General features: G+C 38.9%; 5 protein-coding genes across 22 annotated transcripts; 2 read left to right on the top strand and 3 right to left on the bottom strand.

The window, feature by feature from the left end:
• Positions 1–8,399: 8,399 nt before the first annotated feature.
• Positions 8,400–14,389, bottom strand: atf5b (activating transcription factor 5b). Of its 2 annotated transcripts, XM_057838042.1 has the most exons (4): positions 14,158–14,389; positions 13,405–13,626; positions 11,871–13,053; positions 8,409–11,604 (listed from the first exon to the last, which is right to left on the bottom strand). In XM_057838042.1, the coding sequence occupies exons 2-4, from the start codon at positions 13,559–13,561 to the stop codon at positions 11,418–11,420; spliced, it is 1,527 nt and encodes a 508-aa protein (XP_057694025.1). In that variant the 5' UTR covers positions 13,562–13,626; positions 14,158–14,389; the 3' UTR covers positions 8,409–11,417. The 2 variants fall into 2 exon arrangements, with proteins under 2 accessions (XP_057694026.1, XP_057694025.1); XM_057838043.1 differs by lacking the exons at positions 13,405–13,626; positions 14,158–14,389 and adding an exon at positions 13,258–13,366 and having other exon boundaries at positions 8,400–11,604.
• Positions 14,390–39,992: 25,603 nt separating this feature from the next.
• LOC130917989 (alpha-2-macroglobulin-like protein 1) lies at positions 39,993–68,402 on the top strand. The gene is made up of 36 exons (XM_057839819.1): positions 39,993–40,121; positions 41,464–41,644; positions 42,490–42,646; positions 43,402–43,454; positions 44,878–44,898; positions 45,318–45,486; positions 45,588–45,672; positions 45,971–46,085; positions 46,153–46,267; positions 46,354–46,463; positions 47,646–47,801; positions 49,266–49,502; positions 49,641–49,704; positions 50,337–50,482; positions 50,610–50,759; positions 51,522–51,698; positions 52,940–53,021; positions 53,209–53,353; positions 53,468–53,693; positions 53,803–53,929; positions 56,085–56,206; positions 56,414–56,465; positions 57,264–57,347; positions 57,430–57,606; positions 57,731–57,812; positions 60,099–60,255; positions 60,360–60,434; positions 61,908–62,070; positions 62,217–62,398; positions 62,472–62,687; positions 66,167–66,285; positions 66,454–66,544; positions 66,635–66,703; positions 67,588–67,693; positions 67,830–67,869; positions 67,949–68,402. Exons 1-36 carry the CDS (start codon positions 40,042–40,044, stop codon positions 67,950–67,952), a joined length of 4,335 nt encoding a protein of 1,444 aa, XP_057695802.1. The 5' UTR covers positions 39,993–40,041; the 3' UTR covers positions 67,953–68,402.
• Positions 66,308–221,443, bottom strand: phldb1b (pleckstrin homology-like domain, family B, member 1b). 16 transcript variants are annotated; one of them, XM_057839805.1, is made up of 25 exons: positions 186,644–186,900; positions 185,533–185,634; positions 172,665–172,788; positions 168,201–168,371; positions 145,096–145,221; positions 127,272–128,725; positions 107,301–107,561; positions 105,835–105,972; positions 105,232–105,369; positions 104,428–104,556; positions 96,944–97,099; positions 95,656–95,766; positions 95,419–95,508; positions 93,218–93,379; positions 92,290–92,424; positions 89,364–89,474; positions 89,157–89,259; positions 88,729–88,773; positions 84,618–84,951; positions 82,997–83,087; positions 82,547–82,693; positions 79,973–80,192; positions 74,214–74,299; positions 74,037–74,066; positions 66,310–70,560 (listed from the first exon to the last, which is right to left on the bottom strand). In XM_057839805.1, the coding sequence occupies exons 1-25, from the start codon at positions 186,677–186,679 to the stop codon at positions 70,420–70,422; spliced, it is 4,641 nt and encodes a 1,546-aa protein (XP_057695788.1). In that variant the 5' UTR covers positions 186,680–186,900; the 3' UTR covers positions 66,310–70,419. The 16 variants fall into 16 exon arrangements, with proteins under 16 accessions (XP_057695795.1, XP_057695792.1, XP_057695788.1 ...); XM_057839802.1 differs by lacking the exon at positions 186,644–186,900 and adding an exon at positions 221,195–221,443 and having other exon boundaries at positions 66,312–70,560; positions 107,244–107,561; XM_057839801.1 differs by having other exon boundaries at positions 66,312–70,560; positions 107,244–107,561.
• A 6,907-nt stretch (positions 221,444–228,350) lies between these two features.
• Positions 228,351–246,176, bottom strand: LOC130917930 (coatomer subunit delta). The gene is made up of 10 exons (XM_057839716.1): positions 245,986–246,176; positions 237,254–237,517; positions 236,850–237,029; positions 233,531–233,736; positions 233,279–233,440; positions 233,002–233,167; positions 232,240–232,387; positions 231,084–231,192; positions 230,697–230,901; positions 228,351–230,120 (listed from the first exon to the last, which is right to left on the bottom strand). The coding sequence occupies exons 1-10, from the start codon at positions 245,986–245,988 to the stop codon at positions 230,031–230,033; spliced, it is 1,533 nt and encodes a 510-aa protein (XP_057695699.1). The 5' UTR covers positions 245,989–246,176; the 3' UTR covers positions 228,351–230,030.
• Positions 246,177–253,220: 7,044 nt separating this feature from the next.
• Positions 253,221–281,853, top strand: LOC130917682 (porphobilinogen deaminase-like). 2 transcript variants are annotated; one of them, XM_057839321.1, is made up of 14 exons: positions 253,221–253,400; positions 258,409–258,462; positions 263,520–263,592; positions 263,702–263,751; positions 264,961–265,016; positions 266,523–266,600; positions 266,716–266,793; positions 266,874–266,949; positions 267,157–267,270; positions 267,389–267,427; positions 267,513–267,632; positions 277,274–277,327; positions 280,851–280,937; positions 281,360–281,853. In XM_057839321.1, exons 1-14 carry the CDS (start codon positions 253,377–253,379, stop codon positions 281,531–281,533), a joined length of 1,077 nt encoding a protein of 358 aa, XP_057695304.1. In that variant the 5' UTR covers positions 253,221–253,376; the 3' UTR covers positions 281,534–281,853. The 2 variants fall into 2 exon arrangements, with proteins under 2 accessions (XP_057695304.1, XP_057695303.1); XM_057839320.1 differs by lacking the exon at positions 253,221–253,400 and adding an exon at positions 258,143–258,316.
• The last annotated feature ends 1,041 nt before the right edge of the window (positions 281,854–282,894 follow it).

The raw sequence follows: 282,894 nt of genomic DNA, 5'->3' as shown, positions 1-282,894 counted from the left end.
AGAAAAAAAAACCAAAAGCATGCAGTAAATCATGTCAAGAGTCACATGGCAGTTTGTTAAAAACCCTCAATTAAAATGTCTTGCCCATTCAAAACATTTCTCATACAGAAATGTAAGAAAACAAATTGTATGTTTGCAACAGTGACAGGCAAGAAGCATAAATTATTTATGAATCTTGACAAACTCTGAAGTCTCGTTTTACATTTAACTAAATACATACATCACACAATTCATGTTTTAAATAGCTTTTAATTTGCCATACGTCACAAATTAACTGTGACAAAGTCAAGTTCTTATGGAACAAATAAAGTGCTGTTATTGAAATCTTTTAAAGAAAGTACTTCTTATTACATAGTGACACCTGCCAATCAACCAGTTTTGCGCATCTCTGTTGTAGCAGTATTAACTTAACAACACTGTTGTTGTTGATCAATGTCTCATCAGACCATAGGACATGGTTCCAGTAATCCATGTGCTTTGTTGACAAGTCTTCAGCAAACTGTTTGCGGGCTTTCTTGTGTATCGTCTTCAGAAGAGGCTTCCTCCTGGGGTGACAGCCATGCACACCAATTTGATGTACAGTGCGGCGTATGGTCTGAGCACTAATAAGCTGACCCCCCCCCCCCACCACCACCACCTCTTCAATCTCTGCAGCAATGCTGACAGCACTCCTGTAACGAGTCTAATGACATTTTGGAGGGAAAATGAAAAGCAGTACTCAATTTGGACATTTAGGGATGTACATATTTGCTAAGTGGTGTACTCACTTTTGTTGCCAGGGGTTTGGATATTAATGGCTATATTTTGAGTTATTGTGACGAGAAAATAAATTAACTCTATTATATAAGCTGCACACAGACTACTTTTCATTGGGTCAAAGTGTCCTTTTGTCAGTGTTGTCCCATGAAAAGATATACTTAAATATCTGCAGAAATGCGAAGGGTGTACTCACTTTTGTGATACACTGTAGATAAATTTGCTACACTGTAGATAAATTTGTGCTGAGAGAAAAAAAAAAATACCATTGTTTAAAAAAACAAAAATAAGCAGTTATTCAAAATGTTACTCATTACTTAAGTATTCTTTTCACTGGAAACTTTTTTACTTGTACTTGAGTAAATTTTTTGGATGACTACTTTCACTTGAGTAATATTATTTTGAAGTTGAGCAATTCTTACTTGAGTAAAATTTTTGGCTACTCTACCCACCTCTGGTTACTGCACTCCTGGTCACGTTATAACAAGACATATGCCTGCATGCCCTTCACAGTAGGGTTTTGTACCTTTACATCACCAGAATCCTTACATTGCTAAATGGCTCTCTGAACTTGTGTTTTGTATCAGAAATGTGTGTTTTGTTCTACTGACTTGTTTGCTTTAATTCTAGATCTTACTTTCTTACTATTGTAGACTAATTTAATGTTCATATGTAAAATAGTAGGCCACTAAGGATTATTTTGATTCAGAGAGAACTTTAAAAGCACCAAGCAAAATGTATTTTAAAAGAATACATTTCAGAATAAAAGATATGTTTTTAGTGCAAAATGAAATAAAGTTAAACAACATGACTCAAGTACCACTCTAGACAACTGCCAACTGTTTAGACTTGTCCTATCAGTGTAGGCAGTAAAAATTTAGAGTTCTTCTTATGAACCAAATGTGCGATCTAGTGAATAAATGAATTCACTAAGAAGACCAAAAAAGATGTAGCTTTGCTCATTACCTTGGTGGCAACTAATTGTGACAAGTATCAATGGCCCATTTTCATGAATGTTGAAGTAAGGGATATATAATCCACCTGATGACATTTTTGGCTAATTAGCCTATCGGCACGTAGAGACTTCCTGTATCAGGAGCGATCTATCATGACTCCATCAACTGCTCTTTAGTGCCTCAGTTCCACTCCTGTCAACTGTCAGCCGAGTAAGAGTATGCATGGTTGTGAACTTTTTAATATTCCACTAAAATACACCAATCGCTTCACTCAGTGTAAGTGATGACCAGCAAAAATCTCCTGCTGCCGTTGCCACAAAAACAAAAACACTAATTGAATGTAAAGACATTTATGATCAACACATGCCTTTAATGTTTGAAGAGGAACAGGTGTTGGATGAAGTAATGATCGCAAATACAGGTTAAACCTGTTCCTGTCCTCCTTTGTCGTAGCAATTTTGTTCTCAAACAGTTCAATGTAAATGTACACAGACACATAACAATTTCAGACAGACACATAATAGCACAGTTGCTTAGGATGGTACTTGGAAACCAGTTATTAGAGTAATGATGATTCTGAGCTCCATGATAAACAGGGCAGACTTAACATATTGTACAGTAGTCAGACCCGAGGCCCTTTGTCTATACCAACACCCTCGGTCAAAAGTTTTGTGGTTCTTTCTCATACAACTGAATGCGCTTTGAAAAGTCTCAAAGCGTATGACTGTAGCGTATGATGTACACTGCTCAAACGTTATGCCATATAATTATTCCTTATGAAATTTTGGGATGAACCTCCACTGCAATATAAATTTTTCAGGTAAACTTCATTTGCCTTTCGCTAAACCTCCAAATGCTTAACTGTTCAATAAATCAGTACTTTCTTCTCATTTCTAATAAGGAGCTGAATGAATAGAATCACAAAATGTGTTTGAAGCAACCATTACATTACTTGGGTCAATTTGAATTGACCCAGTCAACATATTTATTTTTGTCTAAGTGGACCCAAAAGCAGAGAGTGAGGCAGAGGTCAGATTCAATAGTTTATAGTACCAAAACCAAAACTCAAGCAGAGGGTGGAGGCAGGGTGCTCGCTGACAGGATGGGTTCAGTACACAAGGAAAAACAGGACAAGACACCGGAAGGAACGAATAGAGTAGAATAATCTGGCAGAGTGGTGCTGCGAAGGCCAGGCTTTCTACACATGGAGTAGGTGTAGGTTTGTTTCATCTGTAGGTGGTTTGAGCTATGCCCTCTGCTGAGAGAAAAAGAAAGAAAACACACCACATATGCCAGACTGTGAGAATACACACAATAAAACGCAAACCACAAAAGAAGAGGGGAGGATAGTGTTTTCCTTCCAATGGATCATCTGGGGTGGTGGTGTGAAGTGGTGGAAAAACGCATCAGGCTTGAAATCCCTTGATAATGGGTGAGTGTTCACAACATCTCCAGGAAGAGGGCCCACCGAACCTGTTGTGAATTCAGCATTCAGGCAGAACAAGGGCATGAAAAAATGTTTGCGGTCCGACCATAGCAAGAAAGGTTGAGCAGCCTATGTCTCCACTCCTTTAGAACCAGCACTACTGCCAACAACTCTCCTTTCTCTCTATTTTAGTTCCTTTAATCCAAGATTTATTGATCAAGAAAGACACATAGGGGAGTACGGCCCTAACTCTAGACCTGGAAGCATCCACCTCCACCATGGTGGATTTGTGGGATAAGGAGAGCATAACACAGTAGCAGATCATAACAAATGCTTTCATCTATCAAACAAAAGTTACTTTAGCTTCTGGGGACAAACAAAAAAAGTGTCGTAAGAAAGGTGTGTTTCGCGTGGAGAGTAGCTACACTGGGCATAAGCCAAATTGCTACAGCTTCTGCATCTGTTTTAATTTGCCTTTTTTCCTCTACAAAATCAGGGAAACAACTGAAGAAAGATGAAAATCACATTTTTCTGCTTTAACAATAACTCTTTTTTTCTATCAGTTGCAGCAAAACAAGTCTTGCATGTCGGACTTGCTCTTGTGGAGGTTTAGAAACAGATTTAAATGTCATCTAAATAAACAAACACAAATCTGTTGAACATGTCACGCAACACGTTGCTAATGAGACACTGAGACGCTGCAATTGGATTTGTCAATCTGAAAGGATCAACTTCAGTAGTGTATATACTCAAAGTGACCAAAAGGAGTATTGGATGATGTTTTCCACTCATTACCATCTTTATATCTCAACAAACGACGTAGGTCAGGTTTGATAAAAATGGTGGCCTGACGGAGCGAATTGAAGGCTGAGACATTGACTAAAAGGGATATTTCGACCCCCGGACTTTCGATTTTTTGTCTCCGGGTGATTAAAAAATATTTTTACATTTATCTACCTTACTTGTTTTGAATTGTGATTTGTGTCAAGCCTCTGAAATCAATGCAAGGACATGGAGACTTGTTTTTTTTCCTCAACAAAAAAGAACCCTGCTCCCACAGGAGAAGAGGAAGTTATATAAATCTCTATAGTCTCCGTTTTCTGGTTTGGAGCGATTATACAATTTACTTGTGGGTAACGGGGCTCTTGGGAGCAGATCTATCTGATAATCATAAAACCTGTGTGAAGGCCTAGATGAAGCATAATCTTCAGAAAAAAATTTCCTTGAAGCTAAGGCACTTAGGTAAGACATAGGGGAATAAACTACTGTTGATTAAAAAAAAAAAAAAAAAAAAAAAAAAAAAAACGCATGATTTCAGAATAAACCAAATCGCCTTGTCGTTTAAATGCTAATGGTAACAAATAGTATTTAGCCTCCTACATGACTAATTAGTTATTGTACATATACTTGTGATTATATGCAATTACCTTGTTGTACCCACAATCTGATAATTAATTCTAAAGTTCTATATACCATAATTTTCGGATAATAAACCGCAACTTTTTTACATTTCATTTTGAATCCTGCAGCTTGTAGTTCAGTGCATCTTATTTGATTATTTATTTGTGTTAATATGTAACACTTTGTTTGACAGCGGCATCATAAGACTGTCAAAAGACCATCATAATTATGACATGGCACTATCATGGACATTACTGAATACTTATGACAGATGTCATTAAGTGACTTCCGACAAATTATGTCACTAACTCCATTCATGTCCAGCTTGGATCTTTTACATCTGTTCAAAAGTGAGATAATTTGTCGGATAACACTAAATGACATCTGTTATAAGCATTCATTAATGCTCATGACAGTGTCATAATTATGATAGTCTAATGACATTCTTATGGCACCACTGTCAAATAAAGTGTTACCAAATAACATAAGTAGCAATTAATGGAATAACTGGAAGAGTAACAGAATGAATAATTCGCACAGAACATGAATTTGGATTTTTATTTACATGTGTAGCGCTGCAATGCATGCTAGGAGGCATGTTGGACGAAAACAGTGTTAACAGCAGATGTTGACTGTCACCCCCAACGGAGTAGTGATGGCCAAATGAAGCTTCTTGAAGCAATGATGCTTTTCAGCCAATTAGTTCAAAGCTTAACGGTGGCCTTATGACAGTTGTACTATGCTGCTGTCAAATAAAGTGTTATCGGTTAATATTTTTTAGTGTAAGTATCCCATAATACAGTGTGGACAGTGCGGCTTAAAGTCCAATGTGGCTTATCTATGAACAAATGCTGTTTTTGTGTCAAATTTGGAGGGTGACGGCTTATAGTCCGGTGCGCCTTATAGTGCGAAAATTACGGTACAGTAGCACTCTTATATTTTAAATGTACTACCCTATGAATTAAAATTTACTGTCTTTTTGCCAACACAAAATTCAAAATGAATGGTAATGCATGATTAAATGTTAATTAATTGGTGAGTTAAGATTATTATGATTATCATTAATGTTATTCATAGCATTTTTTATCATAAGTGAAAACACAAGGGGACACTCAAAGCAGAGTCAATTGAAAAAAGAAGACACAAGTGTGTTTAAGACAGTGGGAGGTATTGGGGGGGCACAATAAATGGCTTTACAATGAACTAAAAACATTTAAACTTACAATGGCAGATTTAAATTCATAGTCTTCCCGGTGGTTTAGGCCTACCGTAGATTGTGTGGCTTCACAATTGCAGTGAAACATATGGCATGCCCTTTATTTCTAACCTACAGACATAACCAGACTCTATTGTTTCATTTAATCCAGCGGCATCAACACGCATTCACCCAACATCCCAATGCCACCCCCCTATCCATACGGCTGCTCATAATGAAACGAAACCCTTCTCGCTGCATGGTACAAACATAGCTTTAGACTGCTGCAGGCCATTGTGATATTGCTCATCCACTGTTCTGCTCCCCTCCAACACTGGATGTGCTCTGTAAATCCTCCCCAACCCACATAAGCCCCCTTGTTTTCATTTCTTGCATCACATACCAGTGCCATGTGCTTCCATCCTATTACTTTAGCAAGCTGCTCTTGATATGTTGCATGTGATTTAGTCCTTTTTGTTGTTGTTGTTATACTTATTTTAAAAGCACCGCTTAACCCTCTATAGGACACTCATTTAAGCTTACTGGCTGCCATTGACAGGGCTATACATCCTGGGAGGGCTGGTGGAGGTAATTCGTTGACAGCCTCATCAAGTCTCCCAGTAGAAATGAATGGGGCGTCTAGCATTGTCAATGGCATTGAAACATAAGCATTCACAGACGTGGCGTCCACGTATGTGGAAAACATATTTTAGGTCATACCAAATATGAATACTGTGGTACTATGTTTATTTAATGTATTCATTTATTTATCCAATATTTATTAATTTATTGATATATTTTAATTACAAAAAAACATCACTTGTCCTATAAAGGTTTAAAGTCCACCATGGCACGGTGAATGACTAGTTAGAACAGGGGTGTCCAAAATACCACAGGCGTTAACTGCGACCGTATGCCTAGTTTTCATTGGCTGGCAGTAAATTATGAAAATATCACTGAATAAAGCCCACGCAAGAAGCTTAAGTTCATCCTACTTTATGTTGCACTTCTCATCTTTAACACTAGCTTGAGCTAATCACTTAATCAATGCCTCCCCATTAGCGCAGGGGTCAAAACCTGACAACATGTTGAAATCAATGTGGGAACTGTGTAGATCAGGGGTGCCCGTATCCGGTCCTCAAGAGCCTTTATCCCTTATAAATAAACTTTTTTTTTTTAATTCAACGCAATGACTTGAGCTATCTTCCTTGTTCCTCTTCCTCCCTTTTCTTCTTTTTTCTTCTTTTTTTTTCTGTTGCTGGACATTTTCTCTTTGTTTTGCAAATATTTTGTTATTCATTTATTATTTATATTTGGCTTTTGTTATTTTGCAAAAGTCTTATACCATTGGATTATTTTGTCTGAATACAATTGAAATTGAATTGAACTTTATTCACACACTAAATGTAACTCATAGCGTTAGCATAGCATTCACGTTAGCGTAAAGTTAATGCTAACTCCGATTGTTCTCTTAAAGGGGAAATGTGAACTAAGGTTGGCCAACCATGTTTTTGAATAATATCAATGGCTGAACAATTATAAGCATATTTTAATTATTTTTTTTAACGCAACCCTTCCAGATTCTTTGTTTAACCCATAGCAACGCCCTTGACAACGAAAATGCTTTTCTTCGGCAATCTTCGGAAATTACGTCACACCAGGAAGTGCGAGGGAAGTCCGCCATAGAACAGTATTGTTTGTTGCATTGCTTCTCAGTAAGATGCCACGGTGGTGTGTGGCGATGTTTTGTTCTCACTCTAACGAAAAGTTGTATGAGTGGCCAAAGGATAGCAGGGCACGTAAATGGACATCTTTCGTTCGCAAGAAGCGAATGAATTTCACGGCATCATCGAGTAGTCTTCTCTGCTGCAAACACTTGGAAGATGCCTGCTTCCTTAACCGGTCTGCTTATGATCAAGTATTTGCCAAAAAGTAAGTGTGATTTTTGGATAGATGACTGATGACTTTGTCAAAGCAGAGCTGCCAACTGTTGTGGAATGTACAGTAGAAGCTAGCGACGTTAGCCATGTCCTCCTGGTGCGCATGGACTTGAATTGCGTGCCCGCTTGTGCAGTCCCTGTTTTTTCACCTCTTTTATCAACACCATCGTCGTTTTGGGGCTTTTTGAAGAAACTTCGGACGCTCAGTTGCCTTGACATTTTTCCGAATAAGGCCAACGACGTCATGCATCATGAGAGACAATCGCTAATTGATATGCTCACTCGCCACCCTGTGGTCTGGGGTGTGAATTGCAACCTGTCAAAATGACAGATGGACTTCAGTTTTTTCTGTCACCGTTTTAAAAAACCGGTCAACGACGGAAAATATTTGGTTAATGCGACCCCTGATATATATATACATATACACATACATATATACAGTGGGGAGAGCAAGTATTTGATACACAGTCAATGGGAAAACCCATTGGCAGTGTATCAAATACTTGTTCTCCCCACTGTATATATATATATATATATATATATATATATATATATATATATATATATATATATATACACACACATATATACAGTATATATATATATAATTATTTTTTCTACAAAAACAGTTTTAGTAAACGACGACTAAACCTAGATGAAATTGTTCTTGAGTTTTCATCAACATAAATTAGACGCAGACAAACACATTTTGAGATGACTAAAATATGACTAAGACAAATAAGTATTATAGTCCAAAAGACTAAGATGAAAATTAAAAGGGCGGCCAAAAACAAAACCGCTTAAAAATACATTTTTAAAGCATCATCTTTTTTTTTTAACCTGATTCTGATCCTCTTTTTCAGATTACAAATGAAACAAAGTATTTCTAGTTGGCCCCTTGCATCCCTTATTTTTTTCAGAAAGTGCAGATAAAAAATGTTTGAACACCCCTGGCACCTCACATCTTGGAGTTTGAGGGTTCAGTCCTGTGTTCTGGCCTTCCTTGCATGTTCCCTCCATGGGTTATCTCTGGGTACTCTGGTTTTCGACCACATCCCAAAATCATGCATGCTTAATTGATTGGACAGTCCAAATTCAAGGGTCATGAAGTAATTGAGCTGGTAAAATGCAAATTTTCTAGGCTTAGCGCGACATCTGGTGGTAGAGAAACCACTTTGGGTGTCGGGAGTCATCACCTTTTCACTAACATTTTGCTCTCACAACCACACATCACAGGAAACATGGATGAGATGGATGAAATTATAAATTTGCCACCTTCCTAAAACTGAAGGCTACTACGGTACTGACTTCATATTCACATGTGACATTCGCTGTCACTGAAACAGAATAAAATTGATCCAATTTTATAGGTAACTTTGGCAGGTTATTAAATATAACACTAAAACTGGAAACAGATAAATAACCTCCCTACATTTGTAAAAGCTTTTTTACCTCATTAACTAAATCATTGGCTGCCATTGATGGCGATAACAACCGATCCAATTTGACTTGGAGGGCTGGCAACATACTGAAACATGATCATTCAATGCCAACCATCAGAGTTCAAACAGATTTAACGTCTTTCGATGTCATTTGCAGTGAAATATTTAACTCACCTTTATATTTTTTTCTTTAACTTTTTTGTTACGTACATTTTTGACATGGTCCTTTTCTATCATTTCTTTTTTATACACATCTTTGAATTTTAGCATTGTTTTTGGCAATTCAACAAAACTAAATTCCCAAATGGCACAACTCGGTTATTAATAAAATAAATAATACTTTATAATACTTTTTTTTTTTTTTAGAACAACCTCAATACTTTTGCATTTTTCAATACTTTTTAGTGTAGTGTGGGAGCTCTTTTTCATTCATTGCCAATTAATTGTCCAATCATAAATGTTTTCCAAAACGAAATACTGAATTATCTAAACCAACTTGTCACATTAGAACTAGTTGCATGAGGTTTAAAAATATACATATAATCCATCTATATGAAAGGCGCTAAGAAGAGTGAATCAACACATTTAAAGTCATTTGCTGGCAGCCCAGTTTTTCATTCTGATGGTTCAACTTGCATCTCTTGCCCCTTCATGAAAGTATTGTGTGATATTGCCTCATGTACTTGAAAGGCCTTCAACTGCTGCGAGAGATACCAAGAGACTTCACTCACTCTTACACACACGCGCACATGCACTCGTAGCTGGAAGATGAGATACACAACCGCTGCAACAAAAAAAAAAAACAACAAAAAAACCGGGATGTTATGTTTGGTCAGGTCTCAAGTAATCATTTTACATTAGTACCAACTAGGGAGACATATGTTGCTTAGCCCCAGAAAAAAAAAAAAAAAAAAAAAAAAAAAATTAATTAAACAGCTACTGCACTTTATCATATTAGACCATTCATACATAAAGGATCCAGTTATCCTCAATACCACTGCTTGTCTCCCACTGGCAAGTTAATGGAATTTGGCCACCAAGATAACAAGGAAGGAAAAGTGTGGATTCATTCTGCATCCATATTTGCAAATATTCCTAACATGGTTTGTCATTCAATGTGGTTACACCCATCTTCTGTATTGCTTATTCTGGAGCTCATCTGAGCTGATGTTGGGCAAGATGCTGGGTACACCCTCACCCGGTCAAAAGCTAATTGCTAGGTACATGTAGACAAACAACTTAAGGGTTAGTCTTCTAGTAGGGTGTGGGAAAGAAAAAAGAAAAAAAAAAAGAGTCTGAGGCAGAGATGAATGATACATGACTGCTTTATTTGGCTGTAATTCACCTGATGCATTTCCTGACATTGATCAATTAAAGGACCTGAATTCTCAAAAACCTCAATTTGGCCAGTCATTATCAACAATTAAGTGAAGTCCCAGTAGTGTGATTGTTTTTCGCAAAATACAGCCTTGAAATGAAAGGGACAAGAAGAAGGTAAAGAATTTAGGTGGGACAATTAATTAAGTATTCAGTGTCTCTGTGCCCAAAACCTGAGTATGAATCACACTGGCGAAGAGAACAGAATCTTGACCAGATGAGTTGGAACTGATGAAGTGGAGAGCTGGAAGCCATGCAGTAAACAGAATAATGCCTTCAAATAACACTCGCACATGCTTTTCCAAAATCAAACATGCATTGGGTATTTCAGTGGGGTGAATACACAATAATTGAGCGATACAAATCCCCCTTATTTAGATTGTGAATAATTCTAGAGCATGTTTACACACCTTTTGAGCAATCCCTTTATTCATCTTAACGCAAATGGTAAATGGACATTTAAAGAAAAATAAACTATAAAATAAATAAGTATTTATATGTATAAGTATATATACTATTTCGCGTGGCTCTGCTTTGTTGCCGCAAAAAACCACACGCAATTCGATCACTTTCACTAATTCGATTATCTTTTTCTTTTTCCAACTGCAAGCACAAAACTCAAAGTGGTCACAAAGGCTTGTGAGTTCAGTTAGGATCACAGTGGTCACGGACAAGTTCAGCATCTCCTCTGGAAGCCACATTACTAAGGCTTTGTAGAGTTCATCACCCATTTTTAGGAAACTTCTTTGTTTTATTTATTTATTTTTTTTTTTTTTACCTCCGCTCTGGTTCTAGAACAATATTAAAGTAGATATATTTTTATAGAAAATTGCTACCAAAACCATGCAACTACCGGTTCATTTAACAAGACACAAAAGCTGTCTGTGTTCTTGGGTGTGGGAGTGGGGTCAGCGAGGGCGCATTTTAGGCACTGCCATCTTGTTTGAGCCGCTGACTGCGAGCCTTGTAGACCTCGATAAGTAAATCTTTCACATACTGAATCTCTCGCTCTACTGACTCCGCCTTGTCACGAAGTTCCCTGTTCTGACCTTCCAGCCCATGAAGCTCCTCTTCCAGAGAGTCCAACTCTGCCCTTTTCCGCAGCCTGTACCTGCAGAGGAAAAGCTTGTATTTAAGTTATTTTTGGTTCCCCAGAAATTTGATTAATTATATGAAATGACTGGAGGCTTCTTGGGATGTAATAAGGAGGACTGCAGACAAATCATTAATTTGTCTGACAAACTAGTAAAAATGAGTCTAAATCCTTGAAGCACAAAAAAAAAAAGAAAACCAATATTCCCATCCAGAATTGATTCTACAAAGAAATACAAAGCCATAATAATAGTCAAAAAGCTAAAAAATAAATAAAACGGTCACCTGTGAGCAGCAGTTTTGTTCTGGTCTCTCTTCTTCTGCTTCCTCTCCCCAGTGTTCAAATCCAAAGAAGCGGCACCGACCACCAGCGTCGACTTAATGGAGCAGGGCTCGTCCTTTAGTCTCTGAGTCGGGCGGTGGATGGGAGCGCCCAGAAGCGCCCCCTCGCCCTCTCCTCTCGACAGACATTCGTAACTTTGATCCACAAGGCATTCTGGATAGAGGTAGTGACCATGTTGGGGCTCTACAGATTGCGACGGCTGGTCTAGTTCACCGATAAAGCTATGGTATGGCTCTGCGGTGGCCATTGATTGATGGAAGTAGCCGTCAGCAGCCATCATTGTCTCTTGGGGAATACTTCCAGACAGTCCTCCATCTTTGCTGCAGTGCAGGACCTCCAGCCCAGCGCTGTCGTAACTTACATTAACCTTCACATTGTGCATTAGCTGTCCCTCTCGTTTGTGGTGGCTGTCGTACGAGCCACCCAGGCAAAAGCTTCGTGCGATTTCTTCGCTGCAAAACATTCCTTCGGAAAAACAATAGCTCTCCTCTTCCTTCAACGATAAAGCACATTCTCTCACCTTCTTGATGCCACCGAGGCTGTTCTTACTGACCGTCTTCAACGTGGAGTAGTGGTTGACAGAAAACTCTGTGCTTCCTGAGTAGCTCCCCCTGGAGCCCCACGTATCGAGTCCAACTTCCTCCCCGACTTTCACTGCCTCGCTGATTATTCTTCGCCCACTGTTGTGGTGGTACCGGTGGTGGTAGTTGTACGGAGCAGGTCGCGTGATTTTGGATCTGCCCATGGGACCGCCACAGAAGCTGGCCAGGTCCAGTTCCCCTGTTGCCAAGGTAACAACCACGGGGCTGGTGTCTGATTGGCTGGTCCCATAAGAGTTATAGGGTAACTGGTAATAAGACTGCGAGCCCATTGCTTGGGCACCTTTGTCACATTTCGAGGATTTTTCCAACTTGCTGGCCGTGGCAGTGGACTCTGATCGGAAGTAGTCCTCCAGCTGAGCTAGCTCCTCCTGCAATAGAGAGGTCATGACCTCCAGGTCTGAGGGCACCTTGACATCTTGTTCTAACGGTGAGGGTGGAAGGGATGAGCTGGGGGACGACTCGGTAGTTGACACGAATGAAGACAAATCAACTTTTTCCGTCATCCAATCTGAGTGACCATCACCTAGAAAAATGAACATCAAAATGAATAAAATCAGTAAAACAATCCATTTCTTTTGTCTGAAAGAAAAAAAAGATTGAAGCAAAATCTGCAAATGCTGAAAAAAAAAAAATCACATGATGTTGAAATAAATCGTGAAGGAAAAATAAACAATGTTAAAATGAAGCAAAAAAAAAAAAAAACTCCCAATAAAATCCAACAACTAACCGATCATCTGAAAATGATTGAACAGCATCGTCTGCGTTCGATAAATATCCACTTAGCTGTACTCACTGTACGACATTAGTCCCGTGCTGCACTGCGGCTCCGACCTCGGGATGTGGAAAAATAAAAAAGCATCTTGGAAAAACTCACCAATTAAATGCTGCCTTTCCACAGGCTCCGCCCCCGTCGTGGGCCGCGATTGGCTGACGCTAGCCTGTCGGAGAGGGAGAACGTGGAGCCCGTCTGCGAAAATGGGGTGAATTTTCTTGCGAAGGATCGATGCCGCCATTGTATCGTCTGCTGCCATTAAATTGTGAAACTGCACAAATAGTGCAAAAGATGGATGAAAGTGTCACATGAACACCTGAAGACCTAGACAAAAATAAAGAAAAATACATTATTAATACATTTTCATTTTACACTCGAGTCCCTATGGACGAATAAATGATTTTTTAGAGAGAAAAAAAAAAAAACATCAATAATGAATAACAATTTGGAAATATACTGTACATTTTTTTGTTATTTTTTGTTATGTTAATAAAAAACTGGTCCCTTTCTAATCAAATAAATTCATTTAGAACAACAGAGAAGCAATGACAAATTTAACACGAAAGTGAAAAAAAAAAACGACTTTTCCATTCCATTATGACTTCTGATAATTAAATTATGGATTCACATTTATTTGACATAATAAAGTGGCATTAAGTTGAGCAGTCCTTAACTTTTAGCAAAAACATTTTTTAAATTATTTTTTTCGATTTTTTTTTAACAGCAACACCTCCAAATAAATACATTTGCAGTCAAATGTGAGTGTAAACTGGGAAAGACTCTTCTCAACGTCAGAGAAGCAAAATAGCACTGATGCTCCCTGTTCCATCAAGTCACAAAAGTAGTTGCACTTACCCCATAGTTCTCTGTGTTGTCAAGTGCGTTGCGAAAGCAAAGCACACAAAGGCTTGGAACGAGGAAGGAGGCGAAGCCACGCTTTAAAAAGCCATATCTTCCTTTTTTGGAAGCCAGCAATTGTTCATCAGGCGATATTAGCAGCAAGAACACTTGAAGACACAAAGTTTTTAAATCGGTTACTTCGACAACTCCAGGCGCCCCGACCGAATCACATTTCATGAAATCACTCCGCACTTTCCAGAGTTCAGCCGCCAGTTACGTCATCACCTAGACGGGACTTTCCAGCTACCCTGAGACCTCGACTCATATCCCCTTTGTTTTACTTGTTTTTCTTGCATTTAGATCTCATATTTCCCCGCCTTTAAATTAATAACTACCACAACAACAAGTAACAAGTGACTATGGAACATTTTTCCGTGGAGGGAGAACATTCCCCCCTAGAAAAAAGTAAGGAACTTTTTTTCAATGAATGATTTAATCTCCGACGTGCAAAGCCTAATAGAGTATCCCTTATGTTGAATTTAACGATATGTTCCAACAGAACACTTTCAACTGAAAGCGTGAAGAAGTCGAGGAGTGAAGAACAGACGGTGGTACTAGTTTTCACTGCGCCTCAGCGGAAGAACACTATATTGCAGCGTGAAGGTGTAACTTTAGTTGCAACCCTGTTGCATCAGATGCGCAAGGGGACTCAACGCTGAGGTCTCACCATTGGCTCCTACTGGGAACTTTCCCCCCCCTCTTGTTTCTATTGGCCTCCTATCATTCTTACACTGATTGCTAATCATTTTACATTAGCACCAACAAGGGAGAAGTTTGTTATTGAGCTCTAGAAACGCTATAAAAATATTAACCGAGTGCAAATTACATTGTAATTAAACAGCTACTGCACTTACACTTAATTAGACCATTTATATTTATAGAGATATTTCTTAAGCAAACCATAGCTGAATAAGATTAATTAAATCTACCGGTAGCCTATCTATAAATTTAGAGACAGTATTATGTACGGTATATGTACATGTATCCCTAGAAAAGTCGTTTCGGAGGACCATTATACTAGTAGATATACAATTAAAAGATTATTATGACAAAGAGGTTAAGGGTGTAACTGAAAATGAGATCATTAAGGTGTTCAAGAAAGCTCACGATGGGTAGAAATGTAAAGTTATTTCTGAACTTTATAAAGCAGTCATGTCATGTCAGATGCACACATCTCTGTATATTAAACAAAAATGGGAGAAAGAACTCAAAAGCACAAATAACTGAAGAAAAATGATCAAAGATGGGTGAGAAACACTGCAAGCTCCAAGGTTTGGAGAGAATTTAATTGGAAAATAATCGTACGGTTCTTCATAACCCCTCTGCTAAGGAAAGAAATAGTATCTGCTCAACAACCATGCTGGACAATTACATGTATTCTGGTCTTGCCAAAATATAAAATAATTTTGGGATACAATTTAGAATGATTTGAGAAAAATAATGGGATATGGGATTTCAAGAACATTCAAGGTGCTTTATTTGGGGAACCTAAGTCAGAAAATGATACAAAAGGATGAGTACCTTGTCAAGGTGTTGCTGACAGCAAGTTAAAAAAAACGTAAACACAAGACTGTAGTATAAAGTGGACCGGCCAACTGAGAAGCAGTGGATGTGCACGGTGGAAGAGCTATGTCAAATGGAGAGAATTATGTTTAGATTAAGACTACAAGAAAGACAATTCAAAGACAAATGGAAGAAATGGAGAGACATTAGAAAGAAAAAAAGACATGTGGATCAGATTTTTGAGGGGATATTGAAGGTCGGGCCTCCATACTGTGCTGTTAGTGCTGTTATTATTTTTTTCTCTTTTTCCTTTTTTTATTTGTTAGTGTGTCCTGTTTTGGTTTGTTGTTTGTCATTTCAAGACACTGGGTGCAAATGTGTTTGGTTTTGAAAAACTGAATAAAAAACAAGTGGCAAAAAAAAGAAAAGTCTTTTTTTTTTTGAAGAAATAATATTGTTTGGAATAAAAAGTTTGATTTTGCAGGAGGAGTGAGGGGTTTTTAGAAATTGTCTGCATTTTTTGTTTGTTTGTTTATCTGTTTGTTTTTGCTTGGTACACAGGGTTCTGAGATTATGAAGCATGCTTTCAGAAAATGTGTGAAAACAATCCAGAACAACTATAATCCTGCACAAAGTTGTGCTGTGGATCAATTCCTGCATAGCGACAGTGTGAATGTGAGTGCGAACGGTTGTCTAACACTGTATTTCTGTATACAACCCCTGGCATAAAGTATGGAATCACCAGTCTCGGACGAGCAATCACTCAGACATTTTTTTTATGTAGAATAAACTCAGATAAAAAGCTTGGAAAAATAATGAATTACTTCAAAAGTGCAACTCCTTGGCATTCAGAAACACTGAAAGAAATTAATAAAAAAAAACATTGTGGTGGTCAGTAAATGTTACTTTTATAGATAAAGTGCAGGGAAATAAATATAGATTCACGCCATTCTGAAGAAAAAAATATGGAATCACTCCATTTTGAGTATAGAAAATACAGAGTCACCCATTCAATTTTCTTTCCTTAATTAGGCCCCTGCCTCAGATTAGATCTGCTCGTTAGTCAGCAGTTAAAAACAGTGCAGTTATCACACCTTGGAGGGATACTGGAACAAGTGGATTCACAAGAATCAAGGCTCCAACAAGAGAAATGTCTCTTGAGACCAAGGAGAGGATTAGCAAACTTCTTGAAGAAAGTAACGCTACACGTATGGTTGCCAAAGATGTGGGCAGTTCACATTCAGCTGTATCAAAAATCTGGACCAAGTACAAACAGCATGGCAAGGTTGTTAAAGTTAAGCGTACTGGTAGACCGAGGAAGACATCCAAACATCATGACAAAAAAACTAAAGGCCATATGTCTTGAAAACAGAAGATGTACAACAAGACAAATGAAGAAGAAATGGGAGGAAGATGGAGTCAAGCTATGTGACAGAACTGTGCAAAATCGTCAAAAGGAAATGAGATTTTCATACAGGAAAGATAAAAGGAAACCATCAGTGACACTTAAACAGAAAAGAACAAAAATGCAATGGGCTAAGGGCAATCATGGACTGTGAATGACTGGATGAAGGTTATTTTCAGTGATGTGTCAAGAATCTGCATTGGACAAGGGGATGATGCTGGAACTTTTGCTTGGTGCCGTTCCAGTGAGATTTACAAAGATGACTGCCTGAAGAAAACATCAAAACTCCCTCAGTCCTTGATGATATGGGGTTGCATGTCAGGCAAAGGCACTGTGGAGATGGCTGTGGTTAAATCTTAATTAAATGCACAGGTCTACATTGAAATTTTAGACAGCTTTAATATCCCTTCAATTGAAAATATGTTTGGGGATAATGAAATCATTTTCCAAGATCACAATGCATCACGCCACAGAGCTAAAACTGTTAAAGCATTCCTTGTAGAAAGACTTATCCAGTCAATGTCATGGCCCACAAATAGCCCAGATCTCAACCCAATTAAAAACCTGCAGTGGAAATTGAAAAAAAATGGTCCACAGCAAGGCTCCGACCTGCAAGGACGATCTGGCAACTGCAATCAAAGAGTTGGCACAAAATTGATGAAGAATACTGTTTGTCACTCATCAAGTCCATGCCTCAGAGACTCCAAGCTGTCATAAAAGCCAGAGGTGGTGCAACTAAATACTAGAGATGTGTTTATATTGTTATTTCTTGGGTTGTTTCTCATGATTCCACATATTTTTCCTTAGAATAGAGTGATTCTATATTTATTTCCCTGCACTTGCTCAATAAAAGTAACATTTACTGACCACCACAATGGTTTTATTCATTTCTTTTAGTGTTTCTGAATGGCAAGGAGTTGCACTTTTAAACTAATTCATTATTTTCAAGGTTTTTATCTGAGTTTGTTCTACATAATAAAATGTCGGAGTGAGTGCTCGTCCGAGACTGGTGATTCCATACTTTTTGCTAGGGGTTGCAATATGCCCTGTGACTGACTGGCAACCAGTTCTGGGCATCCCAAAGTGAGCTAGCTCCAGCACTCCACAGGTATGACCAGGAGAAGTGGGGTTAAAAATGGATTGATGGAACTTGCCAAGTGCCAATTTATTCAAAGATGTTCAGTAACGATGAATCCAAATGTTATGTTTGCCAAAATTGAAAAAGCCTACTAGAGTAGCTAATTTTTGTTGTTATGAGAGGCCTGTTACTTTTTAACTAATTGCATAAACCCTAAAATCTTTTGTTTTTTTCACAATCAAAAATGGGGCAGTGTTGTGTGGGTGTGGTGGTCGCGCTGAGAGTGTTTTCCTGTAATAATGGTAAAGTAATGACAGTTTTGTTTACGATTCACAATCCATTAAAAACACAACAAAACCCTCACTTCCGCAAAATCTATTTTCATTCAAAGATGAAAAATGAAATGAATTTCATCATATTGCACAAAAAAGCCTCCATATTTTTAGACATTTTTAAACCAGTTGAATACTTATTTGCTAAGGGTAAAACACTGCATGATGAAGAGAAAACACATGTTGAACAATCGTTATAAGGACTTTTTCTTTCTGCAAAACTGCAGACAATATACGTTTGTAGAAAAATATTCTAGAATATTGTTAATTTTAGAAAACACATATCGTTTGCACAGTAACAAATATAATTCATTACTTAGACAACAGAAAGTTGCACATACAGTGGTCTTCATACAAAACAATATAATAATTTACTGTACATGGTTAAAAAAAAAACAACAACAACAACAACAAAACTATCCTCCAACCTGTCTTTTGTGATGGTATGGCATCGTCTTAAACACACTCAATGTTTCCTGTCCACAACCACCTCGTGCTCCTCTTACTGTCACTCTTATGCCTTATTTTAGAATGCATACATTGTTTTGAAACTGATGCGCTCACCCGTTTGATTGGTAATGGCAAAACTGTGACTGTATGGTGTTTGCCAATCTGATGAATCGGTGCTATAGTAGGGCAAGTCATTTTACATTTTGAATGATAGTGTGCTCTATGTAAAAACAAGAAAATTTCCTTATGCATCTTGGACCAAATGTAGAGAATTGTCAATAGTGTTTTTACAATTTGAGTGTAGAGCAGGAATTATGTTTGGGGTTTAGCAGAACCAATTCAGGGGGTTGGTGCATGACTAATGTGTTGTGGTTATCAGGGGCGCTGGAAGCCACTCACAGGAGAGGGTGCTGAGGATCTTATTTTATTTTTTCCCATCCAAAAAACAGCCGTTTGAGTCCAAATTTGTCCTGCTTGCGCTTCTTCTCCATACAAGGCGTGCACAATGGCACATGCTGGATAGTTTACATCCTACCACTAGGCTACTACAAAGACAGCATTCTATTTCACCTACAGTGTGTGTTAGAGTTTTTGTATTGGAAATAAAAGTGCCCGTAAATTATAATGTAAGTCCCCGTAGCTAGGCGGTGCAATGACACACAAAAACATTTGAAAACTAAAAGGTTTAGTAGCTTCGGTTTAACACTCACTTGTTACAACACTCAAATAAATTGCACACGAATATCCAACAGTGCTCAGCACGGCGGCAGCTCAACTACAACAACAAACAGTAATATGGCTGCAATGCAAACTATTTGAAGTTCTCCACGGTCTATATCTGCAGCTAACCTTTCCTCTCTGGGCACTGTTATAAATCATAATCATCCTTATTTTTGACCTCTAATTGAATTTTAGAAAATTTCGCTATTTTTGTAAAGAAAAAAACAACTAATTAGTTTTTGGGCCATGTTAATGCCATCTCTGTCAACACGTAACTTTTCCGTTCCAATCGCACCTTATCCACCGTGACCTGGTAGCAAGCAAGGTGTCAGGTGGTGACCATGTTATTAACGAAAAAAACCTTTTTTGACATGTATATTTAATCCCCCAAGTTAAATATGCTATTGTTTTAATATGTTTTATTTATTGATTTATTTAAAAAAGGAAAAAAAAAAAAAAAATCCCTCCCCAACACCAGGGAATGCTGCAGCACCCTCAGCACCCACTTCCCACGCCACTGGTGGTTATTATGACTTAAGTCGCAGAATAAGTACTGTATATGCATAAACAACTGAGAAAAACTGTAAATAACTTCACTAGTGAAAGTTAACAGTCCAGTGGTCAAATCAGACACTAGCCAATCAAATGAGTTACAACACACAACAATACACAAAATTAGCAGAATAACTTACGGTACATCATTTGCAAAATTAAACACTTGTAAAAAGTATACATTATTTCATTAAAATAAATAAATAAAATAAAACCTTTTTTACTCTTTGAAAACTAGTTTAATTATGTCTTTTACTAGTTACACAATGCTGTGATTATATCAAACATGTCAAGCAAATGTATGCATCAGTACTTCTCAGTCATTTGAATAATGTAAGTGAAAGAAAGTGTATTCATTTAAAGTGCAAATATATATAATTTTTTTTTAAATTAATTAATTAATTAATTTTTTTTCAAAAACAAGGTAAAATTTCAACAGAAGAACCTTGCTACTATGGGATTGTGCATACAAATAAAATAATATAAACAAACATACAAACAAAATGACTAAAAAAAGATCCCTCAATGTTGTCATTTTAGTCACGAGGACAATCAGTCACAACCATTGTTTGGTTCACGGTGAGGATGTTGTGCAATTGGTCCAGAAATGTATGAATAAGAGCTGTGTTGTCTCTTGATTGGTGTGCCTGCAATTGAGCATTCATGTGTTGGTGCAAATGAGTGTTGGGTTTAATCAACTGGCTAATGATTGTGGTCATTTGAAGTCAGTGCTTTGAAATTTGCAAGGAAGTAAGTAAAGGTGTAACACATTGTTCTTTTGGACATTTGTGGATTAATTGCTCAACATCTCCTCAATGTGACAATGTATCATTGGCTGGCGGCGGTACCAATCAGAACTTTCTAAATTCCGGGTTGTACCGCGCAATCTGAGACTGTTAGCAACGCTAGTATTATTGCACCCAACTACATAGGTCTGCAACTGGTTTCAACATTGCAGCACAGCATCTTCTCTCATATGTGCCACAGTTTTGTTTTTGGTTTATTTGGTATCTGCACAAACACTTTTTTTTTTTTTTTTTTTTTTTTAACAATCATCCAAACCTTACATTCAATGAGAAAAAAATGGATCAGGTCAAACTATCAGCATGAGAGTTTTTGAATTCCAAAGCACTGGCTTTCAAATGACCATACTCATTAGCCGATTAGTTAAGCACAACTACAAAATACACAAGCACATGATTGTTTATGTAATTGTAGATATACCAATCAGCTTCTCACTCAGTTCAGATTCTTACATTTCTGGACCAATTGCACAACATCTTCAGAATGAACTAATTATAGCAGTTGCAACACAATGTCATCTGACACAATATATCTTTCTACTGCTCAGTATGGGTCCAAAACTGGTTTCAGGATGATCCTCAAGTTTCTGTGCTTTGACCTCCTATCAGTGTTGTTTTTGGCAGCCATTTTCATCTTAGTCTTAGTCACATTTTAGTCATTTCAAATTGTGTTCTTCATCTAGTTTTAGTCGAGGATTACAAAAAATGTTTAAATAAATAATTGATTGAATCAATATAACTCAAAATATAGCCATTAATATCTAAATCCCTGGCAACAAAAGTGAGTACACCCCTTTGAAAAAAACATACATCCCTAAATGTCCAAATTGAGTACTGCATGTCATTTTCCCTCCAAAATGTCCTCTTCTGAAGACAGTACACAAGAAAGCCCGCCCGTTTCATCAGACCATAGGACATGGTTCCTAATCCATGTGCTTTGTTGACGTGTCTTCAGCAAACTGTTCGCTGGCTTTCTTGTGTACCGTCTTCAGAACAGGCTTCCTCCTGGGGTGACAGCCATGCACACCAATTTGATGTAGAGTGCAGCATATGGTCTGAGCACTAACAGGCTGACCCCCCACTTTTTCAATCTCTGCAGCAATGCTGACAGCACTGTAACGAGTCACATGAGGGGAAAATAAATTAACTCTATTATTTAAGCTGCACACATACTACTTTTCATTCAATTCAATTTTAATTGTATAGATCCACTCCCAGGACGGATAGGCTATAGATGCAGGACTGATGTTAAATATTAGCAGAAGGAATTCCAGTTTGTAGCGATGCAATGGGGTGAGGGAACATGAGGGGTCCATCTAGCCAGATGAGACGGGGGGTTGGGGGCAACGAGGACATCCATCCAGCCAGGGGTCAGGATAGTCAGGCGGCTGCGGCTGAAAAAGTAGCCCCTCCCCCAGAGGGGAGGAGGGGAAGGGGACACCGGGTGACCAGTGATTAAGAGACTAGTCAACTAGATATTAGAATTAGAAAAGACAAATAAAGACAAGTGGTAGGTAGAGTGGAAAACAGGAGATAGGACTCAGTGGCTGTACTTCCCCCAGCATTATAGCTCTTACGGGCAGCTTAGACCGAACAGTGAGTCCAGTCAGTTTTTAACTAGCCTGACCATAAGCTTTGTCAAATAGGAACGTTTTTGGTCTAATCTTAAATGTACAGAGTGTGTCGGCCTCTTTAATATTAGCTGGAAGCTGATTCCATAAGACAGGAGCTTGGTAACTAAAGGCTCTGGCTCCTGCTGTACTTTTAGAGACCCTGGGAACTACCAGTAGACCTGCATTCTGATCAGGTTTAATTGATAAATACAATTGTGTGTCGTCAGCGTAACAATGGAAATTAATGCTATGTTTTCTGAGGATATTGCCTAGAGGCAGCATATACAGTATAACGTAAACAAAATGGGCCCGAGGACAAACCCTTGCGGCACACCATAACCGACTCTGGAACATGATGACGATTTCTGGTTTACATTGACAAACTGGTACCTATTAGAAAAATAGGATTTAAACAATGCACCCTACAAGTCCTATCATACTGAGAGTGTATGATGCCCTAGGTAGCCTTCTTTCAGGCCATGGAGGATGCCTGTGTACAGACGCCGTAGCCATATAGGGATGGATTCAGCGTGCACTGATCCAACTCAGGGAAAAGATCATCCATAATATTTTCCCTTCTAGATCATTTCTTATATATCAGTTGTCATCATCAATTTTTGTTTGCGCAATTTCATTGTGTAGTGTCATGCACACTAGAATAGATTTTCACAATGAAATATATTTTTTAATCATTCATTCATCATTTGTTTTGTCTGGTTTTACATTTAATAATTAATGTCTTTATTGTAGATTTACACTTTTTCTGTGCGCTTGATTTACATCTCAAATCACTAAGCAGTAGAATTGATGAAAGTGTTTTGAATTAAGCACAACAGTGTCAATGTGTAACCGGTTCAGGAAGTAATTTGCTGTGGGTGTGCTTTCATTTGGGAAAACATACTTGTTTTTAAGTAATGTGTCCAGTTTTTAGAAGATTGCTTAATTGAAATGAGTTCCGCTTATTGTGTTTTTTTTCTATACTGTAAATGGTGGCAGATGTGTGCTGATTCCCATTTGTAGACTTTTTAAATTTGACATATACCCTGTTGTCATTGTCAGTTTTAATGATTGGGTTTCAAGCAAAATACAATGCCTTGATCAATAAGGATACGATGCATGTCTCTTGATTTAGACCAGATTTTTTACCATTTATTTCAATCCCAAATAGAAATAACTTGATTATTATTCAAATGCTTTACAACCAAATTGTATCTGGTATTAATTTTGAATCATGATTGATATTTAAATGAGATACACACAGACACACTCTTACAAGCAAAATAAAGAATACATACAGTGTAAAGTGAACCCAGAAATGTATGTTTACTCTGCCAGCACCAACCACTTGCCAAGCTTGTGGGTTGTCTGCTCTGTTGTTTTTATATTACGACCCTTGGGCCGCTCTAGGGCACTGGGAGCAGTGTGACAGGAAGGACATGTCAATGCTGGACAGAATAGCTAAGGCTAAAAAAGTCTCACACCGCTCATTAGTAAAACCAGGATGGCTCTACATGCTCGTCTCGCTGCCTATCCTCAGCTTCACCCGCAAACCAAAAGCTGATTGAAGCAGCCTAGTCTTCCTGTTGCTATAGTAATAGGCAACACTGGCTCACCCTTCCTAACAACATGTTTTGGCATTCCTACCGACATGGCTTTTGCGGCCTCCCGCTCTGAGCGCTTAAACCCTTATTGTTTACAGTGTGTGTCTTGCTATTTTTGCCAACAGTGCACTTTTTTTTATTATGCATGATGCGCCTCTTTAGTCTCGCATTAATTCGTAATCATACCGGGTGTCGGAGAAAAAATGCGGGGTGCTATGTGCAATACCCCTGCAAGAAATTTGCATTCCATCTGTTCTAGTATAAACTTCAACACATTATTTATGAAGCTATATAATGAAGCCCATCAATGAGAAATGCTTTGCTTGATTGGCAATGTTTATGCAACCACATTTTGTCTCCCTCCAAAAGCCAATTACACACATTTTCTATCTAAATTTATTTATTTATTTTTTTCTTAATCTTCATCAAAAAGTAAAAGGAGTCCATTTTAAATTTTGATCCAAAAACTACTAATTATATTTTAAAAGTGACAATCAAAGAATTGTCTGTTCAAGTAATTAAATGTCCAATGAGCTCTAAGGTGCTTTCTGGAATTTCTATTTCATTTTCAATGATTGCTTGCTTTTTGTGCAATATTGCCCTCCGTCTGTTCGGTTGTACTGTACAAGTGTACAGGCGCCCTCTCCAGTGGTGCATCGTGGGAATGGAAGAGCCTCCTTCAAAGCCGCAGATGGCCACGCACTCACTCCTCTACTCTGGCACGTTGGCATCAGTTACACCATAATTTCATCACCAGCTGCTCCTTGTGAATCCTGCTTTACATTAACTTTTTACAAGGATTGGCAACACAAAGGCAGGGGTGCACAGCCGTGCCAGCACTTGAACCCTTTTTGCCTCCAATATTCAAGAGTTTGTTTCAACATATTGTTATTTTTTGCTAAAGCGCTGTATTTGTTGAATAAAATGAATTGAATAAAATCCCTTCAGTCAGAGATGGATTAAAAGGAGGAGAAAAACAATATGGATTAAAAAAAAGAAAAAAAAATAGAATGGAGACATACTGTATAAGACAGCAAGTGTGCTGGTTGTGCATGAATGATGGCTGGTGTATTGTTTTGTTAAGTGATCCCTGAGGAGAGTGAGTCATTTTCTCCTCACATCTTTGCATTGGAGAACTGGGCAAAGAGAGACCGTCAGAGAAAGATTAAATCATTCTTTCTGAAATACTGCAGAGCAGCAGGCTCACACTCACGCAAGAACGCACACACAGAAACACCCACGCTAAATTCAAATTAATTAGTTAAAACAAGACGCCAAATGAGCATGTTAAACCCTGACATGGTGATAATTAGAGTGGTACTCAGGGAGTGTGGGGGAATATCAAATATTGAGTGCGATCTCACTGATAGACACTTCAAATCTTTTTCCTATGATATTATCATTTATTATTTGAGATGGTAGAGACAAAATGCAGTGTTAATTTCGTGTACATTTACATATTCTGCATTAAGGAGAAAAAGTAATTAACATACTGCATTTGAATTACAAATTAAAAAAAAAAACATTAAATAATAATCAATTTTAGTCTGACTTGAAGACCGTCTGGTAGGCTGATTAAATATTTGTACTGTATGGTGAAAGAAAATCTGCTTTAAAAAAATGTATTTTATTTGACAGAAGGCACTGAAAATGCAGTACCTTTAAGGTACTTTATCAACCTTTTTTAGATGGCGAGATAGTGTAAAGCGCTTTGAGCGCCTTGAAAGGTGGATAAGCGCTATATAACACCATTTACCATTTTACTTGAATTCACACAGCTTTGATTGTTTTATAAGTATTTAATCAATAAAATTGTAATGTATACAGAAATCTTCTTTCTGTATGTTTTTCTATTTTGAAGTAAGTGGATTAATTTATTTTCCTTCTTTTTCGCGTGAAGCCTAGATATGATGAGATGGGGGGGGCTATTCACAACAATTTTGTCTTATATCAGAAAAAGCAGCTGATGCTCATGCCTTCTACTATTGTAATTTGCTCTAAGTACCGATAAAAGGATCATTCTAATGCCATTCAACCCCCCCCCCCCCCCCCCCAAAAAAAAAAAAAACAATCATCTCGTATTGTTCTATAAGGTTCATCACTAGTGTTAGGGCCGGCCCAGGCCATTTGGGGGCTCTAGGCAAAATAATGCAAACGGGCCCATATTTTTGGCCTACCATTTCATTACTGTGAAACCAATACATGCAATCAAAACCCGTACGTCCATACTGTATTTTGTATATTAATCAGATTTTGTTGCACTGCATACTTCAAACTTCTCACCCCAAATGATTGTCAGTACTTACAATATATAGCGCCAAACCTTTTTCTAAAAGAGGGATAAAGGAGTTAAGGTAGAACTTTTATTTTTTTAAGTTTGTAATCAAGTCTCAAAACTCACAAAAGTCAAATAAAGCAAACTGTAGTAAACAAAATAGAATACAAATTAAACAATTGCCAGATTGGGGGCCCCCTAGTGGTCAGGGGCCCTAAGCAGCTGCATAGTCTGCGTATAGGCTGGGCCGGCCCTGACTAGTGTTATCACTGGGTTGCATAAAAGTCTTACATTACGACCATAAGTAACAAATGAGTATATATGAACTTAAAAACTAACACAAGACCTTTTTTCTTAGGTCATAACAGTAAACTGTATGATATGTGTCTGTACATTCCTGTGTCCTTGTGCACAAAAGGGGGAAGGGGTGGATTTTATGTTATGCCAAAAACCTCATGCTGAATTTTATACTGTTAAATACTGTTTAAATACTTATGCTATGCACCAGTGAAACACTTCTAAGATTGTTGACTCTATCATTGTATCATCAATAGGGTTGGGCATCGTTTGAAATTTAATGTTTCCGATTCGGATTCCACGTTTCGATTCAAGTTCCGAACGATTCTCTAATCCGATTCTTTTAAGAGGCAAGGTAAAAAAAAATAAAAAAATAAAAATAAATAAATTTAAAAAAAAGAGGCAGGTTAAAAAAAATTGCATAGTTTATATTAAAGTCTTAACTTCTCGATGATTTTTTAAATTATCTGAACTTCTCACAGAGCTATTCTTAACTTGTTTATACTAGTAAATATCAGTCGTTGACGTTGAGTGTGATGAAGTTTCTTTCCACAGGAGTGCGCTTTCACAAAGATGTTTATTTTTCAAAAGCTCACAGAGAAAACATTTACATATTTTTTGCCATACATGTACCTTAGCTGGGAGGTACAATGAAGAAAATTCTTCTATTGATTATAATTGATGATCTTTTAATACTGTTGGTTTTAACGGAGGCGGCAACGCGCTACGTAAAGTACATAGCTGCTTATACAGGCTATATAGACTGAGAAGTCTACTGTTTTAAGATAGCGGCTGTTTACTAACGCCGGCGAGTCTGTCATTTCGCATTAGTTCTCTATACATGTGCTAATGCCACAGAGTCTGTCATTTCGCATCTAGTTCCACAGTATATGCATGTGATATCTACCGTAGCCCGATGTAATAATACAGTTTATTCTCGTACTATTCCATCCATCCATCCATCCATCTATCCATCCATCCATCCATCCATCCATCCATCCATCCATCCGCCCGCCCGCCCGCCCGCCCGTCCGTCCGTCCGTCCGTCCGTCCGTCCATCCATCCATCCATCCATCCATCCATCCATTCATCATCTACTGCTTGGGGTCGGGTCACAGGGACAGCAGAAGAAAGACATAATTTATTGTTTTACTTATTTGGTTCTGACGGCGCAGCGTGTCAAATACGCAGCACTCAGCTATGCACTTGGCACTCCACACTTTTATTCCATAAAGCCGGAGGTTTTTAATCATATTGGTCGTGTAGCTCCCTTTGCATAATATAGTTGTGTTGCAAATGTTGCACTGAGCTGACTGGTAATTTTTTTTTTTTTTTTTGGTAAAGTTGAGCCAAACTTTTTTTTTTTTTTTTTTTTCCAAATTTCTTTTTATTGGTTTCGCAAAAATACAGAACAACCCCCCTCCCCAAATTAGAAAAACAAAAAAAAAATCGTTGAGCCAAACTTTTGAGCGCCGCCGCACCATGGTTGTAATCAAGCTGCAATGCACAAAGACACACTTCTTGTGGCTTCTTCTTCGTGGTTTTCAATTTTTTTCTGCTCGGGGGTCAGGGCATCGAAACATGGAATCTAAATTTAAAAATTCAAACGGTTCAAGGAGCATCCGAGTGTTAGAACCGGATCCCATCGATGCTCGATGCCCAACCCTAATCATCATGCATCATTGCCCATACACTCAAAATCAATAAATAATTTCACAATAGTGTGAAGTAATAGTAAGGAGGTAAATGTGCGTGAAAGTATTTAGGGTTGCAAGGAAAGTTGCCTGCAAAAATATCAGTAAAAATATAAAAAGTTGGTAATTTTCCGTAATTCATGTTTAGTGTAAAACATAAATGAATTAATCAATAAACAAACAAAAAAGACATTGCCTTAATGTCGAGAGAGAAAAATATGGAGTGGCTGGATTTGATACTATTTGTCGTGCAAAGTGTGAAAGGGTTTGCTAGAGTGTCACTAATCTTAGATTTTCTTCAATAAACATGACTGATTTTCATGAGATTCCGTCATGCTGACTGGAAGGCTGCCTGCATTATTATGTGAGGCCCTATGTAGAATTCAAGCAAGACTGTGTCGCGAAGCCTGAAGAGCCAACGAGTTTACATCTGGAGAAACCCATATTACTCGATTACTGTTTTCTTTCCACCAGTCTCTCATAACAATTTTGCAATATGAGGGAACCAAGCTGTCCCAGCATTTTTAAGTCATGGTGGTCTCATTACAGTCGGTTGTTGGTAATTGAGTTCCTTTGATGTCGGAGCTGACGGGAGCTGTGTCTTACTGCAGTTCAAACAATGTTCTGTCTGCTCCCTCTGCACCTTCTGAGAGCCCTGTGGTATAGCTGGAGCTGCAGCTCTGTGGGTGTGTTAGGGTGAGTGTGTGTGTAGGTGTGTGTAAGAGAAAGAGAGAGAGAGAGAGAGAGAGAGAGAGAGAGAGAGAGAGAGAGAGAGAGAGAGAGAGAGAGAGAGAGAGAGAGAGAGAGAGAGGTTTTGTCTCACGATCTCAATCACACCACCCAGCACCGTCCATTTCAGCATAGTTGTTTAAAGTAGAACTCCATAGAAAAGGCACAGGCTGTCGCTTGCCAGTCAAAAAGGGCAACACTGAAAGAAGCATTCAACAAGGTTTAAATCAGATTTTCTGGACACATTCTCAATTATGTACCTCAAGATCATCAGGTAATGATCAGAGGTATCAGAGGTAATGGCCGAAACCCATTACCTCTACACTCTCTCATTTAAGGAAGGCCCAGGATGGAGTCCTAGTTGTTTCCGGTAGCCAATTAAGTGTATGCCTGGAATAAAAGAAAGTAAGTCACCCAGCACATTAAATGTCATTACAGTACAGTTATAGGCAGTCAGAGTGAATGTTTCAAAATACATCCTCTAAGATATGATGTCAATTCTTTGTACAAAAATGTCTTACCAGCATGAATGGAGTTTAAATTAAAAACACAGAGAGGAAGAGAGAGCGAGAGAGAGAGAGAGAGAGAGAGAGAGAGAGAGAGAGAGAGAGAGAGAGAGAGAGAGAGAGAGAGAGAGAGAGAGAGAGAGAGAGAGAGAGAGAGAGAGAGAGAGAGAGAGAGAGAGAGAGAGAGAGAGAGAGAGAGAGAGAGAGAGATCATATAATCATACCAAGTTTAAATAATTAAATATTAGAAATAAAATTCAATGGTGAAATCTCATGATCTTAATCTCATAAGTCACATTGGATAATTTAACACAGCCGAATTGCAGATCTCTTATGGCACACAAATGTGTCATGGCGCATAGATTGTTAGATAGAAATAATGCAACAGCCCATCAAAAAATACAAGGTGGCACGGCAAGACGCGCATGAAAACAGTTGGGACCGGCATCTGACTTTTCATCTTAGGGCACCCACAGGAGTCTCAACGGCTCTGTACCACTGATCTAAATATCGTAATAGTCCATCTAAAAAGGAGCGGCACCAGTGTGTATTTTGTTGTTGTTGTTCTGTTTGTTGAATTATTGATTTCAAGGTAAGGCAAATCAAAATTGATTGTATGGCGCAATTCATCACAAAATAACTCAAAGTGCTTTTAATCACATTAATATCAAGAAGACACAATTAAGAAAGAGAAATCAAAACACTTCTAAAAGGATAAATAAAAGTTAAGTTTCATTATTGTACCATTAATCCAGTGACAGAGAGATTCTTCAATCCAACGACTTGAATATGCTCAGAAGTAAATGTTCATATTTTTGAAAAAATGCAAATTTAGAAGATGATTGACTTAAAATGTTTTTATCTGGTTAACTTTATCTGTAAATAATAAATAAATGTATACTCAGCCTTGTATAATCCAACCAGTTGAGCAATATGTTAGGAATTTGTTGTGGTTAATTCTGGAATTAAGTGAGTTCTGGAAACATACGTATATCTTTTGTGTGTTATGTTTTTAAAGTTACTACTAACAAACACAATGTCACTGGCCTAAGTCCAGTATTTTTTTTTGAATTTTGAAATCAATTTGTTTTTATATTTGAAATTCTTGCTTCATATATTTGTCCATTTGAATATTTGGAGAATTACTTTTTTGATTCCTGTAAAGACTTGTGATAAATTACAGCCACAGTTCACTGACTGTGTATACACCTTTTTTAATTTTTTATTTTTTTTTTTTGCATTTGCACGCTATATTCTTTAAATTACTGTAATTAAAACAACAACAAAATCTTACTTTAATTTTACTTTTTCAAAAAGTTGTTTCAACAAAAAATAAAATTGATTACGGTAGTTATTTTTTTTTATGTGGTTATCGACAATTTTCACTGCACCTCACAATACTGATTGATCATATTAAGTGCCATTGTAACTCAATCGCAGTGTCAGACTGGGTTGGGAATTACCGATCCAGCCAGTTGAGCAGGCTGGTCATTCCAATAGATGACATTGTTATGCAGGTTGCCTCAGGAGAGTAACTGCCTTCATTGGACAGAGGGGCTGCAAGATATTTAGACAGGGACTGGGGTTTTCCCCGACACGATACGTAAAACCCCCGGTGGAGCGAGTGCTACAACCAGCTGAGCCTGTGTGACAGGGTTCTGTCCAGTTCAGGCAAGTTTTGGGCCCCTTTATCTCAAAAGATACTAGTACATTTTTTAAAATAAAACTTCAGTCAGTGTTTGGTCAGTAAATTTACAATACAACCCAGAAGGCTATTCGGGCAGCACAGCAGTCTACACAGTTAACTCAGAAGTGGACATATACAAGCCGACCTAAAAGAGAACAGGCTGTTTAAATATAAATGGCCTGTTAGCTCGCAATATAACCAACAATAAGAATCTGAATCTTAGGAACATTAATGAGAAAATACAGGAAAAAGGTTTCTATTCTTAAACATTCATAGAAAATTGTATACCTGTCGCTTAAGGAAAATTGAATGTCAGATACAGTAGGTTGAAGGGCTGGTAAACTAGTAAAAAGATGATCAACATTTTCTACTGGCTCAATTCTTTTCAGTTCATAATCAGATGGGAAAGGCTTGGTATTATAGAATAGGCAGTTGCAAACATATGTTATGAAAAAAAAAATACTGACATCAGTTCAAATAAATATACGAGTCCTTCTCAAAAAAATATCACATTGTGATAAAGTTCATTATATTCTGTAATGTACTGATAAACATGAGACTTTCATATATTTTAGATTCATTACACACAACTGAAGTAGTTCAAGCCTTTTATTGTTTTAGTATTGATGATTTTGGCAAAAAAGTCAAGAAAACCCAAAAATCCCTATCTCAAAAAATTAGCATATCATGAAAAGGTACTCTAAAGAAGCTACTAACCTAATCATCTGAATCAACGAATTAACTCAAAACCCCTGCGAAAGATTCCTGAGGCTTTTAAAACCACCCAGCCTGGTTCATTACTCAAAATCGCAATCATGGGCAAGACTGCCGATCTGACTGCTATCCAGAAGGCCATCATTGACACCCTCAAGCAAGAGGCTAAGACGCAGAAAGAAATTTCTGAGCGAATAGACTGTCCCCAAAGTGCTGTATCAAGGCACCTCAGTGGAAAGGAAAAAGTGTGGCAGAAAACGCTGCACAACCAGAAGAGGTGACCGCACCTTGAGAAAGATTGTGGAGAAGGGCTGATTCCAGACCTTGGGGGACCTGCAGAAACTGGAGTAGAAGCATCCAGAGCCACCGTGCGCAGGCGTGTGCTGGAAATGGGCTAAAGGTGCCGCATTCCCCAGGTCAAGCCACTTTTGAACCTGAAACAGCGGCAGAAGCACCTAACCTGGGCTACAGAGAGGCGGCACTGGACTGTTGCTCAGTGATCCAAAGTACTTTTTTCAGATGAAAGCAAATTTTGCATGTCATTCGGAAATCAAAGTGCCAGAGTTTGGAGGAAGACTGGCGAGAGGAAATGCCAAAATGCCTGAAGTCCAGTGTCAAGTACCCACAGTCAGTGATGGTCTGGGGTGCCATGTCAGCTGCTGGTGTTGGTCTACTGTGTTTTATCAAGGGCAGAGTCAGTGCAGCTAGCTATCAGGAGCTTTTGGAGCACTTCATGCTGACCATGGCAATACTGTGCTCAATTGGCCTGCCAACTCTCCTGACCTGATCCCCATAGAGAATCTGTGGGATATTGTGAAGAGGAAGTTGAGAGACACCAGACCCAACACTCTGAATGAGCTTAAGGCCGCTATCGAAATATCCTGGGCCTCCATTACACCTAAGCAGTGCCACAGGCTGATTGCCTCCATGCCACGCCGCATTGAAGCAGTCATTTCTGCAAAAAGATTCCCGACCAAGTATTGAGTACATAGCTGATATAATTAATTGAAGGTTGACTTTTCACTTTTTTGTATTGGTCGGATGAAATATGCAAATTTTTTAAGATAGGGATGTTTGTTTTTTCTTGACTTTTTTGCCAGAATCATCAATATTAAAACAATAAAAGGCTTGAACTACTTCAGTTGTGTATAATGAATCTAAAATATATGAAAGTCTAATGTTTATCAGTACATTACAGAAAATAAAGAATGCAAGAGGAATTTCGTGTCAGGACAAAGCTAGCCGGATGTATTCTGGAATTTAGGAGACCCCCTTGCGCCAAGATTGCCATCGACTCTATGTTCCTGTAGACAGGGGGAAAACCATGCAAAACCATGACCAAGACAGCTAAACATGTGCAACCAGGAATCCGTTTGGCTCAGGCCAGTCTTGAGCCCCATTATTTCCAGGGCCACGAGAATGTTACTACCGAATTTTAAAACTTCCTCTCATTGCTTGGCCTCTGATGCCTCAAAATAACCAAAACAACAGCAGTCTGCCCAGTTTAATCAGCAAAGTGAGCACCCAATTTTGCCCCCTTTTTTAGCCTCTGTTTTTCAGGTTTTTTACACTGCCGAGAGCGTTTACAAAAAAAAGACAAAAAAAGACATTTCATCGCCAAATTTTTATTGATCAGAATAATTCCCTGGTTCATTGGTGCTACACTGTTTTGAATAGTCCTTCGAGTGCACCCTGGAACAATGTCCTGTTGGTAGAAACAGTTTAGCACCTATTAAACAGAAAATTATTCTGATCGGGAATAAGTGCATGTTGAAATATGTTTTCAGTTTTCTTCTCCTGCCTGAAACTACTCATGACACTCTAATGAATTGCACAACAAACGTGCTAAACTCCTTTGAATGGTTCATGAATATACAGTAATATACGCAATGACAGAAGCGGACAACTTCCAGGCGGCGATATGTCTAAATAAGATTGACAAAATCATGCTCTCAGCCCGTACTTTCAAATGTAATTTTACAATATAACAGTCCTAACAGTCAAATGACGCCTTGTAATTGACAGAGCTGTAAAGTTTGGAGCTTATTTTTTTATAGTTCATTTGCATGGAAGGAAACATACAGTACATCACTAAAATATTGTTTTCTAATTTATAATTTAATAATTTTTAGTTCTGTGAATGTATTGGAGATTTCAGTGCATGGACAGGAGGAGGGGTACCATCTGAACTAGAACTAGAAGAGATGATAGTGTTCCATCCGTGTCAGTAAGCACCGTGTTACAATCAATAACAGCCCTCACTTACATGCAGTTGTGGTCCACGATTAACTGGATGTAAACACATTGTGTCCCAAAAAAAATGGTATGGCAATAAGTGTATTAAAATACATTTATTTCACTGTGCAGGGAGTCCTAGATTTCTGACAGTCGGAACACACCGCAGTCTATCACTACATTACACTAACTGTGTTCTTAAGGGCCAGTGTTCGAATAAAAAAAAGAAAAAAAGTAGACCATACTGTACAAAAAATAAGTCAATAAAAGGCAAAAGTTTTAACTTTAACAATTGTAGTGGACAGAAAAAAAGTTTAATTCACATAGTTGATTGATCCCAGTAACAGTGAGGATCAAAGCCCAGATATGACAAAAGATAAAAGACGTCTACTGATGATAAGTTTGCTCCCTTACAAACCTGAATAAATGGAAATGGTACACCTGAGGCACCCCACAAGATTGGCATAAAGGTTACTGCTAAATGGTTCACAGGCTGGAAAAGTCAACCCACATTATTAGTGTCACAAGGGGGAAAGCCTTTCTACTTTTTGAGAGTCGCAGGACTATAGTAATGTTTTTCTTTTTTTTAAGTTGTAACTCAGATCACAGATTTAACCTTCAATTGTGCCGCAATATTAATATCAAGTAAGGAACAGCAAAAAAAAATAAAATAAATAAAATAAAATAATCAAATACAGAGGCAAGTACAGTCCAAATTAAATGTTTAGGAAAAAAGAAACAGTAGGACATAATTCTGTTTTTTTTATGCTTTTTTCTTTTAATCAGAAAACACATATGCAATCGAGTCGAATTTCACCCCTCTTTGATAGCAGTTAACAAAGACCTGAATATGAATATGTTATTGAATTGTATATTTTTCATTGTTGGGTGTGAGTTCTAGAGCTTTAAATATTAATAAAGACTTTTTAAGTCAGTGTCACATTTTCAGCACAATCACTACATTTACTTCGCCAACAAGCTATGCTGACAAATTATAGCCCCCGATCCCCCAATACATAATCTCTTGCATGTTTGTGCTTTATGTTTTAATTTATATGAGCTTTGTGTTAATGCACAAAGCACAGCCAGGCAACATTGAGCACCGTGGCCAGGGGTTAATTTGTGCCCTTGATTTTGGCCTCCCAGTGTTCCGGGACTTATTTGGGCAGATCCAGCACCTCTCGTCTATCGAAAATAATAATAATATAAAAACGTTTTTGAAAAAAATTGTAAAATAAAATATTGATATGCATAAATTGATTTACAGAACAAATCCCAAGAATTGCATGGTGCTTATAAAAATTTAACGTCATTTGAAATAGTCGGAGATTTGTTGACGCACTGAAAAGCTGGACCAACAAGTCACGACGTCCCTGACATAAAAAGAAGAACCTTTGGAAATTTGCGGCATCTGGGGAGCAAGCAGCCAGGATCAAAGGGTATTTCAACATGCCAAAAAGGAAAAAAAGTTGCATTTACTTTCTTTTTTCAAAAAGAAGGAAGATGGTTCAAAACAATTCAGAAAAGCAACAACTGCAGCGATTTTGCTAACGAGCAGGACAAGGTGTGGCAGGAGGCTAGCACCGCAGCAGCTAGCCAGGTTCATGGACAACCAGCCAAGCCGATGCAGGCGGCTGTTGCCGTGGCAGCAACTGGTCGGATTCAGCGCCACCCGGAGTGAGGGCCAGCTAAAGCGCCAGCAGTCACCCATATGGCCACCAACAGCCGGAGCAACAGGCCAGTACCCTTATGGGAAATTCGGGTTTGAGCTGCACAATTTGTAAGGCGGTGGGAACTTTGGGGCCAGAGACGAAGGGGGGATGAAACTCACAAAAGAATGGGTTTGTGTTATTTATTGTAATCTCTGATATATTTTTTTAATCTTATGTTTTACAACTTGGATCTGTTGAGAAACTAATTGCTGATTGTGTACTGTAAGTCCCACCTGTGGTTATGTGGGCAATTGCCCATGCTGTGCAGGGTATAGCCTAGATAATTGTAAATTGTTGTCATAACATTTATACCATAGATGTTATCTGAAATTGAGGCCTGTAATTCCCACAGCATGGCAAGTGGGCATTTGCGTGTTTTTTCCAGCACTATTTTCTGCATATGTTCTGGGACCTGTGCCCGTCTCATCTGCGCTTTTATATATACTTTGCGTTCCAGCACCTTATGATTTACAAATTAAGCACTGACCGTGGCACACTCCGATGACAAGCGCTGGGTCATACAGCACTGGTCCACAGTAGGTGCGTTCCGGTCAATTCCGCCACTGAATTTCTAGCGTTACTTCGGGAGGTTTCAGCGAATAAATTACAATGCCTATAATCTCTGTCACCAAAATGCATCTTCCATTGGGTGTATGCGTGCTTCAGTGTTTTATGTAATCTGAACTTTTTGCAATAATGTCGACTTTGATTGCTCAGTCTCTTTTAAACACTAAATAACTAAGACGAGAAGTATTTAAGGCCTGTGCCCCTTCCTCCTGAGACCTTGCCCACATTGGGCGGGAGTGCATTTTTTTCATCGGATTGCAGGTTGGACATCTGACGGGTGAAGTAGCTACAGGTACAAGTAATGACAATCAGCCACTTTTAAAATCCAATGGACGCCCCCACCTCATCGTCCGATCAACTTGTCTGGGTTCTCCGTCAGTTGTATCTTGCATTCGTTTATAAATTCTTTCTGATCACCATTTTATGACCTTTTTTGCTCTCACTCCAGGACCTGCTTTTGCGCACCTCTCGTCAGATTACTACTCCTGCTCGACTACCCCAAGTAGAGAGCTCAACCACCTCCCCTTTGTCTTGTTGCGATCTGCTTGCACTCTGCCTTGGCTCTGGCATCAGTCTGCTCAGGCTTTTTTGCTGTCTCAAAGAAAATAAAAATTTTTTTACTCATCACAGCCTCGTGCTTGGGTCCCCTGCATTCTCCGTACCCTAACAGTAAAGTTAATGTGGACATATCTCTTTAAAAATATGGCAGGCACAGAATACGTATTTAAAATGTAAGTAAAATATTTGAAAAACTATGATGTCTCACTCTGTATATTTCCAACATTTAAATAGAATTTTTTTTTTTAAATGCGAATAGAGTCATTAATAATTAATGGTACATTTGCCTGACTGCGGTCCAGGTCTCCACTATTACACCTCTAAAAAATTTAAATTTTGTGGTTTTTTTGTTTGTTTGTTTGTTTGTTTGTTTTTAATTTAGGCACATGATAAAGTTGTTGTCTTTCCTTTAATAGAGATTCAAAGCAACAAAATTTCTAATCGTGTTTTTTTTTTGTCTGCCTACCTGTTTTGCGGTTTTGTTTTGTTTCTTCAGTCATCCTAATGAGCTTTGGAAGTTGCCGTCACCAGTGCCTCTGTTCTTTGTGTGTCTTGCATGTTGTAAGATGATCTGGGTAGATATCAACTGGTTACATAACAATTGACACAAATCGATCCTGACGCAAAACATCGGTCAACATCATTATCTTTTAGATATTCTGTTTTGTCTAGAAAATGTTTTTCATGTGTAAATGTCTGAAATGTTTTAACAAAAAATTGTAAAAATGGGAAAATTGATTTGTATTTTTATTGCTTTAGGTTGAATCTAACTGTTCGTAATAAATGTGTCCATAATATTGTATTAAGTTGTTTGAAGGCCCTGCAATCGAGAAATCTAATCATTACAGACTGCACAAGTATTATGTGCAAATATTGTAATATCGTACAATCGTATCGTATATCGTATTGTAATGTTATGAAATTTCTGTTTTACAACCTTCGCATGGAGATACTTGACATGACATTTATGTCAAGCGACAATGCAGGGCCGTCAGCGCCATGAGGCTGACCAGCAGGGGAACCTCTTGGGGTGTAGGGATTTTTATTCATAATTTATTTGTTTTGCTCTGTGTTATTGCTATTTGCAATAGTACGAGCAGCATTTATTAAACATTTAGTGTAGGTTTTTGGGCTGTGGAACGAATTAAAACCATTATAATGTATTATTATGGGAAAATCCTGCTTGACATACAGTACAACCATTTTGACTTACAAACAAGGTCCTGGAACGAATCAACTTTATATGTAGAGGTACCAATGTACAAGCTAAATTGGGTGGGAGCATGTGCTCTCTTTTCTCTTTCTCTTTCCTAGAGCATTGATCTGTTTTAATGTATCGGTATTTCATCAACAGTTTAGGTCCCAGGTTTTTGCCTCTGGGAGAGTATTGCGATTTGTGTCTCAGGGGAAGTTTCTGAAACTTTCTTGTTCATCTTGTTTAGGTTTTCTTGTGCAAGACGGGCCTTAGCTTGAAAAGAAATGACCATTTCACAGATCTTTTTGGCCAGGTTGCACACATATTGTACTTGCATTGGGTAAACCAAGCAATTACTGAGGATGCCCAAGGCACAACACAGACAGCCAAGCATCAGCTGTCTACTTGCTCCTTAAAGAGAAATGGCACCCTTGAGGAAAATAAATAGTGAAAAGACCATGTCTGAACTAAGGAGGTGACTTGCGACACCCATCGACGCCCACATACTTTGTCTATTCAAAGAAAAAAACTCACTGGTTTCCTTGTTTGACAGATCAGGCAATTAATTGCAATCTACTACAATTGCATAGAAAATAATGAATGAAATGTTCACGGGTATGTCTTCACCACCATTTATTCATTCCTTCATCTTCCGTGCTGTTGGACCTTATCCCAGCTCTATGGGCAGTATGCTGGGTACACCATGAATTGGTTACCAGCCACACACAGGGCACAATGAGATAAAACAACTATTCACGCAAGCACTCATACCTATGTACACTTTGGAGTGTTCATGCATGTTTTTGGAATGTGAGAGGAAGACAGGGTACCCAGAGAAAACCCGCACAGTCACAGGGAAAACATGCAAAATCCACACAGAGAGGCCAGGTCCGCCATGCCTCCTTCACAACCATTACTTTTAAATTTTTCAAAACTGAAAAGGAATTCTGGTTTGAAACTTGCCAAAAATCAGAAGGATATTAGTAGACGTAGACATGGCAAACAAAACTTCTCTGGTCAGTTTTATGATGAAATGCAAGTCACAATAGGCCTGATATACTTGGATTCCAAAATCAGGTGCAAAATTGAGTTTTGTTAATGATGTGCTGCAAGTGAACCTCTGGGATTGCTCCAAAATTGGCATAAGGCATAAAAGTAATTGTGCCTACTGTAATTAATAAAAACATTTTCTGAGTGTTCATAATTTCAAAGAAAAAATAATATTACACATACTTTTAAGCAGTGGGTAAAACATCTGCTTTGTTTCTGATGAAAATATTACTTTTAATATTATTTTATTTCATTTTAAACACAGGCTTGCCGTTCCTCCACCCTGCACTGTCAAATTCCTTTGATTTGTTAATTGGAGTGGACTATTAGCAGCAGGCCAGTCCGGTTTAAACTTTTGGGAAGAGAAACTCGTTTGGCAGCAGGGTGGGGACAGAGGAGAACCAAAGAACGCGGGGGAGTGCTCGTGAAGGTGGGGGGTTCGGGTGCATTGGTGGACTATAAAAAGGCCACAAGTTTGCTCCAAGTTTATCGGAGTCCGAGTGCTCCAGTGCAGAAAGCCTCTCCGTCCCATTGGAACAACTCGCTGTGTGCGCTGCGCAAACATGGCACCTGCTCTCCAAACGTTGATGTTGATACTGGCATCTGTCTTTCTGCAAAGTGAGTCGGCTGAACCCAATGACATGTAAGTAGAGACATCTAAACCTGCACAAGTTTGTTCTCATGTCACCATGTGTGTGAACTAGGTGTGTGGATTATGACGTGATTTATTTGGAGACTCTTTCAGCCTGGACAGTGGTCACTAAGGTGGAGACTTAGAGGGGCCAATAAGGGGCCCCATGTAACCCTCGGGGTCCAATTGCCGCTGCTATCTTTGTTCATTGTTTTGGCCAACAAGGCAATATGCAGATTATTCTGCATGAGGTGGTAGAAACATCTGGTTAGAACTAATACTAGTATAAACCAGTCAAATTTGTAATAATTCATATTTAATCTAGTGTTGTCAAATTTATCACGTTCAAGGGCGGTAATTTTTTGTTTTTTTTTAATTAATCACGTTAAACTATTTGACGCATTTAACGCATGCGCAGAATGACCCGCTCATGCATTGTCTCAAACAGATTACAATGACGCCTGTTTTTTGCACATTGAGAGCTAAGATGCATAGAAAGGCGAGTGGACACAAGCGTTCATTGGACTGTGCCACTTATTGGCATAAGCTTCGGCAACTGCTTCACAACAAGCATAAGTATCATTTAGTGCAAGCACAAATAATGTTCCTATCTCTCAAAAAAAAAATAATGTTCACAAAAACAATGCAAAGAGAACTGGCATTCCCAATCAAAATAGCTATGCAAAATACACATAAAACTTACTCAGACTTTGGTCAAACTCTATTCAAACATTTCGTTTAGCTCAAAAATACACTGGATGGCAATTTAGTCACAATATACAAACTAGCAGTGGTCTCGTGCGTTGTGAAGCCAGCACTCCAATGAACGGGAATCACAATAGAACGAGTCTAAAAAAAAAACAGGGAGCTACGGCGTCAGTCGAGGGACAAAACACACCCATTGGCTTAATTTCTAATTTAAAACTCGCCATTGACACCTTGTGGTGTATTTCAGTCACTATCTTACGTAGTTAAAGACACTATGGAAGAACGGTTGTGACGTCACCGCTCGGTGACGTCAACAATGGCGAGCTATTCGTTTATTTTTTGATTGAAAATTTCAATCAATAAGTAGCAATAAGACTTATTGATTTCATTGAGACTAATTTCAAGCAGAGCCGATTTAACTTGTTTCAATTCCGTTGTAAACTGTAGCCGTAAACAGCTGTCCATTTTTGTTTTTCTTATTTTGTTTTGTATTTTGCACTTTTAATTATGGTAATTGACCTTTGTTTGTATTAACTGTTAAATGAATGGAGGTTTCTATCTCCTATTTTGTCTCCTAAATATTCCAGTAATCTGTTACTTTGGTTGTTTCGTCACACTAAGTTTTGTGTTCTCTCCATTTGTGCAGCACATTTGCCGTGAGCGTGAGCTCCCAGGTGACGGGAGGGACAGAGGAAACCGTTTGTGCTGTACTCGACGGGGCCACGGAGCCCGTCACGTTGACCGTCTCTCTGCTCATGGCTTCCCGCAGCACCATCCTCCTGAAGGCGATGGTCTTCAACGACTTTTACCAATGCAGTAGCTTTAAGGTCTGTTTATTATTGACACAATTATGTACAGTACTGTACATGTATTCATCCATCAGTTTGTTTATCCATCCACCCGGTGCCATCACAGAAGCTATAAACTCGGCTCTTTAGTAAACAACTGCTTTGAACTGTGTGTCAGCACAGTTTTTATGTAACAAAACAGGCACTGCTCTTTTTTTTTAATCATTTGATTTTTTTTTCATGAAATGGACCCTAATCATCTCTTATAATTGCTTTTGATTTCACACAGTTCTCCAGAGTTCAACCCTAGCTGTTTCAGACTATACAAAAAAAACATACTAATCTCTTAGTCAAAAATGTTTACAGCAACAAATTTAATTTTTAAAATTAAAATAAAAAACACCGGCAAGCTACTGAAGGGTTTGAAGAAAAAAAAGCGCAAAAGTTGACTGCCACATTCTTTTAAACATTTAAGCAGCAAATCCAAAATAATTCCATGAATTGCGTATAGCATTTTGAATTTTTTCAAGTGGCATTTCTCAACCCGCAGCACAACAAACGTTACTTTATGTAGAAGGCCACCAATTTAGCTGCATTCCTGTGAAAAACATTCCACTACCCCAGGATGCTCAGTCCCTCATTACACACTTGTGCACATGGCCACACTCCTTGCAAAATTTTGGAAGCAGTGCTGGTCTTTGGTCTCCATTTACATTGTCAAAACAAGTGGAAAAATGCTTGCAATGATGGAGTTATTTGCAACTTTGAACCACAGGGCCTCCTGCAAGTAGAATGACAATCATCGTATTGTTTAGTAAATCTCTTAATTTACAATCTGTTATCTACTATCTGTTGTCTGATGTATTTGTTTCTTGGCACCACAGGTCCCTGTAGTGCGCACCAAGACTGTGGCAACAATAAACGTCGTTGTTAGCGGGAAGAGTGACCCCCTGAGCAAGAAGACGAAAATCCATATTGTGCCCCCTGCTTTCATCCACATCATCCAAACTGATAAACCCATCTACAAACCTGGACAGACAGGTAAGTCTCACCACAAAGAGCCTAGAATTTTACTGTAACACAAAATATTTTATGAAAAACAGATGATATTTGATGAACAAAGCTGTTGACTGAAAACATTGTTAATACTGCCTAGTTATCCACAGACAAGGGTCTATTTGTATAATTGTAGGTCCTGCTTTCACCATAGTTTCAGCAAAGCCTCAGGCGAAGGTAGCTGAAGGGTTGCACCTGCTATGAATGCAGTTGTTGCTAGCAAATCCAAATTACAGACCCAAGATGGGGCCAAAGAAGGCAGATCATTTTACCCATTTACTAATGCCAGGTCATACAAACATTTTTGTTTAAATGGCAAACTCTCCCTTAAGACCAAGATTGAATAAAGCAAAATGAAAATGAATTTAATTATGTCATGACGATCAGAGTGAACAAATAGGTGAGGTGAGTGTCATTAATTTTGCCCCACCACCCCACCCCCCCAACCCCCCAAAACTTACAATAAAACACAACAAATAATGCATTTATCATTACCACCTATGAGGCTCGGCTGGGGTTGTATGATATTTAAATTACTTTGTTGTTGTTGTTGTTGTTTTCGGGTTGTATGATGTTAAACATCTCTTTGTCCTACAAATTATATTTCATATCTGTTTACTTTTTCAAGAAGGCCTACTATGGATACAAATGACCCCTTACTGTTATATTGATATTTTATCTGTATGTAATGTATTCAAATCTTTTTTTTTTTTTTTATTATATTTTAAATTACTTTACAGTCAAGTTCCGAATGGTCTCTATGGACTCCAGTTTCATCCCTGCATACCGACTGGTAAGTATTCATTTAGTTTTTGTCCTTACTGGATAAATGGTGAACTTTTATTTTTGATTTCCGGTAAATGTTCAGAAAAAGACTATTTTTGTTCAGGAGAGTGGGAGTTGAAAGGAGGGCTTTTTGTTGTTTTTTTTAAGCCAGTGTGGGTGTGATGCGCTGTATGGAGTAGTGTGATAAACATGCTGTCAGAGTTCATTTGTCTCACACTGCATTTGACCCAAACATCTAAATCAATACAGTCTCAAGCCCTTTCCATTCACAGGGAAACCATTTGCCGTGCATTATAAACATTTCAATAGGCTATAAATAGTGTTTTATCAAAGTTATTTTTTAATCATCCAAATTTCTAATCTGAATCATCCAATCCTAAGAGACCAATTGTATAAATATGATTTAAGTAATGGGGGGAAAAACATGTCCATGAAAAATGCAAAATTTTAAAGTATTACACTGCATACAATGTTACTTCTCATGAACAACAGTTCAATCATTGATCATTCACTACCATTTCTCCCATTTGAAATGGACTGGACATCGTTCGCCATCAGTGACAGCCAATAAATTACTCTCACCGACATGCATTAGCAGGTGCACTTGTCACAAGGTGGTTAGTGATGCAGTGGGCGTGAAACCTGACGATTCCATTCTCCATCAATCAAACCAGATTGTCTTTAAAGATGGTGCACTCACATTTCACATGGGGGCACCCTCATCAAATGAACCAATGGTGGTTTAAATATGTCCTCTGCGGCCCTCATGCACAGTATCTCTCCTCATTACCAATCATTTGCTTTCCCCTACCCCAAACCAAGCATTGGTCCCTGTGAAAAAATAACATACAATAATTATCCATGGCCACTTTCACTCTTAGATTTTCAGAATTTTCATTACTTTTGTTTCCCTTTCAGAGTTCCACCTGCGCAATCGAAATAAGAACTTGACTAAGGGGAAGCTTTGAGAACTGGTAGAGAAATAGACCAGACACTAAATATCGCTCGCTGTGGATAATTTTAGCAAACTGGTGATGCAGTTTGTTGAAATTTGACAAAAAATTGCACGCTACATAGAGCACCAATGCTTGCAGGTTAAAACACACAATAACATAGTTGGTTGTCTAGTTCTAGATATCGTGCATGGGCTTAATTTCACTAAATTAATTAGCATATTTAATGTAGCTTTTTTATTTGTCATCAAATTTGAGAAGCAGCTGATCATCTTCATTTGTTTGTAACCAAAATTACGTGCACCTTTCATCTATTTTTTCCCCTTAAATTCCACAAGTGATAATGTAAGAGTTCATTGAGATTTCTCTGATATCATTCCCACAGTACTTTTGCATTGTACATTGAATTTCTATGTGACACTGTGATGTATTTTCTAAAAAATAATGAGTTTTCCTTGTCTTTTTGTTCTTTTTCAGTACTCAGTGATAGAGCTCCAGGTAAGAACAAAAAAGCTCATGTTTACTTATATGATTAATGCGGGCCACAGTGAAAGGGGGATATGATATGATATGATATGATATGATATGATATGATATGATATGATATGATATGATATGATATGATATGATATGATATGATATGATATGATATGATATGATATGATATGATATGGTGGGTGTGTTGCGTCCAAGCTATTTCTCTGGATCATTATTTTGAATCCCAGGAGAAGCCTTTTTTAAGTTTTGTACTCACAAAATTACTGATTCTCATTTAATGATTAATTCTCATTTAGCATTTTCTACAGTAAGTTAACGATAGTGTTGTCCCTCCTCAGGGTGACTGGGGAAGGTTACTTACAGCTTGACTAATATCAAGTCAATAACCACATTTTTGTCTTCTGTCTGTCTTAATGTAGGATTCCAATTCCAATCGAATTGCTCAGTGGTTGAACAAAATTGTTGCGGCCGGAATTCTTGATCTTTCACATCCCACAATACCCGAGGCGCCGCAAGGAACTTACATAATTACTGCCACCACCAACAAAGGAGAACAAATCTCCCACAGCTTTGAGATCAAGGAATATGGTCTGCTATAGTTGTTATACAATTTTTGTTAATTATAGTTTATATACCCTTCCTCTTTTGTCACTGTTAATTTATTTGGATTTTTCTTGTTGTTTTTGTAGTTTTGCCCAAATTTGAGGTAACTGTTAACCTTCCAAGTGTGATTTCAATTGTGGATGAGGAGATCACCCTGCAGATTTGTGGAAAGTGAGTGTTGTAATGTTTCCTCATATCCTCGTCCTCACATTCCATAAATGGAAAGAAGGTCACAGGAAGAAAAAAAAACCCTAACTTTCTTTTAATATCTCTCAACTGTTGTGAAAATCATTCGCTTTTGACACTCATTCAATGCTTTTTAGATTTTTCATTGATTATTGTTATTGTACCTATTGGCAATGCATTGCACACATTTTATTTTATTTTTTGTGGAATTGTGGTTCATCATTGGTGTTGTGTTATCGGAAAAAAATGTATGCATGCAATTGATGTTTGTTTCTCCTTCCAGATACACTTATGGAAAACCAGTTGTTGGCTCCGTCAAGGCGGTGATGTGTAGAAATGCGTATCGGTTTTTCTGGCGTTCAACAGAGACAAATATATGCAAAACATATACATTGAGAGTGAGTAGTTGACTTACTCGTGTCCGTCCGTTCCTTCAAATCTATGAACTGTATTATTCTCTTTCAGTCTGATCGCAGTGGCTGTGCTACAGAAACAGTAAAGATAGGAGAATTTGCACTCAACAAGTATATGTATGAAGACACCTTTGTGGTGAATGCTGAACTGGAAGAAGATGGCACAGGTAATTTAGAAGAATGTTTTATTTACCATAATGTTAAATGTATAACTTGATTCCTCATATTAAACTATAATGAATTTCCTATTTAGGAGTTACCCTGAACGGTTCTGGGAGTGCAGTCTTCAGTAGCGTTATAAGATCAGTTACATTTGAAGATATAGATCAATCATACCAGCCTGGCATCAATTTTGAAGCAAAGGTAATCACTCCTTTTAAAAGCTATGAAAGTCAATGGAAACCGTTGTAAATCTAGTAATCAGAGGGATACATTGCACTCAAATGTGTTTGAAGTAAAGTAATAGGTATAAAGGTATAAAGTTAATGCGTTACAAAGTTACCACAGTTACAGTAATTATGATGAATTTGTTTTGCTACTTTCAAAGTGTCTTGAGCTGCTTATAAATTGATCATTGATGGAAGTTAATTCAGTAATCTATTGAATTGAAAATATTTGTGACTTGTTGATCAAAAGTGGAAGGTGCTCGGGCAGTGCTTCTCCAGGGATATGTGGTATATAATTTGAATGAATCAACAATAAAATGGTGAACAACAGGATAAATATTTATTCAGAGATCTATTACCTAAACAATACAACATAACCTGTATTACAATTTTTTTTATATCACTCCAAAAGACTATCAAAACCATTGAAGACGTCATTTTCAGCATAGCTTCTGAAGAACTACGCTAAATTTGGAAGTAAAGGGCATATCAATAGCATCTTTCCCGTGGTTGTTAGTGTTGGAAAATAAATAAATAAATAAATAAATAAATACGTCAAACCTGAGTATAAATCGCAGGCCCAGCCAAACTATGAAAATAGGTGTGATTTATAGCATAGAAAATATGGTACTAATTAGAATTTGTATTCATTTGAATATTTTTAAATCCATCAGCCGATTATTTTCCATGCTTGTAATTCACAATGCTGCAGCATTATAGCTTCACCAACCCATCCACGCTAAATATCGTTGTTAACAAGTACGCTCGGCAATGTTAGTGAATATATAGATTCTAAATGGCCAGTATTCTCCCAGTTACAGTTTTCAAATTGAATAGGTAGAGGAAAGGCCTGGTGCTGTTCTACTGTGAATTTCAATCGAACAACTAAAATACTATAGGAGTTGCCATGTGTTTGAAGTATTAGCTCATCAAAGTGTCCTACTATTCAGAAGCCGGTATGCCTCCCATTTAATCAAAGTACTAACCAGGCCCAACCATACTTAACCACACGACTGAGATAACATTATTGACAAGAATGTTGTGCGCATTTTATTGGATGGACAAGCAGCTGTTTTTAGGTTAAAGAATGTTTCTGCACTCTGTATTGCAACAAATCTTAAATTGCTAAACATTTTGTCCACGTTTATTTCGTTTGCAGGTCAAAATGATTGGACCGAACAACAAACCTGTGGCTAATGAGCCAGTGTACCTATTCGCCCCAAACAATGTCCAGTTAACACTCAACACAAACACAAATGGCATAGCCACATTTTCACTGGACACCAGCATCTGGAAAGGCGCCGTGAATCTTAGGGTTTGTATCTGCTCTGTTATTGTTTGCATAAAGAAATGGAGTCATTTTGTTTCTTTGTTTTTTTGCCAAGCTAATCACTAAAATAATTCACAATTGTTATGGTTGAATGCTTTAAAATATATATGTTCATAAACATTGTCTGATGCTGGTGAGCTTAGCAGTTGTTAGCAGTTAGTTCACAAACCACTATTTGCTAGATTTACTTGCAGCCAATATTCTAGTTTAGGTTTATTTATTTGGCTTTTTAAAACATTTGAGATATATATGTGATTTATGCACAATCAGTGTATTCGTAACTTCTCATTCATCTTCTTATAAATTTCACAATCCCATTATGTTTAACTACCTATCAAATATCTGTTCAAGTCTTTCACAACATGAATGAAGAAATCACACCAAAAGCATTTCGTGTTGCTTTTGGCCACATATTATGCAGCAACACGTACTTCCTGTACAAAAGACCAAGATTCCGTTCGCAGAACACAAATGAAAGGCTCCTTTCGTAGAAAATAACCTAATCGCTTTATGACCAGATATTCGGATTAGAGAAGGGTTAATGCAGCAGTAGTCGGGTTTTTCAAATCCGCAATATGATTCATATTTGTGGAAGTGTTTACATGGCCTTGCGTAACTAGGTTACAGCCAAAAACTTGATTATTGGCTACATGTAAACATAGCCAATGTTGCTCCAGTTGAACTGGTTAGGCAAGGATTCTCAATCATTAAAAAATATTTCACAACTATTATTTTAGATGCAGTTACTACAATGGTGTTTTGGTGCGAAAGGCGTCAAATCTATAACATTAGTTGACTGTATTTCCATACGTTCAGGGTTAATATTAGAGAATGTACGTAGCTATTGATAACCACACAAATCCTGATTTAAAAAGAATTCTAGAACAATTGCAGCAAAGTTTCAGATTCTTTTTTTCAAGTCTTGATGCTTGGTCCCCTAGCCATGTGTTGCCAGGCAGAATTCATAGACTATTTAAAAAAATAGAAAAGAAAAGAAAAAACAAGTGCGCTGGTACATGCTGAAGGCTGTGATGAAGATGCGTGCATGCTCTCTACTGGCTAACTCCTTAACAACAGACCATTATACTGTAAGTCTGCAATTAAGTAGTCAGCCCTGATTCAAAACTATAAAATGTGCCTGCAAGGATCAAAGTGAATGAATGTACCTACCAAATTTTTATTGTGATCTATCTATAAATAACAGAGGAATAGATAACAAATGATAGTGGACACACCTACAGCAACAACATGAGCAACAACTTGACAGGCATCCATTTTGTAAAATGCTGGTATAATACTTAGCTGACCCTAAATATAAAGTTGCTACCATGTTATAGTTATATTAGTGCTAAAGTAATTAGTAGGAATACTACAGTGATGGCCTCTAATGAATGTGATTGTGACAACTGTGGTATGTCACCATTATCTTTTTTTTTTTTGTGTTCACAGGCCTCGTCCATGAAGGACACTGCAGAACATAAATTTGTTCCAGGCGTACGGAATCCAGAGTACAGAGATGCCTACCATTACATGTCTCCATTTTACTCTAATAGTAATAGTTATTTAAAGCTCATCCAGGTCAATGATAAAATCCCATGTGACAAAGATGCCACTGTACAAGCAAAATACCTTATCCAGGGGCGGGAGCTAAGCAAGGGACAAGTGGCACTTTATTTTTATTACATGGTGAGGCCACTTTCTTTGACTACTGAAAAATTTGTCAACATTGTTTTAGAAGTACAGTGATTATAAAAGTTTGATTTTATTGTCTGTGGGGCGTTAAAAAAAAAAATCACACTTGACTTTGTTTTCGTGTTTACTTAGATAATGTCCAAAGGTGCAATGGTACAGCATGGCCGTATCCCAGTGGGTGTTAAAGTGGATACAGGTAATCTGGTTCAATTTGAATTTATTCAGTTGTTGTTGTTGTTTTTTTTTTTTTTTTTTTAAACCTGCTCTATTCAGCTGCTTAGATATGGAGAATAGGAATCTGAGTGTGCTTATGGTCTGAACAGTTTTAATGTATCACATGGGAGTTTGATATGCTCCCATGGTGGTTGTTCATTATGTTTTATTTAATAGGAGAAATAAGGAAGGGGTTTTGGGGGGACAGAAAGGAAGGAAGCAGGCAGAATGGGAGAAGAACCAACAACAAGAAAAACATTGTTACACACCTAAGCTACCTATGAACATAGTCGCGCTATCGTATTCAGTTGTGTTTTCATGGATTCTGACTTTTTCCTCTGCCACATACAGAAAAAATGGTTTTGCTTTTCTTTTTTCATTATAATTAAAGAAAATTTGACATTATAATTTTTATTACTATTGTTGTTGCTGCAACACTTTATAGATTTTATTAGTTTAAAACTATGGATTATATATATTTGCTTGCCAGTCTAGCATGCTTGCAAATCTGATTTCATTACACCAAAACCATTAAGATAATAAATGTTTTTTCCTGCTTTATTCATTGTTAGCTTAATTCTACAGCATTTCACCTGTTATTGTCATCTCTGTCAGTGAACAAAGGGGAGCTGTCCATACCTCTACATCAAGTGATCAACCTGGCACCTTTTGCACAGATTGTTGTTTATGCTGTGTTGCCCGGTGGCGAGATTGTGGCAGACAGCCATGATTTTCCCATCCAGCTCTGTCTCAAGAACAAGGTTGTAAATAGTATAATTCTTATAAATGATGATCAACTACCTTTAGCAAAGGGTGTAAAGCAATAAATATGTACAGTACATGGGAAATGGTATGATCATCACTGATCCCCTTTTCTCTTCTACACAGGTTTCTCTTAAATTCTCGTCCCTCCAGCATCTTCCAGCAGAAACGACCACATTGAAACTTCAGGCTCAGCCAGGTTCTTTGTGTTCTGTTAAAGCTGTTGACCAGAGTGTCCTATTGCTGCAGTCAGAGCAGGAACTAACTGTTGACTATGTAAGTTCCTTTCAACTTTAACCCTTTGAGGCATTACAAATGTTCACCTCTTCTAATGCAAAAACTTTGTCAATAGTGACTGTCATTCATTTCCAATGTTATTTCATCCTAGATGTGTATTTCTTCAGTCCATCTTTAAATCCACTCAGTTTATGATTGAACATGCCAAATAGTCTTGAAGTAACTTGTATCCATAATGACTGAGGATTGCTTCCATTCATATTTTTAATGCATTATGAGCAAAAACTGTTTATATATATGTATATATATATGTACGTATATATTTATACATAGTATAATAAATAAAAATAAAATAAATTAATATAAAATAAATTAAATAAAAATAAAACAATATAAAATTTACACACGAGTCAAAAATGATCCATTCTTCCAAGAGTGATTTAAAATGGTTTGAACCAAGACATATTCTTCTTCTTGTATAGGAATCACTCCTGTTTTTCTTCTGTTTTTTGGCGCGTCTCATTTGGTACAGGCACCATAGTTTGAAAATCATTGCATTTGACTATCGGTCTGTACTGAACTCTAGTATTAAAGCGGACACATTTGCATTACTGGTCCATTGAGCAACATTTTCGAGATGCATTCAGTGATCTTGTGTAGAATAAGTTCATTTTGCAATGAATGATGCATCCAAAATCTGTGGCATAAACCCCAATAGGTAAAAAAAACAAAAAAACAGTCATTTAGTTCTTAGTTTGATGAGTGTTGGTAACACTTTTTTTTTTTTTTAACTCTATTAAGGTGTACTATCGGCTGCCTTTTCAAAGGCTGTCAGGATACTCTCATGAGATTGAAGACTTTGACCCTTGCTTTCCTGTTCCCTTGCCCGGGCCTATACCTTTTGAGCCACGGCGGGCGAGGCGCTCTGTTGACTTTGTACCATTCACTCCGAAGACTGACGTCTACGGCATCTTTAAAGTAAGCCTTTGGATTTGACGGTGAAGTCACCATAAGTACTGGCATTGACTTGCTTGTAATATTATAGGTTTTTCCTATCTAACATGACATTGTAGTGCAGTACAAGGCACATGAGCCAAATAATCTGAGGTTGATTCACGACATTAAATGACTTTGCGACCATAGCGAAGGTTACTATGTATGTTTTTGTCCTTTTTTTTTTTTTAATGAAATTTGAAAAAATTACCATTCATGTTTTTTTTTTAATGAAATTTGAAAAAAAAAAAACATGAATGGTAACACCAGGTACTTTGTCAAGTAACTAATTACTCTTACATTCAGGTAACTGAGTTACTAACTCAATTACTTTTTGGGAGAAGTAATTTGTAACTGTAATTACCGTATTTTTCGGACTATAAGTCGCACCAGCCCAAAAATGCACAATGAAGAGGAAAACAAAAACATGTAAGTCACACCGGAGTATAAGTCGCATTTTGGGGGGAAAATTACTTCATACAATCCAACACATAGAACAGATATGTCATCTTGAAAGGCAATTTAAAATAAAAATACAATAAAGAACAATATGCTGGATAAGTGTACAGTAGGATAATGTTACATGATGCATGAACAACGAAATGTGAAAGTGGCTGGTATGTTTACGTAACATAGGTATTAAGAGTTATTCAGATAACTATGGCATAAAGAAAACGCTAAGTTTACCAAACCATCAGTGTCACTCCAAAACACCAAAATAACATGTGAAATGATATAATAATGTGTTAATAGTTTCAAACATAAATCGCTCCAGAGGATACGTCGTACCCCCAGCCAAACTATGAAAAAAACTGTGACTTGTAGTCTGAAAATTAACAACACTGAACATAAGGCCTACAGTAGCTCAGTTGGATAAGGGAAATAACGTGGAAAGGAGCGCAGTGACATCACCACCACCACCATTAGGACTCATTACATATAGCAGAAAAAAACTGCAATTTTTTTTTTTTTTTCTACCGTTAGTTTTGGGGTAAATAGATAAACAATCAAATCTAAAAAAAAATATATACACCGAAATTTGTGGTTACCGAAGCACTATACTGTTTCAATGTGTGTTTTACATTTTTATTTTCTTCTTTATTTTTTAAATGGTAAAATACCCCAATTTCTATACTGTGTAATAGTATGTTTGAGTAAAGTACACAGTATATACAGTATCTGTATATTGTGGCTATTTCTGACTTGAAAATATCATTCTTTTTTAGGCAATAGGAGTGAAGCTTGTGACAAATTCTGACGTGAAGAGAACCGATCTCTGCCGACGTGAATTTCCCATTTTATTTGCTGGTACATTAACTACTTATAGTAATCCCCATGCTAGTATACAGTATATTGTGACTGTTCTGTCTATCATCTTACAGATTTCTGGTTGGAACGAGATTTTGTTTTTTGTTTTTTTAATCGGATTCGTGTGCACTACAATAAATCTCACACATTGAGTCCTGATATAGGCATTTTTTTTCTGTCTTGAAAGATGCTGCTCCCTTGGCACAACCTTTGGAAGTCGTAGCCAAAAATGGTCCCGTTCGCGAAGAAATGAATGAGGATGAGGAGGTGAAGGAAGAGACCATTAGGACTTTCTTCCCAGAAACATGGATCTGGGACTTAGTCTCTGTTGGGTAAAGATGTCAGATAAAGAACACTTAATTTCATTTGAATGTATTTTTGATGTATTAATCTTTTTATAACCCTAATAAAACAAACTGTTCATTTGCTTTAATTTTTGTGCTTAGTGACCAGGGTACAGTGAATATTGAGAAGACAGTCCCAGACACTATCACCAAATGGGCTGCCGGAGCATTCTGTGTCTCCTCTGTGGGCTTTGGGGTGGCGCCCAACACTGGCTTGACTGTCTTCCAGCCTTTCTTTGTCAGTCTCACGCTGCCTTACTCTGTCGTCCGTGGAGAAGCGTTCACTCTAAAAGCCACAGTCTTCAACTATCTCTCCAAATGCATCATGGTAAATATTAATGAGTTACTGATGGTCATTACGAAGTGCCATGGTTTGCAACAGCTTGTTTGAATGAGACCTTTGAAGTTGTATTCAAAATAACTTTGCATGTCTACAGGTGACGGTTACTCTGGCCAAGTCTGACACATATACCTTCAGAAACTGTGATGGCTGCCAATACACAATATGTGTATGCGGTGAAGAGAGCAAAACCTTCACTTGGATCGTCACTCCAACTGTCATCGGTAACTATGATTTTGCCTTCCACATCTCATTTTGAACACTGTGACTTATTTTCTGTAAATTATTCGTCAGGTAATAGTATTTGCACTTACAGGTTGACTGTAAATATATATATTTTAAATTGCAGACCACAGCGATAACTGTCTTATTTCATATTTTAAAGGGAACCTCATACTTAAAACCTCGTAGGCTCTAATAAGCCACAATTCTTCACTTTGACTAAAATATGTTATTAGAAACACATAAAAAATATTGCCATTGATTTCAAAATCTATCATATTTAGTACATGTTTTGACCTACGGAGGGGGCCATGTTTTATGGACGCTCGGAGCTATGACGTAGATTGTCACTGTCACTCGATGAATATTACCGGGTTACTGCAATTCATTCTGCGCGGCGCGGTGTCCAACACATGCGTACTTACTATTTGTATTTTTATTCAGTCTTTTATCACCTTTTCATTGCCTCAAAATACTTTTTGCATGTTTTTTCCTGTCATACTTTTAACTTTGTGTTTTCCTGGGGTAGCTTTAAAGCAGATTGTTGATCTGTTGACAACATTAGTCACGAAGCATAATTAAGCCCCCTTATTTGATATTACTACGTTTAAGTATTTTCTGAAGGCATCTTTAGTATTCTCTGTCCGTATGCATCTAAACAAAACAAGCTGAAAGCACACAGTAGTACTTTGGGTGTCAACTTCGCCTCTTGTAGCACGTTTCGCTTGTGTAGCATATTTTGGCAGAACACTGTTTTTTTTGTTGTTGTTTTTTTTCTACTCTCGTCTCACCCAGTCTTTCCTGTTCATTTTGCTTTTGCTCCTCGTTTTGTGAAATATCAACAGTGCTGTCATGCTCATTAATGTTCCTCTCGGGTTCAAATTGAAAGGGTTGAACAGATGACATACTCGAGTCATACTCTAGAAGCCCGGCAGCGTAACTATGTGAAGTCATCGCCCTGCGGCGTCAACAACAATGGCGACCTGCTAGTTAAAACTAGTTTTACAAATTGTATAAAAATGAAAACATCAAGAGGGGTTTGAAATTATTTTAACTCATAATACCGTTTATCTTTTAAGAAGTACAAGTTTTTCTACCCATGGATCCCTTTAAGTAAACACGGTTATCTGACATTTTTAAAACTGAATAAAAATTAGAAAACAAGCATGGATGTGAAATATTGATGCAGGAGCAATATGTGAGACATTAAGAAGTTGTAGCATCTCCAAACCATCATTGAGGCAATTTACATTAATAGAGGCATAATGTACCCAGATTACACAAAAGTGGCTTTATACAAGTAGCAATTTAGGAAACATTATGTAAAAAATGATCATTAAAGTCATTTAGAAAAATAAATGAAATAAAAGCCAATGTGCAAAATCCCAAATTAAATTTAAAAAGTAAAGGTAATGTACGAATGGTAGGCGTACACTATTGAAGGTATGTGAAGTGACTGCTTGTGTGTATGTGGTATGTGATTTTTAATGTTTTTGTTCTGCACTTTTAACAGATGCACTAACTTTGTTGTACTTGTGCAATGACAATGACTATTCTGTTCTAGTACAGTTTACACTGAGGAAATATACAATTAGTAGACTCCATTAGGCCAATACAGAAACATATTTCAAGTTTAGTAGATTGAAAGGGTGTGACAAAACAAAACTCGATGGATTATGGCACAAACACTGAGCGATCGCTGGCCTGAAAGCTGATGAGTTTTAATCACCTCCATCAGGCAGCAATGAGGACAAGGCTGCGCTGAATGTCAGATCGTGCTACTCCATCTCCGCTTCAAGGCGTGCTGACAATCACTTGTACCAACACGTCAGGTAGCATCAGTGATGAAACACTTGGAAACCTCTCCCTCAGGGGCTGATCTGTATTTGGCCTCAGTGCGAACAATTTGGGCTGTGAAAGACAGGGAGGGGGTGGGAGCTAAAAGGGGAAGGGAGAGCGTTTATTATAAGGAAACAAATGGGGATTAATGACAGCGAAAAGGACTGGAATTTGGGCAGCAAGCAATATCCAGAGGAGGTGGGGGGGGGATAAACCTTAAAATAAATTGAATCAGAAAGCTTTCCACGGTGAATTTGTGAAAGGCTGAACTGAAGATGCATGCGTTAATATAAATTTTTATTGCTTGTTTGCACACAGGCAAGGTCGAACTGAAGGTTAGCGCCGAGGCCCTGAACACCAACTTGCTGTGTGGCAAAGAGGTTGCTACGGTCCCTAAAGTCGGCCGTATTGACACTGTGATCCGCAGTCTCCTGGTGGAGGTCAGTACCAGTCAGACACGACATACTGGAACTATGTTGACATAAAATATGCAAATCTTAACAAGGAGATAGAAATGAATTATCTCATTACCTTATCGTTCACTTTCAACTCACTTAGTTCAAATGTAGTGGACGTCTATCAACCAATTTGTCCTTATTTGTAGTGCTTTATAGTATAGTCATTTTCCATCTTGGTCTGTCATCTAGGCTGAAGGAACGCCTCAGTCAGTCACTTTCAATGCACTCCTCTGTCCTGCAGGTGAGCCCTTAAATCTATAACTTTTGTGTTCCACTCAATTGAGAGCATTGTAGGTTGATATTATTTATTTGCTTTTGTTTTCTTGCAAAATATCACATAAGGTGTGTCTCTATTATTTCTTTACCTTCTTTTACCTTGTAAATGTAATTGAAAGGTATCCAATGATTTGTTGACAGTATATTAGGATAATCCTCACATTGATGTGGAAATGTGATCTTCTTTAACTTCTCATTTGATTGAAATAAAACAAACCCCCAACAATCAAATGAACATGTTGAGATTAATTGAAGTCGAGTGTCATCAGATATAAACACAATTGGCTCTTTGTATGCAGTATAACAATCTGAAATGACAAACCATAAATTGTGGGTTGCGCAATTGTGGGCTGCAGTGCCAATTTAACACGAAAAATCTTATTTAATATGGTCTTATCGGATCCAATTAAAAAATTTCATCTTATCTCTTTTGGATACTGAAGACATTTTTTGATTTTATTGAAACTTTATCCTGGTACCCCAGATCTTACATGGTAGTAGCTAGTATTCAGTATTGTTCTGGACTGTAGTCAATTAAATCTGTTTAATTCATGCAGTACTTGTGTGTATGCCTTACACAACATAAAAAAAAAAAAAAAAAATAGAACAGCCAAGTCTTTAATTGTCTGAGTCCTCTCATTGACAAATTATTTTTATTTTGTTCCTATGAGATAACATTCTTGATCATTTTTACTCAAGCAAAACAAGGCAGTGTGTGAAAGGTAATGATGGCACTTAATCACTTTTTTTTTATTGTTCCCAGAGGGAATAAATATGAAGGAAATCTCTCTTCAGCTGCCAAAGATCTTTGTTGTTGGATCTGTTAGAGCTACTGTCTCTGTTCTGGGTAAAAAACAAAAAAAAAAAAACTGCATTTTCATAGAACTCTTCTTTATAGAGCCCTTTATCATGAGATTCTTTTATTAAAGGTGACCTGATGGGCCGAGCCCTTGAAAACCTGGAGAAACTCTTGGCAATGCCATACGGTTGTGGGGAGCAGAACATGTTACGCTTTGCTCCAAACATCTTCATTCTCAACTACCTGAAAGTGACAGGTCAACTGACTCCGAAGATTTTGGCCAAGGCAAAAGGCTTCCTAGAGAGCGGTGAGTCATAATTGCTGACATTGAAGAGGGGCTCAAAAAAACGAAAGCTCAATTCTTACCCACTTTCTTGGTAAAATACATGTTAAAAGGATGTCACTTGTGTATTTGTGCATGCATGTTACAGGATACCAAAGGGAGCTCACATACAAGCATGAGGACGGTTCCTACAGTGCTTTTGGCGAGAACGACCCATCTGGCAACACCTGGTCAGTAGAAAACAAGAAACACTATAAAGTGAATGTGTATAGAAAAAACTAAATGATTATTATAGTGCTGCAACGATTAATCGATGAACTCGAGTAATTGGGTTGGAAAAAAAGATTCGAATGAAATTTTGCTGCTTTGAGTATTCGTTTTATTAAAGTAGCGTTGTAATTGTTTGTTTTGAAAGTGTTTGCATTTAGTTTTATTGATTTGGGTGGATACATTGCCCTTTAGTGGTAAAATTGAATATGACATAACTCATTTTTACATGGCTGAATCCAGCAGCTCCCTGTTAAGACCAACATAAGCTAGGTTTTTGTTTAAGCTAATGTTTTTTTAATGCATTTGTCATTTAGTTTATAGGTATAGTTAGCCATTTTTGTGGGAATATGTGTTTGAACCATTTAAGAGCATTGTAAAGAAAAAAAAAAAAAACGAGCATTATATAGCATTTGAGCTAGCGGACTTTTGCTATGTAAGTTAGCCATTTGTTCTTTTGTTGTACTTAGATCCTTCATTTTTCTTTTTATACCGTTTGAGGCTCAGCTCAGGTATTTTAATTTTTCTATGTTCCTTATCCAATTACTCGATTATTTGAACTAACTAATTCATCGATTAATCGATGACTAATATAATCAATAGCTGCAGCCCTAGATGATTATTCAGAAAAAAAAAGCCATTTTTCTTTTTTTTCTTTTTTTTTTTAATGTTCCATGGTGAATCTGTGTTGCCATTAATTTTTTTTTTTTAAACCACTGCCATTACATCTATGGCCGTCAATGGTCAATTAGTTAATGCTGAAGAAAATGTTTATTTAACAATAACTATAAAATATACACTCTATATAACAATTGTTTTTACCATTATACAGCCAATATATAAGCTAAAGAGTGGTTTTTATATACATATTCATCCAACTTAAAAAACAAAACAGAAAAACAAACAAAAAAAACTTCACATGAAGAGTTCCAACATTTGACTTTTTAACATTAATACAAACAATTTGTGGACAATACAGAAAGGCTAAATAAAGAAAAATGAATAAGATGTCGACAGACAAGTGATATATTTTACAGCCTGGACAGATCTCTGAACCACTCTTAATTGTATGTTAATCACATACACTTACATTATATGGTCGTACCACTAAAAGAAAGTATGTATGGCACCCTAAACCTGATCGGTTATCTGAAGAAAGAAAAAATATCAGAACAAATGACGTAACACAATTTATATACTTGTAGTGCAGTTGCATCAGATGTTATAGAACAGTTTTAAGTACTTCGCCTTTTTTAAAATATATATACATATAAACACATTGACTTTATTCTACTCGAAGTTCACACTTAATTTGATGTGAGACTGAAAATGGCATCCACGAGGCAGGCGTACACATCTCTCTGTTTTTTGGCAGTAGAAACCATCCAAGCCATTTACTTTATGATGAAGCTGCCAAAAAGTGTTAATATTTGCTTTTAATGGGCTTAAAGCACATCCCCTAGGGGGGATTTAACAAATGCTTTGGTTTCGCTGAAAGGATGCTGGGCATTTTGGAGCTTGGCAAACATGTATGGGGGTGGCTGTTTGTTAAAACAAGGACTCAAGTGTCCAATCACATTAATATTTGCTACAAAAGATTGGCCGAAACAGCTTGAATCTGTTGTGCTCATGGAGTGGGTAATGGAGGAAGGCAATCTGAGAAGAAAAAACTGTTCACACTATTTACATTGGGTAACTTTATGAGCAATCAAGGTGCTATGAAGAGAAAAGGAAACCATTTTAAATTAGTTTCTGAACAAATATCTTTCAAGTACTTTACAAAAATGTCAAATCCAATGCCCATTGAATAGTACAAAATAGGAGACAATAAATAAATAAAAAATAACAACAACAAAAACTTTTTTGTATACTATATCTAAAACAATCATTCACAGATCCAAATACATATTACGAATACTGAAAAAATTGTTAGGATAAAAATCATGATATGAGTTGCCATTCATTTTTTTTGACAGTATTCAACCATCAGGATTGATCAATTCAGTAACATTTAGTTAAAATTGTGACTATTATTAGTAAGTATTTATAATTCTTTCTGGTGAATATTATAGTTTGCTCTCTAACATATTGCTGCCCCGCTTTCTTATTATCCTGCACTTTTTATATCGCACATCAGGCCATTATGTAATTGTTCTAATGGCTGAGTTCATTTCGGGGTTACGACTACAAGCATGCTGTGCTTTGATTTGTTTTCTAAAGTTTGTGCCTGTGTCTCTCTCCTTCTCCAGGCTGACCGCCTTTGTGATGAAGTCATTTGGCGGGGCGACGTCTTACATCTTTGTAGATCCCCAGCACATTGAAGATGCCAAGCAGTGGTTGTTCTCAAACCAGGGGACTGACGGCTGCATCAAATCTGTGGGGAAACTTTTCCACAATGGCATGAAGGTGATGATGGGTTTATAAAATTTAAAGTATTCCATTTTCAAATGTATTGTCCCTGTATTCTAGTTCGATGCAGGACTAAAATTAACCACTGAATCTCTCATCAGGGAGGAGTGAGTGACGACGTGTCCCTGACGGCTTACATCGTCGCCGCCCTGTTAGAACTGGACTCCGACACTTCGGTGAGTCAAACCCTACTCCCCTTTTGCAGCTAATGTTTGACAACCAACCTCATATGGTGTTGTACACTACACTACACTACACTACACTGTAAAATCTAATCAGTTCTTCTTTATCTTTCGGCTTTTCCCTTCACGGATCGCCACAGCAAATCAGTTGACTCCATCTAACCCTGTCCTCTGCATCCTCTGCTCTCTCACGAACTACCTTCATGTCCTCTTTAACTACATCCATAAACTTCCTCTTTGGTCGTCCGCTAGACCTCCTGCCCGGCATATGGAAATCCAGCATCCTTTTGCCAAATACACTCACGATCTCTCCTCTGGACATGACAAAACCATCTCAGTCTGGCCTATCTGACTTTCTCTCCAAATTCTCTAACATGTGCTGTCACTCTGATATGCTCATTCCTAATCCTATCCATCCTGAGTTCATCAATTTTTATTTTTTTTTAATCAACAGAGGCTGATCCAAGTTGATTTTTCCTTACATTTCAACTGATTATTTTCCAGGCGTCTTAATTTGTTCAGTCAATTCCACATGAATTCGAAATTAACATTCTTACCATCAAACAGTATAATTTGGAGTATACCTTAATGGGTAGTGTGGTACGGTGAGTGTTCAGCACGTCCGCTTCACAGTTTTGAGATCAAGGGTCCGATCCCGGGCTCTTGTGTGGCCCTTTTTGTGTGGAGTTTGCATGCTCTCCCTGTGCCTGTGTCTGTTTTCTCCGGGTAGTCTGGTTTCTTCTTACGTCCCAAAAATGCGCATGGTAGGCTGGTTGGAAACTCCAAATTCTCCATAGTTGTGAATGTTAGTGTGAAAGGTTGTTTGCCCAGCTAACTATGTGCCCGCGAATGGCTCGTGACCAGTTCAGGGTGTACCCCATCGCATGCCCATAGTTAGCTGGGACAGGATCCATCATCCCCATTAGCCTTGTGAGGACAAGCGGTACGGAAGCTAAATTAATAGGTAGGACAACAAAAGGGAAGAGATTACTGACTGTCACAGAGTCTACGTTTGAGTATAGAAGGGAAGAGGGCCACGTTCAAATAATGTCTTTTTTTTTCTTTTTTGCAATAGCTACAAAAATCTTTGGCACAGCAATTAAGTAGCTTGCATTGTTATTACAAAACAATCAGCCTGTTTCCTTAACATAGGTTAACATTGGTTAATTCATTGCTGGAAAAAGGTTGAAATTATATTGTCCTATTATATTGGGGACACATAAAAGGTAAAGAGACTTTTCTTTGGAGTGCCAGTCTCCCCATGAGGTTAAACAACAGTGAATCCCACCATATCTGAAATTGTTTGCAGGCAATCGTTTCAGATTTTGGTTTACATAATTTTGCTTCCTCTTTTTAGCTCTACATTTCAGGTGTTATTTGCTCGCTGAGTGATTACTGTAAACTCCGCCTCCATGAGTGAGGGAGCTTTGGTGCTCCTTTTTTTAATCTTTGTGCATTTTGTGGCAGGATCCGGCGATCCAGAGATGTCTGGGCTGTCTGAAAAAGGCATATGGCCAGATAAACAACCTGTATACCACTGCACTGATGTCCTACACCTTTACCCTGGCTCGGGACGAGGACATGAGGATCAAACTCATCAACTTCTTGCACCAGAACTCCAATACAAATGGTACAGTATTGTAAAACTCAAAGGAAAAAATGATGTCTCACATTTCTTTTTAATGAAATGAGTTTTATTCTCGGTTAGCAAAGAGCTCAACATAGACAATGCTCTTTTTCTTTGGTCCATTTTGATTGCATATGCTACTTGTGCAGGGGGAACCCGCCACTGGACCCGAGGGGGACTTCATTCTCTTGAGGTGGAAATGACCTCCTACGTGCTCATGGCACTGCTTTGTGGGCCCACCTTGCCAAATTTTGGATTGGACTACAGCATTGGCATCGTCCGCTGGCTCACGGACCAGCAAAACTCCTATGGTGGTTTCTCTTCCACACAGGTAGACAAAGCTTCCACAAGGAGTCGTGAGATGTTTATGCCCTGTAAGACTGGTGTTTTCCTTTGTTCCTCAGGACACCGTGGTGGCCCTCCAAGCACTGGCTAAATATGCTGAGCTCACGTATAGCATTCAGGGCACGACGACTGTGACAGTGACATCACTAGGAGGTGTGCGCAAGACGTTCATAGTGGACCAGACTAACAGGCTGCTGTATCGGGAAGAGCCGCTGAGCGACGTCCCAGGAGAGTATACCGTTCATGCAGAGGGACAGAGCTGCGTTCTGGTACAGGTACGATGTCACTTGGAAGGAAACGATATCTTTTACTTTGTGTCAGTAAAGGCGGAAAATCACATCAGACACATTCAATCAGATCACTTATTTGCCATAATAAAACACATACACAGTGTGCTTATTGGAATGATTTAATTGAGGTCGGTCCAAACTGAAGATTGAAATTTGTTCAAGCTTTAAAGATCATGGCTTTGTCAACTTGCACGCTTTGTACAGGCGTTAGTTAGCCGTTTATTCTCAAAGCTGCAAAATCTAAGCGTTTTTCTGAAACTGACGACGTTCAGCACACGTGAACTACATCTTCCGTGTCGCTTATCCTCTTGAGGGTCGTGATGCACTGGAGCCTATTCCAGCTAACTACACTCTGAATTGGTTCTTCACCAGCCTATATGAAAAATTCCGCGTCAAAATTCAGAAAAACTGTCTCAGGATTAAAAGGTATTCAGATCTACCATTCTGTATGTCAAAGCAGCTGACCAGGACAGGTTAAAAAACAAAAAAAGGGAGGGAATTCTTTAATTTCCCCTATATTGCAGGAAAAATGCACGGATTCAGACTCTGCTTTTGGTTATTTTCAGTCATTGTGGCTACTGATATTTAAACAACCTGACATTATATACAGATAGGTAGCATTAGCTACCCAAAAAGGTTCAGATTGGGAAAGACCAAGTAACCTTTTGTCCAGGAAAACATACAGATGTGGCAGTGTTTTTCATACTTTTTACAACTCCAAAAAATACATCTAAAAATCAAAGTTCCACTATAACGACCAACACGAAGAAACAATTGCATACATACTCCAAATATTTAATTAAAAATAAAACAAATATCATATCCTGTAATAGGGCTGAAAGATATTGGAAAAAACTGACATTGCGACTTTTTGGGGGTTTGTGATATATTGCGATATATATTGCGATATTAAAACTAGAAGAATTTTCCCCAGATGACGTGAATAGTTCTGTTTGGGAAGACTTTGGTGGATCACTGTGACCACATTGTATTCATTAGAAACGTCCCGATCCGATCATATGATGGAAGTCGGGCCGATCGCGTCATTTTTCAGAGGATCAGAATTGGGTGAAAATGATTTGGTTTTTAATTTAAAAAATGTTTTATTGCTTCATGCTTGTACAGCCTCTCACCCTCCCTTTTGCTAAGCAGTGCGACCAAACTGTTTTTCTTGGTCACCTGTGCAGCTGGCGTTTGTTACCTAAAGTAAACAATGATTCAACAATGATCTCCTGCGTCAATACTGCTACCGGTAGCTAGGATCTGGCAGACCGGAAGTCACTCATGTCAAAATACGGTGGATCAGGTCGATTTTCAAACTAATATGCAATCGTAACCTACTTTCTGACTTCATTAGACCTCTTGAGTGGTAGATCGGGGCACAGTTGACTTGTCTTTGTTGATTTAATACTGTCTTCTCTGCTATAATAATTACCAACACGGCCCCGTGTTCAATACAAAACCCTCCTACCACAACAAAACAAGTAGAAACTAATATTTACATAGGAACTAAAGTTATACAACATAAAATATACAATATAAATGAATACTACATCACATTTGTAAAATATAAACACAGAATAGAATAAATAATAGCCCATTTAAATAAAATAAATTGAAATGAGCTAAAATACATGTAATTAAATAATAAGAATAATTGAGAGATCCTGCTTACACAATTAAATTTATTAATTTCTGTGTGGCGCTTTAACTTGAGAAAATCCACTAATAAAGCTTTTGAAAACCGTTCATAAGAAAAAAAAAATGATTCATTGAGGCATTTCATTTGTAAAATACATGTTAAAATCTTTGTCATTGGGATTGCTTTTCTCTTTAGCACAGGACTTCTTTTTTCTTCTTTCTTTCAGAAAGAAAGCTGACTAATAACTGGGGTCTGAAAGGCAAATTGTTGTTGGATTATCTTTAAATACTCGCTACTCTTTGAGCAGAATTCTAGCTTTGTATAGGCTAATGTTCCTATTGTTGAAAGCACAAAGGTGTGTAATAAACAACTAGCACATTTATATTTTGCATTTTGTTTTCTTACTGTACCGAAAATGAACCAAACCATGACCTCAAAACTGAGGTACGTACCGAACCGAGATTTTTGTGTACCGTTACACCCCTAGCCATACTGCTTCTGTCTGACAATGAATGACCTGAAAAGAATTGAAATTTATCTGGCTACCACTGTTACCTTTTCTGTTGTAAAAAAAACAACAACAACTTTAGTAAGGGGGAAGTGTAAATAAATTATATAATTAAGATTTGCTGTTAATGAAAAAATTAAAAGTGTTCGTTGGCTGTCACTGAGTAGCATTTGCGATCGCTACACAAAATATAAATTACCCCCAAGAACGGTCAGGGACGTAGGACAACCAGAGGATATAATATATAGGAAAGACAGGGCTGGTGGGAAAGGACAGCTTGTTGAAACAGGAGAATGTCATTGTCAGTCAGTAAGAAAAAGCTGTTGATAAAAAAAGCTAAGGCTGTGGCAAGGTCAGCTCGTTTTTTTTTTTTTTTTTTTCGTCTTTTTCAGCCCTCAACACTCAAGACATGTGTTTAACTGAACATTTTTAAGTACTTCCACATCTTTGCAAGTGAATTTGGCACCAGGGACATAATTTTCGGAGAGAATTGGTAGGTTTAGCTTTGTAAACATGTCCTTCGAAGATTTCCATTCATTTCCTATTGGGGACAAACGGTGGCATGTCCTCCCTTAGCAACAGTAGCTAACGTCATGAATCCTAATGAGTGGAAGTGAGGTGTTGCTTGCGGTACGCCATTCAAGACTGTGAACAACAAGGCTTACAAAACAACTGCCCCGGCTGTGCGTCTCAATCACTGTTATGCACACGTCCCCTGGGTTTTGGTTTCAATTTCCAACAAATATGTGGAACGCCATGTTTCTATTTGCTTTTGTCCAAGTGGTGAGTGCGCAACTCGTAAATTCATTCTAAACATGTTATTTATTATTATTATTATTATTATTATTATTATTATTATCATCATTTTTAATCACTAATTCAAACATTTCCCTTTCTGCTAGATAACTTAGTGCAGGTGCGTTACAAGGCAGGTGTTGAGTCTCAGCTTCCGTGTACGCAAAACCAAGCACGCTTTTGTTGTTGATATATTAAGATTTATTTCAATCATAAAAAGACTGCTCGCAAAAGCGAGTAGTTACGAGAGATATGTTCAAGAACAACACGGAAATAACATTGCTCAAAATCTCTGCAGACATACACACACTGTATGGCTTCGCTCTAGCAGAATCACATTTTGAAAAATACGTGTTGTTTTTTGGGCTCTCTCGGTCAAAAAGGTTCCCAACCCCTACATTACCACTTTAGATTTCTGTAGTGTGAATAATACATTGATGGACATCATTTGACTTATACCACATTCCTTATTTCGATTATTAAGTTTTAACATAAAGTGTTTATCACGACTTCTTCCAGATCACAATGGATTACAACATCCCTCCTCCTGCAGACTATTCCGCCTTCAACATTATAGCTAATACCAGATCCAAATGCAATCCAATCAGGCGGCAGATCATCCTATCTGTCAGCGTCAGGTAAGAATGCATACATGTGTCTATTCCTGTCAGTGCAGCTTACTACTGTCGAATAACTGTAAATAAGTTAATACATTGTGGACGTAAAATCTCCAAAGCATAATGACACCAATTAGTTTCGCTTGTCTCTCATGTGATTGATGTAATATGTTTTATTTTTGTTTGCAGATACCAGGGCAGGAGAGAGGAGACCAACATGGCCATCATAAACATCAAACTCCTGTCTGGATACATTTTGGGGAAGAGCTCTTTGGAGTCGGTAAGTTCATTTTTTTCTTTTCCCCTCGAATATTTCTTTTTGTCAGTTTGAGCTAGGCAGTAATACCGGTTTACTTTGTGATTTTTTTAGTTAAGAGAGGACCGCACAGTGAAGCGCGTGGAAGTGGAGGAAGGTTATATCAATATCTACCTGGATGGGGTATGAAATTTCTTTTTTTTTTTTTTTAAACTAAAAGCAGAAGGCAGTAATCACAAATAAGTGGTTTAATAAAATTCCAGGTCAAGTCCAAAAGCAATTTGCTTGTGCACTAACTCTAACCTATCATGCCTTAATCTATCCTATTTTCCCTCTTCCTATCCTTTTGGTTATTAGTTGTGTCCCCTGCACACATGATGTCCGCTCCGTAAAGGTAGTCATATACTGTATATTTAATGTTTTTGTAGTTCTGTTTCCTGTTTGTCCTTTTCTCTCTCTACTCTTAAACCCTCTTCTGTCCATCTACATTTTCGAATAAACAACACAATCGAAACAATCACAAAGGGAGGATACCAGACTCCCCTGTGGCACATTAAAAAAAATTCAGCATTTGAAAACACCCAAATTTATTATTCTGCATGTTCAGGCATTTGAACAGGACAGGTAAGAAAAAAAAATAGGATGAAGCAAAAATGTGCAAACCTTACCAGGATAGCACATTTAGGCCCTATCATGCTTTTCAATGCACACGTACAACCATTTCAGTACTTTTTGCAGGTCTTGCTGTTACCGATCAAGAAGCCGGATGGCAAAATTTCCGTTTGATCCGTGCAAATTTACAATGATGTCCACTTTTATGCCAACCTGCTGATGACACTCTGTGAAACTCCAAGCTCAGTGGCCACTGCCCTCTCTGAACATCCTGTTTGAAGCTTTGCAATGGCAATTAAAAAAAAACTCAGGTCGAGGATGAATTTGTCACCCTGCTGCTTAGACAGCGCAAAGTAGAAACACATACCTGATTAGAGATGGGAGTACTACAGCGAGCTGGACCACATTTATTTGGTGGAAATATGACTTGAGTGGGGTGTGGTTTGTGTCTGCAGCTGAGGAGAGATGAGTTGGTGACTTACAGCATGACACTGGAGCAGGAGATGTCTGTCAGTAACCTGAAAGCAGCTGCGGTCAAAGTCTACGACTACTACCAGACGAGTAAGACCCTCATCTGTTGTTCCTAGCCTGACATTTTTCAAATCTAACACTAGCGTGAATGTAGTTTAAAATTGCCGCTATCAAAAACCGTCACCTTATCGTTACATGTAATCCAACAATTTATTCTTTTTCCCAGGTGATGTAGCCGTGACAGAGTACACATCACCTTGTGAGGAGTAAGTCACATGGATTTGCCTTTATATGTTGAATTTGAAACCCTGAAGCAAAAGACTAAAAATTTTGTTTGCTTTGCAGGTGATTGTTTCAACAAGGTTGAAATGAACAGAGACGACAACTCAGATTTATATCTGGGAGATTACTGTAGGTGTTCATCAACTAAAGTCGTGTGGGGTGTTTTGATTTGAAGGGACTCCTGTGATTGCAAATGATGTTCTTTCCTTTTCTGTGTGGATCTTTGTTTGACAATTCTAAACTGACGCATTAGGGTTCACTGCCTCACCTCAACACCAGAGACCTCTTATCACTTTTAATGCACTGGAACCAAGAAAATCACACTGTGTTCTGTAACAGTTTTTAATAGGATTGACAAATCCTTGTTTTAACTCAAAAGTGGAGAATGATACATACACGGTACCAATAACTGTAAAACACAATTGGTAAAAAAAAAAAAAAAAAAAAAAGAGTGCTTTGTGAGTGTGGTGTATGTTTGTTCAGGGTGGTGCTGTACCTTTTTTTTTTTGTAAGTAGATCACCTTCATCACTACAGTACCATATTGGAAATTTGAACATTTGATTTGAAATGTAACAATCATGAAATAAAATTAACATTAAAATGGTCTTGTATCATAGTGTTTCATTTCAATAATATACCTCCATCTTGGCACCTTCTTTATACAGTATTAATATTCTTTCTTTTTAACATATATATCAATATAGTATATCAACAGACAGGCTTTAACAGACTTGCCAATGTCAAATTTGGTTTGCACACATCAAGTATGCATTAAAGGCATAATATATTAAGGTCTTTAAAAATATTTGTAGGAGGTAAAACATCACTATCTGAGGCACAACAACCTTAAATGATCATGCCCATACAACTCAACTACACACAGTTCCAGATCCTCTTCCTCTGCTTGTTATAAACCTAAACATTCATGGCACAACTGGAGACTCACAAATTCATGATCAACACATGACCAACATTTAAGTCACCCTTGTGTATATTCGAATCACAGTGGGAATTGAAGTAGTGTTGCAATGCATTGTGCTGCATGGGAGATGACTGAGTATGTCGCGCATTATGCAAAGACAAAGAGTAGGTTATGAATGTTAGTTTGGTTAACACATAATATGACCCTGACGATGAATATATTTTTGTTCATTGTTATTTTATTACACTGTTTAAAAACAAAAACATTTTTGAATTATGTTTGATTTGCTTTATTTGGTATTACCGCTCTCTACTAGCTGTGGTGTGGTTTCTCTTTTGCTTTTTTTTTTGTGTGAGGCTGATCGCTTACAAGCTGTGTAATGTTAAGTTAGCTAAAGGCTTGCAAGTCTAATATATGAAAAAAAAAAGTGGGTGCGGTTTTGTGTTCACACAATGGCAACATGACATTTCACAGCTGCACGTTGCTGTTCATTAGTAGAGGGGCTGTACGTTAGGCAGGTTTGCGAGGTGTCTTTATTTTTGTATCGTTATATTTTATATGCAGACACCTTACTTGGGGGGGGGGGGTAGATAATTAGAGCAGACATAATGCGATGGGGAACAGGCTACTACTTGTCTCAATATTTAGTGTACACTTATCACAGTGGGATTTGACCAAAGCTCAGCGGTACTAAAGTGCACAGCGAATTAAACAAATGTTATTAGTGTTGTAATGTTAAGCAATAAGACTGGAAGCATGGGGGAAAAAAATCCAGTATTTTCGCTGATCCCAAGATGAGACAAAACTTGTCTTGGGGATAAATTTGAGGCATTATACAGACCGTGATCGTAAGTGACCCTAAGACATGCTAAAAGGTCAGCATCAATAATGCTAAACAAATAGCCAACTGGAATTATGAAAGAAAATAACTTGGATTTTTAAATAGTTGAATCACGTCAGCACTGTGGCTTTAACAGTCATCTAATCTAAATACACAACATACTCACTGTCATCACAAGTTTGAAAGGGTCAAATGAGTGTCCATATTGAGCAAATCTGCGCTACCGGATTAAATTCTGAACCACAATGGCTCCAAATAGTGCATCTGTGTTTTAACATTTGTCAATGCTAGGAGAGATTTGGAGTGAGTCTTCAAAGTCAAGCTCATTGGTAAATAGAGCAGCACATACCGGTACTACACAAAGTAAGGAGGAGGATGCAGAGATTTGCTGCTGTTGTTAATACAAGTGTACATTTACACTTAGCTTTTCACAGCTCAAACAAATACTCTAGCTTTTTGACATTTGGCAATTCTTTCAACAAAGTAAAAAAATGTAGTACAAAAGATCTCCATTTGGCAATATAGAAAGGCTTTCAATAGTCTCAAAGGTTTACATTTTTGTTTTATATACAGAAGTGTGTGTGTCTGTGTTTACTCTTGGAGCTCCCTTTTTTCAATGAGTGGCGGTGAAGACACAGTGACGGGTGTGATTTTGAGAAAAAAAAAAAAACAACAACAACAACAACAACGAAAATAACTAAGCTATGGACTAGTAGTTGGGAGTGTCTTTAGAGTCCCTGCCGAAATTTAGCTTGTCATCGCTTGCGTGGTCAGTTGAGGAACTGAGTGTAGCCCTCAGCACCCGTGACAATGGCGTCCATCCAGATCCTCATGGCTTCTGCCGAGGGTGCCACCATGTAGTAGAGGCGGTCGTGGGTCTTTACGCAAAACGTTAAGGCGGGGTTTGGGCTCTGAAGAACACAGACATGAATTTTAGACAATAGCTTTGCTGCATATTTTTGAACTCAGTATTGTGGACATTGTTGGAATGTTCACTCATTTCAGTCAAATTTGTAATTGAAATTGTTATTTTACTTGCAATGTCACGCTTCAAACTTACACATTAAAATACACACATAATAATACTTTCTCAGTTCTATCACATACAGTAACATGAAAAGGTCTTGGGCAGCTCTTAGAATTTTAATATAAAAAAAATAAATAAATAGACAAAAACGATAAACAGATAGATGTTAAAATCACACAAAAACATGCAAAAGCATTAAAACAGAAAATGTGAAATTAATGTGAATCAATAAATACTAATTTAATTGTAGTCTAACTTTAAAGTTTGCCTCCATTGGCCATCTGAAAATAAATATACAGTATATGGTTCTCGAAGCAATTTTTTACAGTTTGATAAATATCCGGTGTTATGATATTGGTGTCTAATGTTATACTCTATTTGCCAAAATTAATCCCTTGGTCAATTTTCATGCTTGCCAGCATAGTAGAAACGAATGAAATGTGAAGTGTTTGACTGGGCTTCCACCAGTTACTCTTGAGTGATATTCCTGATTGTTGTTATTTTTATTGTCATATGTGTTTGCGATCAAAAGAACAAAGGCAAACAATAATAGTGTTTATAGTACTAGTGTTGTTTTTGTTTGTTATCGAGGCAGACATACGCTTTGAAATTCGTCAAAATAGCTCAGAATCCCATGCGAGCACGTCCCATCAGGGGCATTTCCACTCCTCAAAAACGCTGCAACATTACCTGCCCACTGCTGGCAGAGAAATTTGCACATGAGTTGTCATGGCATCTCGGACACAACGAAAGGGCATTTACATGACAACGGCAACAGGGGTGACAACGCAAAATAATTTCCAGAGAGCCCTATTATTTAAACGGTGATTGCGTTTTGTGGGTGCTGAAAACGCAGAAATTTGAAAAAACCTTCGAGAGTGGAAATCTTGAAAACGGTCCCCCCTGTCGTCACTGTCTAAAGAGTTGACAATGCAAAAGTGAGTATTGGGTAACAACGGACTCCGGAAAAGTAGGTAACGGTAATGTTCCAACATGTTTCTCAGTGAAGGAGGTGAAGATACTTATGACGTCACTGCATGCGGACAGTCCGGCAGTGTATAAAACATGTCTAACTGGATTCAACATTTTTCAAGAATCTCGTCAACTATTCACTACTGTAATTACAGCCTGATGCGCTTCGCCGTTTTGTTATTTGACAGTTTTTATTTCAGCCGCAGGAGTGCTTTCTTTCTTTTTTTTGGTTCTGCCACCGACACATTGGAAATGTATAATACATTGGCAAATTGGAGGTTTCATGCACTTTCGCACCCCCACACATAATCGTCGTGTAAATGCGGACTTAAAATCACAGCAAAACGGCACTTTTGCGTTATTGCATTAGAATGTTGTTGTGTAAACGTGGCCTAAGTTAACTTTAGTCCCATAAGTGTAAAATAAATTTGTTTAGATGCAATTTTTCCTTGATTACGCGAATAGATTTTTTTTTCAGCTGACTATCAACGGTGGGCATTAAGGTGTCCAAATCCTCAGAATTTTAGCCTCTCAAAATTCTCGTTTTAGCTCTTGGCATTTGAAAAAAATCTAATTTTTGTTTGAAAAAAAAAGGTCAATATTTTGAATTGTCTTTTTAGGGGAGTCATCAATCATAATGATTGTGTACTTTATGCAGTGACAGTCCAAAATAATGTCCACATCTTTAATACTAATATGGATTTTTTTTTTTAAACCAGTTGATTGATTTCTCAAAATTAATGAGCTATTTATGGTAAATGGTGTTACACTTGTATAGCGCTTTTCCACTTTTCAATGTTCCTCCTTTCAAGGTGCTCAAAGCACTTTACACTACATTGCCATCCACCTACTGGTGACGCAGCTCCAGGAGCAATGTGGGGTTCAGTATCTTGCTAAAGGATACTTAGGCGAGTTCATCAGGGCAGAGAATCAAACCCACAACCTGTGGGTTAGGGGAAACCTACTCTACCACTGAGCCATGCCATGCCATCCCCCATTGTCATTTAAAGACTTATTGATTCCAGGCTTGGAAAAATCCTTTATTTCTGCCAAAGACTGGGCATTTTAGTTATGAAATGAGCAGAGCAACAGTGCAGCTTTTACTGTATTTTTAAGTATAAACTTACTTGCATTACTTGTAATGAAAAAGCACATTTTTTTAGGTGAGCAAAAGTATCAGAACAGATAGAACTGTTTTGAAGTCGTTCCTATTTTGTCTCCTCAACAGTAGGGATTGCAGGACAACAGATCTGCAAATTGACACGATTGTATAAAAGTGAAGTCTACATCAACTTCTTAGGGGCAAGACACATGGCAGGCGATGAGCGATGGCAAAATGCAAAAGTCATCACTGTTAACCTGAAAGCCAACACATGGGGCGCGATGCGACTGCAGCGGCAAGTGACAGCGACACACACTGCCCTTTGCCTGTGCGTCATCACTAGTAACTGATTGGCTATGAATTTAAGGGTATTTCAAAGCCAAAAACTTCCCATACTGCTACTTTTTCATTTATGTCCCAGAAATCATGACAAGAGGTATCATAAAGCATGTGCTTGTCACACACTGCTATGATTACATGCTCCCCCATGTTGACAAGTTTTTTTCAATGTTTTTTATTTGTCGATCAATGAATCCGTTGCTGATTGGTTGTAGTGCTAGACAATAGTGACAAAAAAAAAACAACAAAAAAAACCAAAAAACTTACACCGTAATTCCTGGACTATAAGCCGTCACCCACCAAATTTGACACGAAAATGGCATTTGTTCATAGATAAGTGGCTCTGAACAATAAAACAGGATATTTACACAAAACGTATTAACCGGGAACACTTTATTTGACAGTGGCATCGTAAGGTACCAGCTTTGGTTTTGAAAATATTTGAATTTGTAGTTTTTGAAAATAGGCCCCCTACAAATTAGCCCCGTTTCCCATGTCATGTCAATAGGTTATGAAGTCTATGCTATGTCCAACACAAATATTTTTAAAATTATACTGGAAAAATATAAGAGCTGCCCTCACAGTTTCAATACTTTAAAAATGGACAAAACCAAAACTAAAAAGTTGCACAAGAGGTTTTCCCAGTTGTGTACGTTTAACAATCCAAAGAAAAATTATTAAGTATCCCGTCATAAATGTAGGGATATATCTTGTGCCTCATGAATAAGTTAGATCAGGTATTCTACACAAGACATTCGACGGGGGTCCAAAAGGAAAAAAATAAGGGCCAAGGGAACAAGCAGGATTAGCAGATCAAACAAAACACACTGACACGGAAATCCAACCTGAGGATTTCAGGTTTCACTCATTCGCATTCACTGGCAGGTTTGTAACCACGGGGATGAGTACGATTAGACAGGTGAACAGGCAGTGTGCTGGATACATACACTAGTCAGATTCAAGTTGAAAAAGCCCCTCTAGAGGTGAGAGCAGCCGGCCAAAGCAAAAGTGCCAAAATAGGGAGAAAGAAAGCAAATGATGGTGTGTGCAAGAAAAAGTTGAATTGAAATAATGACCACAAAAATCAATGAAGGAAGAAATTTCAAATTCAGATAAGAGAATACCTTAGTGGCGCTGCGGAGGTGGTCATAATAAACCTCTTCGATAGCTTGGAAGTATATCACGCCTTTCAGCTTGGTCTCATGTTTGTCTAGAGGGGAAGAAAGGCATATTGCTTTGATCAAATAAGCACAAAGTAGACTTTTCATTGACAATCAGTCGCAGCTTATCATCTATCCTCAGTTGATGTCTTTAAAACAACAAGTCCAACTTTGATGATGAGCGTAATAGCGATGACGGATACAAAATGACAAGCACAGCACTTTTCAGGCCTGTCTTTTACAAGAAAAGCTGGTCTTATTGTATGCTCGCATTTGACTGGCTTCTTACACTACTCTGGTACATGCTTGCACTTTGTTTCATCAGCCACTGCAGAACTGCAGTAAGGAACCGGTGGGGAACTCAACACCCCGTTTCTACCTCCAGGCACAAACACTCCACAAGCCAACTTAAAGAGTTGTAGGTAGAGATGCAGTACTTCATTTCGAGGAATAGTTTAATACACGCTATTATCTACTAATGACCTGTTTAGCATTCAAATAGCCTGGTGTTTGCATCTCATCTGATTGAGAGCAAAATGCTACGTTGTGGTTAGGAGATGATTAGCAGCCCCCAACATTTGGGCGAGTCGCTTCTACTCACTTGATGTTCAAGGTCAAGAGATAAGGGCAAGCGATGCATCTCAATCAGCCTCCTCGGAGAGGGCCGCCGCCACGCGCATTTTAACGACGGCGCGAGTAATCTCCACGCGCCTCCTCACTTGAAACAAGGTGTGCTTTAAGAGGCTTTAAGCGGAACCTTCAGAGGACTTCAAAGGCCCAAAAGTGAACAAGTGTCCCAACGCTCACGACGGCACATCAATGACACCGCTGCGCATGCCGCACATGCTGGATGGGGCAAACATGTTCATCCTGGGTAGACTGCCAGGTTTGACATAAATATTCAAGCTTGTTGTACTTATTTAAAGGTCTTCTAGACCCGTCCTTGAAAAAATGAACAATGATATGGAGAAAAAACAAAATAAGAAATAGTAACTGGAAATTATACAACGGCTTGTTTCTTTGTCTAACTTTTCATGTCTGACATAGCTATATTTATTCATGCACCTGATTTTTATTTCATCAATTATAATTGCAACTAAAAGACAATAATAATATAGAGTTGATAATGATTCCAGATGTTGTTTTGGGAAAACATTAGCATTTCCATATACAAAAACTGACCACATATTGTCTGTCCTTTGTACAATCATAACCATAACATTTTTGGGAATTTTGGGACTTCATGTGAAGCAAACGTTACATTATGTATTACTATAAAATATGCATATTGAGTACCAGTGTTGTTTTTCGCAGCCCTTTTAAATTTCATGATAGTTTCAGTCTTTTGGATCATAATACTTATTAGTCTTAGTCGTATTTTAGTCATCTCAGAATTCTAGTTTTAGTCGACGTTTACTAAAAATGTTTTCGTCTATAAAAATAAAAATTAAAAAATACTCCAAAAATGAATGAATAAATAAAACTTTCCAACTATTTTGCATAAACATTGACCAACGAGCACATATTGTAGCATCTACAAGGACAACGCCAACTTGGGGATAATACACACTCAGTAAACAGTACATTTTTTTTTAAAATTAATTATACCCACCTGGTCGCCCAGAGTTTCAGACACGCGTGGGGCCATCTAGCATTAGACTAATGCTAAGGCGAATGCTATGCTAATGCTACAAGTTTCATTTAGTCTGTGATGATCATTCAGCACAGACCTTTAAAGGCTAAAGCAACATTGCATATTATCTCTGGCTAAGATAAGAAAACAAATCTTGAGCCTTAAGAGGAGATGACACTGGAGTGACACAACCAGACACTGCTAAGATGCACGCTGATTACATATAAAATATTACACATTGTGAACATGTGACGGACACTATTGCGCATTTTCGTCTCATTCTCGTCTCGTCAGACAAAAGCTGGCATTAGTCCCGTTATATTTTGTCCACAAAAACATGTATTTAGCTAGTTATTGTCATGAAAAAAAGTGTTCGTTGACAAAATATTTTCGTTATTGCCATCGTGGACGAAAACAACACTGCTGAGCACTCATATGAACAATGTGTATCTGAATAATTATACCATTTAAATAATGACTTCAAAATTTGATTTTGGGAAACCCTACTCTTAACTTATTTGCTCCCAAAAACCTATAAATATGTTCTATTCTTAATTGTTTCAGTGTCCCAAAGACATATTTATACGTCTTTTACGTTTTTTTTCACAAGAGACATCTCTGGGTTCTGATTCAACTTAGTTCCAAAGCACAGCGCTGAAAATCCATTTTAAAGCAATAAAACTGGCCACTGGAGGGCAGTAGTGCATTTGGTAACACCCGCAACCCAGTTCAACAGAACGAGCCGGGGCGCCGACGGAAGACGACCGAATGGACGTCCAGGATGCCAGGCGGCGGACGACCGAGCAGAACAACCGGGAGGACGCCCGGGATGCCAGGCTTTGGACGACCGAGCAGAACGACCGGGACCACCAGTGCAGCGGACGATGCCGTTGAGTCCGTGCTGCTCGCCAAGCAGAGCCCGCGGCGCCGTGCTTGGCCGCTCGCGTCCCCCGCACCCTCCAGTGTCCCGCACGGAAACGCGCACGGCCAAACCAGTTTCTCCCCAGGAACACAGGTTCCCCAGGCGAACTCTGCCACGAGGCAGTGGTCACCACAAAAGAAAGACTAAAAAAAATCCATCTTTATGAGTCAGTGGCGATGAGGGAAAAGTTTACCCCGGCTGTCGCAGCCACAACAGCGTCATCTCTCAGTTAGTTATGTGTAAATAAATTGTTACTTTGCTATCAAAAGCTCTATTTGTCCTGTTGTTTATGTTATTTTGTAAAAGGAAAACATTATTCAGATGTTTGGGATGTAATTAAATCAAAAAATAGCTGTGTTAAAGTCAAAGTTGTATGTATGCGTTTATAAAAAGCTCAATTTCTGTTTTTTCATCAGAAATTGGAAAATTGCCCAAACTAAGCTATTTTCTAACGCTGATTTCTAAAGAATGGAAAAAGATATTAACTTTTTTTTCCTGCTGAAAGAAAGAGTCTAATCTTTCTTTATAGTAATTTTCTGTGGGCCTTGCAAAATCAGTCAAAATCCAGTAAAACGGCCAGGAGCGAAGGGGGTTACACCGGTGAAAATGGCTGGGAGTAAATGAGTTAAGAGTCAATGTAAATGAATAAAAAATGGTGCCTTTTCAACAATATTGCAGCAGCCCCTTATGATATATTGCTAAAATATACACACACATACAATAAAAGTGTTGCAGGGTCTCTGCAGGTTTCAACAAGCCAAATTTAAGACTTTTCAAGACCATATTGAATACAGTTCCCTTCCAGATCCATTCCACATCAATACCGGCAAAAAAACGTTAAAAAAAGACTTGAAGGAAAATGACCTGGCAGCACAGGTAGTTTCGCTTTGTAGGTACAGTGGTATGAAAACGTATCTGAACCTTTTGGAATTTCTCCCATTTCTGCATTAATTCACCATCAAATGTGATCTGATCTTTGTCAAAATCACACACATTTAAAAACACTGTCTGTTTTAACTAAAACCACCCAAACATGTATAGGTTTTAATACAGTATTTGCATGCAAACAATGACAGCAGGGGGACAAGTAAGTAAGTGAACCCTCTGCCTAAGGACACTTAAAGAGCAATTAAAACCAATTTTTACCAAACAATTTAAGTCAGGTGCGCGTCCAATCATTGATGAGAGGTTTAAAGCTGCTCTGCCCACTAAAAACACACACCTGGTAAGAAATGTCTTGATAAGAAGCATTGTCTGATGTGCATCATGACTCGGTCAAAAGAGCAGTCTGAAGACCTGCGACCAAGGATTGTTGATTTGTATAACACTGGAAAAGGATACAAAACCATCTCTAAAAGTCTGGATGTTCGTCAATCTGCAGAGAAGTTGTCTACAAATGGAGAGAGTTTGGCACTGTTGCTTCTCTCTCAAAGAGTTGCCGTCCACCAAAGATGAAGACAAGAGTTCAGCGCAGAATACTCAGAGAGGTAAAAAAGAACCCTAGTCCGTCTGTCAGACAGTTGAAGCTAAAAAGAGGATGGATGCTACAACAAGACAATGATCCAAAACACAGAAGTAAATGAACTTGAATGGTTTCAAAAGAACAAAATACACGTTCTGGAGTGGCCAAGTCAAAGTCCAGACTTGAACCCAATTGAGATGCTGTGGCATGACTTAAAGAGAGCGGTTCATGCCAGACATCCCAGGAATCAGACTGAACTACAGCAGTTTTGTAGAGAAGAATGGGCCAAGATTAGTCCTGATGGATGTGCCAGACTGATCTGCAGCTACATGAAGCGTCTGGTTGAAGTTATTGCTGCCAAAGGGGGGCCACAAAATATTAAATGTGATGGTTCACGTACTTATTTTTCCCTCTTCTGTCATTGTTTGCATACTATCCTCATTAAAATAGAAAACCTATGAATGTTTGGGTCGTTTTAGCTAAAGCAGACACCGTTTTTCATCTGTGTGATTTTGACAGAGATAAGATAACATTTGATGGTGATTTTATGCAGAAATGAGTGAAATTTCAAAAAGTTCAGATACTTTTTCATACCACCGTATGTTATAGCGTCCCCAAAAATCAAAACATTTAAAAGTGAGACTGAAGTTCATGCTAGTTCTAAATAAAGGTAAAATAAATAGATTTTTAAGACCTTTTAAAATTGGATTCATGAGATTTTAGGGGAATTTTAGACATTTTAAGGCATTGAATTCTATTTATTGGATTTAATACCCTGTTGTTGTTTTTTTAAGATATAAGACTTTTTAAGATCCCATGGATGCCCTGTGTTGTTACCTTACCATTCAAGAAAGACAATCTGGAAACGTACTCAAAACTCATTTAGAAAACCAAACAAAAAGGGGCAACATGAATTAAAAAACATCTAATTGAAAGAAGCAGCACGGCAGATGAACAGTACAGAAAATGAATGGATCTAATTGAGAGCTCAAAGAATACAGTAGTTTGACATTTTCTTGAATGGTAGAGCCGACCCCCACCCCCCATCCCCAAAATTAGAAATGTCTTCAATCATTTTGGTAACTTCTTAAAGCTCTTTCACCGCCAACCTTTTGAGTTAAAATGAGCGGTCAATGGCACCCAATGACTCTCACAATTGACAGCGATAGACGCCGAAAGTGATCATTCACTGCTTGTTCAAATGGATTGAGCATCTGTCACCCTCAATGACAGCCAATGAGTTCATGTAGTATTTATGATTTTGTAAATTTTAAGTTACGTCAGTGACTATTGTTTTCATTATTATTATTTTTTTTCCATTCTCTAACAGGAGCAATTCAGTTTATACATTTTTTAAATACAGTTTATTTATTTGGGCCCTAAGTAGCTGATCAATTGCCCCCTAAATTTTAAGGGCAATTGATCAGCAGTCATCTTAAACAAATGCAAATATAAATTAAATTAAAAAGAAAATTCTGAGGCAAATTTGTTTCTTCACTTTGTCTGGTGTGAATGGTTGGTTTAGCGAAACTGGTTCAGAAACACTATGAACAAGGAATTAAGAGGCCAGTATTCAAATCCAGTTCTCAGGCTGTCATGGATTAGTATTTTTTTCCACCAGTAACAAGATTATCGCTGCCTTTGTTGGAAGCTTGATTCAGGAGTAAATCCTTTGGAACAATACTCATATAATAAAATGTTCTTACCGACGTAGTACGAGAAAGTCCTTTTCATGCGATCGAAGACAAACCAGCGTTTCTTCCATGACTTGATCTTGCCTCCCATCTTGACCAAATAGCCCTTACACATCTTCTCAGTGAGGATGATGTGGTAACAGGTGTCCACGCTGTGGCCTGATGTCTCAATGTGTGCACGAAGGTCAAATTCCTCTTTCCTAATTGGCAGGTAGCGCGTCATGGGACGGGCCTGGACATATGGGAAAGGAAAGGGTCAAACGGGGGGGCACGGTGAGCGTGCCTCATCACTATTATACAGTCAAAATTAATGACAGCAGCTCATCACTTGCCGGTAATAATATATTTTTCATATTTTATCATTACATTTTCATTGGTATTGTCATAATGCTGTCATATACAAATAAGTTACATATCCCAAGCCCACCATCGATAAGGGTAAATATACTATGCAGTTTAACTTCATAGTCTTCAATATCTATGATACAAATATCAATATGTTACAACATTAAACTGATAAGAATGATGATGACAAATACTTAACGGATACTGAGTTAGTTCAATACTAGCTTGATTTGATGGATCTAATGCAGTGAGGCAGACAAGGTGTTGATGAATACTGTAGAGAATAGTTTGGTTTTGCAAAATAGAGTGGTATGTCAACATACAATCACATCGACATACGATCCTTTCGACATCCGACGTATATTTTGACTCGTCATTTGTCTCGACATATGACGACATGCTCGAAATGCGACGATCTATGACAGTGTCACAATTTCATTGTTTTCCGACAACACTGCCGCACGGGGGATTTTCTTGTGAGAGAAATTAACATGAGTCCCAGAAGGTTAGTGCTGGTGGTGAAAAAAGGAAAAAGGTGACGCTTACCATTGGATTGAAGATGGAAATTAGAGAAAAATATGAGCGTGGTGTGCGTGTCAGTGAATTGGCTCGACAATACGGCCGCAATATGTCTACAATCTCGACAGTCCTCCACAGACTTCTATTCGGCAGTCTTTATAAGTTCAGGTGACAATCATCATTATTGTAACCAGCAAGGAAGTCGCCAGCGTCGTCAAGTTTTTAATCATTTATTTCAGAACTTGCACAACACAACATGGCTACTGTATATGGCTATACATATAGCGGTATATATAATCGTCGTCTCGCCCACCCGGGCAGTATGGTCTCTCCTTTCAAGCTCGGGTCCTCTACCAGAGGCCTGGTAGCTTGACAGTTCTGCGCAGGATCTTAGCTGTCCCTAGGATTGCGCTCTTCTGAACGGAGACGTCAGATGTTGTTCCTGGTATCTGTTGGAGCCATGCACCCAGCTTGGGGGTTACTGCCCCTAGTGTCCCGATCACTAATGGCACCACAGCTGCCTTCACTCCCCACATTTTCTCCAACTCTTCCTTCAACCCTTGATATTTCTCCAGCTTTTCATGTTCTTTTTTCCTGACGTTGCTATCTCTTGGGATTGCTACATCTATCACTGCGGCTGTCTTCTGATTAGGGCTGCAGCTATCGATTATTTTAGTAGCCGATTAATCGATGAACTGGTTAATTTGAATGATCGAGTAATCGGATAAGGAACGTGAAAAATTAAAGTACCTAAGCTCAGCCGCAAACAGTATAAAAAAGTAAATAAATGACGATCTATGTACAACAAAAGAACAATTGGCTAACTTGCATAGCAAAAGTCAGCTAGCTTAAATGTTATTAAATGCTGACATTTCTTTTTTACAATGCTCTTAACAAATGGTTCAGACACATACTCTCACAAAAAAACAGCTAAATATACCTATAAACTAAATTACGAATGCATTAAAAAAAACTTTAGCTCAAACAAAAGCTACTGTTGGTCTTAACAGGGTGCAGCTGGATTCATCCATGTGAAATGGGGCAGACAAGAGGGCAGTGTATCCACCCAAATCAATAAAACTAAATGCAAACACTTTCAAAATAAACCATTACAGGGCCACTTTAATGAAACGGATACTCGAATCAGCAAAATTTTATTTTAATCTTTTTTTCTAATCGATCACTCGAGTTTATCAATTAATCGATGCACCACTACATCTGATGTTTATCCACCAACACTACGTCAGGCTGGTTGGCCATCACCAGTTTGTCTGTCTGGATCCAGAAGTCCCACAGGAACTTGACTCGGTTGTTCTCGACCACCTTTGGAGGTGTCGCCCACCTTGACTCAGCACAGATGTTCCTGTACACTATGCCTGCTACCTGGTTATGTCGTTCCACGTATGCCTTGCCTGCCAACATTTTACACCCTGCTGTGATGTGCTGGACTGTCTCAGGGGCCTCTTTGCATAGCCTGCACCTGGGGTCTGTCTGGTGTGATAGACCTCGGCCTCTATTGATATTGTGTTTAGGGCCTGTTCTTGTGCTGCCATGATCAGTTCCTCCGTGCTGTCTTTCAGTCCGGCCTTTTATATATGTATGTATCAGGCAGTGACTTTACTCTAAAAATCTTAGAAGCTCATGTCTGTCAAATTAAACTTTTAATTTGGAAGACACGCTATTTCACAGTACACATTTGCAATTACTCCTCCTTTTACTGACCTGCGAGAAGTTCTTGGCTCTCAACTTAACCTCCTTCTCCACCAGCTGCTGTCGGTGCAGGGTTTCTTCCTGTAGTCTTTTCTCTGCTTCTTCCCTCCTTTTACGCTCTTCCTCCAGCATCTGATGGCGAACGGAGCTCTCCTGTTCCTGAAGGAGAGAGCTTCCGGTCAATATTTTGCACCAGCATACATGTTTCCATACGTATGATTTATTTTCTTTTTAGCCTGCTGGTCACCTTGATTGTTAGAATAGTATAAATTGTATTTGCAACTTAATTGAAGCACAAAGTGAAAAAAAAAAACTAATAATAATAAATGAAAGGACGCAAGTATGGTACTGAATCACTATATACTCCCTCATTGATCGCATCACTGCAAAAAGTCATCAATCACCTGAATTTGATTCCAAAAAATCACTATCTCCTAACATCTGCATTGTAATGGCACTTACCCGAAACTCAATAAGTCTGGCTTTCTCCATCTGTGCCTCCTTCAACATTTTCTCCATCTCTTCAATCTTCAGCACGTCCGCTCCTCCAACACTTCAAGTGAAAACAAGACCACTACATTCAAATATGAATGAATGATTTTCATGACGAGGTGAACAACAGCTTTGTTTATGTGTCCCGACTAAAAATGGAAATAGTACCTTTTTTTTTTAAAGTACGGATTCCATTTTATAACAATGGGTTGTCTGAAATAAATAAGTTCATTTTTGCACACAAATTACATCTTCATATAGACCTGTGGTTAAAAACCCTCAGTCTGATGAAGTTAGGACATGTTATTTATGACATGTAAATATAAACAATACAATGATTTGCTAATCCTTTTCAATCTATAAATTATGGAATACTGTCTACCACAAAGACAAGATCTTTCATATTTAAATTCATGAATATTACCAAGTTATTAGAGGTTTCTTTCTTTTTGTGTGTGTGTGTGTTCACTGAGCGAGTATTACTTCTTTGTGAAAAGCTGTGTGAACACAACAACCCAATTTAATTGGGGTTTTTACAATGATGCTGAAATATAACCAGTATACAGCATAGTCAAATATTTAACATATCTTGCAATTTCAAACGTGATGAAGCAAATTAAAGAATACATTTAATGCTTCTTTTCATATAGTATAGTATTAGATTGAGATCAAACAGGCCTCCTCTGTTGATCTTGTACCTTGGTCTCTAATGTACACTTTTAATTAGTGCGCAAATGCCATTAAAGTTATCCAAAATATTTTACCAATACAGTTTTGTCTCTCGTGAGCCACAATAAAGCTGTGAGCAATGGTTTAAACTGAGAGAATCCTGCAGTGAACACTTTAGTAAAACAGCACACAACCTGGCGCCAACAGATGGTCTTCAAATTAAAACATGCAGATAAAGTCTTTAAATGGTGGGGCGCAATCTGGGAAATGGTGCCTGTGGGTGCTTTTGTCTGTGCCTGACTGAATTCTTCATAAACTGGCTAAAGGAATTATTCGAAATTGTACAACTCTCATCTAACCTCATTATTAATAAATCTGTTGCTATACCACAGCCCGATTGCCCAATAATAATGATGTCATTTAATATAAATCCAATCTTTGAACAGCGCCTCCCCACATACTTGGGATTTTCGACTCACATATTATTTTCAACCAATCCTCCATTATAATATTCGTCTCAAAACACAACAATTCGCTTCACAATTCGTTCTGATGACGCCAAAGTAGCATCTATTCAAAAAAATTGTCCCACTTTTTTCCCCTTTTAGACAGGGTTTTGGCATAATAGTGCACAAAAATTAAGTTGAAATGCACATCAACTGAGAGACTGAGAGTCTGTTTAGTTCAGCCTAAGATGAGACACACAAGCACATTCCCACATGTACACATACACTTCCTATATATGTAAAATGAGTTTAAAACTGATTTTTAAACAGCTTAAGGATCATGATTGGATTAAGACTGTTCACCACCGAACCAATGAGCACCGTTGAATATCACATGAACCAAAATGTCCATGAAAATCAAATCATAACGCCCAACAGTGTTGACGGAATTAGAGCAAAGCGATGTTCTCGCTCACCTTGACAGATTATCTGGCGAGCAAGCAGAGTTGTTTCCTGTGGACACACTGGTGTCCATGCTGTCAGAACTCTCCAGGCTCAGCGTGTCATAAGGCCGCTCACTGGCTGATGCTGGATTGTGATGTAGAATGGAGTGCTGGACCAAAGGAGGGGGGCCTGCAGACCTGTGACTGAGTGCAGGACTGTAGGACATTACCGGGGGGTAGGATGGCATTGAGGTGATGAGGTTGGGCTGCGAGCCATGGAGCGCCTCCCACTGACACTGAGCCTCTGCTGCTGCTCTCTGCTTAAGCTCAGCCAGACGACGTCGCTGCTCTTCAATTACCTGTTGACCTGAAGAATTTGAGACTTAATACATTGTTTGTTTCCTTTTGTTTTGTGTCTATTAGCACTGGGCGAAATGGTAAGAATCTTCTATCACAATATGGACCATTTTATATTTCGTAAAAATTGTGTCATGTTTGATAAATTATTTAAAATAAAACTATTTTTTGGTGGCTGATTCTTTCGCAATATAGTAGTAGTGGCAATGTGTGTTTACTTTCATTGACCTAATGCCCATTCGATCGCTGCTAGGCTTTCCAGTTAAAGTAGACTGGACATCAATCCCGTCAATGGTACTGTAACATGATCATTCATTGGCAGCCCTCCCATTTAAAATTGATTGGACATTTATCAGCATCAATAGCAACAAATGAGTTAACTGTTTGACTGTTGTTTATTGATACACCATAGGATATGTTTGTGTTGTTTGATGTACACCTACAGTTAGGGATGGGAATTGATAGGATTTTTACGATTCCGATTCCATTATCGATATTGCTTAACGATTCGATTCTTTATCGATTCTCTTATCAATTCTAATTTGGGGGGAAAAGAAGAACAAACGTTTTGATTGGCATCGAGTTTGTTTAATCAGAAGTCACAACCTTACAAACTCACAACGAGATCAAAAGAGGCCCAAAGCCTCAATGTTAACTGTGGCAATAAGTGGCAAATACACAAGAATGTGTAACATTTTACTGAAACATTTATCTAATAGAAATAAAAAATATTGGTATATATTGGCAGGTAGGTTGTTGTTCTGCCTTTGGCAATATGTGTTAAAGCAGGGGTCCCCAAACTTTTTCCTGTGAGGGCCACATAACCTTTCCCTTCTCTGATGAGGGGCCGGGGTCAGTTTGTAACAGATAAAGTGTGACGATTGCAGAAGTGCATAAATGTAAAAAAATTATTGTTTTTCAGAAAGCCACAATCAAATAACCCTTTCTGGATTCTTCACAGAATGAAAGTAAATAAAATAAAAATAATAATATAATATAATAATAATAATTAATAATAAAAACACTATTAATTAAATATATAATAACCAAATAACCCTCTCTGAATTCTTCAAGGAAAAGGCCAGGAAATAAATAACACGATTGAGAAAAAAAAAAAAAATTCAAAATGGCCGGACCAAATGTGGAGGCGGGCCGTATTTGGGCCCGGGCCGCAGTTTGGGGACTGCTGGGTTAATGTGTATTATTTACCATTAGCATGCCTTTTAGTTTTTGTGGCGCTTACACGCTCAAGTGGGGGCGCCCTTGCGCTTCCTCACGCGAAGAAGAACGCGCTCACGTGAAGAAGAGCGCGCTTACACCCGAAGAAGAAATGCCACATCCAAGCGAGTGAGCGAGTTAGTGAGAGAGGGAAACACTTCTAGGAGCCTACGTTCTTTGTTAATGTTAATATCTACAGAGGCAACGCCTGTATGTATCATCTTTTGTGTTGTTGTTGTTGTGTTTCCACTCGCGATCGGACACTTAAATCCAGTTGTGTAGTGGTTTGAACGATGTGCTAATACTAGCGAACGAATGCTAACCATTTGTTATTACTGTTATTAGCAGCTAATCATCGCTGATTTACGTTAATGCAAACCTGTTTGTTATTGGGGACGAAATTGATTTGTTTCATTTCTATTCTTAGTTTCACTCTTCAAGTGATGGTTGAATAAAGTCAGGAAATTATACCAACGTCTTCCGCATCGTCATTTGGGAGTTAAGCTAGCTGTATAGCCAGGACTGAGCCTTAGCCTCTCTGTGAGGACAGCGCAGTCGTATTCCCTCCCGATGCAGTTATCTCCACCTTGCAATGACTGCTTTGTTGTCGCTTTGTTGTAATTTTTCCTCGTGAAGTGAAGACACACTTTCGAGCGTTTGAACCTACGTGCTGTCATTGTTATGTTTATGGCTGCAATGCTTGTGCTTACCCGTCATAACCTTTCATTTTCACACTCTTTCCTGGTGAAGTGTAGTCAAACTTTGGAGCGAGTGGTTCTTGGCGCCATGCTAGTTTGATGCGTCTGGACAACAAGACACGTCACGACGCAATACGCGTCTTTAGGAATCGTTAAAGGGATCGTTAAGGCTTTTTCATTGTGATGTCGAGGCCTCGAAACACTCGGAACCGGTTCCGAATTGGAATCGGATTTTGATTCCCATCCCTACCTACAGTGTTTTTTTAAATTTATTTTTAGCAGAACTACAAGTCAACTTATTTCACTTAAATTTTCAATTTGTGATTGAAAATTCACACAAGTCAAATTATCACCAAAAACTCAAAATTTTATTAAAATTAACTTGTGTTAACTAAACTGAGTTTAAGATTTAAAGTAAACTGGATTCACGTTAAGTAACTGATTAAACTGGATTTAGATTTCAATACATAATTAAGAAGCTAATCCAAGCAAGATTCAAACCCCAGTCTTCTAAATGACAACACACCAAGTAGAGAACTGAACTGCAAAAACAAAAACAGCCTGGCTGCCTATGCTGTTTCCAGCGCACTCTTTTGAAGACATCATGAGTGATGCTAGGGGTAAGTTCACAAAACATTTCAAGGTCACAAAACTACGTAAACAAATCAAGTTCACAGAACTTAACATTTCAAGTTCACACAACTTAGCATTTCAAGTTAAGTTTACTAAGAAATGTAAGTTTTGCTTACAAATTTGATCATTCCAGATAGTACAACTCATTTTACTAAGTGTAAAGTGTACAGTATTAACTTGATTAAACGAGTCAGGAATACTCAAACAAGAGGGAACCTAAGTAATCTTAGGAATTTGATTTATTTCTATTTAAAATCTTAAAGTAGCATGACTTGTAGGAGATTTTATTTTATGTTTACTACAGCTAGTAGCTGTTCCACAACACTGATTACAGAAGTATCAGTACTTTGTAAAGTTTAGTACAGTGCATTTATACTGGACTGTCTCAGGAAATTAGAATACACAATATTCTAATTTTTTGAGACAGTCCTGTGTATATATACAGGACTGTCTCAGGAAATTAGAATACACAATATTCTAATTTCCTGAGACAGTCAGGAAATTAGAATATTGTGTATTCTAATTTCCTGAGACAGTCCTGTATATATACACAGGACTGTCTCAAAAAATTAGAATATTGTGTATTCTAATTTCCTGAGACAGTCCAGTATACTATATTCTTAAAAGTGATGATAAAAGGACCACAATTACTATCATTTTGGTGATATTGTCATTTTGCCCAACATTGCTGACCTGATATAACTTTTACTCTACATGCAAAAACAGCCAATATAAGTCAGGAGACAGACACTAAAGCAAAACTAGGTCAGAAACACTAACACGTAAAGGTCTCAATGCTGAATTAGATAAATCAAACAAGCAGAATATACATCAAACCCTAACTGGAACCACCATTATGCAGTAAGTACATCATGCATCCTTCATCATTTAATGTAGACTATTTCAAAATTCCATCCAGTTTGATCACAGGTTGCTGTGAATTCATCGTTAAGAGACATCTATTAAGAAGCTCAATGGGCCACAAGCTTCTAAGTTGTTCAACATGCATGATTTATTCACCAATCACCACCAAGGAAAAATAGGGAGGTGAGTAACCAGTCAACAGAGAAGACAAAAAATAAAAAGTTAATGAGACACCAGGCACGGAGGAAACTGAAGGTCAGAGGCATGAATTAGCATTCACCAATAGCCTAGTTGTGGTTAAGATTGCTTTTGAAGTATAGACCATTTAAAATAAAACCATGACAGTTTGGAGGTCACACTGTTTTTAGAGCTACCTGCTGATCTTCCCTCTGTGGGTGGCTGACTCGACATCTGAGGTTCTGAGATCACCACACAAAGACAGATATATCTGCAGATGCTAATCAAGAATGGATATGAAAAGTCTATACACACCTGCATAAATGCCAGTTTTTAAATGTATAACGTAAAATGATTGTGAATTATAATCAAGTAGCTGAACTTTCACAATATAATTAACTCCAAATACATGCATTGCATTTATCAGTGCATTTCTGCAACCCCATGAACTAAAATCGCAATGATATTTTTAAACTACATACATGTTAAATAAAAAAAAAACAGTTTAGTACTAGCACGAGTACTTGATATTAGATTCTACAAGCACATATTATGGGCACATCGAGTTCAACATCCATATGATACTGACTTTTACGAAACATGGTATTGTGCAATCCATATTTACCTTTCTGCTGCAGCGCAAGCTGTCTCTTAGTTTCAATGCTCTGCAGGGTGGCAGCCAGGTTTCTGGGCAGGCTGCTTGAGCTTTTAGGGGTTAGAAGAGGGCTCTAAAAAGTAGCAGGTAGGAGAAAATACGATCAGGAGATTCTCTGACATGAGAGAAGGTGAGGAAACCCTTGCTGAAGACATCTCTTCACAAAAGAAGAACTACCTTAGAGCTTGTGTTGCGCCCCAATGTTGCTGCGCCCTGCTGCGGAGAAGATCCAGATTTGGCTAAATGAGGGGACTGTCCTGCTTCACTGTCTAGCTTGGAGCGGAACACCTGAAGATGGAGGACAAAACTAAATAAGGAGCTGTAGTCTCGCAAGCTGAATTTTCTTTCATGTATTATGAATCCAGTATGATAATTGTCCCACTATGGATGAGATGTTTGCACCTGAGGGGAAATTGCTGCTAAATAAGAAATGAAATCAAAAGTTATTAGATACTGTTACATAAAACAATAGATGTGATTTCATATTTGATCGGTACTTTTATGATCAAAGACATATATATACTGACATATTAGCCTGTGAATTATCAAATGGCCCTTTGATGCTGCAATCACATAGGCTAGGTTCATACTGCAGGTCTTAATGCACAAATCCAATTTTTTCATGTTTTTCTGACTTGAGTGAGGCATTAACTTGACTGTCTGAATGTGACAAGTCGCATAGAAGTGGACCATTTCAAATCTGGGTCACTTTCGTATGTGGTTTAAATCCGATCTGGGCCACATTTTCCCAGAATGTGAAGGCGGTCGAAACTCTCAAGTCTCCCAAATCGGAATGAATGCAGCAAAGAGTGAGAGCGGCAGGCAGGAAGACAGCGATAGCTGTGCATTAGCTGTAGCGCTTAGTTTGAACTCGGCTTCTACGCAGGAGAAAGGCTTGATTACAGTCATAAAAAAATAAAATGAAGTAAACGATAAGCCTGATTATGCTCGGTTTTCTCTATGTGCGCCATATAAGCAATATTTCAGTGTTGCTTACATGGCCGAGTTGGGGCAAATTGACGCACACACATAAGGCTTATGTGTGTGTCATGCACACGCGTGCGTGCGTTCTATCAATCCACATAAACTTTGAATATACAGTGGGGCAAATAAGGATTTAGTCAACCACTAATAGTGCAAGTTCTCCCACTTGAAAATATTAGAGAGGCCTGTAATCAACATGGTTAAACCTCAACCATGCGAGACAGAATGTGGGAAAAAAAAAAAAAACAGATCACATTGTTTGATTTTTAAATAATTTATTTGCAAATCATGGTGTAAAATAAATATTTGGTCAATACCAAAAGTTCATCTCAATACTTTGTTATGTACCCTTTGTTCGCAATAACGGAGGCAAAACGTTTTCTGTAACTCTTCACAAGCTTTTCAAACACTGTTGCTGGTATTTTGGCCCATTCCTCCATGCAGATCTCCTCTAGAGCAGTGACGTTTTGGGGCTGTCGTTGGGCAACATGGACTTTCAACTCCCTCCGCAGATTTTCTATGGGGTTGAGACCTGGAGACTGGCTAGGCCACTCCAGGACCTTGAAATGCTTCTTACGAAGCCACTCCTTTGTAGCCCTGGCTTTGTGTTTGGGATCATTGTCATGCTGAAAGACCCTCCACGTCTCATCTTCAATGCCCTTGCTGATGGGAGGAGATTTTCACTCAAAATCTCTCGATACATGGCCCCATTCTTTCTTTCCTTTACACAGATCAGTTGTCCTGGTCCCTTTGCAGAAAAACAGCCCCAAAGCATGATGTTTCCACCCCCATGCTTCACAGTGGGTATGGTGCAATTCAGTATTTTTTCCCTCCAAACAAGAGAACCTGTGTTTCTACCAAAAAGTTCTATTTTGGTTTCTTCTGACCATAACACATTCTCCCAGTCCTCTTCTGGATCATCCAAATGCTCCCTAGCGAACCGCAGACGGGCCTGGACGTGTACTTTCTTCCGCAGGGGGACACGTCTGGCAGTGCAGGATTTGAGTCCCTGGCGGAGCATTGTGTTACTACTGTGGTCTCAGCTTTCTCTAGTTCATTCACTAGGTCCCCCCGTGTGGTTCTGGGATTTTTGGTCCCCGTTCTTGTTATCATTTTGACGCCACGGGGTGAGGAGGGAGTTGAAAGTCTGTGTTGCTCAACGACAGCCCCAAAACATCACTGCTCTAGAGGAGATCTGCATGGAGGAATGGGCCAAAATACCAGCAACAGTGTGTGAAAAGCATGTGAAGAGCTACAAAAAATGTTTAGCCTCCGTTATTGCCAACAAAGGGTACATAACAAAGTATTGAGATGAACTTTTGGTATAGACCAAATACTTATTTTCCACCATGATTTGCAAATAAATTCTTTAAAAATCAAACAATGTGATTTTCTGGATTTTTTTTCCACACTCTGTCTCTCATGGTTAAGGTTTACCCATGTTGACAATTGCAGGCCTCTCTAATATTTTCAAGTGGGAGAACTTGCACAATTAGTGGTTGACTAAATACTTATTTGCCCCACTTTAAGACTAAATGGGAATTATTAATGTCTGTTATTTGTGTCCTCTTTTTGGAAATCAAAATATGATCTCCCTGCAATGACGGATGACAGCCAGCATGTGTAGTCATTTGTTTTGATGCTTCTGCACATGCGGGTCTTCTTGCTCAGCGCATGTCGGACTGCAAATTAGTGCGAATGCGTAATACTTGAACGGGCCCAATGAACAAAAGCAGTCAGAATGGGCATGCCAAAAAAACGGATATGACAAAAAAAAAAAAAATCACAATTGTCCAGTGAGACCTGCAGTATGAACCTAGCCATAGTGCTGATATGAACTGGACTAGCAATAAAAAGAGGGATACCTTGATACAACCTGATTTAACACTGGTGTGAGTAATGTGATATCAAAAGTCCTTTTATATGGAATCCTTTTTTTACATGAAAAGGATGTTTTGGTTTTTTTTTTTAGCTTACTTTACTTTCAAGATGCATAAGGAGAGAGTGAAACGCAGAATTATTTAACACTTGACTCAAAGTGTTTAATAGCAAGTGAAAGCTGCAGGTTTGACCTTGTAGAGGCCCATAGTGTGCGGAAAAGAGAAAGAAGACCCTCTACCTGCAGAGTGGGCCTGCGGCCTGATAATGACTTGGCTGGCAGAGGGGGAGACCAGAGCTGGCTGGAACCTGCCAACAGCTCCTGGTACCATTGTTCTAAATCTAGTTTGAGCAATGGAGACCTGCTGCTTTCAGACTGGTACAGCAGAGACCATCAAGCAGCAACAGCAGCAGAGAGAGGCAGGTGTGGCATGCACAGAGAAGACAAGCAAAACGAGAAGAAAACAATGCAGAGATTAAAAAGCACTTAAAAACAGATCAGGATGAGAGTTGAAATGTATTATTTCCTACTTGGAAATGTGTTCTTAAATATCTCTAGTACATTGTTCCTATCAATTGCAGTTCGCTTTGTACCCTCCAGCCGGTATATCCCTATTTTACATTTCTGTATACTAATTCTACGCGTCTACTGCAATGGCCCAGTTTCTCACAGTAGCATTAACATGTTCATCTCGTTCTGTTTTACTTAATCTTTCCTTTAATGTATCTACCCTGCAGTTTGAATTTAGAAGTGACGTCCCTCCTTGAGCAGAATTACTAATCGCTGCAGAAACACTCGCTACAATATTCAGCAGAACACTTGTGAGCGAAAGCTACTTTTTACCACAGTCTGAAAACAACAACACTTGGCATCATCATTAGTTACATAAAGGAAAAGCTCTGCTATCAAATTGTTAAAGTGTCTCAGTAGGTAATGTTTAACAATAAAGTCTAGTAATATTTTGCAACATTTACATTAAAGACTAAAAGTGCCTCATCTTTAGTAACAGTTACACCTTTCTATTTCTCAATAGAAAATGAGATAGTGATGTAAGATTGGTTAATAAAAAAGACAGAGTGACATATCCAATGTGCCAGACAGAGGGCGGAGAGGGAATTGTATGTTCAAAGATGTATGTCAGGAGTAGAAGGGAAAGGACAGCACACACCTCCACAGGGAAAGACAAGGAGGAGCCCGGAGAAGAAGGGGAGCAGGAGAAGGCGCTAGCTACAGCTCCAGACTGCAGGGGATGGCGTAGTGGAGAGGTGGGGGACGACTCCACCTTTGGCATTCCATACATTTGACTCAACTGGTTCACTGTTACATATTCCTTCCCAAACACATACATATAAAGACACAAACATAGACCAGGAGTAAGGCAAAGAAAGAGGAGGAACAACAACAGATAAATTAGCGACCCAGTCCAGCAGGGAAATCTGTTTCATACATACTTGAACCTCACAACAAATACACAAATACAAAGGATCAGAAACAAAGAGAATATTTCAAAGAATCCGATTCTTAGCAACACAATAAAAGGCCAAATTGCTTAAGGGTCTGGTTGTCTTTGTTTCTGACATTTTCTTTTTCTTCTCTGAGCCAGATTTTGTTCAATCCACTCTGGATAGGCCCTATACAAAATAAATGAAGCTCAGACATTACAAGCAAAACCATCAACCCATATCGATGTACAGACATGTACATGGCTAATAATAGGATGAGACTGAGGTTATGATCGGAGTATAAAAATAAATTTAAAGAAAAATATGACTACATATTTTAAATCTACGTTAGTCTTCATTTGTTTGGGTATTTCTAATTCATTCTTATGGAGCAATTATAAATAATTATTCTGTATCTCGTTTTAAACTTAATATTTTTGTCTCATATTTTATCACCGAAAAATTATACAAGCAGAAAGGATTGACGGCTCTAAATTGGCTGTGAAGTATGATTTAGCAGCTGACCAGCAGGGGGAGCAAAGTCACATGGAAATTAAAGTTGAACGAGAAGGTTTCCAGCATGAGCAAGTTGGAGTAAAGTAACAAAGCAATCAGGGAACACGAATCACTCAACACAAATAACATCTGCACTTATCACACCGATGGGCTGCTTTACATCACAAAGACAAAAGGCAGCTAGTGTACTCCTGAGCCTCAGCAACAGCCATGAAATGATGACACTATGAAATATAGAGGGATATAAACACAGACACACAAACAAAGCTTTTCAAAATCAGGCCGAATTTAGGTCACTATTACAGTTGCTCAAAAAAGTTGAGCGCGGAAATCAAGGTGCATTATTACAATATGCAAACCTCCTTGTTTTATAATAGGGTTGCAGGATTACAAAAACATTAATAAATCATCATCTACTCTTGCATTCTCTATACTGCCTCTCCATTTCAGGGGCAATGCAGCGGCTTATGCCAAAAAGGAAACTTCTATGTTTAATCACCAAGAAAGAGTCATTTCCAGAAGAAATCAAATTGAAACTGCAGTAATTGAAATGTCATGAGACCAATGATCACTGTGATGCGACATTAGCTGTCTTACACATAAAATCCTGACCGAAACCATACTTAAACCCCCAACTGAGAACCTTCGGTGGATCTTGAAGAATGCTTTACACAGCAGTAAGACTCCCCCACCATTTCATACGACATCTTGGGGAAAAATAAAAACTATTGCAATGCTGGAAACTAATGCAATTACCAGCCGTGGTGCTGCTTAATCTTATCAAAACAATGAAAATGGGTGCTATAATTAGGCTAAAGGCAATGAAGAGTGCTTTTATTGGTCGAGGAGGGAAGTTGTTTTTTTCCCCCATTGTTTATGTTCGGCTTCAAACCAAGCAGACACAATGGGAGCCGTATCAGCAACAGGGCATTAATGATGCAGAGTGATGAGCGGAGCGGAAGTGTCACAGAAAGGGTGGGATCGAGGGGCTGCAGGAGTATAAATGACTATGAGAGGAGGGGAATATGCAAGGCCGACAGGCTTTTCAGAGTGAATTCATGTTGGAGAAAACTCCTCATAATATGTTAGGTACTGTGCGATTCCTATTTTGACAGTTCAAGGCATGAAAAAAAAAAAAAAAAAAAAATGTTAAAGATGACGCATAAGTTCTGTTAAGGCTTTGGGGAGTGAAATAAATATTGGGATGAAGACTAGCATAAAAGATGAGTAATCTCTGCAAATAAATCATCAGGTAATGACACGTAAGACTGCACTGAAGAGCATACTAACAAACAAGAACAAATGAAAGAGTCAATAAGTAAACAATGCAAAGCAGTTTTGTGTTACAGGGCAGACAAACAGGGTAGACGACTTTTAGTGTGTGAGTGTATCTTTAGTGACAGTGTCTTACTTCTCGCATCGCTGTAGAGGAGTTAGGAAAACTTTTCCCTCCAGTTAAGCTGTGGTATCTCTGTTCCAGAGCAGATAGACTCTCCTTTTCCTATGGCAGACAATTCTTGTAAAGTGAGTCTGAAACAAATACTACATAACCAAATATAGCCTGGATACAAATCTGTATTAATGTCAACTCTGCAGGATCCCTTATCAACTTTATTTACTGTAATTTGCCAGCATTTGAATTGTGAACCTTTTGGAGCATTTGCAGAGTGATGGTCCTGTCTTTGGCAAGACGCTCACATTCCTGAGATGCCTGGAGGCCCAGCTGGTTGGCCTGGTTCTCCAGAGCGGACACTTTTTCCTGAATAAGCACAGCGCAATAATGATATTCTAAAATAAGCCATGGCATTGCATGTTTAATGAAATTCTATCGCGCGCTGCTTGAATGAAAAAAAAAAAAAAACTCAGACACCAAATAAATGAATGGTTAAAAGTACCGTATTTCGCAAGTACGTATACTTTGTTATTGTTCCACGTAATCCCTGGAACAAATAAAAACTGTGACGACTGGTTGTAGTGTATGTATGCGTGCGTGTATTGTAAAATGAGTTCTGTGATTTGTTTCAAAATATGTTAGATGTCTGAAAATGAATGCTGAAAAAATGCAAAGACCAACAACAATTTAAGTACTGAATTGTTGAGATACTGTATGCCTTTCAACTCTTTCTCTATTTCAAATGCCTGGGATGGATGTTTTTTTTTTTTTTTTTTTTTTATGACTAAAACCAAGCCCCCATAATAACTTGGACCTCTGCCATGAGCCGGCCCTTCCCAACTATACCATTCAGTAACTATGTATACTGCCCATGGTTAGATGGGATAGGCTCCAGCACCCCTCTTACCCTATAGTGAAGCCACTTGGATGAATGAATGAATGAATGAATGAATGAATGAATGAATGAATGAATGAATGAATGAATGAATGAATTTTGCGATAACTTGATAACTGGTTAGCCTGTTTAACTCAAATTTGTAGGGTAAATCAAATGATGAGATGAGAAAGAGTGATGACATTTTGGGGCATGAGGGCAAAATTAAGAGTGGTCACTCTGCCAAATGTGGTGAAGCTTTGAATTTGGCGGAGGTCTGTTCTCTCAGAGTACTCCTCCAGTTTATGATTTTAAAGCCTCACTTTATGTATTTGGCTATTTTTACCCATTTATTTATTCAAATTTATTAACAACACCTTTCTATGCAATACGTCAAACCGATAAGGCATTTTAATAGGGCAGAGACTTTAGGAAAACAGCTCGGTATCAAAATAATGAGCCGTTTTAACAATGATTTTTGTATGGCAGTAAGTATTAGCTTTAAATGGGAGTACATTTCTAATTTGCATTTGTGAGAGATGTGTCAAATTCATCACAGTTGAAGGATATTGTATTTTTCACCAGTTCTACAAAATACTGCTTGAATAAAACAGTGGCCTTCTAAGATAGAGAATGCGTTTTGCAATCTTTGGAAAGAGGCTTTCATACCTTTCTTTTGGCCACAGTGCTGTGGTATTCTGCTCTTTCCTGCAGCAACTGCTGGCTCATTGTTTCTCTTTCCTCCTCGAGGCTGCTTTCTCTCTCAAGTTGTTGGAACTCCAGATCTTCAAACTTTTTGGTTCCTGCTTCCAGAGCTTCTCCGTCCTAAAATGAGATATCACGGATTAAATTACTACCAAGTCAGTTAAAAGCCATTTTTCAGATTGGCTGGTAGCAAAAGCAAAATGATAAACTTTGACTTTCAATTTTGTTTTAGTATAGAATATAAGAAGCGTGTTTTAAAGAGTTTTCGACAAAACAACACTGGATAGCTATTTCTATCACTAAAAAAGATTTTGCACAGGGTAACCATTAGGGGTGCACGATATCCATTTTTTGAAACCGATATTGATAACTTCCTGTTCCTCAAAGCCGATACCGATATCGATAACCGATAATAAATATATAATTTTTTTAATGGATATTCACCCACGTTTTTGAACACCTGGAGGTTTGAAAAAAAAAAAAAAAAAAAAACTAGTGATGGATTCAACATAGATTTTTGCCTTTGACCTCACCAGATTTTTCATAATGACATGAACATTATTATGAACAAAACAAAGACAAGAATAGTCTTGACTTCAAATAAAGAGCCATTATTTATTTTTTCAAATAAATATGATTTGAGTCAATCACAATCAATTAGTCAATATAATTGAAGATGTGTTTCCTGAATAATGAGCACTGAACTAAAACATAAACCCAACAGGTATTGTGCTTTGTCATCAAATAAAAATATTTGGTGCTACAGGAGAGGAGACTGTTGTGGTCTTGGTCCATGGAACAACTTTCTTAACCTGGGAGACAGGTTAGGACAGCAAGCCTATCAATAACCAAAAGGCCTCTCAATAACTTACTAAGTTATAACTAACCAAACATTAAATAGTAAGGTTCATCACTCATTCCTCATAACAAAAATATGGTAGAGTAAAAAGGATTAATGGCTTTTCTTATAATAATATCAATCTTTAAAACACCATCGAAGCAATTGTCATCTTTTCAGTGGCATATTAAGATGTGTTTCTCGCTAGCCGTGCGGCACACTTGAGCGTGACGTCACAGAAAGGGAGCGCTTGATTTACAAACGCACACATCCCAATCCACCAACACCGTGCCAAAAATATTACAGTACATGTACTGCCCAAAACAGTGCGTTTCACTTCTGCACTGCCCGACAGCCATCTAAAAATGAATGCACTTCCATAAACCACATGGCTTGGTCTTTTCTTGCTTTTTTGGGAAGACACTTGTCTTAATATTGTGAAAGTACAACAGAAAAATAGATATATTCAATACTCAATATACAACAAACTGCACAATACATTTATATACACAACTATTGTATGTAAAGCATAGCACACTAGCTTGAGCAACTAGCCTTAAGAATTGGCTGGCGTCTATAACACAACTTATGAAGTTCTGTACATATGACCCTTCTCCACAGAAGTAAACATATATTGCACATCCATATGTTATAGTAAACATAAAATATTTACAGACATATATTTCCGAGGCGGAAAGCATTCACAATGGTCAATGCTACCGCTAGACACCGCACTGTGTAAGTGAATGAGCTTGTGAACAAAACAAAATAGATGCAGCGAATTATTCTGACCGGCAGGTGGCAACAATGCCCCGCAAATGGTCAACTGATTTCCCATACTGGTGTGTAGCACAGCACAGTACATACAGTATTATCGGTCCTATTAATAATGTTATTGGATTTATTGGGATGACGTCATAATTTCTATTATCGGACCGATAATTATCAGACCAATAATTATCGTGCACCAGTAGTAAACATATCCATATTCAATGCCACTTAATGTCAGAGGTTAGGTAAACCTAGCTAACTTTGGGCAAGATTTCGGCTACACTGCATGGACTTCTCACCAATCAGCCACCGGATCCATACAGAGGCATATCAACAGACAAAGAGCGCTGCCCTCAACATGACTCACCCAGATTTTATTTGGCACCGATTGACCATGGAAAACCAGATATATGATCCTTTTAATTTCATAATAGGAACTATGAAGTAACTATTCACTATTCAACTATCCGAACAATTTTCTCCACTAGAGGGCACTCATGCTCTTTGGACAAATGATGCTTCAGTTCTGCAGATTTTTTTCTCTTGCCGGAATTTAATGATTTTATTTATTTATTTTGCTTAATGCAGTTATGTAATAGGTTATAGTACAGTATAATAAAAACAGTTCATATAGAGAACTGTGCTGAGAAAAAAAAAAAAAACATTTTTTTTCTCTCTTTTAAAATCAAACATTGGAAGCAGTTACTCACAATGTTACTCATTACTTGAGTATTCTTTTCACCAAATACTTTTTCATTTGTATTTGAGTACATTTTTGAATGACTACATTTACTCTTACTTGAGTACTATTATTTTAAAGTAACGCTACTCGTACTTGAGTAAAATCTTTGGCTACACTACCCACCTCTGCATATCAATTAGAATATCGAAAAAACTTTTTTGTCAGAAATTTCATGTTGAACCTGTTATGGTTTTTATATTTGTTACATGGAATTACATATTTTGACTGTTTTTTTTTCTTCTTCTTCTTGTAATTCACAGTAAATTAAGAAATGCTATAGGTAGGCCCAGTCAAAAAAGGTCAAAGAAAAGTTGTCAGACTTCTGAAAAGTATGCTCATTTCTCTGGATTCAATACTTGGTTGGGCCTCCTTTTTCATGGATGACTGCATTCATGTACTGAAGTTACTTTTACAGTTACAGCTCAGCTGCCTGCATTGCTGGGTCTTGTGTCACTCATCCTCCTAAAGACATACTATGTATGGGGCTCGGTTCAGGGGCGCTTGCTGGCCAAACAAGCACAGTAACACTATGATTGTTTAACCAGCTTTTGGAACCTTTGGTAGTGTGACCAGAAGTCCGGTCCTGCTGTGAAATAAAATCAGCATTTTCATACGATTTGTCAGCAGACAGGAGTATTAAATATACATTCCCAAGTAGATGGCTGAACTGAATGTAGACCCTGTGACTTGATTTCCAAATGAAACACAAAATTTGCAGTAATTTGACAGGCGGGGCTTTGGACCATTGAGCAACAATCCTCTTTTTTCTTCCTAACACAAGTAAGACATTTCTGCCAATGCCTCTGGTTCAGGAGTGGCTTGACAAAAGTAATACGACATTTTTATTCAGAGTTTAGTATTCTTTGTGGTGCCTCTCGATTGACGAACTTCAGCCACTGTACACTCATTGTGGTGTTTCATAATTCTCTCACGCATATGGTCATTCCTTTTGTTTGAGCACCTTTACGTATGCACTTTTCCTTCCGCTTATTCTGTCATTATGCTTGGGTATACAGTGTAACTCTGTGAACAGCCAGGTTCATTAGAACTGACCTTTTTTGGCTTGCCCTCCCTGTGAAGGTTGGCATTGACTCTCTTCTGTAAATACACTATGTCAAGTCAGCAGTCCCATGATTGTGTGGCCTTCTAACCCAGACTGGGAGACAGTTTTAAAGGTAAAGGTGTCATTTAATTGATTATGTAAAACAATCGTCTGAATTACACGAAACAAAAGTTTTAAATATTTCAATATATGTGTAATAATTACATATGATGCATGAGTTTCACTTTCTAAAATACTAAAAAAAACTAACTTTTTAACGAAATTCTAATTACTGTATATTAGGTACAGCAATTCACAGTCACATTCACAACGAAAGTGATTCAGAGTGTTCAGTTTAGTTTAAGAGACATGTTTTGTGGATGTGGAAAGAAGCTGGAGCACCTGAAAAAAACCCGTCACGAATAAAACATTGAACGTTTCTATAGAGCTACAACCTTATCAGTTCAATACTGTACAACTTTTTTACATTCTTGTTGTAAAATATTTTATTAGTGTGCCATTTCTGAAATGTTTCTATCCTGCAGAAAGTGTTGATAATTGGTAGCTGTAGTATGCTAGACTTTAATACAGAGCACTGAATGGTACATAGCAGTCTGAAAATAAAATATCACTAACGTACACAATGTATGTTACTCTTGTAGGCAAGATCATCTTTTGTACGACTATTAATTTACTTAATATAGGCAAGATCATCTTTTGTACGACTATTAATTTACTTAATAACTGGATGATAGTGAGGGAAGACAGAGAAGGGTTTTAGTCTTGGCCCGTGTTAATTGATTAGTGAGTGGTTAACATGTGTAAGCCAGCCATTAAAAACAGAACTGAAAACACATGCAGTGCATTACGACAATTCACTTTAGCCACATTTTACTAACATACATCAGTAGGAGCCGAAACTACCAGGAACCATATGTGTGATTACGGGTCAACGTTGTGGTTGTAGCAACGTGTTGGTGTGGCATCATGGGAGAAACATATTACATCTTTTGTTAATGAAACATTTGTGCAAGGGCTTCTCATGAAAAACAGTAGCCCATTGTATGCGTTGTCTGCCAGACTCCATCACTATGCTCAAGTGCATGTTTTGATTAGATCAGTTGAAGCAGTTGTTATGCCATACCACAGGCATGATGTGGCACATACAGTGCCTTGCAAAAATATTCGGCCCCCTTGAACCTTGCAACCTTTCGCCACATTTCAGGCTTCAAACATAAAGATATAAAATTTTAATTTTTTTGTAAAGAATCAATAACAAGTGGGACACAATCGTGAAGTGGAACAAAATTTATTGGATAATTTAAACTTTTTTAACAAATAAAAAACTGAAAAGTGGGGCGTGCAATATTATTCGGCCCCCTTGCGTTAATATTTTGTAGCGCCACCTTTTGCTCCAATTACAGCTGCAAGTCGCTTGGGGTATGTTTCTATCAGTTTTGCACATCGAGAGACTGACATTCTTGCCCATTCTTCCTTGCAAAACAGCTCGAGCTCAGTGAGGTTGGATGGAGAGTGTTTGTGAACAGCAGTCTTCAGCTCTTTCCACAGATTCTCCATTGGATTCAGGTCTGGACTTTGACTTGGCCATTCTAACACCTGGATACGTTTATTTTTGAACCATTCCATTGTAGATTTGGCTTTATGTTTTGGATCATTGTCCTGTTGGAAGATAAATCTCCGTCCCAGTCTCAGGTCTTGTGCAGATACCAACAGGTTTTCTTCCAGAATGTTCCTGTATTTGGCTGCATCCATCTTCCCGTCAATTTTAACCATCTTCCCTGTCCCTGCTGAAGAAAAGCAGGCCCAAACCATGATGCTGCCACCACCATGTTTGACAGTGGGGATGGTGTGTTCAGGGTGATGAGCTGTGTTGCTTTTACACCAAACATATCGTTTTGCATTGTGGCCAAAAAGTTCAATTTTGGTTTCATCTGACCAGAGCACCTTCTTCCACATGTTTGGTGTGTCTCCCAGGTGGCTTGTGGCAAACTTTAAACGAGACTTTTTATGGATATCTTTGAGAAATGGCTTTCTTCTTGCCACTCTTCCATAAAGGCCAGATTTGTGCAGTGTACGACTGATTGTTGTCCTATGGACAGACTCTCCCACCTCAAATCTCCGTCCCAGTCTCAGGTCTTGTGCAGATACCAACAGGTTTTCTTCCAGAATGTTCCTGTATTTGGCTGCATCCATCTTCCCGTCAATTTTAACCATCTTCCCTGTCCCTGCTGAAGAAAAGCAGGTCCAAACCATGATGCTGCCACCACCATGTTTGACAGTGGGGATGGTGTGTTCAGGGTGATGAGCTGTGTTGCTTTTACACCAAACATATCGTTTTGCATTGTGGCCAAAAAGTTCAATTTTGGTTTCATCTGACCAGAGCACCTTCTTCCACATGTTTGGTGTGTCTCCCAGGTGGCTTGTGGCAAACTTTAAACGAGACTTTTTATGGATATCTTTGAGAAATGGCTTTCTTCTTGCCACTCTTCCATAAAGGCCAGATTTGTGCAGTGTACGACTGATTGTTGTCCTATGGACAGACTCTCCCACCTCAGCTGTAGATCTCTGCAGTTCATCCAGAGTGATCATGGGCCTCTTGGCTGCATCTCTGATCAATTTTCTCCTTGTTTGAGAAGAAAGTTTGGAAGGACGGCCGGGTCTTGGTAGATTTGCAGTGGTCTGATGCTCCTTCCATTTCAATATGATGGCTTGCACAGTGCTCCTTGAGATGTTTAAAGCTTGGGAAATCTTTTTGTATCCAAATCCGGCTTTAAACTTCTCCACAACAGTATCTCGGACCTGCCTGGTGTGTTCCTTGGTTTTCATAATGCTCTCTGCACTTTAAACAGAACCCTGAGACTATCACAGAGCAGGTGCATTTATACGGAGACTTGATTACACACAGGTGGATTCTATTTATCATCATCGGTCATTTAGGACAACATTGGATCATTCAGAGATCCTCACTGAACTTCTGGAGTGAGTTTGCTGCACTGAAAGTAAAGGGGCCAAATAATATTGCACGCCCCACTTTTCAGTTTTTTATTTGTTAAAAAAGTTTAAATTATCCAATAAATGTTGTTCCACTTCACGATTGTGTCCCACTTGTTTTTGATTCTTGACAAAAAAATTAAATTTCATATCTTTATGTTTGAAGCCTGAAATGTGGTGAAAGGTTGCAAGATTCAAGGGGGCCGAATACTTTTGCAAGGCACTGTAAAACCATTAGCATGTTGGATCATCCTGGCATCGCTTTTCAGGCCTTAATTAAGCACACTACAAGGTTGTTTTGCTCACAGAGAAGATGGGTGGCAAAATTCAGAATTCAATTTCAATTGTCTTCAAATTTATTTGTTTAAAAAACATCAAACTTTACGCATTCCTTTTTCTCCTTAATATATATATATATATATATGAAATATTATGAATGAAAACAATGACAATCCGATTCAGTGTGTGTGTTTTTCAGTGGTTCTGACAACACACTTATCTTTAGGGAAGCCTTTTTTGTGTGTGTCATTGTTTCTCTTGAAGACAATTTGCTGAGGATGCACTTCAGACATTCTGACAGCAAGGAATTACAGAACTGAGGATTGTCAATTTTTGATTAAAAATATTTATGAGAGCTACTGTAACTGCAATTTCCAGATAGACTGGGACAAAAGTGCATGAATTGAAATAATCCAAAAACTCAAATTATAGGAATTACAGAGTTATATACTATGCTCGTGCATTTAACTATTAAAAAAATGAATAAAATAAAATTAAAAACAAAGGGTAACAAAGCATAATTTTAATGTAGTTAGCCACTACGTAATACCACATTGTAATTTAATGTTTGGGTTTGGCAATTAGTATTTGTGTACAATGTATCTAAACTGTACTTTATATTGTAGGAAATGCTATGGAAGGAATAAGGCCATCAAGTCTGTGTTTAGGACGTAGTCCATGACTGCATTTGTGGTTTTGGGACTCATGTCTTGAACAGGGATTGCTGACTAAACTTTCATGGTTCTGCTCTACTAACTACCCACCCTTTTGAACTGTTCCTGCAATTGTTCGCGTAGAGACTCAGGACAGTTATACAGCTGGTTCTTCAGCTCAGCATGGCCCTCCTGGAGTCTCTGCAAGGCCCGGCGTTCGGCCTCAACATTAGCCCTCTCCTAGAAAGACATAGTGCACACACCCACACAGAGCATGGATTGTTGAAGGGGAGTCGGCAGACGGATGGAACGAAAGGGTGAGAAAAAAAGAGAAGGGGAGACAAAATGATACCATGCAAATAGGAAGCTTTGATATGCTAGCGGTAAACCGATTGATCCTGATGGATCGCTTCCCTCCTGAAAGAATATTAGACTTGTTGTCTAAGATGTCAGGGGCATCAATAAGGAAATTGGAACTTGAAGATATCAAACCATGTTTTACCTAAATCTTTCAACAGCTAAAGGCAAAATATGTGCACATGAGTGCAAGAAACAAAGGCCCACACTGTCTGTCATGCGAGTTGTGTAGAAACATGGAATCAGACAAGCGGCAAGTTAATTTAAAAAAGCAAGGAAAATATTAGCCGTTGTTAAAATATGTCAACATGGTGGTAGAGTTAAAATCACAAAAGCTGACCAGAGAGGTTCAAAATCATGCAAGCAAATGATCACAATCCCTTAAATGCCCTCAAAACCTTTCATTTATATGTTCTTATATTGAGAGATCTACAATGATGTCAATAGTGATGAACCAGCAAGAAGTGTAGGTTTATGTGACGTGATAAAAGCACAGGCGCTGGGTGCATGTATGTTTTCTGTTTCTCTCAAAAATAACCTCAATGATATTATCTGTACCTTGTCTTTCTCTTGCTGAATGGCACTCTCTAGCTCATCTAGCTTGCGCTGTAGCTGGCTGATGATGTCTGTCTCTGCCTCGATCTGGTCGAGTTCTGCCTGCCTCTCTCCCTGCAGTAAGGCACGTTCCATTTCAGCCTAGAGAAGTGAAAAGAACATCAAACCAAGTAAAAAAGTTGAGTTAAGATAAAGGAGTGCAGAGGACAGAAAAAGATTAGGAGTAGGATCTTTAATTGTAATGTGAAAATTTGAGACCAAGAAATAAAACTCCACCATGAACGTTAATCGTTGCAAAGCTCTCTACTAACAGGGAATGTGGCTGTGTTCAGATTCAACCAATTACATTTAACTTTCAAATGATTTATCTTCTCGTTATTGTTTTTACTGATCAATCATTCCTTTATTCAACCATTCAATGAATCAATTAACCAATCAATCAATCAACTCAAACAGTCAATCATCTTTGATTTCCAAGAACGATCCAATAGAAGTGCACAAAGCTTTTGTCCTTATTCGAGTATATTGCATATACATATACAGTTTGAATATCAAGCTAATTTACATATCTCATGCCAAAGCTAGAGAGGGCTAGCCTGAATCTACCTCTTGTTTGGACTCTTGGTACTGTTGCTCCAGTTCCGTCAGTCGTGTCTTGAGTTCATCAAGCCGTGACAAGACACGCACTCTCTCTTCCTCAAGGTAGCCCAGCTCTATTCGATCTGAACTGGTCGCATCCTCATGCTACAGGGTGAGAAGACATTGTCTAATTATGCTTGGGTCGGATTGTTTTTTTGTTTTTGTTTTTTGGATTGTAAACAAAATAACTTTTAGTGCAAATTTATTCATCTTTCATACCGCTTATCCTCAAAAGAGTCGCGCGGTTTGGAGCCTATCACAGCTGAGTATGGGCTGGAGGTTGTCAGCCAATTACAGGCAGTGCAAATTATCCCATAAAATATTTTCTGTGAAAATCGCTTTTAAGGTACTGATCAAAGCAAAGGGTTACTAATTTACACCTCTGGGCGTCAGTTTCATGTGGTATTGGGTATTTGAATAAGCTTTTTGTTGTTGTTGTTCTTTTTTTCCCTCAATATATTGATTTCCATATGAGTCCCTGATGGTATAGTGTTAAATTTTCTTTACTTTAGTTCATACCAAAAGTGGGATCAATTCCTTCCCAGCGACAGTGTAAATGGGAGTTCGAATGGTTTGTCCGCCTTCAGTACTTGCACCGTAACAGATTGGTGATCAGTTCAGGGTGTAGTTTGCCTTTTATCAAAAGTAAAGTGGAATAAGCTCGATCTCCATATGGCCCTAGCAAGGATTAGCGGTGTTGAAAATGGATGGATGGATGGATGGATGGATGGATGGATGGATGGATGGATGGATGGATGGATGGATGGATGGATGGATGGATGGATGGATGGATGGATGGATGGATGGATGGATGGATGGATGGATGGATGGATGATTACCACATGAAATGCGGTAGTTAGTGGCTTGTCAGAAAATACTGTAGTCAAAAACATTTATCTTTGCTTTCCAAAGAAAAACAGATGTAAGGTTATGTTTAATGAAAACTTTAAAGGTCATCATTCTGCATTATTAAAGAACACGGAAATTAGAGAATGTTTACCGCCGACAGGCTGAAGACAAGTGTTTCAATTGCTCAACTGGTCATCAAAATTGTTGCTTAAATTGATATTACATTAGTTGATGAATAGATTCAATATTGCACCACTACACTACTTTATTAAGAGCTCACCTAAATATAAGCTTGATTTAGCAGTGTACTGCAATAGAAAATTACCAACAGATGATTTCGCAACCGCCAGGGTAACATTAGTCTTCATACCACATGAAAAAGAATCTTCAATTAATAAGCAGAAGAGCTGCCTTTTCAGGCATCATCACAAGCTTCCTGGTTCAGCAAAACATGGCAGCATTTTCGCACATGCTGGGTTGCGCTTCGGCATGCCGGGCATATGTGGAAAAAAAGCATTCTCTCTAACCTGTTTGTCTCCATTTAGCAGTGCTGATGCTGTGCATGGAGCTGGAAATGTCCTCACCTCCTGATGAGTGCTCTCAGTACTACTGCATTCCTCCTTTAGGTTCTCCTCATCGCTCTCCCTCTGTCTCTGTGCCAGACGCAAAGAGGCCGAAGTCGGCGTTCCTCCTAGGATGCTCTCAATGGATGAGCCCGGCACAGAGCCATCTGAAACCCCCCCTGGGAAACCTGTTGTCCCAAAAGTGACTGGGTCTGGGCTGATGCTCTCTCCTTTGTTGTACTCAGCACAAAGATTTAGGATTGTCTCCAGGCGCTGTCTCTCCTGTAGTCATAGAGAGAAGAACATCAAATTAAAGGTTTGATAGAAATTATTTTCATGAATTTTACAAATTGTAGTCAAATGCCCAGGTCAAGTCATTAAATTGAAATGGACCCGACACACACACACACACACACACACACACACACACACACGCGCACACACACACACACACACACACACACACACACGCAGTTCATTACAAAGAGATCAATTAATAACCTAATGATATTTCAATCCACAAAAAAATAAGACATTTCCCGATCCAGTGATACTAACACAGTAAAGAAAAGACCCTCATCAATTTCACAACAACTCTGTTCCCTTGAAATTGTAAGACTATGCATCGTTCATCTTTTGTATCTCATTTGAGGATGCAAGAATTGCCTCCCTCAGTTACTGTTTAGTGATATACTGCCATCCCCCATCATAGATTTTACTTTTAAGGATCCTTGGAGAGGTTTTTTTGTACATGTCCAGCGGGTCCATGACTTGTGTTGTATTTTCTTACTGTAGATAAAGCTTTGTCTCAATCATTTTGCTGCGGGAGGAAAAGCTCAGTTAAAACCTCACATAGTAATTGAGACTCTAAACCAGGCCCTAACATTTCCTTTCCCAATGATTTTTTCTCAAAACATTACTCAGCCACCTCATTGCTGAATTCACAGCCTTGTTGAGGTACAAAGAAAAATCAACAAAGTAACTATGGACCAGAGGTTGCGCTAGACTTTTTCGTTGTCTGTCATTTTGACCGCCAGTGTCACAAAATCCTGTCATAATCTATTTTTACCCGTCACTTACATTTTTAAAATGATAATAATGACATATTCAATAGTATTTAGTTTTCATTCATTTTTAATTAATATTCTGTCCGAACAAGCTTAACAAGAGGCAAACAGACAGCGGAGTGCACCAATCAGCGACGGGCAGACGTGCCATTAGCAAAGCAACGAGGGCAGGACGACGGACTTGCGCGCGGAAGTAAACATACGAGGAGAACGGAGTTTATTCAACATGGCTAGCGCGAGAGAGACTGTTGTCAATGTGTCGTGTCGATGTGTTTTAGCTCATTTAAAACTGAATTTACCGCGGATTGGAACATATTCTCGGCTCTCCCGTTCGCCATCCGTGTTGTTGTAGAGACGACTTTTGGCGTGCATGAGTGACGTTGCTCGTGAAGAACACGTCACGCAAATAAACAAATCTGATTTGTCGATTGATTTTGTACCTACTCGAGAGGCTGTGTCCCAGACTTTTCTCTCAGTGTTTGAAAAATACAGGGAGAACAGTCTGGACGTGCCAGGCAAACACTCAGTTGCCTTGACATTTTTCCGAGTAAGGCCAACGATGTCATGCATCAAGAGAGACAATAGCTAATTAATATGCTCACTCGCCACCCTGTGGTCTGGGGTGTGAATTGCAACTTGTCAAAATGACGGATGGACTTCAGTTTTTTCCGTCACCGTTTTAAAAAACCGGTCAACGGCGGAAAATATTCGGTTAACGTGACCCCTGCTATGGACAATGCAACTTTTAAGGGATAAGCGGTGCAGAAGATGAATGTATGAATTTAGAGAGACAGTGAGAACCAAAAGTGGTATTTGCCATGTGGCATTTTTTTCTTTGCCATGTATGTTACCTTTTAAATTCACAGCAGGGCCGAGAACCAAAAGTGGTATTTGCCATGTGGGAAAATGGATCTTGCCATATGGCTTTTTTTTTTTTGCCATGTGGCATTTTTTTGCCATGTGGCTGTTTTTTGCCATGTGGCAAAATCGATTTTGACATGTGGCATTTTTTGCCATGTGGCAAAATTGATTTTTATTCGTGGCATTTTTTGGGGGAAGTGTGTGGCATTTTTTGGGGGCTAAATGTCAGTTTTGCAGGCCATGAACGACGACGTCCATGCCATTGACAGCTATGCACGTCCAAATTTTCCATTCATTTTAAATGGCAGAAAAACGTGTGGCTTTTTGACCATACACTTTACATTACAGTGCATTAACATTCAGCTGGCACCCAGGTCAATGTGCTGTAACCCCCCCCCCCCCCACACACACACACACACACACACCTCACCCCAAAAAATGCGACAAACCAAAATTCATTTTGCCACATAACCAAAAAATGCCACGTGGCAAAATCAATTTTGCCACATGGCAAAGAAAATGCCACATGGCAAAATCAATTTTGCCACATGGCAAAGAAAATATGCCACATGGCAAAATCCATTTTGCCACATGGCAAAAAAAAATGCCATATGGCAAAATCCATTTTGCCACATGGCAAAAAAATGCTACTTGGCAAAAAAAATGCCATATGGCAAAAACCATTTTGCCACATGCAAATGCCATTTTTGGTTCTCAGCCCTGCTGTAAATTTAAAAGGTATCATACATGACCATAAGTAAAACCACCTGAAATACTGTATGCTTTATATTAACACATCTTACTTTGTGGATTGAGGTCCAATTGAACCAACGGATCGGTCATGCATTTGTTTTTAAAATAGAGAATAAGTTTTATGTTCTAGCTACAGATGAATACTTTCTCAGCTGCATCCTCTCCCTCCTGCAGACAACAGTGAGTTTTCCCAGTGTGAAAAAAGCTGCACTTGAAACTGTAATTTCAGTTGAGTAAGCTTTGAACTGAGTGGGTGGTTGAAATATACCTCTTTGTGCTATAAATTGCAGTATTCAAGCAAGAAGATCCAAATGTCTACCATTTACTGGGGAGTCAACAGCTACTCTCAAGTCCTCCCACTCAACATCTGCTCGCAGACAGATTACACCCCTCAGCGATGACACCAAGATTCTTTTTCATTATTTGTCATGGTGTTTCATAAAGTCTACATTAACATTATCTTATGGACTAGCACTAGCAGAAATACTTGAGGGTAGCAGAGGTAAAACATGTAGGATGTGGGGATAAGAATGATTTTTATCACATTAAAACAGGCCTGGCCAACACATAATTTAACTTGACGCATCAAATTTCAAATTTGACACATTTTACTCAACCCCAGGTTGGCAAACCTATTTAAATCATAGATTTGCTGTGCTTTCTCTGACAAGAATTTGTTCAAAACCCATGTGTGTTCTTCAAGATAACCTAAAATCATCAGCCAGAGGATTGGTATTGGGCACAGTTGGGTGCTCCAACAGCACAATGATGCCAATCAAGGTTACGGAAAGGCTCAATCAGGCTAGAAATAGTGTTTTAGAATGGCCATCCCAAAGTCCTGACTTCAACACCATTGTGAACTTGCGGAGAATGCTGTAGAAACAACTCCATGTCAGAAAACCAACACATTTAACTGAACTGCACCAATTCTGTCAAGTGGTGTGGTTTAAGTTTCAACTGCAAGCTTCACAGAACAGAGTTCTAGAGCTTACAGAAAAAAAACTAAGGTCAGATTTGTATTTAGTACCCCAAAATTACGAAAGAACATGTGTAAGCATTAATGGGTTTAGTTAGCCACAATAATTTGCCTCAGGTAAAAAACTGAAGTTCACCATAGCAGGGGGGGGTGGGGGTGGTGTGTGACTGCCCTAAAATGTAAACCCTTAGCCCTGCAGAAGTTTGTAGATGGTTACCAAAATTGCCTAACTAAAGTAAAAATGGCCAAGTGACACACAACGAAATATTAGCATTGGTGTATAAAGTGTCTATCATAAATATAGTGGCTTTGCATGCAGTGTTTGGGTTCCGCCAAAGATAACGTCTTGTCTGATGGCCAAAAAGCTCAATATTGGTCTCATCAGAGCAAAGAATCTTCTTCCACTTGACCATGGAGTTCCACGTTCTTAGGCAAACTCTAGTGGAGATCTAATACGACTTCTCTTCAATTTTTCAAAGACTGCACATCAGCAAAAACACACTATCTTGACTGTGAAGCATGGTGGGGGCAGCATTACGCTGTGGGGATGTTTCTCAGCAGCCGGACCTGGAAGGCTTGTAAAGATAGCAGAGTGAATACAGCGAAATACACCAAAATCCTGGGGAACAATTTTCTTCAGTCTGCAAGAAAACTATGAAAACTAACTTTTTTTTTTTCAGCAAGACAAGAAAAGGGGACACAAAGACGATATGGTGTCATTTCTGTCTTATCTCTCTTTCCCTCCGCTGTATGTGTATTGATCACAGGATGGTCAACGCGCATGCACAATAAATCGCGCACAGCCCCCGGATAACATCTAATCACTGTTAGTATGTAAATGAACCGAGACGTCACCAGACAATGTGGTGTCAGGTTTCAGCGCAGCCACGGAGCAGGAAGACTTTGAAGAAGCAGTTGCGTTTTCTCAGTGACAACAAGCACAGAAATAAATCCATGTCCACTTCATGTGACAGACTGGAGACATATGACCGTTTTTTGACAGACCCCTTCTAAAACCCCGCCCCAGACTGTAGTTCTGCACTGCTTTCTTTCGCTAAACCACAACGGCTTTTACATAGCCATCTTTCTTATTTCCCACTCCAACTAGTTGCAGCTCACAAAGAGAAATGTAAATTGGCCCACAAGAAGTACATAAGAAATAACTTGGACACGGATGAATTTGTGAGAGTTTTTGCAAAGGGAAGTCGGAGACTGTTGTTGTAAAGTGAAGTGGAGTGAAGAGAGATTTTTTAATTGTTTGGTTGACAAAAAAAAAAGTTCTGTTCTATTTCCGTTCTTTATAAATTAGTTTGATTAGTTTTATTTATATTTTATTATTATTATTCAGAAGATTACCTTTCAGTTCTCAGGTTACAATTAATTTGAGAATTACCGTAATTTTCGGACTGTCATAATTTTGACATGACATTATCATGGGCATTAATGACTGATTCTGATCGATGTCATTAAATTTCATCCGGCAAATTGTGTCACTAAATCAGTTCATGTCCAGCTCAGATCTTTTACATCCATTCAAAAGTGAGATAATTTGCAGTATGACATAAAATGACATTTGGCTTAAGCATTCATTAATGCTCATGGCAGTGTCATGTCATAATTATGATGGTCTTATGACAGTCTTGTGGCACCAATGTCAAATAAAGTGTTACCAAATACCATAACTTGCAATGAATGAAACAAATGGAACAGTAACTGAAGAAACAATTAGCACTGAACATGAATTTTAATTGTTATTTACATCGGTATCCCTGCAATGCATGCTAGGAGGCATGTTGGACGACAACAGTGTTTACAGCGGGTGGCAGCAGAGGTTGACTGTCTCCTCCAAGGAAGCAGTGATGGCCAAATGAAGCTTCTTGAATCAATCAAGCTTTGCAGACAAATGGTTCAAAGCTTCATGGTGGTTGATTTGGTCTTATGACAGTCTTACGATGCCACTGTCAAATAAAGTGTTACCGGTTATCTTTTTGTGTAAATATCCCATCACACAGTGAGGACAGTTGTGGCTTAAAGTCCAGTGCGGCTTATCTAAGAACAAATGCCGTTTTTGGTGGGTGGTGGCTTATACTCAGGTGCGGCTCATTGTCCGAAAATTACTGTAGGTCATCCAGTTAAGCTATATGTTATGTTGTTAGTTAATAAAATCAGGATGAAGGATATTTTATCTAGTTTATTGTTCAGTTTCCCCACTTGAGGGATTGCCACTTTATTGTGGTCAGGTGGTTTGCGTGCCTCTGTGTTCTTAAGAGCTCGCCCAGCAGAGGCCTGACTAAGTGCAATCAATTTCTATAGGTTGGGGTTGGACACAGCTAACAACCCAATTCAATGAAGTAAATGCTGTTGCACTGGGGGTTGGGAGAGGGATGGTGGAGCATTATGTGTACATATGAAGCCCCCTACACATTTCTGACTGCCCCCTCATACATACAGTACATGCCTACAACCCGCCCTGCTCTGTAGAAATCTGTTTTCACGTTGACATTAAATGGGTTGTTCTGATCATGTTTTTTTGCTCTCGATCTGATCCAGATCGTTTTAGTTTGAGTATCTGCCGATCCCGATATTTCCCAATCCGATTGCTTTTTTTTTTGCTCCCGATTCAATTCCAATCATTCCCGATAATTTTTCCCGATCATATACATTTTGGCAATGCATTAAGAAAAAAATGAATAAAACTTGGACGAATATGTACATTCAACATACAGTACATAAGTACTGTATTTGTTTATTATGACAATAAATCCTCAAGATGGCATTTACGTTATAAACATTCTTTCTGTGAGAGGGATCCACGGATAGAAAGACTTGTAATTCTTAAAGGATAAATGTGACTTTCTATATTGTGACTAAATATTGCTATCTAGTGTATTTGTTGAGCTTTCAGTAAATGATACTGCAGCCATTTAACTTCTGCCCAAATGAATGATGGGAAGTGCAACCATGACTGTGCGTAGGGGCACCAATTGATATATCTTCTCTGCGTTGGGAAAGAACATAGGGTGTTAAGAAAATAATCAAGTACTACCTTTCTTCCCTACATTGCATCCCACGTTATTTTTAATTGCTGAGAGAGGTATTGTAAGGCTTTAGCCACATAAAAAATGGCTCCAAAGGCTGTCAAAATTCTCTCTACTCATTATACGCTGCCTTTTAGCACTATCCATAGGTAAAATGGCGTCTTTATAGATTGAACGCAACAATGTGTGAGTGGGTCGTGCAGCGCATGCGTTAATTAATTAACGTGATTAATTAAAAAAAATTAATAACCGCCGTTAACGCAATAAATTTAATAGCCCTACTTTGAGCCAAAACTACTCTGGATGAGTGTAAGACATTTTGTCTGTAACGTTAAATACAATTAGAAAACGATTTAAATAAAAAATATACGTATATATATTAAAAAAAGGCATGTCTGATATTTTTTTGCCGATTCCGATACTTTGAAAATGACGTGATCGGACCCGATCATCGATCGGGACATCTTTATTTTTTTCCAATATTTTTTTTAGTTCAAAATGCCAAATTGTTTTGACCATGATTGATTAATGAATGCAATAAAAGGGGAAACATGAAAGGAGCATAATACTTATAATAGGCACTGAATATATTATTGACAGAGAAGATTTAGTCAATTTTTTTTAACCTATAATAATGTCATAAATGAACCAAACTTCATAATTTTTTAACAACGATGTATTTGTTCCAATCACTCTATCTGAAAAAAATCAAAGCTGTAGAAATAGCCGGAAACTAAGGAGAGCCATGCCGATGACATTAAGGTATTTGCAAGTCTATTTAAACTTTTGACCATAGTTTTAAGTAGCCCTTTCAGAAAAGTATGCAAATAAATACGCATTCCACATATGAACAAATACATTAAACTGTCCATAGAGAGTCCGTTTGTAAACACATACAACAGATTCATGTTGCTGGATATTTTAAAAAGCAACAGCAGGCTGTGGATAGAGTTGGCGTAAATCCCCCACACATGAGTTTTTGGCAAACACTAACATGCCTGGTCAGAGGCCAACCGACTCTACGTCTCTCCGAGACGTGGGGGTGCAACAGCCATGAGATCGAGGAGGAATGCTTCCTTCCAAAAGTCTTACACCCTGACGCACCAGTTCACGTTTCCCAGCTTCTCATGTCTTAACAGGCAAAGTGCTTTAATTGAAACTGGGCAACAGTTAGAGGTCGTTGGAGATGGTTATCTCGTGTCTGCACAGTCTGTCAGAGTGATGGCAGGTGCTGTAAACAAGAGGTGTAAGGCGCATTTAAGTATTTGGGAATTTGGCACGTTGGGCCATTCACACATGAAATGTTTTCCTGTATATTGTGTGATCCGTTTCCATAATATTCTATAGGCAGATGAATGAAAAAATAAAAATAAAGCATTTAAAAAATAAATGCAATAAATAAATAAATAAATGCAATGTGTGAAATATTTTCAAGTGTTGTGGTTTTGCCCGATCCTACCCCCTATTATCAAGAAACATATTTTTAACATATAAACTTGCCCACCGGCACATACTACAACAATTACAAGGACTAATTTGCTTTATTTTGTCAGGATTCCTACAGTCAGTGACATCCTCATTTCAGGGTAGTCTACTCAATTTAGTTTTTTTTTTCCTTTACATATTTGCAACAGTTAGAATCTGCTTCTTCTAGCTCTTTGTCTCCCCTGAGAGTGAGTCTTGTTTTGTCTTGTCTCCTTTTATGTTTTTGCCCTTCTCCTCCCCGAGCGCTCACGGCAATTCCCCATCTGTGTACCTTTCATCAGACCGGTTACAGTACTTTGGAAGTGTACAGTTGAATGCTTCTGTGAAATTCTCGGCAATTTTACGTGCACTGTGCATCCAGGGCAGACAGGGAATGTTCAACAAAGTCTTGTTTTTCATATATCTGCAGGCAGATTTACATTTGCTATCCTGCGATCTGCAAAACAAACCCCACTCGTGATCAGGCCCTCATCCTTGGGGGGTTCATCATCTTGAGTTCCCAGTGGAGGAACAACCAGATGATCCTGGCAAGAGACGTTTTATTTAATCATCCCGCCCCCAACACTCTCCCCCCTCTGGTGGAGCACCAATGCATCAAAGTCAGACAGACAGCTTCTCCAGTGGCAGTCAACCCCTCTGGTTAATAAGCTGCTGGTCCGCCTTAAAGATGTCACTGGCACTGTTGTCAGGATAAAACCATGGAGTTGTAGCTCCCAGTGGGGGTGGCTGCCATTTAAACAACTGAAACCTCCCTGCTCAACTGAGATTCAAGCCCTCAAATGGAATCTTGCTTCCAGTCACCACGTCACACACACATTAGATCGGAGGAAGGATCAAAGACAATGATTAAAGGCAATACTGGAGTTGTATTTTTTTTCTCATTCCCTAAACACTTCTTGGGAAATGTGCAGCCTTACTGCTTGATTATTGTTCCGGGGCTCGAGCAAGTAGTTAGTAAGAAGAAGATTCAGTTGCATCAGCTCGCACGTTAAACAATTTGCTGTAAACATGAAATTAGAAGATTAAATATTCATATCCACACTTTGGAAGGAGATGCTAATGAAGTCCACTAAAAGTAAGGAGAAGGAGAGTTCAATTACTTTGACGATCAAATTAATGTACCAAAGAAACACTGTCGTCACACTGGACAATTACACAATAACGTCTAATTCAGAAGCACAAATATGAATTGATTTAACTATGCATAATTATGCGTCATGAAATACCACACACTCCTTGAATGGATACTGTGTACCTGCTACAAACATAAAACAGCTTGCTTCTTGTGGGTATTAACACTACCAGACTGGTAAGGAAGAATAAAGCAACGACAATACATTAATACTTTTTAAGAGCATTGTGAGTAATAAAAACTGAAACATTCAGTTGGGGACTGTAGTTTATATGTAACAAGGAACAAGGTTTACAACCATATGAGAGTTTGCCGAGATTTTCAACCGATCCTCACATTTAAATATTGCATTAATTAAGACTAGGGGCAGTGTTAACCATCACAGGAGCTGCAATTGCGCTGACAAGTTAAAATATGACAAGTAATCATTTATATACAGTAATTGGACGGTAGAGAATACAAAGTGCATTATAACGTTACACTTGAAATATGGCAATGAAATGCAATATCTATATTTAAAATGTTAAAACTCAGGCAATGATGATGTCAAGCATAAGATAGCCTTGTGGCATTTTGTCATAAATTTCACTGAATTCATTTCCGTTTGCTTCTGTCCTTTATAAATGAACTCCCATATCTAAAGCTTAAAAGAAAAATCAAACTTTTGGGATTACACAGAATTTTTACAAGTGTTGCTGATGTCTTGATCCTTGATCCAATCTAAAGTGTACCACTTTTGGCCAGCTCTCCTCTGAATGACTTCTCTGTCTTTGTTTTTTGAATGTTTTTCTTCTGTTTTTATCCGTATAATTTTACTTATACAGTAGGTACAGCAGACAGTACAGGTAGGGGTGTAAATCACAAATTTAATGTGATACGATATAAATTCTACAACAGTTTGATATATACCGATAATACAAAGTCAGTACAATTTCATTCAAGAGCCATTGATCGATTTATTACCGAGCAACCACAGTGTAGTTCGAATCCAATCACACTGCAACAGTCGTAAGAGGAATTCCCTCAAAAGACGTGACTTCTGTTTTGGTAGGGCTAGCAGTTGTCTGATGGGCTGCTGTTACTTGATCTGACCTGTAGTGTAGTGTAGTGTCCTGCTCCGAAAACAATACAGGACTATGACAGACTTCAACAGTTCACTGTTCAGCAAGTCAAATATGGTTCTCTTGATTTTCTGTCTGGAGACTACATATTGTATAGAAGAGCTGTCCCGACTAATTGACGTTGTTGATATAGTCGATGACGTAAATGCTTCGACGAGCACAACATCTCGTCAACGGTTAGTCAGGCCTCTGCTGGAATTGGGGCAAATAAGTATTTAGTCAACCAATAATTGTTCAAGTTCTCCCACTTGAAAGTATTAGAGAGGCCTGTAATTGTCAGCATGGGTAAACCTCAACCATGAGAGACAGAATGTGGAAAAAAAAAAAAAAAACAGAAAATCACATTGTTTGATTTTTAAAGAATTTATTTTCAATTCATGGTGGAAAATAAGTATTTGGTCAATACCAAAAGTTCATCTCCATACTTTGTTATGTACCCTTTGTTCGCAATAACGGAGGCAAAACGTTTTCTGTAACTCTTCACAAGCTTTTCAAACACTGTTGCTGGTATTTTGGCCCATTCCTCCATGCAGATCTCCTCTAGAGTAGTGATGTTTTGGGGCTGTCGTTAGGCAACACAGACTTTCAACTCCCTCCACAGATTTTCTATAGGGTTGAGATCTGGAGACTGGCTGGGCCACTCCAGGACCTTAAAATGCTTCTTACAAAGCCACTCCTTTGTTGCCCTGGCTCTGTGTTTGGGATCATTGTCATCCTGAAAGACCCAGCCACGTCTCATCTTCAATGCCCTTGCTGATGGAAGGAGATTTTTACTCAAAATCTCTCAATACATGGTCCCATTCATTCTTTCCTTTACACAGATCAGTCGTCCTGGTCCCTTTGCAGAAAAACAGCCCCAAAGCATGATGTTTCCACCCCCATGCTTCACAGTGGGTATGGTGTTCTTCGGATGCAATTCAGTATTCTTTCTCCTCCAAACAAGAGAACCTGTGTTTCTACCAAAAAGTTCTATTTTGGTTTCATCTGACCATAACACATTCTCCCAGTCCTCTTCTGGATCATCCAAATGCTCTCTAGCGAACCGCAGACGGGCCTGGACGTGTACTGGTTTCAGCAGAGGGACACGTCTGGCAGTGCAAAGCCCCAGATCGAGCGAGATTATCAGTGGTCTTGTATGTCTACCATTTTGTAATAATTGCTCCCACAGTTGATTTCTTTACACCAAGCGTTTTACCTATTGCAGATTCAGTCCTCCCAGCCTGGTGCAGGTCTACAATTTTGTCTCTGGTGTCCTTCGACAGCTCTTTGGTCTTGGCCATAGTGGAGTTTGGAGTGTGACTGACTGACTGACTGACTGAGATTGTGGACAGGTGTCTTTTATACCGATAATGAGTTAAAACAGGTGCCATGAATACAGGTAACGAGTGGAGCCTCGTTAGACCTCTTTAGAAGAAGTTAGACCTCTTTGACAGCCAGAAATCTTGCTTGTTTGTTGGTGACCAAATGCTTATTTTCCACTCTAATTAGGAAATAAATTCTTTAAAAATCAAACAATGTGATTTTCTGTTTTTTTTTTTTTTTTTTCCCACATTCTGTCTCTCATGGTTGAGGTTTACCCATGCTGACAATCACAGCCTTCTCTAATCTTTTCAAGTAGGAGAACTTGCACAATTGGTGGATGAATAAATACTTATTTGCCCCACTGTATATGTTGTAACGCCGACAAAGAGTTTAGCTTAATCAGGTTTGCAATTCTTTATTTTTGGAACTTGTTGTCTTACAACAATATACTAGTAGACATACCACAAAAAGAGAAAGCAAGAATTCTTTTGAATCCAGTTGAATTAGTGAAGTCACAGTGTTCTGAATCTGTTTACATTTCATTCTTTTGCACTAGTTAATGCCATTAGCATTTGACCTCATTGTTTATTTGTGATATATTATTTTTGTCTTTGTGTTTACTTGTACTTTAATAAAGAATTTAAGTGTTCCAAAATGTTATGTGAATAAATAAGCGTCAGCAAAAATTTCATCGCAAGATTAGTTTAAAAAATTTTTTTTAAAAAGTAAAAAACTTATTAGACTAGTCAACTAATCGTTTTAAAAGTCGGCAGACTAATCGGGAGAAAAATAATCGTTTGGAGCAGCCCAACTGTATAGTGAAAGAAATTGAACAACTCAATGTGGTACTTAAGGAGATGTGAAGAGCAACTTCACCCCCCACCTGATTCTTTCGAGATTTCCTCCAGTGGGAAGTGCATAAATCAAGACACAGTATTTCTGTTACCTTATGATTTCAACTGTCATGTGAACAGTTTTGTGGAGAAAGCATGTCACGATCAGAGAGAAAAATAAAAACACCCTCTATTTCTGTTTTTTGAATAAAGTTTAATAGCTTAGGCCTATGGCTTTTTATACTTTACAAGACAACTGTCTGCTGTATCAAATGATTTGGATTGAAATTTGAACAATATTATTTCCACTTCCACAAAACATATAAGTCCTTAAAAATAAATGGTAATAATACACTGAATATGTGGGTCAATGAGGAATTTGTCACACTGTAAATTTGTACGTAGCATTCCTGTTTAGTTTTCATGTACTGCAAAAAAGTGATGCCAGAAATGGCCAGTTTTTAAACAGGCAGATAACCCCCTCTAGTGGAGAAAAATGTAAACAACAGCACGTGCAATCACTACAATGCAATATTTTAGTAGTCGTTACAAATGCTTAAGTGAAACGGAAACAAATATGAATAAGTGTGGATAATTAATCTTAGACTGCTTGTTTTTTATTTTTTCAGCAGGAAATATCAACCTGGGACATAACTTGAAAAGGGCTCATATGCATCACTTTTACGTTTTATTGTCAGTGAGAGGTTTCACACAGAGGTTATGAATATAATTGACTGCGGGTAGCGGTTTCACTGTGGAACACGAGCTAGGTATTTTTAGTTATGTTTACAAATGGGGTGCAAAGCATTATGTCATGTTCTCTTTGAGAATATGGAGGTATATTTGGTCTGCTTATCATAATCGATGACATCATTTGAGCAGACTGGAAAACTGAGTTGAGTTAGAATTAGAAATGAGTTAGAAACAAAGAGACGAAGAGTGGCAGACTAGTTAGAGTTGGTGGTCCACGGTGAAAATGTTTGGACTGGATTTTTAAAAATATGTTCCTTTTTTATTTACGTTTTTATTCAATATATGAGCCACTTTTGTCTTTTCTTTATCACCAGTGCGCAAAAAAATACTTCAACTCAACAACACAAAGATCTCAGAAAATATAATTATTAGATCATCAGCCGTGTCAAAACAAGAGGTGAGTTTGCCAGCATGTAAGACTTTGTGCCAAAGACTCGTTGAGTAAACCAAGAGTATCTGCCGGGACAGGGAGTTAGTGAGGAATGTGGAGAACGCAGGAGAGAAAAAGAAAGTCTGGATTTGATAGATTTATTGTCTATTAGCAGAGTGGGATTACCTAAATAACAGAAAGTCAAATGTTGTTTTGCCAGTTAGATGTATTTTCTATATTTGTCTGCTGTTATCTACGCCCCAATAATGCCCCTTATGTTGAAAAATAAGATGTTTCTATACAGGTCCTTCTAAAAAAAAATTAGCATATTGTGATAAAGTTAATTATTTTCTGTAATGTAGGCCGACTGATAAACATTAAACGTTCGGATATTTTAGGTTCATTACACACAACTGAAGTAGTTCAAGCCTTATATTGTTTTAATATTGATGATTTTGGCCAAAAAGTCAAGAAACCCCTAAAATCTAAAAAAAATTAGCATATTTCATCGACCAATATTTTTGTATTGGTACTTTAGACCACTGAGCAACAGTCCAGTGCTGCTTCTCTGTAGCCCAGGTCAGGCGCTTCTGCCGCTGTTTCAGGTTCAAAAGTGGCTTAACCTGGGGAATGCGGCGCCTGTAGCCCATTTCCAGCACACGTCTGTGCATGGTGGCGCTTGATGTTTCTACTCCAGACTCAGTCCACTGTTTCTGCACGTCCCCCAAGGTCTGGAATCGGCCCTTCTCCGCAATCTTTCTCAGGGTGCGGTCACCTTTTCTGGTTGTGCAGCATTTCCTGCCACACTTTTACCTTCCCGCAGACTTCCCACTGAGGTGCCTTGATACAGCAGTCTGGCAACAGCGTATTCGCTCAGAAATTTGTTTCTGTGTCTTAGCCTCTTGTTTGAGGGTGTCAATGGTGCCCTTCTGGACAGCAGTCAGATCGGCAGTCTTGCCCATGATTGCGGTTTTGAGTAATTAACCAGGCTGGGAGTTTTTAAAAGCCTCAGGAATCTTTCGCAGATGTTTTGAGTTAATTCGTTGATTCAGATGATTAGGTTACTAGCTTCTTTAGAGTACCTTTTCATGATATGCTAATTTTTTTAGATAGGGATTTTTGTTTTTTCTTGACTTTTTTGCCAAAATCATCAATATTAAAACAAGAAAAGGCTTGAACAACTTCAGTTGTGTGTAATGAATCTAAAATATATGAAAGTCTCATGTTTATCAGTACATTACAGAAAATAATGAACTTTATCACAATATGCTAATTTTTTGAGAAGGACCTGTATTTGTTAAATGGAGAATAGTGCATTTATCTACATTGTTACAATGCCCATAGTTATTTACATTGGCACACATCAGTGCCATGCAAGGTGCTGGCAAACCATTGGGGGCAAATTAGGGTTCAGTGCCTTGACCAAGGGCACTTCGACAGTGGGCAGTTGTATCAAGGAATCGAACCGCTGACCCTTCTGTCCCAGGACAGCTCAAGCTACCAACTGCGCCACGGCCGCCCATGTTTCACTGGATTATTGGACACATGGGAGGGACAACAAATTAGTTCTATGACACTGGTCTTTGATTAAATTTTGTTAAATCAAGGGCCTCTCCTCCTTTTTCCCAGTTCTCCCTGTGCCTGCTATGTTCTCCCTGTGCCTGTGAGTTTTCTCTGAGGCTACGTCTACACTAGGACAGATAATTTTCTCCAGAGTATTTTGCCGACTATTTTTATACCTGTCCGCACTATGTTTAAGGTGCGTTTAAGGCTCTCAGTTGTGCACTCACCAATTGGAAAATAAGAAATACAAACATATGGTGTGGCGCTGCGTATATTTCCTGGAAGTGGAAACTGCAACAAGGGATTGTGCCTAACAGTGGCGCCCGTGGAAGTGGCGAGTTTTGACAGGCGGAAATCTAGCGCCTCTGGTACTTGGGGTACAACACAGTTCACTTTTCTGGGTTTAATTTTCCTTAACACATTTTTATATACTCCAGTTCGGTCGGCATTGAGTTGGGAGGGGCCAGCCCCGCAGCTGGCAGATAGGAGACTTAAAGCGGGAGATAAGCTCCGTAATAAAATGCTCATCTCCACGTAATCCGCGATGGGAGGGCCACAAATGGGCACTGAATTGAAGCATATTATTGTGACGTAGTTTGAAGGTTCATGAAAAATGGATTATCAGATCTTCACAGCTCGTTGAAGTCCAGCGAGCCGGCCGATACCACATTTAAAATTACGAGTTGGCGGAGAGGCAGATGCACTCATCAAAAGAGCCAGAAATTACTCACAAAGACATAGGTTCCTGACACCTGTTCTACACGATAAATCGGGGGGCCCCAAGCTACGGCCCGTGGGCCGCATACAGCGCCCCTCCACATTTGGTCCGGCCCCATGAACTTTTTTTTTTTTTTTTTTTACTTGTGTTTTTTATTTCCTGGCTTTTTCTGTGAAGAACTCAGAGAGGGTTATTTGGTTATTATCTATTTAATGAATAGTGTTATTATTATATTATTACTTTTATTTTATTTTATATACTTTTGTTCCGTGAAGAATACAGAAAGGGTTATTTGATGTGGCTTTCTGAAAAACAATACATTTTTACATTTGGGCACTCCTGCAATCTTCACACTTTTTCTGTTACAAACTGACCCCGGCCCCTCATCAGGGAAGGGAAAAGTTATGTGGCCCTCACAGGAAAAAGTTTGGGGACCCCTGCTCTAAATGATAAACTGTAAACAATGACTGTGTAAAAGAAAAGAGGCTTGATCGTCCGCCACCATTTTTTACAATGCCGCCATGCCGCACTAAAAATGGCAATGGCACGCTCCATGACGTCACTTCCTTAGTGTCCGATTGTTGTACGTAGACACTAGTCTATATTAAGCGGTGGGTAATATTAGCCGGCTAACTTATCTTTGTAAGTTCTTGCATGGATAGAGGTACAGTACATTAGTGTAGCCGACATGCCGTATAGTCTAACTAATTATTTACTTTACTACCTTGATACTTGTATGTTATTCCACTATACTGTAAACTGTGTCATCTCATCATTCATTGATCATTGTTGCCTTTGATACTAAGCATTGTTGGCTTTGTGTTAAGAAAATCTTAAAGATTTCAACAAGTCGACAAAGAAAAGCCTGAATTCAACATGAGAAAAGTCCTTTTAAGCAGAGCCCCCCTGCGGTCCCGCTGCCTCTGAGCTGTGTACTCCCACTGATTTCACAATAACTCCTTTTTTCTTAAATAAACCTCGCTGAAAAACTCAACTAACTTGTTTTTGTAATCAGTTGTGTAGGGAGTCGCGGGACTGTGTGAAACGACTTAAATGCATTTGCTTTCGGGCGAGAAAATCTCTCCTGACAGTGAATCAACTGTGACTAATTACAGGCCCTGCAGCTGCACGCCATGCTTTTTAAAAGAGCTGCGAGTGTCTGCGTTACAACAATACAATAACAAAACATAATGCGGGGAAAAAAAAGACTTTTTATCTCAAGTAGTCATTGCTAGTACTATTATCCATTTATATTTTTCATGTTGAGCACCTCTAGTGGTCAAATGAAAAAAAAAAAAAGAGTGCTTGGACCAATATTGTACAGATTGATAAATATTTGCTGTTATCGTATTTCTGTTTAGTCTTGTATTTGCCAAAATAATCCCCCTGGCTCATTTTCATGTTTTCAGTTGCCAACATTTGCAACTGAGTTATATGCCGAATAGTTGTAACTGTCATTTTCAGTGATTAAAAAAATGTTCTTGATTAACCAGTTTAGGCAAGCAAAAGTAGTATGTATCTTTGTTATTTCGCTTGTTAATGAAATATTGATATGTTTTGATTCTACATTGATAGCTCAGAATCCTGTGCAAGCCGGCGGCATTTCCATGGACGGCAGAGTCTCCTTGATAATTTATTTGATTACGTAATTGTTTGACTTTTTATTTGAATGTCTTCAAATGCATCATACTTTTAATTTGTGTTTGGGGTTATGGTGTTTGTATTTTGTTTTTCATTCTTTGAAAATAAAAATAACAAGCCATTTTACTTGCTAAGGACTTTTTTTTTGGGCACCAACATTTGGATTGTCGCTTTTTAGAAGACAAAATGGACATTTTGCCTGAAACTGCGAGGGAGGATCTTGAGTTGGTGGGGGGGGGGGGGGGGGGGGGGGGGGGGCGTGTGTGTACATGTAAATTCTGAATTCCATTTAAAAAACACACAAACACTAAAAAAAACTTAAAAGGCAATAAAGGTATTTTCAGGAAAGTATGATGAAAATTATATGCAGAGATATATAAAATGTTACTAGGGGTGAAAGTGGTTAGAATTTCTTGCCAGAACTACCTGACGTGAAGGTCACCAACGAGCCAGAATTTTTGTTTGTTTGTTTGTTTGTTTGTTTGTTTGTTTGTTTGTTTGTTTGTTTGTTTGTTTGTTTGTTTGTTTGTTTGTTTGGGGGGTTTAAAAAATTTACTGAAATGCAAAGAAAATTGTTTTGGTCAGTTATTTCTATAACACATACAAAAACGGATTTTCATTCAAAATTGTATTTTAAAATTAACAAGAACAGCAATAACCCCAACCTCTACCTCCTAATTTTTGTTTTCCATCATTTCCTCACACACTAAATGCCAAATCTAAATTTTAACTACTTAAGAACATAGGATGTATATTAAAATTGAAGTTAATATAAACATTTAGTTTTTGTTGTGTTTTTTTAATAATAAAGATATTAGTAACATACATTGAGAAAAACAAGTACAAATTACTTATATTATGCAGAGTGAAACAAACATGTGAAGCAAACATTGACTTTTTTAAATCATAAGGAAATGAATAAGTTGCCTAACATAAATGGACAAATATAAGTCCAAAGTGCACATTGACAGCTAAGATGTTCTGAACCTCCCCATCAAAGCAAATAAAACTAAATATGATAAATAAGCCTCCTTAACTCTTGCCTCGCTCGTAAAAGATTTGATCCATTTTCGGTTGCATTTCCCTTTTTTTTTTTTTTGTCACATCAATTCAACAAACCTTTTTTTAAATTATTTATTTATTTATTTTATTTATTTTTAATTATTATTATTTTTTTTTTTTTTTTTTTTTTTTTTTTTTTGCTGTTTCAGAAAACATGCTTATTTGAACCAATCAGAGCTAACTACTATCTCTGGTGATCACATGTCAGTATGTCAGCCAGTTGAACGGATAAATGAGTCCAGGCGTTTTGCTTTGCTGCGTGCATTCGCACATTTACATGACTCGTCATCGTCAGATTCAGATAACTGCAGCAACTGGGGAAACCTCCATGCCGTCCGTGGAATAAAATAAATATTAAAAATCGGTGGAAATGGATTACGCTACACAAGCCCTTTATTATGCTTGTTGTTAACACTTGTGTATGTAAATCTGATGTTGGTAGATTGTTTTCTTCTTGGAGATGAAATGCATGTGTGGCAGCTTTGTATTTTTTATTTATTTTTTTTTTTTACATAGCGTTTTGACAGTTGCCGTCATGTTTTCGGAATCAAAGCACCATATACTGGAACTGCGTTCCGGCCCTGAATCTTATACTGGAACTGAGTTCCTGACCGTTCTGGCCCACTTTCACCCCTGAATGTTACTGTATATTTCTTTCAATTTTGATGACGTTGCTGCCTTGTGGAATGAAGGCAGACATCACGTTTGTCTAGTCGTCTGTCAGTCTCTGGACCCATATGACCCTTCACGTTCATACCATCATTGAGTGGGACTGAACCCACGCTGCACAAATGTCAGGCAAGTGAACTGCTTCACTTCAAGAAATTCTGGACAATCAACGTCACACATATCAAAGCATATGAAAGTGTTTTTTCCCCCCATTTTTCATGAAAAGCCAACAAGTTCAACATGTCTACCGTACTTCGATCCTCCTTTGCAAGGATTAAGAGACAACAAACAATGCAGTTACTATGGGAACATCTTGATACCCTGAAGCCTGAGGCTGCATGTCAGCAGCAATTTGGATTGATGGTCAACAGCCAAGTGACAGACATGAGTCTGACTCATCCTTTGAGTACACACAAGATATGTTGCCTGCAAACAATAGACTCCTTCACAAAGGGATCTGACAAGATGACCTGGTAAAATAAGTACTGTATATATTACTTGATTACCAGAGAACTGTTCCTTGCTAAACAGACCTACACTTGACTAAAAAGAAATACTTGAATTGAATTAGTCAACCATGTAAAGGACATAAAAGAGCAGCTTTCTAAGAAGTTTCATTTTTCCTTGAAAATTGTGTTTCTCACTCACCAGTCTCTCCATTTCCTGCTCTCGAAGTCGCTCTTCCCTCTGTCGTCGGTGATATTCCAAAAGGTCATCTTCATTGTCGCTGATTTCTGATATGCTGTTCTTCCTCTCCCTCATCCCCGGCCGACCTGTTATCTTCCTGTTGCTTCTAGGGCTGGACACGGGAGATGAGCCAGGCAAAGAACCAAGACTGTATGCAGATGAAAGAGAATTCCCAAAGCTGGCTTTTCGTATTCCTGTTCCACTTTCCATCATCAGAGATGTAGGTGAAGGACTACGAGCTCGCATTCCCCAGCTGCTAGTCAGCTCCGTAGGTGTGGTTCCGGTCTTCCGATGAAGCCTTGGACTCTCTGATACTAGCACGCCTAGTCCGGATGGGCTATCAGGTGTCTTCAGGATTGGTACCGTTCCTGGGAGTGCCCCTGGGAGAACTGGGACACCTCTACGAGCAAAGGAGGGACTCAGAGGTGGAAGTTCTCTCACATTACCTCCTACACCATTCAGTTCAAAGTTTCGCCTGGCCATGCGAGGGCTCTCTGGTGGCTGCTGGCATGGCGAGCCTTGGATAATATGGACAATTGGATCGAGAGGAGGCTGAAAAGGTTTAGACGGTTGGGAAAGTTGCCTAGATGGGCTTGATGTGATGGAGCGATCGGTTAAGCATGTCTGCTCTCTGAAGGGGCTAGCAGGCCTCTCATGTAGTACTGTGGTTGTCTTGGTCCTCGTACTAGCAGATAAGGAAGGGCATGTTGGAAACTTGGAATTAAAGCCAGGGGTGTTTGGCAATGTATTTCTGCTACTGAGCGATTCATTTGAAGACAAAGGAGCGGTCAGGCCGAGACTCTCTGAACCATCTTGGCATACTCCTCTGTGACTAGGTTTAGGACTCGAAGGAGCCTCCCCTAAAATCTTTCTTTGTAGCCTGGGGCTTTCTTGAATCTTCTGACCCATGCCACTAGCATTAAAATTAGGTAGGGTGGTCCGTGGTTGTGTGACAAGTTGTGAATGGCTGGTGAAGTTGTAACTAGAGGAGCGTGCAGGCACTGGAGGCAGAGAAGAAATGTCCTGGGGTGCTCCACCAGGAGAAGGGCTAGTAATGCTACCGCTGCTGGCTGCTGAAGGAGAAGACAGAGGGGAAAAGGGTGGAGATGTATTGTCATAGCTGGATCCCATAGACATGGCCCCAGGACTTGTAGGAGGTGACAGCAAATACCTGCCCCCACCATTGACCATGGGTAACAAGGGTGAATTAGTAACTGGTTGGGCTCCAGGGGGCTTTTTGTCTTCAGAGGAGCAAGGTTCAGGGTCATCCATGGCCAATGAGTCCATGATGTCCTGGAGGTCTTTTTCAATCGAGCTTACAATTGCACTGTGCTCAGACTGGACTCGCTCACCAATTTCTTGGGAAGACTGTGCTGGACTAGCTTGATGGTTCCCATTGACCAAGGTCTCTGTGTCTAAAATAGGTCAAATGGAAAAAGATGGCATTAAGCTTCACAATCTCAAAAGGACAATGTCTTTTAGAATTTACATCAGTATGATTTTTTTTCACAATCTAGTCCCAAATTATCCTTACGTATATGTAATATGTATCGTTGTAACAATTTGGGCTTAGCATGATTCCTAATAACAAGTTTGAAATGATGCATTATTGGTTATCTGACTTATAGAAGACTAAAAGCGGTAACCAAGAATCGTTTCCAAGTTATCAATTGCATTGGAATTGCACACCTTGCATTTGTATTACTCTTTTCTTGGAGTGGCCATTTAACGTACCTTTTGCACATGCTCTGAAATAAGAGTAAATAAGTTCTAAGGCTGGAAGGACAACCTGGTAGCCCCATTTTTTTGCTCAAAGGGGGCACGAATAGGCCTGTCACGATAACAAATTTTAGTGTGCCATAATTTATCTCATAATTTATTGTGATATGCGATATTATTGCGCCCCCCCAATTTTTTTTTAAACCAATTTACAATAACACAGAATACAGTATATATTAAAAGATCAAGTACACCCATTTAAACGCGCTGTTTACTCTTAAATTCAAAAATACTTATTAAGAAATCACAACTAAAAACAACAGACCATGCCTCTTTTAAGTAAGAGACAACAATATTAATACCGCACAGACACACAGAATAAATCCAATGTATTTTTCAAGAAAAAAAATAAAATTGCACTTAATAACTTAAGAGTCTAGGCAAATGAAAACGTTTCCCCTCATAGCTTCTGCTATGGCGTTCCATGTGTAATATTGTGATTGGATGTTTTCCGAGGCACCATGAAGCGCACCCATCAGTGTTGTTGTTTTGTTCATGTGACGCGGCAGTGAGCGAGGCAGTGTCTCTACGCAGCCTGCCAAGAGACACAGGTTGAAGTGTTGTAAGCGCTGTGTGTAATTAAAAACAAAGTTGTCAGCACGCCGTGTGTTTGATATCATTGCCAGAAAAACACATAATAGTACACCATACAGCTTCCTCTTTATTGTTGTCCTTATAACGATGATCTGCTCCATCATAAATCACTTTGTGACATTCCACCTCCATGATGGAGCGTTCTTCGTCCATGTTCGCTTGTAAAACCGTGAATAAGCAACTGGGCTGTTGACTCCAGTTTTGACGGACGCGTCTCCGGCAAAAATAAAAAATAGCCTAAACCATCCGGCGGGCTCCGGCACACCGGAGATGGTCCGCAGTCAATCCGGAGCACTGATGTGGCCGGTATATGTTGAACAATAGGATATAATGGTAACAGATTGGCTCCGGCACTATTTTTTGCCGGACCCAGAACGAAAATACATTTTGCGTAGTTGGTAACAAGGAAGCTGAACTTTTAACAGCACGTCAGCAGCACGCGCGGTGATAAATCGCAGCAGAAAAATTGCCGGCTTCCTTTTTATGTACCGTGCGATAAATGGAATTATTGCATATTGCGACAGGGTTAGGCATGAAGAGAGAAGATCTAACGGTGGGAAGTCAATGAAGCAGGTGTTCTTTCACTGAAGTGATAACTAATAGCTACACTCAACCAACACATCCTTATTCACCACTCAAGTGCAGTTGAGAAGTGCACGATACCTGGCTTTTTGCTTGTGCCAAAGTAATTGTCGGTTTTGGTGCTATAATTTGAAGGGAAAAAAAAAAAAACGTTTCGGACCGAAACCCCATTTTTAGTCATATTTCTTTCGGCCTAAAATTTTCGCCTACCGAATTTTCACTGCATCTCTAATTATGATGAGTCGCTCAAACACGGTATTGGACCCAGTCTCACGTTAATGTCTTTATTGCCGATGAACATTAAACACAAAGCAAGGAAAGAGGCCTCAATATTGCCTTTAGATAATTAAAACTTCAAAAATTTGCAGTGGGTGACAGCAGCTGGAATATTTTGTAAATGGTCTCAAAGCCCTATCAGATGGAGGGGCTATCAAAAGACTCGTCATGTCCACAGATTGCTCCTTTTGCTCTTGGCTCTTTTTGTAATTTTGGACCATAGTGAGTTAATTTGCTATCCTCGCTCTTTTAAAGTGTACTTCCACTGGTCAGCTGAAAAAAATGTATTTTCTTTCAAGAAAAGATGCATCCAATTGTGTTCATGTTACACTCATGGGATTAAAGTTAGTTTAGCAAAACTCGTTGGAACCTTTCGTCCGATATGCAGAGGTGGCTAGTAACGCGTTACATTTAATTGAGAAACTTCTTGAAAAAAATCTACTTCTTAGAATAGTTTTACCACTCAATACTTTTTACTTTTAAGAAGTAAAAACACGATTCTCACTCCGTTACTCTGGGCTACACTAGAGTCGTTACATTTTTCCTCTTCATTCTACATATTGACTTTATTTTTGCAAGACAAGCCAACAGTGGCTGTCTCAGTTTCAGCAGTGACTCTTCCCTACAATAACCACATGACTCCATTATACCAATCCGAGGTAACAATGTTTTTTCTCTACTAGAGGGCACTCATGCTCTTTGGACAGGTGATATTTCAGTGTTGTTCTGGTCTGAATTTGAATTTGATGGTTTTGTGTTGTCTTTGTGGCCTTATATGGTCATAGCTTATAGTACAGTATAATATTTACAGTTCATATGGATGAAGTTGTGCTGAGAAAAGAAATATAGCATTATTTTATTTTTTTAATCAGATATTGTAAGCAGCTACTTACAATGTTGCTCATTATTCGAGTGTTCTTTTCAACGAATACTTTTTGACCTTGTACTTGAGTACATTTTTGGATGACTAGTTTTACAATTACTTGAGTAATATTATTTAGAAGTAATGTTACTCTTACTTGAGTAAAAATTCTTGCTACCTTTGCCGATATCCCATGATAACTCATGCAAACAGCCATATTTGGTCAGCAGATGTTGGAGTCGTGATGCGGCATCATAGCAATAGCAATAGCATCATGGCATAACAATAACACCAGAAGCTACGGCTAGCACAGAATTCTGATGATGATACAATGCAAAATGAATGGATGTCTCAATTACAATGGAAAAAAACAGGAATAAGCGCCACTTTTGCATTCCTAAACCTGTTAATTCAGAACATTTGATGGATTGTGGACATAACAACAATCCGGCATGTCACTCAACAGCAACTGTTCCGTGTGAGTGAAGCTCAGTCAACAACTCGAGTTTTCATCCAGCGGCACACCAGAAAATTAACCAGAGAGATATTTTTTTTTACAAATACAAGACAAGACACGTATTATAAAACCAGATATTTAGCAAAGTGAAAAAATGTTCTGCGGGAACCATATGAATGTTTTTTTCTTTCTTTTTTTACCGACCACCCGAGCTATGCTCTAATAAATGAAGGCCAAACATACAAAGGCCAAACAGTTAAGTGAATATATCTGAAACTTTAAACTGGTGATGATAAAATAAGAAAATTGGGGTAAAACAACAAACACCATCGATCTACACCAGTGAGTTTTAAAAGCACCCTGATGAATAGAACAATAAATTGCTGTTATGTTAAATGGCAGAAAGTAAAGTTAAGGTGCTTATACACCTGTTGCTATTCATACAACAGAATCATGGTTTCCTGGCTGTAAATACAACCGTGTCTAATTAAACAAGCCCATAGTAAGGACATTTGTGAGTACATATTGAGATGAGATTAACATTACTTAAGTATTTATACTTTTTAGGATATTTTTAAGTGGTGTTTAATGTGACATTGTTTCAATGGCTGCCTTGTCCTACTAATGGTTGGGAAATATGACCGAATAATAATACTTTGCTAAATAAATGCTGTAATTATTATTATTATAAAAATCGTATATGATGCACATTTAAAGGTTTCATATTTCATACCCCGGTTGGGTGTAGGAGTGTATTACTAGTTTATTATTACGGTATTACCCATTCAGTTTGCAATGTCATGAGCGCATACTGTATAGTACTGTAGACATACTGTACATGAATATATAATGTGTCACTCTTTTTCTTCAGCAATAGAATTTCATATTTATATGTAGTTTCTTGGTAAATTCCTGGTTACAGAACAAATCAGGTTGAGGATAGGGTAAACACATCAAATTAAGCATTCCTCACTACGATGGTCAGAAATCTTGCAACAGAAATAATGTTCTAAAAAATAGAAGCCTTACAAATAATGTATTAGCTTGTTCTTGCTCAGCAGGGATGGAGTAGCTTGCTGTAGCTCTCCTCGTCATGGCTCAGCTGTACAGTGACGTTCAATGACAAGACAGCCACCAAAATTAAATCGAATGTTTGAATTTCTAGTGTTTTTATACATATGTAATTGTGTTCGCAGTGTTTTATAATCGTGCATATTAAACTGATCTTCACGTCGACGCTAGTGTCACGTCGTCGTTAGCACACAGTAGAAGGGTACCGAAGCTGGAAAAAAAAGGGTGGAGGCGGGGGGGGAGACAAAATAAACGCATCCCTTTGCTAAGGGAAAGCCCGTTAAGTGATGTCATGGTTTTGCGATCTGAAGGGCATCATCACTAAACTTCATTAGGGGACCTGGCAAATAAGTACCGTGGCTCAGTGATCGATAGACCACGCTATACAGTACTTTCACTCCAGGTTATGTTAATGTGAAGATTGCAACACACCGGTATCAGTTTTGCTGACAAAAAACAGCAAATACAAAAGCGTACGAAGTGATTTTTCTTCGTTTTTTTCTGTGAGAAGCTTACTCACGTGACTGAATAAACCCCCGTCAGTCTTTCGTGCCGTCCACCTGCTCTTGATAAAGTGTGTAACACATCCTCCGGGTGACAGTGGCACACTGGCTATGACTGAGCCCGGAGGATCCAGGCTGCGTGCACACCGAGGAAAAGGCTGTGCGCTTCACCGGTATTTAAAGGGGTCGAGGTAGATGCTAGGCACCGACCGTGATTATTGCACCACTGTATGTCAAGTCACAAAAGTACAGATGTTTTCCGGTCCAAACAAGCGGCCATAAAATCAATCTAATTTCGTTCCCGCGCGGAAAATACACGGTGCCGTCAGCAGTGTCTTAAAAGGTAATAACGTATGAAATATCATATGGCTGTGGTTTTGCTCACAATCTGAATTTGAAAGTAATATATCTGTGTCGGTGTTTTATTTTGAAAGTTCAGCTGCCACGTTTCTGGTTACCAAGATGGAAACCTTATGTTGCAGTTATGCAGTCTGTTATATTGTTTGACAGTTATTCAGTCCGTCATTTGTTCATTCGTCCACTTGTGAATCTAAAGCCATGGAACTACTCTTCTATTAAACAAAAAAACAATGTTCCTTTGTCTTTAATTAACAGTTCCCTATTTTTTTTCTATTATCCCCCCCCCCCCTCAATTTACCAGTAAAACAAGTGGATGTAAATTCAGAGGTGCATATTTCATAAAAACTTATTAAGAATTCATATAATATTCATGAATTTTGTTTTGATTTACAGAAATGTTTTTTTAATTAGATGCGAAGATTCTTTTTGGACAGTTTGTTACTGCTGCAACGCAGAGGAGTCCAATACTATTCACTAACCGATGGCAAGTTAATATTGATAGCACAATTCTCTAAATAGCTGTCTTAATGTACGCCTACATATGTGCTTTTCATGAATATAAACCAATTAAATGAAAAACACAAGGCATGGCGGTAACTTGTATTTTGTGTCGCTTAGTTGACGTATTCTTAATCATTGTTTGTACTAGTCAGTAGTATCAACTGAGAAACCATGTACATTAAAGCAGGGGTGAAAGTGGCTAGAATTTCTTGCCGGAACTCCCCGACGTGAAGGTCGCCACGGAGTCAGAAATTTTATTTATTTATTTCATTTTGGGGGGGAGGGTCAAACCTCTTAATCTACTGAAATGCAAAGAAAACTGTTTTAGCACAGTTATTTCTATAACGCATACAAAAACTGATTTTCATTCAAAATTGTATTTTTTGAATGATTTGCAAAATAAAAGTTGACAAAAACAGCAATAACCCCAACCTCCAGCTCCTAATTTTTATTTTTCATTTCCTCACATACTAAATGCCAAATCTCAATTTTAACTACTTAAGAGCATAGGATATATATTCAAATTGGAGTTAATGTAAACATATATTTTTTTTTAAATAATAATAATAAATATATAAGTAGTATACGTTCAGAAAAATAAGTACAAATGACTTATATTATGCAGAGTGAAATGGAATATATTTTGAAGATCGCGCAAACATTGCCTTTTTTAAATCATAAGGAAATGGATGAGTAGCCTAACATAAATGAACAAATATAAGTCCAAAGTGCACATTGACAGCTAAGATGTTCTGACCCTCCCCATCAGAGTAAATAAAACTAAATATGATAAATAAGCCTCTTCAACTCTTTTGTTGCTCTTAAAGTTTTGATCCATTTTATGTTGCATTGCCCTTTTTTGTCTCATCAATTCAACAAGCTTTTATTCTTTGCTGTTCCAGAAAACATGTACATTTCAACCAATCAGAGCTAACCATCGCTGCTGATCACATGTCAGGATGTCAGCCAATGCCGGCTCAGATCTTATGCTGGAACTGCGTTCTGGCCCTGAATCTTATACCGGAACTGCGTTCCTAACCATTCTGGCCCACTTTCACCCCTGCATTAAAGTATTACTTTTATCTAAGGGCATTTCAAAAATGCCATTTGGGTATGATATATGGAAAATATGAAGATCCATTGACAACTGAATACAAACTTACAAACCGGAGATTGGACAAATTCTTAGATTTTCAGTGTCACATTCTGCTGCTGGTTAGATTGTGCTTTGTTGCAGAGCTGGTTGTGGGGGCGTTCCCGACGTCACACCTGCATCCAATGCTGGCTCATCAACACGGTATTCAAACACGGGTGATCCAAGAGAATGGTGAAGAGATATTGTCTTGCTGATGGCCATTTGACATCTCGTACTATAGTCTCGTTACATTTACTTGATTCGCTCCTGCCTTGGGTTTTTTGTTTGTCTGCTGCTCTTGTTTGTGAACCTCTACCTTGTGCAAGTATTTGAGTTTTTTATTTTGCCTTTTTGGCTCTCTGCCTATCGTGTCGGTTTACCCTTGAGTTAGTATTATTGAGCCCCGTCGACCTGCTGTCACAGACCCCTTTTGTTGTTTTTACTTTTCCGCGATCGTGTGTTATTTTTTTGTTTGTATTTAATAAACCCTTGTACGCATTCCTCGCTTGTTGTCTGCTTCGAGGTCCAACCTTGTTTCCACATTTGCCAACCACAACACTCAGGACTGTGTCTTCAGACCTGTTACCCAATCAACCACCATTCTGCCCCTAGCGTTAGGATAGCAAAACATATCTTTTAAACATCACTATTGTGATGTGTGGATCCGCAATTGTCCCATCGCATGATGTGCGATTATTATCATTATTAATTATTATCAATAAATACAACACAATAAAATTAAAGTACATTGAAGTGCCTGAAACTAATATTTTTGTAATGAAGAATAAGATAAAGTATTGAAATAATATAAAATCAAGAAAAAATCAAGAATACAAGGATAAGTGAAGAGGAAAACAAGGGGGAAACTCAGGAATAAAACTGTAATAAAATACTGAATGCAATACAGTATCTTGCCAAACAGAGCTATTCAAGTCATCTTGTGAAAATTATTCCAGTTTTAATATTGCAATTAATATCGCAAACCCCCAAAAAGTCACAATGTCAGTTTTTTTTCAATATCCTTCAGCCCTACCTAGCGTACATATAGCTTTTTATTTTCTTTAAAGTCAGTCGCAAAAACAACATTAGTAAGAATGGGACCCTGACAAGAATTACTGTAGGGACTGTACTATGCCTTGTGCCTGAACGGCGAGGCTTCAGATCCCACACCTGATCGATCCAATGTGGTGGAACATTAAAATAAAAGGAATAGAAGGATGGAAAATGCATGTTTTGTCTGGTTTGGAACTAAAACTGAGGATTGGAAAACTTTTATATCAATTTCAGTTTTATTGACTGGCTTTTATTTTTATATCCTTCTGAAAAATTCATTAGAAGAGAATAGAAAATACAAAATCATGGCATGCTCTCAGTGAAACCACAACTGACCCAAAGAATGTGTCTTTTCAGTCAGCAAGAGTTGCAGCCGAAATGTCACCCTTGATCCATTTTCTATACTGCTTGTCTTCATTGGATTCATTGGAGTTTATCCCTCTTGACTAAGAGTCGTCAGCTAACGTAACCCCTACAAACAGTAAGTATAAGCTACCTAGCCATTTGTTACAGCTGAAATGAGCTTTATAAACCGTTAGTGTCTTGATAATATATTCAGATTATAGATAAAGACTTCTGGAAACAGACTGAATTGCTTAGAAGTAACATTGCATGGTTTTGTTTTGTTTTTATCTAGCAGTTAAATTCAACAATGTCGTCAAACTGAATGTTGTTTACATCAGACCGGGTGCCAATAAGATTAGCACTCCTAGATAAGCACCCACTTAACGCAATAGGACATTTTAACCACTGTGACCACAAAACTCTTCTCCTAAAGTACTTATATACATATCATAAACAAAGTAATACAAAATCACGCTATTTTAGATCACAACTTTCTGCCCAGCCTTTATACAGCTATTAAAGAGCAACTATTTAAAAAGTGAGTCATGCATCTAGAAATGAAAATGCAAAATGAACAGTGGGGCTTAACAGCAGATGGCGGAATGCAAGTAGAAGTTTATAGTTTTTGGAAAAAGATACAGTATGGTAACACCAGCCAAAATTAGAAATGCAAAGCCGTAAAGCCACTAGCTGGCCTCACACAGAGGAACCGGAAATGCCCATTAAGTACGTCCAAGCTGGGTCTGGTTAATTGCCTGAAGAAAGGTGACTTGGAAGACTAATGCTTGTCAAAACAAGATCAGATTAACTGGAATTTCAAAACGGTAGTGCAATCGTGCAGCAAAAGAAATGGATGAGTTTTCATCTCATATACTGTATGCATTTCATAAGCAGCTTCATTGTGCATTATTCTTCAGCTGGATAAGATTCACTCAATGATGAGAAAAAAATGTACTCATTCCCACTCTCCCACTTAGTCTAATTTTACCAATACTCTTTTCAGCTAACTTTTAAATAACCTGCACTGTAACATAAGTCTTTCTTGATGCAGATTTTGTCCATAGCATTGTTGCTGCTTTTTATGAAAAGCGACTGCTTAGAAAAGGCCAGAAAAATTTAGTCACATAATCGAAGTTGGTGTACGTCTTGGAAAAATTCTAAATATACTGTATTTATGTATTCCAGGTTCAAATTCCATACACATTAGGCCTGAACGATATTGGAAAAAAATTAAATTGCGACGGTACTGCCAAAGCTCCACACTTTTTGTTAAGTTGCACCAGCACACCCACATTTTTCATCCCATCACCTTTAACGCCATACTTTTAATCACTCTCCATAACATTGATATACCGTAATTTCCCGAATATAAGGCGCACCCGTGTATAATGCGCACCCCAATTTTACTTGTAAAATTTGGGGGAAATTATTGTACCCGTTTATAACGCGCACCCTAATTTTAGCACCAATAAATAGAAGAATACAAGAAAACAGAGCTCGTGTACAGATACAGAGATGTCATTTTACTGACTGGTGAAACACAGCACAAGCATAGCACATTAGTAGTTCAAAACATTACCGTAAACTGACAATATTTACGGTAATAATATGATTTGACAACTTCTCCAACTTACCAGAATCTAGGAGAAAACAAAACGGATGCGACTTTTCTTTTAAAGGCTGCTGTATAACTTGCTCGTTTCCTCATGATGAATAAATGTTTCTTCCATGGATTGATACGGTAAAACTACTGAACTATTGTTATTTGGGTTTGAGTTTCCTAAGGGACCGATATAGTTGACGGACACAGGAAGTGTGTGTCCTTACATTTGTTATGCTCCGAATTGTGGAGCTGCAATAAACGTCGACTCAAATGAATTCAAGAAACTAAATTCTGTGCTTTATGAAGAGTGAAAAAAGCAGAATTTAACACAGAGGAAATCATTCGGCCTATTAGTGTGAAGTATTACCGAAACAAAATGGTGACGTCACGTACCGTAATGGTCGGCAACGGGTCGCCGCATACGTTTCTTCAACACAACGTGGCTGTGTCAATGATAAAAAATCGGTTTATATATATATGTAATACATATATATTTCTGTCTCCATCCATGTACCCGTTTATAATGCGCACCATGAGTTTACAAGTTGATTTTGGGGGGAAAAAGTGCGCGTTATATTCGGGAAATTACGGTAATTCATTCATCTTCTGAACCGCTTATCCTCATCAGGGTTGCGAGGGTGCTGGAGTCTATCACTGCCAACTCCAGGCAGAAGGCAGAGTACACCCAGGGTCAGTTGCTAGCCAGTCGCAGGGCACATATAGACACATAACCCTTCACGCACACACTCACACGTACAGACAATTTGGAGTGATCGTTCAGCATGTTTTTTGGGGGGGGAATGTGGCCCACGCAAGAACATGCAAACTCCATTCCACAGGAAGGCCGGCGATCCCAGAACTATGAGGTGGACATGCTAACCACTGTCCCACCGTGCCACCTTCACAACCTGAATTATTTTCAAACAAGAATAACGGACAAAAATGCTTGTCTTTATTAAATGCTTCATTGAGTGAGTCCACTAAGATTCACTCACGCTTTGCTGCTCACAAGGCCGACAACAGCCTCTTACTTACACAATGAATGAGTTGCCACAGAACACTTCAGACTAGGCTGCACGCTTAACGATGATTGACACATTCGTGCCTTTGATCGTACAGCTACCGAGTCTTCTCTGGCCAGATCACAGCTGCAAACCTGTCATTCATCGTTAACTTTAGGTACCAAACGCCAGCTTCACTGCTTAGCAGGAGGGAGGGTGAGAAGTTGTGGTGATGTACAAGCATGAAGCAGAAAAACAAGCTCTAAAAAAAAAAAAATTAAATATCACACATCCTTGCAATGCGAGTATTGCGCATCCGCACATCGCGATGACGATGTTCAAATGATATACAGTGAGGAGCACCCACTGCTTCCCTTGTGATTTTGCAAGTTCACCCATTTAGAAAATAGGTAGAGGTCTGAAATTTCAATCATAGATGCATTTCCAGTTTTATAGACATAATCTAAAAAAAAAAAAAAAAAAAATCAGAACTCACTCACATTGTATGGTTTTTCAATGGTAAAATGGTAAATGGTGTTATACTTATATAGCGCTTTTCCACCTTTCAATGATTTATTTGTAATATACTGGGGTTCATTAGTATTTGTACCCCTGAGAAAATCAGTGCTAATATTTAGTGCAGAGGATTTTGTTTGCAATTAGAGAGGTCTGGGGCTTTCTGTAGTTCTTCACCAGTTTTTCACACATGGAAACAGGGATTTTGGCCCATTCCTCCACACAAATCTTCTCTAGATCTGTCATGTTTCGGGGCTGTTGTTGAGAAACACAAAGTTTCAGCTCCAGCCAAAGATTTTCTATTTGATTGAGTTCTGGAGACTGGCTAGGCCACTCCAGAACACTGATATGCTTTTTACCCAGCCACTCCTTGGTCAGCTTGGCTGTGTGCTTCAGATCATTGTCATGTTGGAAGATCCAGCCACCACTCATCTTAAAGTCACTGACTGAGGGATGTTGGAAGATCGAGCCACCACTCATCTTCAAGTCACTGACTGAGGGAAGGAAGTTGTGGCTCGAAATCTAAAGAGACATTTCACCATTCATCCTCTACTTTATACAGTCCTGTCCCCTTTGCCAAAAAAGCAGCCCCAAAGTATGAGGTTTCCACCCCCATACTTCACAGTGGGGTTGGTGTTCTTGGGATTGTACTCATCCCTTCTTTTTCTTCCACAAACGAGGAGTAAGGTTTGCACCAAAAAGCTCTACTTTGGTCTCATTTGACCAAATGACTTTCTTCCATGACCCCTCAGCATCATTCAGATAGTCCCTGCCAAAGTTCAGACAGGCTTTCCACGTGTACTGGCTTCAACAGGGGAGCAATGCATGATTTTCAACCATTGCACCATTGTGTTATACTGACACTAGCCTTTGAAACTGTGCATCCAGCTTTCTTCAGTTCATTGACTATTTCCTGCTGTGTAGTTCTAGGCCGTGCTCTCACTTTTCTCATCATGAGTGATGCCGCACGAGGAGAGATTTTACATGGAGCCCCAGTCCTAGGTAGATTAACAGCAATGTTTAGCCTTTTCCATTCTCTAACAATTGCTGCAACCATTGATTTATTCTCATCAAGCAGCTTTCCAATTGTCCCATAGCCTTTTCTAGCTTTGTGGAGCGCAACAAATTTTTCTGTGGTGTCTTTCCAAAGCTCTCTGGTTTTGGGCATGGTTGCAGTTTGATTATGACTGACTGCGGGGTGCACAGTAAGGAAGTTCCAAAAAATCGATTATTACATGCATCGCGATTCGACACGTGACGATTCCATTAAGATTCATAAAGGTTAAAAAATGATGATTTTTCCCTCATAACTTTATGACAGCCGCTCGTAGCGGAACGAAATTCAAGACACGTCTGCCGCCCAGACACCTTCAACGGACGCACGCACAACATTATGAAGGATGCTGAGGGAGAGATTTACTCCTTTTCAGACGGGCAAAATAAATTTGGCAAAAAGAAATGACTGGAAAATAAATTTGTTCGTGCGACAGGCAGGTAGGAGACAGGCGGTCGCATTTCTGGGCACAACTTGCTCCTTAGGCATGTTTCCATCGTTCCTGTTGAATCATTAGGATGTTTTAAATAAATAATGGCCATACATTTGTTTGGCTACTTTATTAATTAGTAATGTACGATGCATCGATAATTGTGACAATCGTGATAACCATGATCATCGTCAATACCGTGATCATCGTTCAGTAATCGAATCGTAGCACCCTGGATTGTTATCGAATCGAATCATGGGGTGCCTAAGATGGCACACTCGTAGTGCACAGGTGACTATTTGAGCTCAAAGGGGTGGTTGGTTACTCATGGGATAAAGGTGGACTTTTTTTTTCAAGGTTGACTGACAACTCTTTGAGTGTCATAATTATTGGCGATTCTCAGGGGTACAAATGCTTATGAACCCTAGTAATTTTTTTTTTTTTTTTAATACAATGTGATTTCTGGATTATTATTTATTTATTTATTTATTTTAACATTATGTCTCGATAAGTGGAAATGCATCTATGATTAAAATTTCAGAGCTCTACTTATTTTCTAAGTAGGTGAACTTGCAAAATCACAAGGAGTGCAAACACTTCTCCTCCTCACTGTATCATTCAGGCCTAATACACGTAAAACGCAGCCGGAGCCACATGGTTAATAAATTCAGAACAATACATGTTACATTAATTCCCTGCAAGCATGGAAAAATAAAAGTTGCACTACAGTATTTCTTTTCATTTTCTCGCCATCCAACACAATACAGTGTATAATGCAAAGGAATGTTCATGTTCAGCAATAAAATATGAACCACATGTGAGAAGCATTACTATATGCAGATACAGTATTTAATTGAGTATATCGGACACACTGTCCATGTCCAAGAATATGTGTACATTTCATTTTGGGTTTATTTAATCATTCAGGAGTGATGGTACTACTGTGATGATTTTTAAATTTGAGAAATATTTTCTCAGGGTGGTTTTACCGAACCGTGTTGAATCATATAGTAGGCATACAAGAGCCATCTCTGGACATTTTGGGATCAAATCCATACGTTTTACAAGAATCAATCCGCAAAAACAGAAAATAGATTTAAAGAAAATAGTTATATCTTTAGAATATTATGAGCTTGCTTCATTAATAGAATTCAGGCTACTCATGTGACCCTGACACTGATACACTTATGCTATACGTACTTGTAAATGGGTAGCTTAACATTTATCACAATAGTTAAGGAATTGATCGGTCATCCCTTAACAAAACTCAGTGAAATTTTCCAGTGCCATACCACTACAGGGTGACCCAAAAAAAAGTTTACACTCAGTTGACTGCTTGTTTAAAAGCCATTGAAACATATCTAAATAGGTTGTCATGCTTAAGTGATTCATTAAGGTCACTCAATGCAGCTGGTAATCTCTCGTCTCTACAATTCCTGTGCTTCTGCTGAAAATGAAGAAAACTTTAGCTGTACCTGAATTGCTGCGTGCCGGTCTGACACCTACTGAGATTGCGGCAAATCTGAGAATATCCAGATGTGCAGTCTACAAAGTTAAAAATAAACTGAAAGATACTGGAACAGCCTCACGAAAACCTGGGTCTGGAAGTGCCGATCTGTGCGGACCAAAAAGTTGATTGACAAGGTGATATGTGGCCACCCCAGAGTCCAGATCTCAATCCCCTGGATTTATAGCATATGGGCAACTGTGGAGGACAGTGCCTGTAAGAAGCCACAAACTTCTGTGGCAGCCTTGGAGAGGTCCATTGTTAGATCTTGGGAAAAGATGACAGCATCCTACATAAAGAAGACCTGTCAAGCGTTCCGCAGGCGCCTGGAGGCTGTTGTGACACTTAAGGGAGGACACATTGAAAAATAGAGTGTACTGTACATGTTCTTTACAATAATGTATAATTTGTGATTAAATTCTAATTCTAAGATGAATAAACATGGCATTTTAGTTGTATTTTGGGCAGTGTCAACTTTTTTTGGGGTCACCCTGTATGTGCCTACTCAAGAAGTCTAACATCTGATGGTAATCAAATTAAAACGGTTTTCTGGGTTTGCCCAATTAAAATAGTTCTGAACTACACGTTCATAAACAGATAGTGCCATTTCTGTTATTTATTTATAAACAGACAACAGATATGCCAGGATTATCCTGGGAGTGGTACACTTCGCCTTGATCTGAAAGCAACCTAGGAATGTATAATTAGTGAAAATTGTACTTCTCTAAACAACGGAAGGCTTTCATTACAGAATCAGGAAGTCCACACCAAGGAGCCTGCATTTGTGCTATACTTACTCCACAGTGGCAGCCACTGTCAAATGAGGGGAAATAAGACGCTGATAGCTGAGGTAGCTAAGAAAACATCTACTTAAAGTGACGTGGTTTTCAGCTGCAGTGTGCTGAATGCAAACATGCGAGTAGCTGAAAGTTTGCTTGGAGACGCTGAAGAATGAGATGCACATAAAACAGGCTTGGTATAACCTCTGGCACCAGATCACAGCTGAGCGCCTCACTAGCGCCGGCGTGGCAGTCACTGCTTTTTAAAGGACAACATTAAAAAGTTGTAACAAAATTATAGACAACCACAATAGAAAGCATTTTTGAAGGTTTTGCCACAATACTAATTAATACATTTTACAGGGGCTCTTTGCAGACACACTTTTTCAAGATCCAGTTACATAAGCTCAACATAAAATGGAACACTAAAATGAAGGGGGTGGTGGGATCGTTTAAACTTTATACAAGCCCAGTATTCTTAGTCTGAGCAGCAGACCTCCTTCTGCTGCTGTGTAACCAACAGCCATGACTGTCTATGGAGAAGGAAACAGGTTGAAGGTTTACTGCTAGATAAACAATCAGCTGTAGACCTCCTAACGCCCATCCTCCGCTATTGAAGGTCTTTGCAGCAAAGTACGTATGGGCGCTCAAGAATAGGCTATTCAACTCCTTCATGTGACAAAATAGTATTCAGCCCTACAAACTGAAGCTGAACTCAGTGAAAGATTCTTTGGAACCTTATTATTGATTAAACAAAGTGCCTGTTTCTTTTTTCTATTCATTACTGGAACCCTGCACGTGGAAGTAATGTTAGCTTTCTGCCCTGCAATGCACAAATCTGTTAAACACCACAAAGGTTAGATTGTGATGTTGTGTAGTCAATTCTGTCTCCAAGAGTAGCAATTAGAATAATATAGTCCATTTGACCTTTTCTATGCAGCTTGTCCTCATTAAGGTTTTGACTGACCAAGTCTATTACCTGGACTTGGACATGAGATTCGTCGAAACTTCAAGGAACCTACAGTATTGACAAACAAAATATTACCATTTACACTTCCATCTCCATTTACACACATGGACCATTTAAAGTCTAAGTAGCAGGTTTTCATAAAATAGGATGAAGTGCTTAGAGAGGACCATCATAAGCACAGTGGAACAAGCAAACAACACAAAACCAAAACTTCTGTGAGCCAGATATGCAAACCACTACTTACCTTGCTGCTGTGAAATACTTAAGAGTATGTTGGAAAAAATGGCTAAAATATTACCAAAATGTAATGATTTGTTCATTTTTTTAATATTAATAATGCTATCTAATCATGAAAATGTCCCATTAGTCTTTGTAATAAGAAGTAAATTGTGATTGGTGTATCATACCTCCACATTGTCTGTAGTCCCCTGTAGAGACGCTGCCTGCCAAGGGCATCATACTCTTCATCCTTATTGCCTCTTCAGGGTGGTTGAAGCGAAAAAATGCCGACTGACCAAAACACAGCATACAACCTGTAAAACAGCACATAATGCAGATAAGACACCAAGTTAAACGGCCGAGAGATGAACCTCATGGCTAAGTCACCACAAAAAGAACTAAGCATGGGAGACTGCATAGTGGATTCAACGGCAAAATGTCTGCGGCTTCATTGAAGGCAAGAGTTGAATTAAATAATTAGTTGGATTTATTGATTAAATTCATTTTCCGTACCGCTATGCTCGCAAGGGTCACGGGGGTGCTGCAGCCTATTCCAACAAACTACGGGCAGGAAGCGGGGCACACCCCAAGCTGGTCGACAGCTAATCGCAGGCCACACACACAACCATTCACACTAAAAATGACATTTATAGAGAAATTAGAGTATTGAATCAGCCTACAATGCATGTTTTTGAGATAAGTCAGAGTACCCCAAGAAAACTCACGTTAGCACGGGGAGAACACGAAACTCCACACAGGATGACGGAGCCTGGGGTTGAATCCTTGATCTTAGAACTGTGAGGCACATGTGCTAACCACTCAACCGCCATGCCACCAAGAATTGAATACTGACACTGAAAATTATTCATTTACAATTGATCACAAGTTAGCAATGGAAATCATGTGATAATCATGATCAAACTATCCATCCATTCCTTTCGCCTTCGTCCCTCAGGGGGTGCCACGCGAAACAGTCGACTTCAATGATAGATTTGGCACACAAGTTTTTATGCTGATTGCACTTCTCTTTGACAACCCACAAGCAGGAATCAAACCCAGGCATCCACTCAGACCACTGGGTCCAAAGCACATGCAGTATACTGGTATATGCATATACTGTATGTGTGCGTGGAAACGAAACTAATGGAAACTTGGTTGACGTAAAGTCCAGCAAGTCTCGGCCGTATCACTCCATGCGCTCGTTTATTTCCAAAACTCCTATGAAAGAACAGCAGCTGAGGCTGCATCAGATTACACTGAATCTTTAATACCTACTTTTGAAAACCGAACTGTCCTATGTCCTTAATGAAATCTCAGGGGTTACCAACGCAGAGCTATATGATGTCTCTCAGCACAACAAACTTCTCCTTTGGCAAATTGAGGCTGCAACTAACGATTATTTTGAAAAATGACGATAACAAAAACAATCCATAATTGATTAATCGGTTGATTTTTTTTTATTTTTTAAAAAATTTATCGCTTCTTTTAACTTACATTTTAGTTTTGCCAATATTTCCCGCAAGCAATTTTTTATTTAAGTGCCTGCATCATTCGTTTTGACTTTTTATCATATAAATAAAATATAATAATATCATAACATTTTCAATGTAAAAGTAGATTATTCTGAGAGCACAAAATGTTACTCAACTCTATCCTGCATGACTGGAAATTACTAATAATGATATTGAACATAATGATACATTTAAAAAGTTATGTTTTGTATACACTTTTCTACATGCTTCGAGTTTAAATGGTATATAAATCCCAACACACTCTTTTAAACAATTGCACGTTTGAAGAAAGCAGGTGTATAAAAGTAATTTGCAACTGAATTAACTGAACTAAGTACAGTAAACAGTCACTCAGTAGGAAGTAACGGTATTTCTCCGACAGTCAGTCTGCAACTATTAAGACAAACAATAATATGCTTACAGAAGTCTCTTGGTACGAATTAATGTTCATCAACACAGGAAGTTGAGGATAATTTATCAACATATCATGATGGATTCTCCCTCAGTGATGGGTAATCACACAACAGATCTGTAATGACTTGATTTACAGTCTAGTGAGTTGCAAGCTATGTATCTATTATATTCAGGAGAGGCAATGAAATCATGCATAGTTGTTCATTGTAAAGCACCTAAACATATGCTGGGAGTATCAATTTTGTGGTTCATTTTGAAGATACTGACTTTATAATGGTAGTGCTGAGACATTATAATGAGTTATTCAAGTACTATTCTCCCAGTTTTGACAATGATTTAGGAACATGAGGATACTTCTGAAAGAATGACATTAAAAGCCAGAATTTTTTCTTAACAGAATCTTAACTGTTAAGATTATAGAAATAGTGTTGATTCTTAACTGTGAGGAACCAGAATCCACACAAACTGTGGGTGGTTCACACCTTATCTACAACATAGGAGAAAAATCTGACATGCCATTGCCAGACCAAACAGACAGGGGTAGGGCAGTTCATGATCCCAAAACAGTACCACACCTCAAAATACCCCTTACTTTGTATTTTAAGATTGAAAGGAATGCATGTGAAATCGGTCCAGGACTAAATTTTACCAACCTGGGACATAAAATTGCTTTATAGATTTGGAAAGGATTAGACTCAATAAAAACAACGGGTGTTCTGAGACATGGATATGTCGTTTGGAATAATTATGGGGGGAAAGCTGTAAAAAAAAACTCAAATAGAAAATTATGTATTTAAAATGAATGTTTGTCACTAAACCACTGATCCCTAACCATTGGGCTGCGGACCGGTACCAGTCCGTGGCACATTTGCTACCGGGCCACAGAGAAATAATAATTCATTTGTTAACGACCGCAATCTGGCCTATGACTGTGGCCTTGACGCATCAATATCCGTCTACTCTATAGACCCTACCCACCTACGTCACAAAACCACGTGCTCGCTGTATGGTTCCGCCCACTTGTCCGTCATTTTGACTCTGTATTAGCATTGTTTTCAATTGATGGCGGAATTTAAAATGCATTTCATGGAAGACCCGGTGCTTTCTGATGCCGCAAACTCACTGGATCTGTTGCATAAAAGGCGTTATGAGGAAAAGCTTCGTTCTATACAGTCGCCAGATCCATATTTGATGCCTAAATCGATGATTTTTGACCGGCTGCCTTCGCCGTCTCTGCCTGACCCTGATATTTACAACTATCTTGTCCACACAAAATCAGCCTATTCTCACGAAAGTTTGAAAAACTTTAAGAGCTTGGAGCCTTATAAATGCTACATTGCTGGTTGGGTGAAACAGGTCCTCGTACACGAAAATTCGGCAGGAATCTTGTGCTCGGAAGGTGAGTTACGAAATTTTCAATTCAAAATCTTTTGTTCTTGCTAACATCCACTTTCAAGTCTAATGTATTTCATGTCATTTGTCAATGGAGCTAGGGCTTTTAATGTTTATATGGTTTAGCGATAGCACTCTCACTACATACATACGTGTACGTTGTCGCCGATTAGCCTAGCAATGATCTTAATTGTGGTTGTCAGCCCAAAACCCTCTAAATATATATTAAATGCATCTTACCAGATATAAAATGACTACTACATAATCTGTGGTAATCGTTTGGAGCCCAGTTTTCTCGTCGAATTGCAGCAGCCCATCTCGCTCTCTCCTCTCCGTGTCTCTCGGAATCCGGTAGAACTTCAAGTCTCTCCGTCTATCTTCTCTGTTATTGCAACCGACCGCCATACACGCCTTCACCATTTTGATTATTAATTTTAACGAGCAGAAAAACACGTCGTAAATAGGAGGAATGTACGTAGCCGTAACAGGTCAACACGATGTGTTGCCGGACAAGTGGGCGGCACCAGTCAGGAGAGCGGAGTTGTGACGTCACGTGGGTAGGGTCTATAGACTAATCCGAGTAAAGCTTTGTGTAGGTCGCCATCTAGTGGTTGGCCGAAATTACTGGTGTGTTTGCACACCTGTAGCAGCCCAGAGCCTGCCAATGTAAACAGTAACTTAAGCTGATGTTGGTTGTGTGCTGCGGGCGGCGATGTCTTTGGACAGCTTTTTTATAGGGAAAAGGCCACCTGCTGAGTCAGAAGAAGAGCTTATAACCAAGTCCATTCTGCATAACATGTGGCTAAAAGCTAGAAAACGAAGCAACCAAAGCAAATGCACTGAGAGCATCATACCTCGTGGCGAACCATATTGCTAAAGCCAAGAAACCTCATTATGCTTGCGACACAGATATTTGCCGTCAAGTTTTAGGAGAGGCTGCTGTTAAGAAAAAGGTTGATTTAGCACATGGTGAGTGACATTTTCCCTGCACTTAATATTCATTTGTAGCCCTGTCGTGTTATTTTATATTTACTGTTATTTTCTGCCACACATTGCCGGTCCGCGAAAAAAAAGCCCACATTACACCGTGCAAAAAAGGTTGGGCACAACTGCACTTGACCACCCATTTCCAATGTGATGGACATCTATCACCATCAGTGGCAGTCAGTATTTTAATGTTGTGTCAGTATCATTCCAAAAGTCAATTTGCGAAAGTCTCTGGATTAAATCTGTCAAAAACTGAGCTCAGCGAAACCAGCTGTCCTAGAAAAATGAAATCTATTTAGTCAACGAATTCTCTCCAAGCACTTTCCAAGAGGAAAATCGACACGTTGCCGTTTTAATATTAACAATGCACTAACTGCTATCGCATAGGACTTGCACTGTTGAGATTGGCATGACAGAATAGAATAGAAGTGAATACGTGTGTGCATGCAATAAGATCCTACCCAGTAATTAAATGGATTGCCTGACCACTGTGGTGGAGAGTAATGTCTTCCTCAGCACTCCAGAAATTATTCATCTAATCTTCCCTGCCTTCATTGCAGTGTGTGCGTGCTGAGTTACTCCGGGAACATAATTTTTCAGCATGACGATGTTCCACAGACGCTGTTTGTTTGAAGTACCAACCAAAGCCAAATTCTTTCTATAAAGCGCTTTCCACTGGAATAAGTCATAGCTTTCCATTTGACAGTTTTCCAGGACTAAGGACACATACAGCACCTACTACACAGCAAAATCGCTGCTACAATGTTGGATCCTTCCTCAAGGACACTACAACACCACTCTAATAAAACTGCAGGACCACCTAAGTGTATTACAGAACACATAAGGGCTGATTGAGTCAAGGTGAATACCATTACGTATATATATAAAGTTTATATATAGAACATGCCAGTCAGCAGATTAAAACTGTGCTTTCCTGCCTTTGAGCTCTAAAGGGAACAGTGTTGTTTTTGCAGCCCTTTTATTTTTCGTCTTTGTCTTAGTCTTTTGGACCATAATACTTATTAGTCTTAGTCATATTTTAGTCATTTCAAAATGTGTTTGTCTTCGTATAGTGTTTGTTGACGAAAACTCAGACTAATTTCGTCTAGTTTTAGTCGACATTTACTTAAAATGTTTTCACCGGAATGATTTAAAAGTTTTAGTCCAAAAATTAATTAATTAATTAAGGTTTTCCAACAATTTTGAATAAACATTGTCAGACGAGCACACTCAGCAGGAAAACAGTACATTATTTTCAATTAATTATACCCACCTGGACGCAACGAACTATATGTAAAAAAAGTCAGAGAGTTTAAGCGGACATGGCGCAGTTGGTAGCTCGAGTTGTGCTGACCAAAGGGTTTGCGGTTCGATTCCCGGCTACGACTGCCCCCTGTCGAAGTGCCCTTTGGCAAGGCCTTGAACCCTAATTTGTCCCCAATGGGTTGGCAGCGCCTTGCATGACAGCGGCAGCATTGGTGTGTGAATATGTCCGTGAAAGGGTAAATGTGTGCTAATGTAAAGCCCTTCGGGCATGGTAACTACGTAGTTAAATGCGCTATTTAAGAACTCACCATTTACTGTGAACATGAATGCTATGCTAATGCTACAAGTTATATTTAGTGATCGATGATCACTCAGCACAGACCTTTAAAGGCTAAAACAACACTGGATATTATCTCTTGCCAATATATGAAAACAAATCTTACCGTGTGTGTTTCAAAACAAGGAAGTCTGCAGAGGACACTGGTTAGTTGGGGGGGGGGCGCAGCACGTCACGTGAGTGACACAACCAGACATTGCTACAATGCAGGCCAACTACACATAACATTGCGAACACGTGACAGAAACTATGGTGCATTTTCGTCTCGTTCTTGTTTTAGTCTCCCAAGAGAATTGTTCGTCGAGGAAATATTTTCGTAATCGGCATCGTTGACGATAATAACACTGAAAGAGAATTTAAGGCGTATTTACTCTAAGGCCAAATGCTGTGAACAATTGAAAAATACAACACAATTGTTTCAAATTTACTGTGTTTCGTGTTGAATGTTGGGGCCATGTCTACCACATTGTAGAGCCAGTTGCATTATAACTGAGTGATTTACCAAATGCACACAGGTCTTGCGGATTTAGTCATTCAAATAATACGAGCTTAAAATCTGTTGTGGCTTACATTTTGTTGCACCTACCAATTTCTGTGAAGCATTATATTTTTATTTAGTTCACAAAATTAAAAAGTCACTCATTTTATGATTTTAATTAAAATTTATTTTTATGTAGTATTTCATTTGAGTAAATCTTTTTTATACTTCCAGACTAAATATGCATTTGTCGTGATAATAAGAAATGAAGCCATTTTTTGAATTATTGTAGAGAAAAAGCATAATTTCCCAACTGCATAATGGACTGAATTCTTCAAAGATGATTAAAAAAAAAAAAAAAAAAAAAGGATTATTTCTTAACTACTGTTGAAATGTCAAAGCTGACAAGACTAATCAGATAAAATAATGTTTGGGGGCCAAAAGAGCATACAGTGTTTAGGCCACTTTATGCCTAGAGCTCTATGTAGCATTTAACGGAGCAGCTAGCTCTGTTTCTGGAAGTTTCCATCATTTCTCTAGTAACATCTCTGCACATCAACCACCCGAGGAAGCTTTCCAGCGCGTCAGCTGAGTCTCTAGAATATTTGTTTGAAATACTAGATGTGAGGAAGCAGAGGTGGTTAGAAAGTGAAGAGCTTCACATTCTAGTACAGTGAGCTCACATGTCATGAGGTTCGTCACAGTGTTTACACATATACAACATTACAAAGGATACTGACACCATGCAAGTCATTGCAGACTGTAGGGCTTTGTGAGGTGTCTTGCAGTCAGCCCCTGACTGGTGTCACAAGTTATTCCCACTGCACCAGGCTGCCTGTCACATGCTGCAAAAGCATTTCATCCGAGGCTCGTGCAATCCTTTTCAGTGAGTGATCATTTTAGTAAGCAGCTACTGTTTCTCTAATGCTTAGGTGGCCATAGTCATGTAAAATATACGTCTATATTTCACGTGATCAAGACATTGTTAAAGGTGCCTTAAGAAATGTGATGTAGGATGAGTGAGTGATGTCCAGGTGGTGTTAAGGTTCTCTTATGGTTGCCTTAAACGACACAATAATCGGGCTATTTAGTGACCCTCCCAAGAATCGAGTGGTCCGAGCCTGGGTCAGGTTTGAAAGTCAGGCAGGATTCTATGTGAGCATTCAAATATCTGATCTGAACTCTGCCAAGTTGCTTCTAAAACAATCGGGACCCTTCGGGGCCACCCCGATCAGGTTAAAATATATTTGATATCCATCTTGATCAGCTAAATTGGGATCAGCACTCGCAGCCTCTGTTTGGATGCAAGACATGGGGAGTGACACGACTAACGGATGTTGTTTGTACATACCGGCGGAGTGATTCCCCGACGCAAAATAAAGTATTTCCAAGCATTCTGCCTAAAAACAGCTGTCCCATAAGCATTAATATTTTTTTCGCAGCATGGTGAGCACCCAAGCTACCAGTTGAACACATGAGCGTTTTAAAGTCATTTAACACTGGTTTACAGATCTCAAGTAGCTGCACTATTCACCTTCATGTATAGCACTGGACAGCTGCCACTCTGTTTTGACAAGTAAAAATAAATAAACCTGCACATATTTTTACAGAAATTATTATTAATGCCAGCTGGGATAGGCTTCATTAATCAATTTACACCTTTGCCTTCTTAGACCATGTCAGAATGCTTGTGCAAGGTTGACCACTGGTCTGATGCTGGTCATTTTACATCATCTGCCCGATGACGTCTGGTACAAATCCGCTGTTCGGTACAAGTGCACTTTGACATCTGTTGCTTTTGGGGAAAAATATGGTTGTGTTGGTTAAACAGTGTTGACACGGTCAATGTTCATTCAAAGGGAATGAGATGAGCCGCATTGATTGGCCACGACTGAAGTTCTCTGTGATCGTGTCCATAATCGCACGGAGCTGCCGCCACTGTTCTGCAGTCATCTGCATGTTCATAACTTCCGGACCAAACCAGCAAAGGTATGCAGTAATGCTGTCAGTTAAACGCGTTAATAAGGGCGTTAACGCAAACCCCCTTTAACGCCGTAATTTATTTAACATGCGATAAATTATGGCCCTTGCCCAACCCCGTAGTTTGGAATTCAAGACATCCCGTGCTCTCATATACAGTACGTCAGTTCTGGGGGAGAGCCAGAAATCATCCTGGTGCCTTGATCCTGGTAAAATTTAATTTTTTGTTTTAATGGCCAAAATGGAGCACGTTGAGGCGACGTGACGAACGTGAACCCACCACCTGGCGTGACCCAACACAGTTGTTATCAAGCATGTTTGGGTGAAAATATAGCGATGAACCTCCTGGCCCCATGCACAGCTCTCATGGCCACTCATGGAATCCCTGTGTCAAGCAAAACGTAACTTTGGCTGTTTTAGCCCAAAATGTGGCACTCTGAGGCAAATTTTGGCACTTATTGTTATTTATTGAGCTGCAATGGACGGGTAAATTGTAAATGAATGTGTGGAATGAAAGAATGAATGCTTCCAAGCACCACAGAACCTCCAGCATAGAGGCTCCAGGCGTTTCGCGCTTCTCTTGCAGCCGACCAAAGCTAACAATTTTCGGGCAAAGGAAACAGAGGATTGGGGTGAAATGCAAGTTTTCAGGCAAAACGTAACGGATTAACCCCAAATGTGGCACCCTAGAAGGGGATTGACAAGCGCAAACTCCCCTAAAATGTACAGATGAACTATATAAGTAGTTTGAAAGACAAGTGTTTTGGTGAGTTTAATCATTTTATCTCATTTTTCACATTTTATTTTTTTGTAATTTAATTGATAAATAATATTAAACCAATGATAACAAATGATATGTCATTAAATTATACATTCATTATACATTCATATTGAAATGTCAAGTATATAAAATAAAGATATATAAAATAAAATACACGTGCTATAGATTACACCAAAAAATTAAATGGAAGAGCACAACCTAAGTTTGAACCCTTGATCTCAGAACTGTGAGCAGACGTGCTAACCACTCCCTCCGTACCGCCCTTTTATTTGAAGTTATTTGGGGAAAATTTTAATTCATCTTTACAAGTGTAAAGTTGCCCAACTCTTGTTTTTAATGAGGCTTAAATTTGAATGATGTAAGATAAGCACATTAGTCAACTCCTGTGCTAATAGGTGTATTTAAAACCTATTGAAAAAATATGTAACATATTGCAATCAATCACGAGTTAACTATGGACTGCATGCACTTGACAGCACTAGTAACAAATTTGATAAAATAATGGGAAGAAGAAAAAATCAAGGAATTTTTTAACTGCGGTTATCGTATTTTTGGACTATAAGTCGCACCTGAGTATAAGTCGCACCAGCCAAAAAATGCGCAATGAAAAGGAAAAAAAACATATATAGGTCGCACCGGAGTATAAGTCGCATTTTGGGGGGAAACTTGAATCCAGCACCAATAACAGACATGTCATCAATTTAAAATAAAAATACAATAGAAAACAACAGGCTGAATAAGTGTACGGTATGCTAACATTACATGAAGCATAAACAACGAACTGAGAACCTGCCTGGTATGTTAATGTAACATAGCTATTAAGCCTGAACGATATATCGTTTAAACATCGCCATCGCAATGTGCGCATCCGCGATAGTCCCATCGCAAGGACGTGAGATATTTTTCAAAAAAAAATTTCCCAATCCACAAACCTATGTTCTGCTTCATTCGCTGCACAGCCTCCCTTACCCCCTCTCCCAGATCTCAGTGACTGTGGCACTTGCTTATTAAAGTTAACGATGGCTTTGATCTGGCCAAAGAAGCCGACTTCACACTGGCAGCAATCTGTCAATCATCGTTTAACTTGTTAAACAGTTTCTGCAAGGAAGCGCAGGCTTGAATGAATGTGTGTGTCTGAGGGGGTGGAATGTGGAAACGTTCGAGACATATAAAATAAACGCCAGAAGTAATTATGAGGAGTTTGTCATTTCTACATGTCACTCCAAAGGTCACAGCCATGTTAGGTAAAGAGAAGTATTTAATAAAGCCAAGCATTTTTCTACTACAGTACTTTATTCTTGTTTAAAAATGATTTGGTGGGACAGTTATGTTTGAACTGGTCATAATTACTACATTTGAAGTGCTTAAAAAGCATTTATCAAAATATATACAGTATATATACATTTTTTTAAATCATACTTTGGGGAAAAAAGTGAGAAAAAACATGTCTTATATGTATCTCTTTCCAGTGCTAGATCTGAATATATACATTGAGCGCACACACGCACACACACACACACACACACACACACACACACACACACAAAGGGGGGGGGGCGCTACTTCGCGGTTTTTCCGTTATCGCGGCGGGTTCTGGTCCCTATTAACTGCGAAAAACGATGGAATACTGTACACTGTGGTCATGATGAGTCATCCAAAGTCTTTCCAAACAGCTATTCAAGTCATCTAGTAAAAATTTCTTTAATTTTTTTTTTTTTTTAATATCGCAATATAATATGGCAATATATCGCAAACCCCCCCAAAATTGCAGCAATAGTTTTTTCCAATATCGTTCAGGCCTAATAGCTATTAAGAGTTATTCAGATAACTATAGCATACAGAACATGCTAACAAGCAACAATGATATAACAATGTAAGTCGCTCCAGAGTATATGACGCACCCTCTGCCAAACTATGAAATAAACTGTGATTTATAGTCCGAAAAATACGGTAATCGCATTTTCTCATAGTTAATGTATTTGAGAAAATGCGATTAATCTCATTGACAAAATTTAATCACTTGACAGCACTACACCTCACAGCTGGGTCTAATGCCGGACAGGACAAATTGGCTGGTGAGTGGTCTTCTTGGCCTACTGCCCTGTGACCTAACTATCTTTAAGTGGGGGAAGATGGTTCGATACTGTAGCTGGGTGAAGGAATCACTCAGCATACTTTAGAAGTGTTGTTTAATATAGCTGGAACATTTTCAGTTGCAACGATTTTTATTCATTACTAGTTTACGATAATGAAGTATTTAAAGCATGAGACCTCACTCAAGTGGTAGAAAAGTAAGCAAACAATAGAGTAGCCATAACTATTGTTGACAGTTGCTATAGAAAACTGAGGTTATGGAGCTTAGGCAAAGGTCAAGAAGTCAAGCCCCCCAGTTAATCAATGGGTGTTTTTCACCAAGCTAGAGGCCATCAAATACAGGCTTTTTAAATACCAGGAGAAGACTGCTTTGACGAGAATGCAAGGATGGAAATGGTGTTTCACTTAACATTAATGGAGGTGTGTATAAAGTGTCTAAAAAGGTTTAGCACAACTTGATTATTTTCTAACCTCTCACACTTTTCATGGTAATCAAACTAAAAGAAAACACTTAATGTTGTTGTTTTTTTTTGTTTTTTTTTTTGCACAGCAGGAAGGACTGGCCTTATAGCACTTTGCAGACGACAGCACTCTATGAATACCATTCACATCACAGTGACCAGATGCAGAATTGTCCAGCAGACACCTCAAGATTAAGTGTCAGTGGTAAGTTACTGCTTGTCTGAACAGATGTTACCTTGCCACCCCCTTTCTTCTTTTTGTCACAGCTAGGGCCAATCTCCCGATTGTAAACATGCACCTAAAGGCAAATGGAAGCAGCCCTGATCATATCAACCAATGCAACCCACAACCCATCTATTTTAGTGCTTCAGGTGGACTGGGTTAAGTCAGCAGCACAGCTTGCCTCAATGTCTTTCGCCTGTGTGGGCCACAAGATAATTTCAAAACACATTGACCTCACGGTGCACTGACTGGTCTTTAAATTTCATCTCATCTGCAAACTGAGTTACTTAAAGAAAATTAGACAATTCATTATATCATATTCAAATGTCTTTTTCCCCACCACACTGTTGTCTGGCACAGTCTAACTTTCAAATTTCACACCAGGAATCTGTAAAAAACATACATCCTCCTGATACTGATGATAGCCCTCAAATATTTCCCTAAAGTATGACCCAAAAAAAAGGTGTTTAGAATCCACAATCATTAAACGTGAAGTTTGTTTCTACTTCTGTCACAAGGCCTGGTTGGGTCAGATTGGCGACCAGGAATAGCAATGTAACAGTAGACAGAGACAGTGAGGTCTGCTTATGTCCGTAGGTGGTGGGGGGATTGGACCTGTGAGTGCTGTCTATAAACAGAACTTGCACACATGTGGGGGCAATGTTTAAGCTACTGTAAATGTTGCATTTGTTTTGAAAATGTCCTTCTTAACTGTTTTATACTTGAGAAATCTTGTCATGTGTGTGCTGCAACATGCAGTTTCTTTCTTAAAACTAAAAGTGTACTTTAAAAAAGCTCCATGCATCAGGACAGACGTGTAACAAGGTTAACCAAAAAGTACAGAATATGAGCAGGTTGGAAAAATCAGATTCCATTCTTCATAAATGCAATGAACAATAATCGTAAGTACTGAAGTAATCCAGACCAAATGTGTGATATTTGATTGTGTTTGAATCTTGTGTGGAAATTTAATACTGATACAGGCAGGGGGAAAATAACAGATAAATATAATGACAGCACAAGAGCATTATGCTACTTTTACATTACATGACAGTGACCAAACAAAGAAAGAGATGTCTCTCCATTTTGCATTTCAATCCCAATAGAGCATCTTAAAAATTTTCATGAGGTAGTGTACAGTAAATTATGATACGTGATATTACATGGCTTTGTTTAACAAAACAATAAGGCCAGCAAAAGTTTCAGTTACCGCATTTTTCGGACTATAAATCACACCTGAGTATAGTCACACCAGCCATAAAATGCCCAACGAAGAGGAAAAAAACGTATATAAGTCGCACCGGAGTATAAGTCGCATTTTTGGGGGGGGGGGTTTACTAGATAAAATCTAACATATAGAACAGATATGTCATCTTGAAAGGCAGTTTAAAATAAAAATACAATAGAGAACAACATGCTGAAAAAGTGTACAGTATGATAAAGTTACATGATGCATGAACAACGAAATGCGAACGTGGCCGGTATGTTAAAGTAAGATCGCTATTAAGAGTTATTAAGTAAATATAGCATAACAAACATGCTAACAAATTCACTAAACCATCAAAGTCACTCCAAAACACCAAAATAACATGTGAAATGATATAATAATGTGTTAATAATTTCACACATAAGTCGCTCCAGAGTATAAGTCGCACCCCCAGCCAAACTATGAAAAAAACTGCGAGCTATAGTCCGAAAAATACGGTAAATTTATATTATTTACTTGATGTCTTGATGGATATTTAGTCCATATGTATTTGGAATCACTGAAGGGTTAGTTGTATAGTCACCTGACGTACATACAGACAGTGTGGATTCAATCATCAATCAGTGACGAGGTAAATGTGAAAGTAACTTTCTCTCTCTATTTGTGACCTGCAATTAATTGGCAGCCATTCCTGAGTGGACATCAACTTATGAAAAATTCACCTAGAACACTTAATGGGTTGAGTGGTTTATAGATTTGATGGAGGGTTCTATGGTTGGTTGAAATAGTTGTCATTGTTCAAATACAACAAAAACACTTGCCCTTACAGTGTTATGACTTGACCTTAACACATCACCACAGTTTGAAATTTAAAAATGAAAACAAAAAATAGGATTAGAAGTTTAAAGTGCCTATGACAGCAAAAAGCATGTTTATTTCATATTTCACGTGGTATTTTATGCTCCTGAATTAAATGCATCGCTTGGATGTGTGTGGAAGTGATCGATTTATATATTCCATTTTTTGAATCTCAAACCATGAAAATGAGTGACTTCATGGATTGAGGAGGAATGCGAATACGACGTCACCCAGGGTCAGCATCCCACAATACAACATTGCTTTATAGCATGCAGATGCATGCATGCGGTTTCAGCTGATTTTGTGGATTAATTTGGTTTTTTTTCGCATCACGTCAGCTAAATGTGTTGCAGGGTTTTGTTGCTGCACCAGGGACAGGCGTGTGAGTCTTTTTGAGTTTCAAAAAGTTCCCTTTCACTGCGGAAATTGCCAAAACAAGTCCGACAACTGTGGGACCATTGGACTGACGAGGAAGTGAGTAAACATTGTGTTTTGTATTATGTCAAATACTGAGAACATGGCACACATTTTAATAAGGAGGTGGCTTGCATTTTGTGGCTGACAAGGTTCCTTATCCACCGAGAAGGCCACTCGGCTGACGACTGGCGGCTTGTCGCACACCCCCCTCGGTCCTCTTCGCGTGGCCGCCGGGAGAGCACTATACTCGGCTTATGCTCATGCGGTATCCATATCGTCCAGACTTCCAGCCCCCTCTACCCTCTTTGTGTGCCCGGCAATAGACCACTATCCTTGGGCTCGGGTAGCTACGAGCTCCTCCGACGTCGGCTTGTTTGTCCTGCGGTCATTCTCCAGCTTCTTCCCCAGCAACTAGCACTCCTGCCCGCAGCAGTGGAACAACAAACTATAACTTGCTCGCCGGCGCGGGGGTTGCCAATCGGCGAAGACAATTAACAACCCCGCCGCGGTGTGATATGATCCGTGGTATTTCTGGGATTTTTCGCTCTGAAAGGCGAGAATAAGACTTAGAAACGCCGCTCGGTTCGGGTTAGCATGTTGGCTAGCTGTCACGCCTCCTGGTTTGTTTACCTTCTCCGAAGCCAGGGCAGGGAAATGACAAAAGCCTGACTAACTCCGGTGGCATAAAATATAGTTTGGGAGGTGCAAGAAGTCAACAGTTTTTACCATTATGGAGTAATTTTGCCTTGTCGTACTGAATAAATGCATTTTTAATATTTCATATTCTATTTAGCACAAGACTGTTATTTGTCATGATAATACCATTTATTTCGCAATTGGGGGAAAACACTTGGAGTAGAGAGATTGAAACGATGACATTTTGTTGCTCTCTTCGTAGCATTTTCCTCGTTCAGAATTTTCCCCCTCAATGGGCTGAATTCTAAATCAGATGAAATCGTGATCCTGCCGACGTCATCCTCCAGCTGGGGACGCTTGAGCGCTATAATGACAGGTGGGGCTAAACGGCAGATTAAAAGACTAATTTCTCGTCATTTGCGCTTTGCCAAATCGTTGTATATAGTTCAATCGTCTCAAAATATAATTCTAATTCACATAATAATGCTATTTAAGATTTTTTTTATGCTGTCACAAGCACTTTAACCTACAATTGTAGTATGTTTGGCCCTGACTGAACTCTAACAAAACCAAATAATTCTAAAATGGGATAAAATTCAGTAACTTTAGAAACAAATATGATATAATTTTTTTGACTGACAATGTCAGGGGAGTATTCATTAAGTGTAGTTCTCATTGTACTGTACCAACACTCTACAGAGAAATTAGAAAAGCTCGAATTGACACAAAAGCAGCTTTTCTCGTTAGAGTTTTTTCAATGTTGTCATTACACATTTGTGACACTGCATGAACAGAATGAAGACGAGAGTATAACAGATAAAACAAACTCACTTACTTTAAATCCAAAAAATGAAAATGGTCTCTCCCTCCGCTGTGTTCACGACAGCGTTCATCGCCGCTGCAGTTTTAGGAGAAAAAAACACGTGTCTTCTGACTGAAGCCGAATAATTTAGACAACAACAGCAGTTGTTTATATGCTTTGTCCTCACGTTCTTTTGTTATGATAATCCCACTAAAAACTTGGCTAATGTATGCTTCAGAAATCGGAGCGATCACAACGCCAGCTGTCTACTTGGTCACTTGTTACGCGCCGAGTTTCCCTGTGCAGTGGACCGGTGCGTTGGTACACACCACACCTCCGATTCTGCACGTTTGAAAGTCCTTCTCGTTTTTTAATCCAGTAGGCTCCGTATACACAATCTCATCCAAGCGGTGTTCCTGTGATTATAAACAGCCGGCCGGCTCTGCGCCCCCTGAGCCCGCACAGACCCGAGAGAGAGACCGGGTTGTCATAAGAGGAGGAGAGGGAGGAGCCAGTGGAGGAAACTTCAGGGTGGGCGCAGTGGGGGTCTCATCTAAAAAGCTGCTCCATGCAGGCTATCTTACTGATTAGAGCGGGGTTCAGCAACCCGCGGCTATAGAGCCGCATGCGGCTCATTAGCGCTGCCCCAGTGGCTCCCTGGAGCTTTTTCAAAAAAGTTTGAAAATGGAAAAAAATGCGGGAGGGAAATATATTTTTAGTTTTAATATGGTTTTTGTTGCAAGACAACCATGACACAAACATTCTTCTAATTCGTTAATATTGTAATGAAGATAAACTTGAGGCGGCATTGTACAACAGAGTAGTCACATAGTGCGTCATTCTCTATAGGATGCACTGCAGGGAGAATAATCATTTACGGTATTTTCCGCACTATAAGGCGCATCAGAGTAGTGATGGGATTTTTGGCTCTTTTCGGTGATCCGGTTCATTTGGATCGGCTCTTTTTGCCTCTCAAACGGCTCTTTTAACTTGAGCTTTTCTTTTAAATATTTATGACAAATTTAGCATATATTTTGATAAATGACTTGGTGAACTAAATATTGCACTCTACCTGACTGCAAATAGCAAAAATTATCAAGCAAAGAAAAGGGTTTTTACTATTTTATTGCACATTAAAAATGCTCCAAACAATAAACAAGCAACAAAATTAAACTTCAACCGACAACAATCAATCATGCTGCATCATAACAAAAATAGTGAGTAGTAACCGCAACAGCAGAAGTGAACAAAAGAAACATAAGCTACTTGCTTTGTTTTAACAAACATAAGCTACTCCTTGCTCTATTTTAAATTTGCATTCAACAAAACTGAATACTTCAACTTGGACGGGCTGATCCGGCTCCTTCTCTTAGTAATTATTTGTCCAGTCTTTTAGCTAAATCCAGATTTTTTTTTTTCTCATGGAACCTGGAGATGCATGTGTTGACTTGCATCCATCATTTAAGAAAAATAAAAAAATAAATTTAAAATTTCTAAAATAGGGTTTAAAAATAATGAAATTCAAAGTGATACACAAATGTGATACATTAGGCTATAAGGGGTTAAGTTTGCAGACATGGCATTCTGCCGTATTGTCATCTGACTTTAACCAATTAAAATGTCTCCAAATGTTACAGCGTTTTCGGCTCATCTTGAAGGCCTACAAACCGCGTTCATGTGTCGTCCTTTCCTCCTCCTGTGTCTGTGGCTTTGCAGACGCGACGGAGCATGTGCTCAGCGTGCACTCCGTGCAGTACCAAGCCCCTCCCCTTTCTCTTCCTGTCTCCCTCTCTGAGCACGGCATCTGAGCCACTGCCAAACCTCACTCATGTCATGTGAAGAGAGAGAGAGAGAGAGAGAGAGAGAGAGAGAGAGAGAGAGAGAGAGAGAGAGAGAGAGAGATTTTGTCTTTTGGAGGGAAAATGACAGAGCCGGCTCTCAACGTTCACTTCAAAGAGCCTGCTCTTTGTACCGGCTCGTTTGAGACCGACATATCACTACATCAGAGTAAAACGCTTACCTTCAATGAATGGCCTATTTTAAAACTGCTTTCCTGTATACGGCGCACTGTATTACAAGGCACAGTAGCAGTAGTAGTTAGTAGTGGCTGGGGTTGCGTTATACATCCACAAAAGGGAACTGAGCTAAATGCCATGATGAACCAATATTGATCCATATCCTAGTACAAGGCACATTGGATTATAAGGTGCACTGTCGGGTTTTGAGAAAATTGAAGTCTTACAGGTGCGCCTTATAGTGCGGAAAATACGGTAATTATGAAGGCTCATTATGTATATGCCAGTCAACATTCTGATAGTAGGCTAATATAGCTGAGATAGATACATACAGCATGTGTTGCCTTCATTATAAGGCTCATATAAGGCTTTTAATTTTTTATGGCTCCAAACCAGGGGTGCTGAAGTCCAGTCCTCGAGAGCCCCTATCCAGCTTGTTTTCCATTTCTCCCTCCTGCAACACACCTGACTCAAATAATCAGGATCATTATCAGGTTCCTGCAGAGCTTGCTGATGAGCTGATCATTTGATTCAGGTGTGTTCAAGGAGGGAGACATGGAAAACAAGCTGGATAGGGGCTCTTGAGGACCAGACTTGGGCACCCCTGCTCCAGACATATTATTATTATTATTTTTTTTTTTTTTTTTTTTTTAAACCTGTCCTGTTCAGCTGTTTGACACAGAGAATGGAAGTCTAAGTGCCCGGATTCTGAACAGTTTTAATGTTTCACATTGAGAGTCTGACATACTCCCATTGTGATCATTCAAAATACCTTTTTATTATGACAAAGCAGCGAACAGGAAGGGATTATGGGGGGACAGAAGAAAAGAAATACAAGAGAAGAAGGAAAAGAAATACATACACAAACAACAACTAGAAATACATTGAACATCTACTAATAAAAATTTACTAATATGCTGGTGCTATCGTCAGCGAGATGTATTTCCGGTTTACACCATGTGGGGGCCTATTGGCCAGTGAAAGAGGAGAATGGGGGTGGGGGTGTCTATAAGCTAAGTGATTGAAAGGGGTAGAGTGTACACAAATCAGTTCTGTGATCTAGAACCCAGTAATCGTGTGAATCTCTTATGAGTGTAAGCCCGTTGGCGACCAACCCTACGCCGCCGCATCGCCAATCCCGGCACCGGGACCCCCAACCAGAGCATGCCCTACCACATCCAGCAGCACGCAGGCCCCACCGGGCGTGCGACAGCCACGCAGACGGGCGGAGAAGCCGCGCGGGCGCCAACCCAGGGCCACGGCCCCCACCCAGCCAGCCCGGGGAGGGAGGGCGGGCGGGGGGGCGGGGGGCCATGCGCAGCCCATCCCTCCTCCCGCAGCCCAGCAAAGGAGCCATCGTCCCCCCCCCGGGACCCAGGGTGGTCCCCCGGGCCACCCGCGCACCCATCAACCGGCCTTCTGGGATGGCAGGAGGGGACGCATCACCAACCCCACGCCTACACCCACCCCGCTATGGCTCTTTCAACAACTTTTGGGTTGCCGACCTGTGGATTAGAGCAATATGTAACTCATTTATTGTAAGCAGAATGATGAAAATAAATTTTCAAAATGCTATGAAAAATACGAAATATACATTATATTCTATTTTGAAATCAAACCTTTAAAAACATCTTATTAAAATTTAATTAATATTAAAACTGAAAAAATATGTTGGTTTGTATTTTTTATTGATTTATTTGACATATAATTTGACAGTGATCATTTGCTACCAGAACTTTGAGGCGATCGTGCTAACCACTCTGCCACTGTGCCGCCAGGCCCACAGAAAATCATGAAAACATCACTGAATATAGTCCACACAATAAGCTTAAATTCAGCCGACATTCAGTTGTGCTTCTCAGCTTTAACACTAGATGTTAATTAGCAGAGGTGGGTAGTAGCGCGTTACATATACTCAGTTACATTTACTTGAGTAACTTTTTGGGTAAAATGTACTTCTAAGAGTAGTTTTATGAATACATACTTTTTACTAGAGTAGATTTGTAAAGAAGAAACACTACTTTTACTCCTCTACTTTGGGTTACACTAGACGTTATATTTTTCCTCTTTATTCTACATATCAGATTTTACTTTTTTTTTTTTCCCAGCGATGCCAACAGTAGCTCTACCAGTTTCATCCATGAGACGTCTCAACAATCTTCACATGACTCCATTATACCAATCAGACTCAAGCTTCTAGTTCAATGATAACGCCGGCCTGTTCAATCACGTGGCGTCTTTAAAGCACCGTAAAAGTAAGTATTTGACATAAAGTGCTGCCCTCAACATGACTTGAAAGCGGAGATTTTAACCTCTCTCCCAGTTTTTATTTGGCCCCGATTGACCACGGAAAACCAGAGATATGATCTGTTTAATTTCATAGTAAGAACTATGAAGGAACTATTCAACTAATTAGGAACAATTTTCTCCACTAGACAGTACTCATGCTCTTTGAACGAATGATGCTTCAGTTGTGCAGCTTTTTTTTCTCTTGTCAGAATTCAATGATCGTTTTTGTATTTCTGGCTTAATACAGTTATATAATAAGGTATAGTACAGTATACTAAAAACAGTTCATATAGATAACTTTGTACTGAGAAAAAAAGAAACTATGTTTTTAAAAAAATCAATCATCATAAGCAGTTACTCACAATGTTACTCATTACTTGAGTATTCTTTTCACCAAATACTTTTTGACATGTACTTAGTACATTTTTTGGATAATTACTTTTACTCTTACTTAAGTAATATTATTTTGAAGTAACACTATTCTTACATGAGTGAAATATTTGGTGACTCTACCCACCACTGTTAATTACTCACTTAAACAGTGACCCTCCAATAGCTCAGGATTTTTTTTTTTTTTTAGCAATGTCCTTAAACCTCTGGATTTTTTTGTAATTTGTGGCTCTTAATTCATTCACTGCCAAAAAGACAAACTAGACAAACCAAAACAAACTAGACAAACCAAATGGCAAAGTAAAAGATATGTATTACTGTCAAATTGCAACTACTGCAATGCTATAGTAATTGTTTCCCTGGCCAATACTTGGCCACTCTTAGTAAACCACCTGGTAACACTGGGAGAAGGTGAGGAACAATAGATTTCAGAATTTTGACTACCACGCTGATTGATAAAACATCAACGTGTTTATTTTTCATGCTTGTGTCACCCTCTGTGTAAGACATTTACACAGGGTATTACATAAAGGTACAGTATATTATTCACATTGTGTTACCACTGCAGTCCTGTGTGCCATAAAATTTATCCACTTCACTCGGTAACAATGTCACCGAAATAAAGTGCATAGTAACCATGTCACAGATGCCAGAGATAGATCTGTTGTCTCTATCTCATCAGTAGTGTGTTGAACATAAAGAGGTGCTTATACAGTGTCAGTATACAAAATAAATCTTTGGAAATTGTGAGATTTGGCCAACAAAGAATTACTGTTTATACCTTCACAGGTGGTAAAAGCCACAAAATACTTTATTCAAGAGTTTTAAGTATCACCGAGTTACTCATCAAAATACTGCGTAAACAAATAACCATCAATGTCAGATGTACGCGCTTCCTGTTATATAGGCGATGACACCACTCGATGACACCACAAGTTAACATAAAATATGTGCCTCCTTAATGACACTTATTTATCTTACCTACATACAGTAACAGTGAGCCTTAATACCTCTAAGGAAACAAAATAAATTATGTTCCCAATTTGTTGACCCAACCTGAGACTGAGTTGGAAGTTGCACTGAAGGGTGGATAATGTCTATTCAGTCTCGATTGCGACTAAATATTGGGGGATGAATTAGGTAATAAAAAAATACCAACTTTTTTTTTTTGTGAGGGGAAAAATATAAGAGGAAAATCCACAAACTGAAGAAAAATGACTCATGCTGAGTAATCCTCCTTGCATTGCAAATGCAATGAGCTCTGATGTAAATGTCTAAGAATGTCGTATGACTAAGGTGAAACAATGACATACTTTACAATTTGACTTCCTTTTTTTCCTCTTTTTTTTTTTTTTTTTTAACCTGTCCTGTTCAGCTGCTTGACACGTAGAATGGAAATCGGAGTGTCTGATTGGTCTGAACAGTTTTAATATATTACCTGGGAGTATGACATACTCCTATTGTGATCATTCAACATGTCTCGTTTATTTGTAGAAAGGTAGCGAACAGGAAGGAGTTATGGGGGGACAGAAGAAAAGAAGAAGAGAGAGACAGAAGAAGTACAAACAACAACAAGAAATACAGTACATAGAACGCCTACACCAGGGATTCCCAAGTCCGGTCCTCGAGAGCCCCTATCCCGCTTGTTTTTCATGTCTCCCTCCTTTAACACACCTGAATTTAAAATATCAGCTCATCAGCAAGCTTTGCAGGAGCCTGACGACGATCATCATTATTTGATTCAGGTGTGTTGGAGGAGGGAGACATGGAAAACAAGCTAGATAGGGGCTCTCGAGGATCGTACTTGGGCACCCCTGGCCTACACTAACTATGAATGTGTTGGTGCTATAGCCAGTTGGTATTTCCAGTTGACACCATGTGGGGGTGGGGGTGGGGGGGGGGTCAGAAAGAATAGTGATTGGGAGGGGTGGAGTGTACAAAAATCAGCTATGTGAGGTGTAGAACCCAGTATTTGTGTGAATCCCTTGTGAGTTTGAGTATCCAGTACTAGTATCCTATTCTTTGCTATCTGATCGCTCATCCTGATTCCGAGTTTCACTACTTGAGTGTGTCTAATTACACCTAGTCATGCATGAATCCCATCAGACATGTGATACTCCAGCAGACGAGTACAATTTGACATCCTCTTTGAGGTGTTAACTTCAATATGCTCAGATAAAACAACAAAGGACATAACCAATATATACATTGTATATGTTTACATATAGAGAGAGAGATACTGAAATATATACATAATGTGTGTGTGTGTGTGTGTGTGTGTGTGTGTGTGTGTATGCATACACATGATGCTGTGATAATTTTTATCTCTGAATGTAATGCTTATCAGTTTGATAAAGTCATCCACCCCTTTAGTCAATAACTATTTAAATAGCATGGGTGCTTTTTACTGAATGGACCAACTTCCCACGTTGAGCCAATGCATGCTTCTCATAGTGGCTTTGCAATGATGGAAATCAGTAAGTGAGGGAAACATATAATTGATTTTCTGAAATGGGGAGATGCCACCATAAAAGAACTGTATAAATGGACATCATCTCAAAAGACAGAATATATTTTAGATTCCATTCAAGTGTATTTACATAGCATCACACAACAACAGTGGGTTCATGACCAATCATTTTTTTCCCTGGCGGGACCACAGAAAAATCTAACACTATCAGAAACTAGCAAATTAGCATTTCACATTCAACCGATGGTCTGTGTGAAAGTGTCGTACATTAGTGTTGAATCCTACCTTGGGACAACCGAATGGGTTGTGTCACTTGGAGTCCATCAACTGCACACATGTTCCCGCAGGGGTGTAGCATGATCACCCCTGACCTATTTTCTATGTAGCAATGTTGAGCTTCTACCCCAGGGCCTTGGATGTTGATGTCCATGGGCCCATGACCAACAGTTGTGCGACCTGTAGGGAAGAAGGAAGCAACCCAGTTATATTTGATGATTCCTAATTTTAAACTTTAAGTGTGTAACTCTATAACGAAACTACTGTACTCTATAAAGCACTGAGATGTCTGGCCACATGTGTAAATGTGGAAAGCATGTAGTATATAGTTTATTATGGTACCCACTACCGAGCTACCACAGAGAAACAGATCTGCATATACTGCATTATGCATTATATACAGGTTGACATGTTTGACAAGGGGGCACTATTGCAATCTTACATTCCCACACTTCTCACACTCCCTTACCCGTTTTACACGAGCTAAAAAGGAATAATGGCTGTCAATGGGGAAAAAAAACAATCTATGGTGTGTAAACACTGAAAGGCTTGTTGTTTTGTGTGACACTCATTTTTATTAGCTTGATCATCTTTCTCTGGGGAACTTTACTTTTCCTGTGACGAGAAGACATCTTACTCCAATGATTCAAATTATGCATCTGAAAATACAGTGTACTTTATAGACAAGTTTCTTGAATGAAAATTGGGCGGCTCCATCTTTGACATATTCTGCTACGGACCTCCTGTTTAGACAGAACAACATGAAGTGCGGTTGAAGTAAGCAATGTGTAGACAAAGTTAAAACTGCAAAATCCAACCAAAGGAACCCACGGAATCTCCAAAAATGGATTCAGCACGACGTAGATGATGCTCCGGGTCCTGGACTTTCTGTGCTGTGTGTGAACTCCTGAATATGCCTATATTTATGGTTTGAAGTGCAATGTTTTGATCAGCGACCAGCTAGTAGCTACAAAGCACCATTGTGGGTCTACCTTGCCATACACCTTAAATCGAAACCAGCAGCTGACAATAAATTAAGGATGTGCTTTAATACTAAAGGATCCAGGTGAAAGAGTGTATGTTTGTTCTTATCACTTTGTGGATTGTTCGTGGACAAAATTCAATCAATAAAATACGAACATATTTTGGTTGTGGTGACTCTTAGCTATTTCTTCATGTTGTACTCCCATGTCGTGATGATGGCAAATGGATGCGGTATTTCAAATTGTATTTTTGGAGGGATTTTGGTGAGTGATGAAACTAGCTCCATTGTTTTATGGTTAGAAAACGCTGAAAACGGAAGTCACGAGCAGAAATGCGAAAGTAAAGTGGAAGTACCTCGGAAACTTGAACTTCTTCTACTCAGAGTAGGGTAGCCAACTAAATTAAGTGCATATGTCAGAGTGACACTTCCTGCTTTGAATATGTTGCCATTTGTATTTTGGTGTCTGCCGTTAATTTTGGCTGATGTTTTATTTTTTTTCCATGTGTTTTATCGTTTGGACTTAATTATTGGCAGCTGTCAAAAACGGGAACTTAAAGGACCACGCAAAAAAAAAAAAAAAAAAAAAAAACGGTATAAAAGAACCTTTACACGCTGGTGTGACATATACAGTATTTAAGTTATATAACAACATGGAAAAACAATAATTACCACCAATGTATTTTTAATACGAAAAGTACTAGAATTAAAAATGTCCTGCCAAATTTAAAATTGTATGCGTAATTTAACGCTTAAGGTCCTGTGCCTTTGTGTGTAGGTGTAGGGGTGTGTTTTTGGCCGTTTTTAGTTTAACAAATTTTACAAATTTTTAATTTTACTTTTAGCAAAAAGTACAAACAACTCTCAGGTAAAGTTTTTGTTTTATTTTACAATTTACAGTGGGGCAAATAAGTATTTAGTCAACCACTAATTGTGCATGTTCTCCCACTTGAAAATATTAGAGAGGCCTGTAATTGTCAACATGGTTAAATCTCAACCATGAAAGACAGAATGTGGGAAAAAAAAAAAACAGAAAATCATATTGTTTGATTTTTAAAGAATTTATTTGCAAATCATGGTGGAAAATAAGTATTTGGTCGATACCAAAAGTTCATCTCAATACTTTGTTATGTACCCTTTGTTGGCAATAACGGAGGCCAAACGTTTTTTGTAACTCTTCACAAGCTTTTCAGACACTGTTGCTGGTATTTTGGCCCATTCCTCCATGCAGATCTCCGCTAGAGCAGTGATGTTTTGGGGCTGGCATCGGGCAACACGGACTTTCAACTCCCTCCGCAGATTTTCTATGGGGTTGAGACCTGGAGACTAGCTAGGCCACTCCAGGACCTTGAAATGCTTCTTACGAAGCCACTCCTTTGTTGCCCTGGCTGTGTGTTTGGGATCATTGTCATGCTGAAAGACCCAGCCACGTCTCATCTTCAATGCCCTTGCTGATGGGAGGAGATTTTCACTCAGAATCTCTCGATACATGGCCCCCTTCATTCTTTCCTTTACACAGATCAGTCATCCTGGTCCCTTTGCAGAAAAACAGCCCCAAAGCATGATGTTTCCACCCCCATGCTTCACAGTGGGTATGGTGCAATTCAGTATTCTTTTTCCTCCAAACAAGAGAACCTGTGTTTCTACCAAAAAGTTCTATTTTGGTTTCATCTGACCATAACACATTCTCCCAGTCCTCTTCTGGATCATCCAAATGCTCTCTAGCGAACCACAGACGGGCCTGGACGTGTACTTTCTTTAGCAGGGGGACACATTTGGCAGTGCAGGATTTGAGTCCCTGGCGGCGCATTGTGTTATTGATAGTAGCCTTTGTTACTGTGGTCCCAGCTCTCTGTAAGTCATTCACTAGGTCCCCCCGTGTGGTTCTGGGATTTTTGCTCCCCGTTCTTTTTATCATTTTAACGCCACTGGGTGAGGAGGGAGTTGAAAGTCTGTGTTGCCCAATGACAGCCCCATAACATCACTTCTCTAGAAAGGATCTTCATGGAGGAATGGGCCAAAATACCAGCAACAGTGTGTGAAAAGCTTGTGAAGAGTTACAGAAAACGTTTGGCCTCCATTATTGCCAACAAAGGGTACATAACAAAGTATTGAGATGAACTTTTGGTACTGACCAAATACTTATCTTCCACCATGATTTGCAAATAAATTCTTTAAAAATCAAACAATGTGTTTTTCTGTTTTTTTTTTTCCACATTCTGTCTCTCATGGTTGAGGTTTACCCATGTTGACACAATTACAGGCCTCTCTAATATTTTCAAGTGGGAGAACTTGCACAATTAGTGGTTGACTAAATACTTATTTGCCCCATTGTAGTTGCGTTCAAAGTTATAACATTTTCGCAAATGATCACTCCAAATATAATGAATTTGAAAGAACACAAAAATATACAATTAGAGGAAATAGAGTACAGAGAGGAGCAAGAAAACGATCATCTTTTGAACATGTTTTTTCTCTCGTTTCACTCAAACCTCTCATCTCTCACACTCTCATGTTCTCATCCGACAAATGAGATGAGTGGAATTTAGTACCGTCATTATTCCGTCAGCTTATCTGTCAAATAGCAGGATAAACGTGGGAATGAGTTTCCCTGCATATTCCTGCGCAGTACCATACCAGTATTTGTTCGTTCTACAAACAAGACACAATTTTTGAGTTTCATTATAATAAGGGACATAGCGCGTCCCTTGAAAGCTCAATAAGGCACACATACTTTTGTTTCTGAATACCGGACGATTCCATTTTTCGAGGGACAGTTGGCAACCCTAACTCAGAGTGATGTTTATATCCATGGTGTGTAACTAAAAACACAGACATGGTCGCAGTGGTGGGGGTATTATAATCAACATCAGTTGTTCTTGCCGTAATTTGTGCTGGGCACGGAAAATAGACCCTTTGATCTTCAAAATGTCTTTTCCGTTGCTCAACATTGAAAAGCATGTATTTCCATATTTTGATTTAATTTTTTGCAGGGATATCATTAACTCTACTCCGAAAAGGTTCAGTTTCAAATAAAAGGTCAAAAGCACCCACAAAATTTGGAGATGGATACTTTCAGGAGACAGCATTGAAATTGAGGGGAATCTTATAATCAAAACCAAATCTATAACTGTTGGGTTCACTGACTAAAAGGTATTTCCCATACAATTTGCCCATATTGTGTGTAATATTGTATATAACACTATAGAGAAGAGCAATCTAGAGATTTAGCCTATGGCCTTGCAAGATGTCACAGCAACTGTATGTGTCAGGAAACACACCCTTTGTAACAGCCTGAATAGGCACAGACACATAAAGGAAAAGCAGGTGCTGACAAAGAGGCACTCAGCAGAGGTATTAAAGGGAGACATGGCCAAAAGGTTAAACTTGAAGAAACCTGCCACCAAACAATGTTTAAAATTAGAAGACTGTGAGGTGGACACTTGTTTAAGGTAGAAAATGTTTGAAGGGAAGGAAGATCAAATACTCACCCTCAGGCAAGGGGAGCAGAGTGATGGCAACACTCAGACGTCCACTACCTAGGCTGACAAGATGTGGGCGCTCAGCCTGGAACTTCAGGCCCTTTCCAGTCTGGATCAAATCCAGAGGAGTGCTCTGTTAAAGAAAACTCTATAAGCTATTTTGAAGGAAATTTGATGATTAAACGTCTTCCCCGCTAAGCCTTCCCCTTGCAACCACTTTCGTTATGTTTTGAAGATGTTAAAGCTTGGGTGGCCAAAAAGTACTTAAACTACAAAGAGGCAAAAACCTATGTTGGTATATTTTTTCTTAGTGGCCCTTGTGAACTCTCTGTTGAGTTGGGCCCCTTGAAATACTTTTTGAAGCAAACTGCCTTTAAACTTGGGTTTTAAGTCCAACAGCCGTTTGAATTCGGCGCGGCAAATTTGTGCAAAAATCGGTCTAGCTTTTTTGCCTCAGGCAGTAGCAGTAGAGATGGTACTCCATGCCGTCATCATATTTTGGCTGCATTATTGTAATGCACTTTCCAAGTAAGCCCTCCCTCAAACATATCCAGATGATCCAAAATGTAACACGTAAGAGGGAGCACATTTCTCCTGTCCTGGCTTCCCTCCACTGCCCCGCTGTACAATATGTTGTACACTGCTTGCAAAAAGTATTGGCACCCCTGCAATTCCGTCAGATAATGCTCAATTTCTCCCAGAAAATGATTGCAATTACAAATGCTTTGGTAGTAATATCTTCATTTATTTTCATCATCATGTGATGCTTCTCTAATTTGTGTAATTAAGAGCACCTGTTACTTACCTGTGGCACATAACAAGTGGTGGTAATAACTAAATCACACTTCCAGCCAGTTAAAATGGATTAAAATTGACTAAACCTCTGCCCTGTGTCCTTGTGCGTACCACATTGAGCATGGAGAAAAGAAAAAAAGACCAAAGAACTGTCTGAGGACTTGAGAAGCAAAATTGTGAAGAAGAATGGGCTATCTCTAGGCTACAAGTCCATCTCCAAATACCTGAATATTCCTGTGCCTACCTTGCACAGTGTCATCAATCAATGTAAAGTCCATGGCACTGTGGCTAATGAAAAATTGACAAGAGATTTCAATGAACGATTATGCGGATAGTGGATAAAGAACTTTGACTAACATCCAAACAAGTTCAAGCTGTTCTGCAGTCTGAGGGTACAACAGTGTCCCGTACTATCAGTTGGTGTCTGAATGGGAAGGGACTCTATGGTAGGATACCCAAGAAGACCCCACCTCTGGACATAAAAAAGACACAAAAAAGCCAGGGTGGAGTTTGCCAAAACGTACCTGAAAAAGCCAAAAAAGTTTTGGAAGAATGTTCTCTGGTCAGATGAGACAAAAGTAGAGCTTTTTGGGAAAAGGCATCAACATAGAGTTTACAGGGAAAAAAAACGAGGCTCTCAAAGAAAAGAACACAGTCACCACAGTCAAACATGGCGGAGGTTCCCTGATGTTATGGGGTTGCTTTACTGCCTTTAGCACGGGACTGCTTGACCGTTTGCATGGCATTATGAAGTCTGAAGACTACCAACAAATTTTGCAGCATAATGTAGGGCACAGTGCGAGAAAGCTGGGTCTCCCTCAGAGGTCATGGGCCTTCCAGTAGGACAATGACCCAAAACACATTTCAAAAAGCACTAGAAAATGGTTTAAAAGAAAGCACTGGAGACTTCTAAAGTGGCCAGCAATGAGCCCCATAGAACACCTGTGGAGAAAATTGCAGTTTGGAGAAGGCGCCCTTCAAATCTCAGAGACATGGAGCAGTTGGCCAAAGAAGAATGGTCTAAAATTCCAGGAGAGCATTGTAAAAAAAAAAAAAAAAAAAAAAAATCATTGCTAGATACTGGAAGCGGTTTTTCGCAGTTATTTTGTCTAAAGGTTGTGCTACCAAGTATTAGGCTGAGGGTGCCAATACTTTTGTCCGGCCCATTTTTGGAGTTTTGTGTAAACTGATAATGATTTTTTTCCCATTCTCTTTTGTGTTTTTTCACTGCAAGCAAAATGAATTAAGATATTACAACCAAAGCATTTGTAATTGCAATCATTTTCTGGGAGAAATTGAAAGCTATCTCACATAATTGCAGGGGTGCCAATACTTTTGGCCGGCAGTGTATGCTATTTAATATTCTGATTTTCTCTTCAAAGCTCTAAATTGTACTGCTGCACTTTATCTGCCAGAGTATTTGCCCTCTTTATGCCCATGTCCAGTCTCCCAGGTCAGCTAGATGAAATTTGGGATTCTTAAATCTAAGTGGAAGTTTGGAAGAATTTGAGCTTGTCCTGCTGATAGTTCAAAACTATTCAATTTCCTCCCTTTGCACATCATACCAACATTATTTATCTATCATTTCATTCTTTGGCTTTTAATTGAGTTTATAACTGTGGGGTCACTTGTGATTAAGAAGACCTAAAAAGTAGTGCGTTTGAATTGAGCATATACCGTTACTATTAGGGCTGTCAAAATTATCGCGTAAACGGGCGGTAATCATTTTTTTTAAATTAATCACATTAAAATATTTGACGCAATTAACGCACATGCCCCGTTCAAACAGATTAAAATGACAGCACAGTGTCATGTCCACTTGTTACTTGTGTTTTTTGGTGTTTTGTCGCCCTCTGCTGGCGCTTGGGTGCGACTGATTTTAGGCAAAGGCAAAGGCAAATTTATTTACATAGCACAATTCAACACGAGGCAATTCAAAGTGCTTTACATCACATGAAGATCATAAAAATCACATTTAAATCAATACAACGTAAAAACCAAGACAAAAGATCGCACTTAATCACAGAATAAAAATAAATAAATACAAATAAAACAAAAATAAAAAATAAAACAAAAACTACTACTCCTAATAATAATTGAAATCAGCGATGGAGATAAGCACAAGAGGAATAGAAAGCAGGTAGATTGAAATGTATAGACAGTTATGGATATGCAGTGCTAAACAAAAGCGTTTTTAGCCCTGATTTAAAAGAGCTAACAGTTTGAGCATACTTCAGACGTTCGGGTAACTTGTTCCAGAGGTGAGGAGCATAATAACTAAATGCTGCCTCACCTTGCTTGGTTCTTGTTCTTGGAACATGCAGAAGACCGGTTCCAGACGACCTTAGGGGTCTGGATGTCTCATAGGAATCTAACAAGTCAAGCATGTATTTTGGTCCAAGGCCATTAAGTGTTTTGTAGACGAGCAGTAGTATTTTATAGTCTATCCTTTGACTCACTGGAAGCCAGTGTAGCGATTTCAAAACCGGTGTAATGTGGTCCAGCTTCCTTGTATTTGTGAGGACTCTGGCTGCAGCATTCTGTACTAGCTGCAGCTTCCTGACTGATTTTTTATCAAGACCTGTAAATATATTAGTGTTGTATCGGTCGCGAACGATTCGTTCTTTTTGAACGAATTGTTTTGGTGAACGAGACCGAACTAATCATCATCTGCACTGATTCGTTCTATGAAGGTGGTGCTTGTTCGCTGCGTGGGAGGGCGTTGAGCAAGCGGCAGCGTCTTCTGACATCGCACACGACCAATCAGACGCCAGCCTCATCGCGGGCAGGGGAGGGAGCGGAAACAGAATCAGGGCGTTTGTCACTCACGTCCACGTGTGGCCAATCAGCAGCCAGCGTGCAGGCAGGGGGGCAAGACTGAGTTTTGTCACTTCCCGTTCAGTGACTCGGTCCTCCGGTTCCTGACCTAGCTTGCTGCTAACTTGATTTTCCAGTAATGACTATGCGGTGAACGAATCAGAAAATGAAAGGAAATGACTTTGTCACATATTTGTTAACGTGGAGCCTATCAAATGCTGCTCAAACAGACAAAAACACCACACAAATCTAGCGAGCATTGTTTAGAGTAGTACTTTTCTCAACAAACTCGTGACTGCCTATGACGACATACTATCAAATTTACAGTAATTTAAAACACCGGTAGCTACGAGGCAAGCAAAAGCTGAGCTGCGGTCGCGTGACGGCAGTGAAGCGGGCAGAGAACTGTCACTATATGGAGGCTTCATGGCAGCGATATTTACCTCATATGTGCACAGAAAAAAATATTTAGTATGATCACCATAATACTGATTTGCAATGAAACTGTATATACATGTCAATTTTTTCCCGAGTGTTTTTTTTTTTTCTTTCGTGTCAGGTGTTGGTTGGTTTGACAAATTATGTCAATCCGTCCATCATGTGCTACTCAAGCGCCCAAAACAACGCACGCAGACACGGGAGATATCGCAATATGTCTACATTTTTCTTAACAGACTAATGAGAGTAGAAAGGCGACATCGTAAAGAGCTAACAATTATTTCTCGTCAGCATTTGACGATCTGAGATGCGGGGACGACAGGGGAGCTGACCGGATTATTTTATTTATTAATACCAGTGCAAAAAAACAATATGATCACCATAATACTGATTTGCAATGAAACTGTATATACATGTAATTTTTTTCCGAGTGTTTTTTTTTTTTTTTTTTTTCGTGTCAGGTGTTGGTTGGTTTGACAAATTATGTCAATCCGTCCATCATGTGCTACTCAAGCGCCCAAAAACAAAGCACGCGGACACGGGAGATGTCGCAATATGTCTACATTTTTCTTAACAGACTAATGAGAGTAGAAAGGCGACATCGTAAAGAGCAAACAATTATTTCTCGTCAGCATTTGACGATTTGAGATGCGGGGACGACAGGGGAGCTGACCGGATTATTTTATTTATTAATACCAGTGCAAAAATTCAACACGATCATCTTAATACAAAAAAACAAAAATACAACAGAGCGAGATGTAAATATGATGTGTTGGTCGTTCCATATTCAGAAATTAAACTTTCGATGTATTTTTATTTTCGTGACAGCAAACATGCTGTATATGTGATTGTATGTGTGATCAAGAACCTGCTAAAGAAAGTCCGTGCGCCCCCGCCCCCTACTCCCCTCACAAAAGGAAAATGTTTAACCGTGTCCTAAATCGAAATGCAAGCACGAGCCATGACTTTGAGCCCATAGAACTAGGACAGACGACGCGGAAGTTCTCCCTCGCTTTTGCAGCAGCAGGAGGGAGACGAGGCTGTCTGTGAAAGCAGAATGATACCGCCTGTCACTCATTTCTGAAACTACGACGAGTGGTCAATGTGGAAGAGAGGGAGGGACCAAGCAATGTCACTTCCCGTTCAGTTATACTGCGAAGCGGTCTTTGGTGATTCGTTCGGCAACGTCACTTCCCGTTCAGTAACCGAACGATTCGTTTGGGCGGGGAGGGAGATGAGGGGGGCGAACGATTCGTTGAACGATTTGTTTGAACGAATCCTTTTACTGAACGAACCGGAATGGATTCGTTTACTCAAGTGAACGACAAATCTCGTCACTAAAATATATCGTTGCAATAGTCCAATCTGCTGAAAATGAATGCATGCATAAGTTTTTCCATGTCTTGTTGTGTCAGAAGCCCCTTAATTCTGGTTATATTTTTTTAGGTGGTAATAAGCGGATTTAGTGACGGACTTTAGATGGCTATCAAATTTTAGGTCTGAGTCAATAATTACGCCCAGGTTTCTGACTTGATTTGTAGCTGTAGGTGACATTGTGCTAAGTTGGCTGCTTATCTTTGACCTTTCCTTTTTTGGCCCAAAAATGATCACCTCTGTTTTTTATGGATTTCAGCACCATGAGCATTCTGTAATTATTAACATCAACAATGGCGAGCTACTAGTTTCTTTTTTTGATTGAAAATTTTACAAATTTTATTAAAACGAAAACATTAAGAGGGGTTTAATATAAAATTTCTATAACTTGTACTAACATTTATCTTTTAAGAACTTCTATCCATGGATCGCTTTAACAGAATGTTGGTGTTAATGCCATCTTGTTGATTTATTGTTATAATAAACAAATACAGTACTTATGTACAGTATGTTGAATGTATATATCTGTCTTGTGTCTTATCTTTCCAGTCCAACAATAATTTACAGAAAAATATGGCATATTTTATAGATGGTTTAAACTGTGATTAATTACGATTAATTAATTTTTAAGCTGTGATTAACTTGATTGAAAATTTTAATCGTTTGTCAGCCCTAGTTACTATATTTCATATATCGTTCAAACGATAGAACGAATTATCAATTTAGAGCTGATTGATCTACTTTGTTATGTTCTATATGCCTTTCTATTTTCATCCATTGTTTTTTGAATGGCTCAAGCAGTCTATGAAATGCTCCAATGGTGTACCGTATTCCTTGTTCATGCCTACATTCATTTCTAACCACACCAGCCACAAACGAGTCTGTAAATGTTGATGTTTACTTTAGCTTGCTAAGATAAAGGAAGCTTACAGTAGCACTGGCAGTGTGTGTTGCCTAACTCCAACACGGCTGACCAAGAAGATGGTTTTCGACATCAAGTTTCACAGCTGTTCAGTTCTTTTGAACTGCTCTTTAGTTGGTGAAGTAATACTAGTCACTGTATTTAGCTACCTGGCCAAGACAAATGAGGGACGACATACATTTTACCCCAAAAAATGTGACTTCGTCATGACACATTTACTGATAAGTGTGGTTTAAGCTCCGGGAAAGTAGGTTACGCAACATGGCCCGCTATGAATGGATGACCACTGGTTAAAGGTAGTTAACAATGACAAGATGTTTAATTACACGGTTGTTAACGCTTAACTAATGAATCCATCTTAAAGAGGCTTACCCGCCATTCAGGGAATGAAAGGCGTACTGTAAGAAATGATTAGCATCGATGACTGCTCTGATTGTTTACACAATCCTCAACACACTGAGCAAAATATGTGCCAGAGAATGTGTGTTTATGTGAGGAGATGTTGCCATTGATTCAGTGTGTCACAATTAACAAACATTGCTCTCCTGGAGGGCACTCAGCAGGCTTGGCTGAATTCAAATATAAACCTGTTTTTAGCCAGACAGAGGCCTGCATGTTTTTTTTTCTCTTTTGGATCAGTGTGTGATTACGGGAAATGTGTTCGAATGTATGTTTAGTGATGGAAGAACTAGTAATTAGTAAATTAGCTTGGAGCTTGGGATTTAGAGGAACTAAAGCCAAGTATGAGGCCGTACAGTACAGTTCTACACGACAATAATGGATGCTTAATTATGATGTCAAAGAATTTGTTTTGTTATACTGCAAATGTTTTGTTTTTTTCCTCAAACTTAACCAATTGTTTTTGGGTTTTTTTACCCTAGTGTTATTTTTTTATAAAGAATATACCCATCTGCCAAAAACAAAGTTCATAAAATTAATTGAGAAAGAAGAATTGTATTTTTCTGTAAATTGGTGAATAAACAGTCAGTTCAACAGTTCTTAATAACCTTTGTGTCTATTGACTTGACTCAGCTCTGTACTGATAGGATCATTTAATTGTCATGGTGCCAGTGATGGAGTGGGAACATTCAATCCTAATAGGATTGCTGGGACTGGACTGGCTGGTAGGTGTTGTGGTGTGGGATTAGAGGGTGTGATGGGAAAGCAGGATGAAGTCATTGTGTCTTCCAAGGAGTGCTGCTGCTCCCATGCGGCAAATATGCAATGGCTTCTCAGTGTGCCGGTACCTGATGTATTTTTACACTATTCAGCTGCTGTTTTCCATTAGCCACTAGACTGCAGCCCATGATGCAGAGTGTACAGTATAAAATAATGACAAATCTTAATATTTCAAATGTACTGGTATGTACTACGCGTTGTCTTTCAAGTTCTTCTCAATTTCATCTGAACAGTTCAAAATGTCCTATAGCAAGATATAGAAAAAAATAATCATCATCATGAAACATAGAGATAGTGTACATGAAATATGTATTTTATCCCCCATTGATTTTTAAAATACATAAATAAATTAAGTCTCAGATTTTTATAGCAGCTGTATTTTAACAGTGATAGAAAGAATACCCCCCAAACAGTTACACAAAAAAGAAATTTAGAAAATCACTATAAATGAAAAACTTTAAATTTTCATTTCACTGAGGGGAAAAAAATATTTGACCCCCAAGCAAAACATTATTTAGAGTAATTCTATGAGACAAAACCATCATGGCAAGTACAGCAGTCAGATGTTTCTTGGAGTTGCTTACCAGGTTGTGTAGAGATATTTGTTCCATAAAATTGTTCATTTTACTTGATATATTAATTTCTATTGTTATGTCTTCTTTCTGACTTTATTTGGATAAGATAACAGTGCAGCTATCAGCTTCTTCTCTGAAGCAATGTCAAAGCAAAGAACATAACATATCTGCTATTAAAGTTCCACTTTCTTGTGAGTCACTTCATTGGTCAACATGGGGACCTGTCTATTTGTATATGAAATAATAAAAAGTGTATGCGTTGAAAGGTCGAGGCAGAACTTCTCAAAGGCCTTTGGGGCACTCAAGGATATTTGTCCTGGCCGGTCGGTTTTTAATTATTCTTTTCTTAAAAAATATATTTAGCTTAGGTCAGGGGTATCCTCAAAAACCACAGTGGGTCCTGGTTTTTGTTCCTACCGATTGGGCACAGACTGTTTAACCAATGAAGTTTCTGCTAAAACAAGCAGCACCTGACTACAATCAACGGATTATATTTGTAAGACACCAGATTGGTGCAAAGGCATTGTCCTGTTTTTTGGAAAGAAATTCTGCACCCACTGTGGCCCGATGTGAACCAGTTTGGCTTTGGTGATGATTGCTTTCTTTTTGTTCCTGAATTGTGTGTCGTCATCTCCTGTTCATTAAGATTATTAAAGAACCTGTGAAAAGAGATGTTTTTTCTTATTCACAGTTGGCACACACATAAGGAGCAAACTCATCAATGCAGGTAATCTTCGAATCCTGTATTGAGATGAACGTTTTGAAACTCCAAGCTTCAAATTGTTATTTTGATCAATGGTATGCATATGGCGGAAAACACAAACAAGGCTGAAAAAGCAGTTTCTGCACTTGCACCCCTCTTTAAAATACAGTGGGGCAAATAAGTATTTAGTCAACCACCAACTGTGCAAGTTCTCCTACTTGAAAAGATTAGAGTACACGTCCAGGCCCGTCTGCGGTTCGCTAGATAGCATTTGGATAATCCAGAAGAGGACTAGAAGTTATGGTCAGATGAAAACAAAATAGAACTTTTTGGTAGAAACACAGGTTCTCATGTTTGGAGTAGAAAGAATACTGAATTGCATCCGAAGAACACCATACCCACTGTGAAGCATGGGGATGGAAACATCATGCTTTGGGGCTGTTTTTCTGCAAAGGGACCAGGACGACTGATCTGTGTAAAGGAAAGAATGAATGGGGCAATGTATCAAGAGATTTTGAGTAAAAATCTCCTTCCATCAGTAAGGGCATTGGAGATGAGACATGGCTGGGTCTTTCAGCATGACAATGATTCCAAACACACAGCCAGGGCAACAAAGGAGTGGCTTCGTAAGAAGCATTTCAAGGTCCTGGAGTGGCTTAGCCAGTCTCCAGATCTCAACCCCATAGAAAATCTGTGGAGGGAGTTGAAAGTCCGTGTTGCCCAACGACAGCCCCAAAACATCAAATCTTTAGAGGAGATCTGCATGGCGGACTGGGCCAAAATACCAGCATCAGTGTGTGAAAAGCTTGTGAAGAGTTACAGAAAACGTTTGGCCTCTATTATTGCCAACAAAGAGTACATAACAAAGTATTGAGATTAACTTTTGGTATTGATCAAATACTTGTTTTCCACCATGATTTGCAAATAAATTATTTAAAAATCAAACCATGTGATTTTCTGTGTTTTTTTCCACATTCTGTCTCTTATGGTTGAGTTTTACCCATGTTGACAATTACAGACCTATCTAATATTTTCAAGTGGGAGAACTTGCACAATTAGTGGTTGACTAAATACTTATCTGCCTCACTGTAAACTGCTGTATTTTAGGCCAAAAGAACTGTTGTGTTTGATAGAGCAATATGTCATAACAATTTCATGGTGGATTATGCCCCCTGACTAGTTTTAAATTGTCCGTTTTACCCTGGAGACCCCCGTTTACAGACACTGCGCAACCGCTTTTGTTTCAACCCAGCCATTAAAAGAAGGTCAGTAATTATATATATCATTCAAAATATTTATCATTTTTAGCTTAGAAGCATTAATTAATGTCTAATATTTAGTGAATTTTTTTTTAATGACTTTAAGAAATTATTCACTCGCATAATTCAAACTTTTAAACAAATTACGTCACAATGAAAAAAATAGTGTCTGGAAATAGGAGACGGATATCTACCACAAAACTATCGCTTCAATGTATTTTTTTTTTTTTTTTTTTTTTTTTTGTTGCAATTGTCGCATTCCCCGATATTTTAGGTGATAAATAATCAAGTCAAATAATTATATATATATCTTTGCACAGATTAAAATCCAGCCAAATCAAAAACTGTATGCATTATGGTTAATATTAACTATACAGCTAACTCCCCGTTTCGACATGTATATTTACAAAATAAAACACCGGGCTAAATAAAATCTACATTTGCTCACACAATAATTTCTTTTATTATTGTACATCCACCCACATGTCTTAGTGCATGCATATTGATTCTCAAAGACTTGATTAGATAAAGGGGGATCATCTTGAAGTGTTCTTTATTTATCATGTACCAGGATGGGTGTCCAAACCCTTTTTTTTTTATGAGAAACTTTCAAAGGTTTAAAAAATGTCTACTTTTCACTCACCTGATTTGACTTACTTTTGAGGTGTCAAAAATGCCCTCCTGTTTAAGTTTTTTCTTCCCCCACAAAATAGAGATTTTAAGCTTTTCAATGATGTATTACACATGCATATAGGACAGTTTTGAAATTTGGCCAAATTGGTGGTCTCAGCACGGAATTTCAAGTCACATGAGTATTTTCCGCCATATACATGATACTTTTTAATTCATGCAATTTTCTTGATTTTTAAAATATTTTGTCGTATAATTAAAACAAAGCTGCTATAAAATTCAAGCTGTTATTTTCTATTTTCTTTTCTTATTATGAAAACTTTCAAAATCATACTCATTTCTCCAAAGAATGAAAGGGAAATTGTCAAACTGGTTACTGATGAGTTGTTTCATCGCACATCTTTCATCCTGTTCTGTGATCCTAGTTCAAAGCTTTGGCTCGAACATTTAGTAATAATAAATACATTTCCTCCCCTTTTACTGCTACTGACAGTCTTCATTGTGCCAGTGAACTGTCATCAGTTAATGAATTATATTGTATCAAGTTTAATAGAAATTAATTGGATGTGAATAAATAAATGTTTTCAAAAGGAGTAATTAAATTCTAATCCCATGCTCCTGCCTCTTTCCCGGGCCCACTCGTTAAAAGTAGAAAAATATCACGTGTGGGGAAAGGGAAATGAAACATTTGAATTCTTGCTCTGAGTCATCACTGATTCTGGTGGAAGATTTCTGTTTTACAGTGTGGTTGCCGACATACTTTTTGTTGTTAGCACACATCTTTAGCTGCTCCGAATGGATGACCACGCAGGGTTAATTGTGTTAATTCAGTTCTAGCAATAGAAAACACACACTGATAAATATAGTACTTTGAAAATGTATATTACTGCAAACAAAGTTCATCTGTGAACGCTCAACCACAAGAATTTTTACTAAATAGGGTTGTTCCGATCATGTTTTTTTGCTCGCGATCCGATCCCAATCGTTTTAATTTGAGTATCTGCCGATCCCGATATTTCCCGATCCGATTGCTTTTTTTTTTGCTCCCGATTCAATTCCAATCATTCTAGATAATTTTTCCCGATCATATACAGTACTGTGCAAAAGTTTTAGGCAGGACACCTGCCTAAAACTTTTGCACAGTACTGTATATATATTTTTTTAATTATTAAATTTATTAGGATCATGGAAGCTTCCACTTAGGGAAAATATATACATACAGTATATCCTGTATATACATAATATAATAAAAATATAGAGTACTGTGCAAAAGTTTTAGGCAGGTGTCCTGCCTATAACTTTTGCACAGTACTGTACATTTTGGCAATTCATTAAGAAAAAAATGAATAAAACTCGGACGAATATATATACATTCAACATACAGTACATAAGTACTGTATTTGTTTATTATGACAATAAATCCTCAAGATGGCATTTACATAATTAACATTCTTTCTGTGAGAGGGATCCACGGATAGAAAGACTTGAAATTCTTAAAGGATAAATGTGACTTTGTATATTGTGACTAAATATTGCCATCTAGTGTATTTATTGAGCTTTCAGTAAATGATACTGTAGCCATTAAACTTCTGCCCAAATGCATGATGGGAAGTGCAACCATGACTGTGCGTTGTGGTACCAATTGATATATCTTCTCTGCGTTGGGAAATAAAATAGGGAGTTAAGAAAAAGATCAACTTCTACTTTACTTGCCCACATTGCTTCCCACGATTATGCTAATCGTTGGGAGAGGGATTGTAAGGCTTTAGCCATTTAAAAAAAGGCTGCCAAAAATCACTCTACTCATTTTACGCTGCCGTTTAGCTCTATATACTGTATGGGTAACACGGCACCATTATAGATTGAACGCGACAATGCGTGAGTGGGTCGTGCAGCACATGCGTTAATTGCGTTAAATATTGTAATGTGATAAATGTAAAAAAATTATTAATTCTCGCCGTTATCACGATTAATTTGATAACCCTCCCGTAAGCTTAAACTAAAGACTCTGGAAGAGTGTAACACATTATGTCTGTAACGTTAAATACAATTAGAAAACGATTTAATTAAAAAAAATATATATATTAAAAAAAGGCATGTCCGATATTTTTTTGCCGATTCCGATACTTTGACGTGATCGGACCCGATCGATCGGCGATCGGGACATCTCTAGTACTAAACTCACCTTTAACACCTGGTGGGCATGGGCCCCGCTCCCGGTCGTGTTTCTGTTCAAACGGTCCATGTCCATCGAGCTGTCTGCGGCACCCTGGCTCACATGAATATCCTGAGTGAGGAAAGTATTTTTCATCAGATGTTTAAATGTGCAGAAAATAATAACAACAAATAAAGAAAACTTTTACGGGTGTCTTCAATTTTATGATTAGTAAAACCTTCAACACTGGACTACAAATGATTGAATAATATCCTTAAAATAACACCTTGATTTCATTGCAGTGTGCAAATGAAGCTATTGCCCAACGAATTAATGAATAACCTGTATAAAAAAGAGCAAATGTTTTTAAATTGTCTTCGTGCCCCATTATAACTGCTTAAGAGTAATGAAGGGAACCCTACTTTTCACTTCTCTAAAGATGTGATCCATGCTGACAGGACAAGCACACACACACTCTCTCCATATGGTACAAGGTATTTAGTTGAATGTTCTGGCCACTGAGGAAGTAACCCGTCGACTCAGTTAATCCCTTGTGCTAGATCACACTTTGGAAATCAGCCACCTTGGCCTGCTCTTTTGGCAATACGCTAGCACAAAAACTGTCACACTGAATAGAAACCCATTTTGTGCGACTATAGTTCTTGCTTAGCGTCATCATAAAAATCATCATCATAGAAACCAGACATTAATAATACTCCCCGGTCTATACTCCAGTAATTTTAAGCGGTGCATTCCTGTTTAGAATTGAATATGCAGTACACGAGAAAACGTTTAGGTGATTTGAGGTTGAAACTATAGACCAGGTTTGAAAAGACATGATTGATATAAACAGGGAATGGGAGTATTGTATTCGCGTGCCTGAAATGATATACTGCAGGGTAGGAAAATGTGTTTTTAATGTTCTCTGCCCTCGAGATAACGAAACCCTGCTGTAACATCAACATATTTCCTCTGCAGACTGACCCAATAGTCTCTTGGGGCAACCTTGAAGACTTAATCACGAAACAGGTTTAAAGAGTTCCATAAAACAAATGACAAACACTGTACCAGAAAAAAGGAGGGAAGCCGTCAAGTTTCTCTTATTTGTAGCACAGTCCTTTAACTTAAGAGTGATAATTACCTTGTTCCAATTGTCTGACAGACGCAAAGCCGTCATGGTTGACCTGTTACTGGCGCAATCCTGCAAGCATGACCTTGATTAAGCTGGACACCTCAAGACAAACTCAAAATCAAATTTATCAAAACTACTCCTTTTCCATCAAGCACAGATTGTTTGTTGGAAATGCTTCTTCTTTTGTCTCAAAGTGGTAGCATGTACGGCCGTGTCCTCAAACTCACAGGAAATGGACCTGTTGCTGCTTGCTCCACTTAACTACGACTACCTACATTCCTGGCTGGAAGCTTCAAAGACACAAGGGGAAGGTGACATATGTGCGCGCGAGTCTGCGAGTGCATGTGTGTGTGTGTGTGGGAGTGTGTAGGTGTGTGTGTGAGAGAGAAGTAGAAAGCGAGAGAGAGACAGAGATTGACATGTGGAAATGAAAGATGATAATTCTATTACACAAGCCGATTCTATCCATTCTCTGCAGTCCCTATCCCACCTGACTAGGCCAGTGCTTCTCAATTACTTTCTGTTACAGCCCCCCCCCCACGAAGACGCAAACGTTTCGTGCCCCCTAACTCTCTGCCGCCACTGTAAACAGGCTATATATTTGTCTAAAAAAATATTAAAAGTAAAAAAAGAAAAAAATAAATAGGCTACATATTTGTATAAAAAATTGTTAAATTTAAAAAAAAATTACAATAAATTCATAATAAAGACAATAAAGTTATACTTTGTTTGCAACAGAAAAGATATAAAACCGCTTGTTTGCCTGAATTTAAAAAAATCAGATCAAACTAAATAGTCAAGGCCCATTTTTTGACCATTTGATACTGAAAAATCAAATTCAATAAAATCAATACATAATAATTAAGTCACATTGATTAGCAACAACTACAATGTGCCAAACAATTTGACCAATAAAACTAAAATATAATAGAAAAAAAACAAAAGTGTCATTGGACAGAGGGAATTTTAATTTTGGCTGCAATGTGTGGTTATTTAGCACTGAGCAGCTTGGTATGCCACCCTATATAATGCTAACAGTGCTCGCTGGTTTATCGATGTAAGACTCACAAAGCTGGACGATTGTGAACAATATTCGACACGTTTTCGCTGAAAAAAATCAAGCGGTATATCAGTGTAATTGTCATCTGATTTCTTTAAGTGAGGTCTTAATTGATTTTGCTTCATGCTGTCCGCTGCCAACATATTTAGACACAGTAAACATATTGGTCTTTCCTCGTCTCCCACTGTATTAAAAGTTAAGCCAAATGCCACATACGCTTCGTCATAATTCCTCGATTTAGCTCTCCAGATTAGCTCCTGCTGTTTGCTGTGTGCTCTTGTTTGGTTCAAAAATAGTCTACTCTGAAAATGAGAGCGCCACTGCCATCCACTGAATGGATGTGCAATTTCACTTTATTCTAGTACGGCAAAATAGTATGTTCCCAGAGGTCACGTGCGCTCCCCCTGGCATCGCTTTGCGCCCCCCTGGGAGGGTCCGCCCCACTATTTGAAAAGGACTGCTTGAGGCAAAAAGCTAAGTACACCCTGAAATGGTCACCAGTCAATCACAGGACCAGATGTAATTGTTTAAAAGCAGTCAAATCTTGCATATACCCGAGTCAAATCAAGCGGTAAGGTGAGGTGTTTAGGGTTGCCATGTCAACAACAGAGCCAACATTGGACTGTTTAAACGTCACAGATTGGAATGTCTTTGAAAACTCAAATGACCACAGGCCCCGCCATCTCTGCACCTTTTTTAAATGCACCACACATCATACTCCACAGGAGAGCTCTGGCAAAGGGCGGTGGGACGGGCGGCTGGGCAGAAGCTCCATGCTGCGGTCCCACTGCCCCAAGCCAAGCTCTCCTATTTTAATGCATACATTGCACTACCCTCCCCTCACACCCCCATCACGGTGCTGGGTGATGGCTGCCAGTCGGGAACCTGGCAGCCACAGTAATAGGGTGGTAGGTGGGTCCCACACTTTTTTATATGGCGTGGCTCCTGGGGTGTGGCCTCCCCTCTGCCTCGGCTGCCGGCCGCGGGAGTAGGTTGGGGGGTCGGGTCCCCGGTCTTGCATCGCCCCGTGGCAGTTCCTGGGCGTTCTCCTGCCTCCGCCTTCCCCTCTCTTCTCTGGCTGGGCATCCGCCCTGCGCTCCGTCGCGGGTCGCTGACTGGGCGCCGGTGTATCAGCGGGGTGTCGCCTGCACCGGCGGGGGACCCTGCCTTGCCTGGGGCTTGGTGGGCCGCTGGGGGTCCCGTGGCGTGCCGTGCCGGTTGGGGGGCTGTGGCTCGTGGCCCGGGTGGGCGGGCGGGAGTGGGTGTAGGCGTGGGGTTGGTGGTGCGTCCCCTCCTGCCATCCCTGAAGGCCGGTTGATGGGTGCGCGGGTGGCCCGGGGGACCACCCTGGGTCCCGGGGGGGGGACGATGGCTCCTTTGCTGGGCTGCGGGAGGAGGGATGGGCTGCGCATGGCCCCCCGCCCCCGCGCCCGCCCTCCCTCCCTCCCCGGGCTGGCTGGGTGGGGGCTGTGGCCCTGGGTTGGCGCCCGCGCGGCTTCTCCGCCCGTCTGCGTGGCTGTCGCGCGCCCGGTGGGGCCTGCGTGCTGCTGGATGTGGTAGGGCATTCTCGGGTCGGGGGTCCCGGTGCCGGGATTGGCGATTCGGCGGCGTAGGGTTGGTCGCCAACGGGCTTACTCGTAAGAGATTCACACGATTACTGGGTTCTAGATCACAGAACTGATTTGTGCACACTCTACCCCTTTCAATCACTTAGCTTATAGGCTTATAGACACCCCCACCCCCATTCTCCTCTTTCACTGGCCAATAGGCCCCCACATGGTGTAAACCGGAAATACATCTCGCTGACGATAGCACCAGCATATTAGTAACTAGTTTAGATGTTCAATGTATATCTAGTTGTTGTTTGTGTATGTGTTTCTTTTCCTTCTTCTCTTGTATTTCTTTTCTTCTGTCCCCCCATAATCCCTTCCTGTTCGCTGCTTTGTCATAATAAAAAGGTATTTTGAATGATCACAATGGGAGTATGTCAGACTCTCAATGTGAAACATTAAAACTGTTCAGAATCTGGGCACTTAGACTTCCATTCTCTGTGTCAAACAGCTGAACAGGACAGGTTAAAAAAAAAAAAAAAAAAAAAAAATGACAGCTTGGATAAATATATGGACACAGGGACATCTTACATCATCTTTTGCAAATACGTATGTCGAACAATGAATCAACAACAACAAGCTATGGTTCACTGACAAACTTTGACAATTTCGCAAGGTCAAGGAAGACACTTTTCAAAGTGGAGAACCAACCCTCTACAGAAAGTCACGTAACCCAGTGACAAAAGAAATTAACATCAAAAAGAGAAACTATGCAGAAAAACGAAAAAAGAAGGTTTCTGCTAACCACGCTGCATCAGTGTGGAATGGCCTGCAATCAATCACCAGTTCTATGAGACAGCCGCAGAATATGGCCACACACAAATAATGTCTGTGAGTTAGATAAAATGAGTAGCGTGCACATCTGAAAAGCACTGACACAATCTGTGGCTGCAAGTTCACTTGCCCCCCAAAAAATACATACTTCATGTTTTTTCTTTTGATTTTCCTGAGCAAACTTCCAAATTTTTAGGATTTTGATTCATTTCAAGTCATTTTTCTCATACCATTTGCTTATCATTCTTTAAATCAAAGGCTTTTTTCAATGAATGGGGAGTGTTGATTCCTGTTGCGATGATAACATATGGTGGCAGAAAAATGACTTTGCATCCGATTATTATGATATAATATTTTTAGCATTTTTAAGGTCATTTCTTGACCAATTGCTTAAAGAAAATAAACTCATCTTTAAAAAGATGCAGCCTCCCACCAAGTTTGACAACCGTGCGATTTAAAGTTTGAATACAGTAGTATACTATATATAGTATGAAATAAGATAATATACTCTATGTACACAATAGTATAGAATAATATTGCCTTGTAAAAATTTAAGGTCACTTATCGAAGAAGATATGATTTTTAAAAATAAACATGGGAATCATACATTTAGTGCAGTTTGAGTGGTTTGTTCTCACTGCACCAAAGCTGTTTGCTTCCAGACTGTGGGAGTTGACTTCGACAGCTTGTCTCTCCCTCGAAAACCCTCACTTGACACGCAAAGACCACTCCATCCCAATATTCTTTCTTTTCTATTGTTCTTTCTCTCTCAATCCATCTCTGCTCTCATGCCAGTCCAGAAAGCTTCACATTGTTTGCTGTCTAGGCCTGCTTCTCAGCTCATGCATGAGAAAACCTTTTTTTAATTTGGAATATGAAAGCGAGGGGGAGGCTCAGCGTTTCGCTGGAATGCAGAGGAGAAGAAGAAGGAGGGAGGAAAAGAAGGAGGATGCACTGCCAAAAATGTGCACAGGCTGATACTGTGGATACAGCTGATACTAACAGGTTTACAGCCAAAACAATTATTCACTTACACTACGGTAGTTCAGTACCCTGGTCAGACCAGTCTTTACAGCTGCTATGCGCAAGACTGTTTGCCCTTGAAGGATGTTTCTAATAGACATACGCATCTGTGGTCCTGTGAAACTTAACAGGAATCTGGAACGATAAAGTTTATTTGACCAGGCCTTAAGCCAAGTTGTGTGTCCTTTGGAGACAATTTTATATGGTCAATAAAGTCTGACAGTAAAATGCCACATTTTTCACTTCCGTTGTTGCTTCCACCTCCTATTTAGACACTGCCATTTTATTGAGTTCACGGAGAAATAATTCAGAGGCCTGGTGGTACATGAGCTTTGGTGGTTCTGCTACACAGTCAAGGAGCCAGGCTGAGAACCTCTTGTGGTTGGCATCCTTTGTCCTCTAGAGTCTGAGAAATGACCGCCCGTCATTATACCATATTGGCCCGAATTTAAGACGGCCCTGATTATAAGAAGACCCCCTATTTTTCAAGACAGTGCGTTATAAATAAAATGTATCACTATTATTATTATTATTATCTGTCGTGACGGAACGTCGCTTCAATGATATCTGGCGCCATCTAGCGTCGTGAATGGGGAGAGTAGCTGAGATCTGTCATGACAGAACATCGCTTCAATGATATCTGGCGCCATCTAGGGTCGTGAATGGGTATATTGTCTAGACCGCGAATATAAGATGACCCCTTCTTTTTCAGTCTTATTTCAGTGCAAAAAAACACCTTCTAATATTCGAGCCAATACGGTACATCCAATAAGATGGGCAAGTTTCCCACTTCCCTACATGCTGCCGACACCTTTGTAAGCTCAAAATAGATCAGGAACCAGTCATCATCTGCGGAACAACCGCTATTGGGATTTCAATTGCGTAGCCATCTACCATGATAGACAATTGATAGACTTGATAGACAGAAAACACTTATTTCAATACTGATATTGCGCAACACCACAATCTGATGGTTGCTCAGCTCAGTACTTGTTTTACTTGAATTCAGTATGTTGTTATTTTAGAACAAACACAAATTTCCTTTTCTGAAATAATTCTTAAATTTTAATATTCAACACAAACTGTTTATGAAATTTGTTTTGTTCTTTATGAAAAATGTGTCAGCTGTCTTACAAATGTGCATCAATTACGAAAACGTGGAATGCCAGAGGACAAAACAGTGACAAACAAATAAATTGTTAATGGAAAGTATGATGAGAGACAACAGAAAACGTCTGTGCCTTACCACAAAAATGTGTCATCCTAGACACATTTTTGGTGGCCTTTTGAACAGCACATAGCTCAGGACGCCGCTGCAGAACCCAACAGTAGAAGATTTTTCACTGCCATTTTGACCAAAATGATACATTGTGTTTGTCGAATGCAACCACAGAAACGCAGTAAACAACGGTCGAAGGGTGAGTCTACATCAGACGTGACTATATTAAGTTCTTCAATAATATAAAGTACATTTCCTGTCAACTTTTACATGTTTAGGAAGTGTGAGGAATGAGACAGAATACCATTGTTTAGCTCATTTGAAAAGCTTAATGGAAACAATAGTAAGATGTATAAAAGAAATATTTCGAAGTTGAATTTTTTTGGAAGTAACGACATGCGTGGAGGAAAAATGGAACAGTTCATCAACATCAACACCTCGTCCCCACCGTGAAGCATGGTGGAGGGAGCATCATGATTTGGGGCTATTTTGCTGCCTCAGGGCCTAGACAACTTGCAATCATTAACGGAAGAATGAACTCAAACGTTTATCAGGATGTTTTTGCAGGAAAACCTGAGGCCGTCTGTCACACAGTTGAAGCTAAAAAGAGGATAGATGCTGCAACAAGACAATGATCCAAAACACAGAAGTAAATAAACTTCAGAAAGGGTTCAGAAGAACAAAATACACATTCTAGAGTGGCCAAGTCAAAGTCCAGACTTGAACCCCATTGAGATGCTGTGGCATGAGCTCAAGACAGCGATTCATGCCAGACATCTGACTGAGAATCTGACTGAACTACAGCAGTTCTGTAGAGAAGAATGGGCCAAGATTAGTCCTGATTGATGTGCGAGACTGATCTGCTGCTACAGGAAGCGTCTGGTTGTAGTTATTGCTGCTGGGGGGGGCAAAATATTAAATGTGATGGTTTACTTACTTATTTTTATAAATATTTAAAATATGAAAACCTCTAAATGTTTGGGTGGTTTTAGTTAAAGCAGACACTGTTTTTCATCTGTGTGATTTTGACAAGGATCAGATCACATTTGATGGTGATTTTATGCAGAAATGCGAGAAATTCCAAAAGGTTTAGATACTTTTTCATGCCACTGTAAGCGCCCCAAAGCAACTGCAACATAGACACAGACTAAGGTTATAATAGTTTTGCATAGATCATCATAGTTTGGTTTTATTTAGTTTTAAATTCTGGTTTTAATATGTGTTTAGAGTGGCTTTGCTTGTTTTGATTAGTTTTCATTCTTCTTTAAATTTTTTGTTGAGGTTTTATTAGTTTTAGTCTTAGTTTTTCATACTTTCTTTTTTTGTCAGGTGCAGGATCATCATACATCATACTCATTCTGTAGATAAAGTACATGGGGTGTTTTTCATTTTTATTATTTAATATATATATATTCATAAATATATATATATATATATATATATATATATATATATATATATATATATATATATATATATACACACACAATTTATTTATTTATTGCTTATTCCAATTCATTTTAATTAATTTTGTGAACACACATCAAAGTTCCAGTTAGCAGTCATTATTGATTTATTGTCGTTAACAATAGATATTATTGATTTCAGTTAACTGAAATGTTTTTTTTTTCCCAATTCTAAAGTTCGACATTTTTATTTGTTATCATTAAAGATAATAAATAGCCTTGACAGAGACAGCCACACTGAGGAGATCCCTACAATAGTGTTGAACTCAACCATGCAGGGAACCGATCAACAGGATTTCAGAATAAGTGGAAACACCCAGAACATTTCTTGCTCTTTTAATGATTAATGTACAATAATAGGGTGGGAAAATATGTCATGATTTAATTATTGCTTATTCCAAACATTATCATGAGATGTAGATGTCCAACAACAAGACGATTGTGAGTGTATCTCAGGTCACTGTGTTTGTGTGTGCGGGGGTGCGTGTGAGCGTGGGTGTGTTGTATCACGCCAAATCAAATTTAATCAAATCAAATTATTGATCTTAGTGGACACAGGAAATTTTACAGATAATATGGGAGCGTGTGTCTTCCTTTTTTTGTTTTGCTTTTATTCTTTTTCTTGATATACTTCCGGTAAACCTAGAAGCAAAGTACACAGCTGAAATGACCACAAACAAACATCGTTGGGGAGATAATTTGGAAACAAAACAAAAAAAAAATAGCAAGCTTTGCTTGAAGCAGAAAGTACAGTCTTTAAGTAGAAACTTCATCACAACAACTGATTTACAAAGGGGCCAAGCTTCAAGTTTCACTTCCCATCAACCCAGATGTGAACATTGTGCAGTGATTGCAGCGGTGTTTCTGGGTGTTTTTGATATGCGTATGGCTTCGCTTGATAAATTTTAACTCGCATTTGTAGTTGTACCAATAAATTGTGTTGACTGAAAATGGTTTTCTTTAATGTTTTTTTAATTTTTCTCCAAAATATTATTTTGTACAACATTTTTTTCTCAACAAAAAGCACTAATATAAGATGGTATTACTGGTGTAACAGAAATTTAGTATTTTAATCACAGCACCTTTAATCTGCATTATAAAGCATTCATTCACTTATCCATCTTCTGTACTGCTTTTCCTCACCCTATCCCAGTGAACAATGGGCAGGAGGCGGGGTACACCCTGAACTAGTTGCTAGCCAATCGTAGGGCTTGTATAGACTAACTTTTCACACTGGAAAAGTCTATTTGAAGAGGAGTTACTGTATATCACAGCATTCTGTCAAGTGCTGTCCCAGTTCATTAAAACAGAAGGAAACTTCAATCATGCACTCCTGTCAGAGTCTCCTTGTCAGCCATTTTGCAGTTTCGAAGTATGCTACACTACTCACGTCTTGTTGCTAACCTTGACTAACGCTGTGCGTGCTGCTGCTGCAAGTGAACGTAATCAATTTCAAATGATGGCATCTACAAATTTCATACACGTTTTAACTTTAGGATGTTGACTTAACTTTCACGCCATATTAAACCAAAACCTCAATATTCAAATTAAGATCTGTGACCATTAAAGCTAAGAAATGTGTTTACTTCATGTTATAGACAAGTTTCCGAGGTACTTCCGCTTTACATCCTTATATCTGCAAGCAACTTCCGTTTCAGAATTTCTCCATCCAAAACAACAGTGGAGCTGGAGTGACATTACTCATCAAAATCCCTTAAAAAAGACTATTTGGAAATACCTCATCCATCTGCCATCATCACAATGGGGGAGGACAATATGTTCATGAAGGAAGATGTGGAACCAAGCTCGTGCCACCACAAAGACCTGGTGTTTTTGTAGCCATGTTGCCGCTGTGTTATGGAAGGTATGATCTTTCTATCCCTGCATTTTTATGTGTCGGATCCTGAAAAAATACTAAAGCTAAAATCTTGCGCATGAAACAACTTGTTACGTTTGATATTGCTATTATTATGATGATTGTAATTATGATGATCTTTAATATCATTTACTACAACTACTGTATCTGCTGCTAGCCTGTTGTTGTTCAGTACGTGTTAGATGGATTTTTTGTTCGTTTGTTTACAGGTGAAAAACGCTGTTAGGCAACTGAAAATAAGTTGATGTGCCTCGCAACAACACTTACTGTATGTTGCTGGACATATATCGAGACTATGTGCGTTTTACCCGTGGGCGGCCGAGAGGCTGGGGCTGGAGACGGTGGCTCGCCTCGCGGCGGCCCATAAGCTTGATACTGAGATCCAACATCGAGCTTTTTAACTGCAGCAACTGTAAGATACGCTAGAGCTGGAATTACCGAGGACAGCGGGAGAAAGCCCATCTGGATGCCGCTTAGGGTCTCTGTGATGTCGGGTAAGAGTTTGGAGAAGCTCCCTTATGCTCTGCTGTCTGATAACACATTCCCCGTATGCTCAACTTTCGTTGATATTTTTTAAATAATTTTAATTGTGATATATTGAACAATCGTTTTAAATAAAACAAGAAATGGAATCATGAGTGCAAATGTTTTATTGCGATCAATATCCGCAATAAAAAAGAATGACATACTATTTTTGTTTATATGTACATACCTTGTAATAATTCGTTGTAACAACAAAGTCTGTGTCAGCACTTCTGCATTCGGCAATGTAATATAATTTGTATTTTCACCTCATTCTGGTCACTCAAGAGGCCAGCGTATCTATCTGTACCTCACGTTAACACAGGTTGACAGGTTGCTATAATTTTGTCCACGAATGATCAACGAAGTGATAAGAACAATCATACAACCTCATCTACATCTCATCTACGTCGTGCTGAATCCATTTTTGGAGATTCCGTGAGTTCCTCTGGCTTGGATTTGTTGTTTTAACTTCGTCAACACACTGCTAACTTCAACCGCAACTCATGAGGTTTTTTCTTGACTGGAAGTTTGAAGCAGAAATTTTCCAAGATGGCGCCGCCCATATTTTGCTCAGGAAACCTGTCTATAAAAACATTACTTTCAAATGTCTGAGGTTCAAATTTTTGTTTAATTCTTACAAACTGTAAATTTAAAGTGCCTGTGACACGAAAAAGCATGTTTATTTCATAATGCAGGCGGTATTTTACGCTCCTGAATTAAATGGACCGCTTGGATGTGTGTGGAAGCGATCGCTATATTTATTTAGTTTTTTTAATCCCGTGCCATGAAAATGAGTGACTTCCAGCAATAGTCTCGAGTTGAGAAAGAGAGCGCTGTGACGTGTACGGAGGAAGGAGTCCTTTTCACTATACAGCCGTACTGTTGTATGAGGACTAAGAATTCAGCTGATTTTACGGATTAATACGTTTATTTTTCACATCACGGCAGCCAAACGGCTGCAGAAAAATCTTGCTCTATGAGGGAGAGGCATGTGCGTCTTTTTGGGATTTCAAAAGATTCCCATTCACCAGTGGATATTGGCCAAATCAAGCCCTAATACTGTGGGACCATGGGACTTACGAGAAAGTGAGTAAACATCGTGTTTTGTATTATGTCAAATACTGGGATCATTTTAATACGTTGGTGGCTTGCATTTTGTGGCTGACATGCTCCTTGTCGGCTCGGCCGACGACACTGGCAGCTTGTCGCACATCCCCCCGCCAGAAGATCACTATACTCGGCTTGTTGCCCTCTTCATGTGCCCGGTGTTCTGTCAAATTTTCCGACCGATCAGAAATTGCAAATTTGTGTTAAAAATAGCCGCGAATACAGCGATTACTAAGTAAACACTACAAACTTTCTTTAAATAAAGTACTACTTACGTTTGATCATGGATGGACATGTAAAAAGCTCTCCTTATACACATTAGCTGCACAACAACTGCAGCCGCCCTCCTCCACCGAGTGTCTGTTGCTATTTACGACTTCGCCATGTAGTAAAGCATTATTTTGCCATATTCGTGTTGACCATTTGGCAGCTACACGCTTCGCCGACGTTGGCCAGTTTGTTCAGCGGTCATTGTCCAGCTGCTTCCCCGGCGAGCTCTCCTGTCTGTAGTAGCAGGGGAACGAGCTGTAAGTTGCTCTCCGCCGGGCGAGTTGGCGATCAGCAAAGACAATCGACAACCAAGTCGTCATGTGAAATGATCCGGGCTAGTTATGTGTGATTTTCCGCTTCGAAGACTTTGAAACATCACTCAGTTCGGGTTAGCATGCTGGCTAGCTGTCACACCTCTTGGTTTGTTTACATTCTCCGAAGCCCGGGAAGGAAAATGACATAAGCCCGATTTAGGTGGCATAAAATATCGTTCGGGAGATGCGACTGTAAAGGGGAAGTCGACAGTTTTGACCATTATGGAGTAATTTTGCAATGTCGTCCTGAATAAATGCATTATTATTATTTTATATTCCATTTAGCACAAGACTGTTATTTGTCATGGCCATGCCATTTATTTAGCTAATGGGGAAAATACTTGGATAAAAAGAATATCCTGTAAAAATATTGGAGTAGAGAGACAAACAATGACATTTGGCGGCTCTCTTCGTCACGTTTTCCTCGTTCTGAATAATTACCCCCTCAACGGGCTGACTGGTCCTTCTCAAGCCATTTATTTAGCTATTGGGGAAAAATACTTGGATAGAAAGAATATCCTAAAAAAATATTGGAGTAGAGAGACTGAAACAATGACATTTTGCAGCTCTCTTCGTCGCGTTTTCCTCGTTGTAATTCCCCCTTATTGGGCTGCATACTAAATCAGATGAAATCGTGACTCCGCTTACGTCATCCACCTGTTGGGAACTCTAGAGCCCTATAATGGTAGGCGTGGCTAACCGGCGGATTAAAAAACCAATTTCTCGTCATCTGCGCTTTGCTAAATTGTTGTATATAGTCGAATCGTCTCAAAATATGATTCTAATTCACATAATAATCCTATTTAAGACTTTTTTTTTCCTGTCGTACGCACTTTAAAGTAGTGAAACAATATATGGGAATGGCGTTAACACCCCTAGGGAATACATTTGGAGTGTCATCCTCGGTCCTCCCTTCTTCGGCAACATGCCCTTCATACACAGCCCAGGGAGCAGCCTACGCAGTGTGTGCCCAGCTACATTGATACCTATGGAGAATTTAGAGTGTTCAATCAGACTACCATGCATGTTTTTGGACGTGGGAAAACCCACACAGGCACAGGGCGAACATGTAAACTCCACACAGGATTGCTGGAGCCCAAGATTGAACTAGGTTTTGCATGTTAGTAATCCATACAGAACCAAAGTGCAGTGGGAGTTTCCGCATAGACGTCTTAAGTGTCTGTCACTCAGAGCTTGGATTAAGTAATTTAGACTTTACAACTTGTAAAGTCCTGTAAATTACAGGCATGACAAAGGCAAGCAAGAAGCTTGAGCGAAAAGACCATCTTACTTCACTACTGTTAGGCCGGCCCACCTCAAGCGGCTGGCGGAGCAGCCGTCTTGAGACGCTACCACTGTGCTGTCAAACACTTCTTTTGCTTCAAAGTTAAATTTACCAATGGACGAAGGCAAGTGGAGGAATCCATAGTTATGTCGACAATTGCAGCACGGAAACGTTAACTCACTTAAAAGAGCAATATCAAACAATGAATGTTGAATATTCATGTAAGAAAATCAGGGAGGTATTCTCACTGCCACCTTATCCAACCTTATCTCTCCAGCAAAAAATTTAAACTTGGATAATTAAATGTATCATGTCCAGGTTGTTGCTGCTAATGTTTCAAACTTATAGTTTTGTTTCTTGATTCATTATTTTAAGATTTTATAATTGTTCCAAATATTTATTAATTACCCAGAGAGTAATTTATTTGAAGTATCACCCAAAAGAGCCACTTTTATTTATTTACACAAATTCTATTGATTTATTATTGACAAATGAAAGCATTGTGAGGATTTTTTTTTTCCCAGCCTTTTTTGTACCGAAAATAACCGAACCGAGCACTTCAAAAACCAAACTGAACTTTGGAAAGTTACATCATTCTTTTCATGCGTTTAAATTATATTTATTTCACAATCCAACTTCCCTGTTTGGTAGTCCAGATAGGGATCCACAGGATGGAGTGTGTGACCAAGAGAGGAAGAAAATGACTGTCACTATATGTAGACTTCCTGTGTGGCGAGAATTGCAAGGAACTAATTTCCTGTTAGTGACACAGCTCAAGGTCAGAGTTTGTCTCTGGCCGATGGTTGCAAAACTGGGCCTAACTTTTATTTCAACTGTTATGTGGGATTTTTTTCTCTCGTTTTTTTTTTTTTTTTTTTTTTTTTTTTTTAAGATATTTACTGTAGAAGATAACTGAATGGTTGTGGAGTAAAATGTTATACACATGTACAGCATTTTAAATGTACGGTACTGTTGTGTAAAGCTTGTGGTGTTGGACATATCCACCTATTGATTGATCTTTTTCTTTTCTTCAAGAAAGTATCCCTGGCAGATTGCATGCCAGCAACTTTCTGTGGTTTGCTATGTAACTATGTCAGATTGACATTTTCAGTAATCCAATTAATTTGTGCATGTAAACATCACTGTTTCAGCCTGAGCCCATCTCGGAGGGGTGCCACTATCAACAGCTTAACGCAACAGCTGTTATGTCTCACACACAAGCATACGCACGCACATGTTCGCATAAAAGAATGGAAGCAGATAAGCTGCTAAATAAACAATACAACTCTATCAATTGCACCAATTTTAAAAGTGCACTTGAGTTCAATAGTTATTATTAATGGTAAAAAAAACAGAGCAAACGTCATCTTTGACTTGAAACTGCTGGTGCCATGACTCAATTTTTCTTTCCCCGCCTCTGCTCTCATGAGGTGGAAACAGTTGTAAAATATCAGAAAATGTGTCATGAAAACACATTGTATGCTTACACAATGTTAACATGACAACCAGTATGTTGATGTGTTGTTTTTTGCAAGACCAAGTTCGTACGCCAAATTACTGCTTTCATATACAGTGGTACCTCTACATATAAAGGTAATTCGTTCCAGGACCTTGTGTGTCAAAATGGTAGAACAGTGTATCACAAAAGTGAGTACACCCCTCGCATTTCTGCAGATATTTAAGTATATCTTTTCATGGGACAACACTGACAAAATAGTTTGACACAATGAAAAGTAGTCTGTGTGCAGCTTATATAATAGAGTCCATTTATTTTTCCCTCAAAATAACGTAAAATATAGCCATTAATATCTAAACTGGCAACAAACGTGAGTACACCGCATGGGAATTACGTACATCCCTAAATTTCCAAATTGAGTACTGCTTGTCATTTTCCCTCCAAAATGTCATGTGACTTGTTACAGGAGTGCTGTCAGCATTGCTGCAGAGATTAAAGAGGGGGGGGGGGGGGGGGGTCAGCCTGTTAGTGCTCAGACCATACGCCATACTCTACATCAAATTGGTGTGCATGGCTGTCACCCCAGGCGGAAGCCTCTTCTGAAAACGGTGCACAAGAATGCCCGCAAACAGTTTGCTGAAGACATGTCAACAAAGCACATGGATTACTGGAACCATGTCCGATAGAGGCAGTCGGACATCCGGGCATTTGATGACATCACCAGCCACAACAAAGCGTCGCCATATTGACAATGGGGTAAAAGACCAGTCACTTATAATAGATAGAAACGCATTGAACTTTCGTCTTATTTGCAGTCTTTTTTCTGTCAGAATGGCTAAAAGTTGCTGTGTTGCGGGTTATCACACAAGGAAGAGTTCGGAGCGGCATTTGAAGTTCTTCATTCTTCCACGTGAGAAAAAAAGGAGTAACAAATGGCTGAGCGCAATTAATCGAGGAACAGTAAAAGAAGACGGTTCCGTGGACTATTTTCGCCTGTGGGAACCTAAATCCAAGCACATTTACATTTGCAGCCGACATTTTATTACTGGTGAGTTTAATCGATTATTTTTTGCCCCAATTAGCTGCTACGATTCAATAGACTAGGCAGTGGTTATTTTTACCTTGACCGGCAACTCGCAAAGCGTTTTTTTTCTTTTGCCGTGAACTGCTCTGATTAGTCAATCGGTATATTATTGGCCTGGTGGGAATTGTTTTTTTTTTCCGTGACGTGTTGACGGCTAAATAAAGCTTGGAGGCGAATTACCAGTAAGGGCAGAAATAATCACTTCGTATATACTACCAATTTTCTCAGTTCCACACAGTACATATTCCACGTAAATGATAAAGGTCAACTTACTGGGTGACTTTATGAGGTAGTTGTAGATGTTTCCGAATTCCACTGCAGGTCATTCCTTTGTTTATCCAGCTATCAGCTGCGACTTTGTATCGGCAGCTGTGTACGCCAATAAACGCTAATTTTAAATTGCATCGCCTCCTCGCGTCTGTCGGCAGTGACTTGTGATAATAGTAAGCCACGTTTAAGACGTTTTTAGGAAAAAAGACGCAAAACACACCTGAAATATATGAATTTCAGACGTCTGTCTATGAAATGTTAAGCTGTGCGGACCCCCTTGACAAAATGGTGACATGTTGCTAAGCGAGGTGACGTCATCGTGACATCACGCCGACTTCCTCCATAGTCTGATGAGACGAAGATTAATTTGTTTGGTTCCGATGGTCTCAAGCATGTGTGGCGGCGACCAGGCGAGGACTACAAAGATAAGTGTGTCATGCCTACAGTCAAGCATGGTGCCGGGTGCCGAAAACCTACACTAAATCCTTAACAAATACCGCTGGTATGTGTTTTACGTGGTGTACCTGAACACGCTGACGTGTCAGAGGGAGAGAGGACTTTTTACTTTCACTTTTCATGTTCAGCTGCGGCGGACAGGAGGCGTGCTGTGTTGCACAACGTCTGAAATAAATGCTGGAAAACCTTTGCCTGGTACACCAGACTCACCGCTGTTCCAGCGACTGAGTCTGGCCACCATTCACGCGGATACAATTTTCAGGGCGGAGCAAGCCACAGTAAACAGACAGCGGAGTGGACCAATCAGCGACGGGCAGACGTGACGTTAGTAAAATGACGAGGGCAGGACGAGGGACTTGCGCGCGGAAGTAAACATACGAAGAGAGCGGAGTTTATTCAACAAGGCTAGCACGAGACAGACTGTTGTCAATGACTCGTGTCGATGTGTTTTTGGTAATTTAAAACTGATTTTACCGTGGATTGGAACATATTCTCGGCTCTCCTGTTCACCATTTGTGTTGTTGTGGAGACGACTTTAATAATAATTTTCATCTTAATTTATAAAGAGGGGCGAACAGAGGAGGACCACCGAGATCATAGACCGTCAACGGCCGTATTGTCGAGCCAATTCACGGACGCTCACACCTCGCTTATGTGTTTCTATCATTTCCATCTTCATTTCAATGGTAAGCCTCACCTTTTTCCTTTTTTCACCACATGCACAAACATTGTTCGAACCCATGTTGATTTCTCTTATAAGATAGTCCGCCGTGCGTCCGTCTTGCGGGACAACAAAGAAACTGCGGCGCTGTCATAAATTGTCGTATTTAGAGCATGTTGTTGGATGTAGAAACAAATGGCGAGTCGAATTTTATGTCGGATGTCTAAAAGATAAAATGTACAGAAACCCCATTTTGTATAACCATTCTCAACTAATTAGCTATTTTGAGCCACTTGCTTGGATGGATGGATGGATGGATGGATGGATGGATGGATGGATGGATGGATGGATGGATGGATGGATGGATGGATGGATGGATGGATGGATGGATGGATGGATGGATGGATGGATGGATGGATGGATGGATGGATGGATGGATGGATGGATGGATGGATGGATGGATGGATGGATGGAAGGAAGGACATATGAAGTTGCAAGAAAAAAATATGTGAATTTCACATTAAGGTCATTGATACTAGGTGACGTCTTTTCCTTTAATGTACTTTGCTAAAATAACTCACTGAGGGGAAAAAAAAACCACTGATAGTGCTTTTGCTAAGTAGAAGATGCTACTAAAGAAGTCAGTGAACATGTTACATTCCCTTCATCGTCTACTGATGAAACAATGTTGATGGAAACAAGAAAATTACATTTTACACAAGTTGCACTTTATTTCCTGGCAGTACAAGGGGAAACAGTCCTTATATTATTATGTCATTCATAATATGTGAGGTCGTAAAAACCACACACACATACACACAGAAAGGTTCATAATTCGTAAAGCTTTTTTTTTTTTATTGCAAAGTTTGACCAACGGCTGCCTCGTTGTTTAAATTTGAATGTAAATAGGCATGGTTATGGCTGCTCTTGTACCAAAATTCTACTCTTACTATTGTAATGCAACAACACTGCAGTTTGCAAGAAGATGGGTTATACGAAAAATCCTTTTCACTTACCCTTCCCCGTCTTTTCTCTGCTTTAAGATCATCCCTGGGTTAGATCACCCACCAAGGATCCATATTTAGCAAAGAATCAATCCAGTTTTATTAGATGCAGGTTTGCACATTGTTGGCAGTGAACTATACAAAATAAAGGAGGGAATGGAGTAGAGGTGGGAGCAAGAAAGGGGTGGGGAAACAACGTTGTGAGGGCGGCAGTGTGGGATATCCTTTTGAGTCATGGAAAGGGATCCAAGGAACATACAGTATATGCTCACAGACTGCTCTCTGTGCCCTGACATACAGCGCAAAGACACTGGGTGGAAATTCATCAGCCCCTGGAAACACTTACTCAATACTTTGTCAAGGGAATATCAAGCTGGACACTCACTTGTTCTGTTTTCACATCTTCCTGCTCTATCGCCTAATAGACCATAACCACACCTTAAGACTTTGCACATGTCTCAAAATAAAAATGATCTCATACTCAAGCACTGTCTCTCACAACACTATTTCTAACTTGTGGCCAGGAGCGTTACCAGGGGTAGCAGGGGTGGGCAGAGCCCACCCACGTACACGCTCTGCCCATCCAAAGAAAACTGGATGTAGTACTAATGGCAGTCTGGGCACCGCATATGGTATTCCATTCATATAGTACTGATGTGTTCTAAGTTTTAACCTTTGCGTTGTTACCTCCTCTTATTCAAGTGTAACACCATTACCATTCACCTTAAAAGAAAAAAAAAAGAAGCAAAATGAAATGTTGGTTTTGTTCCTAGGGGACGCTACACACATTTACGCATATTTTGATTTTATCAAAGTTTTCACCAGTGTTCACCTGGCTGATGAGTTTAGTGAATTTTGGAGCATTCTGATGGGGTCAAAGTAGGGCTCAAAGTGTCGGTGGGACAAAGAACGACTGCTAGGGGCCACTTGGCGCCACATAGTGTATTTGGAATTTGTCTTTACACGGTATCAAAGATTGCACCTGTCTTGACCTGCCTGCCGATTTTGGTGCATTTTAAAGCATTCTAAGGAGGTCAAATTGAGGTCAAAGGGGCTGTAGAACAAAGAAGAACTATAATGATAATAATAAAACCGAGGAACCACAATAGGTTACCTAAAAAAAAAAAGACATCGTCACCTGCGTGTCCATACTGTTCAGTTATGGATGTGTTCTAAGTCAAATAAAATCAAATCAACTTTTATTTGTTTAGACCAAATCACAACAACAGTTATCTCAAGGAGTAAACAAAACATGTTTTAAGGTGCATTAGCCCTACACTGGATTTCGATCTACTTGTGCATTGTAGCTTTTCTTTTTTTTTTGCCCCCCCAGATAAGACTAACGCCCACCCAAACCTGGCATCCCTGTAACACCACTGCTTGTGGCAGCAAATCATGTATTTCAAAAATAAATAAATAAAATCATTAATTTACCCTATTGGCCCGAATATAAAACGGTGTTTCTTGCATTGAAATAAGACTGGAAAAAGTGGGGGTCGTCTTATATTCGTGGTCTAGACGTAATACCGATTCACGACGCTAGATAGCACCAGATATCATTGAAGCGATGTTCTGTCATGACAGATCTCAGCTACTCTCAAGTTTAACCAGTTTGAATTATTTTATTGTTTTTCCTTACTCAGATTTGTTTCAAGACAGTTACAGTTAGACTCCACTTTGATGGTTAATGCAGTTATTGCAATTTTGTTGTTTTATCACAATAGATTGGCTTATTTACATTTCAAAAACCAGAAGCCATGCATTTACAAATGTGATTGCACTTTAATTTACATATATAAATGTTCAGATATTAAGATTTGAATGAGGCAAAATATATTGTTATAATCAAAACTTGAGTCTTGAAAAAGAGGGGGTGGTCTTATAATCAGGGCCGTCTTATATTCGGGCCATTTATTTTTCTCATTAAGATTTCTATGCATCTACCTAATATCCATTTATCATTGTGTTCGGCCCTTATTAGGAATTGGAGCTAACTGAAGTCAACTCTATCTGGGTAAGAGAAGGTACTGCCTGAACTAGACTCGAGTCAATCGAAGGGCACATACCCTATTTTGTGGAGACAAATACGCACTTACACACTTACACTTACTTAATTCAATGGGCCTAATATGCATGTTTTGTGAATTGTAGGCAATAAGTGAAAACACAGGCAAGTACGAGGAGATCATTAACACCACATTGTTAGGAAGATGCATTAGCCACAAGCACCACTATGCTAAGTTTATACTTTATAATCCTTACTTTCCCTAGTTTTAAGTTGTAAGCAGCAGTAATAAGAGATTTAAAGTGTAGAGGGTGGATACAGGGAAGGCAGTTTGCAAAATGACACCAAGAAGGCTCTCAAGAAAACAATTTCAAATGGATAAGCAAATCTGTAGTATAATGAGAGCTGAAGAGTCTGGGAGTAATTATTTTGTTGTTCGGGTGAAGTGCTTGGCCAAAGACTTTCCACGCATAAATTGGCGACATTAGTTATATGAGTTAATACAGTAAAGGAAATTCAGCATGAAAGATGAGATGTGCTTTACGATCCTCGCTGACATAAAATTGACAGGTTCATAGATTGGCCGCAACATATAAACTATCGTATACATAATGACGCGGTGGAATATATAACTCACACTTCTCAAATCGGCGATTCAAATCAGGGCTGCATACTGCCCAAAGTTAGCTAGGATAGGCTCCAACACCCCTGTGACTAAGGATAAGAGATGCAGATGGCTGGATATTTATGGCTATCTTCAATTATATGAAGTTGTTGTTTTAACATGTAAATGATGATGTAAAACTCAATGAATTTGTTCATTCTGAACCTATTGAAGGTGGTAATTGTTGAAACTAGCACAAGCAAAGTGCTAACAAAACCAAAGGGGAACCGCAGAAGAGTACAGGGAGAGGGGGTTTACAGAGTGCCACTGTACTGACCCAACCATGCTTGTCACAAAATGAAGTCATGTAACAAATAATTTATTATCAGCAGTTGGAGAGTTGCTGCACAGTCACGTTCTCTGTCAGGAATGTGAAAATTAGGTCCTTGCTCTGCTTTTGTTGGGGCCCCATGTCGCCCTACACAAGCCTTCTTACGTCTGCTTATTAGACAGTCTGTGATAAGACTTGTGATTGGTTGTTTGGCCACTGCACTAACTCCTCTCATTCCAGTCCAGGTATAACACAGCTAAAGAAAGACTGAAGTATTTTTTTAATGGAAATGTGCTGTGACTAAGGGAAAACACTTGCAAAAGATATTAAAACCAGATGAAACTAACAAATTGAATTCCTATACCACTGTCAAAAATATTTTGATCGAAATTAATATCACCTCTACGATCTATAACTTTTGTTGGCACCAAACATTTCTTAGGTGTTATTTATTGTCAGATAAACCACATTAACCAAAACCAAGTCAACACCAAATGTTTGATTTTTTGTAACAGGCACAAATGCTGCATGACGGTACGAGAAGGCATTTTGTCAGAAATTTTACAGACATTTTAGACACAAGCTGATGCATCTGAAAGATGGCAGTTTGATTATTGAGTTGAGTGATCAGCACCGATTCCATTCGACGCTAAGTAAAGCAGCTCTTCTCCTTCCCTATAAATGCGGTGCAAAACCTGATGCATGTCTAGACTAACTTGTCCTTCTGCCAGTTTGTCATGCCTGGAATCCCTCACCAGTGCAGTATCCTATCAAGATGCCCATGCCACCTCATCAGCTCAAATCTAAGAACCACCGAGATGCAAATCTTATTTCAACACACTGTGGTGGAAACTCAAATAAGCTGCTGGAATCCATGATGTTGTTCTTTTGATCCTGATCCACTGTTTCTTACCATAGATAGGGATGGTACTATAGATTGACCAATAAATCTGGAGATTCGCCTTTCACCCCCATCCTCACTACGACAGCTCAATTTATCAGTGCAAATGGAAGCAAATGTCTGACCCCACAAATAAAACCCTAAAAGACATGACCTCCCCCACTTAGCACATGGGATAATTTCTGACCTGAAACGAGAACTCCACCCTTTTCCAGGTAGGTACCATGGTCTCAAATCTCATAGGGCACTTACACATTACACCAAGAGGACCAGGGTTTGGTTGGAGAGCTACCTCGCAGCAACACTTGCGCTAACCGAACTTTTTGAGTACCACCATGTGGATGAAAGGTGCACTCATTGATTGGACAAAGAGAAGAGGAAATTCCTCCCTCCTGGGAGGAGAGGGAGTGTGGCGCGTCACTGCGTGGTACTGTGATGCTGCACGTTATGTAGCATAGCATTATTTTCACATGTTAATTGTATATAATTTTTAAAATATTTTTTAATTACTGTATTTTATTTTGCAATTATAATATAACCGTGCATCTGTATGTGTCAATTTTTTTGTCAACTGACTTTTTATGTAACGGGTACACGCAGGTCCTTTGTGAAGCGTGGAAACCTCCCTTCCGATTCCTTCATGTGGGGGCGCTCACGGCTGTGCCATTGGCGCGAGCTTTATGGCGCAGTGGTTAGCGTCTCTACCTGCCGAGTGAAAGCGTCCCAGCCTAGCCAGGGGTGGAGCTGAACACAGGGCGGCACTGACACACCAGTAACATTTAGCAAAGTAGAGGTTTGTGAGCACGTAATTTAAAAAAAAAAAAAAAAAAACGTAGTGTAGCATAGCAAGTCGTTGGTCGGCCAGCAGCAGGTTTGCCCCCTCCCGACTCAATGCCGAGCAAACTGGAGTATATAAAAAAATGCATTGGATAACATTAAACCATGAAAGGGAACCGCGTTACACCCTAAGTCACACAGGCGCAATAGCTCTCACTTTCATGACTTTTTGGACTATCCAATTGTCGCCACTTCCAGGAGAGCGAGACTCACGAAACGGCCGCCCTGAAAGGCTGCGCCTGTCTCGGCCAGTCACTCTCACACGGTACATTCAGCAACAGCATGCAAAACACAACCGCCCAATGAGAACCCAATTCAATGTATCAAATGCAAGTGCTTAGCGCAGCACAACAACATTTGGCCATGGCTAATCAGCTATCATCTTGCCATTCTGGATTTTAATAGCGTCCACACTGTACTTCCGCTTCAAAGGATGCCCATTATGTACTATCACAGCCTAGATCATCACAGTTCCAAGCTGTGACACTTCACATAAAGTAGAAAAAGCGCACCCTGCTCCGGTTGCATTCACAAGCGAAGCAGGGTGCACTTAAAGCGGACGGAGAACCATGATTTTTGAGCGGACAAGAGTTCAGTTGTTTGGTCCAAACTACAGTTCAGATGCGCCTTCACATTTACAAAACAGAGTGGACTCTCTGATAAAGGTAACTTTGGTCCGTTTAAAACGGACAAAACATTGCTAGTATGAAAGCACCCATAGTTACCTAAGACAAACAAATGGTAGTGTCTACAAGAGGGCCATTGGTCTTAGAAATGATGAAATCCCTAAGCCTTGTGTCATTTGGCCATTCTGTTTGCAATAATATTTTGGAACATAAAGTACTTATGTAAGTGGTATAGTAGCATAATAACTCTGTGTCTAATGTGCAATCAGCCGAAATTTTAGAATACTTGGAAACCAGTTTCAGAATACAATAAAATAGAATACGCCACTTTTGAAAACATAGCAAAGGTAACATTCAAACTCCTCTGACTTGACTCAAAAGTACTGCCCATGAACACACACCAAGTTGGATTCATTGATTTAAACATTAAAATTGTTGACATTTTTTCAATTTTAGAAAGGACTTCATAATCCCAGACATTAGATAGGTTTACAGAGTTAACAGGGTGACTGTTCTGGACAAGATAAGCTTCAACTGTTGTGTCTAGACCAGGGGTCGGTAACCTATCACACGCGTGTCAGCACTGCCATGCGAAGAGTTAACCAGTGACACGCGAGCGCATGGAAAAAATTAAATAAATAAATAAGCGCCTTTTTACCTGAAATTAAGACATTTTCAGTTGCGCGCCCTGTTATTAAGGGGCTTTACGGGAGGGCCCCTCCCACTCCCTATGCCTATGCTTTATATGCGAGCAATAATGGATTTTGAGCACACCTCCAGCTCTTCCTCAATTTCTCGATTCCTGCGCTCATTGGATTTTTTTTCTCCGAGTGCTCAATTCAGCCCACGCTACTAACGTGTCACGAAGCCAACCAATCCGAGAGCAGGCGGAAGTGGTAATTGCGGTGCTTTCAACTCCGCACCTTAGTGTGGAGTGGACCAGCAATTAACTTGGCTCGTTGTCGTCGATTTGTCCGGTGCTTACTTTGGAGAGGTGGCAATGTGTTTAAAAACAGTGACGCGTTGGATGGCATTTTGCTAGAGGCTTTTATTAACAAAACAAAACCCCGCAATGGCCACTTTTCACTGCGTTTTCAGCGCAACTCTCTCTCAACACCGTGCTTTGGTGCCTCTCTTTTTCTCGCCAAGACGCCCATTTCTTCTTCTACGCTTAACTAGTAAGCCGGTCATATTGTAGGGGACAGCGGCCCCTTGGGGATCCCAGTAACAACTGGTTGGCTGGTTACTTCCACTAGCTCTGTTTGTGCATTATGCCTCAAGAGCAATGTGTGTCGCACAACAAGTGTCAAATGCCACTACGAGACAAAAATGAAAATTCACGGAAAACAGGGCCAGGGATCATATTACGGTAGGCATCTTATATATTTTTAATATAAAATCTAAAATTGTGCATAGAATTCACAGACAAAATGTAAGAGTCGCCTGTTCTGACTTTGAAGGTTAAAACAGCCCGCTCTGTACTGTGAGAGACCTGCACTGAGAATCACACCTCTTCCCCTTTTCTTGCTGAGGCGCGTGTGTGTGTGTGATATGTTTACATAAGATGATGCTGCTGTACAGCTGTTATTACTGTTGCATTTATTTTCAAGTTTTGATATTTTCTACAGTAAGCATTTATTTTTTAGTTAATTGATAAGGAAGAATGGTAGTTACAGGATTTCAATGGGTGCCCATGTTGTTTTCTTTGGAGTAAAATTACAGCTCTGTTGAATATAAAAATTTGGATGTGCGTGATCTTGGTGTGGCACACTGATTGACAACAAAAATTTGAAAGTGGCACTCCACACCAAAAAGGTTGCTGACCCCTGGTCTAGACTGTCGAAAAAAATAAGTTTAAATTTTGCCCTTGAGGAAAGAGATAGGCTAAAGGTTTGTCTTGAAGACAAATATTCAAATGTGTATCAAATTTACCTGATTGATAGATATGACTGATGGATTCCGGATAAGCAGTCCACCACACAGACAGAAGTCGAGACTGCTGCTGATGTCAAAAAGTTAGAAGAATGATGCAAGAACTGAGATCCAAGAAGTTTTTTTATCCTTGTGCCTTTTCGCTCTCTTGTCATCAAGGTTAATTCCTCATACACGCTCATACACACTGTCTGTTGCTGTCAAAACACGCACTACAATAAAGCCATGTGGCTGACACACTGCTGACACGTACTGTCTAGCTGCTGCTGCTGCTGGTCTCCTCCCTCTCAATCTCTTGGCTTACGTTTGCTCTTTCACACACACACACGAATTCATGGAGCCTCACACTCCCAGCTTTCCTGCTCGGTTCGCCTCGCCCCAATATGGGGACACAAGGCATTCATTCTTCTGAATAAAGAGTTCCTGTGTTCTTAAAAAGAAATATTCTCCAACTGGACTTGTCTGAGCTAAGTTCATAACAATTCAGTGGGTTAGCGTGTAGGAGCGGATTTTTACTGTTAAACAGATCTTTTAGTTCTTGTTTTTGTTCGCGACATGGTCAGTCAAAAAAAACTTGCTTCAACTCTGATAGCTGGCTGATTATCCAACAGACTTGATGCGATTCATTCATCATATTTTTAATTAGCTTTGCCTCTCAGGCCAGTGCTTTATGCCAAAAGGACATCCTTTATCTCCCTCCACAAAGTGCATCAAATATTATTATATTATTATTATATTATTAATATTATATATTACTTATTTTCCTCCTTCTATCATTACTTATTTTCCCCCTTCTGTCATTGTTTGCATACTATCCTCTTTAAAATATGAAAACCTATAAATGTTTGGGTGGTTAAAGTTAAAGCAGACACTGTTTTTTCATCTGTGTGATTTTGACAAATATCAGATCACATTTGATGGTGATTTTATACAGAAATGTGAGAAATTTCAAAAGGTTCAGATACTTTTTCAAACCACTGTATACACATATAAATGTACATTTAAAGGGGCTCAACGGAGGAGTGGTTAGCACGTCCGTCGCACAGTTCTGTGATAATAGGTTCAATACCGCCTCCGGCCTTCCTGTGTGGAGTTGCATGTTCTTCACTTCTCCAGGTATTCTGGCTTCCTCCAACATTAATGACTGATGATTAAATACTCCAAATTGTCCGTAGGTGTGTAGGTGTGTGTGTGTGTGTGTGTGTGTGTGTGGTGTGTGAGTGAATGGTTGTTTGTCTCTATGTGCCTTGCAACTGGCTGGCAACTAGCTCAGGGCGTACGCTGCCTCCTGCCCGTTGTTAGAAGGAAAAGGCTCCAGCATCTCTATGACTTTCGCAGTTAATAGGATACGCGATTCAAAAGCTGAATGAATGTACATTAAAAATGTATTGAAAGTCGTTTTTACTCTATGTGCTGTATATCTGCTAAAAATTCCAACATGATGGGAAAGTATAATTATGAAAACTTGAAAAGAATTTTGGGCTATTTTGGTCCACCTATGTCAGAATCAACCAAAATAGAACATGTACTGTTATTTCCCCTCTTTTGACCAAACTGCTCATTTGACTCTCCATAACTCATTTGTGTTTGTGGGTGTCAGATGCATACAGAGCAATGATATATGCTTATGTGCTTAACATTCCATTCAGAGTGGGTGTGATTAAATTTAAGCAAACACATCCGTGTTTCACTCAGATCACAGCTGCAACAAGAATGACCCTGACTGGCTAAGTGGCCATGAAAAACCAAGCAAAACAATCTAGTAATACTCTGGAAGCTTCAAGGTAAAACACAGTCCATTCCACAGCGTTGGTTGACATTTTACTAGTTTAGACTCTTTTCACAGGATCAAACTGTTGCTACTATAAAACTTTTATTTACCCCTGAGGCAATTTTTAAACCACATTTCAAACTTCGTTGTCTTACATGCATTTCATGTCATGGTGAAAAATGAACAAGTCAGCCACTGCTCCTATTAGACAAACAAATTATTGAAGATATGTGCTGAAAACAAGCGTACAGGCTGAGAAAAATTTTCTGCTGAATTGCTGAGTTAGAGAATCAAACCCCTTTTTCACCTACATAGCAGCAGGACTTTTTAGGTTGGTTTAAACAAGGAATCTGCTGATGTCAGCAAGAACCTTGATTTCTTGCCGCCCTACCTGCTATATTAAACAAAGCGCTGTCAGCGTCTATTTAGCGCAATGGCAAATTGCTTATTTACTTGGACATCACGTTACAGACTCATCCAACAAATACTTAATTCCTTAGGTGTTTATATGCTGTATGTTGTTTGGACTTTGTGTAATAATGCAAGAAGATGCAGCACACAACCCCTACAGCAGTACTTCTCAAATAGTGGGGCGGCCCTCCCTCAGGGGGGCGCAGAGCGATGCTGGGGGTGGCGCATGTGACCTTGGGAAACATACTTTTTGCCGTACTAAAATAAAGTGTAATTGCACATCCACTCAGTGGGTGGCAGAGCCACCCTCATTTTCAGCGTGTGCGCAATATTTTTGAACCAAACAAGAGCACACAGCAAAGAGCACTGGACATATGTAATGGTAAGACAAGGAAATATGACGAAGCGTATGTAGCATTTGGCTTTTGGCCATGACTTTTAGTACAGTGGGGGACGCGGAAAGACCAGTCTGTTTACTTTGCTTGAAAATGTTCGCAGCGGACAGTAGAATTTTTTTTTTTTTCAACGAAAATGTGCCGAATATTGCTAGCAATCTTCCTGCTTTGTCAGTGTGACTTCAGTAAACCAGCTAGCACTTTTAGCATCTTTTTAGATTATATACCACATTGCTCAGTGCAAAATAACCCCACATCATAGCAAAGGAGCTGATACTGCCTGCAGCAAATATAAAAACTGTTCCTCTGTCCAATGAAATTGTCGTTTTTATTCTATTAATCTTTATTTTTTCGGTCTAATTGTTTGGCATATTGTCCTCGTGAGTTAATATGCTAATCAATTTGAATTTATTATTATTTATTGATTTTATTTTTACACTTTATTGTAAGTTGATCTATATTTGTTTTTCTTTAATATTAAAAAGAACACAATGTTATGCAGAGGTGTACCTATAATAATAAGAATGTTATATACAAATGATACTACAGTATATTTATAGCGGCGGCAGAGAGTAGGGGGGGCGCGGAACGTTTATGTTTTCCTGGGGGGGGCATAACAGAAAATAAGTGAGAAGCACTGCCCTACAGCCAAGCGGTGAGTTATGCAGGAATGGCCGACATGCATTAAGGTCAGCTACACTTCAGCCAAAGACCTGCTGAATTCCTAGCGTTAATTCCTGAGGTACCAGTGAATGAATTACAAACGCTAAAATCTCCGTCAGCAAAATACATCTTCTTTTGGATGTTGATGTGTTTTATGTAATGTGGGCTTTACATAATATTGCATAAAGCACAGCCGACTGACGCTTAGCTGTGAGAGTACTGCGAAAACAAGCAGTGTGTCATGCAAAAATAGCAGACATTAGGCATGTTACACTTGGCTACACTTCTGCCAAGGGCACGTTGAATTGAAGAAACTTAGTGGGGCAATATCAGAAGCATGTTTGCCAGCGAAGAATTGCAAAGAACAAAATTTCTCATCATCCACAGTGCACAGCATCGTCCACAGATTCAAAGAATCTTGAACAATCTCAAACAGTGCGTAGGGTTCCAAGCCGAAAAACCATACTGGAATCCAGTGATCTTTGGCTCTTAAAGAGCACTGCACTTGTCCACTCGCCTACCCCCTACCACTCTGTTGGACGGTCCACTCAGGAGGTCCCATTTATGATCAATGCACCCGGACACTATTCACTTTTAGTCCGCCACTGCCCTAGACGTTTGCAGAATATAGGAAGAAGGAGGATGCGTCACAGTGGGGAAAACGATTTTGTCCCAACATTCGGGGGGGGTGTAGTTGACACCATGTAATCTAAAATTATTTTCGACATTAAAGACATTTTTTTATCCTTAAAATGGTAGTTTTTTTCAGTCTAAACTTTTTACCAGTCATCCATGTTCTATTATGAAAAAAGTATTAAAGTTTAGCACTTCCATATCATTGCATTCAGTTTTTATACTAGATTTGTATAGTGCCCAAACCCATTTGGAATCTGGTTTGTAAATTAATTGATGACTGATGATGAGCCTCCAGGTACCCAAACCAGTCGGGGTGAGAGCGGAAAACTCCTCTCGTAATGTGAACACACATTTAGACTTTGCATAAGCAGACATCTGTGATGGTAAACACTTTTCATCTTTAATGAAAAACATATTTGGCTGCTCTCCCCTCTGTACCTCATCAAGGGTGCCCACGCACCCAGTCAAATCTTACCGCCTTCATACAGACATGAAGAGAAGCATAACCTGAGGGCAGAGCTGAACGAAGCACTCATTATGAGCATCAAAGGCCCAAATATCTACTGGCTGGCTTTGCAATTAGATTGAAGAATATTACTCACTGAATAAAATCGGGTGAACTATCGACTGAATCAGAGCTGACAGGAAGAAGGAAATTGACAATTGGAGGCATTTGGGTCATCGCCTATATTAATTTATTTTAGCATGTTTTTTTCACTTGATGGGTGGTGGATCAGACTCCCACATGTTGCCCCCCTACCTCCCTCACCACCAGGCCCACAGGCCATTTAGCAGGAAGTGGCAGTTCTGTAATGGCCCCTCAATGTGCCACCAGAGAGATGTTTTATTCAACACTATTGTTAAGTGGTGGTGTATTCCAACAATGGCTGCCATGACAGCTTTTATGTCACGCTCTGTCATTCCATTCTGAAATAAGATGCCTATTATTCTATTTATTTAGGGTTTTTTGTTTTTGTTTTTGTTTTTTTGTTTTTGTTTTTTTGTTGTTTTTTTTTTTTTGTTATTGTCTGGGGAGGGTAGTGACGTTTGTAATGTGAGCAAATGTAATAGGAAAGAACACTAGCGCCACTTAGTGGCTACCTTCTATAGAGAATCGAAGAGGATTGGAGGAGAATTGGAGGATGTTATTATCTCTCCCCATTATAAATTGGAAAATTAAAAGGTACAACACAAGAGAATTTTACCATCTTAAGATTATACCCAACAGTAGCTATAATGTAAGTGAATTTTAAAATGGTTTGAAATACCTATTTCTTTTCTCTTGCTCTATTGATGACCCACTTATAAGTAATTATGCCTATATTACTTTTTGGGATATACTGTATATATAATTTATTCAGAAATATTTGTAAAATATGTATATCACACAACTGCCAAAACTAATAGCATTACCTTGAGCAAAGACTCAGTTATGCCAGTTATTGGAGCCTTTACGAAGTGGAAATGTTCAGTTACACTGCTGGCCAAAAGTATTGGCACCTTTGCAATCCTGTCAGATAATGCTCAATTTCTCCCAGAAAATGATTGCAATTACAAATGCTTTGGTTGTAATATCTTCATTGATTTTGCTTGCAATGAAAAAAAACACAAAAGAGAATAGGAGGGAAAAAAATAAATCATTATCATTTTACACAAAACTCCAAAAATCAGCCGGACAAAAGTATAGACCCTACTCACCAACGTCTCAGAATGACGTGTCGCTGTATCCGGCCGCCATATTGTCCGTCTCTGTTTAGCCCTATTCTCAATGGTTTCAATTAGTCGTTCAGTTTATAGAGCAATTCATGGAAGCCCCGGTGCTTTCAGACGCTGTAAACTCATCGGATGCGTTGCATAAAAGGCGTTATGTGGAAAAGCTTCAGTCTATCCATTCGCAAGATCCATATTTGATGCCTAAATCGATATTTTTCGACCCGCTGTCTTCGCCCTCTCTGCCTGACATCTGCTACCCTGATATCTACAACTAACTTGTCCACACAAAATCAGCCTATTCTCACAAAAGTTTGAAAAACTTTAAGAGCAGCACTCTAAGCAACATTACCCCGCGTGACCCAATTTTCTAAAATGGCGACAATCAATAAAAAAAAAAGTTGACTGCGATGGCCGACGCTTCAAGGATAGGTGGATATTGGACTATTTCTTCAATAAAACACACAACAACTGTGTCTGCCTCATTTGCAAAGAGACAGTCGCTTTTTTTAAAGAGTTCAATGTGACGCGATAATATTACCGAACAAGACACGCTGACATGTACGACATTACAGGGAAGATACGCAGCGAGAAATTATAGCAACTTGAAGCTAATTTAATTTCACAGCAGCAGTATTTCGCAAGAGCCCGAGGGTCGAAAGAGAATGCCACAAAGGCGAGATTGTTGAAGTTATGAATTAAAAATAATAATAATAAAGCAAATGTGACACACAGAAGGGCTTGCTAAAATTTCTTTAAATGTATTGTTCTACGTAAATCAGCCCAGGTAGCCCCCCACATTTTTACCACACAAAATCTGACCCCCTTTGCAAAAAGTTTGGACACCCATGTTTAATCGAGGATCCGTAGACGAGGCCAGCTTCTTTCACTTCTTACCAGCTAAATATTATTCAAAAAATAAAGATGGTGGAAGAAATAAGCATCTTGAATTTGAAACGGTATGTTGTCGGCGATTAGCCTAGCAATGATCTTAACTGTGGTTGTCAGCCCAAAACCCTCTAAATATATATTAAATGCATCTTACCAGATGTAAAATGACTACTACATAATCCGTGGTAATCATTTGGAGCCCAGTTTTCTAGTCGAATTGCAGCAGTCCATCTCGCTCTCCTCTCCGGGTCTCTCGGAATATGGTAGAACCTCAAGTCTCTCAGTCTATCTTCTCTGTTATTGCAACCGACCGCCACACACGCCTTCACCATTTTGATTATTAATGTTAACGAGCAGAAAAACACGCCATAACAGGAGGAATTTACGTAGCGGTAATGCATCAACAACGACAAGTTGACGGACAATATGGCGCGGGGGCGTGGTTGTGACGTCATGTGAGTAGGGTCTATAGGCACCTTTTGAAAAATCATGTGATGCTTCTCTAATTTGTGTGATTAACAGCACCTGTTACTTACCTGTGGCACATAAAGGTGGTGGCAATAACTAAATCACACGTGAAGCCAGTTAAAATGGATTAAAGTTGACTCATCCTCTGTCCTGTGTCCTTGTGTGTACCAAATTGAGCATGGAGAAAAGAAAGAAGACCAAAGAAATGCCTGAGGACTTGAGAAGCAAAATTGTAAGGAAGCCAATGACCTGAATGTTCTTGTATCTACCGTGCGTAGTGTCATCAATAAGTGTAAAGCTCATGGGACTGTGGCAAACCTCCCTAGATGTGGACGGAAAATAAAATATTGACGAGAGATTTCAACGAAAGATTGTGCGGATGGTAGATAAAGAACCTCGACTAACATCCAAACAAGTTCAAACTGTCTCAACCCCTGCTATCCGTCAGTGTCTGAATGAAAAGGGACTCTATGGTAGGATACCCAGCAAGACCCCACTTCAGACCAAGAGACATAAAAAAGCCAAAGCATTTGTAATTGCAAACATTTTCTGGGAGAAATTGAGCATTATCTGACGGAACTGCAGGGGTGCCAATACTTTTGGCCAGCAGCGTGATATATTATTGATGACAAATCTACCTATTAGCACAAACAGTAGAGGGAACTGAGTATAATACAGTATATATAATAGTGTTCAACCATTTTTTATGATAGTACATTGGCCTTGTGATAAGAAGAATCTCCTTTATTGCAGCAACTCAACTACTTTTGTGGCCGACTATTCGAATGGACCTTTTTCCCATTGGTTCAGTGACCATGTGAATGTGAGTGTGATTGGTTCTCTGTCTTCTCTGTGATTGACTGGCGACCAGTCTGCCAAAGTCATCTGTGATAGGCTCCAGCTAATAATAAACGATATGAAGCTACAGTATAGAAATTGAAAAAGTACTGTTACCGTTATAACTGAATGACTGCACTGTGTCCACAAAATATTTCTCAGTGGTTTCTAAATGTACTTTTATATGTTTTGAAAGAAGACAGAAAAATGTGTACAGGAGACATAGTATAAAGTACAGCTGGACGTTGGCAGACAGAATGTAGCAGGGCCGCGTGAGAAGAAAAAACTGCTATAAAGCAGCCGAATGGACGTCTACTTGTTGCTGTTTAAACGGTTACTGGAAGAAAATTCCACACAGGCATACAGAATTCCAGCCTTGGAGGATGCTGATTTTCTGACATACTTTTCTCATTGCAAATGCTTTCGAGAAAAGTTTGAAGATGCTGTTATTTATCGCACAAATCGTTAAGTTTTGACATCCTGCATTCTGTGGGCTATATTTTGCAGGTCTATTCATTACAATTGTCTTCTTTGCCATCATTATTTCATGATCTGTTATAGTTTCTCCCATATTTGCTTGACGAGGCTGTGTTTAGAGCTGCATTTGTGTTTTTCAACACCAAAATCTATCCACTGGGAGCATTGACTGCATTCTTAATCTCTTGCTATGATTTACATGCAGCAGGTTATTGCTACAAGAAGTTGCTATTTTTGAATAATTTCTTATGTTTACTGTAGCTATCATCGACATAGAGTAACAAAGCCAGCTTTCTTCCCCTGCCCCTCTGCCTTTCAGATTATATTGGCCACTTTTAACAGAATTCAAATGACCAAGCATCACAAAAGCTTGACAGACAATATGTTTAGCGTAATAATCACTTACTAAGCTATGAAACCGTCAGTATTCCATGTTTCTTTACTAAAGCGTTTCTTGGTCCAAGTCTCACAAAAGCTGTATTGTCCATTAAAACCGACTTGGAATAGCAAATTTTTAATGTATTTTGAGTACATTATAGACACACTGATTATAAAATTGCAAGGGTGCATCCTGTGTTTTTTATTGGAAATAAGTCAGTGTTGCAGTATTGCATTAAATTACAAAAAAAACTACCATCAGTCAGAAGAATACACTGACAAACATCAACAGTGACGGACCCATGTATTTGCTTCTTGGCATGCCTTGTCATGTTGGAAAGAGACCAATTTTATTCTTGGGGAGACTGAGGGCAGCAATAAACCAGAATACTGAGGCAAAGTAGGGACTCTGGAGTCAAGTTAGTTGATGCATCCTCAAAAGTAGCAAAGATGAATGCATTTGAAGATTCAACTTTTACCTTAAGTGACAAATGTGCATGTTGGTTGCATGTTTAATACATGAAATACTCAATTAGTTGTCTAAAGTGGTTCAATCAGAATCTACATGAACTTTTGTTGCGGTCCCGCCATAATTATCACTTTACTGTCACTATCCAGACTGAGCAGCTTTGCTTTGTACTGCAGTGCCAACAGGAGCACTAATGAAGAGCCAACAACAACCTAGTCAGCTTTATTCGGTCATATTCTGAGGGGTTTTTCCTAGGTTCTTAGAGCCTGTGACTTACAAGAGGATTATGATCTTTAACAAGAACCAACACGAGGAGACAGCTCTACCTGATCTTTAGATTCATGTTAAGGGCTGTGTTTCCCAACCTTTATTGAACCAAGACACATTTTATATTAGTAAAAAAATGTCATGGCAAAACGAAAACAACACTGCCAAAAAATGTGTATACACAGGTCAAGCTTCGGTCATCTAGTGGAAGAATATTCTGCATGCCTGCCTGTCACTATAGGTCAGTGGCATAGATAGTTGAATAGAAGCTTAATATTTGCAGTAAATAAAGTCAGTGAAATTGGATAATTTCCCAAGGCACATCTGATGATGTCTCTCAGTTGCCCTGTCAGTGTATGAGTATCCTTCAGGAAGTTGCGACTAATGTATTGTTCATAACGTCAATTTCGCAAGAATTACATTTACTCTTTTTGTACACGATTGAAACGTGTTAACCTTGATAGTGAAAGAGAGTGTTAACATTTTCCTACCTTGAATCGCACCTTCTTCAGCATCATCACTCGATCTAAGTGATTAGCAGCCAACAAAGATGGACCGTTTCCCCAAGTCTGACCCCGCTCCCAAATGGCCTTTGCCCTAAGTCCAAACAGCGTAGTAGTCGATTGTCTGGTTTGAATTGCAGTCAAAACATGTACTCTGACTCAGCGGCCCCTCCGAAAAGTGTGTTTCTCACAAGCCAAAGACAACAGGGCGGCCCGGACCAGCTCACCCCTCTCCCTCTTCCTCCTGTGAGACCCTTTCAAAGCTTATCATCCTGTTCATTCATTCGGAAAACAGACACACCCTCTTTTTATGAGGCGAGGGATGCTACGCCCCTTGCTCTTTAACAACACCCGCACTCCAAGTATGGGTGTTGGTAAACTCAGTTGAACTCCTCCCCCTCCCCATTACACCCCCCACACACACGTCATCTCCCTGTATTTACCCATCTGTTAGTCTGCAACGTCTCAACGGATGTTCCTCATCTTTTTGGGCGTTTATTGTCTGCCTACAATCTGCCCTTGCTGACATTATATGCAGAACCGTATATGTGAGCTGTAAAAGAAACAACGGGGGCTTTTTGTTGTGAAAGAAGTGCTTGTTTGCCCTATGACTAATGAGACCAAAAACCAAAAATGGCCAAGCCCTGTCTGCGGGTCGCTGCCAATAAAGCAGCTTATGTTTAGTTGTACGAACAGTAGTTAGTGCTAATTAGCTAATGGCTGCTCAAAACATTACCCCTTATCTTGTGTTAGAAATCAGCCCATATTTTGGCTAATATAATATATAACATAATATTTGGCTTAAATGTGACCTGTAAATTAACTTGGCCTGAAAATACTAAACCTTTGCAGTATATTGTTTTCGTATGTTGTTTCAAGTTTGGGTATGTCAAAAGTACCATTGATTTTTGCATTAAACAGTAGAACATTGCCTTTTTTTACATTCAGTAAGTACGTTACATTATACGCAGGATTTTTTTTTTTTTTTTTTGATGGATGGGCCATGTTTTAAAACCTCGTAGATAACTACATCAGCAAACACGGAAATCAAGCAAATCAGTGCAGCGCAGTGGTTCCGCCCCGGGAATAGAATTTTTGACGAGGATAACTACATTAGCACGATACCGGCAGGCGTACCATATTCAATGGATGATGATCTTGGCGAAAAATATAGCTGTCCTAAGCAGCCTGATTTAGAATTCCCCTCAAGAATGATGGGAAACAAAAAACGCTCATTTTCAACTTATTATTATGAATATTCTTGTAAGTTAATTTTCTTGCTGACACTGCGTTTCGGGGTCATGAACATGTTGTGCACCCCCCCGCCCCAAAAGTCAAATTCCGCTGTGGTAAAAATAATGGTGTAAAAATCGATTCAAGTAAAAAGTGGCTTATTTAAAACGTAGAGAATAAAATATACTTTATTTCTTTTGTATATGTGTTTGTGAAGGCACAAAAAGAGCTCAAAATCACTCTTTTATTACAGTAAATGCTGAACAAGATTCTCCAAAACCTGAAATTTAAAGAAAACTCAAACTTAAGTGCACGCCATTGGCTATGATCCTACTTATAACCTTACCTGTAAATGCTTGCACTGGTTGGAACCGGAGTACAGTATTTATATTGAAAATAGCTGCCTTTTCAGCACACAAGGTTTGATTGGAGTATGATATTGTTATCAACGGCTGATTTGAACTCCAAGAACTCAGTTTGGTATGGCCAGGGGTTGGCGTCACGTTTTCCATGCACCAAACTCAACTTCTCGGCAGCATCCACATACTCATCCATCACCCATAACCACAGTCTTTGCTCCTTTTGAGCCACTAATATTCTGACATTGATTACAGCGTGGAGACCTGTCCAATATGGCGGCGATGTCAAAGATATCCTTGATGTATTGTGGCGTCTATGTATTCTGTCTAGGGCTGTCAAAATGATCGCGCTAACGGGCGGTAATTAATTTTTTTAATTAATCACGTTAAAATATTTGACGCAATTAACGCACATGCCCCGCTCAAACAGATTAAAATGACAACACAGTGTCATGTCAACTTGTTACTTTCAGCACAATTAGCATTGTGTAATTATTGACATCAACAATGGCGAGCTACTAGTTTATTTTTTGATTGAAAATTTGACATATTATATTAAAACGAAAACGTTAAGAGGGGTTTTAATATAAAATTTCTATAACTTGTACTAACATTTATCTTTTAAGAACTACAAGTCTTTCTATCCATGGATCGCTTTAACAGAATGTTAATGCCATCTTGTTGATTTATTGTTATAATAAACAAATACAGTACTTTTGTACAGTATGTTGAATGTATACATCCGTCTTATCTTTCAATTCCAACAATAATTTACAGAAAAATATGGCATAATTTATAGATGGTTTGAATTGCGATTAAGTACGATTAATTTTTAAGCTGTGAATAACTCGATTAAAAATTTTTAATCGTTTGACAGCCCTAATTCTGTCTTTATGTCTGTGCTGCTATACTTGTGGCGTTGCAGTTATCGGAGCCAATCAGAGACGCCCTGTTGACAAGCGGTGCGTCGTGTAGCAGTGACCAGGAGTAGATGTACTGTATGGTCCGGTCCTGTGCCATCAAAGACCTGCTGATTTTCTACCTAATTGAAGGGGACTGCATTCATCTACTGATGGTGACTGCCACATGGGGAACCATTTGTCTGTGGGGTTTCCCAGGGTCACTGCTCGCCAGTTGTTCGCCTTCGCAAAGCCCAGTTGACTAGAGATGGGTCTCCCTGTGTCCGCATTCACAAAGACTCAATGACATGGTAGATGAGTTGTGTTGATATAGAGAACTACTAGAAAAGTGTTATCCATTTTCAGCACTATAACAAGCTCTGTAACAAGTAGACAGTTTGAGTTAGTTTGAAGAGACACACCTAGCGTCCGAAACTTGAAGGTCCAGCTTATTTTTTTCCCCATTTTGAGGAATTTTTAAATATATTGAGCAATTTTGATAAATTCAAATTTGGCAGGCTTCTTAGCACTCTTTTGAGACAAACAATGTAATAATTATTCATTAATAATTTATTGACTTCCAATGGACGGTCCCTTTAAAATCTCATTTGTGTGTTGGTGGGTGAGTTAGGGACTCCTTCCTCTAGTCTATAACGTGTTGGTGGGTTGGTTGGATACTCTAAACTGTTTTGTGCACACTGTTGAGTAGGACTGTTAGGGGAAGGACCAATATTACCCTGGGGTGGTGAGACGAATCACGATGCATTTTAAATGTTTAGACTAGTGCAGTCCCGATTAAATACTCAAAATTGGTGTGCGATTTTTTTTTTTTGAGTATGAGTATTTGATTTTGTCATGATTTGGGCCGAGCCAGTTTAGTTATTTTCAGCTTTTAAAGGTTGAGAACTGACTCAACAGTGTGAGCCTTTTGGTTGGATTCCTGTGGCGCACGTGTAAAACCAGCTGTCAGATAATCTACTAATGACTTTTTTTTTTTTTTTTTTTTCTTCTTTCTTAAAATGCTCGTTAGGCCATCTAATGACCTGGCACATTTCAATGTTAAAAATCCTATGTGGCCAATGACCTCAAAGCATACCTGGGTCAGCCTTTGCCTTACGAAATACAATTCTGGCATTCTTCTATGGTTTCTATCAAGATAGGTGCCTCGCAGGGCTTTTTTTTTTTTTTTTTTTAAATGTCGTGAAAATATAAACAATTACATGTATGTAAACAGATAATTTTGTCATTCCCAAAACTCACCAGTGAATCCAGTCTGGCATCTCCAATTGGCTCTGCTAAATATCAGATCTTTAGCTGGCAAATCTTTCTTAATTAATGATTTTATCAGCAAACATAACCTTGACATGATGTTCCTAACAGAAACTTGGTTAGATCAAGATAAGAGTTCGACAGTTCTGATTGAGGCAACCCCCACAAACTTCAATTTCTTTAGTGCACCAAGAACCCATAAGAAAGGAGGTGGGGTTGCCAGTCTGATCGGGGACAGTTTTCAATGCACGAATATTTCATGTGGTCAGTTTGATTCCTTTGAATATATTGTCATTCAGCTAAAAAGCCCTTGCAGAGCTGCCTTGGTAACAATTTACAGACCACCGAAGCATAACACAATGTTTTTTGATGAGTTTACCAAAATACTGTCTTCCGTCTGCATGGACTTTGATTGTGTTGTTTTAGTGGGTGACTTTAACATTCATGTTGATAATCCTGAAGACGGATGTGCTAGAGAGTTTTTAAATATTTTGGATACATTTGGTTTATCTCAGCATGTCACAGTTCCAACACATAACAGAAGGCACATACTGGACTTAATAATATCCAAAGGTCTTAACATCTCTGAGGTCACAGTGAATGATGTTGCTCTGTCTGATCACTACTGTATTCTGTTTAAAATGACCACCCCTGTCCATCCTCTGAAAAGGGAAACCGAGGTGATTAGGAAGCGTTACATAAGTGATAACACATGTGCGTTATTCACACCGGCCTATGCCTCATCATTAACCCCTACAATAGCTCCAGTGGAAGAACTTGTAAATAGTTTCAGTTCCAGTGTGATTACTGTAATGGACACTATTGCCCCGATTGAGACAAAAACTTTGTCAAGAAAGAAAAGGTCACCCTGGAGAAATGCCATACTAGCTATAAAACAAAAGCAAGTTCGTAGACGAGCAGAACGCAGATGGCGAAAAAACAAACTCCTAGTTTTTTATGATATCTACAAAGAGAGTCTTCGCAAATACAACCAGGAACTGAAAAATGCTAGACAGTCATATTTTTCAGAGATCATTAGTAGAAAGACCAACAATACTCGCACACTATTTTCTGTTGTTGACAAACTGACAAACCCACAAGCATCAATACCTCAGGAATTGGCATCTGAGGTGTCCTGTAATAATTTCGCAGCATTCTTTACACACAAAGTACTAAAGATTAGACAGACTGTGTGCAACTCCAGATTAACAAATGTTACACTAAACGCCTCCCAAAATGTCCCCCACGTCAATCTTAGACAGTTTAGCCTCTTGGACTATGCCACTTTAACAGAAATTGTGTCGAAATTAAAGCCCACAACATGCTGCCTTGACATCCTTCCTTCAAACTTTTTCAAAACTGTTTTTCATTGCATAGCCCCATACTTACTTCAGATTATAAATACTTCCCTCCAAACAGGAGAGTTTCCTCAGACTTTAAAAACTGCAGTAATAAAACCTCTCCTAAAAAAAACCTTATCTGGATGCCTCAACCATTAGTAATTACAGGCCAATATCAAATCTGACATTCCTGGGGAAAATTATCGAAAGGGTTGTGTTTGAACAGATCCAGACTTTTATGATGCAAAACAATCTTTTTAACTCATTTCAGTCTGGATTTCGGCCACAACACAGCACCGAGACCGTACTTATCAAAGTCCTAAATGATATTCGTCGGAATACCGATGCAGGCAAATCATCTGTTCTGCTACTATTGGATCTATTATATATACTATATATTATATATATATATATATATATATATATATATATATATATATACTATTGGATACGGTTGATCACAACATACTACTCAGCAGATTGGAACAGTGGGTAGGGCTTACTGACACTATTCTTCAGTGGTTTACATCCTATTTACATGATAGGGATTTCTTTGTGTCGATCGGAAAATATCAGTCAGAACGAACCAAATTCACGTGTGGAGTCCCTCAAGGGTCAATTCTTGGACTACTCTTATTTAACATCTATATGCTTCCGTTAGCTCAGATAATGGAACAGTATGACATCTCATATCACGCCTATGCAGATGACACACAACTGTACATTTCTGTGTCCCCACATGATTATAGTCCCTTAGTCTCCCTGAGCAAATGCATTCATCAAATCAATGAATGGATGTGCCAGAATTTTCTCCAGTTAAATGTGGAGAAGACAGAGGTGATCATTTTTGGGCCAAAAAAGGAAAGGTCAAAGATAAGCAGCCAACTTAGCACAATGTCACTTACAGCTACAAATCAAGTCAGAAACCTTGGCGTAATTATTGACTCAGACCTAAAATTTGATAGCCATCTAAAGTCTGTCACTAAATCCGCTTATTACCACCTAAAAAATATAACCAGAATTAAGGGGCTTCTGACTCAACAAGACATGGAAAAACTTATGCATGCATTCATTTTCAGCAGATTGGACTACTGCAACGGTATATTTACAGGTCTTGATAAAAAATCAGTCAGGAAGCTGCAGCTAGTACAGAATGCTGCAGCCAGAGTCCTCACAAATACAAGGAAGCTGGACCACATTACACCGGTTTTGAAATGGCTACACTGGCTTCCAGTGAGTCAAAGGATAGACTATAAAATACTACTGCTCGTCTACAAAACACTTAATGGCCTTGGACCAAAATACATGCTTGACTTGTTAGATTCCTACGAGACATCTAGACCCCTAAGGTCGTCTGGAACCGGTCTTCTCCATGTTCCAAGAACAAGAACCAAGCAGGGTGAGGCAGCATTTAGTTATTATTAGTCCTCACCTCTGGAACAAGTTACCCGAACGTCTGAAGTATGCTCAAACTGTTTGCTCTTTTAAATCAGGGCTAAAAACGCTTTTGTTTAGCACTGCATATCCATAACTGTCTATATAATTCAATCTATCTGCTTTCTATTCCTCTTGTGCTTATCTCCATTGCTGATTTCAATTATTATTAGTAGTAGTAGTTTTTGTTTTATTTTTATTCTGTGATTAAATGCGATCTTTTCTCTTGGTTTTTACGTTGTGTTGATTTAAATGTGATTTTTATGGTCTTCATGTGATGTAAAGCACTTTGAATTGCCTTGTGTTGAATTGTGCTATATAAATAAATTTGCCTTGGTGTTGGTGTTACACTTATATAGCGCTTTTCCACCTTTCTAGGCACTCAAAGCGCTTTACACTATCTCACCATCCACCTACTGGTGACGCAGCACCAGGATTAATGCGGGGTTCAGTGTCTTGCTCAAGGACACTTAGACGTGTTCATCAGGGCGGAGAATCGAACCCACAACCTCTGGGTTGGGGGACAATTACTCTACCACTGAGCCACGCCACCCCACGCCTTGCCTAATTACAGTGCAATATTAAGTAATGACAATAACTCCCAACCATGAACCTTTCAAGAATACATTTTATTACATTAAAGATTCTGCTTTCCCCCTAATAGTACAATGGAATGTTACGATTCCCTTCAGAAATAAAAAACGCTTTAGTCATTTTCAACTCGGCCATACAACCCTTGCTAAATTGAAATTTGGGGAGTTCAAGTGAAAAATAAACCACCCCAAAATCACTGAAATATTTAGTTGTTTAAAAAAAAAAAAAAAGGCAGATTCGCACAGGATTGGAATGCATTACCTGTGGACCTCTCGTGATTTATAATTGCTATGGATGTACCATGCCCGAGGAAAAAAAAATCCCAATAATTGGCAGTCTTTACAGCTTTTCATGGGCAAACATGGCCCAAAATCAGACAGTATATGGAAATTGATCTGTAATAAATAGGTATCCTTCAGCCAAAGCCCTTTTTTGACTTTTCTACGTGTAAGAAGCAACCGTCATCTGGTCGCTACCAAAATGAACGTAAAACGGGCATTTTGACTTATTCAGCCCATTGACCGTTTATAAAATACAATCAGCCCTAATGTCTGCTTCGTTGGTGGGTGGCAAACCAACATTCAAGGTCCATTACTGCCAATTATTGTGGAGGCCGTAATGTCACTGAAGTAACTAAAAAGTGATTTACCAGAGATCCACAAGTAATAATACCGTACTAATATGGCTATTATCAATTTTTGAATATTGATTTAATCTTAGATGTCAAGAAAAAAAATACATTGATGGATATGGGTGTGAGCCGCTGGTTATGGAGTGCCCAATAACTTATTTCTGTGGGTTATTTGGATTTGTTTTTGGCCCTTGTCTAAATTACCACTCCCCACAATGTAATTGCCATTACTGTAACACAACTAGACTTTTGTGCAAAGAAGGGTTACCAGGGAATTACAAAAATATCTAAATTGAAATACTCAAATATATTCATTGGGTACATCTGCTTTCCACTGTCATACTTCAATGCCATGTGGTGTAAAATGACCAATTACACAGCAAAAAGGTATGTTAAAAAGAAAAGACTCCTCTATGATGTTAACGAAAATGGCCGCAGATATATAATGAGTAATTGCTTTTGAGACAAGGTCCAATCTGTAACCTTTTTTAGTAAAGTGTCCTTGCATGGGGAAAAAATATTGGCGAGAGCAACAACAGTTTGATTGCTTATAATGACAGACATGAGAACAGTTTAGGACACAAAATCAGAAAAAGAAAACAAGAACCCCGATCAGCATTATCAAACTATTGCAATGCAACATAGAGAAGAAAGAATAACAGTTGGGTGCATGTTGAGTATTTGGGCCAACTGGAGTGAAGGCTGATACCATTGCACCGTGTTGTCAGGTTCCCCAAAAGCTTGTCCCGAGCACGATGTGACCAGTGGCCCGCCCGCAATCATCCTCGGCCTCCATTCAGGTCGGTAACAATATAATCAATATAGTTCTGAAATTTCAATTACTGTTTAACTGATCCTTCCTGCTCTTAGAAACATAAATAAACCACTGCAGCTGTTCCAGCACTTGGTAGCGGATTTGCCAGAAGGGATGATGAAGTCCTGTTGACGTACACAGTCTGTGTAATAGTATACAGGGTGGGCAGGCAAGGAATTGTCAATCGTTCTCTGGAGCAGATTTGGACTAATTTTTGTGGGCTATTTATTTTCACTTTTCTTCAAAAATTCTTACAGGATTTCATATTTGTCAACAACAAAGGAGGTCTCCAAAGAGAATCTAACAGAGCTGTCTCCATCAACGTGGGTCACTTTGGCAACCTGGTGCAGAGAGAGAAAAAGAAAAGATGTTCATTACTATGAACATGTTGCAAATTGAGAGCAAAGCATACAGTTTAATCCAATCAAGTGGAAAAAGCATGAGGAACTAAATCACGGCATTCGATTCAAAGTCCGGCCTGTCTTCCAAATAAATGTGGCCCGTGGCCTGTATTAAAAATAGCCTTCGAAATGCTTCTTGCGTTCAAAGAAACTAGAGGACAATGGGTCTTAGCAGCTGGGAGTGTTTGTGTCAAGCCAGGGGTGGGTCCATAAAATGTGTCCAAATCAACAATTTGGATAATTTTTGGCATATGCACAGACAAATATACTACAAAAATATGCAAATACTACAAGTTATCCTTCACATTTAGATTTAGCTAGAAATGTCGAGGTCGTGATTCAAACAGACACCTTTTCAGCAGTTTGCTGAAAGTGGCCCTCAGAGGAAAAAGTAGACACCCCTTATCTGACAACTACAAAAGCCAGTTGATGTTAAAAAAAGACTTTCAAAATGCAGCATGTATCATTTAGAGCATTAAAAAAAAAGATTTAGCCTCTTTCAATCCAAGTTCCTACCTGAATGTCGCAATAGTTGCGTTTGGACACAAAGGACACATTAACGGGGAAGAAGTCATTGGGCTGCCCGCTAATGCTGAACTCCAGGCTGCCAGTCTTGTTGTTGGCATCAATGACAGGTAGGCACCACTCCAGGACATTTCGCCTACTGTCGTGTTTGTACTCTCCATCCAGATCTCCAATAACAGGAGCACCCACACCAGACCTACACGGAGACAGATCCACTATGATGTAACACACTTTATGATAACAACTATAAAGTATTATTTTTGTATTTTATTGCTATTTAAGCAAAGACCACATATTTTCTGTAAAGCTAATTCCGTCAATGTGTTCTCTTATTGACCACACAAAAAGATTATTTACTATTACAATTTATCTACTTACGGCACTGGTATGGTAATGACGACGTCGTTGAGTTCCAGGCTCTCCTCTTGCAGCTCGTATTCGATATTTACGTCACAGCCAGTGCCGCTTTCTGAAGGCCAACAGTTTACTGAAGAAAGAAAGACATTGTGAAGCATCTTTGAGGGGGCATTTGGAGAAGTTAGATCTTCACCCTTCAAGTGTGAAATCCTTTATTTTTGTTTTGCTTTTTTTTAAGCATCCCAATGGATGGATGGATGGATGGATGGATGGATGGATAGAAATCTAAAAAACGGTGTTGATTGCTGCTTTGCATTTAAATCAATTTGATATGATTGTTGCTTAACCAATTGCTACATTACAAACACTGAAAGCCACCCATAATTACGTAGTTTTATCATGCTGCTTATAAAAAATGAAGCAAGAAAACTTTGGCAGTTGCCACATCTCGTTTTTCCTGTATGTCTTGATTATTTGACAGTAATCACGATAAACCCAGATTAACAATAAACAAAGAATTAAATGAAAGCACAGCACAATATTAGTTGTTTTCTACTTAAAATTCCTACAATGGTTAACGCCAATATTACCACATGCATTTTTGTTACTAATCACGGGATTCTTCATTAGTGTATTGCAACCCTATATCTAATGGAAAGACACAGGACTAGGAAGACTTCATTTAATGTTATATAAAATATAGAGATGCCTAAAGCACTTCTCTAACTGGCTTCCCAGTATTTTAGAGGCAGACTTGGGAAGACAACTTGTATGTGACATCTACGATGGTTCGAAAGGCACATACCGAGCCAAAAGTTGGCACTGCAGGAGATTTTTAAAAAGCTTTTAAAAAGCCAAATCGTATTTTGTTACTAACACGCACATTAATTTTATGCTCGCTACACCAGCACCATCTCGCCCAGTCCTCAGTGATAACAGTCACTCAGTGAACTCATCCCTCTGCTTGCCGTGACGAAGTAGGCGACTACTCCGGGTTAAATTGGCCAATGCTTTGTGGCTGTGTAGGGTCACTTTTGTAGCAACAAGCAATGAAAGGCAGTTTCCCTGAACGTTGCCCCAGGCTATTTTTCAATACACCTTCCACAATAATTTGAACGGACCTTGGCAAAAAATAATAATGAATAAATAACATATGCCGAAATCTATTTGGACTTACTGGTTAAAGGTATAAGTGACTCGTCTGTGGTCTGTAGTCTCCATTTTAGGACGCCAACATCATTGTTGAGAGGGAAGGACTTCTCAGGGTTCTTCAGGCCAATCACTGAATCGGCGGTGAACAACTTCTTGTCCACATTGGGATGCGTCTGGCGGGGGGAGGGGGGGGGGTAATCAATGGTTAATGTCAAATGACATTTTAGCAACTAATATACATTAATACAAAACAAATTTAGGAATAAAATATTTAGTAGTTAATGGGTGTAAATCAATTTCATGCCAATATCAATCCATCGGACAACGATACATGTATATAATATTGCAAAGTCTAACAAGGGCCTTCTATCGATTCGATACAATATGTAGATTTATCAGTTACAATCCACCTAAAGCAATTTAAAAAAAAAAAAAAAAAAAAAAAAAAAAAAAAAAAAAAGGAACTTGGATGTTTCTGATCATTTTTTAAATAAAAACATTCTTTTTATCAAAATCTTATGTTGATGATGTTTTGCGTTTTGATCGATTTAATTTGGTCGGTTGGTTGGTTTGTTTGTTTGTTTCCATAGTTCGTGTTATGATTAGTAATATGGCAATTTGGTCGGTTGGTTGGTTTGTTTCCATAGTTCGTGTAATAATTAGTAATATGGCAATGTCACTGTGTGGTCAATGTAGAAACAGTTCCTCTCATTATCAATGGCAGCCAATGAGTTACATTACTTCATGTGTGACGATTAAATGAGGCTAAATTTTGAAAAGCACCTACTTGTAGTTGTAGCCCTTTACTGTCATTATTTACAAGAACAAGGCGAATGCGTCCGTTCTTGTCATCTGTGACTCGGAGCGTCACCATGCCCAGAACCTCCATGTTCTGCAGCCCACCATCACGCCCACAAGTGAGCGAGATCTTCTCCTCAACACGGAGATGTACACTGTAGAGCGCACACAATAAAAGAGATGGTGAGTGGAGGACCATCAGAAGTAGACTGTTAATACAATTTCATTAAATGAAAAGAAGATATTGTGGGAATTCATTGCCATACCTCTCTACATTCACTGGCGATGGTAGAGCTTTTGAAACATCTGAGCCTCTTTTCCCAGAGGACGGCATGATAGTTTCTCCTTCAGACTTTAATTTATCAACAAAGTTGTCCACCTCTTTCCCTTTAGCACCCAGCTTCAGGGCCTTACTTGGTCCACTTGGTCTGAAAAGGGGGAGAAACAATGTCAAACACTCCTTGACAATTCAAAACACCAACGACAGAGCAAATTTTGAACTTTCTCATTTTCTGTACCTGACTGGAGCTGGTGTTATCTTGGGCTTTTCAGGTTCTACGATGGTTTCCGTGATGATAGAGCCTGAGGAGATGCTGCTCATGCCACCACTGCCAAAGCCACCAAAACCTGGTCCCTTTTTGCCAGAACGTTCAGCATCCCTTCTCGCCTGCTGCAGCTCTTTGGCCTTTCTCCTCATTTCAGCCTTGGCCTCTCTTTCCTGAGTCTGTGGTTTAACAAAATACATTTTAAAAATTGGCCAATACAATCAGTGTATGTGAGCAAATTTTCACCAAACAAGCAGCAGAAAAGCCTTTCCCACGCGTCCAGAGTCCAAAACACATTTTAAACTTGGTTTGGCACTAAATGTGACAAAATGTTGCTGTTATTTTTCAGCATGTGCTGCTTTACAAACAGCGCCCCATAGGTGTCATGAGAGCTCTCTTTTGCTTGGAACGCTCTGAATTGAACCAAGGCAAGAAATCATAGAAAACATTAAAAACAAAAAAGTGTTGGCTATCTTGAGGGTATCATGGCTATAACTGCAATGAAAGGAATGACCACACTCGCAAAAAAGAATTAGCATCCGTCTGGCTCGAACTTTTGTTACGTCGTCTCAGCCCTCGTGGTAAGTGCTTGTATATAAATAGCATTGTTTTTAACCTTTAATTTCATTTTCATTTAGCCTTAAAAAATTATGCCTTGAATTATTGTTATTTTTTAGGGATAACATGGGGGGGGGGGGCTGAGGCAAGTCTTGCACGCATTAAGTGGAATTCAATTATTCCATTTGGAGAAAATACAATACGAGCACATTCCTAATACGAGCTTGGTCGTGAAACAGACTGCGCATATCGTGAGGGTCCACTGTATCAGGGGTCGCGTTAACCGAATATTTTCCGTCGTTGACCGATTTTTTTAAAACGGTGACGGAAAAAACTGAAGTCCATCTGTCATTTTGACAGGTTGCAATTCACACTCCAGACCACAGGGTGGCGAGTGAGCATATTAGTTAGCTATTGTCTCTCTTGATGCATGACGTCGTTGGCCTTACTCTGAAAAATGTCAAGGCAACTGAGTGTCCGAAGTTTCTTCAAAAAGCCCCAAAACGACGATGGTGTTGATAAAAGAGGTGAAAAAAGAGGGACTGCACAAGCGGGCACGCAATTCAAGTCCATGCGCACCAGGAGGAAAGTGTGAGACTGCGTTCAGGTCACAGCAGGTGAACTGTTAATTTCATTGTTCCATATGTAACCTCATCTGCTTGATGTGTGATGATGGCACGGTGTGGATTCTCTGTTAAGCTTGTTCGGACAGAATATTAATTTAAAATGAATGAAAACTAAATACTATTGAATATGTTGAAGCGGTATGCAATGTTAAGAGTCTTGTTAGCTCGAATTGCTGTGTCCAGCCGCTGTAGCTCTGCTGCTCTCTGTGAACTCTCTATTCAAGCCGGAACGCGCGCGGCTCTTAAGTGTCTCTGTCACGTGACTGTGTCGTAGCCGGTAACGCGCTCGGCCAAATGGACACACAAGTACGGAAGGTGAATTATGCCAAACAAAGGGTCACCACAATATCATTATCATCATTTTTAAAATTTAAGTGACGGGTAAAAATAGATTATGACCGGATTTTTATGACCCTGTCAGTCAAAATGACAGACAACGAAAAAGTCTAGCGCAACCTCTGCACTGTGTATAATATTTTGCTGGTTCAAACAAGATACTCCAAGTCTAAGTAAATCTGCTGACATGTTTTGTTCACACCAGAGTTCTCATCCATTGCAGAGGTATGGGTAAGATTTATTAATATTACTTGTGTACGTTCAAGTGTGATCGAATGAATGAGTATTAAGTGCTATGGCGTGTTTCAATAAAGTGCATTAGAGCCCCATGCTTGCTTTTTAATTGTTTAGTGATTACTTGAGGCATCTCCCGAGGTTTAGTGCTGAGCTCTAAATTGTATCCTACAGATCAGTGTTTCCCAACCTTTAGGGAGCTAAGCAACACACCCTTGATCAACAGGTTGTCTTTCGAATAGGGGTTATTAAAAAAATGTTTTGTGCAAATTAGTGACAATAGTTTACTGCAGCACAACTAACGACTTCTTACATCACATTGCAGTAGAACGACTTTTGTTAGGGATCAGAAGTACTATATCTAGTAAGACTTGCTGATGACATTTTTAGTTTTGTTGTGACCTGCAAATCTTACTGCAAGCGATTTATACAGAATGACTTATATTGAAAAGATAGTTTATTTCTATGTAGCCATCATCAAACTTTAGAACCTCAGTCACTCCTGGCTATCAAGAAATATGAACTTTGGCTGATGTGTGGGCTTATATTCGTTATTCCTGTGTGTCTTCAGTTTATGTGTTTTGATATGTACTAGGCAGGCACACCTGGTGGTTGCACTTCAGGCTATGTTGTGGACTGTTAAAGTTGGTTGTTCTATATGACTATCCCCCCAAAAAAGTTATCCGTTTTATGAGCATTATGTTATTCGATTTTATCCTGCACCTGACGAATAAACCAACGTTTGAAAAACTAATTCAAAAATTAAGGCTGCAACAACTAATAGATTTAATCGATAAAATAAATTACCGGTAGTTGCCAACTAATCTGAGTGTTCAGTGCGCCTCCGTCAGAGTCAGGAAGCTGTTATAAAATATTGTTTTTGAAGGAAATAATCATCAGTTTTGTCTCCACTGTTACTTAGAACATGCCTAAAAGAACTTCAAGGCAAATCCACTACATTGTAAACGTAGTTGGAGGAAAAAAAAAAAACTAACATTTATCCGATTAGTCGTTTAATTAATCATCCGATTAATCAATTATAAAAATAATCATTAGTCGCAGCCCTATTTCAAACTAATAAAAAAAAAACAATAAAAAGAAAATTAAAACAAAAGAAAACTAGCAAATCTACTAAAAAAACTAACATTTTTGGACTATAAAGCGCATCAGATTATAAGGCGCATCACCAAGAAATGACTTAGTAGACATATGGCACACCTGATCAATGTAATACTTTAGTCATTCTTTATATTTTATCATTGTAATTATTTTTGAGTTTTCAATTTATTTATTTGTTAGGTTGCTTTTTTTTAATGGGTTTGATGAGTTATTGCAGGTCTTGAGCACTTTACTGGAGAACTATAATACAGCTATGCTCCAACAAAAAAAGGTTTGAGGCCATAAGCCCACCCAGAATCCATATAATGGACACAGTATTATAGTGCGCACTTTCAATTTTGGGAAAAATAAAGGATTTTAAGTGCGCTTTATATTCCCCATAAATACGGTAAATTAAGACAGCTTTGTGATGATCTCACCTCTCTAACTGCACGGAAAACCTTCTCCTCATGGGAGTCCATCTCTGTGAAGGTGCGGATTTGAGCCAGGTTGACGTTCTCTCTGTACCCTAAAGCCACAATCTCATCAAAGGCAAAGATCAGGTCAAAACAGTGCTCTGATATTTCGCTCTCCTCCAGCACCCGGCAGTATTCTGGGATCTGTAAGGAGAAAGAGATGTTTATTTGGTATGTGTAGCAGTAACAATTGTTCTTAAATATTTCAATTTTCAAATATTCAGGGAATTAAACATGGTTGTGTTTACCGGAAAGACACACTGATGGCTCTAGGTCAAGTGTGGACAGTAAACGCAAAAACATTGCAAATATAATTGGGAGCACACAACAACACAGAGGTGAAATCACTCCAACACGGGAGGGCTTACCACGCGAGAGAAAAGTCTGAGTGTCTCAAGGTCCTCAAGGATGTTGCTGTTCTTGGTGGTAATAAGGACCATGTAGAGCTTCTCCAGGGGCTGGTACACATAACGGACACTGTCTGTTTCCACAAAGGTATGCTGCTTCCCTGTGTTCATCAGTTTGGGGAATGCAGCTAGAAGACCTTCAATTCTTGTCCGCGTCATTTCGACAAACTGTCGTGAAACGATGGCCTTGCCAGCCTTGGTGCACACCGCCGCTGCCAACAGCACCTGCAGATGGCACAGTATTTCTTACTTTATGTCTCATACAACACAGTGGTGACAGGCAGACTTGCTACAAGAGGCGTGCGAAATTTCCGATTCTTAGATTATTCGCGATTCGGCCGTATAAGGTTAGAGAACGATTCACAAACATCCAAATTCCGATTATTGAATTATACCAGGTAAAGCAGAACTAAAACACAGTGCGGTCTTCAGGACGCAATGAAGAACGGACCAAGAGCAAATATTATGTTCAACTCATGCCACTAGATAAAAAAACAAAAATACCTGACTGCGGCCGACAGCTGGTTCAAACAACGCCCAGTTGCTAGTTGCTACTAACATACGGCCACAGTAGATATCACATATATGCAGAACTAGATGCTAAATGACAGACGACTGCGGTGTTAGAACATATAAAAAGAACTAGATGCGAAACGACAGGCTTGCCGTTTAGTAGTTGCCGCGTTGTAAACAGCCGCTATCTTAAAGCAGTAGACTTCTCTAGAAGGCTCTGTTGTAACGAACCTAATTAACTTTTTATCTGAAATACTCCTAACTCAGCAAAATCTTGACTTGAATCTATCTTTAAGTAATAGTAAAAGTAAGTAAAAGTAAAAGTAAAACTTTGACATGTTGTAATTAGAAGGGAAATTATGGAATAACGGGAGCAATTTTATCAACTTTAACGGTTGATTCACATCATTAAATTAATTGAATGTAGTTTAAAGCTACTGATACAAAATGGGGATTTGAGTATTTTATTTAATGTTTTTAACTGTTAACTTGATACTTAAATATTAGTTTGGTTTAGTCTAATAGGATTTTTAAACTATTTTGGAACTAATGTTCAAAACATTAAAAGGGGGGTGGTTAGGGTGACATCAATAATCGAATCGGAGCCTCTGAATCGTAATCCAATCGTTAGGTACCCCAAGATTCCCACCTCTACTTGTTACTATATGTACTTTAAAATGAGCATAACAAAAACGCTATATTAAAGGATTAAACATTTTGTATGTTTTCCAAATGGTAAGACGAATTGGCTGATCAAATGTGTGACGGAAAAATAATTTGATCCTTTCGTAAAGGCATGAAATACTACTGTATCGATAGTAAATCGACACAAAATATGCCATTAATACAGAGGTACATCAGCGGTCAAGATGTGCAATGGCTAACGTGAGACTAGGAAGCTGTATCCTAGGAGGTTTCTTTTTTTAAAACACCGCGAGCGTAACAAACGCTATCAGGTAGTATGAAGGAGGAAGTATGACTACAATTGCGGACCAACTTAAATATAAAAGTAGTGCTGCAACGAGTAATCAATAAACTTGAGTGATTCGATTAGAGATTAAAGAATTATAGAAAAAGGATTCAAATTAAAGTTTGCTGCTTCGAGTATTTGTTTAATTAAAGTGGCGTTGTAATGGTTTGTTTTGAAAGTGTTTGCATTTAGTTTTATTGATTTTGGGTGGATGTACTGCTCTCTAGTAGCAACAGTGAATATGACATAACTCATTTCACATGGCTGAATCCAACTATTCCCTGTTAAGACCAACATAAGCAAAGTTTTTATTTAAGCTAATGTCTTTTTAATGATTTTGTAATTTAATTTATAAGTATACAGTATTTAGCAGTCTTTCTGTGGGAATATGTGTTTGGACCATTTGTTAAGAGCATTGTAAAAAATAAAAAAAATTAAAAAGTTAGCATTTTATAGTATTTAAAGAGCATATGACACGAGAAAAAAAGTCTTAAATGGCATTATTATGTGAATTAGAATCATATTTTGAGACGATTCGACTATATACAACAATTTAGCAAAGCACAGATGACGAGAAATTAGTCTTTTAATCTGCCGGTTAGCCACGCCTACCATTATAGGGCTTTAGCGTCCCCAAGAGGTGGATGACGTCAGCGGTAGACTGGGCTCATCGGTTTTACTATTCAGCCTATTGAGGGGGAATTATTCAGAACGAGGAAAATGCAACGAAGAGAGCCGCAAAATGTCATTGTTTCAGTCTCTCTACTCCAATATTTTTACAGGATATTCTTTTTATCCAAGTATTTTTCCCCAAAAGCTATATAAATGGCTTGAGAAGGACCAGTCAGCCCGTCGAGGGGGAACTATTCACAACGAGGAAAACGCGACGAAGAGAGCGGCAAAATGTCATTGTTTCTGTCTCTTTACTTCAATATTTTTTACAGGATGTTCTTTTTATCCAAGTATTTTCCCCAATTGCTAAATAAATGGCATTGTCATGACAAATAACAGTCTTGTGCTGGATGGAATATGAAATAATAAAAATGCATTTATTCAGGACGACATGGGAAAATTACTCCATAATGGTCAAAACTGTCGACTTCACCTTTACTGTCGCACCTCCCGAACGATATTTTATGACACCTAAATCGGACATAAGTCATTTCCCTTCCCCGGCTTCGGAGAATGTAAACAAACCAGAAGGCGTGACAGCTAGCCGACATGCTAACCTGAACCGAGTGATGTTTCAAAGTCTTCAAAGCGGAAAATCACACATAAATATCCTGAATTATTTGACATGACGACCCGGTTGTCGATTGTCTTCGCGGATCGGCAAACTGCCCGACAGAGAGCAATTTACAGTTCGTTCCCCGGAGGAGGGTGGCTGGAGTTGTTGTGCAGCTAACGTGCTGCTGCTAATGAGCATTAGGAGAGCTTTTTACATGCCTATCAATGATCAAACGTAAGTAGTCCTTCATTTAAAGGAAGTTTGTAGTGTTTACTTTGTAATCGCTGTATTCGTACTTGACATAATACAAAACAAGATGTCCAATGGTCCCACAGTCAATATCCACGGTGAATGGGAACCTTTTGAAACTCCAAAAAGGCGCATACGCCTCTCCCTCATACAGAATGATTTTTCTGCAGCCGTTTGGCTGGCGTGATACGAAAAATAAACGTATTAATCCGCAAAATCAGCTGAATCCTTCGTCCTCATACACAACAGTACACTGTAGCGTGAAGAGGACGTCTTCTACCGTACACGTCACAGCGCCCTCCTCCTCAATGCAAGACCGAAGCCGGAAGTCACTCATTTTCATGGCGCGGGATTCAAAAAACTAAATCAAAATAGCGATCGCTTCCACACACATCCAAGCGGCCCATATCATTCAGGGGCATAAAATACCGCGTGTATTATGAAATAAACATGCTTTTTCGTGTCACAGGCACTTTAAGCTAGAGGACTTTTACTATGTAAGTTAGCCAATAGTCCTTTTCTTTTCTAGATCCTCATTTATTTTTTTTAAACACCGTATTTTAATTCTTTTTTATCCAATTACTCGATTATTCGAACTAACTAGTTCATCAATTAATCGACTACTAAAATAATCGATAGCTGCATCCCTATATAAAAGCTTCCTGCATCATGCTTACTATTACTACTTGCACTTGAACAGACATTTTCAAGTTTAGAAGTAGCCCTTTATTTCAATTTTTTTGGTTGCGTTTTTTACTTAACTGTTGTGTTAAAAGAACTATGCAATATTACCACCAAAACATTGCATATTTTTCCCCACTTGCCAAATCACTAGGCTATATTAGCTACAAATGTTGCACTTTTGTTACCGACCAAATTCCACATGTATTTTTTTAAATACTTCGATCCCATTCGAACAATGCCATGCATTCTTTTTTTCTTTTTTCTTTTTTTTAATGTCAATGTCATTTATTATCTGAGATTGTTAATTCTTACAGTGCCATGAAGAAAAAAATTGCCTTTTATCTTTTTGGAAATATTCTTGAAGATGTCATTTTTGTGTAATTGGCTTCTTTATGATACATGTCTATAGATTTAAAGAGGCCCATGCCATTTTCAGGCATATAGTATCATTCTAAAGAACACTCAAGTAACCATTTTATCTTGAGTCAATTTGTGAAAGCTATTCATTTCATACATGACTTAATAGAAAATTTCTTTTGTAACATGGTTGTCTCAAACGGCTGGAAATGGGACTGAAGAACGTTGTTCCCACCACTGACGTATTCTCACTCCGTTATCCTCCGGCTGGATTACCTTTGTTTTCGGAAGAGTGTTTTTTGAGCAAATTAGAGAAAGTTCCGTTTTACCAGCGTTTTTTGTAAAATGGCAACAGAAAACATAGTCCATGCCTACACTCCTGTGTCGGAGCCGAAGAGTGACTTTTCTGCAAAATCGGAGTGGGTACAGGGACTGTCGCAGGATGCATCTGATTGCTATATGCTAGCTTTGAATGTCAGAGGAGAGGAGGTACGACAGTGTTTCCCACCAATGAACGAGACTGTGGCGGCCCGCTCGTTTGACACCCCCCACCCCAACGCCGGGGGGAAAAAAAAAAAAAAAACTAATCAGATGCGTCAGTCAGCCGATTACACAGCTGTAGCCCACTCCACTCTACCACCCGCGCGAGCGAGCAGCATTTTAGAGCAGGGCTGTCCCAAACGACTAATTTTCTCCCGATTAGTCAGCCGACTATTTTTTTATTTTTATTTTTATTTTTTTAGTCGACTAATCTAATAATTTAAAAAAATATTTTTTGTTTTTGTTTACTAATTTAGCAATGAAATTTTTGTTGACACTTATCAATTCACAAAAAACATATTGGAACACTTAAAATATTTACTAAAGTACAAATAAACACGTAAATAACAATAATAAATCACAAATAAACAATGACTTCAAATGCTGATAGAATTAACTAGTGTAGCATCCCGATTGAAAAGATGGTCTCTTAAACTGATGGTTTACAACTTTTATTCCATCCTTGATGTAATCACACTGTAAGAGCTACGGTGCATACAAATAAAACAACAGAATTAGAAATTAACGAAAACTTTTCACCTTTTTCGTTTTAAACCTTATTTATATATCAATGAATTGCCTATATGAATTTCCTTTACCTTAATTTATTACCTTATCATTGACAATCTCTTCCTTGAGTGCAATCACTGTATATACTGTATATATTTATGACCTTTTAACCTTATATAATTTTCTATACCATAAAATAAACCATAACATGAAATAAACCTTTCAGTTGGCAATACTAATAGCACATTATAGGCCCATTGTCAATGAAACATTATTATTTAGTAAAGCGACAGCACCCTCTGGTGTACAAAAAATGAAAGAAACATTTTTTTTTACAAACGGTGACGGCGCTTGAGGTGTTTATTCACGGCCGACGTGCAGCCAAGCTTGGCAGTGAAGAGACAGGACACAAGAGTGTACCCTCCTTTATTTCTTTGAAATAAGTCAATGTTTTGGACACTCTGGTGCGCTTTTTTGGCTTTGTGCCGCTTTCCCCGCTTGCATACAGAGCATCCGACATTCTGAACTTTCCGCGCATATTTTTTTTTAACCCTTCATTAACCGTCGACGGGATGTTGTGCTCGTCGACGGATTTACGTCATCGATGACGTCGACTATGTCGACTAGTCGGGACAGCTCTATTTTAGAGTAGTATTTTATTTATTTATTTAAGAGACGCAAGGGGAACGAGTAGGAAGAATGGGAGAACGAGCGAGATAGCGAGAGATAGCGGTCGCATGTCTTAGCAGCCCGCTGTTATTTTGTTATTGTTTTTCTTTATTATTGTTACCACAATCAAGTGGGTAAGCAAATACAGACTTCTCTCCTTCTTCCCCATATCCGGGGCATTACAATAGTTTGGATCGGACTTTTCGGCGAAAGTGAGCGGTGGACGGCCGTCTTGGACGGACAGCAAACTTTGATTGAACTTGCGCGGAGAGGCGGGGCCCAAAATAAAGCCTTGCTCTATTTTCAGAGCGTTGGTCACAGTAAAGTATTTATTAGTTCAAGCAGAGTAAAATGATACATATTCACGGTACAAGAACGTCGTTTCCGTGTCCATCGATTGGTAAGAAAAGGCTGTTTGTATGAGTGACGTGTGGGCACTCCCGTCGGGGGGACATTTCGCGTGGAGTGGCTATTTTTCGGCACAACACCGACACGCCAACTTCAGACAGGAGTTGGATAAATGCCCCCCCCCCCCCCCAATTTCGCGAGCTCTGGGACACTCGAAAAATGACTCTCATACCTCTCCTTGCTAAGTTAATGGTACCTCGATGTGCGTTTGTGTGGAAATTTAGTTCACGAACAACGGGGATTCTCACCGAATCAAGAAAAACTCTTTACACGGCCATTAGAATTCCCCCAGTCCCAGTCAGTTGACAGAAGGACTGTTATTGTTGTGGTAATGTAGTACTTATGAGGGTCAAATAAAAAGGAAAAAGGAGGGCTACGACGGTGGTCTGAAACCTGCGGCTCTTGGGCCGCCTGCGGCTCTTTAGTGCTGCTTCGGAGCTTTTTTTTTTTTTTTTTTTAATGGAAAAAGATGGGGGAGGGAAATATATTTTTTGTTTTAATAGGATTTCTAGGAGGACAAACATGATACAAACATTCTTTCAATTCATTAATATTGTAATGAAGTTAAACTTGTGGTGTCATCGTACAACAGAGTAGTCACGTGGTGCGCTATAGGATCCACTGCAGGGAAAATAAACATTTAATCATGAAGGCTAATTATGTATTTCTAGCCAACTTAGTCATTTTTATAGTAGGCTAATATAGCTAGTATTGATAATTATAAGGCTCGTACAAGGCTTTTAATTTTTTGCTGCTCCAGACATACTGTATCAGGTTTTTTTTTTTTTTTTTTGGGGGGGGGGTCAAATATGGCTCTTTCAACAGTTTGGGTTGCCAACCCTGAGTCACTACGAGATGTAAGTTGTACTATTGCTACGAGAAAAAAAGTCGCATTATTACATAGGGTACGGTAGCTGTAATCAGCAACGCATTTTACATACATGTACCGTAGCTGAGAGCTATAACATTAGCCTAGCTAATGAAATATTTCAAATATATCTTTGTTATGGTTCTTCTTGGGGGAAAAAAAATAATGAAAAAAAAATAAATCGCCGTGGCACGACATGGTGTGGCTGTCCGACTCCGATGCAGCCCACCACCACAGTTTAAAAAAATCCTATGGTCAGAGACCCTCCCACCACAGTCTCCTAAAATCCTGTGGGAAACACTGTACGATACCAACAAGGTGCTATGCAGGACCGATCTTTTCAGCAGCTTACACTGGTAGACAGAAGAGATTCGCCAATTTCTCAAATATACAGTACAGGCCAAAAGTTTGGACACACCCCATTCAATGTAACAAAAATGAAGGTTCCAACGCCAATGATAAAGCAATACGTTCCACTAATCAACCCTGAAAAGACATAACTGTGAAGTCAAAAACCATTTTAGGTGACTCCGTCTTGAAGCTCATCAAGAGAATGGCAAGAGAGTGCAAAAAAGTAATCCGAACAAAGAATCAAAGGATCAGAGCATTTATTTTTAAAGATACCAGAATATTATACGTTAATAGTTATTTCACCTTCTTTTGTTAAGTACGTAATTCCGCATGTGTTCATTCATAGTTTTGTTAACTTCAGTGAGAATTTGCAATGTAAATAAAAAGGGTTAGGGTTAGAAAAGTAAAGAAAATGCATGAATGAGTATGTGTGTCAAAACTTTTGGCCTGTACTGTACATGAATGGTTATGATAACACCCTGGATGTGTTTTGACAGGGAAATGACCGCAGAACAGGATTAAAAGCTTGACAAAGTCCATAACACCCCCCCCCCCCCACACACACACACACACACACACCTTACTAGGTCGTATGGAATTGTATTGCTTTGTTTCCATGTTGTATTGAGTTGTATCATTTTGTTTGCTTTATTTCCAAATCGTATTGTTTCCCAACTGAACGGAATCATAATGAAACCAATATAGCTTTGAAGATTGTTTTTGTATCGATTTGCAACAGCTGCATCAACTAGTAGATACGCAATTGAGCCATCATGCCAAAGATTCTCAACTAATCAGAAAGTAATGGACAAAGCAGGTGCTTATAAAAGAGGAATTGAAGCCACCCAACCTACATTGAACAACAATCATTTGAAATTATGCCCAAAATGCTGTTTTACACATTAGTTCTTTGATAATTAATTAGTAAACCAGGAAACTTCAATAAATAAATCAGTCACGTGAGAATGAATCACGCTTTCCAAATTGTATCATGTTATAGTGACAGAACTTGTCATCTAAAGCTTTGAGAGGGATATGCACAGTGACAGCAGTTAGCGATGCTCTTGCTAGAGACAGGAACGAGCTAGTTCACGTCAGCACAGACTGCACAAACCTTGTCGCCCACCCCGTTAAACAATTCATTTTGATGATCAACATAATTCGCATCATGAACTACAGCTATGCAAAAAAAAAAAAACGTAGTGTCACTCAAAAAAATTGGTCGTGTTGTTTCTTTTTGGGTGACTTATCTCACGTCAGGTAGCTACACAAGGTTAGCTTGTGTTTTGAAGCACTAGGCCCAACGAAACGTAGTTCACTTTCAGGATCTGACGTTTCCTACTTACCATTTTTGTTTTTCTCGCTGTATGACGAAGACCTTCAGTTTCTTGTCTTATTTTTAGTTTGGGTTGTACTAATCACTCCGAATAGGCGAGGCACAAGGCTCTAGCTCTCTTGAGGATGTGTGACTGCGGGTTAGCCAGTCCAGCGTCAATATGGCAGCAGGACAGAGCCACGTCTCCACCGGAAGTGCAGCGTTGGACCAGCCCACACTGCAAACTGTGACGTGTTGCATTCACGTCCCCACGTGATTCTTCAGTCCCAGTTTGAAACATTTCAATTACACAGAATATCAATTATTTAGCTGCCTCCAAGTAATGTCTGTTTATGTTTAGTCATATTTCGTAATTTCATCCTCTAAAATAAATATTTGTTAATGTTAGGCTGGTACACAACCTGTCTCACATGCCCTGCTAATGGTGTACGCCAGTTGGTTGCATAGTGAATTTCGCTCCACTGCGCTGGATCAACGGGTTAAATGAATTTTTCCCCAAAGACAATACCCTTCTAGACTGTGCTAAACCTTCCCCTCAGAATGTTTGTCCGAACTTTGTCACCAGCCAGTAATAGATCTCTATGAGAATCGTGGGCGTAGGTTTGCATAGAGATGGTAGGGACATAAGTTATGTCCCTGATGTCCCTATCATCCCTAAAGTGGTATGGGTAAAGTGAAAATGAGACAGAACACGCCGGAACGGCGTTCCATCATCGTATTTAATGGCAGAACCCCGTTCTGGCATATGGTGCTTTGATTCCGAAATTATGACGGCAACTGTCAAAACCCCATGTTTAAAAACACTCTGTCACGCTGCCACACACGCACGTCCTGTAAGAACAATCTACTAATGTCAGATTTACATACACAAGTGTTAACAACAAGCCTAATGAAGAGCTTGTTTAGCGTCATCCGTTTCTACTGATATCTATTATTCATTTATTCTACGTAGTGCTTCCCAGTGTCTCTCAGTAATCTGACAAGTCGCGTCGCCCTGCACACACAGTGAGTGCACATGCACTACAGCGCACGCAGAAAAAACAAAAAACAAAAAGGACTCTATTGTCTTTTCAATTGGCTGACATACTGACATGCGATCAGCATGGCTAGTTAGCTGTGATTGGTTCAAATGCACTTTTTTGGAACAACAAATACGGGGGGGGCTTTTGAAGTAAAGGGGCAATACAACGGAAAGTTGATCAGATCTTTAAGAGAAAGGAAATATTTGAATTACATTTATTTTATTTGGGTGGTTCAGAACATTCATTAATTTCATTCATTTTCCATGCCGCTTTTCTTCCATGTTAATGTGCACTTTGAACTTATTTTTGTTCATTTATGTAAGGTTACTTCTTTATTTCCTTATAATTAAAAAAAAGTCAATGTTTGCGTTGTCTTCAAAACGCGCACAGCCCCTATGTCGTAAACATGCCACCTCCTGCGCCCCCTTCGAAGAGGAGGGCAATTACAGGGTGACCCAAAAAAAAGTTTACACTCAGTTGACTGCTTGTTTAAAAGCCATTCAAACATATCTAAATAGGTTGTCATGCTTAAGTGATTCATTAAGGTCACTCAATGCAGCTGGTAATCTCTTTTCTCTACAATTCCTGTGCTTCTGCTGAAAATGAAGAAAACTTTAGCTGTACCTGAATTGCTGCGTGCCGGTCTGACACCTACTGAGATTGCAGCAAATCTGAGAATATCCAGATGTGCAGTCTACAAAGTTAAAAAAGAAGCTGAAAGGTACTGGAACAGCCTCACGAAAACCTGGGTCTGGAAAACCCGATCTGTGCGGACCAAAAAGTTGATTGACAAGGTGATATGTGGCCACCCCAGAGTCCAGATCTCAATCCCCTGGATTATAGCATATGGGCAACTGTGGAGGACAGTGCCTGTAAAGGCCGAGTTATACTTCCGCGTCAGACCTACGCCGTCAAGGAAGAATCGAGTTACGACCCTATGCCGTAGGCTGACGCGCGCCTCTCGAATTTTCTAACCTTCGCGTCACCTAGACGTGTATGACGTGACGAAAACGGACTGTGATTGGTCTGCTCAGACTGTTGTTTCCGGTTTACCGCGAAAACACCGCCATTGTAGAATAGAATCAAACATTATTTTCTACACGCAAAAATGCACCAAGCCGACGGGAGTATCATCGAAGAGCAAGTCTCGTCAAGACATTATTATTGTGATTGCCAAATGGCAAGGTCGGCGATCGGGAAAAAAAAAAAAATGGAAGAACCACCGAGACGTGGGTGTTCGGAATCGAGTGGCCACACGAAGCGGTGACCCAGTCGGCCAAAAACTGCGAAATTTTTATCACTTTATGTCGTATTTTTGGTTGGTGCATTTCATCATTTACTGTGTACATATGTTTGCTGTGAGTCTGTGACTTGTTTACGTGTCACACTTCAAGTATATGAAGAATAAAGCACAGATTTGGTGTCAAAAGAGTTGTTTTGATCTTTAATTTTCAATAACAGACAGTTCACACACACAATACATCATCACTGATTGAGAGTGCCTCGGTGCTTTTTATGATAACCTTAAAATCAAGCCTCCCAACGCAGTTTGGGAAGGTCCCTAGACGCCAGAAATCTGCTATGGCTTCCCACTGGCTGGTTGTAGGACACGGCAAACAAATCAGGCTGGAGGGCTTTGCAGACCTTGAACGCAGTGCTCGACGCCAGTTTGAAGCTAGCCGCCACAGCTAGCTCTCTCCACCCGAGTCTAAAACTCTCTGTGCGGCATCAAAAGTCGGCCAGACCGCCTCGAAACCGTCTTCTGCGTCGCCTGATCGTCAACATTTGTATGTTCAATATTTATTCAGTGTTGATGAGCAGAATATTTACTTTCAAGAGTTCCATCTTGCATTGTTTATTTTTTCTCCGACTAGCGGAAGTAAACAAGCATGCCCCAAAACCGTACAAACATAACGCCACATCCCTCTAGTGGCTTGGCGGTGAATTACAGAGCAACGCGTTCCCTCACCGCAGAACTATCGAATGTCGAATGACGCCGTAGTCGCTACGCCGTCACCGCAACGCGGGAGTATAACTCAGGCTTAAGAAGCCACAAACTTCTGTGGCAGCCTTGGAGAGGTCCATTGTTAGATCTTGGGAAAAGATGACAGGATCCTACATAAAGAAGACCTGTCAAGCGTTCCGCAGGCGCCTGGAGGCTGTTGTGACACTTAAGGGAGGACACATTGAAAAATAGAGTGTACTGTACATGTTCTTTACAATAATGTATAATTTGTGATTAAATTCTAATTCTAAGATGAATAAACATGGCATTTACGTTGTATTATGGCAGTGTAAACTTTTTTTTGGGTCACCCTGTAGAATTTTTTTTCGGCCAGTAGCAGCCACTGTAAGTCATTTCAGAACATGCAAATGTTGTGAAGGTGGGAAACACACCACTATTTTTGCAACTGAAAGTCCAGTCCAGTTAGTATAACATTAAACTGTGTGAACTTGGTAACCTGCAAAACTTGAGTAGGAAGCTGCTTAGAGAGAACCGTTTGTGTTTTCTACTGTTAACGTTAATTAAACTGTGACAAATATAGCGAACACTGCTGGAAACTATAGTACCAGAAAAACTTGAGCAAGAAGCTACTTAGAGAGAGAAGAGTGCTGCATAAACTCATATGTTGCTCACACAACACAACATACACACAACATACACACAACATAATCATAATTAACTATGTACATTAAAAAATGAAAATAAAATCTTGGGCTGTCGCAAACTACCCCACACTAGCGTTGTGATCGACTGGTCGATCATGATCGATGGAATGAGCACCCCTGATTTAGCCTATCAATTAATTAGGTTCATATTCGTGAGAAATATAGCCCTGACCCCCGTTCACCCGATCTGTTTGGTCTTATTTATGCCCCATCCGGAGCAAAAAGTGTACATGAAGGTTATGCTGTTACATCCTCCCTACCAATGTTGAGACCAAACCTACGCTCTTGATGAGAATACACCAAATATGAAAAAGTGGTGCTGCTGTTTGTGTTTGTTTTAAGTGCTATGTTAATTCTGGCTGCACAAAATGCATTATTAAATGTTATAAACACATCTACCAAACATTTGAAACAAGTATTGGTGCCTTAGTGTACGCATAGGTGAATTCAGAGTGACAAATGTAGCTAATTTCTTGAAGGAAACACATTGAAAGAAACACTTCAACTTAAGTTATTTTCACCCAGCACAATGAAATTTAGCTAAAAGCCTATGTGTCATGTCTTGGAAATATCACACAAGCTACAGTGTATTGAAAGATACTAAATAAAAAATGGCCATAAATGGCTGAAAATCAACCGAATTGCTACCACACCCTCCTAAATCGGAATCGTAGTAAAAATGGAATAAGACAAAATACAGTAATAAGTGCACAAAAGGTCATTTACAAGTATGGTGTAAAACATTTATTCAAATACGACAGTGTTTCTGAATATGTAAACATAGGAAAATACATGTACAAATATAGAAAAAAAAACAACTACATGGTGTGTTTATTACTCATCAAGATCTTTTTCAACTTTCTTCAAAGTCATCATCCCAAACAGCTCTGTACTGTTTCTTTTAAAACATTCTCACATGCTTGGCACTGACATAAATCTGTACAAAACAGTCTTGCAGACATACAACAACATCTTTCAGTTACACATTTGGTTTTTCTTGCAACTACAATGGACCACCTGCATACAAAATGCATGGTGGGGGGGCAATCATAATTACCCTGGACTATATTCTGAATAAACCTACCCTACAGTATACAGTAGAGATAGGTAGTGCCGTACCGATGCATCGGCGCATGCGTCGAGCTCGCTGGGCAAAGTTTCATCTCAGTGCACGTTCAGCAGCCACCAATGGGATGGATCGCATCAAAAGTACAACTTCTGTGTGACTTTTTGTGAGACGTAGTATGTTTTTTTTTTGGGTTGCATTTTTCAGAGCTCTCTCTTCCGTGCCTTGCTAGATTGGAATTGTATCACAAAGGCATAATTGTTTGAAGTTGTCATCATTAATGATTCTTATTACAAGGTCGAAACTTTCGATCAATCTTTTGCAGTTGTTTCCCCCAAGTTGTGAAATAGCCCTTAGATCTTCACCATCACTAATCTAGTCCTTTTTAAATCTAGGTCAAAGATCCACTTTTTTAAACTAGCTTTTTCTCCGGACTTGGGTAGCCTAGTTTTTTTAGGGTTTTAATTAGGGCTTTCATAATTATCGTGTTAAAGGGCGGTAATTAATTTTTTAAATTAATCACGTTAAAATATTTGACGCAATTATCGCACATGCCCTGCTCAGACAGATTTAAATGACAGTACAGTGAACTGCCCACTTGTTAATTGTGTTTTATGGAGTTTTGCTGCCCTCTGCTGGCGCTTGGGTGCGACTGATTTTACATGCTTCAGCACCCATGAGCATTGTGTAAGTGATTATTGACATCAACAATGGCGGGCTGCTAGTTTATTTTTTGATTGAAAATTTACAAATTTTATTAAAACGAAAACATTAAGAGGGGTTTTAATATAAAATTTCTATAATTTGTACTAACATCTATCTTTTAAGAACTACAAGTCTTTCTATCCATGGATCGCTTTAACAGAATGTTAATAATGTTAATGCCATCTTGTTGATTTATTGTTATAATAAACAAATACAGTCCTTATGTACCGCATGTTGAATGTGTATATCGATCTTGTGTCCTATCTTTCCATTCCAACAATAATTTATAGAAAAATATGGCATATTTTAAAGATGGTTTGAATTGCGATTAATTGTGATGAATAACGATTAATTAATTTTTAAGCTTTAATTAACTCGATTAAAAATTTTAATCGTTTGACAGCCCTAGTTTTAATGTGTTCAGGTTTTATTTGCTGTAATGGCCTTTAGCGCGATGCATTGTTTTTTTTTTCTCTCTCTCTCAATTTTATTGTGTAGTACTTTCCAGCCTTTTGTTTGTAATGTACTGAATTTTGCATTGTTGTAAAACACTTGATGACTGCTCAGGTTTTTTAATAGGCCATAAAAATGAATTTGATTTTAATATTCATTTCATTCATATTATTTTAAGGATAATCCTTTAAAAAAAAAATTTTTTTTTAAAGAAACAATAAATAACAGATTCACTTTTGTAATTAGTAACATTCCGCTACCACTGTAAAAGATTGCAACCTTAACAACAGTTTGATTTTTATGGTCTTGTATAACTCCTAGTCTTGTCTTGCATGGACATCACATACAGTAAAAGTAGATGTCTAAAGGCGAAGAATGCGCAATACTTACTCACATACAATATTAACGTGCAATATTCAATGCTTTCACTGTCAAACTGTTGCTACTTCACTTCTATTCACACCTATTCTATGTCCAATACTTACGTACGTGCAATATTAGCGTGCAATATTCAATGCCTTCACTGACAAACTGCTGCTACTTCACTTCGATTATTTTCACTGCCTGAACATAGGACTATCTCATATACATTTTATATTTATACTAGTATTTATTTAGATTTCGTACTTTTATACTTGCAGGTCACTTTGTAGATTTTAACTTATCCTGCATTGTAAAGGGAGATGCTCAACAATTTCATTGCACAACTGTATAATGACAATAATGGGCTATTCTATTCTATTCTATTCTATTCTATTCTATTCTATTCTATTCTATTCTATTCTATTCTATTCTATTCTATTCTATTCTATTCTATTCTAACTTGGCTATGATTCAGGATGGATGTGGGGAAAAAAACTTTTTAAAAGTATGCAGTTCATTTGCCGAAGCACGAACGTGAATGACAAACAATGTTGTCGTAAAATAGGCTGAAAATTGAGCAATCTATAGCTATTTCAAAGTGCACGCTCAATGGAGTAATGTATATTAATGTTGTTTCCGGAGTAGCCCCGACGAAAATGGCCAACAAGTGACGACGCCCACCTCTTTTCGCCTTCTTTGCTTATCAGATATTTAGGCAAATCCATGTTGTCTAGGTGGGCTGAGTGGGCTCTGGTCTCGGAGTAGCAATTTGAAATGCAGCGGCAATCCGGGTTGCCCGCACCCCCAAGTGTTGTACATTAGTAACTGTTTATTTATTTATTTATTTATTTTGCACTTTTGTCATTTTCGTTCCGTGTATCATGTATGTTCTGTACTTATTTTGTCTTTATTAATATATATATACTCCGTAAATGTAGATATGAATTACGGAACAAGGAAATGACCTCCAGATAGTGTAATGACGTCACATTCGTCGGCCATGGAGAGGTATGCAAAATGGAGAGCCGGAATTTTCAAGGATTTTCCGTGATAATCGAGTCTGCGTTTAGCTAAACGCGCCGCAGTTTTACGGACGCAAGCAAAGTCAATCTGGCCAGCATCATGACAGAGGAGGCAAACTCTGCGGTAGGTTTGAAACGAATGTAGTAAGAGGTTTTCAGCACGGTCACCACGCGCGAACTTTTTTTTTTTCCCAGTAGAGGGTAGCAATCAAAATAATAAGTTAGGTGCTTAGTGTTACCACTGTTTTCTTTTTTACTGCGCTTATGACAAATACAAATCTTTGAATGTTCGATTTTGAACCACATTCATTTCAGCATTGGGACGTCTGAACACTATTTCCGCATATGAGCGACAGGCGACGTTCCAATTGGTCAATGTTCATGGCCGTCATCTTTTAGAAGTTCAGCATTGGACCTTTAAAACGAGAGAAAACATAGTCAAATATTTAGGTATTATAATTGGAAAAAATGAAAGTGCAAGGGTGGCAGAAAATTTTAATCCCATAATTGGTTCAGTCCAAACGAAATTTAATCTTTGGCTCCAGAGGGATTTATCTATAACTAGTAGATCATTAGTCTCTAAAGTCGAAGGTATTTCAAGATTGATATATGCAGCGATGACGCTTGATGTGTCAAGAGATATTTGTATCAAAATTGACAGAATTTTATTCAACTTTATTTGGAAAAACAAAATACATAAAAAAGAATGTTATGATAAATAATGTAGCTTCGGGAGGCTTTGACGCTATAGATTTTACTTCTTTGAATGCATCGTTTAAAATTAAATGGATTAAATTATATTTGAAAAATCCAGACTCAATATGGAATTTCATCACTACACATACCTTTAAATCTGTATGAGATCTAGACTTTTTGTTAAGGTGTAATTACAACATTTCAAAGTTACCAGTTAAATCAGCCAAATTCCACATTCAACTTCTTATGTCATGGTCAATGATATATAAACACAATTTTTCACCACATAGATATTACATTTGGAACAACCGAGATATACAGTATCGAAATAGATCTTTATATTTTGAAAGATGGGCCGAAAATAACATATTCTTAGTTAGTCATTTATTAAACGAAGATTGTCAACTTTTCACTTATCAAGAATTTTGTTTATCTTATGGTATTGTTGTTACGCCTCGTGAATACTCTATTGTGTTTGATGCAATACCAGAAGGCTCTCGAAGATTATTACAAAATTCTCCTAAAGGTAGAAATTGTAATGTGCCAGTCTTTGATCCAAAGTCTATGTTTATTGGTTATAAATGTGCACTATTAAGCTCTGAAGCCTCCAACCATTGTTAGAGAGGACTTCTTCAAAGGGAGATAGTTTCCAAACGTGTAGCGATTTATTATTGGAATAATTTATACGAAGATATTGAATGGAAACATACTTGGCTTTTGCCTAGAAAATATTTCTTAAGAAATAAAGAAGTCACACTCAAATTACTTCACAGGTGTTATCCTGTAAAGACAACAATGGTTAAATTTAAAATTAATATTGATACGTTATGTTCGTTTTGTACAAATGCAGAGGAAACTATTTCCCATTTGTTTTGGAATGTACTTACTCCCACATCTTTTGGGTTGACCTGAACAATTATATTAATTCTAAAGTTGAGCCATCATTGAAAATTGTTTTTAGACATATTTTGTTTGGCCTGTCCAACGTTGAAGAACCAGAAATGAATAAAAGATATGTGATAGATCTTATTTTAATATTAGCAAAATTTCACATTCATTGTGTTAAATATGCTAATCAAAGACCAAATTTTCATGTTTTTGGGATGTTTTCTTTATATTTGGCCAATTTAAGTTCCTGTTTGAACCCCAAGGCTATAAGGACCAAGAGACTTTGCAAACAGTACAGCTTGTGTAAAAATTGACCCCCACCTTTTTATTTATTATTTTTATAGTTGTTGTTGTATATTTTGATTGTATATGAATTGTTCACTCTATGTTTGTATTTGTTTTTGTGTAAATAAAGTTTGTTTAAAAAAAAAAGAAAGAAAAAAAAACCTTTAAAACGAGAGGTGCGGCATGACAAACTTGACCACAGACGAGTTGAGAATATGCATTCACTCCTCCGAAATTAGTTCAAAATTGAAACTCCGCAACAATTACAACAACATATTGAGCTACATAATAAAAACGTAAAGCTGGATTGTAACTGAGGCATGGCTCGTATACGACTCACGTTGGCCTACGTTGGCATGAGATAGACCTCCGCAGGAGCTGCAGTTGAATTGAATTCATGTGCAAAAATCCCCTGTCTGAAGCTGGCTATTTACCTATCTCACGCTATATGCCCTTTCATAAAGATTAACTATCAAACTATGGCGCCACTGGCATTTCTGTCAATGTATGTGTTCGGGGTGGGACAATATATCGATATGGTGATATATCGCGATACTTTCTATTTAATACATGTTTTCGCCTAGAATGGATATATCATTTTAAAAAGGTGCTCACTGAGCAATAAAAGAACTCACTGGTTGATATTGAAGGGTTCTACAAGAATAAAGTGCCTAAGTTAAAAGACTAATTTGTTTACAAGAATATTGCAATAAAATAGTGTTTCTCTATTAATTTACAGAAATGTTGCATTGAAATATTCTCAGTCTGTAAGGAAGACAAATACCTTTTGTCAGATTTTCCGCAAAAGTGCAAAAAATAAACATTGTTTATATTGTTTATAAAAATTGTATATTTTTTCATTTTGAAATAGCCTGTTTTTCTCTTTAAAGGTTGTAGAGTAGAATATCGTGAATTAATTTCCTGATCCATGTTTCGATAATTGTTGTATCGTCAATCCTAAAAGAAACATTTTCGTGAGCATTGTATGGCGAATTGTATAGTATTCTGAGGTTTCCCCCTGTTTTATTTATCTATGTTTCTGTTTTATGGATCTCCATGTGTCCGAAACAGTCGTTAATAAAGTATTCATGTCAGTTAAAACAAATCCACCTTGCCATATACACTGCTGGCCAAAAGTATTGGCAACCCTGCAATTCTGTCAGATAATGCTCAATTTCTCCCAGAAAATGATTGCAATTATAAACGCTTTGGTAGTAATATCTTCATTTATTTTGCTAGCAATGAAAAATCAACAAAAGAGAATGGGCAAAAAAATTAAATCCTTTTCATTTTACACAAAACTCCAAAAATGGGCCGGACAAAAGTATTGGCACCCTCAGCCTAATACTTGGCAGCACAACCTTTAGACAAAATAACTGCGAACAACCGCTTCCGGTATCCATCAATGAGTTTCTTACAATGTTCCGCTGGAATTTTAGACCATTCTTCTTTGGCCAACTGCTCCAGGTTGGATTTGAAGAGATTTGAAGGGTGCCTTCTCCAAACTGCCAAAACCAAAGTTCTATGGGATTTTGGTCTAGACTCATTGCTGGCCAGTTGAGAAGTCGCCAGTGTTTTCTGTCAAATGATTTTGTAGTACTTTTTGAAGTGTGTTTTGGGTCATTGTCTTGCTGGAAGACCCATGACCTCTGAGGAAGACCTAGCTTTCTCACAATGGGCCCTGCATTATGCTGCAAAATTTGTTGTAATCATCAGACTTCATAATGCCATTCACATGGTCAAGCAGTCCTGTGCTAGAGGCAGCAAAGCCACCCCAAAACATTAGGGAACCTCCGTCATGTTTAACTGTGGGGACCATGTTCTTTTCTTTGAAGGTCTTGTTTTTTTTCCCTGTGAACTCTATGTTGATGCGTTTTCCCAAAAAGCTCTACTTTTGTCTCATCCGACCAGTGAACATTCTTCAAAAACGTTTTTGGTTTCTCATGTATGTTTTGGCATACTCCAGCCTGGCTTTTTTATGTCTCTGGGTCAGAAGTGGGGTCTACCTGGGTACCCTACTATAGAGTCTCTTTTCATTCAGACGCCGACGAATAGTACGGGGTGACACTGTTTTACCCTCGGACTGCAGGACAGCCTGAACTTGTTTGGATGTTAGTTGAGGTTCTTTATCCACCATCCGCATAATATTTCGTTGAAATCTTTCATCAATTTTTCTTTTCCATCCACATCTAGGGAGGTTTGCCAAAGTGCTATGGGCTTTTACACTTATTGATGACATTGCGCACAGTAGACACAGGAACATTCAGCTCTTTGGAGATGGACTTGTAGCCTTGAGATTGCCAATGCTTCCCCACAATTTTGCTTCTCAAGTCCTCAGACAGTTCTTTGGTCTTCTTTCTTTTCTCCATGCTCAATGTGGTACACACAAGGACACAGGACAGAGGTTGAGTCAACTTTAATCCATTTTAACTGGCTTCAATTGTAATTTAGTTGTTGCCACCACCTGTTATGCGCCACAGGTAAGTAACATGTGTTATTAATTACACAAATTAGAGAAGCATCACATGATTTTTCAAAGGGTGCCAATACTTTTGTCTGGCCCATTTTTGGAGTTTTGTGTTAAACGAAAATGATTTAATATTTATCCCCATTCTCTTTTGTGTTTTTTCATTGCAAACAAAATAAATGAAGATATTACTAACAGCATATTTGTAATTGCAATCATTTTCTGGTAGAAATTGAGCATTATCTGACAGAATTGCAGGGGTGCCAATACTTTTGGCTAGTAGTGTACATATATTGATTATTTTGAAGTTGAATAATTGACAGCTAATTAGATACTTTGTTTCAATTTAACATTTATGTACTTTTTTTTTTTTTTTAAAGCAAGTTGGTAACCATACAACATTCAGGAATATTCAGTAATTATTTGCTTTATATATTGAAAACTTTGGACCACACCTTAGACCCAACTGCCCCTCCCTTCTTCGTATAACGGACTCAATGGACTGGTTCTTATCTTTTGGAAGCAGGGACGTATTTGGGCGGAGGTTCTGAGAATGAGAGCTTGTCTGCTAAAAAAGACTACTGTTCAGTATCTTGAGGCTGGATGACTACCGCACAGGTCCTTACCACGACACTTCAGGCAGACAATAGTTTCTGCAGTTCAAAAGCCGAGTGATGGAGGAAGGACTGTACAAGTATATCAGGGTGAAGTTAGATTATAGTTTACAGAGGAGGTGTATAGACGCAACATCAGATGAGACGTGTGACTTCTTAAACTTCCTTTCTTTATGTTGTAGAATGGGGATGGAAAAGTCAGCCGTCTCATCCGGATTGGAACTCGGAAGAGTGAGGTACAGTATTGCATGGGTTATTTTATTATTATTGTAAACAATGGAAAGCAAGCTATTAGATTATTTTTATTCTATATCCTTGATATACATTTTAACTAATCACTGCCATTGGAGTGAATACAATCGATTTTAAGTAGGAGGACTTGGCAGTGTAAGACTAGGGAACAATTTGAAAAACAAAATGTGATGAGATAGATTTTCATAATGATTCAATTTTAAATTCTAAATCCAAAGTTGCAATCATTCTTTTTCTAGCACTTTTTTTCCCTCCACACCTACTATGTTTTTTACCACTTGCACACAATCATCCTATGTAAAAACATAGTAGGATTAAATAAACTTTGCATCTGTCTTGTTTCTGTCATATTTCATGTCAGCATTTGATTTTTTAAAAAATGAAATAAAACAAGCACAATTAATAACTGTATTTTTCTTCTAATATTTTTCAAGAAAATTGGGATCGAGATAAACTGAGTTTTGGATTTTTTCCCCCAAAAATTTGCTCAACACAGTTGTCAGACCAACCGTAACTCAACACAAACTGTATTCACCAGTGTAAGAAACACCTTGTTGTTGTTGTTGTTGCAATTTGCACATAATTTTTTTTTTTTTTTCTGTTGTGTTTTTTTGATGACGCCAATGTATTGGATGTGCATGTCTGGTTTACATTCAAGCCAGTATTTTAGAACAACATATATAATACACAGAAGTAGTATTTTCTCAAAGGCTTTCCATAAAAATTCCACATATACTGTACAGTGGGGCAAATAAGTATTTAGTCAACCACTAATTGTGCAAGTTCTCCCACTTGAAAATATTAGAGAGACCTGTAATTGTCAACATGGGTAAACCTCAACCATGAGAAACAGAATATGGGACAAAAACCCAGAAAATGACATTGTTTGATTTTTAAATAATTTATTTGCAAATCATGGTGGAAAATAAGTATTTGGTCAATACCAAAAGTTCATCTCAATACTTTGTTATGTACCCTTTGTTGGCAATAACGGAGGCCAAACGTTTTCTGTAACTCTTCACAAGCTTTTCACACACTGTTGCTGGTATTTTGGCCCATTCCTCCATGCAGATCCCCTCTAGAGCAGTGATTTTTTTGGGGCTGTCGTTGGGCAACACAGACTTTCAACTCCCTCCACAGATTTTCTATGGGGTTGAGATCTGGAGACTGGCTAGGCCATTATAGGACCTTGAAATGCCCTGACTGTGTGTTTGGGATCGTTGTCATGCTGAAATATCCAGCTATGTCTCATCTTCAATGCCCTTGCTGATGGAAGGAGATTTTCACTCAAAATCTCTCGATACATGGCCCCATTCATTCTTTCCTGTACACAGATCAGTCATCCTGGTCCCTTTGCAGAAAAACAGCCCCAAAGCATGATGTATCCATCTCCCTGCTTCACAGTGGGTATGGTGTTCTTCGGATGCAATTCAGTATTCTTTCTCCTCCAAACACAATAACCTGTGTTTCTACCAAAAAGTTCTATTTTGGTTTCATCTGACCTTAACCAGGGGTTGATTTGTGCCGGAACAGGATCCGCCACCTCTTGATTTTGGCGTCCCTGTGTTCCGGGACTTATTTGGGCGGATCCGGTACCTCTCTTGTGTAGAAAATAATTATAATATAAAAACTTTTTTTTAAAAAGGTATTGTATTATTTTATAACGTTGACAAAGAGTCAAACGCTTAGCTACAGCCCCTTTTAGATTCTCCGAAACACTGGGAATGTCGCGGGATTAACCCGTGTAGCAGTTGTCTTTGAAAACAATTTCCCGTGTCGACTGACACGGAGATTACGCGGACATTTCACGGGTTGCATCCTAGTGTCATGTCCGGGACCTACACGGGAGGCGGTGTGCGTGAAAGCAGCTGTTAAATTCCAGGGAGCACGATGGCTGATAAAGGTAAATATCATAGCGGGCCGATCGTCACTTCCTCCCTCTTCGCAGTAAAACGCAAAGAGGTAAATAAACATCACAATTATAAACATAGCAAGTGGGAAAGAGCTAAATTAAACTGAAAACATAACAAAATTAAAATGTCCAAATATTACGTTCGGGTCAGGCCGGGCCGGGCTTCTCACTCGCAAACTTTTAAAAATAAATATATATTCATATACGTATACTCAAACAATTTATGGATGTTGAACTAAGAAATACTTGTTATCAGTAAATAATTCGAATGAAAAAGTGAAGGCGCTGTATATGGTCATGTCATTCCAAACAGTATAAGTGCAGAGCCAGAGTCTGCCATTCCCTCTTTTTAATCTTCCCCTCTGTGTGTCCGCAAAACCGCATCTGTTTATTTATAATTAACAGACTTTTCCAGCCTTATTTCGTTGTGTAAATGCATTTAAAATTATCATAAAAATATGTAGACGATTTAAGATTTAGAAAACTTGCGATTTTTTTTTTTTTCTGTCAACTGAAACTTCGTTACCAAAGACAGTCTTTTACGCATTGTCACAATGTGATCCTTTTTAATCTTCCCCTTTGTGTCCGCAAAACCGCAGCTCTTTATATTTAACAAACTTTTCCAGCGTTATTTCATTGTTTAAATGCATTTAAAATGATCATAAAAAAATGCAGACTTTTTAGACATTTCTAAAACTGAAGTTTTTTTTCTACTAACTGAGAATTCCTTACAAAACACACAGGCATCGTCACAAATGTGATCACACATAACGCAACGAGTCCGTTTTCCCAAGCAGCAAGCATGAGTGAGGCCCAGGTCTGACTGGCGCATCCCATCCTTTTCATCCTTATCATCCTTATCCTGAGTCTTCACAAATAAAACATAAAATTTCGGAGGGTTGAGGTTTCGGGCTTGAGCTTGCAAATAAAATATAAAATTTCGTTGTTTTTTTGGGCTGGAGCCTACAAATAAAAGATAAAATTTTGGGAGGCTCGGGCCTGCAAATCAAGTTAATTGACCGGGCACGGGCCAGGTCGGGCTTTAATGCCCGCGGACCGACTCGGGTCAGGCTGGATTTTTTTAAGCCCCATTTTACCTCTTGCCACCACTTACAGTCTTGATGAGCTTGAATTGGCTGGAGTTACGACGTTGGGAACGCTCCATCCAGATCAAAACATGTTTTGACCAACGTTGTGACAGCGGATGCCGACCAAAAATGACGTTTGTGTCCGGTTTATAAAATCGCGCCAGCAGCCCTCCCCGCACCGAGCGCGCCAGTGGGCAACAGCAGGGACAAGTCTGTGAAAGCGTCCAACCCGCTTCATTCTCGGGACATCGTTTCATGCGTGAAAGCAATGACCCGAGCAAATCCCTCGTCACCTTACATGGAAATTTCCCTGGATATGTGTGTGAAAAGGGCTGTAGTGATACATTTGGTGATGAGTCCCTAACCATGAATTAATCATCTATAGCCATGTTATATCGCTGACTGTTTACTGTAAGTCCCACCTTTGTTTATATGGGCAATTGCCCTTGCTGTGCAGAGTATATCCTAAATAATTGTAAATTGTTGTCATAACATTTATACCATGGTTATTATCTAAAATTGAGGCTTGTAAGTCCCACAGCATGGCAAGTGGGCATTTGCGTGTTGTTTTCGACACTAGTTTTTGCCTGTGTTCTGGGACCTGTGCGTGTCTAATCATCCCTGCGCTGTCATATGTACTTTACGTTCCGGCACCATATGGTTTACAAATTAAGCACTGACCATAACACATTCTCCCAGTCCTCTTCTGGATCATCCAAATGCTCTCTAGCGGACCGCAGACGGGCCTGGACGTGTACTGGCTTCAGCAGGGCGACACGTCTGGCAGTGCAGGATTTGAGTCCCTGGCGGCGCATTGTGTTACTGATAGTAGCCTTTGTTACTGTGGTCCCAGCTCTCTGTAGGTCATTCACTAGGTCCACCCGTGTGGTTCTGGGATTTTTGCTCACCGTTCTTGTTATCATTTTGACGCCACGGGGTGAGATCTTGCATGGAGCCCCAGATCGAGGGAGATTATCAGTGGTCTTGTATGTCCTCCATTTTCCAATAATTGCTCCCACAGTTGATTTCTTTACACCAAGCGTTTTACCTATTGCACACTCAGTCTTCCCAGCCTGGTGCATGTCTACAATTTTGTCTGTGGTGTCCTTCGACAGCTCTTTGGTCTTGGCCATAGTGGAGTTTGGAGTGTGACTGACTGAGTTTGTGGACAGGTGTCTTTTATACCGATAATGATTTAAAACAGATGCCATTAATACAGGTAATGAGTGGAGCCTCGTTAGACCTCGTTAGAAGAAGTTAGACCTCTATGACAGCCAGAAATCTTGCTTGTTTGTAGGTGACCCAATACTTATTTTCCACTCTAATTTGGAAATAAATTCTTTAAAAATCAAACAATGTGATTTTCAGTTTTTTTTTTCACATTCTGTCTCTCGTGGTTCAGGTTTACCCATGTATACAATTACAGGCCTCTCTAATCTTTTCAAATAGGAGAACTTGCACAATTGGAGAACTCGCACAATTGGTGGTTGACTAAATACTTATTTGCCCCACTGTATACAGTACAGGCCAAAAGTTTGGACACACCTCATTCAACACAACAAAATGATAGTCCCAGTCCCATTGATAGAAGTAAGAACTTTGATTAATTTACCCTGATAAGGCATACCTGTGAATTAAAAACCATTTCAGGTGACTACCTCTTATCGAGGCAATGTCAAGAGTGTGCAAAAATGTTGAAGATATTAGAATATAAAACGTTTCCAGTTATTTCCCCTTTTTTTTCTAATTACATAATTCCACGTGTTCTATTATAGTTTTGATAGCTTGAGTGAGAATTCACAATGTAAATAGTGATGAAAATAATGAAAACACACGAATGAGAAAGTGTGTCCAAACTTTTGGCCTGTACTGTACGTTAAATAGGAACTAGTAATAGCAATTTATTGTATATCAATGATTGTTGGCTCAAGCGGAATCCGGAATGCTTATACCTTTTTAGAAGACAAAAAAAAATACTGGGCTGTTTTCATTTCATGCCAGTCTGTTGCAGTACATTTAAACTTTTGTGCTCTTCTTATAGTTGGCTCGTATTCAGACTCAAAGTGTTGCAGATAAACTGAAAGAGCTGCACCCTGACATCAGTTTAGAAATAGGTAAGAACCATCACTGCTGGCCATGGTTAGATGTTTAGATTAATAACTATTGATTACTGATGTGTTGACAGCCTTCATCAGTCATTTACTCACTTGTCCTTTCTTTCAGTGGCCATGTCAACAATTGGGGATAAAATCCTTGACACGGCATTATCGAAGGTAAGGTTTGTCATCAGTATGCACATTAAATCTTGTGTTGTTGGATGTTTACAAATTGGAACATTTGTGGGTGTGGACAACTGAAACTCGCTTGTTTTTCCAGTGCTGTCCTGAAGGCAAGTGGCATATGAACTATGATAAATGTAAAAGTGGTTTACAAGAGTTTGCGCAATTTTCATTAATAAATTGTACAGTCAAAACCAAAATTGTCTTTGAATGTCTTAATCGGAGTGCCGATTATCAATACAGTTCTTGCATACAGATGTAGACACTGTTTGCAAGCATGCATTTTGACACCCTTTCGCTCAGATTAGCTCCCAGCGAACTCCCAACCAGGAAAGCAAATATCACTAAAGCGCTAAGAATCTGTTTTATTGATCCCCAAAGTTTATGCACGGATGGGAAAACGAACTAAACTACTGTTGCATAGCTTTGTGATAGTCGTTGTCTCCTGACACAAAGGTTGTGGGTTCAATTCCCTTGACCCTGTGGCCATGTCAAAGAATCCTTGAGCAAAGTACTTAACCCCATCTTCTGATATTACGTCATCAGTAGGTGATTGAGATGACAGTGTTAAAGCGCTCTTTGCCTTGAAGGTGCAAAATCACTATACAAGTGAATGGCCATTTTAAATGGGGGGTAAATAGATATTTTCGAGGGATGTATACGCATCGTTCCTTGAGCCTGATTTTTACTTCATTTATTTATTTGTCTTGGGGTTGATTAATCAAATCAATTATTAATTCCAGACTTAAAACGGCTACTTCTCTGTTATTTGCGGATGGATCACAATGATATTTGGTAGTTATATTCCAGGTATGTATAGGCACTGATCGTCTGAGCTATATTTGTAATTTTTTGTGTCAGTGCTGATTAATTACATTAATTGATTGCGGAATTATTGTTCCTTGTAGGTTCCAAATTAGCCAGTAGAGGGAGCCGGGCGGTTAAAGTTTTAAACTTCTTTTAAAATTAAGCCATTTAATGTCTAGAAATGTTTTCCTTAAATATATTTTTACTATCATCATAACTTCCTTGTTAGCATTGTGTAGTTATTAAATATTGTCTGTTGTAATTTTAAATTCAGATTTTGTTGCTGCTTTAGGAAGTATGAACAGAACGAATATGTAAACTGAGAACCCAATGTACAGTATATCGTTAGATGGCATTGAATTAAAATTAATCCGAAACACTTTTTGCTCTTTACAGATTGGAGAGAAGAGTTTGTTCACCAAAGAGTTGGAGATTGCTCTAGAGAAAAATATGTAAGTAGTACTGGCCAACACAATCACACACACAGCAGAACAAAGTCAAGCTCAAAAGTGTCTGTACCCATCTGTTCATGAATCAAAAACTCACAGTGGTCACAGAAGTATTTGAAATAATACTATGCCATAAAATTGTAGTGGAAATCAGACATTCACAGCACAAGAGGTGTCTTCAAAGAAGTATTCAGGCTGTCGGCCTATTCAAAAGATGACAAGTTGTCATTGAGCTGTTTTGTGACGAAGGCTTTTTTTCAATACTAAATGCAGAGGTGGGTAGAGTAGCCAAAATATTTGTGAACTTTTGAGTCTAGACTTGGCCAGTTCGGTTGAAAGAAGGGCCATGCCTACCGTCTACTTGTGATTTTGTATTCAATGTTTTTAATTTCTTGGAGCCAATCGAAAATGGGAAATGAGCCGCTGTGCTTCACTTGTTTAAAAATTTGAACAAATTGTTCAAAAGGCTTTAGCTGTAAGACATTGATGAACCTAATTACTGTAAATTTCAGACTATAAGCCACTACTTTTTTCCCTTTGTTGGAATCTTGCGGTTCATAGTCGAGTGCGGCTTATTTGTTGATTTATTTGGGTTAATAGGTAACACTTTATTTGACTGCGGCGTCATAAGACTGTCATAAAACTGTCATAATTATGATATTGCACTGTCATAAAGTGTCAACCGGCAAATTTTGTCACTAACGCCATTTATGACCAGCTTGGATCTTTTACATCCGTTCAAAAGTGAGATAATTTGGCGATGGCACTAAACGGCATCTGTCATAAGCATTTATTAATGCTCAAGACAATGTCATGTCATAATTATGATGTAATATCCCATAATACAGTGAGGACAGCTGCGGTTCATTGTCCGGTGCCACTTATCTATGAACGAATGTCGTTTTCGTATCAAATTTGGTGAGTGGGGGCTTTCAGTCAGGTGCCCCTTATAGTCCGAAATTACGGTAATACCCCATGGATTTTGGGTTTTGCCAATACGAAAGGACAACACAAGCGATCGTGGTCGCGTGTCGATCAGTGAAAAGTGGGGAGCAAAGCGAGGCCAACTAATGCTATGGGTGACGTCACCAAGGGTTTGCCCAGTTTCCTTTTTTTTTTTTTTTTTGGTTAATATTTGATGGACCATAGAGAGAGAAAGGAGTAGTGACATGTCTCAGTAGATTACAAAATGTTAGGCACGCACATCAAATGTAACAAAGCATCTCCAAGCAGCTTTGTGTTATTCTAACCACAGTTGCACTTATTATTGAGCAGAAATTGTTGTATTTATTTAATTAACCGTTTTTTTTTTATGTGTTTAAGTAGATACTGTATGTTTCAAAGCAGCAAGTTGATGAATGACAAATGCAAATAGAGCTGCAAACCCTTTCATTTCAGCCGCACGTTGAGATTTTAATCTTCAAAGGCTGTCAACCCAAGTGAATGGTTGTATTATTCAGCGAGGAAATGAAGCACGTCTTCATGAGTCTGTCCCTCTGTGTCCCGCAGGGTGGATCTTGTAGTCCATTCACTGAAGGACCTTCCTACGACACTGCCTCCAGGATTCACCATTGCAGCTGTGCTCAAGTGAGTCGCTTCTTAAGACAGGCTGTTTGATGCAGCTGCTATTTTCATTTTGAAAGCATTGAAATTTGGAGGTTCCACTGTCTTTAAGTGCTGGTGGCTTTTGATTTTTTTTCAGGAGAGAGAACCCCCATGATGCCGTAGTTTTACATCCCAAAAATGTTGGGAAAACTTTGGAGACTCTCCCAGAAAAAAGGTAAATCAACCAGCTGTGTTGTGTGGTCTGATGTGGTCAAACCCCTAATAGCACGACTTCATGTTGTTCTTGTTTTGCAGTGTGGTAGGCACCAGTTCACTGCGACGTGCTGCTCAGTTGAAAAGGAGATTCCCCCATTTGGAGTTTAAAGATATCGTATCCTTCTTGATCATATCTATTGAGCTAGCAAATAAAATATTTAATCAGCTCTCTAGCTAGAAGCACATGAACATTATCAAATGAGAAACAAGCTGACTCTCAATCCAATTGGAACATGTAAATGTATATCGTGCACCTAATGAAGTGGCCAGTGAGTGATTTTATTTAGTATTCAAGCTGTTTTTCCTAAGCATTTCTTTACAGCGTGGAAACTTGAACACAAGGTTGAAGAAACTGGATGAGAAGGAGAACTTTGCTGCTATCATATTGGCTGCTGCCGGCCTAAAAAGAATGGGTTGGGAAGACAGAATCAGCCAGGTTTTGTGTTTTTTTTTGGTGGTCAATTTGTGACATTTTTGTGTTGTAGTCTTGATATTTTTTCTAACATACAATATGTATAAGCCTTCATCTTAATATATTGTCTGTCCTCTGCTAGATCCTGGAGCCCGATGATTGCATGTATGCTGTTGGACAGGTATGGATATTCATTTCTCTTTTCATTCTTTTTATGGAAACATGATGTGTCCCTCGGTAATCAACAAATGCACATGTAATATCAGGGTGCTCTGGCCGTGGAGGTTCGAGCCAAAGATATAGACATCCTGGAGATGTTGTCAGTGCTGAACGATACTGATACGGTTCTGCGTTGCATCTCCGAGAGAGCCTTTCTCAGGCATCTGGTATGTATGCGCACACGCCGCTATATCAAGTGTATAGTGGAACCTCATTAATTCAACCAACAATGTATGCATTCTTACATTGGTTGACTTAAAGGGTATTAAAACACTAAGGGGCTGTGATATATCAATAGAACCGTTATGTGGGAAGATAACAAATATTAATAAAGTTAACAAAAAAATAAATCACATTCATGAGCAATTATCCAAAATAGATCGAAAATTACGAACATTTCCGAAAGTATACCGGAAACAGCCGAATGTGGCGGAGGCATCATAACAAGGAAACGAAAGGTCGAGGCAGGTGCCATCGTTGTTTATTGACAAGACAGTTGCGTTCGTGTTTTATCAAAAAATCGCTAAAATGGTTCAAACCTGTCATGCTATGTGGTCTACAAATTGCCATTTGTCGCAATGTAGTACCCATGAGTTCCCGAACGCGAGAAAAAGAGCTGGACTACACAGACAATGAGTAAAGTTCGTCCGTGCTAAGAGGTCTAATTTTGCAGACCCAGCCTCCGGCACGGTTTTGTGTGGTGCGCATTTTACACCTGAAAGCTATTCGAACTATGGACAAATGAAATCAGGTTTTGCTAAGAAATTGCTGATGAAAGCAGATGCGGTGCCCACCATACACGCGCAGCCACCTAAATGTCCCGAGATATCAAGAAAGAGGACGATAAAAGAGGACGATGACTGGTTCTGATGAGACCACCCCAGGCTAACCAAAGGAGCGGAGCAGCCAAGCTCGAAATGGCCAGAGTGAGTACTCTTTTATAATAAAAACATATCACGCATTGGATATAGGACTGGACACATGTATAAATTATCGCTCGTAAAATATATAGAACAAATCTTCTAATCCCATTCATATTTGTGTCTGTTGGCAGAATGAAAACCTATGATAGCACAATAAATGATAATTATTCTATACATTACATTATTTTGCGGTCACGGTGTATCAGCTTCACAAAAAGAAATGCAAAACAAACCATTCGGTGTTTCCCACAAGATATGTTGCCGGCGTTTCATCAGTGTGATTGCTCCGTTCAACGATCCTTTCATTAGGCTGCAATGGCTTTCGTTTGGGCTCAATTGATAACCCAAAACACCAAAGAAAGGTTTATAACTCTTCTCGTCACCATTAGAAGAATGTTCGTTACGTCGGATTTGTCGCTGCAACTAGAAACAAAATTGTCCGCCATCATCGCCGCCATTCAATACTAAGCGCTGAGCCGGCTGTTTCCTTGTCGTGACGTCACACACACAATATGCTAGATTTCCGGGATCTCGGGGGTGGGTCCTTTTAGCTTGACAATCGATCCAAATTTCTATCATTTTCTTGGTGTTGCGATGTGTGTAATTACACGAAGTGGCATGATATGAATTCAAAAGGCATGCGTTGATGGATAAATGATGGAATATTAGCATTTCCCCAGGTGTTGTCATACCCTTTAAGTATTTCTAATATCACAGTGATTCTCCATTGAAAATATTGTACAGAAACTGATGTCACCTTTAAAGAGAAGATAGCACCTTTATCATATGCATACCAGTAGAAAAAAAAAAAATGAATTAATAGAACATTTAAAGTTAATGGTGTGTAATGGTGCACAAAAACGAATAGAAGCAAGTATTTGACAGAAGCGGCCATCGTAAGTGGTGCCGGACATTTTTGAATGTCAGTACTGTTTAAGTCAATCAAATATCAGTATCTTGGATTGCCCGTCCTTTCTCATGACGTCATTAATACCCATTGTCCCATGCGGATATACGCAATTAACATTGTTTACATGTGATTCATTGCTTTAAGGAGAAGGCAGTTCCAGACAGATTGAACAGGTGCAGTAACTATCAATAGTGTGTGCCTATTTTCTCGCTATAATTATTTACTGTGGGTTCGTGTATTAGTAGTTACAGTGGGGAGAACAAGTATTTGATACACTGCCAATGGGTTTTCCCATTGGCAGTGTATCAAATACTTGTTCTCCCCACTGTATGTGTGGAAGGGTAACAGTATAACTGACGTCACAGTTGTGACAAGCAATGGCTACTCTTACAAGCGGTGTCATTTATTGTGTTCAACTACTCTTTTCTCCTAGTCTGAGGTTTGAAAAAATTGTGATGTGCATCTGTAACTACTTTGAACACTGTTTATTAAGGGTGTAACAGTACATGTATTTGTATTGAACCGTTTCGGTACGTGATGCTCGGTTCGGAACGGAGGCGTACCGAAAGAGTTTCTGACGTAATGTAACCCTTACTTTTCGAGGCTGTGAGTCGATCGGGTTACAGTTTCTTTGTGTATATTATATTTACTCTGTCTTTTCTACTATAATGAGGACCAACAGGGTAGGTCAGTATAACCCAGAAACGTCAACGACAACGTGGCCACCGCGAGAACGCAGTGAAACACGGGCGTTAAAGTCAATCAGCCAATGCACATCAGTCGCACTGCGGCTGCGTGTTAGACGCGTCCCAGAAGCGGCTCAACATGACGCACACGAAAAGAACGGCAGCGTTTATTATTTGACATGAGACGCGACCCTCCTGCGTCAATACTACTACCGGTAGCTAGGGTCAGGCAGACCGGAAGTCACTTGTGTAAAAATACGGTGGATTCGGTCGATATTCAAACTAATATGCAATCGTAACCCACTGAGTCTTTGAGTCCATTAGATCTCTTGAGTTGTAGATTGGGGGCACAGTTGACATGTCTTTGTTCATTTACTGCTGTCTTCTCTGCTATAATGATAACCAACATGGCCCCGTGTTCAATACAAAACCTCATACCACAACAAAAAAGGTAGGAACTAATATTCACATAGGAACTAAACTTATACAACATAAAATATACAATGTAAATGAATACTACATCACATTTGTAAAATATAAACACATAATAAAATAAATAGCCCATTTAAATAAAATAAATTGAAATGAGCTAATACACCTGTAATTAAATAATAACAATAATACACAGATCCTGCTTGCACAATTTAGTTTATTAATATCTGTGTGGCGCTTTAACTTGAGAAAATCCACCAATAAAGCTTTTGAAAACCGTTCATAAGAAAAAAAAAAAGATTCATTGAGGCATTTCATTTGTAAAATACATGTTAAAATCTTTGTCATTGGGATTGCTTTTCTCTTTGCACAAGATTTCTTTTTTCTTCTTTCTTTCAGAAAGAAAGCTGACCAATACGTGGGGTCTGAAAGGCAAATTGTTGTTGGATTATCTTTAAATACCCGCTACTTTTTTAGCAGAATTCTAGCTTTGTATAGGCTAATGTTCCTATTGTTGAAAGCACAAAGGTGTGTAATAAACAACGAACACATTTATACTTTGCATTTTGTTTTCTTACTGTACCGAAAATGAACCAAACCGTGACCTCAAAAACGAGGTACGTACCGACCCGAGATTTTTGTGTACCGTTACACCCCTATTATTTATTACATGAAAGTCATATATACTAGGTGTTGTCTGTCATGCACTTTTGAGCACTGCCTGTTCGAAATTGGTCGCTGGCACGCTGTACTGTGCGCTGTCATTTACCGACCACCCAAGTACAACAAGGATTTTTTAAGTGACTTTGCTGAATTCTTGGCTGAAATTTTACCAAAATATGATCGTGTCCTCATTCTTGGGGATTTTAACATTCATGTCTGTTGCCCTGATGAGCCAGTCTCCGGCAGCTTCTTAAATGTTATTGACTCTTTTAATCTTGTCCAATTGGTGGTCGGACCTACCCATCAACTCGGCCACACGCTTGATTTGGTGCTATCGCATGGGTTGTGTGTGTCCAATCTGAACATTCATGATGCAGTATTTTCAGACCACATGCCCATTGTATTTGACGTTCCTATTCGGCGGGAAGCTAAACTTTGCGCACCCCCAAAACGCTGTCGCACATTTCACTCCTCCTCTCCAGCTCTTTTCTCATCGACTTTTTTGGATATAAGCAACGATCTCCCTCATTCACCCGAGAGTTTAAATACTGACGAACTGGTTGCTTCTTTTAATACTGTTTGCTTACGAACATTGGACACGATCGCTCCCCTAAAAAATCGGCACGTCAAACCAGCACCGGAGCCCTGGCTTAATGACGTCACTCGCGCCGCCAGACGAGAGTGCAGGAGAGCGGAGCGCTCTTGGAAAAAGGACAAGCTGCACGTTTCCTGGGAGATCCTAAAAGACTGCTTGGTGAAATATCAGAAGACTGTGAAAGCTGAGAAGCACAAGTACCTATCGGAAATTATTGCTAGTAGTAATAATCCCCGTGCTCTCTTCAAAACTATCAATTCTGTCCTCGATGCTCCAATTTCCCTAGATCCTGATGCATCAAATGAAAAATGTGACCGCTTTCTTCAATGCTTTATTGACAGAGTTGCTACAACTAGAGCCTCTATTTCACCATTTTGCAATGATCCCTCCGTTCCCATGCGCTGTTCATCTGTTTTCGCCCAGTTTGAGCAAGTTTCTTCTTCTTTGGTCGAAAACATTGTTAGTAATATAAAGCCCTCCGGTTCCCCCTCCGATGTAATTCCCCCTCGCTTATTTAAAGAGGTTTTTGACATCATTGCTCCACACGTCTTAAAAATTATTAACTGTAGTCTCCTTACTGGCACATTGCCATGTGACTTTAAGCATGCAGTAGTAGAACCTTTATTGAAGAAAAGAGGCCTAGACTCCACCCTCTGTTCAAATTTTAGGCCCATTTCTCATCTTCCATACATCTCTAAAATACTAGAAAAGGTTATCTATAGTCAGCTGCTACCATTCCTTGAAGAAAACCAGATTTCGGAACCATTCCAGTCTGGTTTTAAATCCCTCCACAGCACTGAGTCGGCACTTTTAAGAGTATCAAATGATATACTTCTGGCAACAGACTCTGGCAAGTTTGTTGTTTTAGTTCTTTTAGATTTATCTGCAGCATTTGATACCGTAGACCATCAGATTTTAATTTCTCGTCTTGAACACAGTGTGGGTATTCAAGGTGTCGCTCTTGAATGGTTTAAGTCTTACCTAAATGAACGGAGTTTTTGTGTGAAAATGGGCAATTTCATGTCCAAAAAGGCATCGCTTCCACATGGGGTTCCCCAGGGATCTGTTCTCGGCCCTCTTTTATTTTCACTTTATTTATTGCCTCTTGGTTCTGTTTTTAGAAAACATGGTGTTTCATTTCATTTGTATGCTGATGACTGTCAGATCTATTTTCCATTGGCGCAGAATGGCACTTTCTGTCAACTTATTGAATGCCTCAACGATATAAAGTCGTGGCTCTCATGTAATTTTTTAAGTTTGAATGACAGTAAGTCTGAAGTCATGGTGTTCAAACCGAGTAGCCAGGCCTCCCTGAATGTTGACCTCGGTTCATTGTCTCCGTTTCTTAAGAATTATGTCAAAAATCTAGGGGTCCAATTTGATGCTGATTTTAAATTTGAGAAACAGATTTCTTGTGTTGTTCGGGACTGTTTTTATCAGCTTCGCCAGATTGCTAAGGTGAAATCTATTGTTTCACGCTCTGATATGGAAAAATTGATTCATGCTTTTGTCACAACTCGGCTGGATTACGGTAATTCTTTGTATGCAGGTGTCGGTCAGGCGGCACTGGCCCGTCTGCAACTTGTACAAAACTCTGCTGCTCGACTCCTAACTAGAACCCGCAGGCGTGAACATATCACCCCAATTTTAGCATCTCTTCACTGGCTCCCGGTACATTACCAAATACATTTTAAGATATTATTATTTGTTTTTAAATGTTTGAATAATCTTGCGCCGCCATATTTGTCAGAACTGCTTCAGCCTTACAGTCCAACCAGAACCCTCAGATCAGCTGACCACCTGCTTCTAGTAGTCCCAAGATCAAGGCTGAAGCTTAGGGGTGACCGTGCATTTGCGGTGATGGCGCCCAGGCTGTGGAACCAATTACCACTTACTATTAGACAGGCCCCCTCACTTACGGATTTTAAATCACGTCTTAAAACATTTTATGTTTCTTCAGCTTTTAATGTGCAATGACAGTTTATGACCTCGTCTTTTATTTATTTTATTTTATGTGTTTGTTTTATCTTTCAAAGTTGACTTATTTTGCTGTGTTTTGCTATGTAAAGCACTTTGGTCTCCTTGGCGGATTTTTAAATGTGCTATACAAATAAAGTTGATTGATTGATTGATTGATGTTAAGTATTTGTAGTTGGTAATACAAATAGACCCCTCAAGATGGCATTAAAGTCTTGGTTTTGTCTAAATGTTGCACGTCAATGATGCACGTCAACGCACTGTTTCCTTATTAAAGGAAGAGCGGAGGTTAAATGACCTTCATGTGGAAAATGGAGCTCAAAGATTCTAAATATGCAAATCAGGAATTTCCTAAAAACATGATAACGGAGAAAATCATGTTTAAACACTGAAAACGATAAAACCCATATGCGCTGTCATTTTGGGATGAATGTGACATCAATTATACCCAAGCTCCTTTGTGCTGGAGGTAACTTACGGACTGTCAGCTAGGATGTGTCAGAACGCCGCCGAAGGCTGCAGCCTTATCAGCTTTACACTGCCAGGCAAAATAAAATGGCATATGAAGTTCATAAATCAGATAGTACAAGCAATGAGTTTTTCTCAAGTAAATGCGTTGGAAAGCCGGAGTATGCCGGCGGCAGGCTCACAATTTATGCCGAAGCGAGAGAGATCAATGTGTGGGGCGAATGGATTATCATACTTGTATTATACGCTGTTACATATCATGGACAAATATTCTGATGTTTGTGCGCCCTTTGAGATTTTACTACTTACTACAACTTTAGTAGGCACTGTGTTGGGGCACATCACTTAAAAACTGATAAATATCAAACACACAGTCATGGGAAAAAATTAGAACACCCCATTAAATATTCAGTTCTTTATTAAGAAATGTTCACATATCAATGCCTGGTCTTGTTTTTCTTTCTTTCTGGAAAAGAAAGTGATTCAATAGCAGGTAAACAACAAAAATTAACATTAAATAACTCATTAAACCAAATTTATCAACAAAAATGCATATTGTAACTGAGGAGTAAGGACACGTACAGTGATTGAGATGCTTTTTGTAGCCATCTAGCAGTGTTTGACATCAGTCTGAAGAAAGTTTGCTCCACTCTTCAACGCAGAATACTTTCAGCTGTGAGATGTTTGAGGGGTATCTTTCATGTACAGCCCGTTTCAAGTCACACCACAGCATCTCAATGGGATTGAGAGCTGGGCTTTGACTTGGCCATTCTAGGACCCATTTATTCCTTTTCAGGCAGTCCTTGGTGGATTATTGGTATGTCTTGGGTCATTGTCATGTTGCAGGGACAGTTTCGCTTCCGCTTTAGTTTTTTTTCACAGATGATCTCACATGTTACTAAAGCACACTTTGATACACAATAGAATTCATGGTGGAATCTATCTTGGTGAGCTGGCCAGGTTCTGCTGGAGCAAAGCATCCCCTAACCATGACACTTCTACCTCCCTGCTTCACAGCTGGTTTGAGGTTCTTTTCCTGGAATGCTGTATTGGGTTTACACCAAACATTTCCTCTGTTCTGGTGTCCAAATAATTCAATTTTAGATTCATCTGTCCAAAGAACATTATTCCAGAAGTTTGTCTACATTCACTCTGGCAAACGCCAGTCTGAGTTCTTACCTGCCCAGGAAGGTTAAACTTGTGAAGTCTCTTTCTGAATGTAGAGACGTGCACTTTCACTTCCACAGTAGCTATAGGTCCTGTGATTAGGGTTTTTAGCGACTTTCGTGGTAAACTTGCTTGGACGGCCAGACCTGGGCATGTTGGCAGTTGTTTTGAATGTCCTCCACTTGTAGACTATTTTCCGGAGAGTGTAATGGCTGATTTTATATTCTTTTGAGATCTTTTGAAATCCTTTACCAGACTCATAAGTGTCTACAGTCTTCTATCTGAGGGCCTCAGACAGCTCCTTTGATCTCACCATAGTGTTTTCACTCACTTTACTCGCTGTTGAAAGTAGTCTGCGTCGAGGAGTGGGTCGAACTTTCTTCAGACTGATGTCAAAGACTGCTGGTTAGCTACAAAAAACATCTTTTCAGCCAAAGGGGGTAACACTAGCTATTAGGTGGCAGGGTGTCCTAACTTTTCCCTTGTTAGAATATACGTTTTTGTTGATAAATTTGGTTTAATGAGTAAAACAATGTTAATTTATGTTGTTTACCTGCTATTTAATCACTCTTTTCCAGAGATAAAGAAAAACAAGATCAGACATCGATATGTGAACATTTCTTAGTAAAGAACTGAATATTTAATTGGGTGTCCTAATTTTTTCACATGACTGTAGTAACAAGTGAAAGTAAAATTGGCGCATACAAGGTGCCCCAGGCTCCTGACTTTTACTGACGCTTTTCTTCACTATTACACATGTTAAAAATGAAATTGTTCTCCCCCCCAAATTGATAAATGAAGATTCACTTGATCCAAACCCTCCCTATTCCTCTAAAATGCCACTGATCAGCACACATCATTCGAACAAAATTTTAGCAGATAGTGCCTTCTGTTCAAACACTATAGCAGTATAGTAATAATATCTGTTTGGTAAAACGAGTGGAGGATATTGAACCCTCTTTAGCAGTGTTTTTCAACCTTTTCTGTGTCACAGCACGTTTTTACATTGGAAAAAATCTCGCGGCACATCACAAACCAAAAATGTTCCAAAATGACTTTCTTTATGTAGATTTAAATATAAAATAATTTCTCAATATTTATACTTATTCAGTGTGAAACTTGAGCCTGTATGAATGAACATAAAGCCAATATAATGTCAGCAATCTTCGTCAACAGCTCTTAGTCGCTCTAGTTTTTATTTTTGTATAGCAGTTAGACTTGAAAAGCTCAGAACTGTCAGACAGAGGGACTTTAGAAATGTTTTTAATTGCATCAGGGGCGAGCATTTCTCTGACAATGGCTTTGCAGGCAGGTAGTATTGCCTCTTTTTGGATTCAGTAACAAGTTTATGCAGCAAGTTTATAGCAACATGGCAACTGCCTTTGAGGGCTTTCCCATTTACCGTTGTGTTTCTCAACAAAGTTGCTTGTTTCTCTGTGTTTTCATGGAGGCGAACAAAATAGTCAATCGACTTGTTTTGAAAAGAATGCAACTGCTCGTGTCACGTTCAAGAACTGCTCGGATTTCTAGCCATCACCCACCTTGCTGTCCTCAACAATGTGCTGGAATAAAACATAGGGGGAGGTTGATGGTCTCACATTTGGATGAAATGGAAAGGACACTTTTGTGTATATTGACACTTGACAACTCTAATCAAATGATGTACGGTAGACGTGCTGGGGTCCACATTGTCGCGGACAGCAAGGTGGCTGATGGCTAGAAACCTGAGCAGTTCTTGAACGCAACACAAACAATACCTTGCTCATTTGCACACGGCCGCAACCTCTACCTAATCTTTCTTTCCGACTGCAACTCCGCCCAACGACGTAAAAAAAAAATGCGATATTGAATAACTTCTCGCGGCACACCTGATGATCTCTCAAGGCACACAATAGTGCTGCAGCACACCGGTTGAAAAACACTGCTTTATTGGGTCAATTTGAACTGTTCGATGTTTAGTTGAATGAATAACTAGTGTCTTTTGTAGGAGGGAGGATGCAGTGTTCCTGTGGCTGTGCACACACTAGTGAAAGACTCCCAGGTATGTTGTTTTCTTTTGTTTGCCCTCCCAATTGATATTTGAAACTTTTCATCCATTTTCTATTCTGCTTTTCCCCATATGGTTTATGGGCGTGATGAAGACTATCAAGCTGTCAGTTAGCAAAAGGACCACATCGCATTAAAAAAAAAAAATCAATTCATCTTAAGTAATTAGAAGCCTGTAATTGTCAACATGGGTAAACCTCAACTATGAGGGACAGAATGTGGGGGAAAAAACAGAAAATCACATTATTTGATTTTTAAAGAATTTATTTGCAAATCATGGAAAATAAGTATTTGGTCAATACCAAAAATTATCTCAATACTTTGTTATGTACCCTTTGTTCGCTATAACAGAGGCCAAACGTTTTCTGTAACTCTTCACAAGCTTTTCACACACTGTTGCTGGTATTTTGGCCCATTCCTCCATGCAGATCTCCTCTAGAGCAGTGATGTTTTGGAGCTGTCGTTTGGCAACACGGACTTTCAACTCCCTCCACAGATTTTCTATGGGGTTGAAATCTGGAGACTGGTTAGGCCACTCCAGGACCTTGGAATGCTTCTTACGAAGCCACTCCTTTGTTGCCCTGGCTGTGTGTTTGGGATCATTGTCATGCTGAAAGACCCAACCACGTCCCATCTTCAATGCCCTTGCTGATGGAAGGAGATTTTCACTCAAAATCTCCCGATACATGGCCCCATTCATTCTTTCCTTTACACATATCAGTCGTCCTTTGCAGAAAAACAGCCCCAAAGCATGATGTTTCGACCCCCATGCTTCACAGTGGGTATGGTGTTATTCGGATGCAATTTAGTATTCTTTCTCTTCCAACACGAGAACCTGTGTTTCTACCAAAAAGTTCTAATTTGGTTTCATCTGACCATAACACATTCTCCTCTTCTGGATCATCCAAATGCTCTCTTGCGAACCGCAGACGGGCCTGGACGTGTACTTTCTTCAGTAGGGGGACACGTCTGGCAGTGCAGGATTTGAGTCCCTGGTGGCGCATTGTGCTACTGATAGTAGCCTTTGTTACTGTGGTCCCAGCTCTCTGTAGGTCATTAACTAGGTCCGACCCGTGTGGTTCTGGGATTTTTGCTCACCGTTCTTATCATTTTGACGCCACGGGCTGAGAACTTGCTTGGAGCCCCAGATCGAGGGAGATTATCAGTGGTCTTGTATGTCTTCCATTTTCTAATAATTGCTCTCACAGTTGATTTCTTTACAACAAGCGTTTTACCTATTGCAGATTCAGTCTTCCCAGCCTGGTTCAGGTCTAGAATTTTGTTTCTGGTGTCCTCCGACAGCTCTTTGGTCTTGCCCATAGTGGAGTTTGGAGTGTGACTGAGGTTGTGGACAGGTGTCTTTTATACCGATAATGAGCTAAAACAGGTGCCATTAATACAGGTAATGAGTGGAGCCTCGTCAGAAGAAGTTAGACCTCTTTGACAGCCAAAAATCCTGCTTGTTTGTAGGTGACCAAATAGTTATTTTCCACTCTAATTTGGAAATAAATTCTTTAAATATCAAACAATGTCATTTTCTATTTTTTTCCCACACTCTGTCTCTCATGGTTGAGGTTTACCCATGTTGAAAATAACAGGCACAATTGATGGTTGACTAAATACTATTTTCCCCACTGTATATATATATATATATATTTATATATGTATACATACTGTATATATATGGCGGAAAACACAGACAAGACTGAAAAAGCAGTTTCTTCTCTTGCAGTCCTCTTTAAAAGAAACTAGGGCTGTCAAACGATTAAAAATTTTAATCGAGTTAATCACAGCTTAAAAATTAATTAATCGTAATTAATCGCAATTCAAACCATCTATTAAGTATGCCATATTTTTCTGTAAATTGTTGTTGGAATGGAAAGATAAGACACAAGACAGAAATATACATTCAACATATTGTACATAAGTACTGTATTTGTTTATTATAACAATAAATCAACAAGATGGCATTAACATTAACATTCTGTTAAAGCGATCCATGGATAGAAACACATGTAGTTCTTAAAAGATGAATGTTAGTACAAGTTATAGAAATTTTATTATAAAACCCCTCTTAATGTTTTCGTTTTAATAAAATTTGTAAAATTTTCAGTCGAAAAATAAACTAGTAGGTCGCCATTGTTGATGTCAATAATTACACATTTCGCATGGTCATGAAATCAGTGGCACCCAAGCGCCAGCAGAAGGCGACAAAACACAAGCAAAAAGTGCACATGACCCTGTTCTGTCATTTTAATCTGTTTGAGAGGGGCATGTGCGTTAATTGCGTCAAATATATTAACGTGATTAACTTAAAAAATTAAAAACCGCCCATTAACGCACTAATTTTGACAGCCCTAAAAGAAACTGCTGTATTTTAAGCCAAAACAACTGTTGTATTTGTTAGAACAGTATGTTTATATGCTGCCATAGCAGATTCATGGCGCATGAAGCCCCCAAACTATTTTTAATTTGTCCGTTTTACCCTGAAAACCCCCGTTACAGACGTCGCGCAACAGCTTTTGTTTCAACCCAGCCATAAAACGAAGGTAATTATTTATGTTTATTATTCAAAATGTCTGTCGTTTTAAGCTTAGAATCACTAATTGATGTCTCATATTTCCTTTAAAAAAAAAAAAAAACTTTAAAATATTATTCACTCACATATTTTAAACTTTTAAACAAATTATGTCACAATGAAAAAAATGGCGTCTGTAAAAACGTAACGGATATCTACCTCATAACTATCGCTTAATTGTATTTTTTTGTTACTATCGCATTTTCTCCGATATATAAGATGATAAATAATCGATCCAAACAAAGCAAAATTGAGAAAAAAAAATAATAATAAATTACAAGGGTAAATATATCTCATCCACTCCTTAATGTCTGTGATTTCTGCATCGCCACCCTTGTTATATTACCATGTTTCACCCATAAAATCCCCTCAAAATCCAGCTGTGGCCATTCAAAGCTGTGTCTTGACACTCAGTGATACATGCTACATAGAGTTTTGGGATCGAAACAAGGTAAGTACACGATAATATCTCGTTAAAGTCATGGCGTCTGTAATTCTGCTCTCGCGTGCTCTCACCTCCATATTGGGTTTTGCTGTTTAAAATTGAGATTTTAAGCTTTCCAATGATGTATCACATATGCATATGGGACAATTTTGAAACTTTGCCAAATTGGGGGTTTCAGAGCCGAACTTCAAGTCACCTGAGTGTTTTCCATCATATATGTGTATATATATATATATACACACACAGTATATATAGTTCTAGACTCCTCTCAAGATTTATTGTTTTAGTGTTCAGGTTAAAATTCAGGACATTTACTCAGACAGCGGTAGACATCCAATCCATTTTAACATTTTAACTTCTGGTTCAAAGTCTATCGCTGTCAATGGGATTGAAAAACGCAAATTCACTGCCAGCTCCGCTAATTCAAATGGATAGGATGTCTATCGCTGTCAATGGCAGCAAATGAGCTAATGTTTTCATTCCACGTGCCCACAGCTTTACTTGACGGGTGCCGTATACAGCTTGGATGGTTCGGACTTTCTGAAGGACACCATGCAGACTAGCATCGCACCGAGCGATAAGGTAATATTAGATGTTCCTCACTGCTATGGTATTCAAGTCAGTCACTCATTTTATGTTTAGCCCTTTATTGCCAAATGTATCACATTTGAAACTTAGAATTTTTCAAATTTTGAGACTGTAATTCAGAATTTAGAAATTTTTCTCACAAAAATTTATGGATGCAAGTCAACACATGAATCTGAAGTTTCCATTGGAAAAAAAAAATCAGGATTTAGCCAGAGTTATAAATATTAGAGCACTTATTATACATATTCATTTTGATGTTTCTTTTTTTACAAATTCGAAAAAAAGGTTCCATTAAGAACTTATTTTTCAAATTTTTGGATTCTCTAATAATTGCTTCATGTCGCAGGCTTGTAATTACACTGAAGAAAAATAGCATATAGTCACTAGTAGTTTGAGCATGTTGTAACTCTTTTTAGTGCTCGGAGGAAGTAGACCAGCAGGACCAGCACGTGGGAGTCACAGCTCTCAAGATCTGCAGCGTCTCTCAGGGGAACGCTGAGCGTCTAGGGGTGGAGCTGGCAAACTTGCTCCTGAGTAAAGGAGCCAAAAAGATCCTGACTGTGGCCAGACAGCTCAATGATGCTAGATAATGACTACTCGAGCTTTAGGTTGTTCAAAATCAGAGTTTCACTACATTGGAAATTATTTCCATACAAGCTGGTAGTGGACAAAAAAGTATTATATAGTAGGGGGAAATGTTGTGATGTGTAATTATACCTCATTATTACACTTTTAATGTCATGCGCCCAACAAAAGGTGCACATTCCTTGTTCTAAAAGATTTAGAGGTGTTATGTCTGGGTTGCTTTTTGCTGTTTTCTAGATTATTTTAATGAATGTGCTGTATAAATACACGGTATCTACATATGTACTGTGCTATTAAAAAAATTGGGAACCCCTGACAATTTTCACTTGGCACACTCTCATTATGTGTTTGGATAAACTTTATTTAGAGCTATAAAAAACTGATGGACACAGTTATAGTTCAGCAATGAAACTAGATTTATCGGACCAACAGAATATTGTATGTGCAATACGCATTCTAAAAAAAAAATACACAAGTGCATAAAATGATGTCACCTCTGGAAAACAAAATTGGTATGGTGAGCCAATCGAGCCTTGAATTCATCGAAAAGTACGCAATTTATGAGAAAATGTATTTAAGATAGTTGATTGCATATTGTTCCTATTTGAATTTCCTTTGAAGAGTGCCAAACTGGTAGAAAATGGAGGATCAGAAACAATTGTTAAGTGGCAGGGTAAAAAAGTCAAGGTAGTGGTCAAAGACTAACCTTAGAACACTGCCAAAGAACTACAACATCGTTCAACAATCTTTACACACTTTGCCCAAGGACAGAAGAGTATATAGACGAGTGATGTGGAAAAAGACAATTCTGCTCACATGATACAGCAGAATGTAAAAGCACTTTTGGACAAGCTAGCTTTCTTTTATTACAAGCTACCATAGACTGATGGAACCAACATTGAGTTATATGGTCATAATGGGTTTTATCCATGGTGATGAAAGAGCATGTCTAAAGATGACCCAAAACACTGCTCCCAAGCTACTCTGGAATTCATGAGGAAGGACAATATTCTTTGCGGGCCATCCCTAGAACAATGTATTTAAAATGTGTGGCAAGGTTTGCTCAGTGCTGTCCATGCAGGGCAACCATTCAATTTTTACGGAGGTGGAATTTTTTGGGTAGCAAGGAATGGTCCCAAATACCTCTAACCAGAATGCAGAGTCATTAGTCGTCATAGAAAATATCTAGAAGCTGCTATTTTAGCAAAAGCACGAAAACTAAATATTCTTTTTGGTCTGTTGCGTTTTACACATTTTAGCCCTGTGCAGTTTTATTTGATTGAAACCTGGTTTCACTTTTGAAACAATACTATAGCCAACATTTTTTTTTTTTTTTGGGGGGGGGGGGGGGGGTGTCCTGATTTAA

The sequence above is a fragment of the Corythoichthys intestinalis genome, chromosome 6 (genome assembly GCF_030265065.1).
Source record: "Corythoichthys intestinalis isolate RoL2023-P3 chromosome 6, ASM3026506v1, whole genome shotgun sequence".
NCBI classification, from domain to species: Eukaryota; Metazoa; Chordata; class Actinopteri; order Syngnathiformes; family Syngnathidae; genus Corythoichthys; species Corythoichthys intestinalis.
The sequence above is the reverse complement of the archived record's forward strand: the minus strand, read 5'-3'. Positions and strand labels throughout refer to the sequence as shown.

What these genes read in the sequence shown, in the direction of transcription:
- atf5b (XM_057838042.1), bottom strand. Translation starts at nt 13,561, where the DNA reads ATGGCAGCAGACGATACAATGGCGGCATCGATCCTTCGCAAGAAAATT. An exon ending in GGAAAGGCAGCATTTAATTG is followed by an intron (nt 13,054 to 13,404) that starts GTGAGTTTTTCC and finishes TCATTTTTCTAG; the next exon opens with GTGATGGTCACTCAGATTGG. An exon ending in AACAAAACTGCTGCTCACAG is followed by an intron (nt 11,605 to 11,870) that starts GTGACCGTTTTA and finishes TTTCCTCTGCAG; the next exon opens with GTACAGGCTGCGGAAAAGGG.
- LOC130917989 (XM_057839819.1), top strand. Translation starts at nt 40,042, where the DNA reads ATGGCACCTGCTCTCCAAACGTTGATGTTGATACTGGCATCTGTCTTT. An exon ending in CTACAAACCTGGACAGACAG is followed by an intron (nt 42,647 to 43,401) that starts GTAAGTCTCACC and finishes ATTACTTTACAG; the next exon opens with TCAAGTTCCGAATGGTCTCT. An exon ending in AGCTACTGTCTCTGTTCTGG is followed by an intron (nt 57,348 to 57,429) that starts GTAAAAAACAAA and finishes CTTTTATTAAAG; the next exon opens with GTGACCTGATGGGCCGAGCC.
- phldb1b (XM_057839801.1), bottom strand. Translation starts at nt 186,679, where the DNA reads ATGACGGCTTTGCGTCTGTCAGACAATTGGAACAAG. An exon ending in ATGCCCACCAGGTGTTAAAG is followed by an intron (nt 172,789 to 185,532) that starts GTGAGTTTAGTA and finishes TTTCTTTAACAG; the next exon opens with AGCACTCCTCTGGATTTGAT. An exon ending in CTCTGCAAATGCTCCAAAAG is followed by an intron (nt 95,509 to 95,655) that starts GTTCACAATTCA and finishes TGTCTGCCATAG; the next exon opens with GAAAAGGAGAGTCTATCTGC.
- LOC130917930 (XM_057839716.1), bottom strand. An exon ending in TCAGACTTTTCTCTCGCGTG is followed by an intron (nt 237,030 to 237,253) that starts GTAAGCCCTCCC and finishes TTCTCCTTACAG; the next exon opens with ATCCCAGAATACTGCCGGGT. An exon ending in GCAACTATTGCGACATTCAG is followed by an intron (nt 230,121 to 230,696) that starts GTAGGAACTTGG and finishes TCTCTGCACCAG; the next exon opens with GTTGCCAAAGTGACCCACGT.
- LOC130917682 (XM_057839320.1), top strand. Translation starts at nt 258,287, where the DNA reads ATGGAGGAAGGACTGTACAAGTATATCAGG. An exon ending in ATTGCTCTAGAGAAAAATAT is followed by an intron (nt 265,017 to 266,522) that starts GTAAGTAGTACT and finishes TGTGTCCCGCAG; the next exon opens with GGTGGATCTTGTAGTCCATT. An exon ending in GAGACTCTCCCAGAAAAAAG is followed by an intron (nt 266,794 to 266,873) that starts GTAAATCAACCA and finishes CTTGTTTTGCAG; the next exon opens with TGTGGTAGGCACCAGTTCAC.